General features: G+C 40.2%; 6 protein-coding genes across 9 annotated transcripts; 1 reads left to right on the top strand and 5 right to left on the bottom strand.

Annotated features, from left to right (window-relative positions):
* The first annotated feature begins 51952 nt into the window (after positions 1 to 51952).
* Positions 51953 to 82259, top strand: ampd3b (adenosine monophosphate deaminase 3b). Of its 2 annotated transcripts, XM_012862467.3 has the most exons (16): positions 51953 to 52165; positions 59533 to 59600; positions 69766 to 69988; positions 70112 to 70271; positions 71170 to 71335; positions 73325 to 73544; positions 74524 to 74653; positions 74785 to 74979; positions 75244 to 75375; positions 76965 to 77128; positions 77343 to 77469; positions 77574 to 77737; positions 79161 to 79281; positions 80012 to 80185; positions 80353 to 80463; positions 81586 to 82259. In XM_012862467.3, the coding sequence occupies exons 2-16, from the start codon at positions 59543 to 59545 to the stop codon at positions 81760 to 81762; spliced, it is 2322 nt and encodes a 773-aa protein (XP_012717921.1). In that variant the 5' UTR covers positions 51953 to 52165; positions 59533 to 59542; the 3' UTR covers positions 81763 to 82259. The 2 variants fall into 2 exon arrangements, with proteins under 2 accessions (XP_012717921.1, XP_021172059.1); XM_021316384.2 differs by lacking the exons at positions 51953 to 52165; positions 59533 to 59600 and adding an exon at positions 65563 to 65860.
* Positions 82260 to 83443: 1184 nt separating this feature from the next.
* rnf141 (ring finger protein 141) lies at positions 83444 to 93999 on the bottom strand. Its single transcript, XM_012862468.3, has 6 exons — positions 93872 to 93999; positions 92142 to 92327; positions 90371 to 90479; positions 88519 to 88700; positions 86568 to 86675; positions 83444 to 86487 (listed from the first exon to the last, which is right to left on the bottom strand). Exons 2-6 carry the CDS (start codon positions 92261 to 92263, stop codon positions 86337 to 86339), a joined length of 672 nt encoding a protein of 223 aa, XP_012717922.1. The 5' UTR covers positions 92264 to 92327; positions 93872 to 93999; the 3' UTR covers positions 83444 to 86336.
* Positions 94000 to 96016: 2017 nt separating this feature from the next.
* Positions 96017 to 176071, bottom strand: LOC105926205 (alpha-1,3-mannosyl-glycoprotein 4-beta-N-acetylglucosaminyltransferase C-like). Of its 3 annotated transcripts, none has more exons than XM_036146324.1 (5): positions 175827 to 176071; positions 168620 to 168720; positions 98924 to 99069; positions 98681 to 98828; positions 96017 to 97418 (listed from the first exon to the last, which is right to left on the bottom strand). In XM_036146324.1, exons 2-5 carry the CDS (start codon positions 168690 to 168692, stop codon positions 96253 to 96255), a joined length of 1533 nt encoding a protein of 510 aa, XP_036002217.1. In that variant the 5' UTR covers positions 168693 to 168720; positions 175827 to 176071; the 3' UTR covers positions 96017 to 96252. The 3 variants fall into 3 exon arrangements, with proteins under 3 accessions (XP_036002217.1, XP_036002225.1, XP_036002220.1); XM_036146332.1 differs by having other exon boundaries at positions 98924 to 99066; XM_036146327.1 differs by lacking the exon at positions 175827 to 176071 and adding an exon at positions 175438 to 175632.
* A 27546-nt stretch (positions 176072 to 203617) lies between these two features.
* borcs5 (BLOC-1 related complex subunit 5) lies at positions 203618 to 207170 on the bottom strand. The gene is made up of 4 exons (XM_012865768.3): positions 206752 to 207170; positions 206478 to 206621; positions 204573 to 204730; positions 203618 to 204417 (listed from the first exon to the last, which is right to left on the bottom strand). Exons 1-4 carry the CDS (start codon positions 206807 to 206809, stop codon positions 204184 to 204186), a joined length of 594 nt encoding a protein of 197 aa, XP_012721222.2. The 5' UTR covers positions 206810 to 207170; the 3' UTR covers positions 203618 to 204183.
* Positions 207171 to 207771: 601 nt separating this feature from the next.
* smc1b (structural maintenance of chromosomes 1B) lies at positions 207772 to 230936 on the bottom strand. Its single transcript, XM_036146318.1, has 25 exons — positions 230784 to 230936; positions 230225 to 230413; positions 228132 to 228244; positions 227667 to 227870; positions 226466 to 226704; positions 226092 to 226350; positions 224911 to 225051; positions 224667 to 224749; positions 224286 to 224493; positions 221753 to 221938; positions 221469 to 221660; positions 221243 to 221389; positions 220964 to 221101; positions 220045 to 220161; positions 219481 to 219587; positions 216029 to 216170; positions 215529 to 215674; positions 214403 to 214556; positions 213528 to 213626; positions 213283 to 213439; positions 210634 to 210788; positions 210100 to 210251; positions 209922 to 209991; positions 208120 to 208230; positions 207772 to 208023 (listed from the first exon to the last, which is right to left on the bottom strand). The coding sequence occupies exons 1-25, from the start codon at positions 230890 to 230892 to the stop codon at positions 207880 to 207882; spliced, it is 3762 nt and encodes a 1253-aa protein (XP_036002211.1). The 5' UTR covers positions 230893 to 230936; the 3' UTR covers positions 207772 to 207879.
* Positions 230937 to 232898: 1962 nt separating this feature from the next.
* On the bottom strand, positions 232899 to 242507 carry cpa4 (carboxypeptidase A4). The gene is made up of 11 exons (XM_036146317.1): positions 242385 to 242507; positions 238265 to 238346; positions 237633 to 237767; positions 237448 to 237546; positions 237185 to 237286; positions 236856 to 236957; positions 236640 to 236750; positions 236194 to 236284; positions 234667 to 234866; positions 233251 to 233335; positions 232899 to 233167 (listed from the first exon to the last, which is right to left on the bottom strand). The coding sequence occupies exons 1-11, from the start codon at positions 242477 to 242479 to the stop codon at positions 232980 to 232982; spliced, it is 1290 nt and encodes a 429-aa protein (XP_036002210.1). The 5' UTR covers positions 242480 to 242507; the 3' UTR covers positions 232899 to 232979.
* Positions 242508 to 243314: the final 807 nt, after the last annotated feature.

Genomic DNA, 243314 nt, shown 5'->3' with positions numbered 1-243314 from the left:
CGATTGCTCGAACCCACCCGTTCATTGACGACTTTACAACATTTGTTAAATTTGAACTTGCGCAGAAAAGGACATATAAGAAAGAGAGCTTTTTCAAACGGGCGATTACGCCGTTCACACGAGCCTTCACCAGGGCAGCGCATTTCATTTACGACAAGTGTAGCCTGTCGACGCAGGTGATGATCGACCTCAGCTGTTTCGGACCTCTGTTTGCGTAAAGAAAAATCAAAGTTAGGCGCTTCGGGGGTTGTTGGGAGGAAAAGCAAAAACGTATCCTCCTTTTTCTTTTCTTCTTAATTTGACTTATTTCACTTTAATGTCTGAGGCCTGAGGGGGGGCGCAGTTTGCGGGGGGGTTCTGTTTTGTACAAGAATTCAATCTAATCATCTTCTCAGAAAACAGGTAGTCAGGTTACTAAAAAGCTTTCCCGGGGGTTCACTCCGGGGGCTCCGGCTTTCCCCGCTTGCATATTTTGGTTCATCCATACGGTGGACAGAAACTGAGAATGTGTGGATACTTTCCATTCTTGGGTTATTCGCTATTCCTGCTGCCTTTAACTTTGCACACCTCCTTTTTTCCTTGCCTTATGCTTGAATCTTTGCTCCTGCATTTAGCACTCTCTCTTCCCGCGAAGAAACCTTTCACAGAGGGAAGAATCGAGTTTGTTAGAAAGAGTCGGATGCGTTGCGTACTGGCGTTCGAGACACAGTCTTGGTCTTTTAGGGAATGAGGAAAAAAACGTGGGTTCATGACACTATGTAAGTTTCGTCCTCTTTGTCTTAACCCTCTGCTCTTATTTCAAAACCTGATTGCCAAGCGTTCAAATATATAGGCTTGCTGTTCGAACTGTTAAAAAAAGGGGCATTTTTTTTTTACGTTTTGTATCAAAAAGTAAAAAAAAAATATATAAAAAATGTAATCTATCCAATGCCTGGGTTCTTTAGGACCATTCTAACATGAAAAAGAGACATGTACATTTTAACACCAGCTTTATAGCTTGTTAAGATTTTAAATTTTTGCGTTAATGAGGCTGTCTCTAATAACATAAGTGTAAACCTCGTAAGTATCATAATCCAAGCGCCGTTTAACTAGTTGTTAGATCTCATCTATGTGTGTGTGTGTGTGTGTGTGTGTGTGTGTTGTAGTGAATGGATAAATGAATAAATAAATGAAACACCAGAGAAATTACTGATATTAACCATATAGAGAACATATCTATGCAATTGACACCTTTGGCTACCACAAGTTTATTGGCCAAATTTTATTGTATGATCTGCTAGGCAGGAGAAGTTAAACTCTCTGTCTACAACCTTAATCCCACAATATAAACCCTATTTATGTGCATAGGCATCATTTGTGCAACACGGATAAACACAAAAGGCCTGAAAGGGCATCTTTGTCTTATTCCACAATTAATGTAATGTCCATTTTGTCATGATGCCGCCTGAAGGCTGCAGTCTGAACATTTCTCGCTCCTTCTCCAGTGCAGCCTTGATTAGGAGCACATGTCAGGCTGCAATCACCATGGACTCATTCCACCTGCTCACACCTCTATAAGAACTCACCTCAGTTTGTCCATGGTGACCGGTTCGTCTCCAGTCCTCTGAACATCATGCCGGTCCTGTTCCTGCTCGTCTCTTGGTCCTGTTCCTGTCTGTTCCCATCTGCCAGTTCCTGCATCCCTGCAACCTCCGTCTGGTAAATGACTCTGGCTTTCATCGTCCACTTCTTGCTGCTTCAATAAACTCTGGAAACCAGCTCTGTGTGTGTGTGTGTGTGTGTGTGTGTGTGTGTGTGTGTGTGTGTGTTATGTTCTGGGTTCATCCAAGACAAATCATGACACATTTAATTTAATGTAATGTCCTGGAGGTTTATAGAGGGCCGGTCCAACAGAGCTGGTGCAACTTTTAAAAAGTGTTTGCAAATTCAAATTATTGGATAATTTTAAACATAAATACATTATTTATAGAGTCAAATGCTTTTCAAAACTACACACCAAAAAAATTGATAAAAATTAAAATTGTCGTTTAAAAAAAATTGGCTGTAATGCAGCCCCAAATGGGGGACAGTGTCCTGTGTCCTACTTTGGGCCGGTCCCAAGCCCGGATAAATGCAGAGGGATGCAATGGGTAGAGAGAGAAGAGGAAAGGCAAGACTTTAGGACTGCCCCATATGTTCCAAACAGACTGCAGGTCTGCTGGTGGTTCCCAGAGTCTGTAAAAGTAGAATGGGAGGCAGAGCCTTTAGCTGTCAGGCTCCTCCCGCTGTGGGACCAACTCCCAGTTTTTGGTCTGTAAGGCCAACACCCTGTCTACTTTTGCAAAAGTTTTTTTCTTTATTTAAAAACTGAAATGTAGAAAAAAAACAGTAGCTTTAAAAATGATAGCAAATTTCCTATCATTTCATATTTATCAAAAATAATAACTTGTCATGCATTGTCTCTAAACAATTTTTAATGAGACTGGCTGAGGGGAAAAAAGGCTCCTTGGATTGTAAAGGTTGCGGACCCCTTGTCTAAATGAACCCGTGTTAACTTTGATAACAGCCTGCTGGTTCTGTTAGCACTGACTGCACAACAAATCTAATGTCTGAGGAGTTCAACCAGAAGTCTAAATGAGATTGTTGAGATCTGCTCTTGTTGCAAACTGATTGATTTTACATTATTTTGTTGAAAATAGAGCCTTGTTGTTTTGCTTGTTGTTAGAGACATATATATTAGTAATAACAAATTAAGGATGGTCAGTATCCACAAAAAGAATTATCCATCTGCCTTTACTATCGGAGTAATGCTTAGTTACATTTTCCCTGTAATATAGCGACCCCTGCTGACCTTTCACTAGCAAAGGAGAAAAACACATTCTGTCCCACTGATTCCCCAGAATGACACATCTGCTTCTGAAGTATAAGGTTCCAGAATTAAATAAAAATCAGTACCTTTGTTTTGACAGTAGAAACATTTATATTTTCTCTTAATCAAGTTTCTTATACACCTGGCATTTACAGAATGAATAGAAGTTGACATTAAGAACACAAACAACCCAGACAATATTAACTGAAAAAACTTTAACTTCCTTTCCTATTTTCTCTCTCTGCTTAGTTGTTAATTGCAGGAAAAACTAATGTATTGCCTTGTGAATATATTGTCTACTCCATAAAGTCTGAAATTTAATAATGTAATGTGTGTGTGTGTGTATATATGTATGTATTTTATTTCTGTGTGTTTTAAAAAGCAACTCACTTTTTTTTTTTATAGAGAAAGGATATCAATGTACTGTGTCGTGAAGAAAATGTATGTGTTGCTCATGATCAGTGAACCTGATCTCTCAAAGGGAAGATTTATTTTCTTAACTTTTCTGATATTCTTTTGGCATTCTTTTTTTTGTAATGACAAGATTTTACAGAACAATAGCCCTATATGTAAATAGGTTTTATGTCTCAGGTATGATTAACACTGCGGTTCACCTAAATCAACATTTAATTACTATTTAAAAAGGTAGCTGTTTTACACTGTTCAAATTTGCATTCCTGCCATGCACATGCCCAGTACGGTCTTTCTTTTCCACTGTTTGATTACACATGTCATACACATGCTGACATTCCATAGTCTAATTAAAAAAGGACACGTTTGACATATTTATTCGTTCTCATCTGCCATAAGCAGTGAAATTGCACAGCATGAGGCAAAGAAGTACCGTTCAGTACTGACAGGGGGCAATGCTGAGCCCTATAGAAACAACAGGTGACAGGTGCATGCCACTGTAGTGATAACCATAGACATAATATAAGAGTAGACGCGTCATTGGGCTGGTTCTGCCTATGCTGCGATGCGTCAGAGAGTCCGCCATCTTTAATGTGGCAAATCTGCAGTTACTCAGTCACTTAAACAGAAACACGAGGGCTTTATTCTCTGAATATACTTTATATTCGTAGTATTTTTGTTTTTGTAATATTACAAGTTTATTTTCATATCCCTTTAGCTTGATTCTCCTGAATTTATTCTCCTAAAGAAAAAAAATATTTAAAGTAATCTAACCTGGCCCAATTACTCCAGGAGTGAAATAATTCTGCAAACTCGGACTATTCTGGAAATGTTCCCCGTTAATTCTTATAATATGACGTTTTTCTCATAACATTATCACTTTTGTGTTTTTTTTTTTTTTTTTTTTATTGACCTAGGACTTTTTTTATCATATTATTAATTTTACGTCTTTAATACTCCCCAAAAAGTCTGTTCCTAAAGGTTCATATGTGACACGGTTTTATGAAATAATGAAGACCACAATGTTTAGATTTAACAAATTGATCCTTAATTCATTACACATACACACACATATATATATTATATATATATATATATATATATATATATATATATATATATATATATATATATATATATATATATGTATGTATGTATGTATGTATGTATGTATGTATGTATGTATGTATATATTTATATATATGTATATATATGTGTATATATATGTATGTATGTATATATGTATGTATATGTGTATATATATATGTATGTATATATATTATGTATGTATATATGTGTATCTCATATGTGTACATTATATGACATATGTGTGTGTGTGTCTTCTCTGTCTTCATATACATAACCATATTATCACATATATATATATCTATTTACTTAACCTATATATATTATTACTAATGTGTACTGATCTTTATTGCCTGTTAAAACAGGCAATAAAGATCAGACGGACATTTCAAGTTCTCTTCTTCCCTTATTTTGAAATTGTAGCAACCGGAAGTCAGTCATCCCAAGATGAAAAAATGGGAAAAAAATGTCTCTAAATACAACTTGTTGACGAAATAAATCTGTCACTTTGAAAAAGATGTAATTCCAGATTACGTCAGAAATAAACTATTACATAAATCACTATAATTTCTCCCAAATCATGTCCATCCTATCTCAGTCCATTGGTGTAGTATGTAATCTAGCTCCACTTTCACTACGATTCTTGTACTGCACAAATCAAGGTGTGAATAGTTCATGCCATAACGCAAGCTTTCTCACCGCACAAACAAATCAAATCATTCATCCAGCGGCACAAAATTCCTCCTCAGCAGCAGCTCACACCTACTGTGTGTCCAGTAGGTCTGCAAATCTTGTCACAGTAACTGCAGGAACAAATGATGGGATTTCCGGTAGAGTACTCCTTGGTGAATCACTCCTCAGCAGCGTTTCTATGGGTTTTCACTTGGTTGGTTGGTGTGGTGAGTCTTGACTTACTCTGGGCTAAATTTAGCTATTAGTTTGGAGTAATGTGTGTGAGTCACAGAGTACGGAAGTTCCAGTCCCGACAGGCTTACGCTGATTTTTAACTGAACCGAGAAAGTAATGGATCAGTGATTCAATTCAGTTTGTTCACACAAATGATTTGTTCTTTGAACGAATCACTCATGAATGACACATATGGCTGTGGCATGTCCATAACTGCACACTGTGAAAATTGTTCTGATATAATAGATGATTGACTTTTCTAAAGTGGATTTTCAGTCAAAACAGGAGGTAGCGTATGTATGTATGTATGTATGTATGTATGTATGTATGTATGTATGTATGTATGTATGTATGTATGTATGTATGTATGTATGTATGTGTTTCTAGATGTCATACAAAATGTGACATCTGGAATAATACGGAATATCGTGCCATAATTTACTGGAGACTCAGCGAACAAAAGATTGGATGGATCGATGAATATTATAGATTTTTATATTTGAGTCAGTGCCTCACCAATCATGAATCTCATCGCATGTCCCAGTTAAAAATGATTGTTTTATAAACCCTTTTGAAAAATTTAATGTTTGGGCATTCCTTGAGTTCCACATTCAAACTGTCATAGTTTTTCCTCCACAGATGGGAATACAGAAACTTATACAAGCTGTATAAAAATGTTACATTTTCTGTATCAGAGAGGGAGAGTGTGGGCCCAAGTTTTGCATTGCTCAGGGTGAAAAATGGAAATGTTATAGATAAGCTTGATATGGGTTTTGAAGGTGAGCTATAGATCAAAAAGAACACAATAAATAAATGTTAAAATGTAAAAAAGTAATACTGAGTATTGTTTAGTTGTTGATTTTGTGTAGAGTTCCAGTTTGAATCACTTTGTTTCAAGAGCTGTTGGGGTGAAAGATATGTTGCTGCATCCCTGCCTTCATCTCCTCAAGACGGGATGTAAGTGTGGAGAGAGAGGAGAATGGAAAAGATGTGGAGGCTGAGGATGACGAAGATGGAGTGGCTGGAGTCAGAAACATTACCACCCAGGTTAAGGTACAGCGGAGGCCTTTGGTTTGTCAGTCTTCTTTGTGTGTTGTATGGACGGACAAGATTAATCCATTTGAATGCTCAATAGTAAAACCATCTCCTGAAAACCCTGGGCCAGCTCCACATGTCCAATCTTCACAAACAAAATGTATCTAGTAGTAGTAACTTGTATTTATCCCAATATTGGCAATTTTTAACATGGTTTACAGACTGTGCTTGAGAGAATCTGAGTTTAGTCCAGGATACTCCTCATGTAACAAATCCAAGAGATGTAGATTTTAGAAAAGATGATCTAAGTCGATCCAGCTGCCCCAAAATCTGCGGTACCAAACTCTGGAAATCAGCAGCCAAGTTTGGCAGTGTTGGTTTATTATTTGTGGAACCTATTATTATTAAAGGAGCATAGCCATATTTGACTTTATATTTATTTATAGGTCAGTAGCTCCCTCTAGTTGCATACAATTTTTTTTATGAAAGATTATCACATCCTGCTGGCGTATCAGTTATTATTTTTACCGTCTTACGCTTTCTTTTCACTTAATTCGTTAGTAAATAATTACTTTTGTGTTTATTTTTAATAACAGAGGAAGTACAACACTGCGTATGTGCAGCAGGGGATAAAGCAAGGAAGCGGCTAATGGCTGCTAGCATCTCCCAGTGAAACAATGCAGAATGGTCCAAAAACCAGTGAAAAACAGCACAAAAGAATCTATGACTCCAGGAGGAAAAATACTGGAACAGCGCTGGGAATACAGTATGAATGTTGGTGTTCACTGTAGCGGACGCTAAACTTGTCGATTGCTCAGATGTGACCACAGAGGTGACTGACGTGAGCACATTTTCTGATATGAGGTTTCTTAAAGATGCTGTAATCGATGCATTCAATTAATAACGGTTGGTCTTTGATCACGCTGAGTTGCAGCTTTACTGAGAGGCATTGCAGAAGGTCAGGCTCGGTCCGGCATTATTTAATACTGTTTTATTATTTGAACAAACCTGCATTATGACAGTTCTGTGATGCCGGTAGATAGCGCCACATCTGTTTATACCTGGTCATAGCGCACGGTGCTGGGGCTATTTTTATCCACAAAAGGACCATCATAACATCAGGATGAAGTGTTGGTGTTTATAACTATTTTATCAGGATCAAATGGTTTTTGGTCTTTTTTAATAAGCATATAATGTGGCTATATATCTTTAAGACTTGAAAACTGTGTTAGAGGAATTAAACCTAATACTTGTTACTCAAATTTTCAGAAACGTGTACAAAAAAGTACATAAAAATCCTGGAATTTCAGTCTGGAAAAGTGATGAGAGTTTTGTTTGAAAATGAAACGCTCTAGCAAACCTGGTTTTTGGGTCATTTATCTAACTGACCAAACTCAACAGCTTACTAAATAACACTCGTTTTTCCCAGTCTAAAGACACGGTGTGTCGTTTTTCTTGACCAATGTTAAATTATTAACAATGTCAAATACTCTACAATGTAGCTAGTTAGCAATGGAAACACTTCATCAAGGCGAAGAAGAATGAACACATACAGGACTGTCTCAGAAAATTAGAATATTGTGATAAAGTTCTTTATTTTCTGTAATGCAATTAAAAAACATGAAATGTCATACATTCTGGATTCATTACAAATCAACTGAAATATCGCAAGCCTTTTATTGTTTTAATATCGCTGATTATGGCGTACAGCTGAAGAAAACTCAAAAATCCTATCTCAAAATATTAGAATATTTCCTCAGACCAAATAAAAAAAAAAATTATAACAGCAGAACAAAATCAAACATTTGAAAATGTCCATTAATGCACTCAGTACTTGGGAATCCTTTTGCACAGATTACTGCATCAATGCGGCGTGGCATGGAGGCAATCAGCCTGTGGCATTGCTGAGGTGTTATGGATGCCCAGGATGCTTCAATAGCGGCCTTTAGCTCATTTGCATTGTTGGCTCTGGTGTCTTTCAGCTTCTTCTTCACAATAGCCCACAAATTCTCTATGGGGTTCAGGTCAGGGGAAATGGCAGGCCAATCAAGGACAGTAATGCCATGGTCAGTACACCAGTTACTGTGAGAATCTGATGTCGTCTCTTAACCACTACCATACTTGTGATTTAGTTTACTGAACCAAGCTGAGTGTTTTTCAAGGCTCAGGAAACCCTGCAGTGTTTCAAGTTAATTAGACGATTCAAGTGATTAGTTGAATAGCCTACTAGTATACTTTTTCACAATATTCTAATATTTTGAGATAGGATATTTGGGTTTCTTAAGCTGTAAGCCATAATCAGCGATATTAAAACAATAAAAGGCTTGCGATATTTCAGTTGATTTGTAATGAATCCAGAATGTATGACATTTCATGTTTTTTAATTGCATTACAGAAAATAAAGAACTTTATCACAATATTCTAATTTTCTGAGACAGTCCTGTATAGGCAAACAGGCAGAAACCAAAAGAACAAGCTGAGTGACTCACAGGAAGGCAGCCAAGGAACGCTAGAAGATCTACTCACACAAGGGTTTTTTCAGAATCTGGCACTTGAACTCAGGTTTAAATAGAGCAACACACAGGTGTGTTCCAACAATTCTCAAGCCACGGCACAGATGCACAGTTGGACTTGGCTTTAAATTTCAACTAGGCCATTCTAACAAATGGACATTCTTTTATATAAGCCATTCAAATGTAGCTCTGGCTGTATGCATCTGGCTATTGTCCTGCTGTAAGAACAACCAGATTTCTCATAATTTTGTTCCATCCATCTTAGCATCAACTCTGACCAACTTCTCTGTCAGTGTGGAAGAAAGCATCCCTACACTACGATGCCGCCACCACTGTGTTTCACTGTGTGGATGGTATGTGCAGTAAATGGGAAGAAGTATATTTTCAAATTCACAGTGTTGTTTCAGCACAATCCAACATAAAGTTGATGTTTGTCTGTGGTCAGGTAAGGACAAAGTGTTCAATTGTTTCTGGATGTGTTTCATCTGTCCTCCTATTTCTATGGACCATAAAATAGATTGATAGAAAGTTGTACTGCATCCAATAAATGGATGAGAAAATTAAATCTTATCAAGCATTTCAATTAGGCTCTACAGGAGGGGAGAGACAGACAGACAGACTCAGAGTTGGCTGGAAAAACAATGTTCCTGCTTATTGTCTCTGCAAGGGCAAACAGACTTTTCTTACTTAAGATTTATGGAAGGGATCCAGAGAATCTATGTTTGAAGACCTTGCAATAGCCAGTGTGCGGCACTATCTGCAACAATAGGATATAAAATGCTGTTATGTGTGAGCTCTTAAAGGGGACATATCATGCAAAAGCCACTTTTTTAACACTTAAATACATTTTGTTGTGTATTTGGAGTCTCTAGTAGTGCGAAACTTTGAATGTCGTCTGTCCAGGTACTGTGTAGATATCTTTATATCTTGTTTGGGTCATATTTTTCAAGCTAATCAGTTTTTTTTTCTATTGTCCATTATGTTTTTTTAACAATTACATCAACATATTTGCTGCTAAACAATGTCATGAACTTCCACCTTACTAGTTTTGTGAATCTACCATTTTATTTTTTTTCATCACAGTTTTGTATAAGTAGAAATGTTTGGTTGTTCATTACACCAATCGAATGGGGCGGAGTGTAACAGTCTGTGACCTTAAGGGGGGGGCGGGGTGTGAAGTGCCTCATTTGCATTTAAAGAGACAGCACCAAAACAAGTCACTCTCAGATGCATCTGAGAATAGGGGCAAAAGATGGGTTGTTGGGCAACAATAACGAGGAATTCAGACTGAAGGATTGCAGTTCCACTATATATAGACCACAACTGAATCATTTAAATGTGAAAAGGAAGGCATTAAAAAGAATGATATGGCCCTTTAAAGAGCCATTTTCCCCACCTGAGTTAACATGTTAGAGAGAAAAGGAATATGTTGTTGCACCCTGAACTGAGCTGGCATGTTTCCTTGCACACACAGTCAACCCAGACACAAAGTTACTATGACTCCTCAACTGCCTCACCCCACTTTGCTTGTGGCCAGCCGGCAAGTCCCTAGCTTGTCATTCCTGGTGATCCACCTAACAATGAATGTCTAGTCCCAAACCTCAAACACCTCAATGACTGACTTTCCGACAACAGAAAAAAAAAACAGTATTCAAACACTATGCAGATGACTCTACCTTGTAAAATCTTCACTTTCATTTCAGCGCCCCCCCCCCCCTCGCAAGATCCCCAACCAAGTTAATTCACTCCATCCCTTTTCCGTTTCGTGCAACAGTCATTAATTTGAACGAAAAGGGATGGGCCAAACAAACAGACACACAAAATGGCCCCCTCACAAAAAAAAGAAAAAAAAGAATCTGTTGTCCAGATGGGCTCGCCACATACCACAGCTGCACTAACACTGCTTTATACAACAAGTTGGCCCGTCGTTAATGTCAACTAGAGTGCCGGATGCGCCCTGTTTACCCTTCAGCCTCCGATCACTCCCAGCTCTTCCCAAAACCCCCAGCAGCGTCTGTATCCCATCATCGCTCCCTCTTTATATATCCTCATAATCACTGTGATGAGGTTATGAGGCCTGTGGCACGCGTGCCGCATTCCTGGGAGGTGATGCGAAACAGAAATGCATTAAATTCCTGATCTGGAATCCATCGCAGGGGGTTTATAGTATGTTTTAATACGTTTGTGTGTGTGTGTGTGTAGGTAGTGTGTGTGTGTGTGTGTGTGTCTGGGCCAGTTGTGTGTGGGTTACAATGTCTTACAAAAAGTATTCACATCCCTTTTCAAGTTTTCACATTTACGTTTGCCCTAACCAGAAACGTCCATGTATTTTATGGAGAGGAGGTCCCATTATTTAAGCTTGGTCCTTGGAGCCTCCGTTAAACGGTGACAGGAGGAACCTCAATGACCGAGGGCCCACGCAAACACTTAAAAGTTCAGATAAATAAGGACACGCAGGGCCATTGAGAGATTTAAGAGTTTACATCTGCAGACATACCAAGGCAGAGTATCCAAACCGAAAAGACCGGAGAAGGAAAGCTTTAATCAGAGAAGAATCTGAGACGCCCGTAATAACTCTGGAGGAGTTGCACAAATGCATCACTCAGGTGTGTGAGAACACCGAACGCTTTGCCCTACATGCAAAATGCAAAACTAACGCTGCATCGCACACCACACACACCATCCCTGGATTGAAATGTGATGATGGCAGCATCATGCTGTAGGAAAGCTTGAATTCTTTAAGGACAAAGAAGCTGATCAAAGTTGGTGTGAAGCTAAAGCTAAAGGCAGCTGTGGAGGAAATCCTGTTAGAGGAGATTCATGCTTTACTAAGTCACACATCCTCCAACCCAGACTGCAATGGTTAAGATCAAAGCGTGGTCACATCAGAACACCGATGTCCATCTAGTCAGACTGGGCTTGCGCTATTTTGCAAATAAGAATTGGAAAATCTTTTAGTCTAAAGAGTTGGAGGTATAATTCTAGCAAGCAGTCGCTCTACAAAGTATTGACTCAGTGGGTTGAACACAGATGCATACAAATCTTTCCAGACTCCTACTAAAATCAGTTGCATCCTTCACGTTTCACTTCACAATCACGTGCTGACTTAGTCTAGCACACACATTCCCAACAGAGTACACTGATGTCTAAGGCTGTAATGTGAGAAAATGTTAAAAACATCTAGGGGTGTGAATACTTTTGCAATGCACCGTAAGTCATTGTAAGTGTGCCTCACCCCTCCCTTGAATTTGATCATCTGAGACAGTTGTGCGACAACCAAGGAACTCCAAAAATATATAGGGTTAGAAAGTTTGAGGAATTCTGGGTATTTACAGTAAATAAGGTTATCATGACACCCATGGGACTTTGAAGGGTTAAGGAGCGGAGGGGTACCTTAGAAACTGTAAAATAAAACACCTGCAGAACATTTCCCTTCTTTCATTGTATTGCACATGACAGTTCATGGACCCCAGGGGTGTGATGCTGGAGCATTAGAAGGTCAGCGAGGCGTGCGGAGAGAGACAAAAAGACAAAAATAGCATTTTCACATTATAGATTTCCATGGAAAATCAACAGCCACCCCCCAAGGATTCCTGTGAGGGCCAATGATGCAAACAGATGTCCTTCTCAGCCTCTTAAAAAAAATGAAAAGCACTTAGCGGAACGAGAGAATGCAGATTTATCAGCGGCATTCCGCTCCACGAGAACCACAGTGACGACTGCTGAAAAGATCGCCGCCGGCTCGTTGTTGGAATGTCACCTTCCACCTCATTTCACCTGCAGGTCATCCCTCTCCACCACGACCACATGTTTCTCCCGCTAACCCCCCCGCCCATCCTCTGACATTTCACAATATCATATTAGAGTTGGATTTGTTTAATGTGGGACTAACACCAGAGAGTGCAGATTGTAGTTTAGAAATTCCGTGAGGTTGAAGGGTGCAGGGAGACAAAATTCAGGACAAGGAATCTGGCTCCAATCAGTGCATCTGACTTAGGTTGACTCTGCACCCACAGGAAGTCCAAGCCCGAGGCCGCAGCGGGGAAATCAGACCCCTCTTTTTCAATTGTTCCCTCCAGATATAAATATGTCCTGACAAGCCGAGCTAAAGGTGAGCTTTGCGCCACTCCGGCTTCCTATTTTTATTTTTATCCTCACAGGTAAGAGGTAAGTAAACAACTGGGAAATTTACGAGGACGCATCGGAATGCGTGCACCGTTATGGATGTTGCGCAGACAGGAATGCTGGCCGCACCGACAACGCAAGCAAAACGGCTACCGACGCATCAAAGGAAGACGAATGTAAACACGTAGGATTTTTTATTATTTTTTTTTAAATTGAAATCCATCAGATGTGCAGCCGCGATAGGTGACCGATTGTGCACTCGGTCCAGCTCCATCTATGAAGAATGCTTTCACGTGACAAGACAGAAAGCGTACCGAAGCGAGAGACTCATCTTCTTCCTCCCCCGTGAACACGAAGGAATGTGTGGCAAGGCGCAAATATAAAACACAAGTGTTTCTGTGAAGAAGAGGATGAAAAAAAAAAAAAACACCCTGCAGCCCCCCATGGACTGCTGCACTCCTGCCAGCGCGTAAAGTTATTCCCCCTTTGCAGATGAAACAGTCAGACTTATCACAGCTGAGCCAAATTAAGAAGCTGGCACCCTCCCAAAGCCCTGCTTACATGCATCCTATGTAATTACACAGCATGCAATCATGCAAAAAATAAAAAATAAAAAAAAAATATATGTATATATACACAGGTTTGAACGGAACAAACAAAGCTCATATAAAAGCCGATTGCTGAAGTGGGGCAGATGTAGGTACCTGTGCGCTCCCACTGAGGCTGCAGCTACAGCTTCCTCACCTTCACGCTCCTTTCAGCTGGTTTCTCCTTGTATATTTCCAGCCTTGGTTGTTGCCACGAAGGAGCGCACATGTTTTTGTGGTAATTGACAGCCACTTGTGGTGGCTTCACTAATAAAAAGCAATGACAACAATAAGTGTTTTGTATAAAAGCTGAGCAGTCAGCTTTGTTAGGATGCAGCCGTTGTCACGGATGGTTTTTCTACGTTTCATCATTTTCCATCATAAATTTTCCATCAGACCGAGATCCAGATTGTTCGCTGGTCATACCTCTGAGTTATTGTCTTTGCTAAAGAAGAGTTCTGAACCCTGTCTGCTTTGCAGCTATCGTCTTCTGCACACTGCCGTTGCCTACACAACTCATATAAATGTATACAAAGAGAAACTTTTTCTTCTTTTATGTTGCAGAATCACACTCTTTATTTTCAGCCTCTCATTCTCAGATTTTATTAGACCCTCACCAAACCTAACTTCCAAGTTTATTTTGTTGTAAATCTATTACTTATCATCAGTACAGGCCTTTAGTCACATTAAGTCTGAGTGCGTCTCTTTACCCCACCTCCTTAAATTGTTAGTTTGTGTTAGAGATACACAATGTACTGAATTGCAATCGTCACAGCAATGTCCGAGTGTACAATATCAAAACTGCAAGGGTTGCTACTATAAAAATATATGTGAGGCTGACCACATCTCAAGTGCAATGGATTCCTGCCAACAACGGCAGATGAATTTAGTGGATCCGGATCCCAAAGCTCAGAGGGAGCTATGGAGACATCATAAGAATAAAAAAAGGAAGGAGGAAATGTAGCTTTGATTGCAATCAATATGAAGGTTGAAATATTTAACAATAAAATCAGAATTGCATGTTTTTCCTAATGTCGTGCAGCTCAAACTGATGTATGATCTTTTTTTTTTATCCAAATCTCTTCTGTTTCAGCTGATTTTACACATTAAAAACAATATTTAATCCCCCCCCCCCCTCCTGATGATGCCTGTTGTGTTCCTTGGTCTTCACGATGCTGTTTGTTCTCTAATGTTTTCTAACAAAGCTCTGAGGCGTGGTTTTATGCTGAGTCACATGCAGGTGTGGTCTATTTAAAGGCTTCAAAGTAAAAAAGAGCTAAATATATGTAAAGGCCACACTTGATATTTTATTTCTCAAACAATTTAAAAACTATTTTAATTTTTTTTTCCTTCCACTTAACAATTGGTCATTACTTTGTGATGGTCTAAAATGTAAAACCACAGTGAAATACATAGAAATATATGTGTGCGGCAGGACAAAAAGTCATGGCTGGAATGTGTTTGCGTTCAGTCAGTCAGTCGGTGGAGTTTGCTGACGCTAATTTTCCTTTCAGCACATTTTTTTTAGTCTTCTCTTCCAGTAGTCCAATGGTTTCACATGTAGCTAATTTCCTTTGTGTGTACCGCAAAATTTAAACACAGCTGCAGGAACAACGTAAATCCAATCCTTGCTGACCTATGAAGCTGGATAGCTCTTTTTTTACACCTGGACATCTTTGTAAATAATATATTGTTTTTTTTTATTGTACATATGCAGAGTTTGCTAACTTTTAAAAATGTATTTTACTTTCACAAAAATCCCTACCACTGAGCTGTTAAGAGTTTTTTAGTGTAATTTCTGCAAAACATACAGTCAAAAAAATTCAATAAAACTATAAAATAAAACCTAAAAGCTATCTTTCAAGAATGATGATTTAATTTTTTGTTACAGTTATAAAAAACCTTCAGGAGAACAAGCTAGAACTCCACCAGAGAGCGAATACAATTCTCTTCTGCTTAGAATATGAAAAATAGACCAGCTATGTAACTTGGGAACTGATTTTGTTTATTAAACCTTCATTTAACCAAGAATTGACCATTGAGATTAATAACCTATTTTTCAAGGCAGACCTGGCCTGATATTTTGCTTTCAGGAATATGCACAAGAATATTTTTTTTTTTTTGTATTTTAGGCCTTTGTAAGAGCAATTAGAATGTTCAATATTCCAACTTTCAGTGGCTTGAAAAAAATAAAATTCAATACAATGATACGTCAGTGTTCTTTTATATTGGTTTGCATTCGGATTAAAACGAATCATAAGAGAAACTGACTACTTAACAGATGCCAGACTGTGTTGAATGATTGGAATGATCAGATTGAATGAATAAAAGAGTTGGCACTGTTGGGACACTGATTTTCCCATGTCAGTGGCGTCCTCTCAGGCCTGATGACGAGACATTTGAGAGTGGAACTGAGTCTTATGTTGTCTCCTAGGACAACTAACAAATAAATAATAATACAAAAATCAAGTGTGTTGGAGCACGTATGCATCTAAAAGTTGCAGGACAGTAGTTCTTGAGAACTGGACTAAGTTCTACGGCTTGAAACTAGGCACCCCTGACCATAGACACATGCAGAAACAGCGTTTTGTGATATGGGTCACATGGGCATTTGTCCAGGATAGCATTAGATGTAGGGCTCATGGGCACCAGAAACAAAATCAGGTTTACTACATACCTGTCGACAGTGTAGTGCACAAACTCATGTTTGAGTTGAAGCTCAACACTGAACTGTACTGTGCTGTTTTTTTTTTTTTTAAGTGAGGAATGTGAAGAGAACTACGTTCATCTTGACGTTATGTAACACGGCTCTTTTCGAGGATGAACAAAAGATTTACACCATGCTTAGGGTCAAACTTTAGAATATTTCATGGAGAAAGAGCCACAGCATTTCCCCTGAAGGAGGGTGCTCAGTCTGCAGAGTGTCTGTGCGTACGAGGGCAAGATGTAGAGAACCTTTGGGAGGGCCTTTGTGGTAATTTGGGCCCATGCTTCTTCCCCTCGCTTTAAACTTTATTGTGCCGTCTATGACTTTGTTTTATACCTAAGAGTATTAACCAAAGGCTCAAGCTCCAGCCTTTAAATCTTTAGGGTTATACCGAGGGGGTTTTTGCTGCCTGGTTTTAGGGAGGAGGAGCAAAGACGTGCAGAGAAGCTCTCTCCAACCATTATGTGGGTAAAAACAACTGACCTGTGTTTATTTTTTTTTATGATTAGAGATTCTGTAAGCTAATGTGCTTAAACAGAATCAGGAATTTATTAAAGCGGAACCTCAGAATGGGTTAATACCCTAATCACCAAAATTATATCTAGAATACTTGAATTCCTTTTGACTTTATGGCCGTAGAATGATCAAAAACTGTGCAATGACTGAAAAGTGTGAATTATCAGTAGGTGTGCAACAATTTCAACATTCAGTTTTTGGTCATTTTTTAAACTATTGCCATGAGTATTTTCATGTACAATAACAGTTTAAAGGGCAAAAAAAAATCTGATTGTGCTGACATGATGGTAATAACTACAGTCACAGACTTTAAATGATTCTGTTAGTCTAAAGATGTCTTAGCACCAACATATATTATAGACTTGTCAGTATATCAACCCTCCAGACCACTCAGGTCTTCTGGCTCCAGCCTACTCTGCATACCTAGAACCAGAACCAAACACAGAGAAGCAGCATTTAGTTTCTATGCTCCACTTATCTGGAACAAACTCCCAGAAGACTGTAAAAGTGCTAAAGCCTGATTTCCTGTCAGTCAGGGTAAAAACCAGTTTGTTTCAAGTTGCTTTTGAATGCTGACATTGTTTTGCAATCAGCCATAGAGGGTAAAATCAGAGTGTAAGTTTAAATCCACTGACCCTTACAGGTCTCACATTTATCTCCCTCATTTGCTTGTGGACCCTCAAGGAGAGGAGTTCTACAGCAGGGAGCCCGGTTCACAAACGAGGACCTTTTTATCTCAATTTTGCTTAGTAGTTTAGTAAAGTTTGTCTAGCCTAGTAAATAAGATTTGTTAAAATATAGTGTTAATTCAGATTAACAGCATTATGTAGTGGTGTTCTCTGAATGTTAATTTTATTTCTGTTTGTAAATTCTTGAACTTAAAGTGAAGTTGTCAGTCATTTATTCTATGTGTGCAGAGTTTGCTGTTAAAAGAACGCCAGTTCTAGAATAATCCCTTTCAACTATTGTCCTAATATCAGCTGTTTGGGCTGATATTAGGACAATACCCAACAGACCGAGAGTTATTTATTAAACATTAAAATAACTTAAAAGCAATGCATAATAGCACAACAACATTAGTTTAAGTTTTGTAGTTCAACCTATCTTGACCGAGTGTCCCAATTCCACTGCAATGTGATATCCTCTGTATGTTTTACTTTTCTTCTGTTTTGCATAGCACTTTGAATTGTCTTGTTACTGAAATGTTGCTATACAAACAAACTTGCCTTGCCTTCTGTTGTTTTGTGAATGACCAAGTGAGGGGGAAAAAAAAATCATGAGTGAAGACACATCCCAGCAGCACAAAATTTGAAATCTAGAAAGGAGTTCAGAATAATAGTAAAATTCTAAAATATTTTTGTCTCAGTTAAAGTCAGCTTCATTAATATTTTGACCTAATAAGCCCAAATAGAATATTTACTAGCCTGCGTTTGTATATTATAAACTAAGCTTAAGTACTAAAGTATTTATTCTTGTTTTTTCTAATCTAATTTATCTAGTGTCCGAAACAGTCAATATGCAAAAATGGTTATTAAAGTCACAGCTTTCAGTCTTTATCAAACACAACTTGTGTTTTTAGTAAAATAAAAGGAAGGTCTGTTACGAAGAAATGAGAAAATGCAATCATTTAAAGGTCATGCGCGATTCATTAAGTGTTGATACCCTGTGAGCAATTTATCTTTCTTTCTGCTCAGAAATATGTCTAAACCTCTAAACAGTTTATACACATTTAGCCAACATCTGGTGTACTTGTAGAGTGACACTGTTGGTTGCAGTGGTGGCTAGTGGTGATAATTGTAGGGTAGGCTAACACATATTTATTTATATGTAATAAAATGCTGCAGACTGAACTCCAACAACAGAAGCATGCAACTTGAAATAAAGAAAATCTGGTATAAGTGGACATGTCCTTTTTCAGCTCAAAGACAACTGCTAAAAAGCCACCAAAATATACCAAAAAAAAAAACAAGCTTACACAGAGCCTGCATTAAGGGTTTAAACAAGAAATGTAGAACGACAATTCCTTGTTGAGTCCAAGCTGTGTTTCCTCCAAACAGTAAGCATTGAAAGCAGAAAAGAGATTTCTTAGCTACACTTGCCGTTAGCCACTCCTTTTGCTGAAACCAAGTCACAGAAAAACTCCGGTTTTGCCGCTTTTCCTCTGGTCTATGCGCCCCCAACCTCTTAATTTCCTGAGGGGGTGTGGTGAGACGTCTGTCAATCATTGTGAACCAAGAAAGACATAATATGGGCAAGGCTGTGAAAAAATTTGCCCCATGGAAAGAGCCTGGGATTTTCCCAAGACTGTTTGGCACCGGTTTTGTTGTAAATTTGACAAAATATGATGGTCTATATTTTTTATTTGTGTTTATTAGGTATTTTACATTTTTTATTGTAAACACCAGGGAGGGATTAGCCCTACTAGTCCACTTATACCAGCTGTCCCTGGTTGGGTGACCTTTTAAAGACAAATTAAAATCTGTTCATCTGCCTTAGCAACATTTAGTCAGCGCTATGTCTTCTCTGGGTTACGAACAGCTCTCTCACCGTGGAGATAAGTGTTATAGTTCTGCGGGGAAACCACTCTTCTTACTACACAGATATTTATGTTACAGTAACAAACTTAAACATGTTGTCTATGTCATGATCTTGGCACTGGTGCTGATCTGATTCACCATTTGACACACCTGTGCAGCTACGCCCCATTCTCATCAGTCTTCACCAGATCCATCTGCACCTCTCACTATATAACCAGCTCTCAGACCACTCACTAGTGCCAGATTATTACCAGCCACTGGTGAGTTTAATCCAGCGTTCTGAATCCTGCCTGCCTGCTTCTGACCTGTTTCTGCCTTCTTATTCTCTGAGCCTGCCTAACCCCTGTCAGACCTGACTGTTTGTGCTATCTGGATATCTGACCTGCTTCTGTGCCCTGACTCTGCCCCCCTATTCTGTTTTGGATTTCCCCTGGATCTCTGATCACCTGGGTCTGGCCATGGATCTGCTCTCGGACTTCTGATTCTGGTTATTCCCCCTGACCATCCTGCCTGTCCCTGCCATTAGGGTTCTGACCCTGTGCCTGCCCTTTGACCACTAATTTGACCATCCTTCAAGTTGCCCTGATCGGACTCTGGATCACATTGAGCTTCACCAGCGACGTAACCCGCCAGCTGGAGCTTTCACTCCCCTCCCCAGCCTGTTTCTGGATTGTGAGAAGTGATTCCTGTCCCAGTCGCTGTTGATTCATCCTCGACCTGCAGCAGTTTACGTCACAATAAACCTTTTAAACGTAACTCTGTGTCCGGTTGAATATTGGGTTCACCTGCAGTAATCATTACGGTCTAATTAAATCCAGAAAAAGTCTTGCTGTCAGTGCATATCTTATGCAGCTCTTTAATGACACTTTAGTTTAAAATGCATGTTTCCATTTGTGTATAGTGTAATTATGTAAATAATACAAATAAAAAAAAGAGCATTTTCCAAACACTGGTATTATTACCGCAACAGCCAAGAAGAAAAGGGTGAAATTAGTTTTTAGAACTAAAATAAATGAAGCTGTAAGTTTTACTTTATGCTTTCCAGCACTTAACATTGTGTACAACTTTTTTTTATTGATTTCATGAAATTTAAGCCCAAACTTTGAAACCACTTTAAGACCACTCTAAGTTATTTATAGACTTAACTTTGATTCATGTCTGCATGATATCTCACCCAAATCTAACTACTGGATTTTATTGAATATACAGAAACTGCCTACATAATATTTTCTAACCCGTTTCTTTTAAAAGGATGAGAATCTTGATATCATAAATACATTGTACCTTCTTGTGTTGCACTTTATTATCATGGGTATGGGAGCGGACGGCAGCAGCCTGTAATTATGGTAAAGAGGTTAGTTTGTGGCAGCAAGAATAGCTTCAGCCTTACTTGTGACGGATTCTGTAGATCTGGGGGATCTCTTTGGGAGGATTCCCTCATCTTAAATAAGCACAGACTAAACAGCATCGTAAAGGTGTGCTGCTAAACTATAGGGATAAGTCTAAAAACATTTTCTCAAAAACTAAACAAGCTTAAATCGGAGGCAACCAGTTCTTTCTGAAAACATTTCGACACCTATCCAGGAGTCTTTGTCAATTCTGGTGGCTTGCACTTGAACGAAAATTGGGAGCCACCAGGATTGACAAAGACTTGTGGATAGGTGTCGAAATGTTTTTCAGAAAGAACTGAACAAAAGTCTGCAGTTGCGATGACCTGGATAACTGAGAATTTGCACGGACATTTTCTCAAAGAAAAAAAAACAAATTAAAATCTGATTCAATATAACAGTCAGATTACAGACCTTTTTCATCAAAAGGGGATCAACATTAGAACTTCTCAGTTTCCACTAAAAATACATATGGCTGTGAGCCTAAGCACAGCCTTCACCCATATTGGCCTCAATGTCAACCGGTTGCTGATAACTGTACCAAGATATTTGTAATGTCAGAATCAGAATCAATGTTATTTGCCAAGTTTGTGGGTTTACAGAAGGAATTTGACTTAAGATTCTTCTATTGCTGGCATCATGAAAAAAACAAAAAACAAAACAAAACAAAAAAAAACAGACAAACAAGCAAACACAAGCTACAATCTATAAAATAATAATACATAAAAACAAATTCAAGGGGAGAGGTAAGATCAGAGGCAGAATGTACAAAATAGTTTTTGTATGCGTAAATATGTATCTGCACATATATACCAGAGTTATATATATATGTTAGAACAGCTATGTTAACTGGCTTCTCACTGGTCAGAAATGAGCTCTCACTCCAGCCAGTAAAATCTTTCACCACAGGATCGTGATTAGAGTCCTTGGCATCATGCAGAGACACCGAGTCATCAGCACACTTTACGATGTGTCTGCCCTCATCTGAACTCTGGCACTCCTTAGTGTATGAAATTAATAAAAGCGGAGAAAAGGACACAGTTCTGAGGGGAACCGTTTGAAGATAAAAGTACATCAGATAAAACACCATTAATCCACACTCTTTAAGGTCTGTTTACTAAAAAACATTCAGCTAGCCAGCAAAATAAACCAATTAATGTGGTGTCTGTCCATGAGACGAGCAGCTAAAAAGATGGGGCAGCAAAAAGCCAAAAACCGAGGAGAAGTCAACAAAATTGAAGTATGTAAAATGTTTTGCACCATTTAAATGACCCAAAACCAGGTGAAGTCGAGTGTTGACAGCATCATCAATACTCTTATCAGCCTAGTAAGCAAACTGTAAAGTATCTAAACTGCTTTGAGTTGCTCTTCAGATCGCAGTTTTTATAATCTTCTGGAAACATTTCATGGACTTTTTTGTCAGATGTTAAAATGTTGACCTGCTTGTAGCGTGGTGCAAATGAAAATGAGTCTTTAGCCTTCAGATTGGAAGACATTTGAAGAAACAGGTCTAGATGTAGAACGTTGGTAAAGATACACAGTTCATTACAATAAGCCTATTTCATAGAGTGAGAATGTGAGAATGATACCATATTTTTGAGACATATAGTGCAGCTCTGTACTCTACCTAATGTCATGGCAATCTGCTGTGTGTTTACACATGGAAATTACTAATCAAGCCCCAGGAATCACTGGAATAAACCTTGGTATGCACAGTTTGCAAAGCTAAGCTTTAAAAAATAAGCCTTAAATCCACAAGTTTCACAATCATTCTCTAGAAAGTGACAAAATATCCTTTAAACCATAAAGCTCTAATGAAGACAATGTGAAAGTGATCATTCGGTTCCAAAGCTACAGATAATTTCCCCCCCCGTTTCTAATGAAGTGTTACACAAGCATTTAGCACGCTGCAGGGCCAGGGTAACATTTCAGAGGGTCTGAATCATTCAGTGAGGAAACCAGAGGGAGTGATGGCCAGAGATACAAGCCAGATTTATTGTTTTGGTCCACTGTGAATGGAGCATTGGGCGGGTTAGGTTCTGGGGGTTTCAGCACGCAAAGCTGCACATGACTCACGATAGCAGAATGTGATGGAACAGGAAATATAATTTGCAATTACAATATTAACGTCAGAAGACTAACAATAGTAAACATGCTATTTTCGAAACGCATTGGTGGGCCTCCTGGGGGGGCATCCGTCATTTGGAACTGAAGGAGACAATGTGGGATGAACTATGTTGGAAGTGAAATCTGAATTTGTTCTGTTTGTTGCCTTTTTTCCAAAACGGAAAAGCAAAGCAAAAAACAGAGCGGCAAAAGAGATTAACGATGATTACCTCAAAGCAAGGAAATATAAGATGGTAACTACACGTTTGGTGTGGTTCTCAGTGGGATGTGTCTGTGGATGTGAAGTCAATGCTGATCTAAAAACAAACAAACCAGGGTCCAATCCTTAGGGTTCAACTAAACATGTGGTGGTTCGGATGGCACCTGATTCTGACGGGAGATTTTGTTGAATCTTCAGGAGGTTAACACAACCTGCTAGCATCTAGAATTGGCTTGAGGAATTCACACATGAGGGCGGATAAAGTACGATACCCTCACACACCTGTGGATTTGCACCTTTACCTCTCAAACAAACAACTTGTTTAATTACTTCTAATTACTTCACATTTTTTTAACAAACTAGTGATTGTTTTTTAGCAGGTGCAAAAAAAAAAGCATCTTTCACCGATGAAGAAAGACTTTCCTGCTTGGCTGTTTAAATCATGCTATAGTGGAAATCTTTGGCGTACAGCAGAGCAGCTAAGCACACGTCGCGTTCGGCTCCATGTTAGCATCGTCACATCTTAGCAAACATGATCTGATACTGATATCTAAGTTTAAGCGACCAATGACGGCAGTCATGAAACGTTTGTGGACATGAATATTGATCACATCGATATCTTATGATATCTTTGTAATGCGTGTGGCGGTTGTATATGCTAATAGTATACATTTACCATCAATTTCAGGTACCTGGCACCCTTCATTGCTTTTGCCTCTAGTTACAAGGTGGGGCTCTCTACGTAGCTGTCTGGTCGTTCAGTTGATATTTGAGTTGAAATGTTAACAGCTGTGACGAGGACAATGTGGAAGATCCTCGTTAATGAATTTCTGTCAGTTCCATAGGCTGTCCACTGCCACTGCTCATAAATCATGTTCCCAGTATGTTAATTACAATGGCAATCACTATGTAGTGCTTCTGGCGGTTGTGGATGCAAGGCGCTTTTCCAGAGTTGTGGCCATCTGAAGGTTTGGCTGTTGCAGTGATGGACAGATTATGTCTGCTTCTGTGTTAGGACAAGCCATGCGAGGAGATAACTTGCACCTTCCAGCTGATGCCCCTTTCCCAGCTGCTCAGTTGCCTGTTATTTTTCTATTGTGAGAACTATGAAGCTTTATCTTTCAATTTAAGATTAGCATTGAGCGTATGACAACATTATTAAACAAATGCTTAAGTAAACTTACATATTGCAGTTTATTTATCAGATTTGATCCACTCTACTCGAACCTTAAATTATACTCTGGAAAGTGTGCACATTACAATAAAATGCTTAATTAATCTTTCTTGTGCAAGACAAACATAAAAAAGTCAATAACATTTAATACTAATTTCATCTTATTGTGTATGACTTGTACTTGCATAATGACAAAACAGATTACAAGGTTCGTCCAACTTTTTTTTACAATTATCCCCTAAACAGGTTCATACAAAAGAATGTGATTTTGTAAATCAAATGTACCTTTGCCACGTAAAGAGCTGACATAAACTCTGTTTCTAAAATAAGCTTTCCTACCAGGATCCCGGTCCAAATGCAGACTTGAATCATTCAGGTTGCTTAATTCCAAAACACGCAGTCTTGGCTTCTCATCTATTTTGCACCTTTGGTGACGAAGCAATATTTTGTCTACAGGCCGTCACAGTTCATCATGGTCAGAGTTAAACCGAACTGAACTTTGACCATGGCAGGTGTAACATCACTAGAACTTTATGCAGAGGTCTGGATGGTTGATACAGTGATATCAAGCGTGTAATGTATTTGGTGCTAAGCTAGACTAACAGAAGTGTTTTAAACGCTAAACCTCAGAACTGGGGCGATGTGCTCTACTTTCACACAGCTAGCATTGTTTAACGCAGCCAGTTAGGTCTTTTGAACAATTACGTCACAGTAATTGTAGCAACAAGGTAACAAACTTCTGACAAACCAATTTTGCCAACCTGCTATTTTTATATATTACTTTTATATATTATTCATTGTTGCGATACATCCTGCTGCTACATATAAATGCAATATTCTCATTGTTTTACACATAACTTTACTGCACATATAAAATGTCCTTTTGTGTTTACTGCTACATTTTTTAGTAATAATGTGACAAAAATGTCACAATATTATTAGTTTCTGTTTGTTTATATGTATATTTTATACTTTTATACTTATTTTATATTGCACCTACTTACATTTGTAATGCTTCTCTTTTGTCTTCTGTTTTTACCTGCAGACAAGATTTAGCTCAGATGTACATTGTGAATGTGCAGTTGAATGACAATAAAGTTTATGTAAGTCTAACTCTATTTTTCACTGTGATTGTCTAGTCCAGGCTGAAGGATGGTGAAGCTACAAACTAGTATGTCAAAATGTTCAGTTGCTGTGTGCATTAACCCACATAATTCATTACACCGTCCCCCAGCATGCAACAAAAACGGCCAAACAGGGTGGAGTGGAACGCCCTGCGACCTGGAGGGGAGCGATGTCTGAAGCGGCTTATTTGCATTTAAAGAGACCACACCAAAAGCTCTAATCAGGAAAAGTGGTTGAGATTTGTAAAAGTGAAGAGTGCACGCTTCTCCTCATCCACTGAAAGCAGGTGCTTTACAAATCCTGGAGCAAAAACTCATTTGAACAAACACTCCGACTCTCGTCTTAGAGGGAAGCAACAAGCCAAACCTGAGGGACGAGGATGTGTCCATGCCACGGTGATGACAGATAACTGGGGAGTCAGCAGCTAGATTATTGAAATCACAAGTATTTTAGTGGTTATACAGTTATTCAGATGAGAAAATGACATTTTACTGTTTCTTTTTACTTTTCATGTGTAGGCTATAGGCACAGAAAATCTGTTGATGTCCACAAGTCATATTTCTAAATGAAATCACTGGCAGTTGCCTCCAAATGTTTCTCTTTTATGATTGCCCACAATAATTAGCCACACATTGACTCACTTTTCTTCTTCTGGGCCCAACGAATAACATATTGTAAATCAGTATTGTGACTTCCTTCCCAACCATCACTTACAGTCATATTCAATAAATTCTAATATGCGTTCCGATGAGGCTTGTATGTCAAACTAAAAGTTTGAAAATAACAACCTTTCAGAGTCTATTAAACATATTTTTCATCAACCGCACATTTCTGTCTTAAAATGTTTTTTCTGATTGGTCTGGTGCAATGTTCCAATCATTCCATTAACTGTAAACAGAAAATCATCATAAGTATGAAATGAAGACTTGAAAACATCAGTATGTGTGTAAGTAATGCGTTTCAGTTGGTAAATAGAGTTACTGACAGAAACGTTTCAATTATGTTCTAATCTACTGAATATATGTTCATGCAGTATTAGCTTAATCTTACTTTTACGAGCTAAACAACACCGCATTGTAGGAACACTAATTGCAGATAGACTAAAATGAATTTAGGGGATGTCAGGTGATGTTCTCAGAGAAGTGTATTAACAGCTATTTAAAGGTAGAGTCGCCGATTTTTCTGGAAGTGGAAGTAAGTCCCTTTTTGAATAACTGCACATGCGCAGGACCGTCTTCCCAGTACTTCCGCTCCTCGGGGGGGGATCGTGTGAAAAAAACAAGGAACGTGCACGCACATTGGTGTTAGATGAGCTCGTCAGAATGATTGGCATGTGGGACAACCAACAGATAAGGCGACACCCCCAGAACTCAGGACAGAGGGGGGAGACCTGAGGAGAGGACCGGTCCTCTAAAAACTGACAGTTTTTACGGTTCTCCAGCTCTCACAGAGATCTGTTTTTAACCTCCTTTTTCTGCATACATAATGTATTGACTACTGTCAGGATGGAGGGACCATTAAAAAGTGTTTCTCAACAGGCTGATCGTCCAGTTGAGCCGTCATAAGTAAAACAAAGAGTGGGTTTAGAAAAAAAACAGCTACTTCTATTCTCTATATGACTTCATTACATATCTCTAATAACACCGTTGTTTGGAGTTCATTAGTATGACAATGCTGCTTAGAACCGCAGCAAAAATGACATTTGCTTACTGTAAGAATTTGTTCTTTGAATGACTGTTTTTTGCCAAGGTTTGTCATTCACTACGTTGGCATATTACGAGCAGACTGGGCTCTGCTCAGAGCGTTTGTAATTGTCTCAGTTAGGTCCTGGTTCGTTAGGTTTCTTGGCCACTTACCTTAGCAAACATTTCTTATGACTTTATCATCCCCTAGATAAATTATGATATAAATATCACATGAACATACTCATAGTAAAGCTGGGAAAGTCACTATCACTATTTTCCTCTTTGGGTGACCATTGAGTTTTAGGTCCTTTAGGTAATGCCATCCCTCCATATTTGCTCTTGCCTATCTCGTCTCTAGCTCCCTTTCTTCAACAGTAGCCCGATCAGATTAAAATGTATTCGGATTAAATAATCGGATTGCACCATTTATATGGGCACACGATCAGATAATCTGATCACAGTGTGCGTGTATAGCAGCTGGATTTATTCAGTATTGAACCACCCTGACATGCACAGTTATCTAATACCCCTAAAAAGTCACAGAAGTACTTCCGTCTTTGCTAAACCTCATAAATAGTAAACAAAGCAGCATTATACCAGTTTGTTGGTCTTCTGAACGCCCAGGCTGGACTTGCACTATGTTCTAATTACAGTTGAAACATTACTGAGTAAGCAAATATTTTGAGCTTTTTAATTTTTTTGGAATAGAAAGATTGCCCCGGCAATTTTGCTTCCCGACGTATTTCAGCCACTCACCAACACGGAAATACGTCACGTTTAGGTCGGGCACACATACGCACATGGCTCAGTTTGCCACATTCAGAATAACTTGATCCTGACAAACGTTTATATGCATGTTGATCGGATTATCAATCGGCATAAACCACCTCTCTCAATTTGAATACAATTTCATTCCGATTGAGCTTAATCAGATCATCATATTCTGATTGATGTTGTTTATTCTGATTATTTTTGTCTATGTATACATAGCTACTCTCTGACAGATTTCTTCACTTTGGACATTGACATGAACACATCCAATATCTGCTTTACTTTTGCTAATTACCTGCTGATACTTCTTCCAGAAGCAAAAGGAGGTAGCCACAATGTTCGGTCTGTTTGAAGAACTAACCTCAAATCCAGGCTGCACCGACTGGCTTACAAAGCATTACGATTTAGATTCGGCTATTCTTGGAACATCTTGGCTAAAGTAAAGACAAGAGATTAAAATTATTGCCTCAGCTAAAACGTTCAGGCTATCATTTCCCTCTCAGAACATGTGGAACATAGGTTTTTCTCTTGGGCAAATTGATATTTTCCACTTGAACATTCCTGAACTTGTTGCTCCCCACAAAAAACGGAAGACACACACACACACAGACACACACAGACACACACACACAGACACGGACAGTGATTTATTTATTTATCTTTTCGTTTTGTGCATTGTTTTTCGGAAAAAAACTCCGAGAGGAATGTTTGAGCTGGCTATCTGGAAAAATACATTTCAAGGAAATATTTTCTTTCAGGGCAGTGAAAAAAAAAAAACCTGCTGTCACATACCAGAGCAGCTGAGTTATTCAGACACTCACACTTCCTGAACATCCTTCTCAGAAGTTATAAAACATGGGGTGAAATGTGGAACTATAAATAGTTTCAGAGTAACTAATAATATCACATGCTGGCTGGCTGGCTGCCAGTGTTGAGCTCACAATGTGCTCTACTGACCCTTCAGTGTGGAAATCCACTGCAGCTTCATCCCGACCATCCAAAGAAAACACAGCTTTGTCTCAGTTTCTTGCATATTTACAGTGGAAAATAGGTTCATGCGGCAAACACTGAAGAAATAAAAAAGACAAATTTGTCATTTTAAATCCAATTTACCCAAACAGTTTATTTCTTCAGAGTAGTGGTTCGGTAACATGAAATTCTGGAGATCGTGACCAGTATGCAAAACATGCACCAAGGCAATGAACTGACTACCTGGAAGGTATCCGAAAAGAGACTAGTGAAGCTGGGCCCCGTTGCTCTGCCATTCTTCCTTCTTTAATAAAGCCGATCACTCACAGGCTACAATAAGCCAATCAGATTTCGAGTTCGGTAAGTTTGGGCTGGCATCCCATCAGCTGCCTGCAGATACAAAATCTACCTTCCAGCTGTCAGACCAAGGCTTACGCTGATGCCGTGTTTGCTTTAAACTTTTTTATTGTTAATTCTATCTACCATTCTATCTATTGTTAATCATCCAGATTGCAAGAAACAGGGGCTTGAATATAACACTACGTGTCATGATTCTATTTGATAAATAAGTTTCACCTTCTGAGATGACTGGCAAAAAACATTGCACTTTTACACAATATTCAAGCTTTTTGAGATGTACCTGTAAATGAAAAATAGGCGGAATTATAGTTACTATTTAGTGACTTACAACAGCTAATTGCCTGGCCTGAAAACTATTCTTTGGCATTAGTGTAAAAGTGGCTGAAAAAAATGCATGCCACGTGGTTCACACTGCAAAAACTGAACTAAAAATACGTAAATTTTTCTTAAAATTAAAATCTGTCCTTGATTTGAGCAGGTAAACAAGATGATCTGCCAATAGAATAAGATTTGTGCACTTAAAATAGGAACAATTCATCTCCATCATCTTATTTCCAGTGCAGGATGTCTAATTATCTTAATTTAGGGGTCAAAATACTCATTGCATTGGCAAATGATCATATTTAGCTGCTCAGATCAAGGACAAACAAAAACACTATGTTTAAGAACATTTTGCTTATTTTTAGATCCGTCTTTGCAGTGCAGATTTATATTTGTAATTCATTTCTAAAACCAAGTATAGCTTTGCTAGAAATTTACAGCAATGTGCTACTTTGTGCTGTTATGTCAGATAAGATTCAACAGAAAAATTGAATTTTTTGACAAAATATGAAAAGAATTCAAGGAATGTGTTATCCTGCAAGGCACTGTAAAAAAACAAAACAAAACAATGGTTATACATGTGCATAGGTTTACACATTTAGCATTCAGTTAATATTAAAGTATGGCGCTGTTTAGCTCGGGTTAGGAGATGAGAGGATTTGGATCATTCTTTTTAAGAAAACTTTTTAACATTCCATTCTTATAAATAAAAATTAGTTTTTGATTATTTACCCAGTGCCAATGCAGCACTCCTGTATAAAAACTGCGCCTTGTGATGATCTTTGTAGTCACCATTTACACCAACTTCATCCTACAACACGTAATTTTTTTCTTTAAGCTATTAGTAGTGTCACTTCATAATTTTACAGATGTTTTCAGTTTGTGATTTGGTTAGGGTGACATGCCTTTCCTCGATTCTGATATAGAGCTTTCCTCCAAGCAGTTTCCTCCATTTACAGTGTTGTTCCCTGATCCGCAATGCCTCCAAGCATTTCCACAACAGTAACTAAGAATTAAAATCCAATTTCTGGGCTATATCTTAACCAACATGGCTTTAACAGTACAATGAATTTAATAGGAAACTTCTGCATCATCCAGTATCCCTCTGTGAACACTCAAGCTTTCAAATGTGTGAACATAGTCATAAATTATTTTAATGTTTTGAACACTTTTGAGTTAGGAAAAAAAAAATCAGACAACAACAATGTGGTTGGAGATTAATCTTATGAATCTGCAGAGCACCACCGGCGAAGTCAGCAACTCAAAGTCAGATGGTCTTTGTTTTCTATGTAAACAACAGAAAGAAAGCCACCATCTGCAGGTTGGAGCGTGCAGCTAGTTCGGATGAGTTACGAGGAGCCGAAGATAAGAGAAGCTCTAAATGTTGGGAGAAGATGTTAGCCCAACCCTGGGGGAGAAATAACTCGCCATGCTTTGGTCTTGTTGTGAAGCTGGAAGATGGATGTATTTGTTGCTGTTCTAGCATTAAATCAGATTTTAGATTTTAGAAATATTTGTTGCTGATCCAAATATGTCTAAAAATAATCCCTTCTAACGCTGGATGTCCATTTACATCTATTTCAATGGTAATTAAAGGAAGCCTTGCTTCAGATGTGTAGGATATGCATCTTGCCTGCAGACGTTTGGAAATTTGTTGGACTTGAGGGAATGGTCCAGAGGGGTTGCAATCTGCGGGTTGCCAGGAGCAGTGCACAGGTACAGTGCATTGGCAACTCTCTGGGGGACAACCTTGGTGCTGCTCTAGGGTAAAGAATCCATTGCTTTGGATAGGAGGGAGATTGCGTGGTGCTCTTGGGCTTTTGCAGGGCATGGACTGTGCAACTGGCACTTGGTCTGATGTGATTGACTGGTGTAGGTTGCAGTCTTCAGGTGGGGCTGAGTTATTGGCTTTGCTGGGATTTTGGTGGGATGGCTGTCTGCCAACTGCTGGGTGTTGGTTGGATGCTTTGTTTGGCTGTGCTCAGTGAGGAAGCGTTGCATTGTATGAATGGCATATGCTTGATTGTCCTGGGCCCATCACCACCCATACAGCTACTTCTTCTCTCTGCCTCAGCTTACACCAAAGGGCTGTTGTTGTGGCAGCACCTAATCAATCTTCAGGTGAGGTCTGGTTTAAAATGATTTTATTGCAAATAACATTTTCAGGTTCAGAGACAAATATCCTCAGAAGTACTTCTGAGTGCCCATGCCTTCTAATCTTGTTTTAGGTAATGAGAATGCTCTCATTTTAATGACTGCAAATGGACTGAGACCATGTCATCAGAACTGCCGTAGTTCATAAGTACTGTTTATCATGATTGCTTAATTTGCATCGGCCCATGTTTTTTTTTTTTTGGGGGGGGGGGGATCTTTTGCGGCTCTAGTGGCTCGCTTTTTTCTGAAAGTAGGCTGACGGGTGGAAAAGAGGTGGAAGAGGGGGAGAGACATGCGGCAAAGGACCACGGGTCGGGTTCGAACCCGGGTCGACCGAGGACTCCATATATGGGTCACGCTACCTGCTGTGCCACAAGCGCGCCATCGGCCCATGTTTTAACATTCAACCTAAGAATTGCGGAGGATCATCAACGATTTCGAATGTCGCACAGGAAAGTGGCAAGAGGTTGACAGGATTCTTTTCAAAGCATTCTGTGGAGTTGCAGCGGAACCATCATAATTCTGTATAACTCAATAGGTCACGGTGGGATCAAGACCAAAAATGATAGCCTTACTCACACAAGGCCATTTACCCTACTAGAAACCTGTAGCTATTGTCTGAGAAAGGAGAGTTTAGCGAGGCAAAAACAGGCATGGTTGTTGCAACTGTCCATCGAGGACCCATGTAATTCAGATTCTGCTCACTGCATGCTTCCTGGACTGAAGTGCTCCTGTCTCAGCTCTACTCATTTTAAGTCATGGGAACCAGAAGTCCAACAACAGAAATGTCAGAAGTATCAACAGAAATGTCCCTTCTCCAATTTACACTCGTATGCGTGAAGTACATCCCAAGAAAGTGTCTGCTTTAATCTCCATCTATCGCAGCTCTGTTGTCTTTACATGTTGCATTCTCAGGGACGCTTAAAGCCAGTCATGCTTTGAAATGGGTTTGAAAAGGGAGACAAAAACAGCTTGCATCAAGTGGATAAGCATGAATACACAAAATCAGTTTTGATCTGATATTTGACTAAAGATTTTTTTCCTGGTGTCAAGGTTTAGGCAGAGAAGGGACTGGGTGCTAACAACAATTACCTGGGCAGTTTGGACGTAGGAAGCCAATTTAATCCTCTCTGAAGGCTCATATCTTTTTTCTAAAATATATGAAGAATGTATTCAGTCGTTAGATACTCACTAAAACATGAGTTTCCAACCACTAATGTCAACTGCTGTTATGATTTGTCATTTGTGGTGTGTGGAGCAATGGCTCATACAGACTGCATGTGATAATGTAGTTTTTCACTTATAAGCAGACTCCAGTCTTTTAGTTTTCCTGTGCATCATACTATGGTTGATTTATAAAGAATATTACATCACAGTCATCGTTGCCGTATCAATGTTTGCAAAATCACAATCACAATGGATAGCTAGGATCCATTTTTTGGTTGATATTGTATTTCAGAACCACGCTTTAAAACTTGATGCCCAGACCAAATGTATATTTTCAGTAGCTGGGATGCTAAAGCTCACTCAAAACTTTGTGAATTTTGAAATGATGGAAACACAATTTTCAAAAGTCAGAAAAATGGGTATTACTCCTTCTATTCACCAATAGCATTGCAATTACATGTTTCTTTTTCTAACATTATGCAGCTCTGGTTACATTTAGTACAAAGATATGTGTGACTCTGGACCATCAAGTAGATTTTTATGACATAACTAACATTATTTATACTCACTGACCCTAATTATCCTGTTCTCAAACAGCCCACACCTTCCTACGTTGGATTCTAGTTGAGCTCTCCTGCTTTGTTGTGATTTTCCTTTTTTTCCCTCTTGGTATTTAAAAAAAAAATCTCCACACTGATTTGGATGTCGTGCTGACTAAGTGTTTTCTTCTGGTCCTTTTGGCGCTTAGCATTTGTTTTCATCAATTCCATTGCCAACGGGCCAGCTGTTTACACACAGGTGCAGCTGATCGAACTGCTTTAAAAAAAAAAAAATCATCTAATGCTTTTAAGTCCCACTGAGATAGAGAGGTTGTTGATTTTGAGAAGTTAAGAGTTTAGATGAAGTAACTGAAGTGAAGATTCTTCGCATGCAACAGAGATGAGAGTATGGATAAAACCCATTACGAATACACCGGATGCAGTGTCATGCCTTTCATCCAGAAATTAACCATATTTTTTGACACAGAGCAGTAGATGTAAACTATTCTAAAGTTTCTTGTTTAATTCTAACTCTTTGCAGCAATCCCTCATACTGAGCACACATGAAGTGACAGGGGAGACGAAAACTCCCCTTTAACAGGAAGAAACCTCCAACAGAACCAGGCTCAGTGTGAACGGCCTCTGTCTTGACCGACTGGGGGTTAGAGGAGACAGAGCAGAGACACAACAAAAGCACACATTGATTCAGGAATCCTTTACATGTTAGATGATGATGGCAGATGATCAGCCCCCCTGGATGGTGTCACAGCTAACAGAATGCTAGACCAAATGTACCTACTATGAAGAAAAAATGAAAGGGAACAAAAAGTTAAAAGTTGAAATAACAACAAACAATGCAAATCGGAGAACAGTAGGAGAAATCAGCAGAGTGAGAAAAATAGGCCCTGATGTCCTCCAGTAGCCTAAGCCTATAGCAGCATAACTATAGAGATAGCTCAGGGTAACATGAGCCACTCTAACTATAAGCTTTGTCAAAAAGGAAAGTTTTAAGATTAGTCTTAAAAGTAGACAGGGGTGTCTGCCTCATGGACCAAAACAGGGAGTTGGTTCCACAGGAGAGGAGCCTGATAGCTGAAGGATCTGCCTCCCATTCTACTTTTAGAGACTCTAGGAACCACCAGCAGACCTGCAGTCTGAGAGTGAAGTGCTCTGTTAGGAACATACGGGGTAATCAGAGCTCTGATATATGATGGAGCTTGATTATTAAGGGCTTTATACGTTAGAAGAAGAATTTTAAATTCTATTCTTGATTTAACAGGAAGCCAATGAAGGGAAGCTAAAATTGGGGAAATATGATCCCTCTTGTTGATTTTCATCAGAACTCTTGCCGCAGCATTTTGGATCAGCTGGAGGCTTTGAACTGCATTTTGTGGACTTCCTGATAGTAAAGAATTACAATAGTCCAGCCTTGAAGTAACAAATGCATGGACCAGTTTTTCAGCATCACTCCTGGACAGAATATTTCTAATTTTGGCGATATTCCTGAGGTGAAAAAAGGAAACTCTGGAAACCTGTTTAATATAGGATTTAAACGACACTTAGACTCTTAGTCAAAAATAACATCAAGGTTTTTTTTGTTTACTTTATCACCAGAGGCTAATTTAATACCATCCAGATTAAGTGATTGATTAAGAAGATTTTTTAAGGACCAAGGATTACAACTTCTGTTTTGCCATTACATGATCTGGCATATTACATAACGCCAGATCATCATTCTCAAAGACTTAAATATTTATGCCACAGACTCATCAAATAATACTACTAAGAAGTTTCTCAGCATCATGGACTGTTTTAACTTTGCTCCAAATGTATCTGGCCCTACTCACACTGCAGGGCACACCTAGGACTTGCTCTTCACTTACCTCTTGATCATTTGTAAATCAGTCTCCTCTAATGTAACTTGTTACTCAGAGTCTTTTTCTCAAGGTTGAACTAAATGGAGGCACTATATTGATCATTTTGTTATTTGTAAGTTTTCTTCTCTTTTTAATTTGACACGTTTCTCTGATGATACTTTTGAGCTCTTTGTTAATTATTTTAATGAACATTGCCTTGCATTCGCAATCAGGTTGCTCCCTACAAAACTAGTTATAGCTCTGTTATTTCTTATTTCCGACTCGAGGCCTTCCGCGGTGCTGTAGAAAAGCAGAAAGATGGTGGAGGTCTAGGGGTTTGGCTGTCCATTGTGAGTCCTTCAAAAAGCTTTTGTACTCTTATAGTTAGGCACTGAAATAGGGTTAGAACAGTGAACTAATAAACTGTAGCAGGTAAAGCGCTAAGCGTTAATAATTGTCTTTCTTAAAGGGTATTATTTGACACTATCAACAGAAGTGTGTCTCCTCCACCTCAGCATACTGTGTTGCTTTCTGATGAGGACAGCAACACACGCCTTAATCATTTTGTGAATAAGGTTGTGGACTTGAAAACTAAAATCTCCCTGAATTTTTTGTCTCATGTTGATGTTCCTCAGTGCCTTGAATCATTTATCTATTTTTCAACAATTACACTTGATGATTTGGCAAGATTTATCAGCAAAATGAAACCCTCATCATGCTCCTTGGAGATATTACCTCCCTTCGTCTTCTCTGGGGCTTTCACCAGCATCGGTCCTTTATTGTGCCATTTATAAAGAGCTCACTAAGGCAAGGTTGTGTTCCATACTATTTTAAAGATGCTGAGGTAACGCCACTACTAAAGAGACCTGATCGTGATGGCAGTTTTATTGGTATTTACCTGCTGATTTTAAAACTCTTAATCATGTCTTATTAAGCCATTAGAAAGGTTTTAGAAAGTCAGTTCAGATCTTTACTATGTAAATTAAAGACCCCTTTCAGTCTGGCTTTAGAAAACTTCAATCCGTTTAATGGATCGTAATGATCTTTTAATGGCTTCTGATGCAGGGAATTGTTTCATAATAATTTGACTTGATCAGCCTTTAATACCACTGCCCATGACATTTTTCTGTACAGGCTGGAGGTTTTAGCTGGTTTCTCCATTCTGCACCAGGCTGGTTTTCCTCGTATTTATCTGGGAGGATTTTTTTTTTGTTATGGCAAACAAGTTCACTTCTAAAGATCTCCTCTCTGTGGGGTCCCACAAGGGTCTGTTCTATGTCCATTGTTATTTGCTTTTTACTTGCTTCCTTTAGCTGCCATCATTTAATCTTTTAATGTTAATCAAAAGAGGATGTACTTTTTTTGCAGGAACAGTTTAATCAAGCTTTGATTAGTCTTTTATCATTTTATTTTTAATTTTTGATAGTTTTTAGGCCAAATTATACAATATCCTCCAAAAATATAGTGGCTTTCAGAAAATAGATGGATGGATGGATGGTATAATGATGATCATTAGCCTTTGTTAAGTTGACAACAATATTTCCTGTTGTTAAGAAGACAACAAAACAAATAAAAAACTTGATTTACCATGCTTACTTTTCAATTAATATTAATCAAAACTTTGTAATAGTAAAATTCACATGATGGCTGAGCATATTTATCTTTAAAATAGTAATAACCTTAATGCCTAAATATGCATTGATTATTTATCTACATCATGTTACATAAGAAACATGGAGTTTATTTCTGTTAGATGTTTTTAATGCCTCTCAGTTTTATTATATCTGTAAAAAGCCTTGTAGTGAAATTTAATTCAGGACCTAAGGTTTGGAGCCTATATAAAAGGTCCAATTTATATCCAGTTATATAGAATCCAGTTTGGTCCAGTTCAAATCCAATTACAGCCCAATGTCCCTCAGTAAATATACAGTCAGAGTCAATTAGTTAAATTTTAGAGTAAATTCATTTTGCCTCAATTCATTAGGTGAAACACCTTATATAGATTAATAACACAGACAATGATGTTTTCAAGTTATTTATGATAAGTTTAGCTTATAGATAATTACAAAAAACACATTTAGGATTAGAATATTACAAATATGCGGCAACAGCAGTTAGCAACGGTTCTCTGTACTCACAAGAAAGTTTCAGCTCAATATCTCCTGCTTGGGATTGTTTTTTTTTAATACATGGTCAGTCATTCTACCGGTCCTTATTTCACTTGCTAACAAACAACTGCTTGTGGAGAGATTCAATGGTTTGTGTGAACTATTTAGCTTATCTGAAAGAGCTCGAGTTAAGCATAGAGCCTGTGTTCCCATCCTAACTTCTGCAGTGCATGTGGTTTCCATAACTACACAGAGCTAATTTATACATAATCGACTATGTGTGGCTTTTCACTATTACACCTGACTGAGTCAGCGTGAAGCAAAGCCGTTTGAATTACTCATTTACACTCTTAATTTACCAAAAGCATGCAGAATAAAGTTCTTCCACGTGATGTAGGCTGTCAGAGGAACAGGTCTGTAGTCACTGAGGACTGATGGGTGATATTTCTTTTGTAACGCAACAAGACCAAGGTTCTTCTAAGACACTGGACCCTTCTACTTGGTTGAAGATGTGCTGCTTGATCCCACAGACCTGCTCTGCACAGGCCTTCAGGACTCTGGACTTCTGGATCTAAAGTGACACAATGTGAAAACATTTGAGGGGCCTGAACACTTTGCTAATCCCTGTAAATGTTCATTAAGCTTTACATAGGAAAACGCATACACCAGTTAGTCACAGTCTGCAATGCACATAACTTTGGTAACATGTCAGAGCAAAAAAAAGAGGAATAACTTTGATCAAATTCTAATTCCCACAAACTATTGCTCATTGCCATTTATGGATTGCTGATTGCCTGCAGTCGTTCTCTGTGTGCATGTTTTTGGTCTGAATATCTTTGTGAGGGGTGGACAGGGTTGACATGAACTGTCAGGCAGTCCCTCCCACTGGGTCTGGCATTCAGGTACAGTTCCCTCCCTCCATCTATAAAGCCTCTCATGTTAGCAATGTAATCTTCAGTCTTCAACCCATGGTAAAGTCCTTACAGCACTGGAGGAAAAACAACCACCACTTTATTTGTGAAAGACTTAGATTCTCTATATCAACTCCTAAGAAAGTCTCCAGTGGTGAGTAACAATTTAAATATTTAAAATGTATGTTCAAGATTTTTTTATACATATTAACAACCATTGAAATCTGGTAGCTGTAAGAAATAATGACTTATTGGTTGAGTGTTCCCCTTGAGCAAACTGAATACAGTTTCTGTATGTTGTGGTTGACAGCTGCAAGCCAACATGAGATTTTCGCTGCACACCGTGATCTGCTGCTGTGTTTTTACCACCATGGTCCCACTAATCAGAGGCGGTCCAGGAGATCCCCACGGTCCCCAGAAAAAAAGGTAGGCTGCCTCATGAACAAGCAGCCTGTGGACATTTTGTCCACGTGATGCTCACTCATGGACGCCGCTATTAGTTATAGAAATAAAACTGAGCTGATTGTCAGAGTCCATGGACATCAGTTTTAGATTTTTCCCAGTTTCACAGTCTAAGTGTTTCATCCACGTTCTGGGATGGACAAGAGGAGCAAAAACTGGCACTGTTCTGACAACATTTTCATGTAAAGTCATAATTCACGCTCTTATTGGTTAGATGCTTCATTTTCAAAAATGTCATTAAAAAAAATTCTTTCCCAAGACCATGTAACTATTTTAGATAATTGATATTTTTCCCTCCTCTGAATGTAGACAACTTTTTCCCCCCATTTTTTGCTGCAGGTTCAGAGAATGGCTGCAGAGCCACTTGAGCAGGGACCCCCACATCCAGCTAAGTGCAGCTAAAGTGCAGACCTCTGTGGAATCATCACAGAACAAGGATGGAAAAACACCTTTACAATCAGCAAGGTAAATAAGAAGAGAGGCAAATTGTGTTTTATTAGGCCCAGAGCTGGGTAGTAACTAAGTTATTACCTCAGTTACATTTGCTTCGGTAACTCTACAACAAAATGTTCTGCTAGGAGACGGGTCACCGCACCATACTTTTTACTTCTACTGTGGAAAGAATGGTTCTGAAGTAACTCTTACTTGAGTACAATTACTCACCACTCTAATACCTTTTCTTACTCCACTGAATGAAGAAGAAAGATGTTTTAACTAGAAATACAGCAAACAAGACAGCTGTTTATGTTAAAGTCAGTTTTTATTGTTCTGTTATTTTCTATCTGCTGAGCCAGCTGTGTCATTTGGAGGACAAGGGAATATGCATTAAAATGTATTTATTATCACTGGGAGTGCATTGTTCTACTGTAGGTATTGGTTACAAAAGATTTAAGTTGTGTGCAAAATAAGATTTGATGTTTATTTTTAAAAAAGTTGCCTAAATTTGCTTTTCCATTTCAATGTTGCATATTTTTAGACATCCTTTATTTTATTGCTTAACATAGTAGAATTTGCACAGGTTAATATTTGTATCTGTCTGATTACATCATTTCTTATGTGCATGCCAGTAAATCAGATGTTATTATGTAGGACGTGGGTAGTTGTTTTACCAACTACTTGTTATTCTTACTCAAATACGTTTTATTTTTACTCGAGTAAAATCTTTGACTACCCTACCCACCTCTGCGTACGCTCTAATGACACCACTGCTACTTCAGATAAATATATGAGGAGAAAAGCAGATGACAAGCAAGGATTTATTTAGCACGAGCCTGAAATCCATAATACCATTAAATTTCACACCAGCACTGGCAAAACTGGATCCTTTGGGTCTCTATGCCTTTTGTCTCCACCTGCATGCTTTTGAGACGCCTTGGAAACTTAATGCATTAACGTTTTTTTGTTTTTTTTTAAGGTTTTGCATTTAACCCCCTAAATAGCTATTTTAGTAAATAGTATTTTTTGGGGAAAAAAAGAAAAGAAAGCAAAAAACAACAACAATGCACTCACAAAGTAGATAGCCCCATCAGGGTTGCCAGATGTGACTGACCCAATGTGAAAAGTCTCAACCTCTCTTGAACTCATGATAAAAATGTCAAACTTTTACATTTCCCATATAATAAAGAACACACCATGAGCAAACAACAGCACTAACGGAAAGAATAAACATTGCACATACAGTATTTCCGCAAAATGTGTAATTAGGCAAAAATAACTTTACACACAAACATCCCTTTCCCAATCATGTTGTCACAGCAAACACAAAAATAGTTGTCAGAAGCCCCCCCAACATGAGTTGCAAATCTAACTTCTCTCTCACCCTCGGAGAGTGTGACTCTATGTAACATTTTGTCTTTCACTAACAGCTGCAGCCATGAAACTAGCTGATCAGTCGAAGTCTCACTGGGGCGTTTACAACTGACCAATTGACCAATGCCATTTCATAGGGAAACTTGATTAACCAACGAGGAATACTCAGTGACGATAACAGGTTTGACAGATTCTAGACATCGCAAAATAAATTAAATGATAAAATGAGTGCAAGAAATTACCTTTTATTATAATCGATAAGTCTTTTTTTTACTTTCCTGTAACACAATGACAGCCACTTGGATAGAATTGTCCTATAATTACTTAACATTGTCTAAAAAACCTGCCAAATGTTTTGAAAGTAGCCCACATTTTAACAGCCCGCCCAAAGCTGTTGTTTCAGTTAGTTGGAAACCCACCCATGGTGACAACACTGGACCCCACCCTGATCCTTAAAGCAAGTTGCAATTTTGGGGAGGTTGGGGGTTAGGGTATTATTATCCCTGCTTGGAAGTGTTAAAATTGGCAGCAACATTGAATCTGATATGTTTTTTTATTTTGTAACCTGTTCAATGTCACACACAAATATTTTTTTCTTAGTTTTATTTCTTTTACCCCCAATTCATACACGGCGATTGGAATTTGGGAAGCTTGTATCTTGGAAGTGTCAAAAACTGAGCACAAAATTCATTCTAATCAATTTTTTTTTTATGTCAAGTGGTAGAAAGGTCTTAAAAAATGACATAATTTTTATGTCATCTCTTTCATGCATAAAGGTAGATATAAAATAGATGAAAAAAAAAATTCTGGCAGACAACAATAAAATATTTAAATCATTGTTAAAGGGGAGTTTTCCTCTCCACTGTCACCACATGCATGCTCAGTATGAGGGATTGCTGCAAAGTCAACAACACAATACAAGCGACTGTCCTCAGTGGCTCCATGCTCATCCAGGAGTGAATGCTGCATCTTAATGACTCGACACAATCTGCTGGGTTTCCTTAGATAGAAAACGTTCTAATCAATCTGTCTGTTGATTTGATAGAATTGACTTTGTAAAGTGCCTTGAAATGACGTGCTGTGAATTGACGCTATAGAGATACAATTGAACTGAATTCAATTAAAGTTTATGCAAAAAATAAAATTCAAAAACATGCAAAAAGTATCCGGGGACCCATAAGGTAAAGATGGAGTTTAACTGAAGACTTCGGGACCTTTTCTCTTCTGCTGTAATTCATCTAAACAAATCTAAAAATGGCACTATTCAGACTTGAATCCTATTGTTTTATTAACTCACATGTAACAAGACTGCAACATCTGTAACCTGTAAATCTGTTGTTTCAGCTTCGGAGCGGACAAAAGATTCAGAAGGTCATCTGGGTGCCAGTTGTCCACCTGTTCAATTCACGACACGTTAGATAAAGCTCAAAATTTACACAAGCCCTGCGCTCCAAAGCATAAGCTGGGCAAATTTGGTTATGGACGTCGTCGCCGGATGGCGGACAACCCTCAGCTCACCGTCCAGACTGAGAGACCAAGGACAAGCAGTGAAGCCCCCCAGCAAGACAGCAGCAAGGAGAACCCATGCTTCCAGGCCTAAAACAGACCTGTAAAGACAAAGAACAATTTGCATTGGACCTTTATTTTTGTTCCCGGCACATAAAGATAAGCCCTCTCAGGGGACAATCCCACAGAGTTAGATCTGAATTTGGTGAAATTGATCAGGGAAGCCCAACAGAGGGAGCTTTTGCCCCCCCCCCCCCCATCAGGCTGAAAGCAAGACTTTTAAACAATGCGTTCACATGCTTCAGTGTTGGTGTCAGTGGGTCTAAAAAGTGTGATTTATTGAAGGCAGACCTGTGGGACTTGACAAGAACTCGCCTCTTCTTTGGCTTTTAAGGGGAACCAGGCAGCTGATCTGTAACAGCCATGAACTGAGGAGGAACCAGAGAAGCAAATGGACCTCTGGAGGCTCACGGTGAAGGAACCACTACCTGCACAAGTGAAGGGACTGCTCTCTATGTGCAATTTACACAACCGAACCTTTACTACGTGTTATTTAGAACTATTTAACTGTTAACATGTATATATGAGTATATATTTTATATTAAAAAAAAAAACAATAAAAAATGTATACACATGTTAAAATTAAACATTTCCATTTCAACTTGAATGATGTTTTGGATGTATGTAACCTGAGTAAATAACGACCAGAGCAAAGTAGAAAAATGAGTATGCCCTTGCTGTGTCTCATGTGCCGTATTAAAGCTTGATCGTTGCAGATTGGTGTGACAGATGTGAGATTTATGGGTTCTCTACAACTAATTGGGTGTTGTGCTGCCATCTAGTATTGAGGCAAAAAGGTTTCTAAATAAAGGTCTCTCATCTTCACATTTGTACATCTCTGTGTCATTAGTCCATTGAGTTGTGCTCACTTGATCTGAAAAGACCTTAAACGTTGCTCAGCTTCATTCATGCATTCTGCCCATGCAAGAGATTGTGACCGACTCCAGCGGGCCTGCTTTCAACAAATGTCAGAAAGTATTCTAGAAAATTGCGATGCGGTGGTGGCCAACGTCAGTCCTAAGAGGTTCAGACTGCATTCTGGTGTCATTTTGGGACAGCGTGTGTGGTAAAATACAAAATTTGGCTTACATTAGGAGGAAAACATGCGCCACACATTCCTTTCTAAAAATAAGACCGTTTATCAGCTCACTGTTTCAGAGGAAACACATTAGCAGAATAAAATCCGCCTTCTAGGAGCATGATGCTGGAGTTGAGTAATCCTTAATCTTTACTAAAAAAAGCATTCTGGAACAAAAAAAAAAAAAAAAAGGTACAGGAGCTGGAACTGAAAGCAGCTGATAGCAGACATGTGTGGCAGGTAAAATAAATACTTTACGCATCAAAGTTCTCCATAGCTTAGATGTTTCTAATGTGGCCATGAACATAGAATTCACACCAGATGTCAGGAACGGCCCAAGAATCCACACTTAATCAAAGCAATTAAGATCACAAATGAAGTCATGAGTATAATATTGGAATGACATGGATGATGTGTTGAACATATTTACAAAAATGCATTAAATACTTTTAGGAAAAGCCTTTTTTTTTCTTCTTAAGAACATGTTCTAGATTTCTTCTGTTTGGAGAAACTTGTCACAAAAACTGTCCTCAAATCTTGTTTGGGCCTCTTGTCTTGCCTGGAAACCCATACTCGATTCAGGACTCCACAATCATCTAGTCATCATCTATTTAATTATATAAAGTCTGCCGTAACCGTACGCTGTGAAACAGTTTATACCATCATGTTCCCACCTGCAAACTTCACTTTTGGCGTGCCGTTCTGGGGCTGATGGGCAGAACCATTCCCCCTCCTGACATGGTGCATTGATAATCAAAGAGTTCTGAGCAGAACATTAGCTCCCAGTGGAGACATATCCAAATCTTCTCCAGCATGCTTTAAGCAAACCCCCTCATGCTTTTTCTTCAGCGGTGGAGTATTAATTGAGGCCATTGCGTCTGAGCGCATTACTCATGGTTCTGATGGGAAACACTGTAACTGCTATTTCCAGGACTTTCTGAGGCCCTCTGCTGGTGCGCCTTGGTTATTAGACACGCTTTTGATTCCTCTGTCAGAAATATAACAAGGGACACCTGGCTGTGGTGTAATATTCTGGACTACGGCTCCAACAGCACTCACTGGAACATTTTACAAATGCAGATGTAACCATGGCCGTTAGTATGCGTAGGAACAGAAAATACCTTTTTGCTTTGATTTCTTTGAATGTGTGGATTACTTAGTTTATTGCTGACATCTGGTGTTAATGTGATGTCATAAACCTAATTAAAATTTTATAAAATAAGAAAAATGTCCATATGTTAAATGCTTATTTCAGATGCTGTACACACACCATATAAAGAGAAATGTAACCTTTTTTTGCTGTCTGACATTAAAACACACTAAACATTTTCTGTTTAAGCTCACGTGGATTTAACCCAAAATATATTTTAAATGCCAGAAACAGAGAGGATATTTTTAGAGATTTCCTTGGTGTCAGGGACACTGCTTTTAAACGTTTATGACCTGGATCACGTGTTTCTGAGTATCCAAAGTGCTTAAACAGGAGGTTATTGTACTGCTTCTGTTTCTTAAAGGTGTATCACCTCTCATCCATAAGGTTTCTTCGGTGCTAAATATGGGTTGGAAGTACAAGGCTTATGAAATGGGCTCGAAATAATGTCCCTGGTGGGTCTGTTAACATTACTAATGGCGCTACCCTCCACTTGGTTCAACCACTAAACAGAGGAGGTGAGCTTGGTTTATCTCCTCAGGTGATTTTACAGCCATACCTGTCCTGAGTCCATTGTTTAGGTGGCTTCTGTGGATTGTTACGTGAGGATCATCTGAATAACGAACCCAGTTGAGGGTAGGACTGGTGATTTGTGTAAGCTTAACTGTCCTATTAGCATGATTGTACAATTTATATGCTTGATACGTCAAACCGTAACTATATTTTACCATATTTAATCTTAAAGGCAGGGTGATGTTTACAGCTTCAGTTCTGGATTCTCATAACAACACAATGCATCCGAGGCCTGAGAACCCCGTTTGTTCTCCCACACAGACATTAAATAGGGGTCATTTGTGTCCACCCATTCAGGGGCGTATACGGTATGAACAGTGTTCTGTTCATCACATTGGTGGAGAAGATCACGCTGTAATGCAGACGTGTCCTTGCTGACACATTTTCCCATAAACAGTCATTCTGTCCAATCCAAGGATGTCAGAGTCTGTGCCTCCAGAGTCTGTTTATCTGTAATTTCCATAGCAACCAATTTTGCAATCCAGTCTCTGTAATTTCATAATCTCTAACAAGGTGAAATGTCTCCAAGCAACGATCATAAAACAGTAGTTGTTCTCTAAGTAAGAACATCCACAAAACATGATGCTGTCACCCCTCAGCTGGGATGTGGTTCTCAGACTTTCAATTTTCTTCCATTTTTCTTCAAATAAAATTAAGGTGATCACTGCCAAACGCTTCAGTTTTAGCTTCATGAAACCGAGGGACACGTCTATCAGGGTCTAAGTGCATTCACACTGTCTGTGTGGCCCAGGTTACACAGTGGATAATGGCACTCAAACTTCAGCCTGGATTTTCAAAAAGTCTTGCCTTTCTTCTGAAGTTCATTAACACATATCACACCAATCCCTTTTATATGTGGGTTATAGAACCCATCTCCCTCCAAAACGGTTTGATGAGAGGACATTTTTCATACTATTTTCTTATAGATGTTTGAGCAAATGAAGATGGCATCTTCAGGCGTCTGAAAATTGCACCCAAGGATGAACCAGACTTGTTGATGTCCAGATTTCTCATCCGGATATCTTGGCTGATATCTTAACATTTTTCAATAATGTTGCATAAAGGAACAGTGGGTTTAAAGTGTGGCCTAAAAATACGGGTGAGCTTCCATTTAACACAGATGTTATGATCGTAACAGCAGCTTTATCTGGACTTTCCCAAATTATTTAATGGCATAATAGTAATCTTAGTGTATGTAAACTTCTGAAACCGCAGGCTTTTAGCAAATAGAAATACTTATTATTAATCCTAACCGAGCAAAATCCAGAAACTTTGAAGCTAACTGTGATGGCTGCATTTACAGCCACACAGATGTGGTAAAAATACCATTTATGTAACTTAGTTTCTTTTTCATAGGGCTTCATTTACAGAGCCATTTCATTATTTGGAATTTATTTATCATCATAACACTGTATTTCAAAATTAGTGTGCACATTTTGCTTTACCTTGTTTTGTTATGATTGTTTGAGTTTTCAATTGCTCTAGTCCCTTGGCTGAGGAACCAGCAGGTGGCCAAGGGGCTGAGCTGATTTGGACCATACCAAATCAGTCTATGGGGGGAAATGGGGGTTTTGCTTCATTTGGTTTAGTTAGGTTTGTGTATGTTTTACCCCATGTGTTTCTTTTGTGGACTGCTCAGCCACTATTTAAGTTCGTCTTTGTCCTATTGAGGCAGGTCAGTTTGTTTGAGTTAGTTCTGTTATTAGTTATTTTGAGTAGTTTTGTTCCTTTGACCTCTTTTCTGGATCCATTTTTGTACATTTGATCCTTTTTGGGTTAAATAAAAGAACCCTGTTTTGAAAATATACCAGTGCCTGACTGTCCTTGCTGCTCGGTCCATCACACTAACTTAATGTAAGAAGTAAAGGCTGTATATCTTAACAGTGTTCTTAAATAATAGGTTTCAGCTCTCTATATAAATTGAAAAAAGAGGATCGGGAGTATTTCTAACATTAAACCCCTTCTTTGCAACATGCAGGGTGTGTTTATTTTTAGATCCCCCTGCAGCATTGGAGCAGTGGTCATGGTAGGTTACAATTTGGACACCTTCATTGACATTGCTAAAAACCTTAAACAATTATCCATATATCATGTTGTCCCCCTTGAAATAGGAAAATGTAATGATCATTGTAAAACTATAAGGAAAAACAAAGTAACGAAAAAACAAGCCACCTGATGCCTCAGAAACATGATCAAACTATTATCACATTAACGTGTAATTATATGGGATATAAAGACAGAAGAAATGCTAAAATGACGAAGACATGTTGGAAGTAACATAGCAGTCATTGACCTTTATGGTTCAGCTGCAGTAAACAGGAATGTCTTCAGTCTTAGCTGTTTCTGCACCTCTCACAGTTTTAGGCCGTTAGCACAGAGCTAAGGAGCATAGAAGCTAAATGGCTCCTCCACCAGCTTAGTTTAGGTCCTGTTAGCACAGGGACACAAGCTTCCCCTGAACTGCTGCACCCCAGTGTGACTCAGGGTATGGAGTCACATCTTACAAAAAACTTCTACTTTTGTGTCGTCGCCCACAGATACTCCAAACCATGACAGAAACATTTAAATGTGTCAAAAAAAGAGCAAAAAAAAAACAACAGAGAAATCTGCAATAAGTAAAAATATTTTCACTGCTGTCAATCCACGAAATAGTCAAAATAGTTGTTAAATCTGGCATATGTATTTTAATAAGTTTCTTTTCAAGAACTTTGCAACTACACTGTGCACACATGTATTAGGAAAAGTTGTATTTTCGAGAATGAATTGGATTTATGAACCATTACAGAGCTCAGTTAATCCAAGATGTTAACAAATTTTAGACCTTCTTATTTAAGATAGCCATGGTGAGGTTTTAACTTCCTCGGGATAATACATGTAAATGTGTACGTTACTATCTGACATTCATTTGTGTGCCTGAAGAGAAATAAGCTTTAGTCAAAGTTTTAGACAATTAACTTTAATTAAATTTAAAAAAAAAAATGAATGAATGAAATTTCAAGAATCAAACCAGAAACCTTTAAAGCTATTCTTCAATTCAGTAACACTCATCCATGGAGTATTTGAATCTGTTGATCTGTTGGGGATCAGCCTTCTCTGTAGACGTGTCTGGGAGGCCGGGGTCACAGTTTCATGTTGTTTTCATACAAATGTTTAAGTCCATGTTAGTATTCTCTCATCTTTAAAGTCTTAACTGGCCAGCTACGCTGTGGCGATCTACCATCAATGCAACGGAGCATCATCCTGGATATATATATATTGTTAAAAGATCTTGAGAGGCGCAGACTCGTTTTCTGTATCACTGCTTGACGAAAATGTCTTCTAAAAACGTAATCCATCTTTAACCCAAAAAGTTCATATTGTAGATCATTAATGATACCAGCACTCTACTCCCGGCTGTTTGTGTCTGAGTTAAAGTGGAGCCCTGATCTCTTTACTGATCTTATCTCATCAGTCCATGAAGGCTTTGAAACATCTGTCTTCAGCAGTCTTGACGTGTTTGGTAGTTCCAGTGAAGACTCCCTGACTGATGTTGGCTCCTTGGTCCAGTACGTCAGGCCTATTATTGCAAATTTAGGGGTAAAGATAGATGCTGAACTTAAGTTGGATGCCCACGTTAGAGCTGTTGTAAAAATCCAGCTTTTTCCACTTGAGGCAGCTTGCGAAAGTAAAGCCTATCCTTTCTAATCAGCATTTGGAAACAGTAATCCATGCCTTTGTAAGCACTCGGCTAGATTAATGCAATGCACTCTATAAGGGAGCCAGTGTTTCGGGCATTTCCCAGGTACAGAGGGTACAAAATGCTGCTGTACGTCTTTTAACAGGTACAAGAAGGTTTTAGCATATTTCCCCTGTTTTAGCCTCGCTACATTGGCTGACAGTACATTTTAGGATTCATTATGAAATCCTTTTATTTGCTTTTAAAGCTCTTAAGCCCCGCCTTACCTGTCTGAGCTGCTACATCCCTACACACCCTTCTGTTCCTTAGGTTAAGCCGAGCAGTTGCTACTGAGGGTGCTGAAGACGAAGCTCAGAGGGGACCGTGCTTTTTCTATTGTTTTACTGTGTTTTACTTTCTTTAATTTTATTACTACTTTTTATATATAATTTTGCCTATTGTTTTATGATTGATCATTTGTATTTTATGATGTGTTCTGTGGGTATTGAAAGTGTTTTATAAATTAAATTGGTATGGTATGGTGTTTAATCCCCCTTAAAACTCTCAAACATAATTTGCATCTTTAATGCTTGTTAGTTTCGTACCTGTTGACAATTTGCAACAAAATGGTTTGTGAAAGGACCCCAATATTTTGACGATAGCTAGGGTGTTGCATTTCTTTAAATTTCTTTTTTTTATTTCACAGTCAACAAAGTCTCCTTTTTACATGATTTTTCCACAAGAACAGAAGCTGCCTAATCATTATTTGCACCGGGGTAGGGGGTATCTTTAGGCCACAATCTTTCTCTATACACAAATACAGACCACCTGATCTGCTTAAATTCAAAAATTACTGCAAGAAAATATTATGAAAATACGCATGTATTTTCACACGTTCCTCGAAAGTGTGCACACAAGGTGTATAAAAAACGTGCATACATAAGAAAAGGGGGAACTGATCAAAACTGTCCCCTGCAGGGGAAAACAATAGGACAAAATGATCTCCACAGTCCACATGGTGGTGCTACAAGCCTAACTTTAAACCGGCAGTGTTATTAATTTGATTATATTTGTCTTTTCACCCTAAATAAATTTTATTCAGCCTTCTTTGTGACTGGCCTCAGTTGAAAATCAGTCTAGATAGAAGGTTTAGTAATGGCAACATAAAAGGATCCAGACTCTGTGTGTGTGCTGTGAGCAACTAATGGCTGATAGTGAAGCACTATCAAATCTTGCAGAGACTTGATGAAAGCAGTGTTTTTTAACCAAAACCAACATATACCGTAACTTCCAGTAGGAAGTTGCAAAGGAAGCAGAAATGAGAAATCAGCTGCATGAATGTATTACCTGCATGGCAGCTTCTTCTTTTACTGCCATCCAGGCTCAGAGCCTGAAGAAGAGAGAAAAAAGGAAGTAGTTTGATGGAAATGTTGCTTTCTACAGTTTTATTTCTGCTAAACTATCACACAAAACACAAAAAAGGCCTAAAAAAATGTATGGGTCTCTGTTAATAAGGAATGCAGGTTCTATGGGCTGAAATGTGATTATCCTGTTTTGATAACTTAGAGTAAAAATATCACTGTTTCATTGCATTGTGTATTTAAACAGAAATTTTAAACAAAAATGTTTAAAGTCAGCAAAATGGGTTTGGTGTAAGATGGAAACTCAACATTTATTACATTATCGCTGAAAAAAACAATGACTAGATCAGAATGTTTATAACAATATTCTATATTAAATGTATTTATTATTTTGATTTTGAAATATTTACACAGGAAGAATGAGAGGAGGTGAAATCGTTGAGAGTGTTTAAGATCAGAGTCAGCAGGTTTATGGAATCAGGGCAACCACTTTTCAGCTTAAAATATAAAAACAGAGATCAAATTCAACTTGTCATGGGTAGTGACATTAATGTGAAAAGTCTGTGTCAGCTGACTTCCTCCTAAAGTAAGAGAAATGGAAGTGACAGTGGTATGCCGACGCAATGATGCATTGCTGGCATGAAGCTGCTCTGGTCCATACAGCCAGAGAAAAACTCCAATCTCTCTAAAACTTCCTCTGGCTTTTTATTGGAAGGACTTAAAACTGCAGAAACGATATGATGCCAAACATCAAACCTTGAGTCTTGTAAGCAGCCGATGCTGCTTATCGACCAGAGCAGGGTCATTTTAGCCAACTCTGTTCTACAGTACTGCTATCATGGCGTGATATTAGCTGGCTATTTCAGAATTACTGCATCCTTCTGGACCCTCCTAATCCGCTTTTGGATTAAGAGTCATGAGTCTGAGTTGGTGACACAGAGAAGTGGTCCACTTTGCTGTGTTTTGACCATTGATTAGGTGAGTAGAGGCACGTAATCTTGCTCAGATCGGCCACTTTTACTGCTTAGAATCTGTTCAGATTGATATTCCTAACAAGAGTGAGCCCTCCCCCTGGTCTTTGGCTGGATCTCTGCATTCTGCTTAAATTCATGCCTGGGCATAAAACCCTGTAACGCCATGACTTTTATTGGAAAGACATTAAGACAGATGAGCGTGTGTGCATTCCTTTAGGTTGACTTATGACCTCAGGCCCAGTTATGTTTCTCTGCTGTGAGTCTGCGTTGTTGTGAAATTCCATTTACAGAAAAAGTCCGACTGCGCCTAAATCAGGTTTACCTGCCGAACAGCTGCTTGCAAAGTCAGCGTTCGCCTTCATTAGCAAGGACCACGCCACAGGGGTATGAGTATAAAGATTTATTGAAGGAAGGGGTTGACGGGTTGGATGGTTCTGGAAGTGAGGTCATCTGAGGAGATGGTCCAGGAGGTGGAAGATGATGGGTGGAAGGGAATTAGAGGTGTGGCTGAGGCATGGCCCTGCTCCCGACACTATGTTAACATATTAACTTCCCTTTGTAAAATATGCACACGCCTTGATTTTTTGTTTTTGACAATTTGACACCTTGTAACCACAAACCTCAATGTACTTCATTGAGATTGTATATGGTAGAGCTGGCCGAAGTAATGAATTGACTTTAAGGGATGTTCTCATTTTTATCTTCTGTTTGTTTACATTTCTCACCTGGATTCAGACTTGTGAAAAAGTGACAAATTATGTACTGACGCTCAGTTACTCTCAAGAGGGGCTGTTTAGGAGTGCCTAACTTATTTTTCCTGTCAAATGGAAGCAGAAGTAGCGAGTCTTTCACGCATAGCTATTTCGATTTTTGGTCTATCGTTTTAAAGAAATATTACCCGTGTAGAATCTTTTTTTTTGGTACACTCTCGGTTAGGTTTAGGTAATTTGAGAACCAGGTGAGGAACAGCTTAGTGTTACATCTTGAAATACAAAAAAAAAAAAAAAAAACCCTGTGGTTGGAAGAGGGTATGTTTTCTTTTGCACCATGACATAGCCATTTTGGCTCAGGACCTTGTTGAATGTAGTCTGCCCAATCAACAACAAACCAACCATACCAGGCTGAGTCACCAAAGGGTGCGGTCTAAAAATAGGTCTCATCCACTTAAAGACCTACTGAAAAGTATAAGCCTCCTCCAGCACTTCCTCTACCGCCCTGACATGAATGCAGATCACTTCCTGAAACTCACAGGGTTCCTGTTCCATGAGCGGTCCGCTTTGTCGAGTCAGACTTGCAGTGAAAGAGTAAAGCAGCTGTGGATCTATACTCTGACTCTTCAGGCTACATAAGGGTCTCGGCAGCGCTGAGAGGTTTGACCGTCGCACACAAGTCCGCAGTGAGAACATCCAGCAGTAAGTACAGCCCAGTGCCTGACATTCTTACTGCATGGCCAAGGCTTCATCACGCTCACTTTTCCTGTTACACTTACCCGCATCTGCACGGCAGTATCTGTTAAATCAGATACTGTGGCTGCAGTTTGCGCTTATTTTGCGCAGTGCTGTGTTTAGTCCTGCTTCTTTTGCAAAAAGACTTACAGATTGTAGAGGAAAGGGTCTATACATGGGAAGTTATGGTTTTTGAAACAAAGGTTTTATTTTTTTATTTTTTTTTAGAAAAGTTACGGCTGACTCAAACAGGAGACTTTCAGCGGTTTTTTTTTTTTTTTTTTTTTTTGTTTCCTTCCAAGCCTCAGCTCTTTGTGCTCACTCTGTACAGTACAGCACTTCCTCTGAGGGTGGGCGTGTTCTTGCTCCGGTTTCCACGCAGCCCAAACACAAGCCTGGTCAGGTACCTAAAGAGAATACGGTTCCTGCAAACACTCTTCGTGCTCTTTTGATCCACTCATGACATTAACTCCCTCACTAATGTGTGTGTGCATACGTTTCAGCAAAAAGAGGGACTGTACTGTTTACCTGTGGGATCTGGTGGCGTTTGATTGCTGTGTGATGCAGATCTGTAAAAAAAAACAAACAAAAAAAAAAACTGGAAAGTCCGGACAAATCCCACGTCTGAATAGTTTGCGCACTTCGACAAAAAACCCCCCCAAAAAAACCTGTAGAGCACCTGCAAGGACTCTGGCGGGCATTCAAAACACAGAGCGATGCCAGTGTTTAAAAGTTTGAGTTATTATATTTCTACCATTCTGACAGCACTGTCTGCAAAAGTACAGTTATGAAGAAGGAGGAAGACTACTAGCAGAAGTTATTTATGATGCCTTCATGGTCTCAGCAGACAACAAGGAGAAGCATTGTAGACTTAGTCTGATCTATAACTCTTCTGTGGCTTCTTAGACGAGGGGCTCTAGTTAGACATCGTTTTTTTGTTTTGGGCTGATTCCAGAGACTGAAACATGACATAAGGGCTTCACTTACACGTCTCCATTAAAAGAACAATTTCTATGTCATCAGGAAGGTGGAGCGGTTTTTATTTGTCTTTTTTTCCGATAACAATGCAAGTTTCCCTCTGTCTTTAAATATTGTCACTCATTCTCGGTTTACGAAGCAAAAGCCAAAATAATGCTTCTTCTGATAATTGGAAAACAGTAATAGGGGCAGTTTTAAGCGTAAGTGTACACAGTCAGGATTTTGGTCACTTGTTTTACTAGCCGTATGTCTGGTGGGTCATTCTACGAAACTGGTGCCTTTTGCGTCCGGTCCATTTCATGAGCTCTCAACAATGTACAAATGTGTCAAAAAATGTATTTCAAATGATCAAACCTGTTAATTTAAATGTTATGAATTACATAATACATATTTCAATATCACTGTAAATATAAATCCTACACTTTTTAGTCATTTTTACCAAGGACATGGCCAATTTCCCCATGTGCGGAAAGTCGCATATATGGAATTTGCACCTAACATATTAATTTAAAAAAAATATTTTTTTAACCAAATTTTCATTAATGTCATGATTAAAAGTATGCTCTTGATACTATACTATATGTTTTCTTTAAATAAAAGTATGGTTTCCCATACAAAAATCATGATTAATGCCGGTCCCGTAGTTTTACATACCACCCCGTAACGTTTACATGTTCTGGCTATTACAAAGACGCTGTTTCTTTAAGTGACATCACAGACGGCAGATGACATCACTCAAACCCTTGCAGGGTCTCAAGCAGGCAAGTTCCCACACAATTTGATATGCTTTATTTGCTCTTTTTGGTAGTTAAATAGGGTCCATTAAGCTTAACCTTACCACCCCACAACGAATAATAGATAGGGAAACTGTTAAATTAGGGGTTTTTTTTCCAACTGTAATGTAAAGTGAAGGACATTTTAAACTGAATGGTATATTTGCTAGCTTAGCTAGTCAATAACAGTGCTAGCTGCAGTCATTCTGAGGTGAAGTTTACCACCCTGTAACTACCCCATAACACTTTGTATGGGGTGGTAAGGGAAATGTAGAGTGGTTGTCATTGCCATTTAGATTACACAATTCATAAATACAATTCATATTATATTTATAGTTTTACATCAAATTATTGTTAAATTATGGAAACAAACAAAATGAACCACCCCGTAACAGGATTTACCACCCTGTAACATGTGTTTTTTTTTAAAAAAAAAAAAAAAAAAAAAAAAATACTAAAGAGGGAGTGAAATAGCCCATAAATAAATGTTTGATCATAGTGTGATGAAGTGGGCCTATTTACACATGTACCTTTAATTTGACAATAGGGAGTAAAATAGCCAAATATTGTTCAAAACACCAACCAATGGGCATGCGGAATTCATAGTTTGAAGATTAGAATCTAAACTCTGCAAATCTCCCATTAAAAAACAAACCTATAACTTTTAATATCAAATTAAGGACATTTTCATGACAGGAAACCATGAGATGTTCTGAATCCAATTTATGCATTATGTCTAAAATGGAGCGCATCTTGTCCGTTACGGGGTGGTTAAAAAAAAAATGACACCTGGGCCACAACAAACAGGAAAATATTAATAGGGATTTATGCCTGAGGTGGGAAAATATGTTTTTATGCAGGTCATATATGTCTTATATCATATGGATGTCTTAAAATATGGCTTGTCCAAAATTATTTTTTTTTTTTTAAAATGTCAAAGTCAAAAGGCACCGGTTTTGTAGAATGACCCTGGTAACAACTGACACAGAATACAAATATTAAAAGAATCCTGACATTTGCATGAACAAAAAGTAAAATATGATTTCAAAACATATAATCCTGTCCTTACTGCAGCTGTTAAAGTAATGCAGCGTATGGACTTTTGCAGGTATGCCAATGTTATGTACAACCTCTATTTGTTGTTTATTATTTTTATTATGATATATAGTCTTCAGCAAAAAAATATATATATATATATATATATATGAAAAAACATGCAAAATGTCATACAATCGGAGCCGATTCCACCGAGCATCATAACTTTTATCTGTTCCGCTTATTTAAAGTAAAGCCGGCAGTATGATAAGCCAGCTAATCCATCAGACCCTCTGCTCAGGTGGCTAGCCTGCTCACATCAGTGTCCCTCAGAGCTTTAGCTGTTTTTGTGCCATCTGTTGATTTATAACTGCATAATGGGGAAAGCCAAGGGTAGTGCCTTTTTAATTTCTACACTTTAAAAAAATAAAACAGAATGCAGCATTCTGTTTTTTTTTTTTTTTTACATTATGCTGCAACATGTGGGGGGAGGGGCAGCGCTACATTACTCTGTGTTCCGTACAGCTGGAGATAACTCTGGTCCCTTTCTCTGGTACCTCAACAAAAGGGTTTGAAACTTCTGAAACAACATGATGGAAAATAAAAAAGGTGATGAGCAGAGTCAGTCTTTAGGGGCCGGTTTACGGTATGGCCCTAGATCGGGTTGGACACCCCCGTTTCAAAAGCTTCCTAGTGGAAACCGGCCTTCGCAGGCGAAGTGAACAGCTCCTATCAAGTATTATAATGAAAAACCGGAGATTTGGCTATCGACATTTTTTTTTTACATTTATTGCTGCAATTTTATCTGAGGGAGCGAACAAAGAGGATGCCTTGTCCACATGAGCTGTGCCTGAACACGAACATGTTTCCCATCTGCTGACTTGGCATTTAAAGCAACTGACATGTTCCAACCAGGTGGCGTGGAACAACCTGATATGAGCACAGTTTTCTTGCCGCCACAAATCCAGTGGCTTTGACTTGTTGATCAAAGGCCACTAGATCTAAAAAAAAAAAAAAAAAAAAAAATAGATCAGGTTTTTGTTTCTTTCAGATGTGGCTCTCTGCACTACATCGATGTCTCTCGCCTCATAAAGTCCTATGCAGTTGCGGTCAACATGTTGACGTCTGCTCAACTAAGTTTATCCTATTATCGCTCACACAAGTCGTACCTACATTTAAGCTAAAAGTCATTCGTACTCCTGGATGACTTGAATGTATATTTATTTTATATCAACCAATAAGTTTATTTCTGATAGAAATGCAGACATGTAACTCCTAAAACATAAAAGAAAAAAAATATACAAAGAGGATCCTTTTTTGGAAGAGAAAATACAGTTTTTTTATGTTTATATTTGAACAAAACTGGCATATTAAAAAAATGATGTTCTAAAGAATTTATGGAAAGCCTTTACTGGCATTGCAGCAACGCTTCTCATGGTGTCTTGCAAAACCTTTGGCATGTTTCCACTGATGATTTATCTTTTGTGATGAGAGCCAAGTCTTTATGGCTGGAAGGCCTCCTTGCCGTCAACCAATCTTTAGTTCATTCTCACACACTCTCTATCTGGTCCAAATCTGGCCACTCAAAACCCTAACATTACTTCTGCTCACAAGAAAACATTTTGGTTAAACAGTATGTGTAAACAGTATGCGTGTTTTTTTTTTATATAAAGAGAAGAAAAGGGGAGGTTTTGAGTTATAAATGCGCAACATTCATAACTTGAACCATAGAAGGTGTTTATGGTGTTCATCAAAGACAGCCTGGGGGAGGGTGGTGGTGGAGGGGGACTGTCTCTGTGGCAGCTGGTTTTAGCGAATAGAGCTCTATAGCACCAACCTTAAGGTAAAAGTCTAAAGAGCCTATATGCAGGGTGTGTAAGATCTGCAGAGATGCTAGCTGGCCTTTTCCTGTACTAGTCCTACATGGAGGGAAGGTTGTTCGTTTTGTCAGCGTATCGTCTAAAAGTCTCAAAGGCACAGACAACTCAACAATGAATTCACAGTTCTGGAAATGTGAAACTTTCAGCTGCTAAAAACCAAACAAGTGATTCCTTAGTTTTCCTAATAACATTATTTTGTGTTCCTAATTTTAATATTAGATAACTGGGTGTATAGTTGACCTCAAAGTACACGACACTCTTCAAATATTGATAGCTTCGCTGAGCCGAGACATAATTGGATTTCTACTCTTTAAAAACAACTGTAGTCTTTAAAATTTCACCGCATTTGCCACCATCAAGGACCGTTCAGAGGTTTGCCTCTAAACCTCCAATACAAGCCTTAATAATGGATGTTGAAAATGGTGGCTTGAAAGAAAGTCTTTTTTTTAGTTTTTTAAACGTTGTGTAAGATAATAACTTCTCCATCAAACCCCATGAAAAAAAAAAACAATAACCGAACTGTCCCTTTAAATAGACTTTGCAAAGACCTTTCCTACTTAAAAGCTTTATTAAACAGAACAGCATGAGCACGTTAAACCGCATACCTGCTTGAGGTACGAGGATTGCTAGAACCTGTGTCAATAAAATGTGCAGCTGAGAAGAACGGCTGATTTTAATGAAAGTGCATCGTCATTCTCATGTGTAATTTTCACGTCTCTGCCGTATGGAGCTGTCAGGAGATATCTGTCTCAAGTTGCAGAGAGCAAACGCTTGTCACGCTACACAAGCATGTGGTGAAAGACTAAATGAGGAAGTTCTGTAACCAGGCAAGCGCTCAAAGTGAAACTTTCTCAATCAGCTTGCCAGCAGCGTCGGTTTCCTCTGCCCTCCACTTATCTCTGTCTCTGTCACAAACAGTAACCAGACAGAAGCCACAGTTTGGCATGCAGTTAAGAAGTGTAAAAGAAACGGGCAAATTTTGCGTGACTAAAAAGAGAAAATGAGCAACAAAATCTTCAGATTTAAACATGTTAAACTAGAGTCTAGTGAAAAAGCTTTATTTTTCCCCATGGAATCTGTCTGTCAGATCAAATATTGCTCAATATATGATTACAATGCCTTACAGTCTTTTGTGCATGGTGGCAACATAACACTTCTGCATTTTTTTTCTGAGACACTAGAACACATTTGTGCATTTTCTGAGTCTAATCTCTCTTTATGCTGCCATTGGCTGCATTCTTTCATCTCCAAAGCATTCACAGCTTAAACTTTTCTTATATCCATATTTTGTCAAATTGCAACTACCACCCTCAACGTGTTTCATTGGGATTGCACGTGGCAGACCAACACAGAGCACAGCAATATTTGAAACTTTAGGGTTGCGGTTTGCAGTTGGGTTGCTGTTAGGGTCCATCCTTATCAACTTTTCACAATTAGACACAGAAAACTTTGCCCATTGTTCAAAATAGCTCAGTCAGGCTGAATAGAAACATCTGTGAACCATAACAACACATTGGTAAGCGGCAATGTTTAAGTTTTACTACAGATCTCATTTGGATTTCGGTCTAAACTTTGACTAGGCCAATCTAACACATGGATATGCTTAAGTCCAAATGTGTTTGGATATGTCTCAAAGACTGAAGTTCTACAGAGTCCTGCTGACGATGCGATTGTGTGATTCAGGTGTGTTGATGCAAAGGACATCTGAACGTTTCAGGGTTGCAGCTTCAACCCCCAGGTCTGGGGGTGTTGTCCTACCAGTAGAGGACAGCAAAAAAGTTGCTCCAGTCAAAACTTATTTGCTGCTTCTAACACGTTGGAAGACGAAGTTGCAAGACAATCAAAGGTTTAAATTGGAAATCCCTGCTCCAGGGGTCCGCAATCTTTATAATGCCACAAGACATTTTTGCCTCGGCTCCTGCAAAATGAAATTGGTCCAAATGTGAAAAACCAACCAGTTTTATTTTATTTTATTGTGACTAAAAAAAAAAAAAAATCAATTCCATTACGGTTTAAGATTTTCTTGGGTCTCTTGTCCTTTCTATATTTTTAGAAAATGAATGAAAGCAGGCACCACTTAAAAAAAACCCAAAGTTCAGCGTATTTAAGAAGCTTAGAATAAAAAAGGGCTTTGCACCCTTTGTATAAATCTGTTGTGAAATCACATAAAAATGGATAACAGAAATGCTTAAACCAGTCACCATTCATTTTATATATATATATATATATATATATATATATATATATATATATATATATATATATATATATATATATATATATATATATATATATATATATATATATATAGCTGCCACCAGTTTCATCTACCCAGAGCAGCTTCCTTCACAGGCTTTACGTGTTCTCCTACTTGTGGCAAACTGAACTTCTCTCCATTTTTCAACAGCGGGCTTTCTTCTTGTCATTCTTCTATAAAGGCCTAATTTGTGCAGTGCATGACCAATAACTGATTTTCCTCTATTATTTTTCCATCCGTTTCGCAATTATTTGCCTTGGTCTATCACATAAAATCTCAACAAAATAAACTGAAGCTTTAATGGATTTATTGTGCAAAATGTAGCTGAGTTCAAGCATTAAAAGTGTAAATTGTTGTGTGGCTGACATTTTTGTTTTTATGTTTTATTAATCAAAGCTTTGCATCTTTTAGGTGAATCAAAATGAAGAGAAGGGACACTCCGTTTTTCAAGCAGCAGTCCACGCCATGCCTCGGGAAGGGTGAGTCAACATTCCCAATGGGGGGAAAACAAGCACGCAGGGTCACAGAACATCAGTCTCTAACTTTCCCGCTCTGTTCATTACGGCTATTAATACTAAACAGGAACGTGTTTGTCATCTTTTGGCAGCTTGCACACGTGTGAAATGAAGACAACAAATTTATTCCAAATATAGTTTAGTGCATGAAGACTCTTTGCTACAGCACATGCGGCCTTATGTAGCAGATGCGGTTTCATGCCAGATGTAGCTGCGGTGATGCCTCGTAAATCAGAAAAGTACTGGAAATCTACCTCTCTGTTTCTACTGCTGATAGCTGTGCTCAAAATCCTGGAAGTCATCCATAATATGAGAAGGGACAGAAGTGCAGGGGTCCAGTAATTTGGTAAAAAAAAAAGGATTCTGAGCAACTGATACTAGCACGGTTTCATCATAAATGTATTTTCATCAACAAATGCTTCTGAAGTCATGCAGTGTGCACTCAGGCCTGTCGCCAGGAAGAAAGCAGGAATGACCCATGCAAGCACTGGCTGGTTTTTCAGCTGAGTTTAGCATACTGTTCTGTTTATAGTTCACGACACAAAAATGTCGCAACATATTTCATGTTGGTTTTATGTGAATTCTTAAACATTCTTTGGGTTTAGTTTGGTTTATACTTGAAGATGGAGAGCTGAGAGCAGCGTCTTGGCCTCCAGTTCTTGTTTGGAGTCTTTTCTGTGCCCATGTACAGAAATTATTTGGTGCCTCAACCAGTGAGCATACTCTGGTCCAATTAAAAAAACCGCCTGACGGAGAAAGAATAAACACCTGGTGGAGCAGACAGCAACGTGTGTGGCTGCTCTATATTAACTCTTCCAATACAGACCAACAGCTTTTTGGATTTTATGAAAAAGTACTTTCCATCTAATGGATTTCCTCTATTTTTGAATTGCACTGTTTCAGATCATTAAACAAAATCTTAATATCAGACCAAACGATTGTATCCATTGAGGGGAAAAAGGCATCTAAACTAACCTGGCCCTATGGGTTAAAGTAAATTCTCCCGTTAATTGGGAGCATTTACTATTCAGTGTCACTTTTAGAAAGTGAAGTTTAATTTCAATAACCACACCCAATTGTTGACTTTGGCATCTTACACTAGATCGGCTGTCAAAAACTTGGGTTACTTTTGATTGCGGCATGAAGTTTGATAAGCAGATGTGACCAGCGGGGGATGGGGGGGGGGGGGGGGGGAATCTTTTTAAACAAGATGCACCAGAACACAGAATAGTACCATGATATTATTTTATTAAACATTTTCATTACAACATTTCTCTTTGTAAAAACATGGCTTCAGGCCTACTACTCGGGCCCTGAGGGGAGAAAAAAAGGAATCATATGAAATAAGGACAATTCAAATTATTTCACAAAAAATAAATGAACAAACAAAACATGCAATGCAAAAGAAAACAAATTAGTAAATCAAAACAAAATAAAGCAAACGTGTTAATAATTTAAATAATAAGCAAACAAACTGCAACTCCAAGACAACGCTAAACAAGGAAACTCATTAGAAAACCTGTGGATTCAGGTAAAGTAAATTAAAATCTAAACAGGTAGCTCACCCAGGAGTGCTTCCACTCCTGGGTGAGCTACCTGGTGCAACCACAATCCCAGCTGCAGGTGGTACAAATGGCACTTAGGATTTCAGATGAGCGGATCAAGCACACCAGCCACTTAGGCAGCTGACATGTAGTAGGGGAAACTAAGACACACGCACCTCGCAGCGGCCTGCTCAGCTGTCTGCCCCGCCCACCAATCAACGGCGTGCTTCTTGCTACACCTGGTGCACAGAGTGGGGAGGGTGGAACACCATCCCACCACACAGATCAGTAATGTTAAAATGAGCTTTGTCCGCTTATTAGTTCTAGGTTGGACCACTGTAATGCTCTTTATGTTGGTCTCAATCAGACGTCCATCTCTCGCCTTCAGCTTGTGCAAAATGCTGCCGCTCGCTTTTTAACAAATGCATCTAGACGTGCACACATGACTCCCGTTCTCTACACCCTGCATTGGCTCTCGGTGCATTTTAGAATAGATTATAAGATTTTACTGTTTGTTTTTAAAGCTTTAAATGGTCTCGCCATTTAAAGCTATTTAGTATTTGTCCAAAATTATAACTTTGCGGAAGCAAAACCGGTCACTGCGGTCTCATCAGGTGGTTTTTAGAAGTCCCAAGGTCAAGGTATAAACGGTGGGGTGATCAGGCTTTTGCAGTTGCTGCCCCGAGACTCTGGAACAAGTTACCCCCGGATATTCACACTGTTACAGATATCGCTCTTTTTAGGTCCAAACTCAAGACATTTGTGTTCAGGCTGGCTTTTGATACATAGCTGTGGTGTGACAATTTCATTCTATTGCTTGTTGTAACCTTATTGATTTTATAGTTTTCTATGTTCTCTCTTTCTATTGTATGTTGTGATTTTACTCATTTTGTTAAGCACTTTGGACACCTGCTGGTTAAGAGCTATATAAATACATTTTGAATGATTGATTGAGGCCTGCAGAATCAAGAAATCACTTAAATAAAACCTGGCTGACAACATGTATCTGGATAAAAGATGACTAAAAGCAGCACATCGGGCGTGGTATAAAAAACAACACATCTTAAACAAAGGCATTGACATTTATCCGTTTGGAAAGGGTTGCAAAATCAGAACATGAAACCTTCCCAGGAGTGGCCTGCTGAGACACTCTCCCAGAGTGCACCAAGAACCGCACAGCTGTTTAGAAAACATGTGGTCATATGGACATTTACACCACATGGTGGTAGTATGATGGTCTGGAGCTATGTACTGTCTCAGGAAGACTTTCCGCAGCTAATTAACTTCAAGTTCTGCTTTTTACTTTTGTGTTTTTGTGTCAACACACCAGCAAGCCCACTGCTGAATGGCTCCAACAAAAGCAAAAACAGGTTCTTTAGCTGCCAAGTCAAAGTCCGGACTTGTTGGATTGCCTTAAAACAGGCTGTTCCTGCTTGAAAAGCCTTCAGTGGGGAATGGAATGACAATCGAAAAACTTTTAAGTGTGACAAAAAATGCAAAAACAGAAAAAAATCTCCAAGGGATAAATACTTTTTCACAACACTGTAGCTTAGAGTCTTTAATTAGAGACCGGATAATGTGCATTAGACAAATTGATTATGTGCATTCTTTTTAATAACTTAACAGTCATCTCACAGCTAAGTCTAAGTGTTGCTGCAAATAAGATTTTCTCTCTGGCAAGGCTAGCTGTCGTTAACGGTGCATGCTGATGGTGCATCGGTGCGTTTTGCATTTTACTGCAGGGACAGGTTCATGTAAATGAAGCCACTGACTGATATTCAACAGCATGGACTGTGGGCAATAGGTGGGGAGCGGACTTTATCATTGGTGCAGGTAATTTTGTAACTTACCACAGGCCTGTCATGAACATAGCTTCATTGGATTGCATTAAGACAATTCTTGCATTTTACGGGGATTTAACTGAATGAAACACTAGAAATAATTACTGCAAAAAACGGCTACACACACACCGCAAACGTTTGCTTTTCAACAACAGTAACATCAATTTATCATGGTTCTCTGAAACATACAGAAATGACCCAACATTTTTTCTTTCAACATGAATATCAAGTTGGTGAAATTGAAATTGTTGGAGGTTTCATTGAGTTTATTTATCCTTGTGAAGAAAGGTTTTAAAACCCTCTCTGCTCAGTGGCAACATTTATCATTATACAGCAAATCGCTTCGTTATCAGAAAACCTACTTTAGGTTTGCCATGTTCCCTTTAGGGGTAATGATCCACACAATGTTTATTTATTTTTTTTTTTATTGCACTGGGATGGTATTAAACGGGGATGGGATGGTATTTCAGCCAACGCAGATTTAGGATTCCTTGCTGAATTCCACCTTTATCCAATCATCCACAGCCCATCACTGCTTCTCTTTATCCCATTGGAACCTTGTTTTTTTCTATTAAGGCTTTAATGGTTGTTATAGTTTGATTTTTCTGGATGGAAATCTCTTTTTGTTCTACAAGCATGCAAAATTGTGGTCACAAAACTTGAGCCCTGTCTCTCACCGTTTGTTATTCATTTCTTGCATCTACGCTTTGTATTTTCGAGGCAGATTGCTTCAGATTTTCTGTGGTGCCTGGTGAACCAAGCCCCCCCCCCCATCCCCCCTCGTTTTTGCTCCAGGTTTTTTTGCAGCCAGAATCTTCATCTACGCTCTGTGTTGACTTAACTTTCTGAGCGCGTTTTGTAATCCTTTCCATAGTTTCAACCAGCAGCTCTTTGCTGGGGCCGAGGTTTCTGTCAGCTCATCCTGTGGACTGATTTGTAAGTGTAGTCGATCTAAGTGTCTACAGGTATTCTAGTGATCCTTGAAATTACAGCTAGTTACTACAAACGATTTGGGAGTGCATTCATGGGAGGTTTTCACAAGTTTTCCAAAAGTGCATTTGTGAGGTCAGACACCGATGTTGGACGAGAAGACCCATCCCTTCTCTAATTTGTTCCAGCACATTGAGGCCATCTCCACACAGTGCCCACAAAGTTTGTAGCATGATATAAAAGACCTTCTCGCTACACAAGCTTTTAAAGTTGTGAAAGAAGAGATGTAGGTCATTATCGAGGCAACTCAGATGATCCAACACCAGAAGAATTGGGAGTTCCTCTCACCATTCAAAGGGGCCAAGCCCAATGTCTGCAAACAGCCACACGCCATAATCCTCCCTCCATCAAACTTCATACTTTGTGTCAGTTAAGTGCCTTTCTCCTGACAACCACCAAACCCAAATTGTCCTTTGAATAGGGAGGGTAACAATGGTGATTTTCAATCCAGAAACCATGCTTCCACTACTCCAGAGGCCAGTGATGGCTTTCTTTACACAGCTGCAGCTAAAGCTTTTCACTGCACCTGGTGATGTAAGGTTTTTATGCACTTGCTTGTGATGGGAAGCCCGTTCCCTGAAGCTGTTCTTCAGCTAATATTAATATTAGCTGTTCTTCAGCTAATATTTGAAGGCCACATATGGTTTGGAAGTTTTCAGCTATTGACTCTACATAAGGTCGGTAACCTTGAGAGACCTGACTCTGTGGTGAGGTGTCGGCCTACCACTCAGAAGCTGAGTTGCCATTGTTCTAGGTCACTTCCTCTTTGTTATAATACTGCTAACAAATGACTGTAGAGTATTTAATAAGGAAATTTTACAACTGCTTCTATTACACAAGTGGCATCCTATCTCGCTACCATATTAGGTAGCGAGATAGGATGCTGGATTTTATGCATATGGAAGTGATTGGAAGACCTGAATTAAATGATTTGGAGGGATGGCCCAATACTTTTCACAATAGACTGTATGTTTTATAAAAGCAGAATAATTTTTAGCTGTTAAACACATTTTGCCAAAAAAGTAAAACACCAGACCGATATACCTCCTTGAGTAGTCTTTCCAAAGTTTTTGCAACAAACTGTGTTTCCTGATAGGTTCACTATGTAAAAAGTATAAACTAGAGAGAAACGTTTTCTTTTTTTTTTTCCTCTGTCTGGGAGATCACCGTTTAGTTTTTCAGTGTTTATTTTCATTTGTTTTATTTCACCCAAAATCTCTTCCCAGTGATAAAGAGACATATTTAAAAACATATGTAAAAAAAAAAACATCTTTCCCAGTGGAAATTTGGACCCGTATGTGTTTGTTTCTTCTCTGCAAAGAATATGTTTTGAGACCTACTGTAGATTCTCAGGACCTTAACGTGACCCAAAGAGCCACAATATTTGATTCCCACTGACCCAGATCACAGACAGACCCCCGTGTTATCAGCCTGGCTCAACATGCCAACTTGGATTAGAGGCCCCTGTTGCTATGACGCTCTCAACATCCTAAAATAGAGTTAGAAAGGGACACTCAAGACAGCAGCGGCTAGCAGCTGCATCATGCATACTGTCACTGGGGCGCATAAACAACGGAGCAAAGTGGGACAGAGCCAGTCGCAGCGAGAAGCTTCGGCGAGAATCCTCAGAGGCACAGAAACCCTCAAACGTCGAGGACACTCCCAGGTGTCTCCAGGCTCCAGAGACTTTTCCGTCTGCTGAGTTCTTCATCTGTGTAACCTGTAGCTCAAGCTGAGATTTTTAATTTTTTTTATCCCAGACGAAGCGATTTTTAACACTTATGAGAGCAGGCATAATTGAATCAGCAGAAAAAGAGTGAAACAAACATGGCCCAAATCACAGCAGAAGGTAAGGGACGGCGAGGAATCTGAAGTATTAGAAATCTGTACGGGGATGCTGACGTGATGACAGTTTTATCAGTGTTATTTAGATGGCCTTTCATGCCCTGACCTGCTGCGTGAGACCGAAAGGCCAGGGTATTTTGGGAACATGTTATGTTCATAATGATGTAGCATGGCGATTCATAATGTGTCAACATTAAAAGTGACTATTAGGGCTGATAAAATCAGTTTATGTGCTGTGGCTTGCAGTAAATACTTGAAACTTTTTAACATTTTGTCACATGAGGACCAAAACTATATGTTTCACTTTTAATGTGATTGACCAAAACAAGTAATGTATTATTGTGATGCAGAAGGGGGGGAAATGTTCATTTGATACCTGAAAACTGTGATATGTGGCATTATTCAGCCCCTCTTACTGCCCTTTTTTGTTCACATAATAGCTGAAATTCTGGTAAATTGGGTGGAGAACATCAGCAAAAACCTGTTCCAGGGGTGATATAGCTACTCAATTGGATTTAGATCTGGACTTTGACTGGGCCTTCCAACAAATGAATATGCTTTGCTCTAAATCGGTCCATCATTGCTCCGGCTGTATATTTAGTATCATTGTCCAGTTAAAGGGTGTGCCTCTGCCCAACTCTCAAATCCTTTACAGATTTTTTCCAGTGTTGCCTTCTCCATCACTCCATCAACTCTTACTGGTGGCCCTGTCCCTGCAGGCAAAGGACACCCCACAGCATGATGCATGTTTCGCTGTGGTGATTCACAGTGATGTGCTGTAATTTATTTTCTGCCTCACATGGTGTTATGCATGTAAGCCATAAATTCAGTTTGGGTCTCCTCTGACCAGAGCAACTCCTTTGCACGTTTGTGGCCAACTTTAAGTTTGAGGTCGAATGGTTTTCTGTTCAACTACGTTTTATTCTGCTTAATGCTGCTGTTCCACGAAGGTCAGATTCGTGAACAGCTTATTCCACCTGAACTGCGGATCTCTGCAGCCCCTCCAGAGATACCATGGGTCTCTAGGCTGCTTCTCTGATCAACACTCACCTTGCCCAGCCTTTCAGTTTAGACGTACAATCATGTCTTTATAGGGCAGCGGTGGGGATCAAAGGACACGTGGTGAAATGTCTAAAACCTTGAAATTTTGTCCCCTAATCCTCCTTTAAACTTCTCCCTAACGCTCTCCCTGACCTGTCTGTTGTGTTTCTTTGTCTTCACGTAGTTCGCTGATGATGTCTAACAAGCCTTTGAGGGAGTCACAGAACAGCTGAACTTATGCTGAGAATGAAATTACACACAGGTGGACTCTATTTGCTACTTAGGTGACTTCTGAAGGCAGTTGGTTGCACTGGACATTATTTAGTTGATTCAGATTAAAGGAGAGGGAAAAAATCTGCACACAACACTTTGAAAAAAAAAATTTGTTCCTGAAATATTTTGTAAATATGTATTATTTTTCTTGCCCTTCTCGGTGCTCACACCTACGTTGTTGGTTCATCCAATAAAATCCCAACAAAACACTTAGTTGTAATGTGACAACCTGTTTTTTTTTTTTTTGCCAAGTTAATATTTTCAAACATCAAATAATAGACCCTTCTAGCTGTTTTCCTGGCTGTTACTGAAAGTTGGAAATGAAAAGCTCTTCTTCTGTAGGCAGCTCAGCTGTTCCAGTACAGGAACAATGTGCACATGCTCACAGGATGAAAGCTCCTGAAACTGTAGCAGCATGACGGCAAATAGTCCCGGGGTCATCTCTGGAGGTGCCAAGAATATTCAAAGTTCTGACGGAGTTGCATGTGGGGGCTGCAGCTGGGAGGGCAGTTATTTGATCCACTGGGAGGTACATACTTCATGCTCTGTTTGTGTATTCAAACATGTCCACACAGACTGATGTCAGAGCTGTCCGAGTGACTTACACAGTGGCTGAAACATTAATATCACTAATAACAGTGATGACATGGCGGTCAGGATAGCCAGACATCTCCCCTGCAGACGAGTTGGATAGCAACAGACGTTTTCACGGCAGGACGATTAAGCCTCCCAGCTAAGCTGTCTAAAAAAAAACAACTGATGTTGTTCTTCTGATCTGATCAAAATACAAATTCTCAGAATCGGGAGGTAAATATAGCACCAGGCATCATGCCACGGATGCAAAAGAGATCCAGGTCAGCCTAAATAAACCAGACTGTTTTTATTATTAAATCTTGGGAAACATGCTGCAGTCTATAGAAGGGACATGTATTAATCCTCCATGAGTCAGTAAGTGTTTTTATTTTCTTTGTTTACAATAAATTTCTAAATTTAGGTAAAGTTTGTATTCATATTCCAATAACTTTTCTCTGTTTTTCAAGATAGAACCCCAAACTTCAGTGTTTCAGTGGGTTCATATGTTATAGACCAACACAAAGCAGTGGATAGTTGAGAAAGGGAAAGAAAAGATGTGCAAGTTTCCCAAATAAAACATCTGTATTTTTGCAATCATGTGAATTCAACCCCTTTATACTAAATCCCCTATCGAAAGCCTAGCCCTAATAAGTCCCATTTTTAGTTTGCTACATACCAATCTAGGAAGAAAGCACTCCTAGATTGGACACACACTGGTCCAATGGAAAAACTATCACTGCACATCACTCCAATCACGCCACCTCTACAGTAAAACATGGCGATGGCACCATTATGCTGTGAGGATGCTGTCTTCAGCTGGGACAGGAAAGCTGACCGGAGCTGAGGTGAAGATTGACCTGAACACAGTCCTGGAGGAAACACTATTAGAGGCTGAAAAAGCCTTGACACTGGGTCAAAGCTTCACCTTCCAGCAGGACAATGCCTAATCCAAGCCCAGACCAAAAGTTTAAAGTGAAAGTATGGCGGAGACTTGAAAACTGCTATTTACAAACACTCTCCATCCACATTCAGTGGAGCAATTGTTTTTCAGTCATGGGCCACGCGCACTACCCCAGCACCACTGGTGCACAGAGACAAAGTCCAAAAAAACTTGACGCTGGTGGTTCTAAGATAGTATCCCAAATTCATATCAGCCTTTTGTATCTGCAAAAAAAACAAAACAAAGTAACAACCAAAAAAGTTTTTACTTCCAATTTACATTTATTGTACCAAGGTTTGTTTATCTGTCCTCCCCCAAAAAATCGTAACAAAATACGTGGAAAATCCTGACGTGAAATAGCAAAAAGAGGTAGAGAAAAACACTTAAACTCAGATGGCGGTCAGGTGGCAGATTTAAACGTTTCTCCTGCGTTCATGATGCAAACTCATCACCGGCCTCAAACACGACGTTGCCCTTATGCACAGAATGATATTTAAGACGGCGTAAATAGATGTGTAGTTCCGTGTGGTGGCCCTTCTTGCTTGCCGACACGCTAAGAGGACATGCTGGCAGTGGGACACCGAGCACTGAGGAAAAATTGTGTTGACTGTAACTTGGCAGAGGGTTTGACGAGCGCAGAAACATGAGCGGCCAGCAGGAACTTGTTTATGAACTTGAGTTCAGACAGAGCTCTGCAAAACAGCCAACTCAAACTCCTTTTCGAGTTTGTCTTCTGTCACACCTGTGTTTGCTGCCGTCTCTAAGATACTGTTAATTTATCTTACATATCGTATGTCATCTCTTGTACTGGATGAATATGACAATTTGTACTTTCATTTGTACTTTCATTTATGCGGGCAAGTTTGGCAACTCGCCCGCATAAATGAAAGTACAAATAAAAGTGCGATCTTCCTGAAATGTTTCTTTAGCAATAACCAGTTCTTACCATTCTTTTTTCTTTTTTTTTTTTCTCTCTCTCACCATTCTTACACAAATCGTGGATTAGGACATCAAGCCAAGGCTTTAATCCAACTATTGTCTGTGAGAAAAGGTATTTACCAAAATGTTCACCTTTTTCCCAGAGATCGTCCGGCTCTTCCCAAAGATGACCATGAGCATGGCAGATGAGAAGGTGCGGCTGATGGCAGAGAAAGTGTACGCCTCTGCCCTGAAAGAGGAAGACACCAAGGATGCCATGGCTATGTTCAGCGTGCCCGAGGACTGTCCCATCGGCCTCCACGAGGACAGGGAGAGAGAGATGCAGAAGGAGCTGGCTGAGCAGCACTCTCAAGCGTCGGTTAAGCGGTACGACACCAATCAATGTCCATGGATCCGTCCATGTTCGACCGAAAGAGCTTCTAGTTTTATGAACTTAAATGTGAGCGCCTAGCTTCGGGAGAGTCATGTGTTTTTATATCTGTGTTTCAGGAAGAAGACGTTTTTGTTGAAGCGCTCCCAGTCCATATCTTTACAGCTTCCTGAAGACTACAAGGCCACTCCATTGCCCACCCCAGGAGGGGATGACCCCTTTCTTTCAGAGGGCTTAGACTTTCAGAGAGTTACCATCAGTGGAGATTACTGTGCAGGGGTGTGTACCAGCTAACTATGCGTAGTGTAAACCGGTGGCCTTAAACTGGAGCGTGGCCTCCAGCAACTTCTGGATGCAACTCTGTTTCACCGTGTGAAAGAAACTGGATTTACAACATTTATCCTCACTACCTGAGCTTGCCAAAAATTGTAATTAATTGTGATGGCCCAAAACAAAACCAGGTAATTCAAGCGTTATGGAAAGGATTGAAACTCCCCAGTTCAAATCCCACAGAGTGATGGTATGGGTTCCAGAGCGAGACCCTTAGCCCCAGAGTGCTGCCTGGGTGCCAAACAGTGGCAGCTCACTGCTCCCTAAAGGATGGGTTAAATGCACACGAGGAATTTCATTGTGGTATATGTTGCAATAGCAAATAAACATGGTTAATTATTAGTGCAAGATAAATATTTCCTGACAATACCGCAATAACTGGCACTCCTGGTTAAAAAAAAGCAACTAATTAACGTAAATCCCCCCCCAAACATATTTGTTTGTCTAATATTTCTTTAAAATAAATGTAACTGAAAATGTTTGATAATTCATACATTACTTTTTGAAGTTCATTAGAATATCAAGGCACACCTATTGAGTAATCGTGGACTTTCTGACATGCAGGCCCGTTCCTTTGTGCCACTGGCCACCAGGCCAGACTAGAAACATCCATATGCCAAAATACATGTCCTCATTGTCCTCATTGTCCTCATTGTCCTCATTGTCCTCATTGTCTTCTGCTTATGGGGGACCAGGACACAGGGGCAGCAGACTCTGAAGAGATGCCCAGACCCTCTTTCCCACTGTCCAGACACCTCCTCCTCCAGCTTCCTGTGTCCTAGGTCGCCCTCTATCTTAGTGTTATGAGCATATTTCTCAAAGGTGAAAACCTGTTTTATGTCTCCAGGTCACAGTTGAGGATTATGAACAAGCAGCAAAGAGTCTCTTTACGGCTCTAATCATCCGAGAGAAATACTCCAGGCTGGCCTACCACCACTTCCCAAGAACCACTGCTCAGTACCTACGCAATGCGCAGGACCTGACGTGGAGCGAGGAGGATGAGGTCCAGCCAGGTACAGTAAGATCTTTTAGCGAGGGTAGGGGGAATTCTTCAGGGGAGTTTTCTCTTTTTGTCTAGTTAAAGTTTTTATTAGACTTCAGGACTTTTTATGTCGTTCTTCATCCTATCAGATTAATTCATACCTGTTTTCAAAGTTACACCCTGGCAGCTTAGATGCAATGGCATGAATATCACTTGAGGCAAACAGACGATTACGACTATATAGATAAGAGAGAAGAGAATATTTTATTATTTACAAAATAATAATTTCTCGAAGCTAGAACATAAAATTAGTTGAAGCCAGTTGGACCGGACCAACCAGAGTTAAAAATCCAGCAGTAGGCAGCTGATCGTGGATGGATTCATGTTCAAGTAGAGTATTGTTGTGTCCAAACTCTGCTATATTTGCCTGAGGTATTATTGTCGAATTTACATTTTCTAATCCAGAAGAAGCATTATTTCTATCATTCAATTCCAGAGATTTTAAAGTGATTTTTGTACTTGTTGACATCTGAAGTCGGTTATTTAACTATTCTTTCTAACCACAAAAAGAAGGCATACTTTAAAAGTGTTAAAATAATAAATCTTTCATTAATAAGAGTATCTGTAGTTAAAATCTTTCCCGACTGGATCAAGTGACCTCTTTTCTGGGAATCAAAATATGGTCCCTCTGATTTACCTCGCTGATTTATTGTTTTTCCACGCTCAGTTTGTTTGTAAAGACAAAATGGTTTCCTTCACTGTTATTTCTAAGCACCTTCACTCTGACTCTATGTATCGGAGTCAGAGTGAAGTGTGTGTTTGACACAGGCCAGTCAGGCTATTCCTGGTTCTAGATAAAATGACCCACATCCAGAAGCGTTTACTGTGGCCAAAGACTTGACACATAGGCGCTGAAAGCAAGGACAAGCTAACCTATGGTTTAGGTTTTTTCTCGAAATAGGGAAAAGCAGCAACTCAACCATGAAATGTGGGTCATATAAAATCACAGAGTAGAGTTAGCAGATGCAGAGGTTGCCACATTTATATACGTTTAATGTCTACAAACCTTCAAATCTAATGTGTGGGAAGCTTAACAGAATGGCTTTCTATGGCTGATCAGCTGCATTCAAAGCTCTGTTCACCATATGTAATGGAAAAGCATCTAATGCAGTGGCGTAAAGCTAGCTGCCCGTCATCAGACTATAGACCAGTAGGGACCTGTTTTCAGGAGCGAAGAATTGAGATTCTCAGTAAGGCCATACACGGGATAACTCTGGGTTTGGCAGTTGGTAGAATAACTGCACTTGCTTGACTGCATTGTGCCAAGTAGAGAGATTGATGCAGAAGAGATTATTATGGTGTGGCCTTTTATCAGCTGTAGGGCTAGGGCCCGTAGTTCCACTGAAAGACATTCCTGATGTTCCAGGACATCGTGACAGTTTTGTTCTCCCAGATGTGTGCGAAGCGTTTGGGGATGGTCACCTCCTGATCCTACTTCAATTTACAAAGATGGTCCATAAAGCTGCGAATGACCAAGTTTGGAGTTGAGGAACTTGACTGGTCTGGACAGAGTTCTGATAGCGGACACAGAAAGCCGACAGAATGACTTAAAAGAAGAGCATCAAGGTTTTACAATAACCCAGTCAACATTCAAGCAAACATAACAGATATGGCTGGGCTTTGAGAGTGCTGTGCAGAAATGAAGCTCAATGAGCAGGATCTGCATCGTAAACAACAGAACACGTGAAAGTCTGAGGCATGCAGAAAATGACTTTTGAGACTAGGTGCTGTTAAACATGATCCTACATTAAATTATGAGGTGGATGTTTTTTCAGCTTTTCCATTTTGATTAGTTTGATCAATTTTAACTTTTTTTTTTACCATCACTACCTGACAGAATAGCTGTGACAGTGCCTTAATCTTTTTTTTTTTTTAGTCCAAGATATATCTGTTAATCTATGTCTCTGACTTTCTATCAGGGTTGTATCTGCTTTTCTTATCATCTTCACATTGTGCGCAGAGATCTTGCCTTACCCTCGTGAAGGAGAAGATCCATACTCCATGGAAGGTATTCCTGAGAACCTGAACTATGAGCTGAAGATGAAGGAGGGCATAGTTAATGTCTATGCCAACACTGAGAACCTGAAGCAGGAGCAGCCCCTGAGACTCCCCTATCCTGACCTTGAGACCTTCACCATCGATCTGAGCCACGTACTTGCAATGTTAGCGGATGGGCCGACGTGAGTAAACGAGCACTGGCAGTACATCAGGGAAGGGACACAACCTCAGCAGGTTGTGTCAGTAATCCCCCAACCTGAAGCACAGATAAATGATTGTTTAGCCATTTAGCAGAGATAGGGACCAGAATGAGACTTTTCTTAGGTGACATAAAAACAAGTAAATAGTAATGTTTCTGTTATTAGCATTTTAAACACCATAGGAACATGTTATAAAATGAGTTTTATGATACAATGTGTAACTCTAGTTTAATTAAAGAAGATTCAAGAGTTGACTTAGACTCAAAGTCTGGGACTTGAAAAAAATATAATCTACCAGGGTTGAATTTAGTTTACGAGTAAACCAAGGACCCAAATGGTTTTTGGGATCCACGTATCTTCATATGACAGGGTGAATTTGATGTATTAGCCAATGATGTCCAGATACCTGCGGGTTTAATGGTTCTTAACAATCTGTTGTTGGACCTTCATAATAATGATCACATCAATTTATCTCAAAATGAGATTGGAATACAGTAAATGTGTTTAAGTCATCTGACAAAACAAACGTAACCTGCCTCCAACAACCTTTTCTTGTACTGACAGACAACAGTATTTAATGAGTGTTCTCATTTACTCACTAAATAGCACCTTTCTTCTTATTCAGTATTTTATATGATAACTAAATACATACTTATAGGCTAGGGTGAACAACAACGGTTTGAGTACAGTGTTTTCTCATCCATCCATCCATGCATCTGTCCATCCTACTGATTTCTTTCCACGCGGAGAAGCATAACAGTTTTTGCATGCTGGATTTAATGCTGTAAAAAGATATGTATTAAAAGTCAAGGAATTAAAATAAGTTAAAATGGTACATGATTGGAAATCCTAAGCTCCTGCAATGCAGAGGTATAGGTAACCAACAATTAAGTGGTTTGTCACACCGTGTCATTTCTGACAATACGTGAAATGTTTCTCTGTATCTTGTGTCGCCTTCCAGGAAAACCTACTGTCACAGGCGGCTCAATTTCTTGGAATCTAAATTCCACCTCCACGAAATGCTGAATGAGATGGCAGAGATGAAAGAGCTGAAAGGCGTCCCACACAGAGATTTCTACAATGTCAGAAAGGTTGGTTTGCAAATTGGCTTTTTAATTGAAGCTTCCTTATTCTTGATGTCTAAACAAGCAACACCACTCGGCCAAAGTGCAAGAAGTCAAACAAAGCCTAACACGTCACTTTCCTGCCTCATCAAACTTAGGTGGACACACATATACATGCTGCCGCCTGCATGAACCAGAGGCATCTGCTGAAATTCATAAAGATGTCATACCACACAGAGGCAGATCGTGTAGTCTTGGAAAAAGGCAACCAGAAGATGACTCTCAAGGAAGTCTTCAAAAAGCTCAACATGGACCCCTATGACCTCACTGTGGATTCACTGGACGTGCATGCTGTAAGAACTGAAACATCTGATAAACTGATAATATCTGCATTCTATAATGTGTTGCATCAGCTGACCAGACTGCAAATATAATGTACTCAGCTAGTAAAGGGACATGTGCTGATTTTGAGAATGAAGGTGTAGGAGTTTAAGTTGATGTAATGTGTCTGCTGTCTGTTGTACGCTAGGTTCTTGTCAAACTATTATTTAGAATAGTCACTGTGACTCCATAAGAGAAAAAGCTTGTTTGTTCACAGTCTCTCTTGTGACTGGCAGGGAAGACAAACGTTCCACCGCTTTGACAAGTTCAACTCCAAGTACAATCCAGTGGGAGCCAGCGAACTGCGAGAGATTTACTTGAAAACGGACAACTACATCAACGGAGAGTACTTTGCACGTCTAGTCAAGGTGAGGAAAAGCCCAAAATAGAGGTTTCAACCAAGATGTGTCGTCATCCATTACTACTGGACATATCTGATGACTTGAGAAAAGTCACCCAATCTCAGATGTTAGGGAGTTTTAAAATCTAAAATCAGAGTTGACCTCATTTTACAGCGCTAACCTCAATTATTAGTACCAATGGTAAAGATGTGTATAAAAGCTATAAAACAAATGTTATTTAGTATTTGTAACTGTAAGATAAACATAGGTCTGTCTTGAAACTTTTTTTTGTCATGATTCCAGTTTTTTTTAAAGTGGTTTAATTATTGAGCATTCATATAGAAAAAAAATTGGTGGGAAGAAGAATTAAACCAGAATAAACACAATTTATTTACATAGCCCTTCACTATCAAGCCCCTGTAAGGTTTCGGTACAACCAAGTACCTCCAAAAATCACATAATTAGTGAATAAGGTACGTCTGTGTGCGTCTAAGTGTCACATGATCTGTCAGCGTAAACACACCTTCTCTGAAAGGCCTCATAGGCTGCAGCACCACTAAATGCCATCACAGCATGAAGACCAAGGAGCTCTCCAAACAAGTCAGGGACAAAGTTGTTGAGAAGCAACACAATAAGCTGTACGCTACATATAGCTGGACTTTATGGAGGAGGAGGCATAAAAACATTACTTAGTGCTAAAAATAAGAAGGCATGCTTGAGTTTGCCAAAAGGTACATGGGAAACTCCCCAAATGTATGGAGCAAGGCACTCTGGTCTGGTATTCAGGCACCAAGGATAACACTTTGTCACTTTATCTGTCAACCCAAAAACACCATCTCCAGAGTGAAACGTGGTGGTGGGGATGTTTCCCAGCCTAGTCAAAGTCCAGACCTCAATCCAATTGAGAATCTGTGGTTAGACTTGAAGGCCATTGTTCACAAGCAAAAACCATCCAACATGAAGGAGCTAGGAGTAGCTTTGCCTTGAGGAATGGATCCAAAGCCACTTCCAGATGAAATTGCAGCTAAAGGTTTCTGTTTTGCCCATTTTATTGTTCGCTTCACAATAAATGTAACACATTCTCAAAGTTTGTCGGCATGTTCTATAAAGCAAACTCTCAAACAACCATTTTAATTCCAGGGCGTGCCAACAAAACATGAATGTTTGAAGGGGGGGGGGGGTGAATACTTTTGTAGGTTGCTGTAGGTATTTTCTTGTAGTCAGTTACAGACTTATGAAGAGCAACAGACATCTAATTTACTCAATATGCTCATGTCTTTCCAGTTTTGAAGAGTAACTAGGCCACCAGTGGGAGTAGTGGCCTAGTGGTTAGGGAGTTGTGAAGTTGTGGTTTAATAGTTCCCAGACAATGTAATAAAAAATAGTGTTGTAACACTTATTTTTGCCAATAATACAGGAGAAACCTGTAGTTACCCTTACAGATTGCCTCATATGTAGGGCAGAACAGTGTTTCTAATCAAAAACCCCACTGTGCACATTATTGTGAAATTACAAGGCGTTGGTATTTCTGTCTTTCCAGTAATTGCAAGCAATCAATTCTGTGTTTTGAAAAAGGCCATTACCAGCTGCCTGTATGGTTTGCTTATCTGTTTCAGGAAGTCGCTGGGGAGCTGGAAGAGAGCAAGTATCAGATCGCAGAGCCCCGCCTGTCTATTTACGGCCGATCTTACGGCGAATGGGAAAACCTTGCGAGCTGGTTCATACAGCATAAGGTCCACTCCCCCAACATGAGATGGATGATCCAGGTTCCAAGGATCTAGTAAGTACTCACTCCAACTTATTGGGCAAACCGCAGACTGTCGCCCTAAAAGGACGTAGGTCTGAACCACAGATAATTGACGTGACTTCCTGGGGTTTCACACTTTTAAAAGGTTTAATAAACACAATATCTTCTACTTATTAATCGCTAACAATGAACTGTTTGTGTTGTTCATTTGCCAGGACAGGTTGATTTTAGTTATTTTGTCTTGCAGTGACATCTTCAAGTCAAAGAAGCTGGTACCAAACTTTGCCAAGATGCTCGAGAATGTTTTCCTTCCACTTTTCGAGGCTACCATCAACCCACAGAAGCACAAAAAGACCTACGTGTTCCTAAAATATGTACGTGTAACACTCAACGACAAGACAACAATCAAAGGATTTCTCCAGATCCGGTGAAAATGGTGAACCGACACGGTTGTGACGTTGTCTCCGTTGCGCTGCAGGTGACAGGGTTTGATAGCGTGGACGACGAGTCCAAACACAGCGATCACATGTTCTCTTACAAAAGCCCAAAGCCTGAGGAGTGGACCGCCGACGACAACCCTCCGTACACCTATTACCTCTTCTATATGTACGCCAACATCATGGTGCTCAACACCCTGCGCAAGTAAGTCCACAACAATGGCTTTCTGATTCAACAACACAAAACTAGATCAACTGTCACCAAAGATGTCTTTGGGAGTCCTTTTCAAGGGACAGTTCAAAAACAGAGGAGAGGTTCTGTTAAAAGATTAGAAGAAGGTCCTATTCTTTAAAAGTTGACAACTCTGTCACTTAATTTACAATAAGATAAGATAATAAATTTCTTTATTGTCACAAAATGGGGATATTCGGGTGTGACAGTGGCAAAGACGCAGAGGTAAACACAATTTATACTAATAATAACAAACAAGTTAATCTACTCTAAAGTTAGAGTTAAAGCAGTAGAAGATGAGCTCAATCAGAAAGACCAAAAACAAAAGTAAAAATAAATACCATAGCAAATGTTGCACATTTATTGATAATATGACATACTTTGATAATAAAGAAGAAATATTAAAATTAAACTGTGGAAAAACGATATGAGGTAATAAGCAATATGCATCTCAAAGTAGCTAAGGTGAGTGCAAGTGTACTTTAGCATCAGAGAAACATTGTAAACATTTCATCATCAAAACTAATGTGACATGAGATGATTAATCTGAGGTAGGGGGAGAAAACATCTTTTGCCTGGTCATCTCCTCTTTTAATATAATTGTTTTTTCTTTTGTTTGACATCATCCCGGTGCTGCTGCCTTATGGGTGTGTTTTTTTTCTACACTCACAGACGGAACAGCAGCAGCAGTGCTAGCATATGTTTCCATTTCTGACAAAAGAGCCAAAGATCTGTTTACTGATCTCTTTTACGTGTTTAAAATGCTGCATTACAAATAGATAGGAATAGGAAACGGTAGAGTAAAGGCAAATTTGTAGCATAAGAAAAAAGTGCAATGTACAATGAGTAGTTTTTCAAAAGCATAAAAAAACTAACAACAGAAGAAATGTGCACAGCATGCATGTATATGTATGCCTAAAAAACAACTACATCTATTTTACATGAACGAAAAAAAACTGTACAAAGTAAGATCAGCTCTATCACAAGAAATGGATGAGGAGATCAAGAGGTTGAAGAAAAAAAGTTAAGATGAAGATGAAAAATAAAGAATGGAGTAAACACACGTGTGTTTGTTAAAAAGTATCTTTTTGAGACTGCTAATTTTTATTATTACATAACAATAGTAGAATATCAGCTGTATCAGAATAATATTTCAGATTTTTGTTTATTTGATTGGCTCTATGATGGATGGCATCTCCCCGGTGACCTCTGGAGAAAGGCACCAGGCATAGAAATTTAATACAAATTTCATTAGAAACTAAAGTTTGTTCTATTCTTTCTGCGTTAAATCATCTGCCGTGACATGAGCTCCATGAAATCATAAGAAAGAGCGGTGACACTTTAGCCCAACTGAGAAATTAAAAACTGAAACTGATGAAGATGTTTCTCCCCACAGGGAGCGAGGTCTGAACACCTTCCAGTTCCGCCCCCATTGTGGGGAGGCGGGCTCCATCACCCACTTGGTCTCTGCCTTCCTGACAGCGGACAACATCTCCCATGGACTGAACCTCAAGAAGGTGTGACCCTAATTGCATGATGGGGTGTGGTAACGGCAAAACAAATGTACCATCACAGGCAATTAGCACAAAAAAATGTGTTAATCATCAGGTATATTTAGTCAGTTCAGACCCAGCATTGTCTGGTGAACTGTATTAAGTTTTATTGAGGCTTTAAAAAGTGATTGTTTAAATATTGCTATTTTTTCTGCATTTATCTTTCTGCAGTTTAAAGTCGTTTTGATGAGACAAGAGAAAATATCAAAGTGACCAGGCTTTTTATTGACAACATGCAGCACAGAATATTGCAGCAATACCCCTCCCTCAGCTGTTGCTACACACCTTGCAGAAAAATTAGAGCTACATTTTCCATTGTTTTAGTAAGAAATACAAATTTAGCTGTTTTGAACATTTTAGGTTGCGAAAAACAGGGACAGTCATGGTAAAGAAACTAGAAGAACCGTAATCGTCACTCCTATGAAACTAACTCTGATTTAAAGCTACATTTTCCATGGGGAGCACAGCATACCTGTAGAGCAGCTAAGTGCAGGCTAGCTCTCAGACCAGGTAGGTCGGAAATATATTGTGTGAGAGAGAGCCGTAAATGCTGTATTGTGTTTTAATGTAATAAAACGTAAAGAAAATGGTTTGGAGATGACATCTTCCACCGCCTTTTGGGTATATTAGGGGTTAGCCGTGTCAGCACGGTCGCTGATGTTACCGTCTTTCTGCATGTTCTCCTCCTCCTTAGAGTCCAGTGTTGCAGTACCTGTACTACCTGGCGCAGGTCCCCATTGCCATGTCCCCGCTGAGCAACAACAGCCTTTTCCTGCAGTACTCCAAGAACCCACTGCGAGAGTTTCTGCACAAAGGCTTGTGTGTGTCGCTGTCCACTGATGACCCCATGCAGTTCCACTACACCAAGGTCACTAATGCTGTCATGCTTGTCCTAAAACTGTTTTCACTTCTGAACCGGAGTAAATATTACAGAACTGCCAGTAACGTTTCACTTACTGTTCAGCGTTGCAGAAGTGCTGAGTAGTGGCATTTGATTTATCAAGCAGCTAATCTGCTCTTCAATGAAATCTCCAGGAAGCCCTGATGGAGGAGTACGCCATAGCAGCCCAGCTGTGGAAGCTGAGCACCTGCGACCTGTGTGAGATCGCCAGGAACAGCGTCCTGCAGAGCGGCCTCTCACACCAGGTGAGGACAAAGCTGCTTTTTTCTTCTGTCCGACACGTGACTTGGTTTAAGGACAGGGAAACTTAATGTGACGAAGAGTCATAGAAGAACTCAACAACGGTTCTATGAAGAATGCCCTCTGGTTGGTTTCCAGAATTCCACATTAAAATGATGAATTTGGTCATGGCTAATTACAAATTAACACGTAATCCAATGCCAACCACGATAGAGCAATGCTGATTCTGTTTTAATAGTCTTCATTTGGAGTAACTCATAAACAGCGAGTAGGAGGAGTAACAGGCCTCTGGACTTGACTTTTCTGTAACTGATAGCACATACACTGTCATCTTGTGCCCTAAACTAGTACTGCAGTCAAGACTGAAATGAAACATACTGTACATTGGTGTTATCATTATCTTTGCTTGGAATAATGTTTTTTTTTATCACTTACTACAGACACAAAATGACTGTATGATGAGATGTGCTATATAATACAATCTGACTGCTTATCTGGGCTGGCTGTTGCTTGGCAGCAGTCACCGGTGGAAGCAAAACCAGAACATATAGTTTTAATTGTTTTTGTTTTTACCTGCTTTGGTGCCAGTCATGAATACAACTGCATAAAAAACACATAAATGTGTTCTTGTTGTTATAAAGCAATAGTTAAAAAAACTAGGTGTTGGACTCCCTTTAGTATCATAACGCAACGCTACATGAAATGTCTTCAACTTATTCAAATTAGTGTGGTCTGTGACTTGGGGAAAAAATCTGTTTGTCTTCTTTGTTATTTCTTTATTAATCTTTTCTAGTATCCCATGTAGAAAAGGGGAAAAACACAGAAAAAATAACAAAAATAAAGACAATTTAAAGTCGTCAATTAATTTAGATTTTACCTACTCAGCTTAATAAATTAAAAACCTTTTATTTCTGTTATTCTCTGTTATTGTTATGTTATTTATAACTACGCTCTTTAGAAACTGACTGACCTTTGACCTCTCTGCACAGTGATGTATCTGAGCTCCTATTGTTTCTGTGCAGGTGGTTGAACTGACATGTTGTTTCTTAACAAAAACCTTATAACATCCACATTAAAAAAAAATAAAATATTCACGCGTTCATGGGCTGCACGTTTTCTACCCGCAGGAGAAGAAACACTTTCTTGGTTCCAACTACCTACAAGACGGACCAGAGGGCAACGACATCCGGAGGACCAACGTGGCTCAGATCCGCTTGGCCTACCGCTACGAGACTCTGCGCAACGAGCTGAGTTTTCTGGTGGACGCCGTGAAGGCAGAGGCTCTGAATCCAGCGGGGTTGTAGACCCGAGTCCAAACCCTGGATGTGTCTTCAGAGATGATAGGACGCAGACGGGACAGCACATAAAAAAAAAAAAAAAATCTGTTTATTTGTTCTATGAATGTTGGGGGAAAATGGAGTGCTTGTAGAGTGTCTGGAGACAGAGTGCAGACATTTTTAGCCTGCATGAGGATTTTATACCCACGCTGATGTCACTGGTTCGTGTGCCTCTTTTCACCAGAATCGGGGGGGGGGGGGGGGTTTAGTACTTTTGTGCAATTTTCTTAGAGCAACTTGTCTTTATGATTTCTTATGAATTTAGATTCGGTTAAAAGGGGAAAATGTTCTTTTCTGTCAAAGAATGAAGTTTCACAATGTTGCATAGATTTTACTAAAGTCTCAGGGATTCACTGAGCATCAAAGCATATTTTTGACTGCATTAAATGTAAATTGATGAATTGTTTTTAAAAATGTTTGAAATATGTTTTCCGCAACTTCAGTAAAGGCTGTAAGAAAATGAATGTGTCTACACATCTGTTTTATGCTTTAGTGTGTCTGAAAAATGGCAATCCGGCAAGTGCTGGGGTTGAAGGATGTGGTGAGAAACCAGCGTCTGCACAAAAAGTCATTGTTTTATTGATTTTGATGTATGCTTTGGTAATGATAAAAAAAAAAAATAGAATGAATTTTCAGCTTTCTAGCAGACACCTGAAGGTTTTGGGTCAAAACTGTTATTTCGGACTGTTCTTTAGTTGATCTACTGTTACAAAAAGCTCAGTTCTAGCTGAGAAGAAAGTAATCCCAGAGCGTGTTGCAGTTATTTTGGTTCATGTGAGGTGTTGTGCCAATCATCTGGTTTTATTAGACCACAACTCACACGCTTTTGGAAAATATTTGCTAGGCCTGGATGGAAGAAAAGGTTTCTTTTTTTTTTAAAAATTACTGTCAAAAAACAAAGTTGGGACGTTGCATATGATCTAAATAAAAAGAGTACGATTTGCAAATAATTTCCAACCTATGTTCAATCGAATACAGTATAAAGACAAGTTATTTATTGTTCAAAATGAGAAACTTTATTTATTGCAAATATTCCCTCATTTTTAATTTTATGCTTGAAACATGTTCTAAATAATCTGGGACAGGGACAAGTGTGTTACATGACCTTTCCTTTTAAAGGCACTCAGCAAGTATTTGGGAACTGAGCACATTATTGCTTGAAGCTTTATAGATTTTTGTAAATCTTTCCCATTCTTAGTTGATGTACAACACCCAACAGTCCAGGGGTCTCTAGACTGTTGCTGGCATCAAATTCAGAACAATGCAATATTTGCAAAAAAACAAACAAAAAAACAAACAAACTATCAATTTGAACATTACATTTGTCTTTGCGGTGTATTAAACTGTGTTATTAGAATACAACAGATTGCTGTTACCTGTATGATACTAACCCTGGCCAGAAATTCCTGCAGTTTCAACGTTACCGTCAGCCCCATCTTGTTTTTATTAATTTGTCACTTGTATTGTCTAATATTTTCTCCATTAACTAATAACTGCTGAGATCAAATTTTATTTAGGCATTAGATTGACTCAGCCAGTATGGAAACTTTTGCAACATGCTATATAATTACAGAAGACAGCGTCCAAACAGAAATAATACAAGCAAAGATGTAGTTATGAAAGCCTCTAAGTACACAAGAAGACAAAGTTCAAGTGCAAAATCTGAGAGCTTCTTTATTAATGATCGTACAGTAACAAGGCTTTGATTTTATTACACCCACATCCACACCGCATGGTGAATAAAAGTCATCCAGCAAAAGGAAAAGCACTTCAGTCGGGGGAAATGCAGTTAATGCTACGACCCTAAGGTGGAAATGCAACATAAAATAAGTCATATCCCAAACTAATCTTTATTTTCAGAAACAATTCACTCCGTCATTACAGTGTCAGATATGTGCAGAGAGCTTTGTGCAAATGTAAGACTTTTTTTTTTTTAAATGCAATGAATCACAACTTTACTGAGCATTAAGAGAACAAAATAAAACCAAAAATATGTTTCTAATTTAAGAGTACATTTCCAAACAAAAGTCATATATACAGAAAAAGATCAAACTGATCAAATAAAAAAAACAATCTGTGATGCATTCATATCAACATAGAATCCAATAAAACATTCGTGAAACAGAAATAGATAAACATGCATGCCACACCATCAGGGCTATCATACATTCACACATCAGAAAATACTTAAAGCTTAGTGCTTCGCAATAAAACTGGTTTTATAATTTATCCAGACACAGAAGCCGTCAATAACAATGACAAACGGGGGGCTTCGATAAGGGAGATGACACACGTGGCCTCCCTGGCAGTCGCTGTTATTTACGCGTTTTTATAGACGGCATTGTAAACAGTAGCAGCTCTGGCTGTACTCAAGTACTCTTTAAAGAGTACGACACACAGGGTGTGCACATTAACGTATTGCTAGTTGAAAAGAGTGGTTTATTATTAATTCAGAAAGTTCTGCAATTCTTAAGGGGATTCAGAGTCACGTCTCATTAGTTATGAATGTTTTATTACCCATTAATAAATGGATTTAATCTTTAGGTCTGGGTTGAAGCAGATACTATGTAGCGTCTGAGCTTGAAATTGTATTGTGATAATCATCGGAGCCTCTCAACACACAAAAAAAACAAAAAACATCCATTGTGATCATTTTGTTGTCTGTACCGCTCGGCTCAGGCTGAGGTTGGGCGTTCCCCACGTAAACCACAGCAGATTATTTACCAAAGAACGGGAAACACCCGCACAGAAATACTCATCCAAAGCAGCAGAACTGAACAGAACTGAACAGAACTCTAATCCGGGTTCAATGAATTTCTGTCTCTCAAAGGAAACTTGTTAATTCAACAAAAAGGAACTGGAAGGGAAGATTACAGTAGCTTTGCTCATAGGAACAGATTTGTACAGATAGGAGAACTCCTTTATTGTCACACAGTTATATAGTCATTTTTAAATACACACATAAATACAATGAAAAAAGGGAACACCTTAGATAGCAAACTGGGATTATATCTGAGAGTGCGTCTGTAAGTAAAGTAGGAAAGAAACATCTGATGCCCCTCAGGACACCCAGTGGGGGGGGGTCTAACCAACGCAGGGTTACCGACGGGAAAGAAATACCACTAAACCGATTTTCTTTGGAAATCTAGAAAACAGGAATGTGTCTGATTTGGATGTGGGGGGCAAAAGTTTGCAACTTTAGATTTTCTTTTTGCTTTTGAGTCTTGTTACTTTGTATCAGGATTAGTTTCCTAATGTGCTACAAAAAGCCAGCTCTTGTTTGCCCAACTACTGAAGCTGCTTGGTCAACATAATACAGCACCTTTCACAAACACACATGGATGCTGTTTGTTTTGGGCTTTTAGGGATCCACTGGGATCGATTTTCAGGTTGAACCGGAGCTTCAAAGAGTTCTAAAACAGAAGAAGCTAATCCGCTTATTGTCAGAGCTATGCATTTAAGCTAAAATATATACATTTAATCTCATTAATAGCTGGTTAAATGAATAGAAATGTGCTTTTTGAAGCCAGCAACAAGCTTCTGGCATGATATTTCACTAGGTGTTTGTAAAGCTTGTTACCAGAATCTTTTTAAATGGCTTCCCGGGTTTTTAAGAAAAATCCACAACCTTTCACTAGGATAGGGGCTTTAAGGCCGTTTTATCCATCCCAAAACCAGTTCTGACATGTGTTTGCAGGGAACTCGCTGAAGCGCTAAAGTTTTCAAAATGTCACATTTCTGGCTGCTTTCATGTGTAATGAACCGCTGCTAGCCCGGTTATATAAAGCCATGAAATTAGAGGAAGTACCGATCGGTTTTCTTCCTACCGTGGTGAGTCTCAACAAGCTTATTTCAATAGAACGTCTGTTAGCTTTACACGTCCGTCATCCCGGGCTAAGACCGTTATGGTCTGACTCAACCCGACGGCCGTAAACTTCACGCGTGATGCCCGGATGTCAGGGTCCCTTCTGCTGCCGGTGGAGCTGGAGGAGATCCAACAGGAGGGGGAGCCAGAACAAGTTAAAGGCATTTAACTAACGCCACGGTTTCGGGTAAGAATAGCGGCCCGATATGCAATAAACAGAACTGTGCGAGAGGCTTGCTGATGGTAACAAAAATATAAAGTCAAAGCGTGAGCTGGGACAGGACATTTAACCAGCTATCAGAGAGGGTGCCAGTACATATAGCACGGCTGAGATGGATCATTAAAAGCCCAAAATGAATACAGCATTCATAGGAACCTCATCAGAACTCTATGTTAACCACAGTCGGGCTCAGACAGCACAGAACCCAGGGTGGCTAAAAGCTTTTGACTCCTGTTACACTCGGACAGCGAAGAGCATCCTGGGATTTTCAGAACGTAGTGTTAGGTGTGACTCAGAGTCTGTGGATTAAACATAAATAAACTCCTATTTCTTCATCCCGTCTGCTTTTTTTTTTACAGACAGCAGAAGGATCTCCCCTGTGAAAGCGTCATCTTGTGTTTCAGCGAGTGAAGGGCTGCTCTCCCTTACTACGGGCTTGGCTCGGTGCACGCTGTGTTAAGGCCGGTGTGGGTGGCCCGCCTCGTCTGCCAGGTTGAGAATGTAGCCGACCACTTCGTCCTCGGAGGGGAAGTCCGACATCACCCAGGAGTCGTTGGCAGCCGTCACCTGGAGGCGACATATGGGACAGTTGCGGCTGCGCCCGCTCCTGTGAACGCAGAGAGGGCGCGGTTATGTCAAGTCTGGAAAGCGCGTTGCTCGCTGAGACGGAGGACGACCGGGCCTCACCATTTGTCGATGCATTTCTGACAGAAGCTGTGTGCGCAGGGCAGGATGAGGTCAGCCTTTCCGTCCATACAGATGCAGCACTCCTCCTGGTCAGTCAGCTGCTTCACCCTGCAAAAGCATTCAGACCCCATGGACGCGTTTTCTACATGCCCCAATCCCAAGTGAAAGGAAAACGATGCACGCCTTTGACATTTTTCTCTTACAAATAAAAAAAAAAAATCGGATACTTCCAAGCTGGAACAAAGCATTTTATATTGCTACTCATTCCCCCCTGAGGCGGGGATCTCTGCAGCTCCTCCAGAGTTTGCATGTGCTTCTAGTCTGTAGCTCTAGTGAATGCTCTGCTACCACAGGATAACAGTTTAGATGGATGGCAACATTTTAGCAGGGTAGCAGTGGTGACGGACTGAACAGCACTTGATGAGAAGTTCTAAGTTACAGATGTTGGTTTAGAACCTCATCCTGCTTTAAACATCACCACAACTTCCTGTCTGCTGTGATCCTGATAGAATTATTTTTACTATTTTCTACATATTTTATGTTATTTACCATGTTCATTGCATTTATCACGTATATACCCTTTACTACTAAGAAGTTTTAAGGTTTTAGTTATTCAGATATTAAAGTGTATTTCATGTGACTGATCTCTCTCATTACAGTGTTTGTGTTTATTGTTTTAATCATATATTTGCTGGAATATATAAACCATATTATTTTACTATGCATGTGTATTGATTTACTCTCTCTCTCTTATCGTTGCAGAAGGCCTGCAGAAAGCAGAGAAATATGTTGGACGATAATACAGGGTGCTTACTCTTTTTCCAAATTAAAATTCCAGACTTTTTCCAGACTTTTTTAAAACTGATATTTTTTTTCCCCAAGACCTTAACTTTATGTACTTGTATACTTGTGTGCCTACTTCATTGGTTGAGATTGTACAAACTGTTTATTAGAAATGTTAATTTTTATAGGCTAGTATTCAATGAACAAATGCATTATTCACAGTAAATTATGCTTTTACTGATGAAAACGTTTCAAAACATGAAAATCACAAGTGCATGAATTTCACATCAAACAAGTGTTTGATTCCATTAGGCTAATAAAGTACGTGACCAGTTAGTAAAATTATAGTTTTATAGCCTACCTTCCTATTTCTCATTTCACAATGCCTTTGAGCATACTGTAAAATTCTACCATACATTTTTTTCCCATACTTTATTAAGACTTTCACTCAAAATTCAAGACTTTTCAAGGTCTGGAAAACAGTGTTTCAAAATTCCATACTTATTAAGACTTTCAAGACTTGCGCAAGCACCCTGTAATAAGTGTTTTTCTAAATCTGTCTGAAACGGTTATGCACTGTATTCAGCCATCTGGAGTGCTTAAGCATAACTGCACTGTGTGGACTGCTTGGTATTATCTGGAAGGTCACAGAGTGTTTTGCTTATCCCTACCCCTTAGCTTGACAAATGTAACCAGGGATCCCTTTTTGGAATTAAAAAGAGAGGAGGCGACGGAGATGCTTCAGAGCGAGTTTGGAGATCCGAGAAGTTTTGAAAACTAACTCTTCTGTTGTCCCTCCTCCTTGTGTTTGTTTAATGAATGTTTTAGGTGTTTGAACCGGACAGTTCCTCATGCTGCAGTTTGTTCCCTAATGTTCTCTAACAAACCTCTGACGCCTTCGCAACGCATCTGCCTTTATGTTCACGTCAGATCACCCAGAGGTGGACTCTACGCTCAGGTGGTGGCTGTGGATTTTATTTTGAGGTATCAGATTAAAGGGGGCTGCGCGGCAACCACGTCACGGTTCGTGCTCAGAGTTCTATTTAGAGGAAATTTGAAACCTTTTTCCTTAATATCCCATGGCGTAATAGATGTGTAATAACGCCATCTTCCCCTCCATTCCACTTTAGTGCAGAGGACCCAGCCTCCCTGCTTCCCCTGTACTGACCTCCCCATCCACATGCTGGCCTGGCAGGAGTCGGTGGAGGGCAGCTGGGCGGACGGACCCCTGACGGCCCCTTCTGCAGACAGCACCTCAGCGGCCTGCGTGGTGATGTCGTGGTACAGCTGGATGAACTGGTACAGGTTCATGATCCGTGACGCCTCCAGCACGCCGCTCTCTTTGTTTATCTAAGAGAGGACAGACGCAAACGTCACGCATTTAGCATGCCGGCTCAGCAAACGTACAACAGCCTCCGCTGAGCTGAAGAGTTTTTGGTTTTAACCACATAAGCGTGACCGGCCTGTACGGTAGCGCTTCCTTTTGGAGGACGCTGGAGGGGCAGAACTCCCAGCAGTGAGAGTTAAAGGAGAAGTATAATTGGTGTTTTCTAAAAAGAAGAAGCTACTGTAAAGATCTAAAAGAAAGATCTGAAGCACAAAAAAACGAGACCGTGATCTAAACGGTTCTTCCCGTCAGCAGAAAACTGATGAGAGACAAAACGTCCAAATAAAAAAGGAGCAATGATCTGGTTGCGTAGATGTGCACATTTATAAACCCATATTGTGGTGAAGCACCTTTTTGAGTAAAATTCACCATCAGGTCTTGTTGAGCTCAAACCTGCAGTCAAACCCGATGAACCTAAAACTCTAGTGGGATTTTCCAGACTTTTCCACATTCAAATCCCTAAGAGGTTACATTTGTTCAGAAGGGTCTCAGTCAGGAGAAAACAGCATTATGTCCTACATATACCAAGGTACAGTGAAGGAAGCCATCAATAATAAAAGAGAATAGTGAGTATAAGAGTATAAGGAGGCTGACGGCAACACTGAAGCAGCTGCAGGACCTTCTGCCAACAACTAATTGTGTCTTATTGCGACTCTACACTGCATATGCTGTTATGGTCGCTCAAAACAAATCATAAACCTTTGGATGATTTGTTTGATTTAAAGAGGTATTATCTGCTACAAACACAGCAGCACATCACTAAAAAAACATGTCTGAAACATGGTGGCAGTGGCATGCTCTGGGGTTACTTGTCTTCAAAGGGAGCTGGGTTTTCTGTTAAGGTGTGTGAACTATGACATGGTTCTAAACAGCAGACAGTTTCAACACAAAACCTTCAGATATATGCTAGAAGATTCAAAAGGAGAGTGGTTTCATTATGATTTAATTGTATAATTTAATTAGCACCACAGCCAGTCCAAGCAAACATCCAATTTAAATAAAGGACTTCATGAGAACAAAATGAAGGTTTTGGGATGGCCTAGCCAGAGTCTAGAACTAAAGTCAACAGAGAATCTTTGTAGACTCCAGAATAAGACCGTGGGAAATAGATGCTCTCTCCATCTGCAAGGTAAAAAGCGGGAAAATATTGACAAGCTTAGCGGATGTTGTCAGACTTGGGCCAAAGAAGACTGAATGCTGAGATTAGATCAAACAGTGCTTTAAAAAAGTACCAGTGTAGCAGTGTAGACATTTAGCCATCCAGGATATGGCTCCTTGAAGATTTTTTAAAAACATTTACCCCCCCAATAGATCTGCCTCCGTTGACGATCTATAAAATATGTAAAATAAAACGTGTACAAACAGCTGTTTGTTCCCGTTTAAGATCCACTGTGAGCTTTTAAAGAAAACTCTGATGATGTAAACATACAAAATAACTACACTGCCTTTGTCCTGAATCATTTAGTACATGTTTCAGTCTTTTTTCTAACTTTTGACCCGATACAGTTGATATGACAAAAAAAAAAAGACGACTTGGGATATCCCAGTGGATAATTTCTGTATTAATGAACATATCACCATGGTTTCACTCTGATCTGCCCTGTTCGCGACCGGATGCTCCTCTTGGTCTCACCTTGGTGCAGACGATCCGGACGGCCACCTTCCACAGGGCGGAGGAATCGGACCCCGGCTGAACTTCAAACAGAAGGTGCTTCTGCTGCCCGGTGGCTAACTTGGCCGTTCTGAGAGGAGAGAAGGCGTCTTAAAAGCTTTACCAGACTCAGCCTCATTCCCACGTATTCTAAAACAACAGTATGTAGGCACACTGGGCCAAGGACCTCCAAAAATAAAAAGCTTTTTATGTTGCGTCTTATTTATACTGTCATCTACGTCGTCATGAGGTGCCCATTAGATCGTCTATCTAACCCCCTCTACACCAGCCGCCACACACACATACACACACACACACACACACACCACAAAAAGTCAACTTAACTGTATACTTCATGCCCTGGAAATCTCTGTATTTTATATTGGATATTTTCAACCCATCTATTGAATTTAGTGCACTAGTTGATCTTTTCTTCATCAGAGAACAGCAGCACTGCAGACAAAATATGGCTTTTTTGACCTGCTGTATATTAGCCAGTCCCTAACAATGTTTTCCCTTCCATTGCAGGAAGTAGAATATGTTAGATACTTTGGGAATTCTCTGCCCTCTGAATCTGCTGGCGGTTCATGTGCCATCTCTCAGAAAGGCTTCCTTTTTGCCATTAAACGCACAACATTCACTCGATCAGAATCAGTTTTGTTGGCCATAAGGCGGGATCATTGACATTAACGGTGTGATCCATCTCACATAACCAACACTATGATCACGTCATACATTTTAATTTAACACATATCCCTGGTTGGTCGCCCGCGTTTATCAGCCAAGTTACTGGAAGCGAGGGAATAAACGCAGACAGGTGATGTGGCCACAGGTGGAAGTAACTCATTAACAGGAACAGCGACAGACACGCTTTCCAGGGAAGTTGTTGTCAGGTGTTCAATCGGCTGAACTTTCGGACCTGCTGGTTCATAAATCCAAAGAAACCTTTGACCATCGCTACTTTCATTCATACCATCTGTGGTCAGCTTGAGAAGCTCTTCCAAAAGTTACAATGATTGAACACCAATAAAACTCAGACCGGCAGATGTCCGCTTTGAAAGACCCGCCCTACTCTCTTTCTGATTGGCTAACGTCCCAGCTCTGCCAGGTTTCATTGGTTGAGAGCAGCTTCAGTTTAAAACCTTAAAAAAAAAATGCTCATTTTCCAAATGACGAAAAACCGTCGCAGCGACCAAGAACTCTAACCCCTGATTTAGTTACTCTGATATCAAATAACTGTCACAAATATTTTCTGAAAAAATACTTCTGCCTGTATTTTAATGGTCAGAGTGTCAATTTTGCCCCCCCCCCCCCCCCCCCTCAGCGGGCGTGGTCAATAGAGACACTCTTCGATTGGTTCACTTGTGTTTCAATTGTTTATGCTCGTTTAAATGGCAAACAAACATGAAACGTCAGTTTTAAAGTCGAGCCATGGTCTCACTTCCTCCTGTGCAAATTGTCGGTTATCTGGGTCATGGCACAATGGCCTAAATCGGCAGCAACTGGACTTTTGCTAAATTTTTCAGAAAACGTTTCTACATCTATCCAGGAGTCTTTGTCAGTTCTGGTGGCTCCCTAGTTGGAGCGCTGCTGTTTTTAAGCACATGGAGGCCCATCCTCCCAGGCGCATTCCAAGTCAGATACAAATCAGTGACCCACCCGTCACTCTGCTGGGTCATCAGAGGCTATTCCAGAGTGTGAGCATGAGTACTCGGTGGACTCCTGCAACAAGCAGCCACGCGCTCAGACTTACACGTCATTAAGCTCGGACACCCTCGCCAGGAACTCCTCGTAGGTTAGGTAGCCGCTGTCTCGCACCAGTCCAGCATGTTTCACCAGCTTCTCAGGCATCTGACCTGAGATTTGCTGGCCCATCCTGGAAGCAGCAGCAGCACTTACTATCCAGCAGAGGGCAGCACTTCATTCAGTTCTGAGGCAACTGTGGGCAAAAATAACTGGTGTCAGTTTGGGTAAGGCATTTGCTCGTCGTTGGTGTGTATTTACATCAGGGTTCTATCAACATGCTCTCAGGACTGCTACAGAAAAAGCTGCTAGGTTGATCAAGAAATGGCTGAATTGTTAAAGTACCTCAACGTTTTCTCTGCATGGCTGTCTGCCTTCAGCTGCTAGGACTGTCTGTCTGCCCAGAGGCAGACTGGAAGTTGAGCACCCTTTAATTTTCTCAAATATCTGCTTTTATTGTTTGATTTATTTCAGTGTTTCGTTTGTTAATGAGCCTAATGGCTGAGATTAACGTGAAGCTACATAACGGGAGAGTTTTATTTAACTTCAATGTCTAACTGGAGTGATGGAGAGTATATTTGGAAAGGAATAATTTGGTCGTTTAATGTCAGTGCTGGGAAGATTGCCTCAATAAAGAGAACGAGCCTGACTGCAAACATGTCGATATGCTCACCTTTTCACGCTGCGGTTTAAAATCCTCGTAAACATTATGCACGGTTAAAGGCTTGAAGGCGAAAGATTTTGTTTTCAAAATTAACAGTAATTTATTTTTCCTTAGAATACATTTAAAATCAATATTTTCTGGATTTTAAAATTTATAAAAAGGTAACAAAAATAAAGGCCAGTGGCAATAAAGGTACGTTCAAAGGTGTGTAAACAGAAACAAGCGAGTCAAAATGTTTTTACAAGCAACTGAAGTGTAATTTCTAATAGAAAGCGATGACCGTGATCATAAAAATAATCGACATTAGTCGACTAATCGAAAAGATAATCAATACTTTAGTTGATTATTAAATCAATCATTGCAGTCATGTTTTTGGACTGGGGGAGGAGGCTGGAGTACCCGGAGAGAGCCCACGCATGGACAGGCAGAACCCCAGGCTGTAAGAACCATCAGCTGCCCCCACCATGACGCCGAGCTCATTTCCAAGTTGATTGGTTTTATCTTTATAATCATCATTCTTCATTTATATCTCGACTGTTACAGTTAATCTGGCGGGTTATAATTTTGAGTATAAATGTTTTATTTCCATCCTGACTATATTCCGTTTAGATTTCAATGGTAAGAGTTCGGATACTTTTTTGTTAACTTTACGAATACAGGTGCTATTATTAATGTTGTTCGGCAATAGCAGTCGCTGTCTTTGTGAACAATAGTTAACACTGAGAGGAACAAATTATTTGTTGTTAAAAAAAAATAAACGACCACGGTCGGTTGTGGCAAGACATGTCAGGCTGTTTAAGAACCATTTTGAAGCAGAATCGTTAAAAGGCGAATTTATCTCCAGCTAACCAGCAGCTCTGCTCCGTTTCTAAACCTTCATGTCTGAACAACCTTAGCTGAAGTGAAGCTCAGTTCAAATACAAAGTTCTCTAGATAAGCTATCTGCTAGCAAGAGGCAGCAGTTCTGCTACGGCTGAAACCGAACCAAGCCGTCCACATGCTAGCAATGAAAAACAAAAACTAAACCCTCACTATAAACACAGGTAGGAAGGGGAATATCATGTTTGTTAACTCACCACCCTTTTAACTGCAAAAAAAGTTGAATCTTCCGTTGCTACCTTCGCTGAGGACTTGCTTCGAGAGACACAACAACAACACACAGCGGCGCGGCTTCATGACGTCATCAACTGGCGTCGCAGTTGTCGCTCAGAGGAGGAGGAGGCGGGTTTATGTTCGAAAATCTTTAACATTTCTTTATAAATATAGTCCCTTGTTCATAGGGTTGACCCATTGTATAATAAGTAACTTGTCTCTAGTCGTGTCAGGCACATGTGTCTTTTTACCCTTTGTTCGTCACTGAGGGGGAAAAACCGACACATAAAAACGGTTCAAAATTACTATCAGGGAAGTTGTCTGGTAATGCGAATGTATTCCCACCCCAGTGTCATGTGTGCGACGTGTGACTATAAAACCACAAACTTCACTGTATTTATATGGATTTCACACATGAGGCCAAAGTGGTGGAAACCAAACACATTTATTACACCTGCAGTGAAATTAATCAAATACGAAAACTCAAAATTCCTCCATGAATAATATTTGAACACGTTTTATTGACATTTTAAGATTTGTTTTTATCGTTGTTTAGAACTATAATCAGTTATTTTATGATGCAGTGCTCTACCTAGGCCTATACATACTGCTTAACATTTTTATCCATTCTGTTACGAAGCAATCAAACAACTCAGTGTATTGAGGGCTGTGTGATACGGACCAAAAATAATATCTTAATATTTTTAGGCTGAATGCCGACATACGATATATATCTCAATATATTTTTCTTTTCTTAAATCATAAAAAGGCATCCCTGAACCAAAGCTTTATCCCAAATGTCTCACTGGCACAGCTGTAGATAAATATGAGAAACATCTGAAAAATAAGCTACTGGAATCCATAAAAGTATAATTCTAACACAACACAGAGCATAAACAATATAGTCTATTCTTATATCTCTTTTTTTTTTAAATCTCAAAAAAAAAAATTTTTTAATCTCGATATATAGCTATTGCTCAGCCCTAAGTGTATTTAATTCAGATTTTATGGTATAGACTAACAAAAAATTGCATGTAATTGTTAAGGTAAAGGACATGTCATTCAAACTCTGGTATAATTCCAGCTATTCTGTGAAGGCCTCAGAGGTTTGTTAGAGAACATCAGTGAATAAACATGATTATGAAAAACCAAGGAACACAGCTGACAGGTCAGGGAGAAAGCTGCAGAGAAGTTTAAAGCTGGGCAAGGTTATGAAACATTACCCCAAGATATCAACATTTGACAGATACAAACGTATTATCTGAAAATAGAAACTGTAAGACACAAACTTTCAAACCAATCAATTCATGACTCTTCACCTAAGCTAGCAGGGTGGTCAAGGAGGGCATAAAATATAGAGAAGCAACAGCCAGCCATATTAAATCCAGAGGAGCTGCAGAGATCCATCAACAGGGCATCTGCTTCTTATGTACTCCACAAATCAGATGTTTTTGGAAGAGATGTAAGAAGAAAGCCATTATTAAACCCTTGCATATTCTTTAGTTTAAGAATGATATACTACTCTGTGTGTGTCCATGGCACAGCATCCCACTAAAATACACTGAAGTTTGTGATTTTAATTTGACAAAATGCAAAAAAAGGATAGGGTATATGACATTTTTTTTGGAAGGCAATGAATCCAAAGAAGGAAACGGACCTGGCTCCCCCAGAAGAGGCGCCTGATATTCAGTCACACTAACTCCCACTAGGTTGGATGAAGTGTTTTTTGTAGTTTTCATTAACGTTCATATGATTCATATGAATTCCTATGATTCACTCATATGAATCCAACTTGTCAAACCTATATCGGGACCAAATATTACCCAACAGAACATTATATTGTGATGAGATGAACAACTTTAAATTAATTATGTTTGATTTAAGAGTTATTCTTAGCTGCATATAATATAATATAATATAATATAATATAATATAATATAATATAATATAATATAATATAATATAATATAATATAATAGCAGTTTCCTAATATACCACCAGATAGCAGCAAAAGACCAAAAAAAAGTTTTTTTAAAGTAAGTTCTTACAATTTAAAACTTTTACAGAAGCACTGATCTAGCTTGAAATTAATAGTGTGACTTTAAAAAAAAGGCAGACAGTATCAGGAATGTGTGAATATGTTTTTTTTTTATAAATAGATCCTCAGAAAATGAACATTGTATTAGAAATGCTCTATGTACACAGCAGTCCTGTTTTTGATACATCACAATGAAAATATCCAGATCTTTTAGCAACCCAACAAAATATGGATTGCTTTAAATTTACAGTACAGTCAAAGTCCAAATACAAGTCTTTCTATCAAGTTAAAACATACAGGAACGAAAAAAGGAAGACTGTAACGTCCCTACTTTAACTGACTAACAGGCTGTGTGGTCCAGAGGCTGATAGTTCTGATGATGAGCCACTCTTTCTGACTTGCCGTGACAACTATTCTGACACACTCGATGTCAAAGCCAATCTTGCGGTCTACGTCATGAATCTCAACGTTGCCGAGTTTAAACTCTCCTAACGTGATGTAGGATGTACACTGTCTTCCCTGTTTGGTCTCCACAGACTTCTGGCCCACTTCCAGAGCTCCGTGGTGAAGGATGTCGTTTAGCCGATCCTCCGTGCCCGTCACAATTTTGATTCTGCTAATTTTTGTGGATTTGTTGAAGATTATGATAAAGAAGTCTCCAGTGCATGGAGGTTTCCCCCAGAAATACTCATCAACTACACTGCTGTAGGCTTTGGTGGCGTCGTAGTTCTCAAAGACGTTGATGTTCGTGTAAATACTGGCGGGGGGGTTGTCTGGAATGTCTATGGAGTCTTCCTCGAAGTCGTCGTCCTTCAGTTTGTTCTCCACCCCTTTATAGGACGAGTAGTAGCCCATGTGCTGGAACAGTGAGGGTTTGAAGCGGATCACGTCCTTTTGAGCCAGCAGACCCCTGAAGTGGATGAGGAGCCAGTCACAAGGCATTTCCTGGTAGAACATGAGGAGGAAATGAGCCAGGCGGGGCAGGTCTTTGGAGTGGTACAGCTTTCCGATGTAGCCCAGCTTTGAGAACTCCATCATCACCCAGTAGGAACCTTCCCTGGAGGTGATCACCTTCTTCAGCGCCGTCAGGAAGTTTCTGGAGCAGCGCACGTCATCCTCCAGCATCATGTAGAAGTGCGACAGGTTTGTGCAGAAGTTGAGGAGGAAAGCGTAGTCCACGTTCTGCTTGGAGCGGAAACGGACTCTGTCTTCTGGGTCGTTGTAGTTCCTCTTCAAGCCGTCCAGAGAGGGATAGAACTCCTCTGGGGCCTGGATGACCAGCAGGCGTCCGGCTATGATGTGGTGAGCAAACTTCCTGGTGATTTCCTGGACCACGTTCTCACACCAGACCAGGTCAAAGTCTGCCAGGTGGACCACAACCACAATCTCCTTCAGCTCCTCATAGCTGGACTGGTCAAAGATGGATTTGATCGTCTCCAGAAGGTAGCTTCCCTTTTTTCTCTTGACAGATGCCAAGCCAATGGTGAGGTACTCTGGAATGATATCACTCGTGTCATTTTTTCAAATAAAATGTCCAAATTCAAGTTAAAAACAAACATGTTCAAAGTGATTAGCAGTTTCTTTCTCATGGTTGGGCATTCATTCAGACTATACCCTTCCAGTGTTGGGCCTGTTGGAATTATCGAAATTATTTGTAGTCACTACATTCCTGATTAATTATCTCTTTAGAATCAGAAGTTTACATACACTAAGATTATTATGCCTTTCATTAATGTGAGAAAGCCCAGAAAATGATGTCATGGCTTTGTAAACCTGTCGTTACTCAAAGAGTACAGGACCAATAGCGTGTCCTGTACTGACAGGCCACTTGATGAGGAAAAAGCCAGTTCTCCAAAAGCAAGATAAACAGCCAGATTGCTGTTTGCATATGTACCTGTGAAAAGAAACATTCAGTTTTGGAGACTTGTCCTTTAATCCAGTGAAGTGCCTGGCCACAATCGACCCATTACATCTGAAGGAAAATCCTGATTGAGTTACATCAATTCTGACAGGCGGAATTGAACAATTTCCAACAAACTGGAAACTCAAAACGTTCAAGTCATTCAGTTTAAAAGGCAACTCTACACAATGCCGAGGAAACCCATGTAGACCGCTCTGAAGAAAGTTAAAAAGTCTCTCTCATTATTCTGTTATTATTACGATATATATATATATATATATATATATATATATATATATATATATATATATATATATATATATATATATATATATATATATATATATATATATATTCAGGGATGCCATATATATATATATATATATATATATATATATATATATATATATATATATATATATATATACATACATATGTATTCGATAGACTAGCAACCTGTCCGGGGTGTATCCCTCCTCTTGGCCATTGACAGCTGGAGATAGGCACCAGCACCCCTTGGGATGTATATATATATATATATATACATATATATATACATTTTCTAACATGCTTATCCCGAGGGGTGCTGGTGCCTACCTACACCCGGACAGGTTGCCAGTCTATCGCATATCTCTCTCTCTCTCTCTCTCTCTCTCTCTCTCTCTATCTATCTATCTATCTATCTATCTATCTATCTATCTATCTATCTATCTATCTATCTATCTATCTATATATATATATATATATATATATATATATATATATAGTGTCAGACAGTTAAAAAAGGGTAATGTTTCTATTTACGCTGTGGATGTACAAATCTGTTTTCAGCTGTATGTCTGGTGAAATTCTTACTTTTTCTTGACAAGGGAATCCCAGCAAGGTAGCGATATGTCACATTGATACTCCCAGAGAAATTGGACAAATCTTTAAATGTGTGCACATATCTGTCAGAGCTTGAAGGGTGAATCAGCGTCTCTCCCAGCTGTCTTTTTTCACCTTCCTAAAGTCCAAAAAAAAAAAGAAAAAGAAGAAAAGTCGATAAAGAACACACATGAAAAAGGTGTTCGAGTCCAATCTTCAAACTGAGAAACCTACCAGCACATAACCATCGTCCATGTAAAGGTTGAAAAAGAGCAGAGAGGTGAGTAGGAAGGTGAGGACAGGGAGCACGGCTCGTTTCCTTAAACATCTCATCTTGTCCACAGACTTCCACAGTAGCCTCATGATCACAGCTTTCACTGCTGGGAAACAAAGAGAACACGAGGTCTCAGATCATGAAACTAGCAATAATAATAATGACTTCTTATAAAATCCAGTGAGCTTGCATAGATCACCCAGTATATGTTGTTGTTTCAGCCCCTTTTTACTTGACTTACATCATTGCCACAAAGGATTAGAAAATTAGATGTGATCCACTTTTAAAAGAAGGTCAATTAAGTCATGCCTTTACATTGACTCCAGAACAAATCTTTATAAAAGTTCAGTACCAGAACATCTGGTGGTACCAGGGAATCTTATGAACAAGTTAAAGGCCAGGCTAGTTATTAACCTAGGTACTTTTCTGTAAAGCTAAAAAGCAGATATGAGCGGATGAAAGCTATATTGCATCTAGATACTACAGGCAAGGGGCTAGTATACTTATTATAACTTCACCAAACCTTCTGTCAAAATGCCCTACCAGTCCCTTTCATTCCAAAGCTGATGTACAAACGTTAAACCTTTTGAGTCACGGAGCAACAGTGCTAACCGCCAAAGTCACCCTGTTTTTCTACCAAAAATGTAACAGAATTAATTCCTAACAATGAGCAGAAGAGGGATCCTATCAAGGTAACTTTCCTCATCCTTCCTCATTATTCTGAGCAACTCTCCTGTCCTTACACGTGGATGCAAGTCTGTCTTATCTAACAGTATGGATTACTCTAACTTTTAATCAGAATAATAATCAGATGCAACCCAGGGGCATCAATCAAAACCTGGACAGATCGTCATCTTTAATTACGTTTTGATTGGCTACTCAACATGACAGATGTGACCAGCGGGGCCGAGGCCGATGCAGAAGGCTGATTTGAAGGTTTTTCATTGGATAAGGCTAAATGGCTGCCGGTGATGGATCATTTTGGTCGTTAATCCGCTCACAAGCTGAGACGTCAGTCATCTGCTCTGCTTGTGTGTTACAGGCCAGATGATCTTCCAGAAGCCATTAAACACAAGTGAAGTCTCGTGTTTTAATAGAAATGGATGCTCTTGGGCCTGAAGATGGTGATATCATAGGGAAAGTTTGGATCTTTTTAGGTGAGGGTCTGTGAAAATATGATCAATCATAGGTCCCTTACTTGTTGTATGAAGTTATAATTCCACAGAGGTATCATCCGTAAGTAGAGAACTAAACAAATCCATTACAGCTGGTTTTAGAAACTTTTACCAGCTCAAATTGAAAGTGTTCATATATGCGGAAAATAATTACCAAACCTCTAAACTTTCACAAATAAGTGAGTATATTTTATTGAAACTACACTCAAGCAATCTCTAAACAGTCCTTGAATGTTTTGACTAAAATTGGGATACATTTGGAATAAAAGGGAAAAGTTAGAGAAGATTTAAATCATTTTTTTGGACATTATTCGAGGTCTAAATCCAGACTCATTTTAGCCAACACTGATGAGAATAAAAAAAAAACAATGAGCTACACTGAAAATCCAGACTTTTTTTATTTAAAGCTTGCTGTCTTTATAAGGCGAGCTACATAACTACCCAGCAGATTGAACACTTAAAATATATAAGTCAAGGAATTTTCATGCATCCCGCACACAAAAAATGTGTTATTTTAATCAGACAAATGAGCTCATTTGGCTTGGAAAGATCCTTTCAGCCTCTGTGTTATAACTGACCATGAGAAAAAATTAGTAAGGTATAGAAGGGTTGGAAGCGTACGAAAGAGGGAAATTCTTAAGCTTCATGCTGAACAACTGCCAATTTTCCTTAATGAAATGACAGTGAAATTAGCCACTGGTGATCTCTAGAAAGTGTGCTGTCAGTACGCCGCAAGTCAAACTCCAATGTTTAATGTTGTGTTTGAAGATAATAATGAATGATAAAACAATAATTATATATATATATATATATATATATATATATATGTGTGTGTGTGTGTGTGTGTGTGTGTGTGTGTGTGTATCACGGCTGGACGAAATTGAAAAAATGTAACGGTTGTTGCTGGCGAACCCGAAATTCAGCCGGACACAGAGTTATGTAAAAAGGTGTTTAATGAAAAAAGGCGAGAAACAAGCCAGGAGATGCAGATGTCACTGGTATTGAGTCCAAGCTGGTGGAGCACGGAGATAGATAGAACAAACACAGTGGCAGAATCATGAGGGACAACAAGTGAGATGCAAGGAGATGACACAACAATCTGGCAGTGAGTGACTAAGTGAGGCAGGTATATAAAGGCAAGTGAACAGGTGAGCTGAGCTGGATTTTAATTAGGGAAAACAGGTGAGAATGGTCTGGGCAGATGACTGGACTGACTGGGGAGTGAACAGAGAGGTGGCTGGCTGACTACTGTATGATAACCCTAGCCCATTGTGACAGAGTAAACAGAAAAAGTCCTCATAAGCCCAAAACCAAACTTAAACAGAACCATAACTGTGACAAAAAAAAAAGCTTATCGATAAAATAGAAATCAGATTGATCAACATCAATAATGATCAAAAAACATATTTTAAATGCAGCTCTGGCCGTTTTATGCTGTTGCTTAATGACTGATTTTTAAAGAAAGAACCCTGAATTCAAACACAGCCCTTTATTTAACCAAATTTTTACCAAAACTGTAAGTAATTCAAAACTGTCTTAAAAAAAGTAGAAAACAACACATGCTCTCTGAACCCTTTGAAGCTGGCTGAAGGAGCTACATCTGCGATTATAATTGGATGGTCAGGATGTAATGACTGTAAAATCAACCTACATGATAGGCTAGAATGCAAAAGGATGGAAAACTGTTTTTCTATTGAACTTTTTGTCGTCCAGCCTGTCTGTCTGTCTGTCTGTCTGTCTATCTATCTATCTATCTATCTATCTATCTATCTATCTATCTATCTATCTATCTATCTATCTATCTATCTATCTATCTATCTATCTATCTATCTATCTATCTATCTATCTATCTATCTATCTATCTATCTATCTATCTATCTATCTATCTATCTATCTATCTATCTATCTATCTATCTATCTATCTATCTGTCTGAAATATATATGTAACAATCCCTTTACATGGCTACGGAACCTTTTTACCCTCTTAAATGTTTGCTTGTTGTCCCACTTAAATGTTTTGATTTGTAAAAAAAAAATTAATATCAGACTAAGATAACCTGACTAAATCCAAACAGCAGTTTTCTAATCATGATTTCATTTACAAAGGTAAAAAAAAATCTAAATCTCGTCCTATGTGAATAACCGGTTGTCTCCCAAACTAAACATACCTAGTTGTTGACCTTGGAGTACCTGGTTTAGCAGCCCCCCCCCCCCCCCCCCCCTCCTAAGAAGGTTCAACACTCCATGTTTCCACCATTTGTTTGGAGTCCCAAAAACTTGTCATTGCCACTGACTTTGTTTCACAGCTATGTGTGTGTTGTTTCTTGAGACGTTTTAGCCTCCTTCATGCTGTAAGACAGGTTCTATTCAAGTGATTTATTGATTCAATAAGGCAGGCGGTAAGCAGGCGTGAGTCCGGCTGGTGAAACCGAATCCGAAGCATGCATAGTCAATTACACTTCAGTCAGACAACTCACATGTACAGGTTTTACATACATCTTTATTAGTCGATATAGAATGTTTGAGATTCTCATCATTCCCTGGCCATGATGCTCCACGGCTCATGAGGAGATGATCGTGTCCTTGCCCCCTAAACAAGTCTTCCACAAGTCAGGAAGTGAGGAGAGGGTCTCTGAGCGCGAAGCCCGAGACGTACTGAGGTGGTGAAGAAACCAGGCAGAAAGGTGTACAGGATGCTTTTAGCCCTAAATACACCACCCAGCATGTTAGGTATGCTTGATATTCTGTGCAGAGTGTGTGAGAGATCACAGGAGAAGCAGCAGCACTGCCAGGACTATCTCAGAGATGACGCCTTTTTTTAGTTTCTGAATTAACAAGAGGAGCAATTCTATTTTCTATAGCTTGGTTTGAATAGCTTTTTATCTTTAACAAATAAAGTTGTTATTTGACACCTGCTTTTTGGGTTCACTCAGATTTGTTTGATGATCTGAAAGATGTAAGTGTGAGAAACCTGTAAAGAGGCACGCTGTTTTTCATAATACCGTAACTCATGGGTTGACTGCGTAAAAAAAAATAAATAAAAAAATCCCCAGTGGCACTCCATGCCAAAAGGAACGACACTGGTCCCACGCTACCTTCCTTAATTTAGATGTAAAACCATATTGAAGCACATGTTCTGGAGCGAGAGACCCCGAGGTCCCCGGATGACAGGAATAATTTGCGTAAAGGGCCCCGCTGCTGGGTCCAATGACTAGATAAACACCTTATCATTCACTGCGCTATTCATTGCTCAAGTTCCATTTAAGCCAGAAAAACATCCTCCATCTGCTCGGGAAGTGAGCCGTTTTGGGTTTCTGTCATGCGAAAGCTCCAGGGCGAGAGACGCGGCAGCATCGAGAGAGGAAGTGGTAAGACAATGACAGCTGTCACAAGTCAATATTATGAAAGTCCTGGCAGGAGAACACACACACACACACACACACACACACACACACACACACACACACACACACACACACACACACACACACACACACACACACACACACACACACACACGTAACCATGCACACACACCATTATCTTAGATGGTAGCCTGCAAAATCTGATATTGAGACGACCGAGGAATATCTAACAAGGCACAATGATGGCTGCGCGCTCACTCTGCGAGAGAGAATCCTTCTAAGAAATGAGATTTTTGTTTGCTTTATCTCCGTGAATCTAAACAACAAACAAGCCTCCTATAGGTCACATACATTTATATGGAAATGAAGCCACGGTTGAGGGATAAATAAGCCCCACATTTGGGGTCTATTTGCTTTTGCTTAAAATGCTTCTCTGCTGAGGTGTTCCTTTTATTATTTATTTATTTATTTTTTTTTGTCAGCAAATTATCAGCATGCATGGCCAGGGAGCTCATTTCTACAACTGAAGTCATTTTAGATTAGAGGCTGTAAAATAAAAACAGATAGAGGAGAATACCAATGAGCTTCTGCATTTCAAATAGTAATATATCCTTAGAGGGTTTCTCTTCGCTATTGCACATTAACCAGAGTCTCTTGGAAAAAGAAATAAGAGCTGATGGGCCCTGCCCAAGGGGGGGAAATGCAGCAGCACTTCAAAATGTCAAAAAAACTGTAATATTTGTTTGAAGATACAGCTGGATCAAAACTGAAAGGGTCTAATGAAGGTAATTGGACGCTTTTAAAAATGATTAAAAACTGAATATTAGAATATGCAAAAATGTTTTTTAATGCTTCAAAAAATATCTTTAGATTCTTTTGCTAACAACGTTGGATTTTGCTCCAGGTAAGGTAGTTTGGATAAAACCTTTTTGCGATGTAGTTTAAAAATGTTGTTTTAGCTATGGCTCAGGGATCTACATAATTTCTTAGGATTTTAAAATCAGTTTTTTCATAGCAGCTCCCAGCCATGGTCAACGTTGTTGTGTCTCAGATAGGGAAAGGCTCCAAGAGGTCTGGCCGTGAAGGCCTTGCAGGAGAGGAGAGGGAGATAGCTAAAGGACTGTTTTCTTTTCTTTTGTAGAACCAGAACCAGCAGCCTAGAGCAGACCAGGTCCTCTCCTGGGACACAGGTCCCATTCTGTAACCTGTAATCATTCCTGCAAAAATGTATTAAAGAGTAACTCACCACCAAGTAAAGGCATAACCCCGCCCCCAGACACATTTTTAAAAATCACTTTACCACCATTTCTGGGTGGTAAAGTGATGTTAGCAGGATTATTGCTAACAAAGCAATAACAAACTCTAAACAGTATCCATCAATGCTCATGATTCCAATTTCTGAGTCTCACTTGCTGTGGGGTGGGGGCGGGTTTTACTGAGACGCCATGATGACGAAAGCATGCACTATTTGAACCAATAGGAAAACTCAACTGCAATAGTCCCCGTTCAACCTCAAGAGGGCAGCACTAACACAGTTTTACGACAAATAATGCAGACCTCAATAAATTCACATAAAAATAAAAATGCATGGTAACATTAAAGTAGTGCCCTTAGGCCCAGTTTATACAGTTTATCTAAAAAAAAAAAAGTAGAAATTTGTTACAGTTTACATGCTGACTGTTGAAAATCACAGATCCCTTGATAATTAAGGAAAGCAATAAGATGCTTTTTCCCCCTCAACAGCAGCATCGTGGCTAACAATGCAGGTTTAACAGCTTTTAGAAGTTTAAATACTCTGAGAAAATATTTGCCCTCTTTCACTTTTTTTTTTAACTTTTTCTTACACATATATGTTTGGAGTTATTAAACAACGTTTAACAATAAACATAACCTGAATACAAAAACAGTTTTCAAATTATGATATAACTTGTTAAGGAATCAAAAATATATGGATCATCCTGGCCCTATGTGAAAACATCATTTCCCCACTAAACAACAAATTACCTGTGATTGAACATATGTTTTTGGTTGAATTTCACCCAACACACGTCAGTACTGCCAGACCTGTAGAATCAAGAATTCAAGATCTCATGTCTTGATCTGAAGAAACTTAAACAAAGAGATAAGAAACAAAGTCAGTTGGCATCTATTAATCTGGAAAGAGTTGCAAAACTCTTTCACTCTGTGGGAGTGGTGGCCTAGTGGTTAGAGCAGAGCGCTCTGAGAAAGTTGCAAGTACCCGGTTTGATCCCAGCTGCCTGCACTCTGGGTCCCTGAGCAAGACCCTTAACCCCTGATTGTGGCCCACAGTGGAAGCCCACTGCTCCCCAAGGGGATGGGTTAAATGCAGAAGTGAATTTCTCCATTGTTAGATGAATGAAGTATAAATTATTATTATCAAAACCAGGTACAAAGCTTATAAGAGCCCTTTAGCACAAATATATACCACACGGAGTCTTTGGGAGCGTCTGGCCTAGCAAACTTATACTACAAGAGATTGTAGACTACTCATCCAGGAGGTCACAAAAGAACCAACAACTTCATCTAAAGTACAGCAGGATTCCCGTGACTCAATTTAGAAGAGTGTTCATGATTCAGAAATAAGAAAATGACAACATTGCATCCATAAGTGAGATCCAAGGCCAAAACCAATACTAACCACAAGAGACACAAAGGCCCATCACATTTACTGTAGCTCTGGAAACATCTCAATGATCCCCATGAGTTTTGGCAAAAATAGTCCAAAGCCAGACAAATTCAAACTGTAACATTTTGGAAGCTGTATGTCCTGCTACACCTGGATTAAAATGAACATAACATTTTTCAGAGAAAACATTACAGCCAATAAAACACAGCTACTGCTACTTCAGGACATGAACAAAATGCTGTGATTCATGGAAACATGGCATCTTCTTCCCACCAGGATGTCCTGAGGAGATCGACCAGCCACCAGGTTGTTACCTAAAACAACAACGACAATGATCTCAGGCACCCCAGCAAGTTCCCTCATGAACAACTCAAAGTCAAAGTCTAGACTTCAATGAGCCTGGGTTTGTCTGTCGCCATAAGTACACCACCTGCCCGACCATAGTTTGTTGTGTTTGGTGCAGAGGGGATTATGGTGTGTGGCTGTTTCTTAGAGGAAGCCTCGACACCTTGGTTCCAGAAAACTCTCACTGCTCCAACGTTCCAAGAAATTTCAGTTGAGAGCAAGGTCCAGAAAGACATGGATGAGTGAGTTTGGTGTGGACGAACCTGACTGGCCTACACTGCCATAGTGGAGACTTTGAGGCAGGCCTTCTTGTTCAAAACCAGTGTCTGAACTCACAGATGGTTTCTAGAAGAATGGCGTGGTGACCCAGTAGTTAGAGAGCAGGGCGCTTCAAGCCGCGGAGAGGCTGCAAGGTTCCTGGGTTCCTGGGTTCCTTCACAGACGGCCTCAACACACTCCCTAAGGGACGTGTTAAATGCAAAGGACAAATTTCATTTGAATCCATGTTGCAGTGACACTAACGATGATGTTGGCGATTATTATCATATTATTACAAACATACAGCTAAACCTTGTACAGAGCTCCCCCATAAAAGCTGAAGCCGTAACAGCTGCGAAGGCTGGGCTGGCGTCCACATAAACCCAGTGGGTTAAGAAGTTCATATGTGTGTGAAGGAAGACGAGCAAATAGTTAAGGCCACATGGTGTTTGTTTGATTTACACTGTGAGCTTAATTGAAACAGAATATTTACATGCAATACATAATAATAGAAAAAAAGCTTGATCACATATTGACATTGAACACATTGAGTGTTGTTTACTGGGTAGTTTTAATCCCCTGTAGCTGAATCTTAAGGATTTAGACTTTTATTTTTATTTTGGAAATAAAAAAAAACAGCTTTTTACACAAATGCTCTTTTTTTTTACTCCTAAATTCAATTATTTATGTTTGAAAGAGTAGGGGTTAAATGAGAAAGTGACCCTGCCGTCAGGTAAAAGAATAAGCAATTAATTTGAGCCGTAATTTGGAGAAAAAAACCCCACAGAGACTGCAATCTATGTTGAAGTTAGAGGAGATAAGCTTTAGGCTGAAGGGTTGAAGATTTAATAACCGGTCTGTGATCGTGCAAAATTAATGCGTAACCTTCTCATTTCAACCAGGGCCGACAATGTGGCCCATCGGGCAGGTGCTGAAAACTCGCTCGCCACAAGATTTTAACCAGTAGGAGGCTGGGATGGCAGCGGGACGCTCCCGAGTGGGAAGGTGTGTAGCTGGATGGGATGCTGAAACTGAATCTGCCTGTTCAGCAAAACCCTCTCTGTAGTACATTTGGTCAGAAAATGATGGATGGGATACTTTTCAGAGCTGAGAGCGAGGGCCGTGCGCCTCTACAGTGATGTACACACCAAGCTCATGTTATTGACCGAATAAATGCAGACAACCTGATGCGGCTAACCGTACAAGGAGTGGCCAAGCTACCCTTAGTCTGAGTAAAGATACCCTTTCACTGCTTATTTCTGAGAATGAACAATCCCACACTGAGAGGTGGTTTATACTGCCACACTTGTGGCGTAACAAACTGATATGAACGCATCGCTGCTTGCGACTTTGTGCTGTAAAAGTACTGCTGGAAAGCTTCTAAACCTATTTTTTTTTTTTTTTTTTTTTTGCCCCTCGCTGTTCTCTGTGTGCAAGCAAAACTGCAAGCATTCTTCTGTCAACTTCTCTGGGAGGCTACTCAGAGAAGGCATTATGAAAAGCAGCAGGAGGCCTGGTAGTAGATGCACACAGACACCGCTGAAATCCCAGCCAGGCACTGTCTGAAAGAGTGAGTCAGGCGAGATGATAGGTCGATTCTTCTCCTAGTGGGAGGCAGGTTCAAAACAGACAGACAATAAGATGTGACTCAAACGGTTCTGATAAAAGAGAAGAGTGGACCAAAAAGCTTGGGTTGGAAGTATGCAGTCTTTCTTCATGGGCATAAACTTTATATTCGCTGTTGTATTTGGAGGATTTCTTTTAACTGTTCTGTTCTTTAAGTCGCTTACACTGCAAAAACGGATGTAAAAATAAGTAAAATGTTCTTAAAGTTAGTGTATTTGTCCTTGATTTGAGCAGGTAAATAAGATGATCTGCCAATGTAATGAGTATTTTGACCCCTAAAATAAGATAATTAGATACCCTGCACTTGAAATAAGATGATGGAGATGAGTTGTTCCTATTTTAAGTGCAAAAATCTTATTCCATTGGCAAATCATCTTATTTATGTGCTCAAATCAAGGACAAATACACTAACTTTAAAGAACATTTTACTTATTTTTAGTTCCGTTTTTGCAGTGTACACTAATAATTACCACATGTATAATGCATAGTATACGTGGTAACATGGATGGGGCATTTGTTTTGCATAGTTTCAACTTTATAGTGAAAAGTTATACAGAGGTTTAAATGTATATACATTTACACCACTGTATAACTTATTAATGTATATACATTTACACCACTGAACCACATTGGTTTAAATGTATATACAATGGCTCAAACAGATACTTTCATGAAAACTTAAAGGTTTTCATGAAAGTTTCATTAATGAAATCATGCACAACTGGCAGAGATGTCTAAAGTTTGTACAATGTTCTAAAAAAGCTTCCGCTTGACTGCTCAAGACAAGCTTATTGTCCTTTAGGACAACTAATTACATCTTTGTCACAGAAACCACCTCTCAAACAAAACCTTTGTTACTTTTTTGGTAGGTTTATGAATTTGAGTATATATATAATGCTAATTTACTGTGAACTCATCACTCTGTGAACATGTATTGTATGTGTATGTGCACCTGTACATCCCTTCCACCTTCCACACTGCAAAAACGGATCTAAAAACAAGTAAAATATTCTTAAAGTTAGTCTATTCGTCCTTGATTTGAGCCAGTAGATAAGATTATCTGGAATGAGTATCTTTGCACCTAAAATAAGATAATTAGACATCCTGCACTTGAAATAAGATGATGGAGAGGAATTGTTCCTATTTTAAGTAGAAAAATCTCATTCCATTGGCAGATCATCTTATTTACCTGCTCAAATCAAGGATAAATACACTCATTTTAAGAAAATGTTACTAATTTTTAGTTCTGTTTTTGCAGCACACATGCACATGATAACCACAATGGAAACAATATTTACTCCTGTATCCTTTGCACTTTTCTCACTGAACCATTGCTGTCTCACTCTGTCCACTTGTTCATGGCGTGTTCGTATGTGTTCTCTATGCTGCAGCGTTTGATTTTTTTTTTTTTTACTGCACTATTGTGTTATTGTATTATTGTGTAAGTAAGCACATCGTGAGCTTTGTACAATCCAGTCAAATTCCTCGTATGTGTACACATATCTGGCAAATAAAGCTGATTCGGGTTCTGATGTGTAGAGCTGGACCTGTGGACCCTGAGTAAATCCACAATAAATCCAAGCTAGTGCACAAATTGTTGATATGAAAAATATTAGCGTTTGCACAATGAAGGATCCTCCCACCGTGAAAAAAAAAGAGCTATTTAAAATGATGCTGGAAACGGTCGGACGTGTTTGGATACGTGGATGTAAACCTCTGACCTCGGCTGGATTAGACATAATCACAGCAGTTACTGCATGCGGCCCAGCCTGAATTGATCCTGCATATTTTGTGGTCATGAATGCAAATGTTAGAGGAAAGCCAGAATTAAATCTCGAGTGAGAAAGTGTGAGGATGCCTTGCAGAATTCAGGAAAACAGGGCTCAGCAAAACTCAGAGGAGTCAGAGTTGACATTTTACACACCGAGTACAGACTAAAACAAACATCATCCAAATACAAAAAGCAACGTCGTCACTAAATTACTGTGGAATTTCACACACGCGTCCACCTGTTTATTCTCTACACTTTTGGATTTTGAACCTTATGCATACAGAGGCTGTCTGAACCTTTTGGCTCCTGCCTGCAGCGTTAAACAGACGTTCATGTCTACGAGTCACCTTGAATAAACAGAGGCAGACTGAGCGACGCTCACTTCAGATTTTTTCAGAGTTAAAATCAAAGTGTAGCCTGAATCCTCTGCTGCGATGGGTTGTTTAGTTTTTTTTATTATCTCACAGCAGATCATCACAACACAGACGTTCCCTGCGATCTGTGCCAAGGACGCTTGGAAGAAAAAAAAAATCCCTTCTAGATTACAAACTTTTTGTAGAACCCTGTAAATATAATCTAACCCATGATGTGTGTCTCAGACTCTATATCCTGCTGTTCTCCATCCACTACTGATGCCTCTATATGGGCCTGGAGCAGCAAGCTAATGTGGGTCAAAGCGCTGACTGTTGAGGCGAGCCCATCCTCTCTACAGTCGCCACCACTGGGACGGCACAAGCCTTTCATGTTCGTCTTTGACCTGAAAGGTAAGTACACTCCAGATGCAATTTACATGTGCCTGCTGTGCACGAGTGCCAAGCTTTAGAAGGAGAGAATTATGTTTGCTCGGGGGCCGAAAAGCCTGCTTTAATCCTGAATACTGAGCAGCTTGTTGCAACTGCGAGAGCTGATAACAGAGATCAGATTATTTTACCCAATGCTAATGAGAAGAGGTTTCTGGCTCTAATTTACCACTTATGTCTCATTGCTGGTGTGAGCTCAGCCGGAGCAGTTTTAATCTAAAGGACAGGAAAACCCAGACCCAGAGTAGATGTGTTGCGGACACTTTTTTAAAAGTTCTAAAAATCAATGCGGTGGAATAAGATGAATTTCATCTTCTCTGTTCCACACGTTCTGCTTCCTCGTAGCCTCAGGCAGAGATTAGGTGCAGCCCACAGAGGTCTGATAAACTCACTTCTTTCTATCTGTGCAGCTCTCAGCCCACAGACGTTTTCTCACTTTCTCTTTCTCACCTCATGTTTAAGAGCGGATCAATAAAACTTTTGATCGGTGAAATAGGTGAACTTTCTCCATGCAGGATAATTTACAGGTATTTATAACTATGAGCATTCTTTTTTTGTTGTTTAATATGTAGAACAAACAGATCATTATAAGAGCTCTAGAATATAATAGTCTTTTTGTTGAAAAGCAAAGTATATGTAACTGATGAAAAAAAAAAAGGGCCAGTGTTGTGGAACTTTTAGATTTGTCCGGGTCCAACACACCCCAACCAAATGGTTAAATCGACAACTCAGCATGCAGTCAGGCTCTGCGGTGCTACGTTTCTGCTCCTGACCTAATGGTTAGATTCAGGTGTGCTGAAGCAGAGACACATTTAAAAGTTGCAGGACGCGGCCCCTCCAGGATAGGAGTCTGATACACATTTTGCAACTGACTGGGATATGGGACCATAAATGATAAGTTCATATATTTCACCGAACCTGTTGATACTTTGATTCAGGGACCATCGAGAACTTTCAGTTGGACAACTTCCAAACAATTCAATCAACCAGCCAACCAATCAGGTTTTATCTATTGGACCCTTACACATAATCTAATGTAATATACGTAAATCAACAACAATCAACACTTGTACCAATAAAATTATATTTAGACAAATAGATGTAAATTGCAATAAAAACTGTTTAACTGAGGTAATTATCTTGTTTTGAATGAGGTCAGAGTTTTTTTCGAGAGGTCCAACCTAAATCGACAAATTTTCTGCTTGATCGGCTCTGACCAGTGGCCCACAGAGTGACAGCGATAGCAACGCTATTCAGTGTGGAAGTAGGTTACCAAGTGAAGAAAACTATCAGGGAGGAGTTTAAAATGAAGTCTGAGGAAACTATTTGAAAAGAAACTGTATCTTATAGAATATGTAAAGAGATGCATGTGGTTCATTCAGGCTGCAAAGGAGCGAGAGAGAGTGAACCATTTTGTAGATAACAGGAAGGGTGCTTGTATACAGCACAGTCCCGCTTTTTTATCCTTTTCAACTTTCAAACCCAGTATCTTACGGAAAATGATGGGTTTTTGAAATCATGAAAGCCTTTTGGAAATCCCACAATTAAGGTAAATACCTACATTTTGTTGAATATACATACAGAACCTATTGTCTTGTAATGCTAATATTGAGTTTCTGGGATTTTAAGAGAATATCTGTTAAAGCCTGCAAGAGTGGTTGGTTAGTGATGTAGAACAACTCCTGAGCTTAGTTGATCAGTAATACAAAGCTTGGTGAAATGAAAGTGCCCTTTGCAGCAATCAAAAGCCAGAGAGGAGAAGGGAATTTCCTGATGAGCATTTAGGCTATGGATACTAACATCATCATGTACAATGCAGAAGATACCATCTCACCACTTTTGTCTTGTCTAGAGGGTATTCTCTTAAGGCCTACAATGCTTTGTGAATAACCTTTATCTTACGAAGGTAAAATTCTAAGAAGAAATCTTAGAATTCGAGAAATGCTAAGATTCTTCACACATGCTACATGCGTTTAGATCTGGGGACAAGACATAGCACAGAAAAAAATGCATGATATGACTCCTGGAAAAGGAAAAGGCCTTTAGCACATCACTGACCACAGGACCACAACCACCACCACCATCAGCTCTACAGACAGTCTGCTGGATGACCCTTTGAGACCTCGGACAGTAGATATCACTCTAGTTATTATGAAGTCTTTTGAGAAAGTGGCGCTGACCCACATTCACAGCAGTGTGCCAGACACCCTGGATCAATTACAGTACATGTTCCAGCCAAACTGATCCACCTCGGATGCCATTGCTGTAGCCCTGCGTTACTTCTATCTCTCTTCTGGACAATAAAGACTGCTACATTAGGATGCTCTTTATTGACAACACCTCCGCCATCAAAACAGTCGCCCCCATACAAACTCACCCACAAACGGACCACACTTGGCTTGGATCCCTTCCTTTGTTACTGGCTCCAAGACTTTCTGATCGACAGGCCGCAGGATGTCATTGATAGGACTTCAGCCATCCTTATCACAAATGTTGGCGCCCCACAGAGCTGTGTCCTCAGCCCCATTCTCTACACCCTGTTCACCATTGACTGGGTCACCTTCTAAAAGCAAAAAATTATCCTGAAGTTTGTAGTTGACACTGCAATGGTAGGACGTATAAGTGGCGGGGATGAAGCGGACCACAGGAGGAAGGTGGCCGGTCTGTTGTCCTCACCCTCAACACAGACAGCACAAAGGTGATGATAGTGGATGTGAGGAACGGGATTTCTAATGAGCCACTGTTTATCCTCAAGGTGGTGAAGGTGAGACGTTCCAAGTATCTAGGTGTCCACATCAGCAAGGACATCACTTGGATGCTCAACACAACACGACTGGTTAAGAAGGCTCAGCAGTGCATGTGCTTTCTGAGGAGGCTGAAGGAGGTACAGAAGTGTGAAATGCTGGATTCCCGACTCAAGAAGTCATTCTTCTCCTCTGCCTTCACGCTTTTAAAATTCCGTCAAGACGCTGTAATCAGGTACTGTAAATACTCACCTCCTCCACGTGGATAATCTTACTCCTGTTTCATTCTGAAAATCCTCCTCAGCTGACCAAGCACATCTACATAATCATTTTGTGCATTTTTTGTATTTTTGTGTATTGCTAGTATTCCATCAGCTATTTTTCTTATATTCTATTATTATATTCTATTGTATTATAATCACTTTTCCTGTTTATTTGGTATTGAGGGTATCCAGCACAGGAAGGATTTCATTTCACAGGGACACACGTGACACCTTATCACAGATCTGTTAATTGATTTAATTGTATTTATTTTATTTTTCCCATTTTTTTCTTTGAAATTTACAATGAAAAACAACTTCGCTTTGCATTTTTCAATGTTCCTCTACCAAGTTTAATATGTGAGCGGGCACCAGACCTCTATTGTATTTCAGCACAAAGCCAAGTGCCACTCTTTTTGTTCTGGTTGTTTAACACCCGAACTCTCGAATTACATGTAATAAAATATAAACCAAAATCGAATGGAATAATAGACACTAATGTCAACAACTGGTTCAGAGCGCTCCAAACTCATTTGGGCTTGCTTGGTTAATTAGTTTAGAAGGGAGAGAAAATTATACATTTTTTAATGATGCCCTCTAAATGAAATAAGAAAGTTGAGCAACTGTTGCCATTGCCCTCCAGTGTACCATGTATCTGTTTGCAGCATCAGACGTAAAGTTCCTAAATTACACTTTTTAATGCTGTAGCCTAACACTTGGTTGGTTTTTATTAAATAATAAGTTATTTGTGGGAAACAAAGATAGTGGTAGGACTTTCGCTAACATCACTACATCAGAGCAACTTTCACAATTGTCTTGAGCTGACATTTGTGTAAATCCTCTGAAATGCACAAAATGTGCACACATTTTTCTGATGATCTAGAAATGTAACCATCAGAAAGAAAATATTGAGAAACTTCATTGAAGGACATTTTTAATTATTATGTAACTCTTTGGAGTTTAAAAATGTTCTTTAGCTTAGATGACATTTTTTAAAAAGAACCATGGCAGTGATAACAATTTATGAATTTTCAGTCATAAAAACACGAAAAGTATTAATGCACATACTAATGAATGAAAATGAATGATGATGAAATTCTCAAAATACAAAAAAGATCATAAAAACACTGTGTACATGACATAAAAAAATTGCAACACTGATATAACTGAAAAGCTTTTTTTTAAATGGATTTGAAAGAAGATTAAAATCAAGACTAGGTGCTCTGACTGTGTTTCAAACACCTCACTAAAAATTGCTACCTTAGTGTCCTCTTAATTAATTACAGGGTCCACACGACGTTAGCACAAACGTTTAGCACATGGACATGGTGCATTCAAGAAACAGAAAAAAGTTTTTGTGTTTTCCCCTGGCTGGTCACTGGTCAAGGCTAGTCTGGTTACCTGCCAAGTTTGCTGTAAATTTCTATTCAGAACCAAAAATGTATCCGTTTCTACTCAGCTTAAATCTATCACTGAGTCATTCAAATTCTTAGGCAACCACATTAGTAAGACACTAAAATGGAAACAGCATTCAGATCATATCCACAAAAAAAACAAACATATAAAGATTTTTTTTTCTCAAACAACTCTCTGCCATCATTTAAAACATACTCACTTCATCCATAATAATCTGGTATGGAAATTTGGGTTGCCTATCATGCAAAAAAATTACAACGTATAATAGACAAATCATCTAAGATCATCTAAGATCATAGGCCACACCCTCCCTTCCAATGACACACAGTGCCATAGACGCATCACACAACGGGCAGTAAAAATCACCTCGGACCCTCATGTCATCTGTTCACACTGTTGCCTTCTGGAAGACGCTACAGGTCTCTGACAACCAAACCAGTCAGATTCAAAAACAGCCGTACGGACATTAAATCAAGCCATTAACTGATGTTTCTATGTGTATCTGTCTATTTAGTGTTGTATTGTTGTGTGTTGACACAGTGATGTGAGCATGTAAAGCTGTACCGGAAACAAATTCCACCAACTTGTTGTGAGGTCATTAATAAATAAACGTCATGAAATGAACAAAAAGTGTGGTGGGTGCTGATGCCTTGGTGGGTGAGGGGCAGGGAACCCCTCGGAAAGGTCAGCAATCCAAACATTCACGTCTAAGGGAAGTTTAAAATTTCCAGTTAGCCTAACATGCAGAAACACAGAGACATCCAGAAAAAGCCCTCGGAGTAAATAAAAACTCCACACAAATATCCTCTGACCAGACACACAGTAAAGGAACAGTACTAACCACCAAGCCACCAGGACGGCTACAGGATGCATACACCTGTAAAGTTCGTGGGAGTTGGCCTAGTTTCACAAACAGAAAGACATGAGAGGACCAACATTTTGAATAGATGGTGTTACACTAACTGTTGGCCATCATATTTATTTAGCAAGGAGCACCTGGAGCCTGATTTCCATAGCTTGCATAAAGGCTACTGTTTGAAATTCAGCCTCTGTGTGCACACCAGCATGGTTACGCCTTTGGCTCATTTACTAACCCTGTCTAAGCTTCCTGTAATAGAAATATTTAGGGCTATTATGGTCACAGCTAATCCATATGCAACGAAGAATGATAATGACAAGAGTGTGCTCGAAAAAATGCAATTAATTTCCTAGAAAATGGCTCCTCGGCTCCTGTAATGAGATGCCAAATTAATAAGCTTGTGTGCTGAACAACAAAGTCATTTGGTAAACAGTGCTGTTCATTTGCCTGTTGACATCCAGACAGAGCATGAACCCAGGAGGACACTGGTGAGCTGCGGTGTACTGCGGTGTGCGGGCGTGGCAGCGAAGCAAGCGGCAGGGCAGGTTATGATGAATTGCTTTGGAAAATAATATGTCCAGGGAAGGATTCCTTATAATGCTTTCCACTTTTCTCGCAAAAGGTCTTAAAGTGAGCCATGCTCTTCAGCCTCTGGTTGCAAGGCTAAAGCATTGTCAGTGGTTTTGTAATGCGGTTCATTTCTAATCCAGAAGAAATCACCCTAATTTCTGCAAAACGCTGATACAATTTTCTGTATTTTAGGGTTTAAAATATGGAATTGTTCCCTATTTCTATGGTTAAATTGTGCATTCCATTTTGAATCATTGCAAAATGAAGTTTGTCCCATGTTCCTGAGTCATATTAAATGCAGCAATATAATCAAGAGTGTAAGAAATTGCAGACAGACTGATTGGTGGTGATCTGGGGAACTGGTATTTAAAAAGGATATTAAGGATCTGAGCCAAGAGCTGGGTTTGAATCCCGGCCTGGGATTTTTCGGCTTGGAGTTTGCATGTTGCATGAGTCTGTTAGGTTATTACTGTTACTGGCGTGTGCACGATTACTATTCCTGCTCGTCTCTGTGTTGCCCTGTGATAGACTGCTGACCTGTACCCGCCTCTCACTTAATGACCACTAGTGAGGGCACATGAACCCCCCATACCTCAGGCCGTCTCACTGTTGAACACAATAGACACCATGCAGCCTGAGTAGCCAGCTACACTGCTGTGACACAAAATAAGTAAATTGCACTTTTACAACTTAACCTTTACCTCACTTTTTGTTTTCAGTGCATACAAATAAACACTGTTCATATACATATGTATAAAGCACTGCAACTAAAGTCAAATTCCTGGGTTGTGCACACAGTCGTACATAAATAAATATGATTTTGATTCTCATAACACCAAAATGTACTCTTGTCAATACTCTTAACTGCCATTATAGCAATTACACTCTTATTATAATTGCTGACTGTTAATGAACTATAATGTTACTTCCAGTCAGAAGAAATATGTTGTGACATAACGCATGTTTTTGAATTCTTTAATGTTTTATAATTAACTCTTGGACTATTAGATATTGTCCAGAAAATATCAACCCAGACAGCTGATATTAGGACAAAGTTAAAAGTAATGATTCGATCACTGGTGTTCTTTTAACGACAAAGTCTGCACACATATAGAATAAATGAGTGACAATTTCTCTTCAAGTTCAAGAATTTATTAACAGAAATAAATTGACATCTAGAGAACACCACTGTAGAATGTTTGCCTGAATCAACACTATATTTCAATCAATAAATCCTCTCTGTGCTAGTGAAACTTAACTAAACTACTAAGCAAAATTTAAATAAAAAAATAAGCTAAGGAACTAAAACAAAATAAAATTGTTGAAAACCATCATCAGAATGATTCAGTGAATCTTGGTTCACTGCAGATCCAAGTAAGAGAATCAAAGTTCATCGTAAAGGAGCTGTAAGTAATACTGACACCTTGTGGCTCAAATCAAAAGAGCTTCCCAATCACAACAATCTAATACGCACTTCCTGTGGCCGTTGTTTACTTTAACTTGATGAGTTAACCTTAATTTACATGAAACGCCAGTAAATCAACATTAATACTCCCAAATGCTTCAATAACACCAGCACTATCGGACAATGGTGGAGCGAGATGAAGACCAGCATTAGGTTTAAAGGCCGTAGTTACATTTACTAGGACAGCAGCAGTAAGTTAATCAGGAAGCTAATAGCGACTGATGCTATCAGACATTCACCGCTAATTTAAAAAGACTTTCAAGCTCTATTTGGTCGTAATGAGTGGACCGGAAAACACAAACATTAATGTCCCATTGGTGTATAAAACCGTTATAGAAATAAACCATAAATAGCTTATTAGAATGGTTTCAAGAATACTAGCGGGAGCTCAACCTGTAAGCTCGGTCTAGCTCGGTCAAACCTTAAAACACAGTGAAAACCCATTAAAAGTAAAGCATTTTAAATGATTAATCCCCTAGGACTCTCCCTTCAATTTCTCTGCCAAACCTCTGCCTTTGTCTGGTTGTGGCAACACAGTTGCAGTCAATTACTCAAAGGTAAAGCGGTTTTTCTGAGCAGGGGGGTCAAGGAAGCGGCTGGCCTTGGTCTTTGTGAATCCTGGCCTGGGATCTCCGGTTTGAAACAGTTTGAGCCGCTGGCGCGGAAACTCTGTGCTCAGGCGGCGGCTCCCACTCCTTTATGCAGGTCTCTGGTCGTAGGAAGCTCGGCCCTGCGAAGAACTCTGCAGGCTTTCCCATCGTGACTATGTTCATTCTCTGGAGGGCCTGCACAGTTTGAAGGACAACTTCAGATCACCTTTTCTCTTAGCTCGGTCTAGTTGCAGGAGACCGTTGTTCCACGACTCAGCTTTCCTGCAACAGCTAAGAAAGGTTACAAACAGCCTGTTTCCATGGCAGTCGGCTGTTTTAATTTCTGATGTTGGAAAAGGGCAGGGTGCACGAAGCTTCGATTCTGCCCGCGGGTCTCCAAACTCCATTCGGGTCCTTCACAGACGAAGATGAGAGGCTTCCTGATGCTGCTTAAAGTCACTCAGGAAGGTTGACTACAGCAGTCCTTTACATTTATTGTGGCTTTAGATAAGCCTTCGAGTCTGATCTTATGTTGTTTTCCTGTTGGCTGATTTCACAACTATGTTGTTTAAAGATTACTATAATCTTACATTCACCACAGGTATGAATAATTTTGGGCACTGGTCTCATATCGCATATGTTAAATTAAATCATCAGGCTCATCAAATTTTGTAGCAAATTTCAATAAACTTACTAATTTTAACTATGTTGATTCCATGGTTGAGCACACAGCCTTTACACAGTGTTTCAGAAAGTCTGAAAAACATAGTTAAAGGTTGTATCTGAGATGTTGCAGGAACATCTGTTGCACTGTTGTTGTTTGGTTTATTGCTAAGCAGTGGGCTTTCTTTGTAATTTAAAGAAAGCAACTGAGATCTAATTATTTAAACACATTTTACTGCCAGGTATTAATGGTTGGTAGTGGCATCTACTTCATAGTGAGGTAGACAGGGTGCTACCAAGTTTGGACAGGGCCTTAATCTCATGCTATGCTGTGCAGACCCTCTGTCTGCACTGATGAAGATTTACTCACCTTAACATCTTGTGGTTCACCTAGAACTACATGCTTAGTTTACATAAACTGCTGTTACATTATATAAAGCTGGAGATGTTGTAAGATGATAGAAGTCCAGTTTAGAACTGACTCCAATCAGACTAGCAATTAGCAATCTCTGGGAAAATATTAATCTTCATTTATACTGCTTGAAAAACAGTTATTTATATTTCTGTTAGAATAGATGTTAACTGCTTATAATTTCTCAGGAGAACCTCAAATCAAAACTAACATAAAAGTTGTTTATGCAGATTTGATGTATTTTAAGAAGATACAGATAAATATGTAGATTTTTACATAGTACATTAATGGAACAGTTGTTTATTTATATATTTACATTCCCTCTTCCTGCTCTGCTGCATAGTTACTATTTGCATATGCCTGGAGGCTTATGTTTTCTCTTGCAAGATGCCATTTTAAATGCATTTACAAGCTCAGCAGAAACAACCAGCAAAACAATCTACTTGGAGATGTGTTGAGAATAAGAAAAGATAAGTGAACCACTTAAAGAAAGCAAACTGTTAGATTATTTGCTGGTATCTCCAAGGCGACGTAAGCAACAGCACTACACCTGCAACTTCAATTTTTTTCAAAGCATGAAATTGTGTGTAAATACTTAATGGTTCCCACCGCAGCCTTCCCTACTTCAGCTGAGAACAAAGCCTATACAGACAGAGTTTACCAGAAAAATACTCTCCTCCACTTTTGTCAATTTGCCACTGGAATTTTTCAACAACGCAGCATGTTCTCAACTTCTGCAACACAAATTACATATATGTATATATTAAGAAGATAATAATATATATATATATATATATATATATATATATATATATATATATATATATATATATATATATATATATATACATATATACCTTAAAGTCAGGAGCAAGGAAAGTTGTTTTTCAAGGTCTTTAATAAAAGTTGCTCCAAGAATGATTGTGGCAGTGAAATGCAATCTCCAGAGCAGAATTAAAGCTGACGGGTGGATCCAGACTCTAAGGAAAGTGTTAATAGAGTTCACAGAAAGTAAGCAATGAAATCATCAACAAGTAAACAGCATTTCCTCCAGAAGAAACCAAATCTTCATGCCTCCAGCTGGGAATTTTACTGACTGCTTCTCTGCCTCGTTCAATGTGTTTACTTATTCATCAAGGTAGGGTGGTGGGGGGAGGGTGGGAGGGTGGCTGCCAGTTTCTCAGACTACAGGAGGTAGGTCCAGCTCATCTTGCTGTTGGATGAGATGGGCAGGCACGATTAAAAATGCATGCAAACACAGGCGGATGCATAACCTGCAGCTAGTACTTGTGTACTATGATGCATGTTTCGTTGTCGGTAAACAGATAATCTCACGAAAGAGAAGGGATTGGATTTGAGTCATTACCTTTTTGCCGAGTGCTCTCCCAAAACACAGTCTCAATGAGCAAAGCACTGATTCCAAGTGTCTTTTTTTTAATAGATAAGTCTGGTTGAAATGTATACACCCCAAACACTTTTTCCTTTACAATGTATTGCTGCAGCACCATCAGTTATGCAACTGAGGGGTTTAAAAAACAAAATAGGACTAGAACTTATAGAATTTTTTTTTAGTTCTACAAGGAAATATGAGGAGGGCAAAAATACTAAATAAACTAATACCCTTAACAGATATGCAATGCACCTTTAAGAGGAACTGAGAGTTTATGCAAACGCTCTGAGGCGTGGCTATTTCTTTACACATTTTTCTATACATGTTAAATTTTTACAAAAAAGTTATACTGTGATATTTTTTTAATCTTCTGAATAATGATAATTTCATCATGTTTGTTGTTACCTCCTAATCACAAAAAGCTCAAAAACCTATTTAGATAAACCTGCAACAGCTGAACTTTGTTGAATGACCAGCCTTTTGCAGTGGTTAGAATGCATCCTTTTGAAACCCTTTGTTAATTCCATTACTGTGAATAGAGTTGAAAACTCTATTCACAGTAATATCCACCTGCTATTGCACTTCTGGTTAGACCTAAACTGCATTTTGTTGCCTTGTACCTGTACCTGTGTATTGACAATAAAGTTGAACCTAATCTAATCTAATTCAGTCATATTCCTTACTGCAAATTTTCATTTCAGTAAAAACACATAATGAGAAGATTGTCTTTAATCACAAGTTTAAAAAAATAAATAAAGATTGTGGAATTGTTTCCAGTTTTGATGGAAACAGAACAATTCTCGTGAATCGATTCAGTTCATTTTCAGTAAACTGTATTCTGTATGTTGCAGAATTGCCCCAGGCGTGCTCCGATGGTGCAGAGGATGTTAAGCACGAGCCATATACAGTGGCCTTAGTCCTTAACACGGCTGATCCAGGTTAAATTCCAGCCTGAGGTCCTTTACTACATGTCTTCGGCCCTTTCTCAAACATTGTTTCCTGTCAGCCTAATTTGAGAAAAATGAGCCACTAGAATATGTATAAAAGAAACATTGCTTAAGAGTGTATACAGCAGTTTTAAGAAGTTAATCTAATCTTAAACTAAATCAAACAGTTTTGTTGGGCCAAAATTTCAACTTTGACCTCTGCTTTTGTCCAGAGTAGGAAATCTGCAAACAGTAACATTAAAGTTGGCGGGTCTGGTGGATAGTTCGGAGAAGGTGAAACAGGTTCGCCATCTCTCATGGTAACACATTTAACATAACTGGCTGACTGGGCTGTGTCCAAAATCCTTCCTCTTGATTCACCCCCACGGCCCCAGACAAATTTTTTAAAATGCCACCAAAGTGGGCAAGCCCAAGAAACTATGAAGAGCAGGGCTAGGGGCTGGTTTATGCTTGATGCATCCGTGATGTCCACACGGTCATATTACATCATTTTGGCTACTACGATGCTAAAAGTTTCCGCTCTGCGCCCCTTGGAAAATTCCTATGTTTTGTTTAGGCTTTTCAATTAAAAATACTCCAAATACGATATAATAATATTGATATTACAACAATAAGTAACCCTAAAAGTCAGGACTTATTGCATGCTAGTTAAAAAGTCAGAGGGTAAAAGGCACCTCTGGAAACGCGCAGTGCTGTGTTCCGAGCTTCCAGCAGTGTTACCATGTCCGCTGATTATCAGCAACTTTGGACTTGTTCATTTATACTGTTTACATGGCAGAAGTAATACAGCTGGTCCCTGCTTTCTTTTGCAAGAGCTGGCCACACCCGCTTAGAGGACACACTCACTAAATGCAGACGCCATGTAAAAGTTAAAATGTTTAAAAGTAATTTATCCTGAACTAAGACAGGTATCCCCTCAAACTAACAAGCTAATAAGTAGCCAAACACTGGCGGTTTACTTCCTCCGGTGGGTTGCAGAGTGAGCAGAAACAGATCCACACACAAGTAGGAGAGAGGCTACAGGCACGTGGAAAGCAAGCCATGAGCGCGTAGAGAAGGTGCATTCACTCATGCATGTGTTATATTGGACTCTCATCATACTGAATCTGCACCCATAAATTGTTCAAAATGCCCATGGAGAGTAGTTTATATGCATTTGAGTTAAATAAATTGAAGTAAATAAATGAGTATTGCACATGTGCACTTTTGGCAGAATTTTGACTTCATATTTACAAGTTGCTGGATAGTAGCTCTCAAGGAGCACCCCTGCCTTTCATTATGCATGTAAGTGTTTTTGTAAAGTGAAGTATGTACAATAATCCAATAATGCTCAATTATGTCAGCTACCCCACTGTTAAACTGAGATAATTGTTTTGTATTATTGAAAACAATATACAGGACTGTCTCAGAAAATTAAAATATTGTGATAAAGTTCTTTATTTTCTGTAATGCAATTAAAAAACATGAAATGTCATACATTCCGGATTCATTACAAATCAACTGAAATATCGCAAACCTTTTATTGTTTTAATATCGCTGATTATGGCTTACAGTGTAAGAAACCCAAATATCCTATCTCAAAATATTAGAATATCGTGAAAAAGTATACTAGTAGGCTATTCAACTAATCACTTGAATCGTCTAATTAACTGGAAACACTGCAGGGTTTCCTGAGCCTTGAAAAACACTCAGCTTGGTTCAGTAAACTAAATCACAAGTATGGTAGTGGTTAAGAGACGACATAAGATTCTCACAGTAACTGGTGTACTGACCATGGCATTACTGTCCTTGATTGGCCTGCCAATTCCCCTGACCTGAACCCCATAGAGAATTTGTGGGGTATTGTGAAGAAGAAGCTGAAAGACACCAGAGCCAACAATGCAAATGAGCTAAAGGCCGCTATTGAAGCATCCTGGGCATCCATAACACCTCAGCAATGCCACAGGCTGATTGCCTCCATGCCACGCCGCATTGATGCAGTAATCTGTGCAAAAGCATTCCCAACCAAGTACTGAGTGCATTAATGGACATTTTCAAATGTTTGATTTTGTTTTGCTGTTATAATTTTTTTTTTACCTGGTCTGAGGAAATATTCTAATATTTTGAGATAGGATTTTTGAGTTTTCTTCAGCTGTACGCCATAATCAGCGATATTAAAACAATAAAAGGCTTGCGATATTTCAGTTGATTTGTAATGAATCCAGAATGTATGACATTTCATGTTTTTTAATTGCATTACAGAAAATAAAGAACTTTATCACAATATTCAAATTTTCTGAGACAGTCCTGTACATCACTCACCTAGTTCGCTCACAATAAATTAAGTTTTTACCCTATTTGCTAACACCGTCTCTGTTCACCCTCTACACTGCAGACTTCTCCATCAGCTCACCAGGCTGCCACCTTTAGAAGTTCTCTGATGAGTCTGCCATTGTCGGTCTCATCACAGATGGGGGTGACTCAGAGTACAGACAGTGGATAGACTGGTGCCAGCAGAACCACCTCATGTTTGGTGTGGGAAAATAAAGGAGCTGGTGGTGGACCTTCAAAGCTGCAGACCCATCCCATTAATACCAGTTAACACCCAGTGAACAGATGATGTTGAGATAGTGGATTCTTTTAAGTAGACTCTTTTTAAAAAGAAACTGAGGTGTGTCAGAGTGAAGACCTTCTTAGACTCTGCGGTGGCATCAGCCATCTTCTGTGGAGTGGTTTGATGGAGCAGCAGCTTATCTGGAGCTGAGAGGAACATCTGGATACATTCATTAGGGGGGTCCTGGGATGCCCCCTGGACCCAGTGCAGGTGGTGGGAGACTTCATCCCAGCTGCTGTTAGACGTTAACATCTCTGCTGCTCCCAACAAACAGATCTGATCAAAAATCATCTACGCTCTCTCTCAAATGCTGATGTCCATTTGCACACGCTTTTGCTACTCTGAGTGTTTGTCCGCTCATGCATATTGCACAGTTTTTTTTATTACATCCTCCTGTAAATCTGCTGTTGTATTTACTCTATTTTATTTTGAACATTGAATTTTGTCTGTAATTTGTGCATTTTTACCTGAATATGCCATATTATTGTCATGGTTTTCAGGTGACGAGCCCACATGCAGATACGATCGGGAGGCAATGCACAGTTTTAAGATGTTTATTTTAGGAAACAGACAGATCTACGGACGGAACTACGGGTGAGTCGGCTGGGTCAGAACGTCAAGGCTGGCGAGTCTGTAAGAAAGAGGAAGTAAGAAACTCTGAAAGTTGAACCAGGGGAATTTGCTAGAAGTGCGCTGCTTACCATTTAGCTGGGCGGACCTAACCGGGAAGAAGTAGCGTCGGGAGTACTCTATGATTCTACTCAGCTGGAGTTAGGCGGCTGGTGGCTGAGGACGGCTGATGTAACTGGCGAGGGATCCTGAGCGAACCTCGTCGGCAACGGTTGACAGATGGATTGACCAGAGTGAATGCAGAACCAGCAGAAACCGGGAGAGGGGATCTCAGGCCTCGCTGGGTAACATCCAGGAAGTATGAGGGGAGCGCCAGAGCAAAATCTGAGCAGGCGGTTCTGCTGGTCTGTTTCTTCGGAACGAGACGTCAAGACGGGTGAGTGCATCCAAGCACCAAAATCTGAGGCAAAACAGAGATCCAAAAATTAGTCAAAAAACGAAGAGCAAAACACACAAGCTGGTTTCCGAGAGTAGGGACAGAGGCCACGTCGTACCACGACTGGTTAAGGCTCTGGCGTCTTCCATCTGTCAGCGCTCTGCTTAAGAAGCCAGAGGAAGCCGCCTGCAACGAGCTGCAGGTGTGGGCCACGCCTCCTCAGCCAACCAGACACACCTGAGGAATAGAGTTAGAGTAGAGCAGCACAGAGAATCCTGACACTACCCCCCCCTCAACGGCCGCCTCCTGGCGGCCCAGACGAAGAGGTGCTGGGCTGAGTAGCCCAAAAATCTGAAATCAAGTCCTTATTCAATATAGTAGCTGCGGAAACCCACGAGCGCTCCTCAGAGCTACAACCCTCCCAGTCGACGAGGTATTGGTGACCCCTACCTCGCCGACGGGCATCCACAACCCTGAGAACCCGAGGGTTCTGACTGTCCTGGGAGGGTGGAGGGGGTCCGGAAGGAGGGCACAAGTTGCTGTCCAAAACGGGCTTGATCTGGGACACATGAAAAGTAGGGTGTACTCGGGAGTGAGGGGGCAAACGTAAACGGACGGTGCTCGGGTTAATCACTGTCTCTATCTCATAGGGACCAGTGAACCGGGGAGCAAGCTTCTTAGCGGATGGGTTGGACAAAACGTCTCTGGAGGATAACCAAACCTTCTGACCGGGACGATACTGAGGAGCTGGTCGGCGGTGCTGGTCGGCAAACCTCTTGCTCCGCTCTGCGGTGCGAGTGAGGGCAGTGATAGTTGATCTCCAGATGTCCTGGCAGCGAGCAATGTAGTCGTTTACGGAGGTAAAGGGAATCCTGAGTTCATCTGTGGGTAGAAGTGGAGGCTGATATCCTAAAGCAACTTCAAAAGGTGAACGTCCAGTAGCAGAGGTGATGTGTGAGTTAAGGGCATACTCCACCCAGGGCAAAAACTTGTTCCAGTCAGAGGGTGAAGATGACGTAAGGCAGCGGAGAGTAGTTTCTAGTTGCTGGTTCATGCGTTCAGTTTGGCCATTTGTCTGAGGATGATATCCAGAGGTGAGTGTATAACGGGCACCCAGAGCAGAGCAAAAGTGCCGCCAGACCTGGGAGATAAACTGAGGACCCCGGTCAGAGAGGATGTCAACAGGGATGCCGTGAAGTCTGAACACATGTTTGATAAGAAGCTGAGCTGTCTGGAGGGCGTTGGGTAATTTGCGGATAGGAATAAGATGACAGGACTTAGAAAACCGATCAACTACCGTCAAGATAGTTGACATACCTTGGGACAAGGGGAGACCGGTAACGAAATCAATCGCAATGTGGGACCAAGGACGTCTGGGGATGGGAAGAGGATTTAACAAACCGGAAGGTGGCTGAGTAGAAGACTTATTCTGGGCGCAAACGGGACAGGCTAGAACATATTCTCTAACATCCTTAGTCCATGAAGGCCACCAGAAACGCCGGGAGACCTGGGACTGGGTTCTAAAAATGCCCGGATGGGCGGAAAACTTCGTGTCATGACTCAAACGTAGAACCTCAGGACGAACAGACTGGGGAACGTACTTAAGTCCAGGTGGCCCTGTACCTGGGTCCGGGTCTAAAAGTTGGGCCTGTCTGATTCTGTCCTCCAGATCCCAATGCAGCGCTCCAACAGTACAAGTGGGAGGAAGAATCGGTTCCGGCTCCCTCTCTTGTTCAAACGAGGTAAACAGACGGGACAGTGCATCAGGCTTGACATTTCTGGAGCCGGGTCTGTAGGTGATGGTGAGGTTGAATCGAGAGAAAAACAAAGACCAACGGGCCTGTCTTGAGTTGAGTCGACGGGCTGACTGCAGATAGGAGAGGTTCTTGTGATCTGTCCATATTATGATGGGCTGCTCGGATCCCTCTAACCAGTGCCGCCACTCCTCCAACGCTAGTTTAATAGCTAATAGCTCACGATCACCTACATCATAGTTCTGCTCTGCCGGGGATAAACGACGGGAGAAGAACGCACAAGGGTGTAACTTACAGTCAACCTCAGACTGTTGGGACAAAACCGCTCCCACCCCGGTATTAGAGGCATCGATCTCTAAAATAAACTGTTTGGCTGGGTCGGGGTGAACTAGTATGGGAGCCTGGGAAAAACGAGACTTAAGTTTACTAAAAGCCTCCTCGGCCTCTGGACTCCAGACATAAGGAACCTTGGGGGAAGTGAGAGCATGTAACGGAGATGCTACCTGACTATAGTTCCTGATAAAGCGCCGATAGAAGTTAGCGAAACCAAGAAAGCGTTGGAGCTGTTTGCGCGACTCAGGAACAGGCCATTCCACCACTGCCCTTATCTTTTCTGGATCAGACTTGACCTGTCCGCCCTCTAAAACAAGACCAAGAAAGGAAACAGAAGACTGGTGAAAATCACACTTCTCGGCCTTAACAAATAAGCGATTCTCTAATAATCGCTGGAGAACAAGACGGACGTGTTGTTTATGTTGTTCTAGGTCACGAGAGTAAATCAGGATATCGTCTAGATAGACGAAAACAAAAACATTCAAAAAATCCCGAAGGACATCGTTCACCAATGCTTGAAAAACTGCCGGAGCATTGCACAAACCAAAAGGCATGACTAAGTACTCAAAGTGACCTAGCGGGGTCTTAAAGGCCGTTTTCCACTCATCCCCCTGTCTCACCCGAACCAAATGATAAGCGTTGCGCAGATCAAGTTTAGTAAAGATCTTAGCATTCTGGACTGGTTCGAGGGCTGAGGATAATAGAGGGAGCGGGTACTTATTCTTAACGGTTATTTGGTTAAGCCCTCGATAATCGATACAGGGTCGAAGGGTTCCATCCTTCTTACCAACAAAAAAGAAGCCGGCGCCCAATGGGGAGGACGAAGGACGGATTAACCCAGTAGCTAGAGATTCCCCTATATACTTCTCGAGCGCTTGACATTCTGACCTGGAGATGTTGTAGAGCCGACTCACCGGTAGTGGAGCCCCAGGCAATAGGTCAATAGCGCAATCGTAAGGGCGATGTGGGGGAAGTGAACAAGCCTGAGTCTTACTGAATACCCTCTGAAGATCGTGGTATTCTTCCGGAACTAGCGAGAGGTCAATAACGTCCCCAGATTCAGTCTCAGGGGAAGGGGTAACAGACACAGGGCGAGCGGACTGTAAGCAACGAGAATGACAAGCTGGAGACCAAGATTCTAGTCGGGACTCGGCCCAGTTAAACTGCGGGCTGTGGACACTTAACCAGGCTAAACCCAAAACAACGGGTGAACGCTTTACAGGGAACACGAAAAACGAAAGTTGTTCCCGGTGGTTACCCGAAACTACCACTACTAGTGGTCGAGTGTGATGGGTGATTAAAGTTAAACTCTGCCCATCTAAAGATGACACCCGGAGGGGCTCGGGTAAAGGTTCGACCGGCACACGAAGCTGATCCACTATGGTTTGGTCAATTAAGTTGAAGTCCGAACCGGAATCAACTAGAGCCGAGACATCGAAAGTATCTTGATCAAACATTAACGTAACTGGTAAATATAAGCGAGAAAGAGATGGCGCCTTAGTGACTACTCGGGGGCTAGAACTACTAACGTCCACCGTTCTCCCCGTTACGAACGGTGGACTGGGTCTTTTGGCCGAACCGGACAATCTCTAAGGAAATGACCTTCCCCTCCGCAGTATAGACATAAGTTGCCCGAGAAGCGCTGTTGACGCTCCTTATTAGTTAAACCAACCTGGCCCAACTGCATGGGTTCGGGAGGTGGTGGAGCGGACCGAGGTTCCCTATGGGTGAGCGTGGAAGAGGTGGATGATCGCAAGACTTGGTTCGGTCTAACTCGGCTCCGACTACGTAGCCGGGAATCCAAACGGATAGCTAACGCCACAAAATCCTCAAAATCCCCGGGTTCCTCCACCCGGGCTAATTCATCCTTAAGGGATTCATCAAGAGCCTGAAAAAATACTGCCTTTAACGGTCTTGGTTGCCAATCCGCCGCTGCGGCAACCGTACGAAACTCCACTGAGAAGTCTGATACGCGTCGACCGTGCTGTCTTAACGAGAGGAGATGACGAGACTGGTGAGCCGAATCTAACTCGGGTGAAAAAATAGTTTTAAATTCGGTAACGAATTCCTGAAAAGTAACCCCGAATGACTGACAATCAGGGAATCGAGCCTCAGCCCATCTAAGTGCCTTACCTGTTAGGAGTCGTAATACATAAGATATCTTAACCTCATCTGAGGCGAATGTCTGGGGGGATCGGTTAAACACCAGTTTACACTGAAAAAGGAAACCTCCGCAACTCCCATGGTCACCAGAGAATTTCTCCGGACTAGGTGACGCGCCCTCAAGTGGCGGAGCCCAAAGCTGATTATCAGTGCTCAGAGCGACGGGAGGCGGGGTGCTAATGTTTTGAGTGACAGGCGACGTCATCGCGGAAGTAACTGTGTCCATGAGCTGGCTAAACTGAGCGGCTAATCTATGAAGCTGTTCCTGTGTTGAATTGACGGCTAAACCTAGCGACTGCATCTGCTCTTGCTGTGCGGCTAACTGCCGCCCGAACGTATCCGCTGGACTTTGGTGGCCAGAGCCTTCTTCTGTCATGGTTTTCAGGTGACGAGCCCACATGCAGATACGATCGGGAGGCAATGCACAGTTTTAAGATGTTTATTTTAGGAAACAGACAGATCTACGGACGGAACTACGGGTGAGTCGGCTGGGTCAGAACGTCAAGGCTGGCGAGTCTGTAAGAAAGAGGAAGTAAGAAACTCTGAAAGTTGAACCAGGGGAATTTGCTAGAAGTGCGCTGCTTACCATTTAGCTGGGCGGGACCTAACCGGGAAGAAGTAGCGTCGGGAGTACTCTATGATTCTACTCAGCTGGAGTTAGGCGGCTGGTGGCTGAGGACGGCTGATGTAACTGGCGAGGGATCCTGAGCGAACCTCGTCGGCAACGGTTGACAGATGGATTGACCAGAGTGAATGCAGAACCAGCAGAAACCGGGAGAGGGGATCTCAGGCCTCGCTGGGTAACATCCAGGAAGTATGAGGGGAGCGCCAGAGCAAAATCTGAGCAGGCGGTTCTGCTGGTCTGTTTCTTCGGAACGAGACGTCAAGACGGGTGAGTGCATCCAAGCACCAAAATCTGAGGCAAAACAGAGATCCAAAAATTAGTCAAAAAACGAAGAGCAAAACACACAAGCTGGTTTCCGAGAGTAGGGACAGAGGCCACGTCGTACCACGACTGGTTAAGGCTCTGGCGTCTTCCATCTGTCAGCGCTCTGCTTAAGAAGCCAGAGGAAGCCGCCTGCAACGAGCTGCAGGTGTGGGCCACGCCTCCTCAGCCAACCAGACACACCTGAGGAATAGAGTTAGAGTAGAGCAGCACAGAGAATCCTGACAATTATCAATTAATATTTGCGCAGTATGTTTGTCCCTTCCTGATAAGTTAATTATTGTCTGATTTACAACTTAACCTTTCATTATTTTTTTTATTCCTATTACCTAATCTAGTGTGTAACTCTTGTGTATCATGTCTACGTTTTTTTTTTTTTTCCATTGTCACACCCGAATTCCCCCAATGTGGGACAATAAAGGTAATTCTATTCTATTCTATTCTATTCTGTTCTGTTCTGTTCTGTTCTGTTCTGTTCTATTCTATTCTATTCTTTTCTTTTCTATTCTATTCTATTCCATTGGAAAACAAAAGTACCAGGCCTGAAAAACAAACCAATGCACATGAACTGTAGTTGAATGTCAAAAAATTATAATAATAATGTTTAAATCAAGTGCAAAATGACAAATTACATGAGAGATGAATTGTCAAGTTCTCAAGCAATATGTAGCTCTTTGGTGCTAAACACAATTTGTGAGTCAGGCTATGACATTCTTGTTGCTTTTCACAAAGTGAAAAGAAATGGGAACAAACTGTGCCTCTCTTACCAGTTGTTCGTAACAAGGTGTCAAAAGATTCAATTTAGGAAAAGTTTCTTGCAAAGCCGTTTTATTTTGACACCCATGGTTCATTGCATGAGTGTAATAGCTTTTCTTTGTCAGTAAGATCCATTTGTCAGAGTTAAGTGGCTGCAAAAGACCAGACTAGCTGAGTTGTGTGTTGCAATTCCAGAGACTAATTGTTGATAAAGATCTCCTTTGTTTATTTTCTTTCTTTCTTTTAACTGCTGAAAATACAGCCACGTTCATCATTAAAAAAACAACCCACAGAATCTTTGAAATTACCACAGAACCTGTCTAATTACGTTTTGAAGCCTTGGTCTAATTGCTAAATTAAGTTGGAGACAAATAAGATGACACCTGTGATCCCAATAGGCACAAAACCATGGCTCAAGATACATAGCACTAAAAACCGATCTTAGTTAATCATTTTCCATAAATGCAGGATGGAAGCAGAACCATGTTGGACCAATCAGCTCTGACCAAAGGTAGCAAAGCATGAGGCAAAGGCTAATACAAACCTTTCTCTCATGTTGCTCAGGTTGCATTGGTGTATACTTCCAGCCATTATTGGGGAAATGTCAAAAGAAAGACTTCACTTTTCTACACTGTTTCCATTGAGTGAAGAGCAACGTTTTCTTTAATATATCAAGCTTCATGTTGGTTAATTTTTTTTCAGGAGGCACATGTTAAAAAACTGAGCAGTCAGAAAATATTATTATTAATAAGTAATTTTTTGACCAATTTCAACATAAGATTCCAAAAGATTCAAGTTGTAATTGAGTTTCAAAGCATTTCAATTTAACCTGCTGGGCCAGCTGGATTTCGATGAACTCAGAGTCGGTATCAGTACTGCAGATGATGGCAAATCTGAAGCAAATGCTCCAGAAAACAATCATTTTCTTCCGAAATTAAATCACTGAATCCTTTCATCTAACTGGTTCTCCTGCATATTTACCAACTGGGAAATTGTAAATGCTGCATTCGGTTTGTATGACCTCTGGTAGCCATTTGATATTCCAGCGCAGAGGCACTCAGGTGTTATAGTTACACAAACAACTTCTCTTTCTGCCAAGAGATGGGACTTTTTCCCCCTTACTTCTTCCTAAAGGTATTGACGAGAATGATGGGATACTACAGGCTGTGTATCCTTGGTGCGGGTAACAGGAAGAATTGGGCTCATTGTGCGTTTGTCTCCCTTGCAATAATCTTCTGTGGAAGTACCAGATGAACAAACTTAATTGGGATTTGAATTTCTTCGTAGTAAAACAAATCGACCAGACCATATGGCTTTCATAACAGGTTCATTTGAAATGATCCCTGAAGATCTTGGATAGTAAAACATTAAAGTCTGCCCTAATCCTCTTCACAAATCAGCTTCCACGTGTTCTACTGATGCTTAATTATCACGAAATCCATCTAGTGTTCTCACGTTCATATTGCTGAAATGCAATGCTGCAGCCACAAAAGAATAAAAGCGAACGCATTAGAACAAAGGATTTTCTTAGCCTTGCAAATGAGGGAGAAAAACACCAAGAAAAGTGCAATCGGGTGCACTGAAAATAACTCTGATCTGTTGCCTTATGTGATGTCACCAGAGGATTTTAACTTGAATAAGTAGCATCTTACAGTAACGTTTCAGAAACAAGCAGATAAACCTATTTAGACATGTTCTTCTACAGGTGATAAACTACAAGTGCTGGTCATATAATTAGAATATCATGAAAATATTTATTTCTTTCAGTGATTCCATTCAAAAAGTGAAACTTGTATATCATATTCTGTGATTATATCCGTATATTTCAAGTGTTTATTTCTTATATTTTCATGATTATAACTGACAACTGATGAAAACCCCAAATTCAGTATCTTGGAAAATAAGAATATTGTGGAAAGGTCCAATATTGCAGACACCTGGTGCCACACTGATCCGTCTAGTTCTGTCGGCTACACAATTATGGAGAAGACTGCTGACTTGACAGTCGTCCAGCAGACGACCACTGACACCTTGAACAAGGAGGGCAAGACACAAAAGGTCATTGCTAAAGAGGCTGGCTGTTCACACAGCTCTGAGTCCGAGCACATTAATAAAAGGTGAAGAGATGGAAAAGGTGTGGTAGAAAAATTGTACAAGTAACAGCGATGACTGCACCCTGGAGAGGATTGTGAAACAAAACCCATCCAAAATGTGAGGAGATTCACAAAGAGTGGACTGCAGCTGGAGTCAGTGCTTCCAGAACCACCAGACATATGCAAGACATGCTTTCAGCTGTCGCAGTCCTTGTGTCAGGCCACTCTTAAACAAGAGACAGCGTCTCACCTGGGCTAAAGACAAAAAGGGCTGGACTGCTGCTGAGTGGTCCAAAGTTTCTCTGATGAAAGTCAATTTTACGTTTCCTTTGAAAATCAAGGTCCCAGAGTCTGGAGGAAGAGAGGAGAGGCACATAATCCACGTGGCTTGAGGTCCAGCGTAAAGTTTCCACAGTCAGTGATGGTTTGGGGTGCCATGTCATCTGCTGGTGTTGGTCCAATGTGTTTTCTGAGGTCAGAGGTCAATGCAGCCGTCTACCAGGAAGTTTTAGAGCACTTCATGCTCCCTGCTGCTGACCAACTTTACGGAGATGCACATTTCATTTTCCAACAGGACTTGGCCCTTGCACACAGTGCCAAAGCTACCAGTACCTGGTTCTTAATTGACCAGCAAACTCACCTGACCTTAACCCCATGGAAAGTCTATGGGGTATTGCGAAGATGAAGATGTGATACGCCAGCCCTAAGAATGCAGAAGAGCTGAAGGTCACTATCAGAACAACCTGGGCTCTCGTAACACCTGAGCAGTACCACAGACTGATGGAGTCCATGCCACGCCGCATTGCTGCAGTAATCCAGGGAAAAGGAGCCCTAACAAAGTACTGGGTGCTGTACATGCTCATAGTTTTCATGTTCGTACGTTTCAATTGGCCAACATTTAGGGAAATACCTTTTTGTATTGGTTTTAAGTAATATTCAAATTTTCTGACATGCTGAATTTAGGGTTTTCATTAGTCGCCATTTATAATTATCAAAATGAAAAGAAATAAACACTTTAAATATGTCAATTTGTGTGTAATGAATGAATATAATATAAAAGTTTGTCTTTTTGAATTGAATTACTGAAGAAAATCTACTTTTTCATGATATCCTAATTATATGACCGGCACCTGTATATTTGAAGTTAATTTCACCGCCTATTAGCTTTAAATGTGACCACATGAGGGCCTGATACCCTTTGTTTTTGCACACTGAAAATAAAACACTGGAACTGCCGTTCCATTAGTGCATCAACAAGAATGTAAAAACAAAAATGGCTGTTTAACTCTCTGCGGCCTGTGATGGACTGCTGACCTGTTCAGGGTGTACCCTGACTCTCAGCTAATGACAGCTGGAGACAGGGACCATACCCCCTGCCACCCTGCACTGAAAAGCAGGTATAGATAATCTATGTATGGCTGGAACTCTCTATTGCAATTCACTTACTGATATCAACATTCTTGTCTCATGACTCATGCTCTATGCTTTAACAATAGCAAATAAACTAGTCATCATTTCTGGCTCTGTTGTCCTAGATCTGACTGTTTCTGTGGCTCTACGTTCCATGTCAGTGTCAAACTCTGTGAGTAATGTTTCAGAAAGCCCTCTCCATGCTGCAGTGTTTGCTACGGTGCGAAAACCCTTAGATCACACAGCACAATTTGCCTGGAGAAGTACAGGATTTCTTTTTGTTGGTGAGGTTTTTTTTTTTAAAGTTCTGTAACATTAACTCCAATCATGTAGTATTGAATTTGCACCAGCAATATAAAATATTAATACTTTGTCTGTGTATTATTTACACGAACAATGGAAGGCAAACAGAGATTGATTCTTACTTGCATTGACACAGGCTAGCTTGTGTTTCATACATTAGCTTAAAATGAGCTGATCACTTTTCAAATCAGTCCTTTCCGCTAACTTCTCCTTGTGTTCAATGTTGCAAACAAACTCCAGCATCATCTAAAGCTCTTCACGTCACCCATAGGCAAATTAATTGTATAACATCATGCTGTTTTTAGGACTGTGCCCCGTCTGCACAAAACAATAGGCATTAATTATAATGCACAGTTAAAAAGGCAGGTATTAAGTAAAAAAAAAAAAAGAAGAAAAAAACTTAAATTACTTAATAACTTTCAAATAAATAGCTCTTTTCCTCTTTTCCGTCTGTAATATGTCAAATATTCTGTAAGTTTCAAAAGAAAAACACATTTCTGAAGAGAAACATAAAAGAGCTTCTAAAACGTAGTTGCTTAAAGGGGACAAATCGTGCTTTTAATGCCTTGCTTTTCACATTTAAAGCATTCAGCTGTAGTCTATGTTAAGCTGAACAGCAACGCTATGGTCTGAATTACTCGTTATAGTTGCCCCGCTTTTACCCCTGTTCTGAAGTACGCCTGAGAGCAACTCATTTTGGTGCTGTCTCTTTAAATCTAAAGGAGGCACTTCCCACCACGCCCTATCCAGGTTGCACAGCGTTCCCCTCCACCCTGTCCAGCCATTTTTGTAGTATGCTGGGAGACTTTGGAATCAATTGTGTGGGTTAATTCACCAAACAACCGAACATTTTCACTTAACCACTTGTAGGTTGGTCTACTCGATTGCGGCAGAAAAAAAAAATAAAAACGGTGAATTCTCAAAATTGGCAAGCCAGAAGTTCTTGACCTCGTTTAGCATCTTTGCAGCAAATACTGTGACGCAACTGTTCAAACGTGATAGAGAATAGAGAAAACTGAGCAGCTTGAAAGATGTGACCCAATTTCAGTGGAAAGATATCTACACAACACCTGGACAGTCTCTCTCTCTCTCTCTCTCTCTCTCTCTCTCTCTCTCTCTCTCTCTCTCTCTCTCTCTCTCTCTCTAAATATATATATGTATATATATATATATATATATATATATATATATATATATATATATATATATATATATATATATATATATATAATTCTCTATTATTATATATAGTAAAAGTGGCAAAGTGGAGAAGTCTGTGGCTGTGCTGAAGTCGACACTTAAACAGCATTGCTGATTACTGTAGAATTCAGGATCACTGGTGCGCCATGATTACTGACTCAACCAGTGATCTTTCCAGGTTCGCAAAGGCTGAGCTGAATGTCAGAAAACAACTGAGTCATGTGAATATGGTGCGAAAGTAGGTGGTTGGTATTGTGCTACAAAGGTGGTCATTTTGGTTGCCTTGGAAACGCTAATAGCGTTAGAGTTCTTGTATGACATTTTCTTCTCATGTTGACTTATTGGGGTAAAGTCCGCACCTCCAGCTTTAAAGTGAGAGGAAAAAAAGGAGGCTCACCTTATGGCAGTTCTAGGATTTATTAATCTAGGCCTTTACCAGGTTCTAAAAGTAATCAAAACATCCACTGCAAGAGTACAAAAACATACAAAAAGATTCTACAATGTCCATTGTTAATGATCAGAAACAAAGATACCAATGCTGTTTCCATTGGAATTAAGAGGTAAAAGTAGCAACGTGGGTTTGGCCACTTGAATACAAACAGAAGGTTTGGTTGTTTGCTGCTCTGGAGCATGCAGGTGTTTGTTAACACACTGTCAAGTACAAAGTCATCAGCAATGATCTTGGAGAATCAATTGATGCCACCCATTAATCTGGAAAGGAAAAGGCAAATTCCAAGTGATTTGAACTCCATCTTTCTGCAGCTAGGAAAACAGTTAACAACTGAAAAAACATTTTGAGCGGTTGCTCTTCCCGAGACATCTTCCTAAGACTCAGCAATCCATTAGTACAAGGGAATAAATAAAAAAATTAAAAAATAAATAAATAAATAAATAAATAAAATGATACGCAATGGTTGGTTGAATGGTTGACATACAACCATTCCATGGACTGCTCACAAGTACTAAATGGAAATATAAAGGGATAAAACGATATTGCGGCCTGTGATAGACTGGCGACCTGTCCAGGGTGTACCCCGCCTCTCACCCACTGACGGCTGGAGATAGGCACCAGCACCCCTCGTGTCCCCATGAGGGATTAGGGTGCATAGATAATGGCTGGATGGATGGATGGATGGATGGATGGATGGATAGATGGAAATGATAATGCCTGGGCTACAGGGGCAAGTTGACCCTGAGTGACACTAATGTCTCATTCCAATTGTGGATCATGGTGGTGGAGGAATGATAATAATGATTCTGGCTGTCTTTACATCATGGTACCTGGACTCACAGAGTTGGCCATGAACTCCAGTGTATACATAAGCATTCTAGAGTAGGGCTGCACAATAAAGATAAAATGCATATATTTTTTATTTATTAATTTATTTTTTATTTAAAAGGGGACAGTGTACATTAATCAACATTAAAACAATGTAAATGTACCCGAGTTAGCTAAAGAGTGCTAATTTTCATCAGTAGTCCCCCAGCCAGGTGTAAAAAAGGCAACCTTAAAAATAATCACAATTATAAAATCACAAGATAAAATGACAATGCCAATTACATAAAAAAACATTATGGTTAACAAATACAATTCATGTAAAAAAAATATAAATTATTTAAATACACACAGATAACCTTAGTGCCCACAAGTTTGGCTCTCTACAAGCCATTTTTTTGCATTCTTTTTAAATGAAAAGAATGACAAATACTCTCTGATGGTTTCTGGCACTGTGTTCCATTGCTGAGATGCTCTTACGGAGAAGACAGCCTGACCAAAAGCTGTTTTTCTCCGGGGGATGATGCAGTCTTCCCTCATATTTTATAGATGAAATAAATCATATTGATCAACATTGGTTATTATCAAAAAAATTCAAAAATGTATTTTAAGTGCAGCCCTGGCCATTTTATGCTGTTGCTTAATCTATTTTTAGTGAAACAACACAGAAGCACTGAATTCACACTCAAGCCTTTATTCAACCAACTTTTTACCAAAACTACAAGATTTAAAAAAAGAACACGCGCTCGCTGAACTCTTTGAAGGGGGCGGAGCTTGGTGACGGAGTTTTCCTGGGTCTGCGCTTGTGATTGGTTGGAAGGATGTAATGAGGAAGACCTGTATTCAATTTAACTTTTTATCGTCCCTTTTTTTCCTATCGCAACACACATTAATCAATCGATATATATTGTTATTGAATTATCGTCCAGCCCTATGTTAGAGTCAAATTTGAGGTTTTCGATCTCAGCTCAACATGTTTCATACAAAGTGGCAGTGATTTTAAGCATAGCAGCAAATCTCCAACAGAAGGGCTGAAAAAATAAACAACCAATTTGTTGCAATTTCGTATCTATTGCCATTGCAAATATTTAGTCAAATTAATTTAAAGTAAATGTCTTTTTTTACCACATGTTGTTCACATGTTGTGCCTATCACATGTTATGTGATGGTTTTCAACTATGTTCTTTGTTCTTTTGTTTCCTATGTGTGTACGTAGTTCCTTAGATTCTTTTTATCTTAATTTTGCTTAGTAGTTTAGTTAAGTTTAACTAGCCTAGAGAGGATTTGTTGATTGAAATACAGTGTTAATTCAGACAAACAGCATTTTATAGTGGTGTTCTTTGGATTTTTATTTATTTCTGTTAATAAATTCTTGAACTTGAAGAGAAGTTGTCACTCATTTATTCCATATGTGTGCAGAGTTTGCTGTTAAAAGAATGCCAGTACTCAAATCATCCCTTTGAGCTATTGTCCTAATATCAGCTGTTGGGATCAACAGAGAGTTATTTATTAAACATTAAATAACTCAAAACATGTGAAATGGCACAACACACAACAGTTTGCAGTTTGAACCATTTAGGCATAAGTGCTGCCTTACACAAGAGAAAGGCTTTGAAACATGCAGTCGGCACAATGGCATCTAACCATGGCTTCTGACAATAACAACAAGAGTGCAAATGTTCTTCTTCCATGTTTTCTGACTCGGACTGGGGTCAGACTCTGGTCAAAGAAGATGAACCACAACTGGGTAGCAAATTATTTTTCTTTTTTCCCCTTAATTTTTAACATCTGCGAACTGGGTGATTTTCTCATCTCAAAGTAAAATAACAGCTTTAAGCACAGCATGTAGCCCAGTGAACATGAAGACAAGAGTTTTTTTTGTGTTGTAATCATCCGAGTCAGCAGTCCCTAATAAACTAGCAGCACTGTGGACTTTTTTCTCCATCGTGATTTCAGAAAGAAGTCCCAAAACCGAAGGCATCAACATCCAGGTGGAAAACAGTGACACGCGCCTGACCTGACTGGTGGAAAATTTGCTTGTGTGGCTGGGTGTGGAGGCACTCTGACTCATTAATCATTCATAGGGCAGAGGAGCATCTGCTGAGAACTGATCCTTGGCATTTAAACCAGAGGGAGACTACAGTAAACATATTTCTAAATGCTACTATGCAGTCTGCATATAATCAATTCTCCTGTTATTATGTTTCCCTCACTGGGGGGGGCAGCAGGGCAAAGGGGTATAATATCACCTAGGACCTGCCAATAATACACTTCTATCATAGGGAAGGCCAAATTTGCCCTGGGACGAGTCAGTCTCGTCTGAACCCCGTTTTTAATAACAAACAGCCCTCCTGTGAGGAGTCAACAGTGCCCCAAGGTGAGAACCATGCTATTTGTCACACCAGACGGGCGACAATGTGCGAAATATGTGGCAACCGCCTGCAGGGGTTGCTGAGATCTCATCCGAAATGAAGCTGCCTGAGAGGGTAAAGCTGAAGTCATTAAGTATTCTCTAAGCCCATCACCTCCTCCAAGCTCTACAGGAGCAGGGGAGATCTGTGGAGAGAAGACGGCAGTAAAAAGGGCGCCGGCATGTCGCCACCTATCTTTTTTTTTTTTTGGGGGGGGGGGGTTGGTATGTCTTTCTATGAGAAATTGAGAGATTTTGAGATGCAAGAAAATATGGGGGATAAGATGTTGGTCTCCATGGTGACAAGTGCAATAGATACATCAGCGAGAGCTCAGTGACAGAACAGCGCTGAGACGCCCAGAAGCTTTGTGACTCTCGAACGATGCCTGCAGTAAACCCATCCCACATTCCAAGTTTTTTTTTTTTTTTTTTGCACAGAGTGAATGATTCAGAGATATGATCATCACAGAAAACCCATCCTGATTCACGCAACAGCAAAGGCTGCCCCATTTCAGACTCGGCTTGTGTATTATTAGAAGTGCGATGGGGACGGAGACATTTTTAAACAGCGTGTGAACGGCATGACGACAGATACGTGCTTCAATGTTCAGAATAAAGAATAGACTAAAGGAATGGTTAGTAATGACTGAAGAGCAGAGATCGGAATTTAAAATCGCTTAGATCACTCAGATGGCCCAACAACCTTAGATGACTTTCAGTGTGGAGAAGCAGCCGTTCCCTGTGAGTGATGGAGCTCTACACCCTGTCTCTAAGGCAGAGGCTATTCATCTTATACTCCATTTTACCATCGGTCGTCAACAACAGACCGGGATACCTACGCTCCTTAACATGAGGCAGAGAAGACTGACCCCTGACCTGGAGGACAAAAGCCAAACTTCTCCTGAATATGACGTTTGTCGTCAAAAAACCTCATTTCCCCCACCCAGTGCTGTTTTCATCTTGTTTTTTTTGTTTTTTTTAGAACTTCAAGTTTTAGAATAATAAAAAGGACGTGGATAAAGTTAAGAGTACAATGTTCCTCCATATCCACATGAAACACAGCCACCTCAGAACATCTCAATTGAGACCTTTGAAGCATTGAATAAACGTTTAAATTGCACAGTGCTGACATATATCCAGTTTTTTTTTTAGCATCACTAAAAACTCCAAAACACAACATTTAAAATTTTCAGGAAAACATGCAAACATCAATTACCAGTAACAATGATTAACCTCACCAGTTTAACTACTGACTACCGAGTCCCTACATAACTCAGAATCTAAAAGACTGGACCATTAACAACAGTGTTTAGCCTTGACAGCTGACAGACAGTAGCCAAAGCCTGTAACAGAAGAAGATAACAGACAAGTAGTACCAATAAAAGCATTATTTCCCTCAATGAAGCCCAGAAATGCAGCATGGTCGTTCTTCTTCTGGGAAAACGTGTCAATTACTCTGTCGCTAATACCCTGCAGATGCTGTATCAGCTGGCTTTGTCATGGTTGAGTTGTTGCTGCCGTGTAAGCCTTCACCCGTATGCTATGTTGATTTACGGCATGCTGAGCTTAAAACAGTCCAACTGCTTAATATTCTCCCCTGAAAGGTGTTTTAAAGGGGACATATGATGCAAAATGCACTTTTTTTCGCCCCTTAAAATACATTTTGTTGTGTACTTGGAGTCTCTAGGAGCGCAGAAGGTACTGCGTAGAAATCTTTTTACTCTGATTGGGTCATATCTTTAGAGCAGTTCAGTTTTCTCTATTCTCTATTAGTTTTTTTTAAACAATTTGTTACAGCACTTGCTGCGGAGCAGCTAAAAAAGGTCATAGACTTTCAGCTAACCAATTTTACGAATCCACAATTTTTATTTCCTGAGCCGCAATTTTGTAGTCCAAGCTGAAGGATGCTGAAGCTACAAGTGGATAAGTGAAAATGGTTGGTTGTGTGGAGTATTAACCCACACAATTCATCACACCGTCCCCCAGCATGCTACAAAAATGAGCATGCACATCTGAATTTTTCTTGTTCATGAGCATAGATGGGTTTGACCCACAGGCAGGTTCCCCCGTCTGTTATTCATGAAAATGGACCGAGAATAGGCGGGAAAGTTTTTACATGATGGGATGCAATTGTTCTACACCAGTAAGTGGAAGGATATTGTATATTTCTGGTATATATAACTACATACTTAATGGTTTTGTAATTATGTTAAGATTTTACTTATTTGTAGCCGAAACATAATTTGTGGGATTGTGATCAACAACCACACAAATGACCCTCATGAGCAGTCGCCATCATCCACACCTGAGCTTACTTTGTATCCTGCAGCAATTACCAAAGTCTGTGTAACATCCGACTTGACAATAAAAACTGTCTCTCATTTTGAGGCTTTGGGGCTGTTTTGCTACCAGCAACAGCATTGCATTGCAGAAATTGGATGAAAAATAAAGGATGACTCCATCCTAAACATTTAACTTTATCTCATATCAACTGGTTGATACTTAGACACAGTTGGATGTTTGTGATAATGATCATAAATACACAATACAGCTGATCCTGGAACATGTAAGACACACTTAGAGTAATCTTTCATCCCCGACCCCTAGCTACAGTGGGGGAAAATAAGTTTTCTATGTTTGTTCACAAACAAAAGAACAGACTCTAAATTTTGTGGTTGTTTGACTTAATATACACATGTGTCAAACCCAAGGCCCGCGGGCAAAATCCGGCCCGTCAAGACAATTTATCCGGCCCTCAAGAGCCAAAAAAGGCATATCATGTCATAAAATAGAGGCATATATTCTTTTAAAGTGTATAAAGTAGTTAAAACTATGCCTCCTGTGGCGAATGTAGATTTTTAGTAACAGCATCCTGCCACTAGATATAAGTTTTTTCACAACACATTAGAACAACTCAGAAATGTCCAAAAAGAAAAAAAAGTGATGCAGAATGATGAGTTTAAAGTGTAACTCACCCCAATATCAACTTTTTTTGCGGATAAACTGACTTTTATGTCACTGTGCATTTTTTATGCTTCTATGTGAACTGAATTGAAATCAAAAGTATCATCTATACAAGTGCAACCGGCCCTTTTAATGACTTCCTGATGCCAAAGTGGCCCAATGTAGAGATGAGTTTGACACCCCTGATATAGAAGATACAAATTGTTTTACATGTTATTGAGCTAAAAACTAGTTAGTCCCCTACAAAAACAGCTGGATATCTGGCCCCCACAGATTAGATATGTGCCGACTTTTGCCCACAAAGCAATCAGTCTATCATTTACAAACACTCCTGGTCTTTACTTTGTTTATAAAATACACGGAACACATTTCTTCAAATCCAACCTCTCCTCCACCAAAGAGTTGCTAAAAGATGTCAGCCACAGACAGAGTATATGCATAAGGCTGAAATGGTGTCAAAACAACATCTGCTAGAAGCTTGGAGAGAACGTGAAAGCTGTTTGAATGACTATTGGGGAAATTATCAAAGGGCTGTTAGTCGTACTTGCCCTGTATCTCCATGCAAAGTCTTGACTTGTAGGGTGAGAATGATCATGAGATTGTTGAGGTATCAGCCTGCAGCGACATGGGAGAAGCTGGTTAATGATCTGAAGTCGATGGGAGCACAGTCAAGACCACCACTGGTAACACACTTTGCTGCGATGAATTAAAAATGTGCATCCCCCAGCTACTGAAGGGACATCCACAGGTCTGTCCTGGGTTTCCCAGAAAACATGAAAAAAATATGCAGAGATCAAAATCAAATTCTTTCGCATCCCTTTAACCTGCCGTCTTTTGAAGGAACACAAATTCAGAGAATTATCCCAAGAACATGCTCTCCGCTGTCAATCAGGAAGGTGGAAACATCAGGCTTTGGAGCTGTTTTTCTGCAGAGTACATGGCAATTTTTACCGCATTTAGGGGCAAATGCAAGTCCATTTACTGATAAATCTATTCTAGTATGAGAATAACTCTAGGCACAATGCTTGAAGAACAATATATTAGCCAAAGAAGAAGAAGCACATCAAGGACACGGGCTGGTCTGGTCAGCCTCCAGAAAAGAGCTTTTGTAAACAGAAAATCAAAGTCCCTGCTGAGATGTATGAAAACCTGGTGAGCTGCTTCAGAAAATACCTGTGCTCTGCTGAATAATAAAGCTGTTGTTGTTTTCCATCAAGCTCTAAGTCATGCTGTGATCAAATATATATTTCACTCAATGACGTGCAATCCCATCCAAAAGTTTTTACATATTGTATTTTTTTCTAAATTCTTCTTTGACATTCTGTCTCTGTGTTAAAGTCAAACTACCATTGCCGGTTAGTGAGCAAATGAAGACGTGGTCGAGGGGCTTCTTGTTAGGGGACTTTTAGTAGTGGGGGTTGTATGCATATTTGAAGCACAAGAGTTTAGCTTATAATTCATATTTTTAATTTATTTATTGTCTGTTGTATGATGGTACAGCCCTATACAGACAACAGTTATAATATATTATTCAAACTTATTAAATTATTAGCTGCGTCGTAACTTACGGAGCCCTAGAGGGGTCATCGCTAAATGTTTTGCATGTTGAGAGAATGTGCGCTCGTTTAACTATATTGTGCACTCGTTTTACTAAATCGTACGCTCGTTTTAATAAATCGTGTGCACAATTTACTATATTGTGCTCTCGTTTTACTATAGTGTGAGCTCATTTTACTAAATTGAGCTCTCATTTTAAGCATAGTAAAACAAGGGCACAATTTATTAAACGAGTGCACTATTTACTCAAACGAGCGCACAATTTACTAAAACGAGAGCACAATTTAGTAAACATGGTTATAGAACATTGTGTGCACGATCTACTTAAACGTGGCCACAATATGTAAAACGTGCACTCCATATTGTCTTGACACATGTAAACATGAGCACGTTATAGTATATTCGAGATCTCTATCTACCAAAACACACCTACGAATAATTAAAACGTGTGCTCGAATAAGTTTTATTAATTCAAAAACTCAATTAAAAGAAAACGTGCTCACGTTTTATTAATTCGAGGGCTCAATTAAAAGAAACGTGCTCACAAATTATCACGACCTGAAAAAAAAAATCACTTAAAGTGAGCTCTCCCAGGCTCCGTAGTAACTAGAGTTCTTATGATGCTAAAAAAAATAGTCAATGGTTGTTGCCATTTTAGAAACCGCAGCAACATTTTTGAAGGCACGGGGCTTTTCTGGTTAAGTCCAAAAAAATTACATCTTTACAAATGACTAACTTTAATTTTCTTGATTTGGGCAAAATCAGTAAGTAGGGCACTCTATTCTGTGGACCTCTGTTTCGTGGTGTTAGCTTAGCATGTAGCACTGTTAAGCATGTTGTTTTTTCCTGACTGCCTGCCTTATAGGAAAGTTCCTCTGAACAACAGTTTTGTGTTTGCCTTGTCACTAAAGACGGTCTCGTGTGTTTTTCTGGCTGTACTCGACATGTTAGAGTTTAAAAATTCCAGCAGCAGATCATTGTTGAGAAGAGCAGCTGCAGGGAGCCTCTGTTGTTGCAGCGCTGCGAGAGTTTGGAGGAATTTGAACTGGTCAGTTTGTATTTATTCTGATGAACAATTTTTTGTATCAAATCTATAGAGGTATCGAGTATTTTGGTAACAATAGCTGTAACTGGATTTTTCACATAACTTTTAAACACCTGCCAGCTCTGCATTACTTCAACAAAGCCACTCCTGGAACCAAAAGGATAGTCGCCGTTCTATCCATCCCACCAGAAGCAGAGCGGACCACACCCGACTCTAAACAGAGCCAGCCTGCGGCGGAAGCAGTGGGGGCAGGAGAAGAAAACAGGGTCAGGTCCCCTGCCGCGTCAGCTAACTGAAGTTTTTGAGAGGCCACAGAAAATGAACCTTCATCAGAGCAGGGAGTGCATTTGTACAGGAGAGCATGAAATTATTGTCATTACTGGGTCTCTGCAACATTCGGAGCGGCAGCATATCTCTGAGGCATTTTTGCCATTTCAAAGCATTTTTAAATGATCAAGTCTGGGGCAGTGTAGTGTGCTAGTGTATCAGATAGAATAGCAGGAGATGCTCTTATTATTTATTTTTTTTTAGACACGTACTTCATAGTCATTCATCAGACCCAAAAAGCAAACATACTGTTTCATAGGACTTCAAGTTTGAACAACAGACTGAAAGACAGTCTTCTTCAGTTTCTGCGTGAATCTCATGTGAAATAAAAGATTTTTATAATCTTACATGTAAATATTGAAAACTCAGCGTCCAGCTGCAATAATCCAGATTTTCCAACTCTAGCGTCTGCTGCTTGGGGACTTGATCTCAAAACGTGCCACACCTTGGTGAGTGTGTCTACGTCACACTCACGTAGACACGCGTCCACCATAGAAAACCAGACACCCCCAACGATCAAGTCGCGTTCGGTCCGAATGCAGCATGACACTTTTTGTTTCACTCTGTTTTAGCTGCACATTTCTACCAACGTTGTGACAATGCTGATACGATTCGTCGTTAGGTCTCCAGGCAGAGCCTCAGACACTTCTCTTGGACATACAGCACCTTGCAAAAGCGTTAAAGTAAACTTTGTTCAGATCATGTCATGTCAGAACTGCAAACCTCATTACAGTTTATCTGCATAATCTGACCCAATCGGTATAATATGATTGAATTTGACTTTGTAAAGCGCCTTGAGATGACATGTTTCATGAATTGGCGCTATATAAATAAAATAAAATTGAATTGAATTGTTTAGGATCTTCATCTGACAGTAATACAAAATGACGGGTAACTGTAAGGTGGAACGAAAATGATGCATGTTTTGTTTTTTCCCAAATGGAAATCTGAAAATTGTGGTGTGCGTTTGTATCCAGTCAATAAGTCATCATTTTATAGAGCCAGTTTTTGCTGCAATTACGAGACTTTTAGTATTTCTCTATCTGCTTTGCACGTCTAGAGACTGAGATTTCTAACCGTTATTCTTTGCACAGTCTGGCATCACTGGGCCATTCCAGCACATAATAATGTCTTCATTTAAATCATTCCCTTGCAGCTCTGGCTGTATGTTTAGGCCTGTTGTCCTGGGTGGTAAACCTCCACCCCAGCCTGAAAGCTTTTTGAAGCCTCTTAGAGTTTTTCCACCACGGATTGCTCCTTATTTAGCTTCTTCCGTCTTCCTATCAACTCCTACCAGCTTCTGTGCCTCTGACCCAGCCACTACCACATTTCAAGGTGAGCATGGTGTGTTCAGTATGATGTGAAGAAAAGATTTTTGGCTGACCCGAACACATGCAGAGCTTTTTTTACCTTCTGTACAGGAGCTGAAATTTGTGTCCACCTGCATTGGCGTCAGACATCCATCCATCCATTCATTGTCTATACCTGTTTTTCTGTGCAGGGTCACAGGGGTTGGTTGGGTGGTGCCTATTTCCAGCAGTCATTGGGCAAGAGACGGGGTTGGTATCAGACATTTATTACAAAAAAATAAAAGGAAATCATATGCAGCGATTTGGAACTGAGCCCAAACACTCACATTGGGAAATGCTCCAAAGCAACAGCAAACCATAATCACTCAGCTGCCTGCCAGAAGTGTACAAGAGAGACTGCTACTATAAGATGAACATAATGGGATGCTAATAAATCCTCCGGAGAGCACGGGGAGTTCAGAATGATGTTTCCCAGAATGCTCATCTATCAGACAAGTGAGAAACCGCCTTGCTTTTCAGAAGGCGTCCTCTGTAAGCACAGCTTCGCTTTGTCTAGTCTGCAACCCACACCCGTGTTCCTCTCCAAAACCTCAGTTTGATGTAAAGTATCTTTATTCAATTACTGGAGCTACATTTTCCCTATTTGGCACTTCATTGTTACCTCAGAAAGGCAGCATTTGTCATCTAACACACCACTGTCACTGTTTCCTCCCATAGTTTTTCCTTTTCCTTCGGTGTAAGATTGTAAATGGCTATTTCCGACAGACTGCTTTTGTTGAAGGAACAACTGCAACCCAAACCTTGTTTACTTGAAAGGTTGCTGTTATAAAATTCCCTCTCTATTTATTAAGTATTTGTTATTTTGGAAGAGCAGAAAGCTACGGCAAGGGAGCATTGCAGAAACTATCAGGATGAGTCCTAAATATGCCCTCGCACAAAAAAAACAATTACGTTATTACATCTGACATCTGCCTGTCTTCCCGCCTCTTAATAACAATGTTTATCCCCAAGGCCTTCAAACGCTCATAATCCTGTCATTGCCAGGCCTTCCCATCATGCTAATAGGAATATCTCCGGCAAATACAATAACACTCTGCCGATATTAGCCTCAACGTGGGGTGAAAACGTCATATGAAGTTTGACTCACTGTGTTGATATAAATCATTTAAATTGAATTGGATGAGATTAAATCACTTTTTATGCTTTTTATTTGATGGAAAGTGGGTTGGATGGAAAAAAGGACAGCCCTAGTGAGGTTGAACAGAAAACGGGAGGAGAATCAGTATTTTTTTGGAACAAGATAATACCCTCTAGCCTGGTGAGTCCAGTGATCTTTAAAGAGCAAGCTGGGCGCGTCTCATCCCAACATTATTTCAAATATTTCAAAAGGAAAATGCTTTTCTCTGTCTACACTAGGTTTGGGAGGTTACTGCTTTATCCAGGATCGATACAATATGTAGTCTACTTTAATACACCACCATACACATGTATGAAAGATACATAAACAGCATATAACTATAGATACCATTTGATTTACTAAGCAATAAAGATTTATTCCAATGTTTTGATTCAACTGAATAAGTTGTAATTTGTCTTGATGGGACATAAATAAATTACAATAAAGCAAGGGAATTATGATTTGAAACGGAATTAAAATAAGAAGAAAGAAAGAAAATTAATTACTTTACAAAAATTATTAAAAGGTTATTACTGGAGTCCAACAATCCTCAGGTGAATATGAAAAAGTGTGCGTGCAACAGATTTAGCAGCGACAGATTTAGAGAAAAAAGTTTTTGCAGTTTATTTAAAAATAAATTAACCTTCCAAAGCAGGCTAAACAGGCAAATATAAACATAGCAAAAACAAAACCGGATGTCTATTCCTGCTTATCTGTGCTGGGTCTTGTGAATGTGTGTGTGTGTGTGTGTGTGCACAGTCCCATAGTTAAAATATTTCTACCAGTGAATAAGCTTAGCTGTGGCTAGAATAATAAAAAAACTAGTAAAATTGCACACTGGAGAGCATTGTGACCCGCATGCCGTACAGCTAACGGTTTTCATCCAGAATGATACCAGACCCATGGGATCATGGAGATATTTACTGAGCTGGACTGATGAGATACCACAGACGAAAGAAAATTCATCCACAGCATGAATAATGGCAGAGGAGCATTACAGAAGTTCTTCCTAAAGAACAACTTTCATCTGTTATCAGAATAGCTTGGATTGTGGAAACATTTTACAGGTGATATGTTGAAATTCCATCCAAAAACGGCTTTGCTGATTACAGGTGCAGGTCCATGAATCTAATCTCCGCATCCCCAAGCCTCGAATTGTCACTCGAATTTTGATCAAACTTTTAAAATGTCTCAAAAAAGCAAAATGCCACTTAGGCATGTTTCCATCTACTGGTTTAGAGCAAATTAACCAGGCTACGCAAAGGGTAATTTCATTAGAAGTTGATGTTATGCATGGCCGTAATAAACAGGAAGTAGGGGTTACAAGCCAGCATGCACCGTACTTCTATGAACATGAAATGTTTTCAGGAATGTGTTGCTATGGGGCAAGTTTGAATTATTCAGCCATGTCAACTAGTATTGGCGACGTAATGACACAGCTGGGTGCTCACCTAGACAAGATGTGTTTAACGACTGAGAGGTTAGCCGTCTAACACACATTTACATTTAGACTTTTAAGAACTTCTATAAAATGGAACTTATGCCACATTTTGACCAGATATATCTCTCTATTTAAGTCTAGACCTCCATGGACCATTGGATCTTGCATTCTTGGCTACAGAGGAGAAAGTCGAGACCTCAGGTTTTGAGATACAGGCATACTCGGAAGAATAGCTTTTTGATTTTAGATTCTGGATTTATCTCTTTTTTACCAAAGCTGAGGCAGTTTATCTCCCCTCTTGCTCTGCCCAGACAAGCTAAATTTTGATGAGAAGAGCATGTGACAGAGAGGGAACTCCACATGAGACTCGGCTGCATCAATTAAGATTTTTGAACCGTTGGATGTGTCCCTGATTTCTAACCCGATGGCTACATGCCTGCCAGGAAGAATAATGAGAGGCAAACTGCCAGAGGTTGACTCTGAGTACCAGCATAACAATTCGCTGCAGGAAATATAAACCACCTTTGACTCGCTCACCAAATCAATTCTAATTTTGTTCCTGAAGTCAATACTCCTCTCATATTCCCCGCTTTTCTCAGCTACATGTTTATTTGAACATTTCAAGCATGTAAAGGGCTAAAATGCAATGATGTGAGAGGGATCATAATCTCTGATTTGCTAATTTATCTATCAATGTCACTCTGTTACATTGCTCCAACACAACTGACACACTTTCTTCTTATATACCATTATGTGACACACTTAACCCTTGTAATGAGTTCTGATTTATTCCATTATTCTTGAGAGAGGCTATCATAAAGTCATAAAAAAATTCTTACAAAACTGAAGAGAAAAAGGAAATTAAAATGCTGCTCTGTAATATTTGCCAAAATATTTAGTCCATTTGAGAGAGTTTATTCACATTTAGTTTGCTGGTACAGTAAATCACCAGAAAGAAGCTATACCACTTTAAGTTTTTAACATAAGATAAGTATTCCTTTATTGTCACGCAGCGGGAAAACTCATGTGTGACAATTACACACAATTATTGGCAATGAAAAAGAAGAAGACAGAACAAACTAGTCTAATCTAAAATTAGCTCTAAAGAAACACTAAAAGTAGAAGGTAAAAAATTAAATACTAGAGTAAATAAATGCTGCACAGTGGAAACAGAAATATTAGGAGTGGAAAAGACTCCAGCCTATTTACATGACACACAACACTACAACATGCAATGTGCATGATAGTGCAGCAGGATCCCAAAGTAGCTAAGGCGTGTGCAAGTTAGCTCAGCATCTGGGGAACAGTGTAAACGGTTAATGATCGCATCAGAACCTGTACAACCATTAACATGATGGAAATAGTTGGGAGAAATGACCTGCAGAAACGTTCCTTAACGTTTCCGCAGGGAGGGAGGGGGGGGGGGGGCATTGTCCATTAGTGATGTGATTTTCCTTACAGCCCTTCTGTCTCCCACCACCTGGACTTGGTCCAGGGGGCATCACAGGACAGAGCTGGCCCTCCTGAGTTTGTCCAGCCGCTTCCTCTCAGCTACAGATAAGCTGCTGCTCCTACAAGCCACACCATAGAAGATGGTTGAAGGTCTACCATAAGAGCATCGGTCTACCATATCAACATGAGTTACATGGATGTTCTCCTGAGTCAGTGAGGTGGGTCTGCGTCTGTGAAACTCCACCACCTGCTCCTTTGTTTTCCCTGCATTTAACATGAGGTGGTTCTGCTGGCACCAGTGTACAAAGCTCTCTGGATCCACTGTCTTTTTCTCATTTTGTTAAGTGAAAACCACAAACCTGATTCTATGTTATGACAATATAGTGCATAATAGAGAAGCGGATTGCAAATGTGGTTCAGACGTTTATTTTACAAATGAAAATGTTAAGTATAGTAAGCATTGGTATTCAGCCCCGCTTAGTCTGATACTTCTTAAATAAAGCCAAAAGCAGCCAACTGACATGAAAAGTTGTGAAATTACTAAATAGAATGTGTCTGTGTGTAATTTGATGTGTGCATAAATCTATCCAGTCTACAAAGGCCCCAGAGGATTGTTAGAGAGCTTTAGGGAATAAACATGGTGAGGATTAAGGAACACATCAGATGGGTCAGGGAGAAAGTTTAAAACAGGGTTAGCTTATAAAACAATATTCAAACTTTGAACCTTACTCTAAACGCTCTTCGGTTTACTGTAAAATGGAAAGACACAATTGCATATGTACCATCCACCTTAAACTGACTGGCCTAGCAAGGAGACCATTAACCTGTGAAGCAGCCATGTTATCCCATGGCAACTCTGGAGGAGCAACAGAGCTCTGCAACTCAGGTGGGAGAATCACTTGACAGGACATACTGTTAGTAGTATGCTGAATAAATCTGGCAATCAGGAAGAGCACGAGAAGAAAGCTGCTGTTGAAAGGAAGTTATATGAAGTCATGACTGCAGAATGTCACATGATATAATAAACATGGAGAAGAAGGTGGTCCGGGCAGCTGAGATCTAGTTTTTTTTTTTTTGTTTGTTTTTTGGTAGTAGCATCATGCAGTGGAATGTGCATCTTTTCCAAACTAATTACTAGTTACTGTACAGCGCGTGAGACGGAGTAAATTGCTGCAGTCACACCTGGCAACTACCTAATCAAACTGCTACAGATTAGAAGGCTCATCATCATCTTCCCATCCACCAGCTTGCACTCAAGCCCAGACTGTTTGCACGGAAAAGACAACTTTCCAGGATCCCAGCAGACAGCTAAGCTGACTCTCCTCACCAACGAGCTGGAGTCATCAAAGCCAGACCCCCAAGTAAAAGCTATTCTTACACTTACTTGACGTACCTATCATCAAGCTCTTCTCCTCTTCCTCCTAGATGCCTCTCCTCCATCAAATAACCAAACGACCTTCATTGTATTCCATTCAGAGAGTTAGTGTTAAACTGAATATCTTGTTTTACTGACGTTTGTGTCCTCTGTGCTATCTTAGAGGTGTTTACCTTGTCCAATCACGTGGCTAAATTACGTCCTCGTTATGTAGCCATGAGTTTTGCTAAATGACCTGATTATTTGATTCAGGTGTGCTGAGGCAGAGACACATCGAGAAGATGCAGGACATAGGTCCATCGAGGACAGAGTTAGGCCGACCTCAGTCCAGATCTAGTTATTATTGAGAATCTGTGACAGTACAGGCGGCGAGAGGTGGTACAAAGTACTGACTGGCACAGGCATGCTTTTAAGAATTATTAAAAAATATTTTGAAAACCATATATTATATTTTTTATCCACATAGCAATTATTCACTACTTTGTGATGTTTGTTCGCAAAGAAATAATGACACCACATAAAGTTTTTGGTTGTAACTTTATAAAAATGGAAATAGATAAATAGCTCTCCTTTCATGGGGGACCTTCATAGGACAACTGGATCTTCCCTAAATGACAAGAAGAATTTTCAAATGCAAATGCCAACGTAATTTCTTTAAAGTCAGCTTATTCTTTCATTTTTTTCCCCCCCTTTCTGCAACATTAAAGTAGATCAAAGAAAGAGCTGAGGCACAGACTTAATGCTGGCAGGAAAATATCTTCAAGATGCTTTTTGTTTCATGTTGCTGCCATCCACAATAATCAAAAGCTTCTGTCAGGTACGCCCGACACCAGGACCTTGAAAAGTGGGGATCTGACAAACCTGCCGCGCTCAGAGGAGACAGGTTTGGCTTATTAGGATGTAAGGAGCTGTATGCTCCATATAGCTGCCTGCTGGTACACTTTCAACATCCTGGGAGTTATATTTCAGATTATCTTGCATGCAGAAACCTCAGAACAATTATGAAAAGATGGCTTTTTTTAGTGTCAGGTTAGCGGTACACTTTTTTTTTTTTTTTAAACTTCCCTAAGCTGCTGGTGAGAGCGCCATCATTAACTCCATCCAAATGTGTAAATGAATCTGAAATCTCTAGTATTTATATTCAAAGCGGTTTAAACTGGGGCTGCACAGTGGTAAAGTTGGTAGCTCTGCTTGCAGCAAAAAGGTCCTGGGTGCAAATCCCAGTATGGGGTCTAGGGTCTTTCTGCATGGAGTTTGAATGTTCTCTGGGTAGTCCTCCCACAGTCTAAAACATGTCTATACTCAATACATGCTCTTGTCAATTTCATTAACCTACCAAAGCAAATGCCAATAATCTCCATCTTCCGAATCCTCCAAATATGCCCGTTGACCTTTTATGTACTGTGGACAAAAACCCCTAGAAGACAACATCTACAGCGCTGAGTGATATTTGTTTTATGGTTCTCGGTTGCTCAGAACCATGATGTCATCAGAGGAACATCTAATTAAATCTAAAAAAATCAGAGGAAAGTGTCAGGAAAGAACAATCAGAAGGGGAGGGGGGAGAAGACACTGTGTGATCTGCTCCAAAGTTTGTCTTATGGAGTTAAAATTTAAGGCTCTAGGAGGACATTTTTGCCTCAGCCATGGCGAGAATGGCGATGAGGACCTTAAAGCGCAAAACTGCAGACTTTTACAGGTGGTGTGAGTGTTTAACCCATCACCATCACAGGTATTGGGGCAAAATAACTTAAAGTTAAAGGATAAGTTTGTGCTTTTAAAACACTTGAATATACTCTGTGCATTAGTAGTTCTGTAACAATAAACATGTGTAAAAGAAAAATGCTAATGTTTGTAGTTTAAGTCCAGTTAAATTATTTTCTTTTCTAGGGATTAGTGTACATACTCTGGTGGGATCCAGTTAATACAGATTGTTTTAGAAGCCATGTTATAAATGGGATCGGAGATGTTTATGAAGGCAGAAACCAGCGTTTGTTCTTTGCATCACTCAAATTAACAGAGCTAGTCTGACAAGCTGTTAACCTCCCCCACTTATGGACAGTTTTCTACAAACTCACAGAAATGTTTCTTTCTACTAAAGGATAGACAACTGTTACTGATTAGAACCTCACGTCAAAAACTGAAGCTATCACCTTAATGATGTGTGTGATGCATAAACAACATTCAAAGAGTGGTTACAGGTAGTTCTCCACAGGATTTCCAGCTTGAATATAACCAATTGCATCTACCTTTTGCTATGCACTCTCTTTAAACTGAATCACTAAACCTGCAAATGTTCTCTTTTAAGGTACATGTAGACTTTAACCCAAAACTGGATGTGGCACCATTAAAATCATGTCCTGAGATGTCCTACTCTGTGGACCGAGTATCGACATTTACTTTGTTAATAAAATGATTCCACAAAAGGGAAAAGCTGTTTCAGAATATGATTCCTAAGCAAAAGCAAATCCTTTAAAAGACAGGATTAGGTTTGTAATAGTAAACATTTTTTTTAGATATCAAAGGCATTGACCACCTTCCCACAGCTGCTCCGTTGTAATGGCCCGGTGTTTCAGGCCAACATGGTTCAACAACCATCCATTGTCTATAGCTGCTCATAAATACAGGGTCACAGAGCAGCCATGGGGCGAGAGGCGGAGTTTGCACTGGACATGTCCCCAGTCCTTCACAGGGCAACACAGAGACACACGACCAGGCGCACGCAGACTTCCAGCTCAGGGCAATTTGGAGAAACCGATTCGACTAACAGTCATGTTTCTGATTGTGGAAAGAAGGCAGAGAACCCGGAGAGAATCTACAGGAGCACACGTTGAAGATGCAAACTCCACCCAAAAAGGCCCCAAGCTGGGAATCAGACCTTGGGCGTTCTTGCTGCAGGGCAACAGCGCTACCAAGTGCTCTACCGTGCAGCCATACTGTAACATGTTAAAGCTAAACTACCAGGCAGTGGCGGCTGGCCCATAGGGGGCGCTGCCCTCCCTAGATGTGGAGGGGAAAACTCAAAATATATTTAGATTTCAAAAGTATTATTAATGTCAGTTTTTAATTAATAGAATGTGGCTACATAAAACACTTCTACTAATTGACTCTACCAATTGACTCTCATTTAACGGTGCATTTCCACCGACAGAACGTAGCATTTCTCCCGTAGGGCTGTCACTCAAGGAGCCCCACAAGTGTAGCGAAATAACCAATCGTATACTGTTGCTAGGGAAAATGTATAAATATTTGGCCAATCAGCATCGCCAAAATGAATGGCTTTGGGGCTACTGGAATCATAGCCCTTGCTGCATAGCGATATAGGTATATGGCAAGCCGTTTTAACATAAAGTAATGTAGCTAGCAGGCAGTGACGTAGAGATTACGGCGACGACGACAGAGAGAGAGACACACACATTTTGTCATGTGGTAAGTGAGTTTGAATATTGGGCTATATGTTCAAACTTTGGAAGGTGCTGTGAACATTGTATCAGGTACATAATTTTGTCAGCTGATAATTTTTTTAATATTTTGAAATTCTGTTCTGTTTCTGTTTTTGTTGTGAAAAATTGTGTCATTGTGAAACTGGCTGAAGATAATGACAGTACAGTATGGTGTATGCCTACTTTGGTGACAAATAGTGAATTTTAGTATTGTATTTAATACTGTTCCTTTCCAAAATAAGACCTAATATAGCTGTAAATGGTTGAATGTATCTGTACGCTGCTGATGAAGGGAATCAAATGCTTATTGTGGAATCGCAGTAATTTTCCGACTTTTAATTTGGTGGCATGTACTGGGTTAGGCAGGGAAATCTATTGGCCAGCCCCACCAAGATTTTTTTTCACCAGCCGCCACTGCTACCAGGTATGAAACACACGAAACACGACGAGCGAGTCAAAGAGATACCAGACAGAGAGAACACATGGAGATTATGACAATATTTCACCCAACACCGCCGACAACGGGAGAACAAAGATGGAAGAATAGAGGATAGAAAACCGAGCTGAGCAAAGGCGGTGAAACTCTATGGCGAAATCCTCTGGGATTTGTAAAATAAACGGGTAAGAGCGAGTTATGAATGTCAAAGGCTTTCGCTGATCCAACCACGTACGTGTTTCATTTCTGGTCAAAGAGAAGCAAATCCGTGATAATGAGGAAAATAAAGCCCGGTCTGAATGAACACCCAACGGAGCATGTTTCTGGAATGTGACTTGCATGCGCTTCACAGTTCACCAGGTCGATGAATTAAACCGAGGACCGATAACTCTCCTGGCCTAAACACACGCCGTGATGATTCAGCCGTTATGTGTCGGGTGTTTCTAATGTTCGCACTGCAAAATTAGGCTTTTTTTTATCACTGATTTGTATATTTGTTGTCACAGAGAATGGGTCATCACGCACCTCCTTCCAGTGCTCGTTATGAACGGACAGCAACATGATGATGAGCTAAAGGCTGTTTCCTTCAGCCTGTATAAAAGTGCTGGCCTCATTTACATGGGCGCTGTAAATTAAAGTGCAGTGGATAAATGAAGATTCCACTGTGTTTTAATTTTTTAATAGAATTGAATCATTGTTTTATTACAAAGTGGTCTGTCAGTCATCCTCCCGTTCATTCTCTAATATCCCACACATACTTCTTCCCTGCATGCAGAAAAAGGCCCTGGCAGGCATTTGAACAAGACTAACAACTCCACCGTTTTCAGTCACAGTTGTCTTGCTCCTACAACATCTGTTACCAAGTGAAACTCCGCTGGTGGAGGCTGCCATCTGTACCGACTGGCTTGATCCACTGATCGTGGGATCATTTCCAAACAGCCAGGAGATCTGGAAAAGCAAAGCAACATGCAATATTCAGCGCCACAGCACAAATGACAGCCTGCTGCGAACGCCAAAGTCTCCTACAATGTTGGAGAATTTAGAGTGTTCATGTGCGAGCCACCAGAATTGACAAAAACTCCTGGATAGGTGACGAAACGATTTCAGAAAGAACTGAACAAAAGTCCGGTTGCCTCCGATTTAAGCCTGTTTGCTGTTATAACATTTATATTATTTACAGTCTCCAGAAACATTTCAGAACAACTGGAAAAAGTTGCAGACTAATATATACATAAATACACCGTAGAAGTACAATAATATTCATGCTATTTACATAGAGGGAAGATGTAAAATATTTTCTGTATTGTACATGATGATGTCAGCAGCCTAAAGCGTCATCTAGAAATTTGCTTGTGCGATGCCGTCTCCTATCTTTTCAGCTTGGTGTGTAAAAGTGAAGAAAAGGATGCATTGGTGCACTTCAAGGTTCACCTTGTTTACACCGTGGTCTATGGACCAATTTGCCTTTCAACACTCCTCTAGTCTCCTCCCAGAGCTGACTGAGGCGCTGCTCCTTTATTTTTCCACATTTTTTAGTCTCCATTTCTATAAGCAGGCAATCTGCTTATAGATGCTGACACATTCATATCAAATAGACGAAGCAGAAAAATGACCAGTACGAGTAAACATAAGCAAATAAATATAATGATGAGGGTGTATTTTAGGTGTGTTCAAACATTTTGATGTGATGTGACAACTATTTAATGTCGCTGAGTTTCGTCATCATGTCACACATTTCACAATCGCTTTATTTCTCTCCAGTGATCATTAGGAGCACAATTGTGTTGTTTTTTTTATTTGCTGTTGTTCCTTGTATCAACCAATCCCAGCTCTTAGAAGACAGCATCATACTTAACCATGAGGTCAACCACACCTCCCCATGAAGATCATAATTTCTGTCATCTCCTTACTCAGAGTCGCTGTCAGCATCAATCTGAATCCCTCTGAAGCTGAGACTCCTAGGTAGGAAATGTTAGGCTAAGATAGGAGCTTTCTGAGAGGACTCTGAGAATCTTAGTACGAGTACGGACACTGATCCCTTGACTGATGTCTTGATTTCAACACTTGCTGCTGAAAATGACTGGTATACCATGTATACAGGATTACACCTCAGACATAAATGGTAGGGTATAAAGATAAATGGAGAATAGGAAAAAGATGAAGGAGAAAATTATTCCCGATTTCGAGGGAGATTAATGCAATTGGTAGTTCAACTAATTAATGTTAACAGGTCATTTAGGTTATGGATGTGAACAGAGGAGGGTTTAATCAGTCAATGACAGTGTGAGAGAATTATCAAATGATTAAAAAAAAACTATGCTCCTCTAGGAAACATTGTTTTTTTGTTAAAATATTTCACCATATGAAACATATAATGATTATTTAACGTATTCTGGAAGAATCTTTTTACTTTCCATTATTTTATATTCATTATTCTAGATCATTGTCCTTTTTATCCAGAGCTTTGTCCTTATTTTTATAGCTCACCAGAGTGAACCAAACTCAGTCATTTTCTACTTGTTTGAGGTTTTCTTTTTATCTTGTTGTCATCCTGACACTTTTTTCAAAGCTGATTTTCTAATTATGATTTAATGAGCCCATAGTCATAATAGTGACAGTGTTGTCAAGGATATTTCAGAAGCTTTTTAACTTTTCCACTTTCATATTATTTCAAATTATGAAATTATTATATATTATTATTATTATTATATAATTATTGAATTACTAAATGATTTTAAATGCAAAGATGGACGGCTGCACAGTGGAGGAGTTGGTGGGTCCCAGGTGTGAAACCTTTCTAGGGTTCTTTATGTTTTCAGGTTGCATGTTCTCCTAGTGCCTGCATGGGTTCTCTCCGGGTACTCCAGCTTTCTGCCACAGCCCTAAAACATGATTGTTAGGTTCATTGGTTTCACTAAATTGCCCTTAGGAATAAATGTGGATGGTTGTCTATCCTGAGTGTCTCTGTGTTGCCCTGGGATGGACTGGTGATCTTTCCAGGGTGTTCCCCAATGACTGCTGGAGACAACAACACCACCCACCCCCACTGCAACCCTGCAACAACAAGCAGGTATAGACAATGGATGGATGCATAACATTTCTTATCTCTTGGATTGTAAAAAAAAAAAACAACTGCAAATGCAATACATGAAAAGAAGAAATATTTTAGATGTAAACGTCCTAAAACACTGACAATAGTCAGAAAAGGATGGAATACATGCAGCTGTGATGCTGTTTCATCAGCTCCAAAGCTTTAAAGGACACAAAGTTAGTTCTCGCTTGAAAAATCTTGTCTATAAATCTGAAAGTTTCTTGTTGTGGATGGTTCATCCCGCTCTTCCATGCGCCCTCATCATGATGAAAACTATTTCAGATATTTTATCCATTAGCCGCAGACTCAGCTCGCCTCTTCTGTTACGCCATATCATCATCCGTCATAGTTTAATGCTGTCTCGGAAAGTTAACCTTCAGCGAGCCTCGGGGCCCACTGTGGGAAGGTTTCCCAGTGTGGTCCGGACCGGGCTGTCAGGCTGATGCTGCGTATTAGAACAGAGGTCCATCAGTGTTTGATGATATCACAAAATTAGGAGATTTGTTGGGAGGGAAACAGATTAGCGCTGCCAAGTATGAACATAAAGCGGCTTTATTCTGTCTGTTAAGCCGCTTAGCTTTTTGACCCCTCTGTTACAGGATGAACGTTTAGCTTTTTAAGGCTTTGATTCCGTGTTACAGCGCTGTCAGGAAAACCTGAAACAACGTTTTTCACTTTGGTTTTTCCCGTTGATGTAGGCTGAAAATCCATGCTTTAGCACATTTTGATGTTCTTTTTTTTTATTACTTTGTAGTTTGTTAAACAAAAGAGAAAAATAAATCCATGGCTGACTGGAGAGAGGGAGAACTTCGGTTCAATTTTATGCTCTCGTGTAGGAGCCTGTGCGTACTTAGCAAGAACCGGGGGATTTGTTTGCTCTGCCAGAGCAGAAGGACGTCATTCTGCTCTAGCTGCTCCGGTTTCTCGTGGCTTGTTCCCGATTGGTAATGATAATAATACATTTTATTTTATTTAATTCCAATTAATCTCGGAGTTCTACAATTAAAACACAAGAATAAAACAACACAGGAGTAAAATTAGAAATGTAAAGCTTTCCTAAACAGACTCTGTACTTCTCTCAGCTCTGGAGGGAGGCTATTCCAGAGCCGAGGTGCAGCTGATCAACAGGCTCTGTCCCCCATATTTAAACCAAGCCTGGTGAAGTGGACTTTTGCCAGGCTTTGAATAAGTACTTCGAAAAAGTAAAATTCAAGAATGTGCCCCCTGGATGAACCTGTAGTGTGTTGGACCCAATAGTGTTTTGAGCCTTAACCTTAGGTTAAAGGGTTTGTTTGGATAATGTAAAACAACTATAAGGCATGAAAAACACAGGAATAGAGCATCTTTAATGCTCTAGCATGACCAACAGTGTAATGCAAAAACAAAAAGTTGATGCCTTTCTGGCAAAGCGTGAATGCACTGACAGAGATATGCAGTTTTCACTCAGAGTAGCAGAAGAAAAACACCCAGGAAGAAAGAATAGAGTTTGATCTCTCCAAAATATCACTTTGGTGCTTCTATTGTTGTTGTCCCAGAGAGATAAATTATCCAAACTGCACATCTCTTCTTCCTCTAGTTCTAAAAAGAAAAAAAAGCATCCTCGCTGTGCTCATGATCTGACCTGTTGTCTTTGTGAGGCTGATGTGTGTTTGGCGCCAGCCTCTAAATGGTAAAATGATCTTCACCGTCAGCGAATGCAGCCCACTGCTTCATAAAATCGGGGCTGTTCTCAGACACGAGGGAGTCCTAGAAAACAACAGGGGCCGTGCACAGAGGCCCAAATTCTCAGCAAATAGGCTCCAAGGTTGAACACACAGTTAAGTTGACCACAAGGCAGGAATTATCACCTTAGAAAAAGAAGAGACTCTTTTTCATGCAAGAAATCCGGAGTTCAAAAAACGTTTTGTCTTGGCTGGTTTTGTTTGGCTACATGTGGATTCAGATAGCCATGTAAAAGAATTTAGAAACAAGTTTCATAAAAAAAAACAAAAAACATTTATACTGATAACGATTCTCCAAATGTCGGGGATCCTTCCTGCACAGTGTGTCCTGTGCCGCTGCAGGTTGCTGGGTCAGCACAGTCAGCAGCCTCCACCTAAAGAGTGGGTTGCCCTGCAAACTTTGATCTAATTTATGGAGCAAAGTATAACCAGAATCCTGAGAGACTTTGAAGAGATTAGTCTGAGAAAATGATCAGATTTTTGAGGGTTTTGAGCATTGTTCTTGACACCTCCAGTAAAGGCACATATTTATGGAGCCCGACTGCCATATTCAATATTTGAATCAATAACACTGAAGATTAAAGAACCAGTCAGCTCTAGACAAACACAGGATTTAATATTAGTTCTTTACGGGTTCAAATTGGGCCCTGCTTTTCAGCACTAAATAATAGAGATGCAAAGAAAAAAATGTCTAGCGACAGAAATGTTTCTGAATTGATTTATTTTTATGTGACAGCATCAAAGCTAAAGGTCTAAAGGGCCACTCTGATGCTAACAGTCTCTGGAGTGGATACTGTTGGCAATGAAAAGCAATCAGAGGAGGCACAAAAAAAAAAGATGTTTAATAGGAACTTCTGTTTTGTCTGCGGTTTATTTAAATCATGAGAGCCAAATAAATGGAAGGCTGTACGTGAAACAGCAAAGTTGCTCTGTTTGACCCTTTTGAGATTTCAACCTCTGTCTGCCATGGAAATTGCACCTTTTGGAAATCTCACAGCTGAGGTAAGGAATAATTTTAGGATCCTCAGGACTAGAGAATGTAAATCCTTACACTATAGTCTAGGGTGAGGATCATTTTCAGTAATGGTGACTACATTAATTCCTCTAATTGTTAATATAAGATGCTTAGGGTGACTTCATATGCAAACTCTGCAATAGTCTTTTTTTTTTTTGCAAGAAAGATATATCAATAATTGATAGTTGTTTTCAAAATAAATATCAAAGCTGTTCCTATTCTTGTTATATTGTAGTTCTCAAAGAGAAATTGGATAAAACTGGTGTTGGCATGAAGCTATATAGAAACCAGCGATTAGAAATCTGCAACAAAATGCTGATTGGTGCATCTCTACCAAATATAAAACTCTCCCCAGTGACCGGCCGCTGAAGCCCTGACAGGTGCTTCCTCATGTCAGCGTGAGTGTGATTTCCACCTTCACCGCTGGAAGCGGGCTGGTCAGTAAAAGCTTGCTCTACACAGCTCCAGATGTTTTATGGCACCAGGAAGAGAAATCGAGAGGATTATGTGCTCCGCCTGCCAACACAGTCTTTTGATCAGAGGCCAGGTAATATCAGACAATCTGCATTAATCCCCACCACCCTCCTTCCTTCCTGTTCTCATTTCAGCCGACCTCCCCCTCCTTTCCAACTTGTTATCAGTCAGAAGGATAATTAAGCCTTGTGGGACTGTTGTAGGCCCCTCTTTTCTTACTTGTCAAAAGTTGGTGGGAGGCAGATCAAACGCTTTCCAAACCAACGAAATGAAAACGATAATCTGCCAGACAGCAGAAGATGGTTTCCTTTACTTTGACCCTAATTCTGTATAATGGATAAAAGTTTACTCATGTTCTAACAAAGGGATAAACATATTTCTATCCTTCCATATAAACCATTACAACCAGCAAGAAAACCTTGGAGAAGTGCTTCCAATCTACAGGATAAAACAAGTTACAGATTGCTAATAAAGTCTTTATATTTTACTTCTGGCTGACTACCAAATCAACACAAATATGATTAAATTAAAGTGAATTCCAACTAATTTTAACCAGAAGTCGAATCATGCAATAATTCTTGCATTCTCACTAATGAGCTTATGATAACTCTGATAAATATTAATAAACATACAAATATTTTATGACCAAATCAGAAGATCTAAATTGCAATTGACTGAATAATTACAATTTAGTGGCCAAACGAAGCATTCCAAAAAAAAGTTTATCGCCATAGACTAAAAAAGAGACCTTCCATAACCTCGGGGTTTGTTGAGCAGACATGTGATGGCCAAAGCAGCTGCCCTGAAATCCTCCAGATAGCTGTTACTTTACTAGGACTTTACATTTAGGTGGAGAATGCAACTTTTTCAACAGATTATGTAGGGAATGAAAAAGACTGAAAAACAACCCAACATTAAAAGCAGCAGTTGATAAGGTCACGTAATGCATCGAAACTCTTTGTATCACCAAGAAAATTGTAAATCTGAAGTAGTGAATGATGCTCCTAATCAGAGATTTCTGTTTTGCATACTTGCATACAGAAAAAAAAAGGATTTCCAGCATACATGATGAAAATGTATTTAATCTGAGACGAACAATCCTGAGACCTAAATTGAAAATGAGTGATTGTTGTCGAACTAGTCACTGATAGAATCCAAGATCCACCTTGTAACCTTGTAATTACACCGTGCAACTGCACAATGACAACAGACAATTATCCCATCAGAAGTAAGTCGCTAAGGAAGCTGGAGGCGACACGTGCCTCGGAGTTTCCTGAAACCAAAAAGCTGTTCCAGTGGGTTTCTTTATGGAGCCCGACTGCCATTATTAGTCTCTAATTCAACATCTGAACTGGGATACTTCACTGTCCCAATACGGAGATTTTGCTCAGTGAAGGGGACACGTACCACTTGGCATCTGCAGTAGCTTACAAACAAAATAAAACAATCTCCATCACGACTTAACCACGCAAATCAACATCAACAGCATCCTCTGCAGCTCATGGCTTCCTTCTAAAAGTACAATAAATATATAACTGTTTAAAACTCATAAAAGAAACATGAAATCTTTTACCAGTTCAGACCTGCTGACCTAAAAAGACAGTTAAAAAAAAACATTGCGTCAAACATTGTGTTTGCGAAACCAAAAGGTCTGTTTGGTTCTATTTTTTGAAAGGCCTGGGTTAGCAGTACCTTCTACCTGAGGTTAGCAGTTTAAAAGAAGTGATGAGTGGATGCTTCTGATCTGCAATTATACTTTCCAACTCGTTAAGGGGTCTGTGTTTAAGGATGAGCTCCAAGTTATTCACACTAACGGCCAGCCACTTACTAGCAGCTTTCTCTATTTTTCTCAGTGTTCTGTTGTGCTTCCCTTATGCGACCAAACAAGCTAAAACAGTCCAAAACACCTCTGTTAAACATCTTCAGCATTTTACAGATAACATCAAACAAAACAAGTAAAGCCTGTGCTGTCCCCTTTTCTCAATGAGTTCTCTATATTTGTACTTCGACTGATAAAACTTTATTTATTTGCTGAAAATACACAAACAAGCATGTTCAGTCTTTTGGCAATAAGAGCGGTTATTTTCCCCAAACTGTAAGTAACTCCCCTATTGTCTTCTGAGATGGATTAATGGTTAGTTCCCTGCAGCCTGATCAGAGAAGTTAGGTATCTGAGAGGAACTCTTTTTGTGCTGAGTTCAGCACAAACTAGACATCTTCAAAGCCCGATGTGTTCCAGAACTATAGTTTAGGATTTAAGAACTTGTGCTGACTTTAAAATTGGAGGTATTACATGTTTGTTTTCAAACTTTTTTTATAGTTCTACATCTTTACAAATTAACCTTTTTTATTTTTTTTGGTCCCTACGTTATTACATTTTGCTTGATCACAGAAAGTCTGTGAAAGGTATTATGTTGGGAATTTAAAAAAAAGGAAAAGTTATTTTATGACCAGTGATGAACCCCCCCCCCCCCCCCCCCCCCTTTACCTTGAGAGGCGTATAGGATGTTTACCACTTTCTTATTTTGACTTTAAAGACAAGCCTTCTCAAATTGTCCAAATTCTAAGACTTAAATAAATATTGAAAATAAAAATAAAACAACTACACAGAGTTGACCCTGTCATAGATAGGTAGAAGACGGCCACACCAGGGCTGGCCTCTGGGCCTGTACATATGCTGCAGGAACCGAGTACATTGTTTGTGTGCTCTCAGTCGAAATAACAAAGTTGGTTCTGATTGAAACATTTTATACATCAAACTGTGAAGAGTCTACATTCACACTTTCTCCCTCCCAAAAGCGACCGGCTTTTAGGAGGGAGATCGGCCCTTCACATTGCCATGAAGAATTTGCATTTGGGTCACATATGAGCAAAAGGATCAGATTTGGGTCTCGTTTGCCTGCTGTGTGTTGATGAGATCCCAACATTATATCACGCCCACTACAAATTTCTGACAAATCACACACTTGTTGGACACCATACAAATAAAATCTATAAAATCTCAAGACATCAGCCAAGAAGTTAAAGCTTGTTTATAAATGAGTCTTCTAAATGAGCACTGGCCCTCAGCATACCATGGATTTAGGCATGAAGTGGTTTAAGGAGCCATAGTCAGCGTGATGGAGGAGCCATAACAAAACCCTGATCTCAGTCCAACAGAAAAAGTAGGGACGAATCTGAAAAGGTGTGTGTAACACAAACCCCAATAGTTATGTTTGTAAGCACAAAAATTCACGATCAGATTGAAATGTATTTGGATTAAAAAACAAAAACAAATCGGATTGTATCATTTATATGGGCACGCAATCAATTAATCCAATCATGAAGTGTATTTATATGGAACTGGCTTGATTCAGAATACCATCACTCTGACATGCGCAGAGTTATGAAACCCCCCCCCCCCCCCCCCCCCCCCCCCCCAAAAAAAACCCTGAAGTAGAACAAACCAGTAATATATAAGTTTGTTTGTCTTCCAAGCAACCAGCCTTGACTTGTCCTAGGCTCTAATTATGGTTGAAACGCTGCTGAATAAATAATAATTTTGAGCTCTTTGAATGTTTCAAATAGAAAGGTTGTATTGGGAGCCCCAACAGTTTTGCTTCCCAACATATTACCGCCACTCAAAGCAGAAATACGTCACACTGACATGGGGCGCATATGGTTAGTTTGCCACATTCAGAATAACTTGATACTGACAAACGTTTACATGCATACTGATCAGACTGTCAATCGGCATAAATGACCCCTCTCAGTGGAAATACAGTGATATTTCGGTTGATCTTGGTCTGATCACAATAGTCCGATTGGCTTGTTGACATGACGCATTTTAATTCTGATTGGCCCTTTATTCCCGATCACTTTTGTCCATGTAAACGTAGCTACTCAGTTACACCAGTTGTCAGGAGGAGTGAGCCAGAACTCCAGTAAACTGCGTTGGAAGGACTGATGAAATATATGACAAAAGGTACACAGGTTAAAGGTAATTCTACTGAATATTAGGGGGAAAAAAATTCTGAGTTTAAAAGGGGTTAAAAAGGATGCTCTACGAAATGATCTCTGCCAAAATAATGGCAAAATAATGACATTTGAATGAATGAGTGATTCATTTCTGACAATCCAGCAAAATTATACATTTTACAGAAACAAACATTGTGTACAAATAAGGATATATGTACTGTATAAGTATATACTTATATACATTTAAATGAATTGTTATATGTATAATTCAGTGATTATGTCTGAAAATGGGTATTAAGAAGTGAAACTTATTTAATAATATGTGGTATCCTTCCTAAAGTCCTTAACATCAACAAGCTTCCTGATTCCTACTTTATTTATGAGTCCCTACTACTCAAAGTCAGTTTTGGCAAATAGAAAGGATTTTGGTAATCCTAACAAGCCTAAAACAGGGTAGTGCTACTCTGATTCCACAGCAGAGTGAGAAAATGGGATTTTTTTATATGGTGCATGCAAACAGTTGGTTTCAGCTGTCAGTGGGTAACACAAGGAAAAGAGATTTGGCCAAAAGCTCCCTCACAATAAAGAGAAAATATCACACATGAAAGGATATTGTATCAAAGGACTGCCTCTTAGTGGTAAGAGACATGAAGGGAAATCCACTTGTCTTGAAACGGCTGATATTCTGTTTAGAAAGCATGTTCACTTGTCAGCTGTTCACAGACTCCAATTTTTCACCATTCCAACACCCAAGCACCAGGTGTCATTCTCTGCACTCTCACACCTCCTCTAAACATGGAGGATCGTTCATGTGGAAGCAGGATATCAGTCAAAGGAGCTGATGGAGGTATAAAAAACCTGAAAGGGCAGAGTTGCAAAACCCTAGCAGTATTTATAATACCATATATATATATATATATATATATATATATATATATATATATATATATATATATATATATATATATATATATAGCTAGATATATATATATATATATATATATATATATATATATAGCTAGATATTTATATATGGAAACAGGATATTGCTGCACTTATGGATTTGATTCCAATGAACCCACTGGACAAAGTGAAGATTGCAGCTCGCCCTTTTTCATTTCCTAATGCACCTCACACAAGCTCAGTACAAACACTACTCACACATTTAAAGCTGTTAACGGTTTGGCTGTCTGATAAGTCGCACCACTGCTGCTCTTGTGACAGCTGACTTGTGCAAAACATTAATCTGACGTCAATGCTTGGAAGTGTCCCACGTGCTTGACTCTGACACATTGGAAAAAAAAAAGTCTTTATGCAGAACTTACCTGCCTGCTGACGTGAACAGACTAAGTGTTGTTTGTGGAAGAGGGTTTTTTCCTGCTCTCTCTGGGCTGGCATGGATCCTTTGGTCACAGCGTGTGCCAGTCTGAAAGTAAAGCACCACAAACAACAGAAGGAACAGAAGACAATTGCATTTTACTTCATCATTCCAAACAGTCTCACGCGTTTTCAGCCCCACATCCTCTAATGATTTGTTTGTCCATTAGAGACAAAGGATGGCATGTTCCGTCAGCCTTGAACATCAGACTCCCACAAACGGAGCATTCTTCAGTCAAAATGTTCTTTTCCAACACAATGCGTCCGTGTTCAGGCAGAACAAGCTCATTACCCAGCGCCTTTACAACAGAGTCTCATTAACTCTAAATCTGTGCTACTCTGTTCCTTTAAGACATTACAAGTAAAAGTCACAGTATATATATATATATATATTTATATATATATATATATATATATATATATATATATATATATATATATATATATATATATATATATATATATATATATATATATATATATATATATATATATATATGTATATGTAGATATAGATATATACAGTTATATATATTCAGTTTCAGCAAAACGTCTTTTCTGCGGCTGCGATCACTCCCAGTAAATGTGACGAACAGGAAGAAAAACTTTCAGCATTCTGAGGGTTCTCCTGAGATTTGCTTACTCACATCCTTTGGCTAAAGCCATAGTTTGCAGAGAGGTTAAAGAAACGTCAAAACGTGCAGCTGTACGAGTTGGGGGAAATTGTAGAAAAATAATTACAGCGCATTACATATGCAGTCTTGCGCAGTAAAGGCAGTAACTGATAATGGACTTAATAACAGGACATCTCCAAAGTGAGAAAGGAGAAGGTCAAAGCTGGTCCGAGATTCTGCCAAGGGGCTGAAAGCAGAACTGCTTCTGTTTTAAATGTGAGACTAATCCCCTGTATTTATATGTCTGGACTAAGGAGCTGGGTTGAAAATATATTTTTTCCAAAGAAAACATCCAGGACTGGCTACAATTTCTTTCTGCTGTGAAAGCAAACCTTGAGTCAGGGCATGATTCCTAAAGGTACATCACCCAAAGAACACCATAGCCACAGCGCAGGAAGGCGGCGGTGAAACCACACTTTGCGTTCACTTCTCTTCAAATGCAACTGAAAAGTTGCAAATACCAAACGGTTTTGGCCGACGGCGTCTAGCTGTCTACCTGACACTCCTGCCCTTTGTCAAACACGCCCGTCATCAACCTTACAAGTTCAGCGGGACGGCTGCCGTCTCATCGTACATGACGCGAGTCAACTCAACCTGTGATGCTAGTTTTCATTTAGGGGGGATCAAAACCTAAAAGCTCATTATCCCGGACACACTCCCCGCCTCCCATAACTCTCTACGGAGCAGTAGGGCATACTTGTGACATCGCTAAACAGCAGCTGAGACAAAGTGATGATAAAGAAAAAGAAATCCTTCAAATAAGCAAAAGCATAACCTTATGAGAGGAAAATAAAATGTTTTGGAATGGCCTTGTGAGAGTCCAGAACTAAATCCAAGAGACACTCTGGTGAGCCACCTGAAGAGGGCTGTTGGCAAGAAAAGTCCTCCCAATCTGATATATTTAGACAGCTTTTAAAAGGTAGGGTGGGCGAATGTGGTGAAGTGAAGATGTGGCATTTATAGATGGACTCCAAATAAAGAAGACTGAATGCTGGAAGTTAGTCCAAGGGGTTTAAGCCATGCATCTGTTTATGGATGAGCAGACTTACAGTTGCCTTTTTTTAATTGAATTAGAGCAAGATAAATGTAATAATTACAATTTTTTTTAAAATAATTGATCATAGGCTTATTTTTACATCAGAAAAACTGGGATTTGAACAGCAGTGTCATCTCTGACCTACTGTGCATGACCAAGCACGTTAGACTATGGACTATTAGGTCTGAGATTATGAGATTTAAAAAATGTGCTGAAACTATATCAAAAATGCAACAATTCAACGTTTCCATATCGGTCAATAGAATATAAATAAGGCAAAAGCAGCCATTCAGAAAGTGTTTACACGGACAAGCTAAAAGCAAGTCTCTGTTTAATTTGTCAAACGCAGCATCTGCGTGTGGCATGAAAGTCACTAAGCTTGGCTTTCAGCGTGGATATGATGCGCCTAACATGTTATGCTGTGTGTTCTGTTCCCGCTTAATACAAGATGGTAAACTGCAGGAGTGAAAATGACTGGTTCCTCGGAGGCTGCCGACGTGATTAAAAGGAAGTTCTGCTGCGAGCAGATGGCCGTGTAGACTTGTTCCTTAAAAGTAGGCTCCGTCCACCCACCTTCCATATTTTTATCACTTGATTTCATGAACTGTGAAGCTAAGAAGGAGACTAATGAGAATGCATTCGGGGAAATAAAAATAAAAAATGTCTAACCTTCATCTGACGGCGTTGATTTGACTGTTTTTACTTTATTATTCTTAGTCAAGTGAAACACCAGGAGACCACATTAAACATTCAGCTCTTTTTATTTTACACACACTATACATCAAAGTCCTCACTGTACTAGTAAAATGAGCAAAAAACCTTTTTGCTCAGCTGCAAGTACAAGATCGCATACACAAAATGTACATATTTTTTATATCATTAAGAATTGCTGATGTTTTTACAGCAGCTAAACAGAAATAAGCCTATGTCTATGTCTCTAATGAAGGGTTAGAAGACGGTATGTTCACCTCTTGCATACCAGATTTTAGCCAGTCCTGAATATGTAAGGATGGGGAATATTTTGAATGAAGTTATATGGATTTAAAATTCGGAGGAGCATCACGTGATGGTCCTGCTGTGACAGCATCTCGAAATCACAATACTACCAACTCTATCTTTTACAGTAGGTTATTTTCCTGGAATGTTTTTTTTTGCTTTATGCCAAGGACGTCTCCTTTGTTCTGGTGTTGAAACACTTTAGTTTGAGACTGATTTGTCCAAGGAACATTAAAGAAGTAGTTCTGTTTTTTTTTTTTTCTCTGTGTTCTCTACCTTCAGGTTACTTCTTTGAGTTTCCTCCTTTGCATACCTTCCATTCAAGTTCAACTTTCCAAAAGTACCCTGCTGCAGGTACAGGAAACCAACATTTTTACAATCAATGCCAGAAGTACACGCCAGAAGTCTAACGAAACTCCCAAAAGTCGCTCCTGAAATGACTGGAAGTCACTCCCAACAGTTAATGAAGTTGTATTAAATCCACTGACCTAAGGTTTAGGTTTCTCATCCACCAAAGCAAAGGTAGGGTTCATCCTCAGGGGATGGGATAAACCGCAGTCATATAGGAGGTTTAGGTATTAAATCCAGTGACCTTAGGTCTAGGTTTCGCTACCTTTCTCTTGGTCTCCCCATATTATATGAAGAAGAAGAAGAAGAAATGTTCAAGACTTCTGGTGTGAATTTCTGGCCTAGATTGCAAAGGTGTGACTGCAGGAGGGTGAGTCTCCAACTTTCTGACGGTACAACCATACACCTGGCCATCTACAGGTATAAGAGTCTGCTGCAAATCCCCTGGTGACATTTAAAGGGGTTTGGAGACTCTTTTTTTTTTTGGTATCGTCTGACTTTCTTTCAAGATAAACTAATTTAGATGACCAGACCTTGGCATGCTGGCAATTGTTGTGAACATCCTCCACTTGTAGATTATTTTCCATACAGTGGAACTGCTGATTTCTAAGTTCTTTTAAGACTTTAGAAATCTAAATTCTTTTAAGACCTCTTCAAACACAATAAAACACCCTCACCAGACTCATAAGCTGCTTCCGAGGCCTCAGTCAGTTCCTTCCACCTCATTGTGTTGATTACTCTCACTTCAGCAATCAGGAGACCACCAAACTAAATGACTTAGGTTTAAACAGAGCAATCCTACTTTAAGATTCTGAGTAATGGTGCTCTTATAATGTGTACCAGATGTGAGACATCTGTGCAGAGTTTAAAGTTGGAAGAAATGTCTGGCAGCCCTGTTTATTCCTCACCAGAAAATAATTAGCTTTTGCATCCTATAGAAAAAAAAATATCACGGTCTTGTCTTTGAGTTGTTTATTTTTAATACCTTTTAATTTTCTGTATTGTTAAAATGTATATATTGTCAGTGATGGGTTGAATGTGGCACAGCGGGTTGAAAAGTCCTCTTGCAACTGGAAGATCAAGGGTTTAATTCCAACTTCCTCCTGACAAAGGGCTAATGTGCCACTGGGCAAGGCTCTTAACCCTGGGTTGCCTACCGATGTTCTTGTGAGTGTTGAATGTCACTCTAGTGCAAAGCACTTTGAGAGTTCAGTATGACTAGAAAAGCTCTATATAAATGTCATTTATATTAAATGTTAAAATTAGAATATCACACAGACTATCTTAAGGTTATTTTTTTACATGACTGTAGTTTTTTGCATTTGATCATTGGTAGCAACGGGCTATTTTAGACACTGAGATGTGTTTGAACAGAGCAGCACATGATACCTTTACATGATACAGGTTCATTTTTGCTGGTATCATGTATGTCCCGATTATCATTTTTCATTCCTAATACTGACCTGAGTCCTTTAACATTAGGCATTTTCCCATACAAAGTCTTTCTCTGTTGCTTTATTATTATTATTATTATTATTATTATTATTATTATTATTATTATTATTATTATTATTATTATTATTATTATTATTATTATTATTGAAACCAATACCAGGTATAACAAAGGAAATTGGATCTATCTATCTATCTATCTATCTATCTATCTATCTATCTATCTATCTATCTATCTATCTATCTATCTATCTATCTATCTATCTATCTATCTATCTATCTATCTATCTATCTATCTATCTATCTATATCTATATGTATATCTATCTATCTATCTATCTATCTATCTATCTATCTATCTATCTATCTATCTATCTATCTATCTATCTATCTATATCTATATGTATATCTATCTATCTATCTATCTATCTATCTATCTATCTATCTATCTATCTATCTATATATATATATATATATATATATATATATATATATATATATGTGTGTGTGTGTGTGTGTGTGTGTGTGTATATAGATAGATAGATAGATAGATAGATAGATAGATAGATAGATAGATAGATAGATAGATAGATAGATAGATAGATAGATAGATAGTCCCTCAAAAGGAAAACTCCTTCCAAAGCCGGTATCGAGTTCTGATAAATGAACCATGATACATAGTCCTAAATATTTTATACCTTTTCAGTGTAACTAGTAGTAAACACAACTTTTCCAAATTTCTAATTCCCCAGACTCCCATAAGACCAAAAACTTGTTCACCTAAGTAGTTTTGCAAGCCAAAGAGATTTTGCATCACCACATCAGAGCGTGTAAGATGGTAAACTTTGCGTGCAATCAGCCAAGCCTTTGCTCTCTGGAGAAACCAGCTGAAGGTGAGCGTGCATAAAATTGGGGCTTCCTACTCTAAACTCGGTGCTGCTCTTAAAAGGCTGTCACTGCGTGCTCTAAAAAAATGTTGTTTCTTTTTTTCCTGCTGAAGTCAGTTTGTAAGAAGCGGGGCAGAGGTTGTTAATGTTGTTTACCGGCTGCATTGCTTCCCCCCCCCTCGTATTGCTCCTGCGCGATTATTGATCCCTGAGCGGGAGCCGTTCCACGTACTGCGAAACTAAAACCCTGCAACAACGTCATGAATTTAAAACGAGCCAGCTCAGGCTTTTGAAAGGCTACGGATGCTAACGCAGACCTGCAAACAACACTAAACTGGACGTAAGCTCAAATCGAGAATTTATTTTTCCCCCCCCTGCTGAGCACCTCAGCGAGGTCAGTCCAGGTGAATCCATTTTCCTTCATTGATTCGTCAATTTAAAATCTGCTCCAATCACAGGAGACGGGATGCAGGTACACCGAAGGAGACGATCGATGATGTATTAAGCTGCCGGACAGCAGGGATGGAGAAAGGCTTTGAAGATTAATCAGGGCGATGACCCCAATGTTTGGTGAATTCACTTAAAGCTCGTGTTGAGGACTACCTTGTGGGGGGGGGGAGCCAGCACAGATAAAATATCCTCGGAGAGAGTGAGCGGACTCCTAAGTGACAATAAATTTCGCTGACAATAAAAGCAATTTCTAAATTTAAAGGCTCCATTAGTTCTCGTCCAGCTCCTCTGCCGGCAGTGGGTTTGATGAGGGGTCATGAGGAGAGCCAGCATTAATAACAGCTGCCATGTCCCCGCTGAATGGGACTGGGGACGGCGTCCTGTTTGACAGTGTCCTCTCGCGGATGACACATGATGCCATTAGGTGCCATCATAGGTCAAACCGCACACAAACACAGGCGGGCGTACGAGGAGCAAGTGTAAATCACTCTAATCCAGCCGTGACAGGAAGGCAGGTTACTCCCACCCCCCACCACCCACCACTCCGGTGGCTGCGGGGACGGGGATTAGTGTCACAGGCTGAGCTGTGGTTTAACAGCTCGTGTCACGGTGAAATCTGCGATGGACTCAGCTGTCACTCAGAGAGGGCTAAACCCAAAAATGTCCCCATCACCTAGACCCTGCTAACTCAGTCCACATGGGCAGACAGGGATGCCCAGAGAAACTCCAGCTGAGGACGCAGTGAGGGGGTTTCCTAGCGTGGACACCATCTGGATGCGTACTTTGCCTCAGATGTGTTACAGAACCAAAAAAAAACAACAACAACAACAACATAAAAAACCACAGCAGTGTAGAATATGATAAACATTTAGAGCCCCTCTGAAGAAGATCATTAGCCCACAGCTTTTGTTTCACTGCTCTCACCCAGATTTACATCATCACCGCTGATGCCATCGCCATCCGTGTCCCTCAAGCGGAGCTTTGACTCATCTCCCTCTCATCTTCTTCCAAACCTCAGCCCCTCTGACTCTGCCTGTCAACCTGGAGGCGCTGAACGCTCCTCGGGCTGTCAGCGAAGGATCTGCAGCGTGCCTGCCTCACTTTGCAGACTGTACAGTGCCGCCAGGCTGATCACAAACTACACGCTGACTCCGAGCAAACGTTTGTGGGGTGGGGGGTGGTGGGGGAGAGATCAGAAAGGAGCGCTAGGGGGATGCAAACTCTGCAGAAGTTGTTTGCTCCTCTTCTCGAGAGGCAAGAGGCGGGGAAGCGAGGGGAAGATCCGTAATCGGAGAGATGCAGAGGAAGCTTACCTGCCCACGACGCAGACACACGAGCAGGACCGTGGCTTTCTCCTGCTGCTCCCGTCCACGCTCACCTACACTAAATCACTTCCATGACTCACGCAGGAGGAGGGGAGAGAGATAGCCGGCTCCCAGCGAAAGAGGAGTGGAGTAAACAGTCGTTGCCAAGACAGGCAGAGAGCTCGCTTTCGCTGCAGTGATGCTGTCTCCCATCCTCGCCTTTCCTTTTCTGTCTCCTCCTTTTTGCTTTGATCCCCCACCCCCATCTAGCAGAGACCCCCCCCCCCCCCACACACACACACACACACACACACACACACACACCTTCCCAACACCCCCTCACTCTCCACCACAAGGTGTTACAAACAGAGTGTCTTGCATCCACTGCCTCTCATTGGTTCCCTGTTCTTCCTCCATCACCACCCTCTCTGGACTGCCTGCCTTAAAGAGGCAATGCACGCAGAGCCATCACTCTCAACACTTTGACCAAATCAAAATATGGGTGGGAAAAGCAAAATATATATATATTTAAATGAACGTGTCTTTCTGCACACTAACCAGAGGTGAAGAAGAAATTCAGTTTCAGAAGTCAGCCGGCATGTTCTGATTTACTTAGAAAACAGTGCGTAGCAAAAGTTTTCATGATAACCTTAAACTTCTCCAGGTTTTATGATATTACAGCCACAAACCACAATGTATTATATTAGGATTTTATGTGAGAGACAAAAATCCCATCACATAATTTTTTTTAATCACAAAATATTTAAAAAAAGGCTGTAGTTACAGTGGCTTTGCTTCTACTTACTTATCTCTGTTGTTGTGCTTCTATAGATTTAAGCAGGTGGAGGACATGCTGACCAGTGTTCCCCACACTGCTACGTTCTCCTACTACTCTCCATGCGTTATTTGCAGTTATTGCTGCCATTAATATTATATTTACTCATTGCAAAGTTAAGGACTTACCATGTCACCATATGCTTGTGCAGGTGGAGGGATTGCTGCAAAGTTTATTTTATATAATTTATTTCCAGGAAGTAACATCTACCCTTCTGTTAGGGGTGTAAACCACCAGCTTTGTCCTGATAAGATGTTATATGGATTTGTTTTGATGACGATTCGATTTCGATGACGATCCGATATAACAAAGTCTTTTACTATTTCAGATCAATCCAATTTATATGATGCAATATTATCTACTCATCTAACACCTGTTTACATTGATATCAATTCACAAAAAACAAACAAATATGATTTGACCATTGTACTTTAAAGTTCTTACAGGCGTCAGGTACTTAAATAAAAAGAAGCTTTCTTCTAAGTTTATAATAATAATAATAATAATAATAATAATAATTATTATTATTATTATTATCATTATTATTATTATTATTATTATTATTATTATTATTATTATTATTATTATTATTATAGATCACCTGTTCCTATAGTCTCATGCCTGAATGTCAAAATGAAGGTATATCTTAAAAATAAGAATATGATCAATATTTTCATTTTGCATTGATTTAATTGAATTGTTAATGACTTAATTGATATACCAATGGGGATGTATGTATTGTTACACTCCTGCCTTCTGTCTGTTGCATCAGGCATAATGTTTGGAACAGCTCATGCAATCTGCTGTCTTTGAGTTGTACTGCTGGATCCTGCAAAATGAAACTGTGGAGGAAAGTGTTAGCGACTGGAGGAATCCAATGTCTTGTGTTAATTTTATGACATGGGGGTATTTTCGTTGACAAGGCTTGTGCATCTTCTGTTTAATGCAACTGGGGACGCATGAAATGGTCTTATGTGCATTGTGTGAGACCTCCCACAATGTGTCACGCAATGCCTCCCACCTTTAAACATCTAGCAGGCAAAGCTCAGACAGCATTTGTGCATGAGCCGCGGTCTTGATAAGATGTGAGGTTTTTTTTCTGGGCCAAATTTAAAATTCTACATTGTAGTAATTCCAATTTGCCAAATTTAAAATTTGGTCGATAGATTTAAAAAAAGAATTGTATTGTTTTTGTAAAAAAATAATAATTATGAATACTGTTCACTTCTGTGGTAGATCAAGTCCAAATGTGTTTTTAAATGTTCACTGCAAACCTGCTGTTTGAGTCAGCTCTAGAATAACACTGATTGGTAGTAGTGTTAACTGAGAGTGGGATATTAATATAAAAAATAATGTTGAAGTTGTTGCAATAGACTGGCGACCTGTCCAGGGTCGCCAGTCACCTCCAGTCAGGATGGAAGTGTTAGGAAATGGATGGCTGTTCAAGTTGTACAACACCTCGGTACAATTATTGATAATTGCACCTTTGACAATTCAGTCTATACAAAGGCTCACCAGCATGTCTTTTTATCGGAAATTGAGAAGTTTTAATGTTGACAGAATTGTATCCCTGTTTTATTGAGTCTGTTTTTTATCATTTCTTTTATTTTGTCAGCTTGAATCCCTTAAAAAAGTGAAAAATAAGCACAGACTAATCAGCATCGTAAAGATGTGCACCAAACCAGAGGGATAATTCTTGTGGCGCTCTACAGGACAAGAGTTATAAGAAAGGCTAAGGACCAAATCCCGCATCCTCCGCTCCTGTTCCTGTCCACGCCGTTCCAGACCGCCTCCATGAGTTCATGGCATAAAAAAGGGGATAAGGAGCTGGAAACAAAACAGACTTCTCATTCATCCTTTGAACAGTTCTTTGTGGCTGATTATATATCGACTCTACGTATTTTTACTTTCATCAAGTATGGGTGAATACATGGGCCACCAAAAACTTGTGTTTTTGTATTTAAAATATTTTAAATGTGTTTTAGCTTACATTTTTAGACAATTCAACCCACACTTGATTATTTTATAGAGAGTTCAGTAGAAAATAGACTTGTTCCGTATTTTGATGGTGCATGACGGAAAGCTTTTCCGCTGACGGTGATGTTCTGAGAAGGCACGGAGAATGTGGAATGGTTCTCATTAATTAAAATAAGAGCAAGTAAAACTAATTAACTATAAAAAGAACAGATAAGAATAAAACTGAAACCAATAACAAAAACATTATGGAGCGATATCACAGGTTCAGTGTGGATGTGGATGTTTCAGAGCTAAGCTTTATTAGGAGGAATGTGTAACTAACACTAACACTCTTAAGGTACATACGCAGCAAACATGAACAAGGCAAAGTTTTCGCGTTGATCGCCTGATGTTAGTCGCTTGACGTTTCGCCTCTCTCTTGCAAACAATTAGCGCTGACAACAAAGCCAGTTTTCCCCCAGCCCACTTCACCAGCTCTTTAAAGCAGAGAAACTGCGTTGGCACCCTTGGGTCCACCAGATCCTCCAGAGACACACCCGGTCTGGCGAGTACCACCACCTGTAGCTCCATCAGCGGTACTTCTGTCTGTCCAGGAGCCAGTATGAGGACCTGCTGGGGGGGATGGATCACCCCACCAGGACACGAAGTACATACGTCTTCTGTCAGTCTATCCATCATTGCTCAATAGCAATACAGCCTGATTGTACAGTCTAAATATGAAACACATAAAAAAAATTATGCACTTAAATAAATGGACAAGGAGGACCCTTAACACAACGCAAATTGACAGAAAGGGTCAGAGTGTTGAACTTGAGCGGATTATTCACGTCTGCCGCACTGTTCTCTGTTTGGCTTCTCTCTCTTCACCTAATTTGCATCGTTTGCATCGTCAACATGCGTTGTTCCCATGGCAGGCTGTTAATTCGCTCCTGACTGCTCCTAGGGATAACATGTGAATCCCTCCCTCCATTCACCCTGCTCACGTTGGGTGTGAACGAACCATTACTTACATTTTAACTTTAACTACCTTTATTGTTGCTGACAGATATCTCTAAAGTGTTAATGTCACAAACAAGGCGGGGGTGAAAGGCCACAGCTCCAGGTGTTTCCCTCTTCTTCATAATTATAATTACACCTTAATGCTCTAGTTATATACATCAAAACACTTAAAAGTTTCTAAACAAAGAACTCGGGGTCACATATCTGAAAGCACTGAAGCTGACTGAATGGATGTTTTGCTTCCTTGGAATTTCAGAAAAATTGTGTTGCATTAAAGCCTTATGTTCTCATATATTATTTATGTAAAACAGGGTATACCTGTTTTCTGCATGAACTTGCATGTTTTAATGTCTGCCTCCGACGGAGCGCTGCAACATGTGAGGTTTTAAAAGCCAGCAAAGGTTTAGCACTTGTAGAGATTGATTTTTTATAAAGACATGAAGCACAGAACATAGGCATAAGTGTCATTACCATTTCAATCTTACCTCAGAGGTCTATGTTGTGTCTCTAGCAGAGACCCGTCATCATTTCAAACTGCAGTTATGGCTGGGGCTCATGTATCTGTAGCGGTACATACTGAAATACAATGCTTCCCAACGATAAAACTCTGATTCCCGTGGACTTTGGCAGAATAGGGTATAATTACATGCCTGAAAGGCTTGAAGGGTATCCATTAATGTCAGCCTTGTGTGTGTGAAAGGTGAAGGCAGTTACTGTGGGCATTTAAAGGATATTCTGACAGCCAATTAGCTGCACGAATCCTGCTGTCTTTCTGCTCTTTTCCCACTGAGGCGAGGTCTGAATATTTCAGAACCATAATTCTAAGGGTTGCAGGAGCTCCCTGGGTTCCTGCGCACTCAGAGAGCAGCCACACATCATCTGTGGGTTGGAAGAGAGGAAAAATTAGACATATTTTTCAGTAATGGGTTTAAAACCCTGCTGCAAAATAAATACCTTAAAATCAATGCTAAATGTTTGTTCAGACTTCCAATGTGGGGATTCAGGATTTACGGTGAGGAGAGCTGAGACTTTTCCAGCATGGAGTAAATCAAGAAATAAATACAAAACAGACTTACACTTAGTGATGTTTTAAAGTTACCAGACAGGGTGGATTATATAGAAAGTAGAAAAACCTGTGAAGGTTTAACTTTATGCCAAAGTAGCTGCGTTTTGTTTGTTAACTTTGTTAACTTTGAAATTCCTGTTAATTTCATTGGGAAAATTAAGTGCACGGTAAGTAAGAGCATCAACTTACAGTAGTTATTTTCACTAGTCTCTTGCATCTTCTGAGAGGAATTTCGGCTAACATCACAGTGCTTCAATTTACGAAAGTTTGCAGAAATTAATTTCTCCAAAGCTATCTTAACGAGCCACCACAGCATTTCAATCCGATTTGGTTCTGAACTTTGACTTGGCCGTTGCTACAGCTTGATTTCTTTCTGCTTCAGCCAATCTATGGTAGGTTTGCTTCTGTGTATTCAATTCAATTTTATTTATACAGCGGCAATTCATGATACACGTCATCTCAAGGCACTTTCCAAAGTCAAATTTTATCAGATTATACAGATTGGTCAAAAAAATGTCCCATCTAAGGAAACTCAGTAGATTGCATCGAGTCTCTCCAAGCAGCATTCACTCCTCCTGAAAGTGTAGAGTCACAGTGGACAGTCGTCTGCATTGTTGATGGCTTTGCTGCAATCCCTCATATGGAGCAAGCATGAGGCGACAGTGGAGAGGAAAACTCCCCTTTAACAGGGAGGAAAACCTCCAGCAGAACCGGGCTCAGTATGAACGGTCATCTGCCTCGACTGACCGGGGGTTACAGAAGACAGAACAGAGACACAGAAAGCACAGAAGCTCACATTGATCCAGGAATCTGTGTATGAGAACCTTATCCTGCCTTGGAGCATCAAGCTTTAGTTGTTGGAACTAACATTTGACTCCAGCATACTTAAGTTACTCTTTTGTTTTACTAATGACTCAATAATACCATCCTGTCCAAAGCATGCTGCTGCAAAGCAAATGCAACTCGTCACACCTCCTCCACCATGCCTGATGGTTTTTATCAGCTGTTTATACAGATACTTTGGGTTAGAGTTAGTCTTGACAATTGGCATTAGGAGCCATCCTGGTCTCATCTCTCCATAGGACATTGTTCAGTAAGGCTTGTGATTAATTCAGATGAAGCTTAGTAAACCAAGGTCTGCTGTGTTTTAACCTAGAAACTCATGCAAACAGAGCATACTTGTTCAGTCTTTTTCTCGCCTATCACACATCAATCAATAGCTGTTTAATAGTTGCGGCCAATTGCTGCTTTCCCTTTTTAATCATGTGTAAGCGGCGGGAGAAAATCCCAGTTTTTCCCCATTAACAGTTCAGTGAAGTAAACTCACTGTCCAAGCTGAAAATTCACCATAAGATGATCAAGTCTGAAACGAGAAAAATCACACTGCGCCCACACACGTGACACCACAGCAAACCAAAGTTTAATCTTCTTAATTAAACAGAGAACAGTATTGATTTCTCCCACTACTTTCACTACTTTTTGGCAAATTATTTTACACATTCTCAGAAAATCAAATGGTGAGAACTCAATACACTTTGAGCAATACACTTTGAGATGACCAAATTGGCTAAATCCTACATTGTTTAAAAATCTGACAAAGACCCCTGGATGTCTTAAAAGATTTCCTTTCTCCTTTAGCCTATCGAGTTGAACACTTTCTACCTTCAGCTTATTGTCGCTGCTGAGCCTCAAAGACTGATTTCATCTTTTTGACAACTGTATGTTCCCAAATTTGGGTGCCTATTTTCTCACAATATCAAAAATGGATATGAAAATTAGAGCCTTTCAAGAGCTTCTTCTGATATGAGATATTTCAGAAATTGTGAAATGTGTTATTTATCAAATTTGATTTTAGCTCTTTAACCGGGTCAAATAAAGATGTTCATGTTTCTAACATCATTCAATAATTATTTATTATTTAAAATATCAGAACTTAGATATAAAAAAGGTTAATTTTGGGTTATGTCTGTCTGTAGAGGTAGAAATATATACACATTTTCTTCTACAGTTTAATGTAACAATATGTAAATGTGCCTATGTACCTAGTTATATATGTTACTTATTTAGTAAAATGTTTAAATGGCCGGCAGTGGCAAGGAAATTTGTGTTTGAACATACAGACTAAAGAAAATTATGGCAAAGTTGATAAAGATGATCTTCTTTGATCTTTTATTGTAGTGGCATAAAATGAGCATTCATTATCTCAGAAAAAAACATACTTTTGACTTGAGTACAATTTGTCAGGATAAAACAGAAAAATAGTTGTTTTCCAAACCAGTTAATCACCCGCTACACTAAATTTGGTAACCCTAATAACCCCCTTAAAATATATGGAATGAAAGTATGTTTTTTTATTTATTTATTTTTATTGTATACGCCCTTTTTTAATTGATCCATGATTTTGGGAACTTTTAAAAGGTAATTCATGACTTTGTTTCCCTGGGTTATAAATGTGATATAACCCATTTATGTGATATAACCCACAGAGGCCCATAGCTTTTAGCCATGGGGCACGACGAGGATGTTATTTTTGTTGCCACAGCCACAGTGATCAGAAGGAGGCAAAACAACCTATTAAGCTCATTTTTGCAGAGCTGCAGCAACGAGGAGACTCTTGTGTTCCACAGGTCTCCTTAGATGTCACTAGTTATTAGACATCATGGCAGAGGGAGGTTTTTTTTTAACAACAAACACTCAAAAGTACAAAAGGATAAACACAGGATGAACCCAAGCCTGGGATACCTTTTAAAACATCAGACACTGGAAGGAAAATCTGATAATTGTACCAGTAAACTGAAAAGGCGTGGTCACTGGGTCTTTCAACAGTATAATGATCCAAATCTTCACAGAAATGAGACATGGATGCCAGCTGTCTGTCTTGCATGGTCCTCTCGGTCTCCATGCCGACCTAAATGCTGAAGAAAACCTGTGGGCTGTGCTGAAGAGGACGATCATGATGGATGAAGCGGAACTGTGGAGGATCTAAAGAGCCCGAGCAAAGAGGAGCACTCAGAGACCCTTCTCTCTGTACGCCCCACCGCGGTGAGATGTTGTAGGAGAAGATTAAGTGCTGTCTTATGAGCATAAGAGGGTTGTACAAAACATTGATTAAACACACTGAAAGGAAAAGGTCGAATTTGGACAGTTTAAAAATGTCAGTGATATTGAGCTTTTACAACAAAAGATGAGCTCATTCTATACTTTTTGACATATATTTAAAAGGGGTGCCAACATGTCCCATATCCATGAAACAATCTCTGTTACTTCAGTAAATGATAGAGCTTGGCTCATTTTACCTCTTCACTGATCATTGCCTGATTGCAATTAGCAGGTTGTTATAGCATCAGCATGCTGAGGTTCTTTAGCGCTCACTCAGCTACAGAGTTCTCTCTTTCCTATTCACTGGCCTGAATGCTGATCTGATGGCATCACAGTCCATAAGGACCAACAACAACAACAAAAAAAGAAACATAAAACATATAAACATTTGTAATACTGCTGCCAGAGCCAATTTCTTATATTTTACCCGGCGGTAAAAGTCTGACTCAGAGACAAATGATTGTTTAGTTTTTTGGTTTCATGGTTGTTGTTCACAAGAGGAGTGAGGTAAGAGGCAAGGCCGGTTCAACACAGGGTCCAAACAGAGACACGACCGTGCACATTCCCTCCCACATCAGAGCAATTCATGATGATCAGTTATTGTGACATGCATGCTTTAATGCTGGAGAGGGAACCCACACATTCCCCAGGAGAAATCACAAATTCCACACAAATAATGATTACAATACATTTTTTTTTCAAGGACAATGTACAGAACAGTCAGAACAATAAAGATAAAACAACAAAAACTAAAAGTTTTGGCAACGACAGAGAGTATGCACTTAGGAACAAATGGGTTTTAAGTTTAGGCTTGAACTGATAGATTAGAATAAAATATCCTTTTTTTGTCACTTGCAACAAGCACGAGATTAAAAAAGTGCTATCCAGTCCGTGCACCACATTTAAAAACTACAGATAACCATTCCTCACACACACAGTTAATGCAGCATAGTGCCCATCAGATGTGTTTATCAGCGTTGATGGTGGTAATTGCTGTTGGATAAAAGAAGTTCTTAAAATGGTTGATTCTTGTTTTCAATGCCCTGTAGCATTTCCCTGATAGTAACAGTTCAAACAGAGCGTGACCAGGATGTGAGATGTCCTGGATGATGTTGTGCGCTTTTCTGAGGCCGCAGGAACAGAGCGACCCTTGCAGGGTTTGGAGAGGGCAGCCGATAATCTTTTCAGCAGTTCCGATGACCCTCTGGAGCGCTTTCCTCTGAGCTGCTGTGCTGCTGGTGTACCACACATTGATACTGTATGTTCAAACGCTCTCTATACAGCATTGATAGAAGGACACCAACAGTCTCTGGGAAATGTTGTTTTTCCTAAGAACCCCGAGGAAGTGCAGCCTCTGCTGGAACTCCATCAGATGCTCAGAGGTGTTGTGCTGCAGGTGAGGTCATCTTTAATGTGGACTCCCAGGAAGCGACGGACTTCCGCTTCGGTGTCGGATGTCTGGAGGGAGAGCGTTCCAGAGTTTGAGAGCAGAGCAGGAGAAAGCTCTGCTCCCCATGGTGCTGAGGCGGGAAGGAGGAAAAGTGAACAGAACAGGAAGATCTAAGAGTGCGGGAAAGAGGAGCGATGTGAAGAAGATCAGACAGGTAAGGCATGTTTATTCATATAGTACTTTTCAGAAACAAGAAAATTTAAAGTGCAAGTAGGGGGAAGCGACGTTGTGGATGCCTTGAATGTGAACAGCATGATTTTGAAATCTCTTCTGAATCTAACCGGGAGCCAGTGGAGCTATTGTAGGACTGAAGTGATGTGATGAAATGAGGGGGTTTGGAAACAATGCAAGCAGCTGAATTTGGACCACTTGTAACTTATTGGAGGGATTTTTTAACAAGGCCAAAGAGAAGAGAGAAACAGTAGATCCAGGAGGTGACGACGCTATGGACAAGAAATGATGTAGAGTGAGGGGAAAAGGAGGGATGAAGACGATTAAAACTGCATAGATGAATATAGGCAGAACAGATGATGTTATTGACGTGAGAGGTAAAGGACAGAGTGCTATTGAGGATGACACAAAGAAAAAACCTGGTTGGGATTTGAAATTGAGACCTTATGGCAGCGAGGCAACAGAGCTAAGTACCAAGCAATGTGGCCCTGGGGAGAAAATGATAGCAATTATCCTAAACGAGTTGGTTATTTGTCAATTTTGTGGAAAATATCCAAACACAGAGGATGTTTCACTCCAAGCCAGCGTGCTAGGTTCCGAGCAAACCTCGATGGTCCTCTGCAGCTTTTCCGTCGGCACACACACACACACACCGAACCCTCATGGTCCCCGTATGCTTCAGGAACAAAGCATTTGGCTCAGCCTCTTATGTGCTAATCAGCCTGAAGAGGCCACTGAACATAATTGATATAGGATGATGTTTTCCCCCTTAAACTCAAGAATGCATGAGAGCGCGCACACACACACACACACACACACACACACACGCACACACACCTAACAAAGCAGCACAAACCACTGAGAGCAGACTGAAGAGGAGGATGTTCATGTAAGGATAGGTTTGCATATGAATGACAGCAAATAATAGATTCCTCCTACTTGTTATTGTTCAAAATGAAACAGTACACGTGTTTCCTTTGCAACGGAGCCACAGAGAAGAACATGCTGCTTTCTGGCTGCAGTGCTCAGACACGCTGTGATTCTGCGTGAACATGGAGCTTAGTTCTGTAAATCTGTAAAGAAAACATCATGTCCTGCACCACGGCCCAGTGTTTGTTTCTAAAATGCTTCACGGGAAATGGACATTTGATTAGGAGCAGCCTTGCATGCGGTGGACAAGAAGCCGCATTCGTAACCAAGTTGTGCGCCTGAAAGCGAAACAACAGATAGAAAATGTCCTGCAGCAGTGTGCTTTTTGCGCTGTGAGAGCAAGGAAGTCCCAGCGGTTCATTTGACTCACTCATCTGAACGAGTCAAACATAACAGAGGAGCGATGGAAGTGGCTCCTGTCTCACTGGGTCTCTCCTCCACGTCTCCATGAATAATGGATGAAATGTTAAGTCTTCATAAAATCCGCCTTCTCTTTCAGCACACACAGCAGCGGGTGTCCTTTTAGCACAGTCAGGGCTCCATTGTGGTTGAAATGAAGCCGATGACTGTCAGTTGCATTCGATCACAAAAATAACTAAAATGTAACTCACAATGCAGATAAAATGCGTCACCAAAAATACATAAAATTGTCTGGGACTGCCAAAAGAGTTGCCAACAGTCGTAAACCAACCTTTAAAACTAGGTAAACATGACTAGAAGATGAAAAAAAAAGAAAAAAACAATATGAGATTCAATCCAAAACCGAAAAACATACCACTGTCAGATGTCCCATAACTTCCTTAAAGAAGCATAGCGTAAGTTTAAGGATTCTTGCTGCCCCCTCTGGCGATAAGTTGAAATGACACCAGCGTTGTGCACGCTCATGGTAAAAGAGGAAAAGCATCTGCCGCTGCGACTGCACAGGTCTTTTGTTTAAAGCCGTAACGTCTTCTGAGGTAAGAAAGTTATAAATATTGAAGTTGGCCCGTGTCCTTTCGCTTATGCATCAATGGCGGCAGAGACTCAACAAAGTAGCCAGGTGAACGAGAGCGTGCAGTGTGTTACACCAACGCACACGCCCAGAGGATTCGGCCCAAATCACTCTTTCATGAACTGACTAATGCAGCCTAAAGAGGAAACTGCGGAAAATAGAGGATTACTAATTTTGCCCGTCGGGTAATTATAAGGGCATGTACGGGAAAGCAAATAAATAATATTTAACTTCGAAACTTGCACAATGGCCTTTTAAACGTAAATCTGCCAGGAGTATGAATGATTTCAGGCGTAACTGTAGCTTGAGTAACCTTTGATTAAGTTTCAGCTCAGCCAATCAGGGAACTTCTACGGTAATTCTGGCCCCATATGTAATTTCTTCTCTCATCAGGGTAACGTAAACATGATGTATTTGTCGTATCTGTATAATATGATTGATTTTGACTTTGTAAAGTGCCTAGAGATGACATGTTTCATGAATTGGCGCTATATAAATAAAATTGAATTGAATTGAATTGAATTGAATTAAAGCACAGCAGCTAAAGGCTGTTTTCTAAAAAGATGTGAATTTGCCTGGCTTAAAAGAAAGCAAAGCACCAGGCACCTTGTAGTTTTTTCATAATTGTCTTAAAGCCGTATAACCTTGGTAAAAATAGCTACAAAAAATGTCCAACAACAAGTCCAAACGTTGTTCCTAGTGGCCGAACAAAGGAGGCATGATAAACTGGAGAGTTGCAAGTTTAGATACAAGCAGTCAACAGAAGAATTGACTTTGCATCTGAGTCAGGTCTGATTTAATGCTCTAAATGCTCATAGGCAGATGCATAATTAAGTGATATTTACACAAGCAAGGTTTAATATGCTGGGGAAAAAAATGGTTTTAATGATGATGAACATTTGATGTGCATGAGTCAGGGATGTCTTTGCTTGGCCTGACCAACCTGCCAGTCTCTTCCAGGAAAGAAAAGCCAAACGTTTCCACAGGAATCTTTTATCTGTAACGACTTCCCTCCACCTTCTGCTAACTAACCTGAATCTTTACATTTCAAAGATTTTTCACAACAGACGAAATTCAGTCACGTTTTTTTCACGATCCTAAACCCTGCATCCATCTTTGAACAAAAAAAGCTTCATTAAATATGTGATCAGAGTAATCTGGCAAAGGTCCACACAAAACCCTAAGAGCCTATGCAGCCTGTTGAGGGAGTTGATTAGAAACTGGATGCTTAACAGAAAATAAGCCATTTTGCACGTGAGCCTCACACCTGGACAGACAGATTGCCTCGTGGTGGTTCAGCACCAGTTTGACTCGCTCAGGTACTCCAGAGGCAGTGCATCTAAAGTTCAAGCACAACTGGTAAGAGACCGTAACTGTGGAGGCGAAAGAAGAATTTAACGGTTTATAACCACACACAACCCCCCCCCCCCACCCCCCAGCCCACACACCTCCCTCCACCCCCGTTATGAGCCAATGTCACCTCTCTCCCGGTTCGGCGCAGACGGTCCAAAGGGAGCCTTTAATGAGCTGCTGTTTGTTTGGCTACAGGGTGTCTCAGATGAGACATGATGCTGTCAGTTGGATTTCATGGCAGCTGCCTCCGTGGCACTGAATCACCATCTGAGTCTCACACCATCACACATCGGAGCTGCCGCGCGTTCTCCAACAGTTGCGAGGGCCCGGCTTTATTTTTTGCTGCTCTGAGCTTGATTTGTACCAACGAAGAGCCGGACTTGTGTATATTTTTTGTTTCGTTTTTTGAATTTAAACTGAGCGGCAAATTAAATTCAGCAGATGTGTTTGTTATCTGATAATTTCTCCATCGTGAGATGTCATTTGCCCACTAATCTGAACTTCAAAACGAGACGTTGATAACCGAGTTGGGACACGATCTCCACGCCAACCACCACCTTCAAAGCTCGGGTCTTAGATGATTCTTGTGACATTGGACGGCGGTGTTATAGAGAGCAAGCAGCAGGATAATTTGCTCACTCAGCGTCTTCCATCAGGCGGCTCTCCGATCGTGTCCGCAGAGATCGGCCATTCCGTAGAAGGACGTGCCGCTTCCTGGTCTCCTGCAACAGGTCTGTGGCCTTCAGAGCCGCTCTGTGCGCCGAGGCAACAACGTGCTTTATTAGATGCTCCCGGTTAAATTTAGTTTGAGGAGGAATTCACTTCTCCAGAGCAAGAGGAGAAGAGGGGAGAGAAAATGAGGAGGGAAGCTCCATCAGGTATCTGTCACTGGAGGTGGCTGACTGTCAAATAAAAAGCCGTGCCGGGTAATTTTACAGGATGAAACTCAATACAGTCGATGCAAGCAATCATCCGACGCTCCCTCCAGCTGCTCACTACAGTATTTACAGCTCCAGGCCAGACCGTTCTGACCTGAAAGGGGGTGTAGGATTGGATTGTACACGTGTAGAATACATGCAGTGCGATAAATGATGAGAATTGAAAGGTGCAAGTAATTTTGCCCTTTTCAGAGCAGAGTTCGCATCTCCCGACACGCTGCAACGCATCGGTCACATCATGGACTGTGAAGCCAAACAAAAAATATATGTGAAGACAGAAATGTTCTGGAAGTAAGATACCATGCATTGTAAAAGTATCCCCCCCACCCCACCCTTTACAGTTTATTCATTCAATTGCTTTTCTTTTACACATATATCAGATCATCAAACTAATTTTAATACACAAAGGTATCCCAGATATCTTAGATGGCGTAGCAGAGGCAAAAACAGAAAGCAGTTTTCATAGTATGATTTTATTCATTGAGGGGGAAACAACGATTCTCTATGTGAAACTGAAAATTCTCCCTAATCTTACCAGGTCATTGTGCCGCCCTTGGAGCCGACAATGCCAGGTATGCAGTCATGTCTTAGACTGTTGGTGGTTGTGTGGTGTTGTTCTCACCTGCTTCCAGCAGGGTGCGAAAGGCTGACGTCAGCCGCCGTTGTTTTCCATCTACGGCAATTAAGGAGGAGCATTTAAGGCGACTGGAGACAGATGGAGGGCGTCAGAGCATTGACTCACCTGAGCGGTACCTGACCTACCTCCAAGACTTTCCTGGTTCCTTGACTCCATGCTAACGTTCCTGTCTTTCCTTCCTCAGACCTCGTTCCGTTGACACCTGTCTCAGATTGTTCTCGTGCTCCTGAGAAGATAACCTGCCCGGATGTCAGGTCCGGATCCCAAGAGCCCTCCTGGCACTCCCGTTGACCCCTGCTCCTCGTCCCCAGCCACTATCTGGCCTGTCCACCTTCCAGAACGCCACGCTCCACTCTCAGTCCGTCTGGACGGCGACTGCTGCCGCCACGTCACCTCCACCCATCCATCTCTCCACAATCCTTAAGTCAGCCTCTGCTACATCATCTAACCTTCCTGCTTCCTGTTGGTGCTCACCTGGTTTTCTCACTTCCTTTCACAGTCAACGACCAGAACCCTTCCCCAGATCAACCTCCGTCATCCACTTACATCTTTGTTGATAAACCCTGTTAACCATCTGTTGTCTCTGTGTTTGTTGCTTCCAGGTCGGTAATGGAAAAAACAAACCTGACAAACGATGATATCAAGCATTTGCAAAAACAGGCAATTAAGCTTTTACCAACTGTTGCCCACTTTTTCTTGTAGTATTTGTCCAGGCCACACTAAGACCTTCCTTTTGATTTTGGACCCATTCAGAGGGGTCTTGTTGGTGACATTGAATGAATGAAGGAAGGAATGAAAGGAATTTATTTCACACAATTAACAAATTTAACAAATAATAATAAATAAATCAATTTCAGAAATGAACAAATAATAATAACAAATTCAGAAATACTTCAAACAAACATGTACCACATATAAAAGTCATTGGTAAACATTAAATTACATTTTCTATTCCAATTCAATTAAATCATTTGAACATAAATAGAAATGAAATAAACAAAATTTTCCTCTAAATAAACTTGTCAGTATATTTACCCTGATATCTGACATTGATTATTGATTAATGTAAGTTGTCTGAAAGAGGTATGAAGACGTTCTCCTGCTGCAAAGCCAAAGTTCACCTCAGATCAAGGTCACAAACCAGTAGAGGGACGTTCTTATTTAGGATTTTCTGGTAGAGAGAAGAACTCTCTCTGTTTTCATCAGTTACAGCAGGTTTTCCACACAGCAGCCCAGACCATCATACTATCACCACCATGTTTGACCAGCATTCCTAATAGTTTCACCTCTCTCTCATCAGTGCACAGAACATTTTCCCCAAGTCTAGGGGATCAACAGGGAGCTTTGTGATCAGTAGTGGATTTGAACATGGAGCTCTCCCTTGAATGGCATTTTTGGCCAGCCTTTCTCCTACTGTTAAATCTTGAACACTGACCATGGCTGAAGTAACTGGGGTCTTCGGTGTTTCAGATGTTGTTCTGGGTTGTTTTGTGACCTGAATAAATCATTAAAATAAGTAACAAATCTGGTTCCTATTAGGCACCAGATTCTTTTACAGATTCTCATAGATACTTAAAGCCCATTTTGAGTAACAAGTGATTTGTCGTGTTTTCATTAATATCAAAGCTCTTCAAATAAAATAGATCGAGCTTCTTTTGTCTGGAAGACATCAAAATAGTAGAATCTTCTTTCAGATGTGGGAGATACAACAGCTCTGGGGAGGGAAGCACCACCCTACATGTGCAGCAGATAGATAAACCAAAGACATTTCTTTCCACCACCATGTGCTCAGTCTCCATGGTAACCAGATGCTGTACTAGCAGATGGGTGGTCTCCATTACTTTCATTGGTGCCTCAGGGTTTAGCTCCAATTGTCAGCACATCATTAGGATATAGATTGCTGTCTGGATGGAAGAGAGAATGAGGGCTGGATTCAGAGACGATTCTGTAGAGGTGGTCAAAAGCAAAAATGTGTGATGAAATCAAGACAGTGGACCCAGTATTCAAACCAGACAGCTGGTAAGATTAAGATTGTTTATTTTCAGACTGGCAAAACAGGGACAGGGAGGCTCGGTGGTCCGAATAAACAGTCCAAGGTCAAAACCGAGTAATCAGAAGTGCTAGATTGTCCAGAATCCGGGCTCACAGTCGGGAAACAGAATCAGGTTCTGTACACGGACAGGCTGACAGGCTGGATGAGGACAGGCAAGCTCTGTGGTCAAATAGCAATCCAGATCGGTACACAGGCAAGCAGGGAGAGCAGACAGGGGTCAAGGCAAGCTCGGATAATCCAGAGACAGAACCAGGTCAGGCAAAACAGGCAGGCAGTCAGGACAGGCAGGAAAAACAAACACAGAGTAATCAGACCTGGCATCAGTGCCGGGATCCAGACAGAATACAACCTAAGACTGAAACAGAACATAAACTATACCCGAAATCAAACAAGAAAGAACCCAAACAGAAACTTAAACTAAGGCAGAAAGTCAAAACATGACAAAATGCTGTATTATTTTTTAGCGTAATTGTGGTGTCTATATTGGTAGCAATAAATAAACCATCTTGTTATCCAAAGGACAAACATTGGTGAGGGGGAAACAGTAGTGTAGTTCCGTTATGCTGTTTTCATCTAAGTCTGCTGCCCAGGCTCCATATTCACTGGATTTGTTATTTTCTTGCACGGTAACCCACACGCCATACAGCGTTTAAATGGGAGTCTGGACTCTGATTAAACTGAAAATTAGTTGTTAATGAATCGTTTGGCTTGTTGGGCCTGGCCATGGACGAAAACAAGGATGGAACTGCACACATAGACCAAAGGAGTCTGATTAAAAACTCTGAATCCCACAATGCACCATATTACCCCACTTTCATGGACTCCCCATGGTGCCATAGCTGCAAAAATCCAGGCCTAGTGTTATCACACATATCATTGTTTTGAATACTTACTGAGGACTATGTCTTGACTTCCATGCATTTTCAATTTTTTTCTATGGCCTTACCCTAACCCTAAACCCAACCATTATCCCTACAAACCTAACCCTAACCTAAACCTGCTAGACACCTTAGTCCTAAACCTAACCCCTACGGCCAGAAAAAAGCGAGGACTGTAACGCCGTATTATGTAATAATGAAACAATATGTAATAATGTAATAAAATCGGGCTTCAAAATGCAATAAAACATACTTGAAAGCGCATTATGTAATAATTGATGCAAAATGTAATAAAATCCTTGAACACAGAGAGAAGTTAAATGCTGGTAAAAGCACACAAATGTGCAGCGTACACGCTCCCTATCACTCAGATGGATTTCACACAAATTCTGTCATTCTGTGTATTTTATTTTTCCACTGATAGCATTTCTTTGTCTGCTGAAGAAAACCATCAATGAGTTTAGCATTTACTGAACAAAGTTTCAAATCAAATTTTTATATATTGCACCAATTAACAACACATATCATCTCAAGGCACTTTACAAAGTCAAATTCAATCAAATCCTCCAGACAGATTGGTCAAAAAGTTTCCTCTCTAAGGAAACCCAGCAGAATGCATCAAGTCTTGACAAGCAGCATTCACTCCTCCTGAAAGAGCGTAGAGTGACAGTGACAGTCGTCTGCATTGTTGATGGATTTGCAGCAATCCCTGATACTGAGCATGCATGAAGCAACAGTCTGAATTGACTGCAAAGATTTTAATGTGTAGTATCAGTGACATGATCATTATTACCAGTGTATTTATTAGGGTGAATACAAACGCGGGTTTGTGATTGTTTATTACATAATGCACCACATTATTGCAATATCATTTCTAAAAAAAAGAGAGCTACATCCGCATTTATTAATAATCTACGCAAAATGTAACAATGTTATTACATAATCAACAGAACGCCTTTCTAAATGCGTGCAAGGATTTTATTACATATCGCGCCATTACATAATGAGGTGTTACAAGAATCAAGAAAAGATCCTCACTTTACTAGTAAAATGGGTAAAACATATTCTCACTCAGCTACAAGTACAAGTACACAAGCGCACATTCCTGCTTCTAGAAATTTCTTCCATAAGCACCTCAGTCCTTAGACCTAAATCCTAAAAAAAAAAAACTGAGTTGTGAGCTTAAGAGAAAAACAGCACATAAGAGGAGTCAGGAATCTGAGCCACCTCGGCTGTGCATAAAGAAATGGTTAAAGATCTCTTTCTCTAGCTGCTCCAACCTTGTGAAATGTAACAGGAGAAGACTAAGTGCTGTGTTATGGACGAAGGAGGAGGAGGCTGTACAGAGCGTCAATATTAGGATGGCAATAAATGTACAGGGACTTGTAGGTTGTAAAAAAAACATCTATAATATAAGATAAAAAAAAGTTCTCAATAAATGTAATCAAATTGAGGCTGTGCTTGAAGGGGTAGGCAGATATAAATATGACGTTTTAAAGTCTTGCAGTTTGCAGGAGCAGAAGAAGTCCTCTTGCTAAAATGCAATTCTTGAAAGTTCTGAAACTAGTTTGCAGCAAAGAGGGAGGATGTTGGCCATGGTAAGCATGTCTTCTTCTATTCTTTCCTGCGCGTTGCACATGACATATTCCATCTTTATTCAAAAGTTCTAAACAGAAAGCAGATGTTCAGTGAAGAAACTAGAGTGTGTCTCCTATGACAGTTTTTCTGTCAAATAAATGTTTAGATGGGCTTAATTTCAGGTTTCAGTTATTCCTTTTGCTTTTGACTTCCTTGCTTGGGTGGATGTTTGGTGTAAAACTGCTCTACATGCAGAGAAGCGTGTTATTGTTCTTTATTTGTTTAAAATGAAAAAAATATGTTTATAGATTATAATTGTATCAATTACCAACCTGAAAAGAAATCTAAAAAAAGGAGTAATAAAATATTAATCAACCTCTTAGCAATCAGATGCTTTCAAATGGAAGAGAAAAGGGAGAAATTTCCCAGTATCAATTATTGGAGCCAAACTGGGGTTAAGTGCTTTAAAAGTGTTTAAATTACCTAATTAAACCAGATTGAACAGACTCTTTTTTTTCCTCCACAGTTCAGTAACAAGGGGGGGGGGTTTAAGAGGCCTAACCAGTGCCGCAGTTCAACCGACAGATTGCAAGGGATAAAAAGAAGCTCCAACATATTTTCATGTTTTTAATTTCGAGCGTGCATGCCGGCAAGGAGGGAGGCAGCAAACCAGGCTTTGATTTATATTCAAATGAGAAGTGTACAGGGGGAAATTGGATTTCTCTTTCATTTCAGAGAATGAATTTCCCGGCTGCAGATTATATTGAATCATCTCGCAGCGTTAATATCCACCTCTAAGCGTCAGGAGCAACTCCTTCGTTGCGTAAGAGTCGGAGGTACTTTTGCACCTCCGTGCCACAGAGCGCTGTGACAATTTGAGCTGCTGCTCCAATGTTCAAACAATACCCCCCCCCCCCCCCCCCCCCCCCACCCCCTGGCTGTTTAAGACATTTCTACCCAATTTTAATTTGCACATGAAAGGCGATAACATATCAAAGGAGTTCTTCTTGAAGTTCCAGCAAAGACTTGCCTCTGCTCTATATGTTCCATATGTCAACGCAGCTGACTGAGTGTGCAAGGAAGGGGGATCCTCATACGAGTGCAATGGGTATTGGGACGTTGGTTAAGATTCTCAGTCATCCAGGTCATGGTCATTCCAAAAAAAAAAGTAAAACCCAAAAGTATTGGGACGTTGTACCCCGATTCAAAAAGTAACAACGTAGAACCTCCTAATCACACTGCACTGGCTCACACAGATGGAAATATCAACAAATCCAAAAAAGAAGCCCCCTAAGACAAGTGATCGTCCTTTTTTGGATAAGGTACCAGCCATTCCTAAAATGAAGGAAATGAAAACGACTGATCTGGTTCTCTGTGTGACAGCACAGATACTGTATAAAGTGACTAACAACCTGCTGTCCGCTAAAACACAAACTGTTTTTTTATTGCAGAGATGGACATAATTTGTGGGGGAAGTTGACTCTAAAACAGCCCTTTTGTCTGAACAGTACAGAAAAAAAAAAAGCTTTTGTATTCCTTTGTGTTGAGAGAGAGCGTGGAATGGATGGATCAACCACATTAATGCTGATGGATGAGCCAGTTTTAGGCACATTATAAAAAATAAAGCTTTCATGAGGTACAAAAACAAGCAAGGAGTTGACCAGGTGATGATTCCGTACACGTAGCACAACAATGTGGAAATTTGTGTTTGGTTGATTATTTCTTTGTTGTAATGATGCTTCTTGGCAATAAATCTTATACCGCTGGAAAGGCTGTCTATTTCTCCATAAATGATGCCACAGCTGTAAGGAAAATGCATTTGTGGGCTCCACCCATAAGGAACTAGACATATCCTTTCTGCCGATGCCACGCTGCTTCTTCCCCTTACGCCTTTCGTTTGCCGTTGTTTATCAGACTGCATGATTGAAGCCTGAAGGAACGAGACATATGGAGAATTTAATTCAATTCAATTCAATTTTATTTATATAGCGCCAAATCATGAAACATGTAATCTCAAGGCACTTTACAAAATCAAGTTCAATCATATTATACCGATTGGGTCAGATTATACAGATTGGTCAAAATGTCCTATATAAGGAAACCAGTTGATTGCTTCAAAGTCCCGACAAGCAGCAGTCACTCCTGGGGAACCGTAGAGCCACATGGAGAGTCGTCTGCATTGTCCATGGCTTTGCAGCAATCCCTCATACTGAGCAAGCATGAAGCGACAGTGGAGAGGAAAACTCCCCATTAACGGGAAGGAAAAACCTCCGGCAGAACCAGGCTCAGTATGAACGGTCATCTGCCTCGGCCGACTGGGGTTACGGAAGACAGAGCAGAGACACAACAAGAGAGACAAAAAAGCACAGAAGCTCACATTGATCCAGTAATCTGTTCTACATTAGATGGTAGTAGCGGGTGAGCCGTCTTCTCTGGATGATGTCACAGTTTACAGAACGCCAGACCAGGTGTACCTACTATGAAGAAAAAGAGAGAGAGCAAAAAGTTAAAAGCTGAAATGACGACAGTCATTTCAATGTAATACAATGCATTTAAGAGTTTATTTACTCAACAAGTAGGGACATTTAAAGAACTGTACCCAGCCACAACGGCCTGACATCTCCTCCTCATGCAGGTCACCATCTTGGCCACCCACTGCAGTGGGATGGCTTCTCCTTCTTCAATCATAATTCAGACGATGTGGTTGTGTGGGTAATTGTGGCACAAACAGCACACAAAGGTGAATTTCATAAGTGTTCAGTAGATTGAGGTCAAGAATGCAGGAAGGCCTGATAGTGGCCACTCCCCCGGCGGTCAAGCATTGACATCTTGGAGGATGGAGTTCTAAGCGAACATGTGAGATAGCCACTGGTGAGAGAGTCTCATCCTGATGCCTCGCTGCATTGAGTTTGCCTCCAACGACGCCAAGCCTTGATTTTTGAGTTAAGGGGGTGTCGTCCCGCGCCGGTGCTGACCTCTGTAGGTTTTCATCTTATGATTGAACTGCTGTAGGCAGAATTTCAACTCCATATTTTTAGGTTAAAGTACACATATTGCTGACACCAGCAAGAATGACCGTGTGTCCAGTCTGTTCCAGATATATTCAAAAAGTCATATTATCCCACAAACCTTGACTGCAAATCTCTAAAAGACTAACCCACAGTTCCCACCACAGTTCCCAGGTACTGACAGGTGTCGTCTGCTTGTGAGGCCCACTTTGTGGCAAGATCAGATTTGGAAAACAACAATCACAATTTTATGTCTATGCGTTATAACAAAATTCATAAAATGTATATTTAAAGAACGACTTTTTAGAACAAAGTCTTATTCTAAATGTTTGAGTGTGCGTATTTTGGAAGTAATAAGATGTTTAGGGATCCAGATTAATCATGTTGTCAATCTTCCACATTGATGGTGTTTAACGCTGGTGGTCACTCGTGGTGTACAACAGGGTTTAGCAGAGTTTGGGCCAATTCGCTTTAATGTGTATATATATATATATATATATATATAAATATATATATATATATATATATATATATATATATATATATATATATATATATATATAAAATGTCTATTGTTATGCTGATGATGCTCAGCTAAATCTATCAATGACCTCTGATGAATCTAATCGTTCCGGTAGAAAACAATCATGTTTTGAAGACAGAAGAATGGGTGACATGTGATTCTCTGCTTTTACATCTAAACAAGACAGAAGTTGATGTCTTTGGAGCAGAGTCTTTAAAAGACACACTGTTCAGTCAGTCATTTACACTGGTCATTTTTTGACGGTATATTTAATTTAAATGCCACATTAAACAAGTTTCAAGAATATCTTTATTTTACCTAGAACACAATGTTGCCAAATGGTAATAGAAATATCCTGAGCAGGAAGTGACACATAGTACTTGATGTGTTTATAACTTCGTTACTATCATGAAGTCTGAAGATTTTAAAAAAAAAACTTGTTTACTGGTGCTACCACTACCAGTCTTCAATCATGCATGATTTACAGTTACTAATGCCATTAACTTTATGTTCTGTCTCTTTTTTTCTCCTCGCAGACGTTAGACCTGACCTGGTGTTTCTGTGTTGAAGCTGGGACACTTTCCTGGAGGATGCTGTCGGCAGAACTATTACAGCCTATAACTTATTCCATCTATAGATAATATGCTTGGTCCTGTCTCTCTCTCCAGGATGCAGCCACCAAAGAACCTGCCAGCACTAACTAAATTTAATGTTTACCAAAGTAAAAACTTACTTTGTTTTTCCTCACATAGGCTTTACTACAGACTCAGAGATTGTGTTTTGTTGTGTTTCTCTCCTAGCCATTAAAAGAGCTACAGCTGCCATTAACTCTTTAATATAGAACAAACTGAATTGAAGTTCAGCATTTATTCAGCAATGTTTTGTTAATATTGTTGCAGGTACGTGAAGGAAAACTGTGAATATTAAAGACATCCTGAAATCCCAGTAAAGTCATACAGGCATTTAGAAAAGGAATTAAGACCTGAAACTTGCTGCCACTTCTACATATTTGTATTTTGGTGAATGAAAGCTTAGATGTAAAGCCATGCCATCATTTAGGGTACTGTATATATGTATATTAAAATGTATGTAGGATTTGTTAACCACCAGGGTGTCATCACAAAAACAACTTGTCTAATAAAAAAACAGCTATCAAACTGAGGCGAGGCTGAGAGTCTTATTTGGATAAATGACAGCAGAGAGCCTGGTGTCTGGTCAGGTTTTTCTTTTTTTATCATCTTTAAAGGTATATAGCCACGTTATATGCCTATACCAAAAAGACCAGGTGATTATGATAAAATAAAGCTATATTCAACATCCACATCGACTCCCCCACAGCCAAATTAACATCTTAAACTGTCTCCAGCTCACACACAGCATGTCACTTCACCCACTCATACACACAGTCACATATTGGACCTGGTCCGCTCAACTCCCTCAGTCGCCATTAATAACCTGTCACTTACTGACCATTGGGCAATTACCTTGGACATTACCATATATTACATATTACAACCACACTCTCTCCTCCTGCCTTAATCAGTTAGCCCCTCTTAAAACAGCTACAGTCTCTTTTTCCACCTCAGCCCCATGGTACTAGCCTCGTGAGACCATCCTGATCTCGCGAGCTTTCAAGGTTTCACTCGCAGATCAGTCTGGATACTCTCCGTTAAAGAAAATTTGGAGCCGTTCACCAAACGAACGTCCAATCAGCGTTGGCTTTGAGGCGGGTTGAGGTGTGACGCAACGGGAAGCGCGACAGTTCAGTCTAAAGAACATGGCGGCTTCAGCCGATGAAACTAGCGTTAGCGCGGCTATCGAGCAAGTTTTATCGGAATTACAGAGTATTTCTTTGCTGAGCTAACGAGCCTTTACCTGCAGCAGAAAGAGTAGCTTGGCTTGTGGTTGTGTTTTCGTCGTCGCTCTGTTACGTGCGACGACGAATCTGATTGGTTCATTTGGCCCGTCTATCACCAACATAGGCCAATCAGCTAACCAGTATTTTCGCCCCATCCCAAAATTACTTCAACGGAAGGTTTCCAGATGGATATGCGGAGCAAATCTATCTGGCGGAGTCATGTAACCATAGTACACCCCTGAACCCCAATTCTCATCTTGATCCCATTCCGTCTCCCCTCCTTAAAACCTGTATTCTCACCCTAGTCCCCCTAATAACTCATATCATAAACACTTCACTTATCACAGGTTCTGTCCCATCCCCACTGAAACTTGCCACCATTACACCCCTCCTGAAAAAACCCGGCCTCAACCCTAATCAACTTGACAACATCAGACCCATCTCAAATCTTCCGTTACTCTTAAAAGTTCTGGAATGCTCAGTCATCTCCCAACTCAACCAACATCTTCACACCTCTCCGTTGTTTGAAACTTTTCAATCTGGATTCCCACCACAGCACACAAACTGCCCGGCTCAAAGTCACCAATGACCTCCTCCTCGACGCTGACTCTGGTTCCATGTCCATCCTTCTTCTCCTTGACCTCTTGCCGCTTTCGATGCAATAAACCACATCATCCTTCTCCACCGTCTTCAGTCCATCTGCATCTCTGGTACAACACTCCTTTGGCTCACCTCTTACCTCTCTGACTGATACCATTTTGTTTCCATTAACCACGTTAAGTCCCATACATTCCTCGTCACTCATGGTGTTCCCCAAGGTTCAGTGTTGGGCCCCCTCCTCTTCATTATTTATTTGTTACCCCTGATAATTTGCCATCATGGATTCCAATTTCACTGTTATGCTGATTACCCTAACCTGGCTATGCACCTTTAAATAGAAAAACAAACACTGTGTCAATGTCGGTGTTCGTCAATGCCTCCACACAGTCGTACTCAGTAAACTAGATAATGTGCTCTGATGGAGCTGGTATTAAACATACTTTTCATTAAGCTCACATTTTTGTATCATTTTTCTTAACAGGTCAGGTGTAATATTCTAATCTTAAATGTTGTGATTACATTGGCTGTCAAGTGGAAAATCATCATCATTCACACAAAAAAAAGACTTGGAAACATCAGTCTATGTGTAATTCATTCATATCATGTCTTTCTCTTAGTGAATTAAGAACTTTTTAATAATATTCAAGTGTATTGAATTATAGCATTTTGGATCATAAAGACCATATTATTCAAATTTGATCCACAGTATTATTTTCGATGTTTATTTCTGAAGCGCTTTAAAAACACCAGAACAGCAAAGTGCTGAACAAGATATAACAGAAAAAAAACAGGATTAAAGTGACAAGGCAAACTAAAGATTAATATTTGGCGCCACCTAGTGGAAAAACCATCCAACCCATGAAGGGACACTCCAGTCTGTGTTTTATTAACCTACAGTACTTTTATGAAAAGAAAACAATTCAGGACATTTTATTCGTTTTAAAGGATTTATCTGCAAACAAATGTATGGGAATAGTCAACATTTACAGCGTCACGACTTCTGTAATTCCTTACAGTTTTTTAATACCCGGGCCAAACACTGACCCATCCTTTGTTATCAGTGTGTTGAGCTGGCTCCTGCAGACCCACCTGCTTCTTCAGAACTGAAAGCAGGTTTTTCACAAGGTTGACTACGGGCTACTCTTCTGTTTAAGTATCCAACGTTTTAGTGTTTTGATCACCAAGCCATTTAAACACGTGCAAAAACGTTTCCATCATAATTAGAAGGTACACCAGTTTCCACTTAATTGGGCCTGGACCATTGAAAAAAAGCTGTTCTTGGGAGTCGCTTTGATTCTTGCGAGGGAGAACTCTGAGCAGGGCCACTCACTCGCATGAGAAGCAACGCCACACATGGATTGTATCAGGATACTTTAGTACTTTTGGGAAAACATTAAATGATGTTTAAGATATTCACTACAATCAGGATTTATCTGGAAAAAAGTAGCAAAATTCCTGCATTTTTCCTTTTTCCTCAGACAGAATCCAAAGGATCCAAACATCTGGCAGTTTATGAAAAATGATTCGCCCCGTGACAGATCTCTTTTGTTTTAGCACGCTTCAATGTTTCAGTTTTTTGGTCTCAAAGATGACCTGTTCATACAAAAAGCAGCGTTTAAATCATGAGTTCATTTATCAAAGCTATCCAAACCAACCAGGCCCTGAACTGTGATTAATCCTAGTTTTTTTTCTTCTGTTTTTTTAGGAAAGTGGAGTTCAGTTTCAGTCAGGCTTGGTTATTGCCAGATGTGGGGAATGAAGAAATCCCTAAATACAACCTGTGTGTGACAACATGAAGTCAGCCATGGAGAAACAGGCATTGATATTTATCAGTCTGGAGTGGCCGACCTATAAATCATTCCTGGAGCGCACCAACGATTCCTCCAGGAGGTCCCAAGACAAACTTTTTTCACCAAAAGATTTCAGTGTCTTAAAATGTGTGCTCCAATATCTACGCTGTAACAAAAGGGCGCTTGGTTTATAGTGTTGTAAATGTGCCGCATATTTATCCCGTTCTTGTGACTAAAATAAGTAAACCACCAGGTCTGAGTTAAGTGTCCCAGTACTTCCTCCTGATGAAACAGACATTTTATTGGCACAACAGTTTAACGCTTACAGACACTTCTGGTCTCACACTAAAGCCTTCGGTTTCCCCTGACGACACCAAGCAAGCCTAACAGCAAGAAACATTTTAACAGAAGCAGTAGGGCTGGGCGATTAATCGATTTAATCCATTATTGTCAAAATACTGCAAAGAGGAAACGTTACCTTAATTCGAGGCACTTTCATTTACTATTTTTTTTAACTCAGTTTGAATTTAAACAAGTGAAGTGAAGCCTGTTCTTAGCTTATTGTGTAAAGCCACTAGCAGCAAACATTTAGTTATAATGTCATTGTTTACAACGGCAGGGCCGCCATCTTGTTTCACAGCTTGTTTTTAGGAGCACTTTTAATTTAGGTCAACAACCAGAGGAAATGCTTGAAAGAAAAGCAAGTTTTTTAAATCATTTCTTTATTTTCTTTTGTGAAGCAAAAAAAAAAGGAAAAAATGGATCGGATTTGCCATTATTTCTTAGCCATATCACCCAGCCCTAAGAAGAAATTAAATTTGCTTGATTGGTTTCCTGTATAAACAGGACGTAGCCGGTTCTGTTGACTCCCACTTCCTGTTGGTAGTTCAGTTCTGTCTTTGGCGTGCGAGCTGCTCAGCTGTCGCTGACAAGCAGACAATATTAATGCTGGAATTTCTTAATGAGCTCCTAAATCATGTTACAGACAGAGATCTTAGTGTTTTTATTTTTCCATTCATCTCTGGATTTCTAATCTGTGCAAAAGCACGAGTCTTGCAGTCTATTCAATCCATGATTATTACCTTTAATGGTTCAGAGAGCAAAGCATTTCATCTAAAACCCTTCATGAAAAGCTGGACTGATTGCTCTGCAAGCAAACGTTTCCTCTTTCACTTGTGGTTTGTGTCCAACACCAGCATTCTCACTTCTCTCCCATCTACAGCCTTGATTATGATGTTCAGAATGTAACACCAGTCGGAGCAGTCAGAGATTTCAGCCAGGGTTGGTGAGGTGAGACGAATGATCCGAAAAAAAAAAAAAAAGTTCTTCTGCAGTCCTTCGGCAGTTTTTTTTTTTTTTTTTTTTTTTTTTTTTTGGTAGTTGTCCCCAAATCTCCAGTACAACTACACCAACATGATTTTATTTCCAAGAGGAAGCTCTAAAACCTGACCGCTCCTTCTCCGTGTCTCTCCTCTCCAGCAGGTTAGAACTGGTGTGGACAAACATGCAGCTGCCAGTCACTGCTACTAGTTCCACAAAACATCCGGCACTGAACAGAATTTCCCTCTCTGGGGAGCTGATGACAGCACCTGCCCCGCGGCGCCCTGAGGCAGCCCGGTTCATCTGGGCTGGCTACTTGGCAGAGGGTTCCCCGTCCGGCCTCATGCTGAAGGGCTCCAGGCGCTCGCTCTCCGGCAGCAAGTTGTTGAGGCGCTCCATCAGGGGCACCGTCTGGTCTATCCCCATCTGGATGCGGCGCAGGATCATAGACATCTCGTTGACCTTCTGGATCTGCTCGGCGTACTTGGCGTAGCGTTTCTGGCGCTCCTGCATTATGCTGAACAAGGCCTCCACTGACAGGTCCATCTGACAGGAGAGAAAATACAGGAGACGCTTTAGAACATACGATGACAGAGATGGGAGAGAACGTGGATGAAGGGAACCGCTCCTCTGGAATGGTCTGGTGTAGCCGACACCGTCATCTGCCTGTAAACTTCCTCTCTCCCCAGCTGGACAACTACCTCTTTGATCCTCTTAACAAGAGCGTTCTGGTCGAAGGCCACGGCTTCAGCACACTGGTGCAGGTGGTCCTGGTATCGGATGCAGAGCTGCAGAACCTGAGCGGGGTCCAGCCTCTCCAGGCACACGCTGCTTGGGGACGTCTGACCGCTCAGCACTCCTGTGGAGAGAAAGACGGAGCAAAAGAACTGCCGAGGTAAGCTGCACACAAGCTAGTTGACCCCAGGGGATCCAAAACATCTACAGTCCCATGTTAAAGGGTTTATACACACTGTTACACGTCTTACCAGGGCACCACCTCACCAAGTAGTGTGTAATTGTGGAAGGAAAAAGGATGCAATGTTTTTCACACTTTTTGATCAATAAAAATCCCAAAAGCTTGGCATTCACTGGTGTCCTGCCCCCGTTACCCCTGCTGCGCAGAACCACCCCTGGCTGTCCTAACCAGATTTTCCCATTGGAAATTTTACCCCGTCTTATTTGGAAAAGAGCTCAAGCTAAGTAAGACAGGATGGAGAGATTGAAGCCTGGAGGTCTAAACCGCTCTATTTTCACTCTGGGTGCTTGTTTATGTCGTTGTTTTTGCTGGAGGCAGAAACTTTCCCTGGTCTATAGCAGCTCTGTTTCCACGATTGACCTGTATTCAGCTCAAACCATCTTCCGGTTTATCCATTTCTGCTGAAGAAAAGAACCTGTTATACTACCTCCCCCATGTCTCACCCGTGTTACGGTTTGATCAGGGAGATGTGCAGTGTACGTTTTCTGGCACACACACATCACTTTACGTTTAGACCAAAACGTTCAGTTTTGATCTCAGCTGTCCAGATCACCTTCCTCCATGTTTTCCTCCATTAATATCCTGTGTGACTTGTGACAACCCGTCAAAACCAGCTCTAATGGCTTCCTTCATACCTCTCTTCCACAAAGGTTCGTTTCGTTTAGTGCACTACTAATAGCTGGCCTGTTAACAGATGCTCCCACCTGAGTTGTGGATCTCTTCAGCTCCTCCAGAGTTACCATGGGCCTCCTGTCTGTTCCTCTGATTAATTCTCTGCTACCAGCTCTGTCAGTTTTAGTGGACAGTCATGTCTTGGTTTGTCTGCAGTGTATCCTGTTAATCCTGCCACAGTTGTACTCCTGAGGTGAGCAGAACATCCATTTTTATACTGACATGGAATGACTTTAATTCAGCGAGTTCTAAAGACATTTGTTAATCCTGAATTATATTTTGGAATATCAAAGTAAAGTGGCCTTATAACAATATGTAACACTTCTCATTTTCTATTTATTTATTGTAAACCAATGCTTAAAACATTGCCTAATTTGCCTCCCACTTAAACATGATGCATTTCTTTGTGTTGGACTTGAAAATGTACCCCAGTAAATATAAATATATTGTTATATTCCGATGTATGTAACTGTGAATGTACATATGACATCATCTGCCTATTCTGATTTCTCTTGTATTTTTATTCTTAGTTTTTTTCTCATTTTCTTTTTGATCCACTGTATATATGAAGACACGCTATATATAACTGATGCACCTGTTCCTACTTTTGGCACCTTCTTCTGACTATTGATTGACTATTGAGCCGATGGGACATGTGAATTTCTCCAACGTGAGATCAATAAAGCCTATCTTATCTTATCTTAAATTATATTGATGTTTTTTGTGGTGTAAATGTCTGGCTTTCTTTCTCTTCTAAATTTCAAACTTGTTTTCCAATAAAGGTATATAGTATCCTAAGGCTGTCTGCGCTACCTGCTATAAATCCCAAACACTAATTATTCCACCTTATACTCATCATGACATCTTTGCTCGGGTGTATTACACCATGGGACTGACTCTGTCTGGCACTAGATGCCAACCTTTATGAGACAAACATACTACCAGGGGTGCATGGTACCTTTAAGAAGCGGCTGAAACGTAGGGATCTCTTGGAGCTTGATCACATCGGGGTCGTTGTGGATATTCCTCATGGACTGAGTCCCCGGGGCCACGACCACAATGTCATCCATCTTTGCCTTCTGCCTCGCCGGGGACGGCACCGCTGCAACGATCAGTCATCAGGATGAAATCGATGTTGGTTAAACTTTTTCTCTCCTCCTTTTTAATTTGGCCCATCTGTAACAAAGCCAGCTAGAATGTAACAGTGCGTGGAAAACAGGGAGGGTTCTTACCAGATGAGCTGTAATCGGAGTGTTTATGTTCCGCATCTCCACTCTGCTCGGCTCCCATGGTGCCAACACCCGACCGTCAGCCGCACTTTCCACCCAGTTAAGGCCTCCGGAGACAGCGACACAAGATGAAGGTCTCCAGTGAGTGCAGAGCCAGTGTAACCCTTACAGGATTTAAACACACTAACTACGAGAGGACCTTCATCGTGCTGCGGTTATTCCTAAACCACCCAGAAGCAGCCGTGGTCTGTCCTGCGGCAGCTCAGCAGCAGCAGAACAAAAAAAAAAAAAAAATAAAACCTGCTTCTCTGATTATTAAAGACATACAATCACAATGTGAAAGGATAAATACTATGTCATGCCCCGTTCACCAAAAACACAACAGACTCGATCTAATGATCCGCTTACTTCCGTAAATACTCGGTCCGGATGAACCTCTTTACTGCCCCCTGCTGCTGCGGAAGTGTCATCGCACACAATAAAAGCCATCAGAGCCACGCAACTGCTTCACAGTATTCCACGTTTAGTAATGTCAAATAACACAAAAGAGAATGCCATGAATAAATTAACCTACTTCTTTATCTCCCACATTCTAAAATTATTTAATTATGAACCCAGAAATAGAAGCTCTCAAACAAGGACATGCTGGGGGAAAAAAACAAAAACATACCATCATTTCATCCAACGTACTTTTAATGAGCGAGCTTTCTGTCTAAAGCATGAACTGAATGCAAAACATTACAAACATGAAAACGGTTGTGAAAAAAAACACTATTTAGTTTTTTTTAACCTGTGAAAGCACTATGCTGTCATTTATGTGGCTGTATTTCAGGCGTGAACTCTTTCTGTCATGCTACTGACCAAACATGGCAGAACCAACCTAGACAGCCAGTTCTTCAAATGCTTCAAACAAAGGTGTCAGTAAAGACCTGCAGCTTTAAAGAATCCCAGAAGACTCAGGAAACGGCAGAAACTAACAACATTTTTAGTAAAAACCAGACCAACTTCTGGTTTTAGTATAACCAGAAGTTGTTACTGATAAGGAGTTAACAACGTCAAACACCCAAAGGACATAAAAACTCTTAGAACAAGTTTTTCTGAACATAGCTGAACTGCAAACAAACACTGTCCTCAGGAAGCTGAATCCAGGCTACAAGAATCCGGTGCTTTGTCTGCTCTAGTCTCCATGTCCGATTCTTTGTTGCTCTCGTCTTCAACCAGCGGGTAAGGGCGCAGGTCCAGGGTCAGAACGCGACTGAACATGCATCCATCAAACTGTGAAAAGCAAAACATCAGTGACAATGTATTTATACCAAATAAGCATTTCTAAAATGTTCTGTCCAGCAGCAGGGCGTTGTGAACGTAGCTCACATCAGAGTAGACTCCAAGAAGAGCGTCGGCTTTGGAGAAAAACTCCTCCTTCAGGGAGATGACGATGATCTGCATGTTCTCTCTGGACTCCTCTCTCATAAAGCTGGTCACCTGGACAAATCAAGACTAATAAAACATTCGCTGGCGATGGAGAGCATGGTCACATTATTCAGAGATCTACAAGTCAAATGGAGTCATTTTTATTAGAAACATGAGCAAGTTTTCCCTATTTTCCTCTCACATAATCAGCACAGCTTCTTACACAGTTTTGATAACCGACCAGTGCATCGACAGATAAAGCCCAACATCTGGCCAGCATCAGGATTCCTACTAGAGATCCACCGATACAGGTTTTTTAAGGAAGGCCGGTACCCATACAGATTATTTTGACATCAGGCAAACCGATACCCGATACGTGGGGTCAATTTTTTTGGGCCGGTGTTGCGCATGTAAGAGGAAAACAATCCGCTGCTGTGACTGCACAGCTCCTTGGTTTAGAGGCGTCATGACTTGAACTGACTGTTGAGGCAACTGCATTAAATAGAGGAAAACTCATTTTACATCAGGCATGTATGAAAAAGAAGAAAAAAAACTTCAAACTTGCGCAATGCAACTTTAAAAAAATCCATAATATATAAACAATGGATAGCAAACAATGTAGAACATTTAAACTCTGCATTTTACGGACTATAAGTCGCATCAGTCAAAAAATGTGTCATAAAGAGGAAAAAAACATATATAAGTCGCACCGGACTATACGCATTTATTTAGACGTTTATTTCACACAATCCAAGACTAAAAACTGACATTTAATCTGGTAAGCACACATATTAAATTACACAGCTGCATCCACAACTGGCTGAATAAAGTGGAACAGACCTGGGAGGATGAATGGGGTAAATTAGCAACTCCACCCAGATAAAGTTTTATCCGCCGCATTTGAGCGTAACGGGCCGTTACGCTGAAAGTTGTCAAAATTACGCTGAAATTAGACTGAGCGTAACGGTGCTACGTGCTAAGCTAACAGAACGACACGGATGTTCCAGAGCAACATAAAGCTTACGTCCATCAGCGAAGTTATAACCCGTACGGACAACAGAGCTGTAAGCTAGCATTAGCTGTTATTAGCTTCACAGAAAGCCCGATAACAGGGTCTGTCACGGAAAAGATGGACCGAAAAAACCCGCGTTGCAACAAAACAACGTGTCACAGCGAGACAGTGTAGAGGAGAAAAAAAAAGACAGAGCACCGCTTCATATGGACATTATTTGCTGTAAAGTTAGATGCTGTACGCGTAGTGCTTGGTGACTGTTTTCATGTGCATGCAGCAGTGGCAGCTTATTTTTTAGACAGTGGAAAAGCAGTTTTATACCGACTTTAAGTGGCTCGACCATTTACAAAAAAAAACAACAACGTTGACACGCAAGTTTCAGTGCCAAAGTGAAAGTAAAAAAAAAACACACACCACTCAGATGACCTGTGCAGAAACCGTTTTAGCCCGCTCACATACACAGAGGCAGATATTCAAAGGCAAATACATCTAAATTAGACATAAATACAATAAAAGTTGAAAGCTCACTCTTCTTGTCTTACAACCAGTCTTACATTACCAGCCGCTCTCTGCCAGAGAGAGAACAGCAATGTATGTGCTTCACGTGATGTCAAGGCAGCTGCTGAATGCGCTAATGGATCACCCAACGCATGCACGTATCGGCTGATACCGATATAACAAAAAATAAATAAATCTAATATCGGCCGAAAATATGGGCCGGCCGACATATCGGTCGACCTCTAGTTCCTACCTTGCCAATATTAGTGTTGTCCAGAGCTGCGTCCACCTCGTCCAAGATGAGGAAAGGAGCCGGGCGGAAGCTAAAAGCAGAAACAGCACAACAATCAATCAGTTAGAGATGGAAAAATGTGTAATAATAACAATAGTAAAGCTGCATTGACTGGCGTTTATTTTAAGTACTGGCTTACCTATTTACAGCAAATAGCAAAGCGAGAGCAGCTATGGCCTTTTCTCCACCGGACAGATTGTCCATGGACATGAAGCGTTTCCCTGGAGCCACACAGTTGTAGTTGATGCCCCCCAAATATGGTTCCTCCGGGTTTTCAGCACTCAGAATGGCCTGGAGCGCACAGAATTTTAAAGTCTTTATGGGAAAACTGGATTCTATGGGAACATTTTTCGTTTAAAACATCTCTATGAATCCTTTGAGGTGGAGAGAGCTGCAGAAAGAACATTCTGATTCCTTAACAAACCTAATTTTCTAGACCACTGAAACCCTCAATTACAGATTATTCTATTAAATTAGAGTAGAAAAATAAAAAGTATCCAAGATGTTTCTGCTTGCTGTTTTTTTTCCCTTGGAGAAAACATGAGCAGTGTGTTAGTGTGTTTCTTTCAGTGTGAGAAAAGATGGCCCACTTGTTGTGTGTCTGCGTTTAACACTTGACAGCACTTCAGCTCTCTTTTCGGTCTGGTTTGTTTCGTGTGCTTTGTCGACTCACCTGAGCACTGCTGTTTCTGCAGATTCTTTTATAGATCTGATCGATTACAAGCACCACATGCTCAAAACACTGACTGAAGAGGTGGACGCGCTGAGCTTTGACTTGCTCGAACTCCTGGTTACACTTCCTGGTTGCCTTGGTGCTGGCATCAAAAGCTGAATGAGGAAGAGGAGGACTAAGCATGCAACTTGTTCACGGGTTCCAGTTAAACAAAACAAACCAGAAGTGTATTTCAGTAGCATTATTTAGAACTATTATTGACAGAAAATACCATGGTAACACATTGTTCTGTATATTAAACAAAACATTTACGGTGATATTGCCAAGGGAAAAAAATGTATGTAATGTAAAACCCAGTCACTTTATTACATATCTGCCTTTCATTTCAGGGACACAGGAAGACACCTTCCTGAAGGATATAACACTCCATTACTCCATTACACTACAGTATGTGGTTACACATACTGTAGCAACACAATTTAATAACCACATAAACCGCGCCACAGATTTTTGGATATGTTGGAATATTCTGCCAGACATAGCTTCAAGACAAACCAAGACTGAAATACACAGCCATGCCATTAGAGGCCTTTACTTGCCCCCCCACCTTTCACTGCATTTCTTTGGTAAAGAGCCAACTGCATGAGGTGATAGATTTATGATACTTTATAATGTCACTTTCTTTATCATGAAATTAATACAAAATATGACATAACATCCTTGACCACAGAACTAAAGCCAAATCTGAACATGAACACTTTTTTATGGAGCTTGAAAGGGTGACGTAACAACCGCATTGCATTGTGGGATACCTGGGCATCAGGGAACCGGCTGAGGTTTGTTTACACAGCTTTCATTCACAACGCTGTCTTTGTTTTCTGATCATTCGTTTCTAATTAGCTGAAAACATGGTGCAAACATGCTGTGCCATCTGTGCTTGGCAAAAAAACAACAATGAGTTGAGATTTTTCAGTTTTCCAACGTGGAATCAAAGCCAAGGAACTGGGTTCTCTGCACCGACAAATAGATAACCAATGGACTCTGGACAGCAGCCGTGAGACAACCAAACCTCCCTGTCAACACCGCATCGCGATACGTGTGTGTGTTCAGGGGGTTTTCAGACTAGTAAGTCTCAATCAAAGCTTGTTATGCTGTTTTACTCTGAGCTTTTAGCAGGAGGTTAGTGCTAGACTAGCTTACTGAGGGCCGCAGACAAAGTAAAAGTTCACAAAGGAGACCCTTTGAGAAAACACCCTGGTTCATAAATAAATTAACCAATAAGCTCCTAAATATTTTCATCATAAATGTAGAATGAATGCCAGGCTTAAAATAATTTTTAATACATCTTTCCGGCAGACACCGGAGCGGAGGAGGAGCACAGTGAGGTGAAGGCGTGTTGTTTACTTACCACTGAAATGACGAGTTTAATTTTTATGGTGAAAAATTCTGAGATCCTGAACCCACCCAAAGTTGCTTTGTCCATGAGCTCTTAAAGACTTAACATTTATAAAAACTAAAGGTCGCTACATACTCCAAGAGAACCGAGACAATTTGTCTCCCACAGCGACTGACGTCATTTTGTTCTCAGCTTTGTGTTTGAGGGTCTCCCTGCTTTTTCTCAACACGTCTGGGCAGAACCTTCTCTCAAGGGGTGTCCGACTACTGTACTGTGATTGGACAGGACTTATATGGGCGTGTTCAGGTTAGAGATACAGAAATGCGTCACATCTGTGAAACTGCAGTCCGGCAGTTCAACTCTGGTGGATTAAGCGGTCGAACATGTTAATTCCGCTCACTTGCAAAGTTTCCTTTATAAATTATCCTAATTAAGTAACACTGCATGTGCCTGGTGTTAGCAGTCTTTCCAAATAGTGCCAGAGCACACCGTGAGCTATTGTGTGCTCCTTAATATGCAGCTCTTCGCCAGCTCTGAGCTCAGCTCTCTGTGACCCCCCTCCCCCGCCCGCAAAACCATCTTCAGTGACATGAGGCTGACTTCTGCAGCTGAGCGTCTCGAGCAATATGAATAGACAGAGGCAAAACTAACTGTTCTTCGTCTTCTTACCACCCTGACTACGAGAAAAAAACTCTTTGTTCTCTTGGAGTATGTAACAAGCTTAACTCCACTGACGAGATAGAAAGCAAACTCAGCTTCTGAGAATGGCGGTGGGCGGCAGCAGCAGGCCATTGAAATCCATTGTCTATTCATCATGCTCAAATGGATCAATCCCTCGGATCCTGGAGATTTTTCCGAGACAACAAACCTTCAGAACAGGGTCTAGCTTGTCTCGGTACAGTCCATCTGTTTAGTACAGTCCATTTTTTAAAGCACTTCACATTTCTATCTCTCACAGCACAGCATCAGCAATGTAAACAAAAGCCGTTGCCCCAGAAAATGGCGACCTGCATCCCACAATGCATTGCAAAGTCATGTGCCCTTTAGAGGCCCACTTTTTAACACCAAATACTGTCTATCTACATGACATCAGATATGATATACTCTGTCGTCCTTACAAAAAGTCCAAACAATTGAACATATTGTTGTGTTCTAGGGAGACATTAAGCTTTGTATGCACACCTGTCAATACCTTCATGTTCCAGACAACAACACAAAAGTAAAAAAACTCCAACAAAAAAAAAACAAAATACCTTCAGTAAGGTCCAGCAACTTATCTTTCACCTCCCTCATTTTGGCCAGAGCTTTCAGGTTGGGTGGAGTGGAGCGATTGAGCACATCTTCTAAAGTGGACACTGAGTCCTTCAGCTTCATCATATGAGTTTCTATCTCCTTCTCATCGTGCAGATTCTATCAACAAATGCATTTATTGAATGGACACTGAATATTGAAGTTGGACTGTGAAAAAATAAACACAATACGTCATATGATGTCTCACCATGAGCTCATCTTCCAGCTCAGAATAGTCAATGATGATCAGAGCCTCTCTCTCATAAATGTCCATTGTGGCTGTGGTGCTTTCTGAATCTGTCGCAAGCTGCAAAATGAAAAATCTGTTATTCAATTCTACCATAACTTATTATTATTATTATTCCATAACTATTAGTTACATTATGACACATTAAGATGAAACTGATATCAATTAGCAAACGTGGTCAAATGATCATTCAAAACAAAATCCTAGGGCTGGACGGTAATTCAATAAGAATATAAGTAGAAGAACAGTTTTCCTTCCTTTGGCATTTTAGTCTATCATGTAGGTTAATATTAATAATTTAACTTTAGTGATCTCACAATGGAGAAATTCACTTCTGCATTTTAACACATCCCCTTGGGGAGCAGTGGGCTGCCACTGTGCGGCGCCCAGGGAGCAGTCTGGGGTTAAGGGTCTTGCTCAGGGACACAGAGTGGCAGTCTTTCAGAGTTGAACTCAGAACCTCTGGGACCCAACACTCTAACCACTAGGCCACCACTCCCCTACATCACTACATCCTCGCAACCAAACGCAGACCCAGGAACCAAGCTCCGCCCCTTTCAAAGAGTTCAGAGAGCATGCGTTCTTTTTTTCCTTTTCTAAAAAATTGCGGTTTTGGTAAAAAGTTGGTTGAATAAAGGGTTGAATTTAGTGTTTCCATTCTTAATGTAAAAATAGGTCGCTAAGCAACAGCATAAAATGACCAGAGCTGCACTTAAAATATAAGTTTTGAATTTGTCGATAATGATAATAATGAATACGATTTCTCTTTTATCAATATGCTCTTTTTCTATATCATCCAGCCCCATAAAATCCATCCATAGACTTGTGTGTCCCACCTGTATCTCGCTGATATCATTCAGGCTGCCTGACAGCAGGGTGATCGGCAGGTCCTGGATTTTGCAGGCAAGCAGCATGTTGTGTCGAGCCAAGCGTTTCTGCTCCAGAGCCGTCTCTGCAGACATGACCTCTCGCTGAAGTTTCGTCAGCTCTCTTACACAAGTCACAACAGAAACACTGTTATCCTAATGAAGTATGACTGACACAGTTCCAATGGCTTGTTTACAAAAACTAAAAAGGATTGCCTTTTATTTGATACTTTGGAATTTGCACCATTGGCAGGATAGAATGATTGTACACGGGGTTTCTGCAGGTGTTACCGACTCAAATTTAGGACTTTTACATGATAGTAATTCAATGGTTTGAAAAACAAATGGTGGCACTGAATTTATTAAGGTTTTTCTCTTATCCACACTGTGCCATAATTCTGAATACAGGTTCTAATATGTTGGAATCAGCCCCACTAATAATCGGTATAACGCCCCCTGGTAAATTTCACCACCCACATGCTTTTCTATAACCATCAACAGGCTGCCAGCACAGTCTGGTGTCCCAACAATCCAATGATTGATGGCTAAAAAAGCAGAGGTGGAACTCCATATCACATTACATACATAACTAAAAGCTTTTTATTTTGAAAGTAGGAATCTTAAACTTCACTGTGAGCATTTGCTTTTCCCAGCAAAAAAACTGGAGAAAGAGGAAAACAACACTAGATTAGATTTGATTGGAGGAAGGGAGTTTTGGATTTTAGAAAAAGTCTGGAAAACAAGTATATTTTATTCGTACCTATGTAAACCTATGAAAATTTTAAAGACTTCTAGATCTAGATTGCGTGTATGATCTGTTCAAAGAGAGAAACTTAATTTGAAGCAAATGTTTAAAATGGCTGAAAAATTTACATTTTATATTGCAGTACAGTCATTCGTCATTCATTGATATTTTTCACATTTTGTCTGTACAGAACAGAAAAAGAGTGAAAAGAGCAGCTAAAGTCCAGAGACTAAAAAAAATTCAGTGTATAAAAATCTGCACAGCAATGCCTATCGGTCTATGTTTATGCATTCACATTAGCAGTGATAAACTCAAACCAAAGCAAAGGGGTGAAATTCGGGGGATTTTTACTTGTTCATCTCCTGAAGAGTTTGAGTTTTCTGGTTGAGCTCAGCTTTGGCCGCGGCCACCTGTTTTTTTTTCAGGAGAAGCTGGTTCTTCATCTCCAGAAGCTTATTCTGACCCTCCTCTACCACATCCAACATCTTCTTCTCATCCTGCGCAAAAACAGTAAAAACTCAGATGAAGAAATCTGCTTGTTTTTACCGGCAAAGGGGGATATAAAATAAAGTTTAACTAAACACATAGGTGAGTTACAGTATTATAATCCAGGGGACAAAATTGTTATCGGGCATAACTGCTAGCATGTTAGACAACATGTTACATGATGCATTTTGACAACAGTAGGCTGCTTTACAACAATAAAAGCCAAGGAAGGAAATTAAAGTTTGTGCCACTTGTGTAGAGGCTGTTTGTGTGACTTCTTTCCCTCTCATCACTGCTTTTTTTTCTACATTGCTACAAAGACCAGCAGAGCCCAAAATTCCACTTTTAAAGCAAGAGACAGCTACCTCGCTGCTTTTAACGATGGCTTGCTCCTCCTTACTAACGGTACCCTCCATTATGCTGAGCTTCTTCCTCTCCTGGGCCAGTTGGTCTTCTTCATATTCGAGCTGTGCGTTCAGGCGGGTGCGCTGACCTTCAAACTCCAGCCTTAGGCGAGAGATACCCAACAGAGAAGAACCCATCATATTAGTTCAGTCCACGATGTGCACAATCTTTTCAACAAAAGGGGTCTTTAAAAAAAAAAAGGTTACAGTGATTTTTTATATATATATATATATATATATATATTTAGCAGTGGCCAATGGAAATTTTGATTTGACACATATTTAAAGCAAAGAAAAAAGGATTTAATCCGTTTAGGATTCCTTCTGTTTTGTTTCTGAAATGTTTCAGATCATCAGCGGACTTTGATATCAAAAAGTCAACAAGGCAGTTTTCAAATGATGATTTCATTTATTAAAAAGTATGTAAACTAACCTGACCCAATATAAAAAGGAGCTGTCCCCTTAATGTAATGACTGGCTGTACAACCCTTGATGGAAAGTGCCATCCAGCGTTTGTGAGAAACCTTTGCTTTACTTTTTATTTTCAGCCACTCAGAGTTGGACTCGTTGGTTTGCTTTGGATCAGACTTTTAGGTAGCAATGCGTACAGGCGCCCTCTACTAAAAATATTAAGAAAGTGTACGCCCTGTTGTTGGGATGTACGCCTTCGGTACGCCCTAAACTTTCCCCGAAAACTTCGCTCAGTGTTCAAAATTCGCCGATCCGGCCTTCACCGCACGGCCATCTTGAATCTTCCCTTCAAGTCTCGTGCAATCTCGCGCCAAGCTCACATCTGGCCATTTTTCGTGTGACGCAGCGTGGGTGAGCGCTGTTATTGGTGGAATTGGTGGACAACTTTACTTGCAGGAAGAAGCACGCAGCTCACAGGTAAGCTTGAAACTTTGACAATGTTTATGAAAACTCACCGTCTCTGGCAACTGAAAGCCAGCAAGGGTCATCTACCTTCAGACCCCAAGGCGTGTTTAATCTTGTTTTAGGGGCTACCTCACATCAACTTGAAGAAGAATGTTGCATTACCTCAGTTAACCTTAGTGGTGTTTTTTAATAGAGATAAAAGTGTTATATCTTCTTTAGTTTATTGACAATTGGCAGCTGACGATGTTTGTATGTGACAATGAAGTTTCACCTTTTAGTATAAGAAATAATTTCAGTGCATTCAAGAGTCAGCTGTGTTCTTTACTTCTTATGTTATGAAACCCAGGACACTCTCTTTCCACCAGCCTTCCCTCTGGCAGACTTGGAGTCATGCGAGCCAACACCAACAGACTGAAACACAGCTTCTTCCCCATGGCTGTGAAGAGGCTGCTGTAGGAACCATGACCCCCCTGAGTTGCTTTTGTACTAGTTTTAACACTGACAATTCATATAACATTTAAACTGCACTTTGATATTCATTAGTGACACGGTGGCTGTTACAGGATAAGAGATGATGCCAAAAGGAGTTTCTGTTATATTCTTATGCAAATATGACAATAAAGGCTTTTTCTTTCTACTGATAGATGTCACATCTATGGTAAAGATTTCTTTAGCTCAGAGCATTTTGCGTTGCTTTTTCAAGATCTCTTTGCCTACTTCATGCTGTCAGAGGACTTCTTGATTGTATAGTAACCTCAGTGATCAGGCCGGGGTGTGCTTAGTTAAACTAAGCACACATTTGCTTAATATCAGGTGTTTCATGACTTAAAACTATGAGCGATGGGGAGGCAATTACTTTTCACATGAGGTGTGGATAGCTACTGTATTTCTTCTTAATAAAGGAAACCATTATTTGAAAACTGCTTTTTATATTTAATCTTGAGTCCTGTCACAACCAAATCACTGATTCTGGAGTACTGCTCCAAATCCTCGACTCTCTTCCCCAAGTCCGCATCCTTCTTCCTTCTCTTCAATCTGCGCATGTAACTACGTAACTTCCTCAACACGTTTTGCAATCCTGTCCTGCTTAGTGTTCATGGACAACAGGTCTTATAAGAGACTTTGCTCTCTGGCTTACAGCTGAGCTGCAAGCTGCTACCAGTGTCACAGCAAGTTAGCTTCTTGGCTAACCAGCTTTCCTCGTCCACGGTCACCCACAGAGAGCGTACGTTTTTAATACCAACGTCCGAACTTCAATCTTAAATCTTAGCATGTAGCATCGTTCAGCATTTCGTTTTTCTTGTCTGTCGGGGACAAAAGTTACACTTTTATGTTTATCTTGTCTATAAAGAGGGTTGCGTGCTTTCTTCTGGCTCTACGCCACGTTAGCAGACTTTTAGATTTCCAGCAGCAGCTCATTATTTGCGTTTGGTGAGCAGCTGCAGAGGGAGACAGGATGAGTGTCTCTGTGCACTTCTGACGGAAGAAGTGCAACAATGTGGGCAGATGTGAATGGGTCAGTTTATATAGATTTTGACGCCAATGTCTATCTTTGAATAATTAATTGTTAGTATTGATTATATTGAGGCATTGATTATTCTGACAACCCTACTATGCACATCCTTGGTATCACTGTTACTGGTGTATAAAAGACTTGTTTAAAATAAACGCTTAGCCTGGTGGGTGGGTGGGAAAGTAAAGCATTGTGGCCCACCAGGCCTACAATACACTGGGGGAAAGCCTAGCCTCGTGAGACCATCCTGATCTCGCGAGCTTTCAAGGTTTCACTCGCAGATCAGTCTGGCTACTCTCCGTTAAAGAAAATTTGGAGCCGTTCACCAAACGAACGTCCAATCAGCGTTGGCTTTGAGGCGGGTTGAGGTGTGACGCAACGGGAAGCGCGTCAGTTGAGTCTAAAGAACATGGCGGCTTCAGCCGATGAAACTAGCGTTAGCGTGGCTATCGAGCAAGTTTTATCGGAATTACAGAGTATTTCTTTGCTGAGCTAACAAGCCTTTACCTGCAGCAGCAAGAGTAGCTTGGCTTGTGGTTGTGTTTTCGTCGTCGCTCTGTTACGAGCGACGACGAATCTGATTGGTTCATTTGGCCCGTCTATCACCAACATAGGCCAATCACCTAACCAGTATTTTCGCCCCTTCCCAAAATTACTTCAACGGAAGGTTTCCAGATGGATATGCGGAGCAAATCTATCTGGCGGAGTCAGGTAAGGGAAAGCCTGCCCTTGTTTAACAGTTCCACAGCAAATACTGTGACCTAATTGTTCAAAACTGTAATAGAACAGACGATCCAAACAGAATATAAAGATATCTACGCTGCACCCGGAAACACTACATTCACATTTTCTGCACTCCTAGAGACTCCAAGTACACAACAAAATGTATTAAGGCGCTAAAAAAGGGGATTTAGCATGATATGTCCCCTTTAATTCTTCATAGCTGTCAGAAAAAAGCCTTACAGATTAACTCAGTTAAATGTCAGGCACAACCATGAAAAGGCTGCCGTGTGGTTAGTTTTACCGTTTCTTGTCGAGCTCTGCCTGCTGTTTCAGGTGCTCCTGCTCATACTCTCTGATGCTTTCCACACCAATCCAAACACAGAAGTCTGCAAACACCATGTCGTCGATCTAAAAACACACCATCTATAAGTTAAAGCCTACACAGGTGCAAAACAGTGGTAAAATAATAGTGTACACAATGACAACAACAGGCTTTAATCAAAGGCAATGAACTGAGCGTATTTCCATTGACCAAGACTCCTGGATAGGTGCTGAAATGTAGTCAGAAAAACTGAGCGACAGTCCGGTTGCCCTCCATTTAAACCTGTTATAGTTTCCATGACCCAGGTGACAGAGGGAGTATAAACTCATAGCTATAAGTAAAAAAACATGTAGCTTTTATGCAAGTTTAAAAAAAAAAGACATGCACTAATTCCTGAAAACAGGATCTTTTTAAAATCCATTTCAAGGGCTAAGCAATCTAAAACGTTCTAATTTTTTTTTTCAATTTAAATCAGTTAATTTTAAAGCTTCTTTTGCAGTCTGGAGCAAGTAGAGCATCTGAACATGTTTGGAAAGGCTGTACCTGATCGATCTGTTGCCTAATCCTCTTCATCTTTGCAGTTTTTGCTTCAAGATTCTCCTCCTGCATCTGAATCTGACACTCAAGGTTCAATAATTCACTCTGCAGACGGGAGATCTCCTAAAAATCCATCAGCAGCACAGAAAAGACAAAATAAAAACAGTTATGTGTAATTCATTGTTGCTAGTTCAACAACACATCTTATATTTGAACTGTGAGTTCTGGGCTCTCAATGACTAATCCAGGGTTTCCTGCGCTGTATCATCAGTAACAGTGATACCAAAGATGGTACATCAAGAATCAGTAATCAAGTCTTTATGATCATCATGTAACCATCATTAAGGTTTTAGTCAGCAAGTTCAGTAAGGGTGTCAAAATAATCGATACCTCGATATAATTCACATCAAAAGATTAATTATTGAAACATACAAATTTGTGTCAAAATCTATATTAACAGATCTATTCACATCTGCCCAAGTTGTTGCACTTGTTCTGTCAGCAGCGCATAGAGACACTCAACCCAGGCAGAGAAAAACAAAACAAGACGCTGAACGGTGCTACATGCTAAACTAACAGCTCCTGTATCTGCAACAGTGAAGCCGTAAACCTGCCGATATAGATAAGCTAATGCTAGCCGTTATTAGCTTGACGGACACAGCCAGCCCAGTGACCAGGTTTTATCGGCCTGAGCTCCCCCTTCGTGCCGTGCTGCAGTATGCAACGCTTACTGCGCTGATGCATTGCTTCTGATGCCTTCGTAGCTGATGGCTACGAAGGCATCAGAAGCAAACGCCTTTAAAACTGAACTACCACCAGGCTTAGCTAGTTTTCAAAGGGAAACCCTGCTAATCTTTATAAAAACAGGAGATCTGTGTTAAACTATCAGGCTGAATGTGATATAAAGGCAATTCTGTGACCCTACCGCTTGGCATTTAGGAATAGTTTTATTCCGAAGGATTTCCAAATCCGTTTTAGTGTATTTCAGACGGGTCTGAGCTCCTTGTGCCTCTGCCCTGATTTGCTTTAAATCGGATTCCTTCCTTTTTAGCTTCATCAAATCCTGTGAAAAAACAAAAGGGAACAAAACCATGTGTCCTAAGAAGATAGCTTAGGTGTGAAATAAGAAGTGACCAGAAGAATCCATAAATGAAGATTAATGCACAGACAACTGTGTTCATGGAGCTTTGAAACATTTGCTCACGCGCATCTCAGAGATCAACTCATCCTTGCGTTCCTTCAGACGTCTCATGTCCTTTTCATCCCAGCAGCGGGCTTTGGTCCGCAGATAGCTGGAACCTCCGGAGATCACGCCCGACGCTTTAAACTGCGTCCCATCCAGGGTGACGGTCTGCAAGCAGCACAAGTGATTGGCCCATATCCTTAAAAAAACGCAATCACAGGACAACAGAATACAATTTGCGGCTTACCCTAACGCGCTGCTGCCTGTCAAAGGCCACGCTCCTTGCATCTTTCATAGTTTCACACACCAAGGCGTTGCCGCAGACAAACTGCACCACCTTCCTCAGTTGAGCAGCGACCGCGGCAGCATTAACCTGCACAACATCCACCACCATCATGGCACCAGGAATCTCCTTCAGTCGGTCATTCAGCGGATTCACCTGCGCACAAAGGAAGTCTGGTTATTAGAGACGGAGGTGTGAGTGTCTCCATGACCACTGTCGACCACCCGCAGGAGAATGAGGCCACTTACAACCAGGTAGTCGATGGGCAGAAAGGTCTCTGGCTCGGATCGCTGCTCCTTGATGAAAAAGATGCACTCCCGGGCTACTTTCTCAGATGCCACCACGATGGCATTCATGTGTTTGCCAAAGACTGTGGTAACAGCCAGCTGGTACTTCTTATGGACCGGGCTGCACAGATCCGACAGTCGGCCGAACTGCGACAGAACAGGCAACGGTCAAACCAACGATTCATGCCGTCTCTATGAAACTGTGAAATAACTGAATGCTTATGATGAAAGATTTTCCATTCTTCTTTGCGTGTAATAATTAATAATATTTCACAATACTATTTTTCACAATAATATAAAATTAGCGTTTAGGTGTTTGTCTTTAATGCCATCAGTTTTTTTTTCAAATTGTCATTTTTTAAAGTCCTCCTGTTATTTCATAATGGTGTTTTTCACAATGGCCTTTTTATTTCATAACTACACTTTTCAGCAGAATTCATTCGCCTGCCAATCAAGAGAAACGGGGCAGGGCGAGCAGCATGATTGGCTGCTTGTTTACTGAGACCAAAGCAATCCAACACAGAGTTTCAAGTCAGGCCTGAAGGTGTTAATTCAGGGCTGCAGCCTTTGAAGGATCCGGTGCACTGTTGTGTAAAAAATTGATTCAAACCCTCATCATTTTCCATCCATTCATCCATCCATCTTCTTCCACTTCCTCTTCGGGTCGCGGGGGTAGCAGCTTCAGTAGGGAGGCCCAGACGTCCCTCTCCCCAGCCACTTGGGCCAGCTCCTCAGGAGGAATCCCAAGGCGTTCCCAGGCCAGCCGGGAGACATAGTCCCTCCAGCGTGTCCTGGGTCTTCCCCTGGGTCTCCTCCCGGTGGGACGTGCCCCGAACACCTCACCAGGGAGGCGTCCAGGAAGCATCCGGACCAGATACCTGAGCCACCTCAAGCGGCTCCTCTCGACGTGGAGGAGCAGCGGCTCTACTCTGAGTCCCCCCCGGATGACTGAGCTCCTCACCTTATCTCTAAGGGAGAGCCCAGACACACTACGGAGAAAACTAATTTCAGCCGCTTGTATCCGGGATGTCATTCTTTAGGTCACGACCCAAAGCTTGTGACCATAGATGAGGGTAGGAACGTAGATCGACCAGTAAATCAAGAGCTCAGCCATTTGGCTCAGCATAATTTTCCAACTATAAAAATTCTCCAACTGTGGGCAGGTATGAAGCTTCATAGCGGGGTTTGCAGCCAGAACGAGTCAGAGCAGCTGTCTGTGAGACTGTGGAGTTGGAGAAGCTCCCTCAAGTAACTGGAGAACTGCTTTCACGTTAAGTCGGCAATAACACAGAAAAAGGCTGAGGTTTCTTTATTGAAAATGAATAAATCGGTGGAGCAGGGGTCTGAAAAATCTGGCAACAGCAGCGCTGAGACAGAGACAGCATCAGCCTCCTCAGAAAACGACAGGAGGGGGCGTGTCTGTCTCTTCCCTCCCGCAACTGCTATCTATGGGAGTTCCAGTCTGGCAGAGAGCCGAGTCAGCCGCATGAACGCCATGATTTGTTTGTGTTATCAAGAGTGATCCGAACCTTTGCGATCGCTGAGCGGGCCGGGCCACTGGGAAAACTCCCGGTGCGCCCGATGGCTGGCCAGTCTGCCCCTGACAGTACACGGTTATTATTTTTCCATTTATATAATCAATATGGCTCACAATCTTTTTTTTTAAATGCTGGTTTATCATCTTTCATTTTATTCTCACACATTAATCAGCCAAATGTTTGTTTTTATGTTGATATAGAAATATACCACTATACGAAATTCATTGTGTGGACATTGTGTCTGACCGTGGACCTCAGTTCATTTCCAGATCTGTTCAACAGTTCTGTTCCCTGTTGGGGATCAATGTCAGTGTGTCCCCTGGTTTTCACCCTCAGACAGATGGTCAATCGGAGAGAAAGAATATATATATACTATACAAGCTGAGTGAAGCTGAAATGATGTAAAAAAAACTTGGGTAAATAAGCTTTGAGTTTTGAAATATTAAAGAATATGTGTTAATGTCATGGAGTCACCATTCCCCCATTTTGCTCCAAATCCAACCAAACTGGTCTACCTTTTTCGTGCTTCATTTGTGCAGTTTAGTTTAGTTCACCTGAAGGTTTAGAGCATATAGTTTGAATCGGAAATGAAAGCAGCACAAACGAGGCGCTGAAAAAGTAGACCAGCCCGGTTTGTTTTGGATCCAGCTCAGCAACAGCAAAGGAATAAAAACGTAGCGCTCCGCTTTATTTTGCAGCTGCGGGCTATGATGACGTCATCAGCCAAAATTAAAACTTAGAATATCTGCGAAACCAAAGAAGCACAAACGCTAATTTTAACGGCACAAACGAAGCACTAACCATTCAGTCTATTTACCCGAGTTTTTTTTTACATGGGTGGTGTGTCAGCTTCACTCAGCTGCCGGTACACTGTAGTAATTAGGAGTCATCTGACCCTGAAGGGAAACGCTGTGGGACTTGTTGCATGTCATCAGGGTTTTGGGTCGCGGTCTTACAACAGATTCTGGGTAGAGTCTGCGGAGCTTCTCCAGCAGTTCTCGCTGCTGCTGCTGACGCTTGTTCTCGTGGCTGTCCAGACGAGCGTTACGAAGCTCCTCCGCCACCTGGCCCAGCTCCTGGTTCAGCTCCTTGCTACGCTCGACCACGTGCTGCAGCTCTGCAGACAGGCTCTCCTCCCGCTGATGAAAACCTTCCAGGGACTCCCTGAGTCATATAATACTTTGTTGCACATTAACTGCTTTCCATCAATGTTACATAAAGAACGTCCCAGAACAAATAAAAAACATATCTAAATGTAATTTAGAAAAGTCTCTGTCAGATAATGAAAGCATTATGTAACTGAGAATGCATTCATTTAGATGATACGTTTGACCTACTTGCATTTCTGGGTGTACTCCTCCAGCTTCTCTGCTCTGCTCATGAATTCTTCCAGGTGAGCTTGGTTGTTTCTGATGGAAACCTGTAAAACACGGTGAGGATGAGCCAGGTGACTATGGAAATATTTATCATTTATTATTATTTATCCCAGAAATGTATTGCCATGTAAGTGTTGTCAAAACACATTGAAGCTCTGCTAGAGGGACAAAAGGAAGTGTAGCGATTACAGAAATGTAAAAGTACCTCTATCTCCTTCTTCCTGCGCTGGTCAAAAGCCACCTTTTCACGGTCTGCTCTCACTTCCCATTGCAACTTCTCAGCCTGCTGGAAGAGGACAGCCCCCTGCTTCTGGACTAACTCCTTCAGCTCCTTATACTGATCTAACTGTAGCGGACAAAACATGGTTACTTTAGGCATTATTGTTTACCTTGTTGTTCAGAAGTGTTCAGGCTTTTCGCAGCTCCACGGTGAAACGATTCTTTACGGTTATTGCTCTAATGGAGCGGATGAAGGAGAGGAGTTTTATAAAAGCTGTAGAATAATATGTTGTTTTCCTGCTGGTTAGGATCTATACTAGAGTTTCTTCCAAAATGATGTAACCTAGGGCTGAAACAATTAAACGGCTTAATCGCATTTATCGTGAATAATCGTTCATTGAAATAATGATCAATTAAGTAAGGCAAGTTGGTTTATAAAGCACTTTTCAGCAGCAAGACGGCTCAAAGTGCAAAGTTAGTAATCGAATTTTCACGTCATTTCCTGAAAGGACAACCCACTTAGAGCAGTAATTAAGCCAAAACTGTACACACACCTTTAGCTTCACATGGTTCAAATTCTGTAAAATAAAATAAAAATTTCCTATTTAGCATTATTTCAACTCTGATTATTAATCTTTTCATTGGAAAAATAGTCAACATATTATTCAGATAAAAAATAATCAGAAGTTGCAACCCTAGTTATATTGTTTTATATTATTTTGCCAAATTTCCATGAGCATTAAATTGAGTTTTTTTTGCATGCTTTTGCCATTTACAATGTATTTAAAATGTGCAATAAATTTTTGTTTAATTCAAGACACTTCTTTATTCAGGCCTGTTAATTTAGAGATTCAAATAATCAAAAAAATAAGCGTCAGATTAATCAATTATTAAAATAATCGCTAGCTGGAGTCCTAACGTTTTCTGTCAGTTATTTGTTGTTGTTTTTTCTTAGGGAAAATGTTTAAATTTTTTTATTTTATATTTTTGAATTTCAGTTTTACAGCAAATACTCTCTCTTTGTTCATCCATCCATCCATTTTGTGATCTGCTTCTCAGCTTCAATTTTTAAAACTCCATAAATAAGAACAGTTATTTATTACTAAACTCATGTTTGATAACCCAAACATGAGTTTAGTTATAATCACAGTAAACAGGCATTGTTACCTGATCCTTATCTAGGCTGATGTCTCTTCCTCTTGCGACTCCTTCTTTCTGGATCTGCTCCTCGTACCTCTTCCACGTCTCCTCCAGCTCAGCGACTTCCTGCCGCCCCTCTGCCAGCTCCTGCTCTTTACCAGCCAACGTCTTCCTGTTCTTCCTCACAGACTCGCGGAGCTCTGCAGCCTTCTTCATGTGATGAGACGTGTTCACCTTGGCTTTGATGTACTGAGACCGGGACTGAGCCACGATGTGGTCCTGACCACTTTGCAATAGAATGATAGTAGAGAAGATAGTTCGTATGCAAAGGTAAAAGTTATTTTATTCACAGATGTAAAGTAAAAAAAACTATTTTTTTAATCGTGTTGTGGCGAACGCACCGGATCTCTTTTTCCATGTGCTGCGTCTCTCTAGCGAGGCGGCCATGCTCTTTTTTGAAGGCTTTGACACTTTGCTCCACAGAGACTAACTCGCTGCTCTTCTCTGCTGCTTTCTCCTTTTTCCCGCTGAGCCTGTCGCTGATGCCACTGATACCCTTCTCATTGTGATAAAGCTCAACAAGACTCAGCTGCAGACGTTTCTGGTTTAGGTCATCCACCAACGCCTGGTATTTCTGGGCCTGAAATACGGAGAGTGTGAGTTTAACTGCACAAACGAGCACGAAGGAAACATTTCCAACTTCTTAGGGATAATCTGACAGGTTTGATCCACAAAGACTATGCAGATGAATATGGAATGGTAATGCAATGCTTCAAAAATATGTTAAAATGAAAATCAAGTTGCACTATTTGCAAGGTGCACATTGGATAACATGTCTTACCAGCAATGCAACCTCTGTTTTATAGAATCTGTAACTTACAAAGAATAAAGGAGGAAAAAGAGTATCGTTTTCACTGAGCTCCCTCATTCATATTTCTGTTAAAGGTACAGAGGCAACTTTTACTGTTGTTTTTTATGGCCAAAATGACATAAAAGTGTAGACTATTGTCCAGACTTTGTACTAATATTGATTCACCTGCTGATCCCAGAATGGTTTGCATGGCCTCTTAAAGGAACTATGCCTGGCTCTGCACAAATTTGAACCACGAGTGAGGACAGTTTAGTCTGAAGAGTAAGCCCCGCCCCCAACGGTTTATCCCAATGAGAAACCCACGACAGTCACCAGATTTAACACGCTCCTCAAGCTTGTGGACAATCCTCCGGAGGAAACACGGCTTTATCGAGGGACCTGTCTTCGTTTTCTTTGACATTAATGGCTGCGTCTCGGGTGAATGATGCTGTCTTATGAGAATGATCAACAGCTCCACTGAATGACGGTTGGGGCAAAGTTGATGTATGAGTGTACCCACCTACTACTACACAGTGGTAGTAGATAACATGCGAGTATCGTTTTTTTCTTTTTATTTATTTTGTTTCCTTAAAACTGATGCAAAGACAGCTTTACCAGACATCTACTAGGAAACTTTAAATGTTTACAAGTCCTTGTAAAAGTAGCTTGAAGGTAAATTAGTTGCTGAGTTGTAGTTACTTAGAGACCAATATGTACATCAAGTCATTTTACCATCCAATGCGTTAGATTACCTCTACTTTTTCCAGGGACACCTGCTTCCTTTCCACCGTGGCAGATTTCTTCTGGTTGAAGTGAAACTGTGTGTCCTCTTTAGCCTTCAGCAGGGCTTCTTTCTTTGTCTTGTAGTCTACAGCATACTGCTTGGACTGACAGATGCACTCCAACATCTTAGTCCTCTCCTTTGGGTCCTTCAAAGCAATGGTCTCCACCGCCCCCTAGTGAACACCACGAGGAGTTACATGTTGGCTTTGTCTGCAGTTCCCCTTTTTTTTGGGCAATTTTAATGTTTCCATTTATCCAGCTTTTTTTTTTACAAATTTATCTTTAAGTCATAATCATTCAAAACATTTCTATCCTGTGTATAAGCACCAGTCAGACAAGAGGAAAAACTGTGTGTTCTTCCTGCGTAAACCCTACGGAAGAATTAGCGATCCTGGACGCAGCCTTCGCTGTGGCGCGGAGGCCTCACGTCTCACCTGGAACACCAGACAGTTCTGAGCTTTGGTCACGATGCCGATCTTTTCCAGCTCCGCGATGTACGTGGAATACGAAACATGAGCGCCATTAATGTGGTACGCAGAAGAGTCCCCTGAAAAGACAACGGAAAGCAGTGAAGGACATTTTCTGGCACTCCTATGGCTCCATAAGGCTGAGCAGGAGACGACTGGCTTAACGTTGTGAGCACTTTATTTCCTCATGTGACACAGCTGATTTTATCTGACATTTTTCAATAACATATTTTATCAAACAAAATTCTTCTTGAGCAGGATATAGCAAATAAAATTACCAAATAACGTTCAGGCACTTTCAAAATAAAACAGCCTTACCCTCACCAGAGAGATGCTAACAGCTCTATCAAAGACAATATGGGTTAAATCAAAACCTTTCAGGGTCTTTTTTTCTGTCTTTATTTACTATAGCAATTATTTTGGAGGTGCATTTGTTCTGACAAGAAATAAAGTTTGATTTCCTCTAAACCAGCGGCCATCAAACTGGGGTCCGCAGATCCCTGGGGGTCCGTAAACCACGGGTTGGGGGTCCGTGAAACGCATGTTGTCGGGTCTGAAGAGGCACTGCTTTGGATGTGACGGGGTTGAGATAAGTAACACGGTGGACAAATATTTAACTCCATCCTCTTCATCAAATACGGTAAAAGCCAAATCAGCTAAATTAGGAAGTATGACAACAGTTACATCGAGTTTGGCTTTATCGAGAATGAGGATAATCTCCACCAAATTTCTAATATTAGGTGTATTATATATATTTTTAATAACATACATAATTCTTAATGTATTTAACAGTACAAAAGGCTGTTAAAAATACTATCAGCATGAGGAATCCAAAGGGGTCCTTGGAAAACTAACGAAATGTTTGAAAACCCCTGCTCTAAACATCCTGAATATGCTCCTTCTCTCATTCCCATAGTGTTTATTTTTCCCCTGCATAATCTGTAGCTTTAGCAAATAACATAAAATCCTCTGAAGAGTTAACAGGAGACACAAATTAAACCCGTATCACGTAGCCACATTTATCTGAGTGGGAGTAGACTGATCAGGTTTGGAGTCATCCCAACTTGACTGTCAGAAATCTGTCACATCTCCCTGCGTTTGGAGAGAGATCAAATATTTCATCATTGCTCAACATTTTTGTCAAATGTAGTGATGTTTTTCAAAGATTACAATTTTTTTAATAGGAAAATTTGCCAACAAGATTTTAGGAGCTGCATTTTGCTTTTATTGATTTAATCGGGAATAGGCGCGTTTATATTAGTGTTTCAATGTCTTTGTTAAGATAAGGTTATTAATATTAGGACATGCCAAGTTTTCCATGTAATTAATGTTTTTAGTGTCTCTATGGGTTCATTATATTTTCCATTAATCCTGCCCCACCCAGTCCAACCGGTCTCCCACAGCCTGTGGACCATAAGGTCTGAAAGTCTCTTTCAAGGGCCGTACCAACTCTTGTTTTTTTTTTGTTTTATTATTGCTTTATGTTTTAGACACTTTCCAATATTTGACAGGTAACACATTCACTAAAATAAATAACTAACAGCTCCTCCCTTTGCTGGCTGGTTGTGTCCCAGTGGGACATCAAGGATACTGTATTTCCTGTGAGTAATGTTAATATACGACCTCTTACTCTGCACAAAGGGACAAAAAGTAAGCAAAACTTTCTTGAAAGTAAAATATTTGTCCTTGATTTGTGCGGGTAAATAAGATCATCTGCCAATGGAATACGACTTTGGCACTTAAAACAGGAGCTGCATCTTGTTTCAAGCGCAGTGTATCTAATTATATTATTTTAGGGGTATAAATAAATACGTCTTCCGTTGACAGATAATATTACTTACCTGCTGCACAAATCAAGAACAAATACACTCATTTGAAAAAAGAAAATGACTTACTTTTCGTTCTCTTATATGTTTGTCTCAAATTAAACAAACTGCCTCGTCATTGGTTTAATTAAACGTAAGACACCTTCTGACGTCATGTTCTGTCTAGCTCTCTGCGCATCGAGCCGGACTTTAATGGTTAAACACAGAAAGCTAAGCTGCACGTGCCACGCTAACCTGTTATTGTCCGGGAGAAGACCGTCTCCAGGTCCTCGTCAGTGCAGAAGCGCAGGCTCACGCGGGCGGAGTCGGACACGGGTCTGCCGACGTGGGCTCCGTGGATCAGGTCCCTCAGGTGCTTCACCCGGAGAGAGGCGACCCGCTCGCCTATGGCGAAGCTCAGGGCGTCCATCACGTTGGACTTTCCTTTGAGCGGTATCACGTGTTTTACGTATGTTAAACAACCACGATACATCAACAGCAAAACCAAACACTACCAAAATGGATGCCAAGCCACATTAGAAAAAAAACGATGAATGGTCGATTAATAACTTATTAATCAACCATTCATTCGTTAAAAAAAAAAGTTCAACTAATATATTTATTTCGTCTCAAAGTTATAATTTGGGTCCATTTACCTCCAAGGCTCTAATTAGACTATATTTTATCTTCATAGTGCATTTTCCTGCTAATAAACCGAGGAGGCCAACCTAAAACGGGACGCCATCATGATGCACTTTGTGTCTCGAGGTTAGCTAACCAGAAGGCTAGCAAAAGTATTTACAGTTTCACTTACCCGAACCATTTGTGCCTATTATACAACTAAATCGCATAAAAGGTCCAATAACTTGTTTCCCACGCCATGACTTGAAGTTTTCGATATCGATTTCTTTGAGATAGCCCATGTCCGTCCACGGTGCTTCCAGCAGTTACCGGCTATCTGCGCAGCTGCCGGTCTGAACAAGAGGGGAGCCTCCGAGGCGGGAAAACAAAAAGTACCGTGGTGTTCGGAACCTTCATTCATTTTTAAAGCTAAAAGGGGACTTTCGGTGGCAAACATGAACGGTTTCCACAAGCAACCAAAAAGACAATAACGGTAAAAAAATGGAGAGCCATTTCATTCAAAATAATAAAAGTAAATACTGTTATTAATAAATTATTAATATATATTCAATCAAATAAATGACTGTCCCCATGAAAAAACAAATAAATACACATATATAAAGATACAATTTTGTTTTTCTTTATTTATTTAAATATTTATTTATTTTTTATTTCATTTGAGAAAAACAATTTGTTTAAAAATAGATCTATCAATTTAAATATCAATTAATTTATTTATATATGTTTTTATTTCAAGATGTATTTATTAATTTATACACTTTTATTTAGTAAAGCTAATTTATGTATTTATTTTTCAAGTCAGTTTTTATTTCAGGCACTTTTTTATTTCAGTGTCTATTCCATGTTCTTATATTCAAATGGTGGGCAGCGTTTTTTTTTTTTGTTTTTTTTTTGTCTGTTCATTTGCGGAGCAAATCAGCTCAAGTAGGAGCGAGGATTTCTTTTTTTTTTTTTTTTTTTTTTTTTTTTGCGGAGCGAGGATTTCACCAAGTTGCCCCGCCCCCCAATGAATATGTTCATTGTAGGCCTACATTATCTCTCAGCCCTCTAATAAGCCAAATGCCTCTTGGTTCAGTTTTTATGCAAATAAAGTTAGAGTTCAACACCAATGGGGCTACAAACTTGTGTGTTATTTCCATGCATGTGAAGTTATATCTGTGTGTTGCGGGCACAGATATAACTTCACGCGTCCCCATGTGGGCCGCTGGTTGGTGAAAATGCCAGGGCCGTCTTTTAATCCCAGTCCGTCACTGCTACCATGTACCTGGAGTTTGAATGGCTCAACCATGCGAGGAGCCACTATAGCACAGGGGAGAGGAAACAAGTTTTTTTCTACTTCCTCAAATGTTTTCTGACAAGCTACTGTCCAAGAAAACCTGACTTATAGCTAAGAATGTGCAGCTACAGTAGAAAAGTTCTTACAGTATTGTCGGTGGTAGCCAACCATTCTGAAAAATCTCATTAGCTGTTTTTGTAGATGGAGATGAGAAATGATTTATGGCTTGGACTGTAGCACGAACAAGACAGACGAGCTCTTGACCTGGATAACGGGCCTACGCAGTGAATAAGCAGGCAAATGGTTGGCATATCTCTGGAACTGAAGACAAAGGTACTGGTTTAGTTGCTTGGTTGGAGTTTCTAATCAGATGACAAATGTGACATGTCTTAATGTACAGGGAAAGGTTTTTGTCAGCTTTAGGCAACAAAAAATAATAAAAAAAATGATGCAGAACTCTGTCATTATTATAGATAGTCAGGAATATATTCCAAAGACCCACGGATTCATTTATTTTATACAGCTTTCATTCGTAGGCAGAATTCCAATAATACTAAAATCATATGCTCATGCTTTACTGCATTATACAAAATGTAAGATTAAAAGTTCAGCTTTACAGATGTAATGTAAATGTTTTGTGGAATGAAAATGCTGTCAAGGTTCATACTGCGGTCATTAGAATCAGGCATGCCTAACAATCTATTAATCTATGTTTTCTAGAAGAAAAAGAACAAAAGAAAAAGAAACAAGTTTCTTAGTACTGATTTTAATTTGCTTTATATCTGACACATAACCTTTTGCCTTGATCTCACAGCGAACATAAGGAAATGTAGGAATGAAGGCAAAATCATAAAGATATCAAAAAGACACAGGCTGCATCTCACTAAGGGAATGTTCTGTCAAACTGACAGCTTTGACAAAAAGCCTCACCCTTGTCTTGTGTCTGTTGTTGTCGCCATAAAGCCTCAAACAAATGTGTTATATACAATCTTACAACACAAAGAGACAACAGAGGGTGAGGCAAAAGTAGCTTTATTGGTCTCAAAATCTTAGAGAAAAGTTAGTTGATTTTTAACATGTGACCTTCAGCCACTAATAGGGGTGGTCACGGACGTATTCCATGATGTGCTTCAGGGCCAACCAAGTCTCTGAGGCAGTGGGGATGATCTGATCAGCTGGCAGGATGAAGCCATAGCGACCTGTATCCCTCAGCTCAAAGGCAAAAGAGTATTTGATGCCCGCATCGTAGGACCAGTCAATGCTCCCACCACTGGCTTGATCTGAGAAGAGAAGATAGCAAATTATGGGCTTTTGGCTTAGGAACAAGGTTTGAGACGTTGTTCCGAGGGAAAGAGTCACTTACAGATGATGTTGCAGATGCTTCCAACCTTGTACGAGGTGCCGTAGAGGGAGCTGAGTTTCTGCACTGCAGCTTTGGCAACAGAGTCCTGCACAAAGGTATAATAGTGTACAGTATGGGCAAAGTGCATGTTTGCGTCTTATAGGTACGAAGAACACAAACAACCAGTTCAAGTCAAAAAGTAGAAATTCTCCTCTTTCTTGCATTATTTATCAGCACTGAAGGGTCAAGCTTTGAAGTTTTATCCAGGTAACATATAATGCAGTTCTTATAAAATGTAGTATGATTTTAACAGCATGACGTAGGTATGAGTCTATCATATGGGCCTACTTTACATCCCTGAATATATTAAACACCCTTACAGCCTATATCAGGTGAGGTGATGCCTCAGGATTTTAGAAGAAAGGATTAACAAAACAAACCAGCTGGTCTGTTAAAGAGATATGGTGGATGTTTAGAAGTGAGGTTGTGTGCCGTTATTATCCAAAATAATTTCCTTATCTGTAATAAAAAGATGTCATGTCACTGTAAAGTTTTGGAAAAGTGAAGAGACCTTAGAGCAGTGTTAGGCAAATAGCTCACCAGGAAGAACCTCCACTTTTTAGATCAGTCAAACTGAACATTTTCATATTCGTAGGACACAGCTCTGCATTAGGAGAGTTTACAATGACTTCACATTTACAAGAGACACTTAAATTTGTTCTGGTTTTCTCAACCTAACAACAGCTGGTTATTGAAGGGAGTTAACTTTTAAGTTTTGCAACAGGTTGTTATTTTATGCAACACTCCCCATAAGATGGTACATTCCTGCACTTTTATGTGTCTCAGAAAATGATCCAGGAGGACTCTCTCATGAAATGACTAGTGAAGCGATACAGCTGGCAGCCTAAAACGTGGCCACTTCAGCTCCACAACATGGAAACAGTTCAGCTGAGAAAACACAAACTAACTCAACTAAAGTCTCCAAGAAGATTGTTAAGGGAATATTATATTGTTGGATTGCACAGAGTCGCTTTAAATAGCTAACATTAGCTAAAACCAGGGCATCAATCTGATTAGCTGTTGGCCATCAGCAATCCAGAATCAGAATCAGAACCCTTTATTGTCATTGTGCAATAATGCACAACCACATTAAAAAAATAGCAACTCTTGAAAGCAGGGAAAAAAATAAATAAGTAAGTAAATTAATATATTTAAATAAATATGAAAAATAAATGAATAGCTAATAATGTATTATACCAGAATTTCTTCAATTCGTAACAAATTCACTGAGGTAAGACATCTTTCTACGACAGGTAGGGGAGCTATTACCGAGTACAACTTCCGAGTACCTCACTTACAAAAAAACATGAGAACGGATCCTCAAAGTTTTGCCAGCAGAGTTCCTCTCCTGGCTTACATTAGTGCCACATTTCTTACCAGCTCAGCCTGATGGGGAGCACCCCTGCATGTGTAACCGTAGGGGTACATGAGCAGCTGGGAGTAGGAGTGCACAGAGATGAAGGACTTGAAGTTGCCATGGCTCTGGATCAGGTTCACCATGTTCTTCACCTCGATCTCAGAGTGAGCAGAGGGGCCGTGGTACGACTCGGAACAGGGGTAGCTACTGGCACCAGGGCCTGGACACAAGAGTCTGAATCACAACATGCATCACGAAACTAGGACTATCCTAACCCATGGAAAAATGTATTCTATCTGAAGAAATATGTTGTTTTGATATGGTAAATAGGCTGTACTTGTATGGACCTCTTATCAAGTCTGAGGACTCCAACGCACTTCACACTACAATCAGTCGTCCACCCATTCATACACACACCCACACGCTGACTGTGGTAAGCTGAAGTGTGCATTCGGTTTAGTTAAACTACTATTACTCAGGTCTCATCGCAGCTGGAGGCGGACAGTACTTAACAATACTGTATGCTGCCATTAAGCCTAATATTAAAACATGATGCTTCATCTATTTCTGAGAACGTTTATCTATGTTACTGTAAATATCAAAAGGGTAGTCTATATTATCTAAGTAGAGAATTTAAAAAATAAAATAAAGAAATCCAAAAAAAAAAAAAATTCAAAACAGGTTTGATTGCTACCTGCTGTCTGACTGATTAATGAAGCATTTCAGTGCGTATGTATATTACATGCCAGTTGACTGTAGATAGCTTTAAAACATTTATCACTTTTCTGTTGCACTTCAGCTCATGTTTCACCCATGTTCTGTCGTACTACCTGCGCCTGATGCCCACCACCATCTGCTACCTCCGTGGAAGAAAAGTGGGCAATAAAGAAAGAGTTCCAAATATTTCATGTGGGTTTTTTGTCAAAAGGTTCTAGGCATGAAACTGTTACGTTTCTAAGTTTATGAAAACCAGGATTTGATTTCCTGTGGGCAGTCGCAGACGGAGGTGGGTAGGACGAACTAGGTTTGGTGGAGAGGTAGAGCTGTTTGTCATCCACATAGCAACGCAACTGCATATAGATGTATCCATGTCTGGTGTGGCAGTGCACAGCTGTACTATGCATCAGTTACTCTTTAAAAGAAAAAAAAAGATATTAAGTTATTTATTGGCAGCAATAAATGCCACACTGACTTTTGATGACAGAAAAACGCTGTGGTTTTTTCTGAAAGCCAGAGATGTCAACATGACTTCTGATGTCTACATATGTGATTTGGAGGTTTTATGGTGTTTTATAAATGTTCTTTTATGTATTACATATGCTCGTTTTGTTTTATCGTTAATGTTTTTTATATATTTTCCACCAATCTGCCGTTGGGACAATAATTGAAAATTAGCTACTTGGCTATAAAGTCACATATTTACCTGCTAATGTTCATTGAAATGTATCGTCTTTTGTTTTTAGATAAAGTGATATGAAATGGGCTAAAAATAGATCCTTTTGTGTATACTGAGTTCAAGAATAATGCAGCAGCTCTGCAACACTGACCACCAAATCCTGCATTCCAGTTCCTGTTCGGATCGACTCCAAGACACGCATAGCCGGAGTTCTTAGAACGGGTCTTACGCCACATCCGATTCTGCAGATCACAAAACACTAGTTAGTGTGTATCCTGATCCTCTATGTGAATGTCAACTTAGCAATATAGCTATACAGCATTTTATTAAATTCTTAAATAGAAAATGGAGAAAGTAGAGATCTTCAAAGATTCTGTATTGTGACCGCGTGTTACCGTGGTGACATTTCTTTTTGGTCACTCCGGCTAAGAGTACACATAGTAAAGACAACCAAACAAACAAGCATTAAACAAGGGTTACAGTGTTTTTTTTTTTTATTATAGCGTTCAAAAGATAAAGAAAAATTGAAATGACGAACTACAGTTGTTTCAACAGAAAAACAAAAATTCTGAAAATTTGAAGTGAATAGTGACTTACATTGGTGTGTGTGACAACATAACCATCAGGGTTGGCCACAATAAGCATGTAAATATCCATGGTGTTCAGAAGGGAAGTCAAAGATGCATCAGTACCATAATCAGTGGCAATCTGGGTGAAAACACAAGATACAGATCTAATACAAATGTTCATAAAAGGGACACAGATCAGATGAGACTATTTGAGATCTACTCATCATCAATGCCGTTTTTGGACCTTGTTGGCTGTCCACACTCCTGTGGCTTGAGACACCCACTCTCTGGAGTGGATGCCTAAGTCTATCCAGATGGCAGGGCGCTTGGTGCCTCCGGTGCTGAACTGAATACAAAGTTAAACATGCGCTGCTTTCAAACTGCAGGTAAAAAATTTAATTTCACAAAACAAATATCATCTGACTTATTATATGCAGTTTATTTGCATGTGTTTGATGGAGTCAAATCAAGTAAGCACATAATTATCGTGCAGTGTCTGCACAAGCAAATTGTGTTGTCTAATCAAACCAATACTTACAGAGATTAAACATTTTTTCTTGTTTCTTTTCCTACCTTGAGGACGTACATGGGCCTGTTCTCATAAGATCTGCCAATATCCAGCTTAGTCACCAGGTTTGAGTGCTGAGCCACAAACGTGTCCATCCAGCTGTAGATCTGTATAGAGATAAATGAAAAACCAAGATAAGAATGTAGCATGTTGGACGGTAAACAGAGATAGGTGAGGCACACTTTACAATCAGGAGTTAAAGAAATGCGTAACTGAGCTGAAAAACGGTAAACGTGTGTTTTAGCTAGAGAGTATGTGTGAGTCATACTGTCTCAAGACGATGATAGGCTCCAAAGTTGAAACTCCTGGTGCTGTGCTCCCTGAGATGGTTCTCCTTCATCTCAGCTTTCTCCTGATCGAGAAGTTCCTGAATGTTCAAGGAAGGTGATTTAAACTCACAGCTGACTTCGTGTCACCCTCAAAGTCGAGGAGTAAACTTGGAGGAATACAAACCTGAAGGTTATCAATCATGACCGTGAAAGGGATGTTGTGGGCCTGCAGGTACTCCTTCACAGCAGCAAGATGGGTGTGGGGCACTAGGACATCTACAGGGAGCTCAGTGGAGACTGGGTGGAGCCAGAAGTCCAGCTAGAATCGGAGCACCAGTGGGAAATTATTGACGGATTCACAGCAGGGTGATTACAAATACTTTTGAACACAGCAGATAATGTTATATTACCAATCACTTTGTTTATTTATTGGAACATGAAGTATGGTCAGGATCAGGTCAGGCCTTAGTTCTCCATAGAAACAAGTATCAGATGAGCCGTTCAGAGAATAGTCATATTCTACTGTGTAAGTAAACTCACTCCTATGTGGTGTGGTCAGTGCAATTAAAGTGACTATTTTATTTTCTATTAGAATATTGTATGCTAAACAATCTGTATGAACTTTCTTCAGGGTGTTAAAAAGATAAAACCATAAAATAAAATAGGAAGAAACGCTTATCCAAAGTTTTAACGCATGTAAAGCATAGAGTAAGGCAGATATTTCCTACTAATATTGTTCAACCATGTTGGTTGAGAGGCAGCTAGGAGAGGCTAAATGTAGATGTGTTGGACCCTGTGAAGTGTGTGTTTACATACATTCCATTTTTCTTCAGATTCCAGAACCTGCAGTAGCTTGAGCTGCTCCTCTGACTGCACATCAACTCGGACCACCTGGTCGCTGAAACAGATCTGTTTCCATCACTTTCATTTCTTCCCAACTGGTTGTCATAACACACATGTCAACAGTGGGTCAGAGAGTGGACAATCTATTCTCCATTAATTAACGAACATTTAGCACAGCTAACAGTCAGCACACATTTATGTATTAGGTCAACACAGTTACACCTTTACAAACTGAGAGCAGTTTCACCCACATTTGTGTTGTCGAAACAATTTAAACAAACCCCGACATGACAACCCAATTACTCCCCTGAAAGAAAAACAATAAACAAGTAATTAATTAATCAAAAATAACCATGTTTGAAGTATAAAAACAGTTCTGCTTACTCTAATAAACAGAACTGTTAGATAGAAAAGTGGAAAAAAAACTAAGCAAGTATGAGAATATCAGTGTAACAAAGGATTGTCCAACTGTCTGTGTGTGTGTAATGCATCAGGTCTGCCCTCCCTGTGTTTGCTTTGTTCGTGCCTGAATGCCTGCTCTGTTCCTGGCTCCTCTGCTCACCTCGTTAATGCTAAGCAGCAACACCTGCTGCCACTAATTATAGGGAGTGGGTTGCACCTGTGATCCTTCCTATATATACCTGCCTCTCCCTGTGTGTTGCTGCCAGATTCCTGAAAGCCATTAGTGTGAGTAGACCATCTAGCGTTCCTTGTTTGCCTGTCTCTGCCTGACCCAGCTTGTTCTACCGGACTCTGCCTGTTTTTGCCTTGCCCCTGCCAGACTCTCCTGCTGGTCTCTAATTCTGGACACCACTCCTGATCATTTTCTGACCAAGCCTGACCGCCTTGCCTCGGCCTGTGAAGGATTTCTGGAAATCGAACCTCAGGCCCATCCTCTGACCAAGCATGCCTGCCGCCTGCTTCTGACCCATGGTGTATAACCAAAGACTATACTACGGATTGCCCTCTTGCCTCAGCCCGGATTACAAGCTGCTTAAAGCAGTGCTTGTCTACAGAAACATCGAGCAAGAGGAGCCCTTGCACAAACAGACCAGAACCAGAGCAACCCCGTGGCTTCTGAGAAGGTCAGTGGCTTTTATTCAGTGTTTACCATCTTTACAGTTACAGTGGTTGCTGAGTGTGCTCCAGACTGCTTCCTGCCATTCAACACCTTTTTATCTTTTTATCTTGATTAAACCTTTAAACCTAGTCCTGTTTTCTCGCTAAGGAAAGATAATTTTTATCATTCTATTTAAGAAGTATATACCTGCGAGCTATCAAGGAAGCAAAGGCAACCTCATTACTGTTCTGGGAAGTGAAACTGTCAGATCACTCCGGGAAACCAAATAGTGAGCTCCGTAGTGAGGAGCTGGGATCCACAGGCCTGCCAAGCGCTGTTCACGTTACTTCATAAAAGGAAACCCAGGATGTGCCCAGACTTGGACAGCAGAAAAACATTTGTGTGATTGGCAGGTGAAAGGGAGCACCTGTCACATGCATCTCTGGTGCTGAAGAGAGTGCATGTGTGTACGTTTCCGTCCAATTGTCATGCAAATTTTTAAGCAACATTTAAAATGTCACAAAACAAGAGAATGTGAATTAGGCCTGTTTCCGTCTACTGGTTTGGAGCGAATTAACCAGGCTATGCAAAGCGTAATGTCAGAAGTTGACATTATGCATGGCTGTTATAAAGAGGATGTAGAGCCTGCAAACTAGCATGGAACACACATCTAAGTAAAAAGGAGAGAGGTTTTCAAGAATTAGTCGCTGTCGGGCAAGCTGTAATTGTTCTGTCATGTCAACTAGTATTGGCGATGTTGCATGCTGTCTGGAGACATAGAGAAAGAAATGAAAGTCTTTGCTCATTATGGGAATATCCAGCAAGATGCCAACAATGGAAAGAGTTGATCAGTCATGTGAAGTAAATGTCCGCTATGTCAGGACTTAATCGGCAAATATATTTCCTGCACCCGTTTTGTGCATGAACTTTTTGGAAAAGCCACAAAAAAAAACTTTAAGCGAGCAGGAAAACGTTTTTGTGAAACTCAGGAAGTTCTTTTGTAGTTTTGCCTCTTCCATCGACCTATTCTAATGCGATATTTCAAAAATGACCGTGAACACATTGATGGAAACACGGCTACTGATTGGGATACAGACATTACATAAAGCCAACGACACTTTATGACAACAGTCATGACCATTAAGAGTGTCACTGATGTTCATTATACACATCATGTCATGTTTATGACAGGTTCATGACACACTTATGTCACCCCTTGAAATAAAGTGTTATGGCCGTGCTCCGATGGCGCAGGGGTAGTGAGCACGACCCGTATACAGAGGCCTTAGTCCTCAATGTGGCTGACACAGGTTTGATTCCTGCCTGAGGTCCTTTGGCACATGCCTTCCCCCCTCTTTCAGTCCCCCTTTCCTGTCAGCCTACTGTGTGAAAAACAAGCCAGTTGGGCTGTAAACACCCAGAAGAAGAGTTTTTAAAAATGTCTTGTCATTTTTGTTCCTGCTGTCAATAGGCATTGAATTACTTCTGGTAATTCAGTTTTACAGCTGTTGTTGTGAGCACATGGTAAGAGCAACAGACAGGCAATGAAGCGATTAGTTAAAAGAAGTGATGGATTGCTGAACATAAATACCATGCCCAGGACCCCAAAGAGCTCAGGGGGCCCAAAAGCCTGTCCAAAGAATCTATCTTAATATAGGCTCACATAGGGTTTCTTCATCTCCTGCCAGATTGTTGTCCATTTTAGCCACAAAATTCAGCAGCATTTTCTCCTGGAGCACACTCTTACCTCCCCAATCCCCATGAAGCGAAGCTGTACCAAACACGAACACTATATGGTGAAAAGTATTTGCTCACCCATCCAAATAATGCATATAAAGTCAAGCACCTCAGCATGCAGACTGTTTCTACAAACATCTGTGAAAGAATGGGTCGCTCTCAGGAGTTCAGCGTATTCCAGCTGGGTTCTGTGAGAGGAGGCTACCCGTGCAACAAGTTTCCTAGTTCCAATTATTCAGCCGTCAACTGTCAGCGGTAGTTCCCCCACTGTGGGACTATAATGCAATTTCTTATCTTATTATAACAAAGTGGAAGCAATTGGGAACGACAGCAACTCTGCCACAAAGCAGTAGGACCCATAAATCGACTGAGCAGGATGGCAGCAGATACCGAGGCGCAAAGTGAGCAGAGGTTGCTAACTTTCTGCAGTTATTCGCTATAGACCTTCAAACTGAATCTTGTCTTCAGGTTAGCTCAAGAAGAGCGCCAAGAGAGGATATCCATGACTGAGCATGTGAGAGCATTCCTACATTGAAGGTCCAATTTGAGTTCCTTGATCAGATTTGCAAAAATCTGCTTATAAAATTATGTGAAGTATTGATTCCCAAGTGACAAAAGCAACACAGGGGCTTCTTCCCCTCCCCTGAAAGAAATTGGATTTCTTCATGGATGTCTGACACCTTTAGTGAGCGATCCACTTCTTGGTTCCCCACACACTGAATATCGTCTTCATAACTATAACTACCAACCTACCTCTCCTCGTACCATTGAGGCAAAACATAAACTGCAAACATATACAATAAATCCTTTTCTGAACTTTCACCATTGTATTAGTAATTGCCGTCTGCTCCAGAGACCTATCCATGACCATGCCACTCTGGCTGAGCTGTTCTGGCGTTATCGTATGCTATGACAAAATGACAACGCCCAGGAATTCACCGTTTGCTGCCAAACCCTGGGAAGAATTCTGATCTAACTCACTTTATTTTTTTTAAAAATATCCTTTTATATGTTATCTAATGTTGCATATTAGGTTTTTATTACATACGTTATCAAGTTTACTCCTATTTTTTATGATTTATGTGCATCTTAGATTTTCACCGGGAGAGTCCTTAAAATGTCTTTAAAAGTCTGTTAAGTATGCAGAAACTGTCTCATATTCATAATATAATCAAAGGCAGAAAGGGCAAATCAAATCTTGTTTTTTTTTTCTTAATATATGGTGACATTTTGCATTTTATGTCAAAATTAAAGCTAAAATCAACATCGCTGCTGGTTTTGAATGTACACACTCACCCAGTGAAGCTCTTCTCAGCCTTGGCCACAGCCACAAGCGCCAGCAGAAACCAAAGACCTTTCATCTTGTCCGGACTGTTCAGTGTGTGAGGCATCAACTCATCCAAGCTCTTTTTATCCTGGTGGTTCAGGTGGCTTGTTCCCACATAAGAGAAATGCGCTCACCTCTCTGTATTATCACCACTTATCTGCTGCCTGCAATACAGAAAAAAAACATGCTGATGAAGCATTGGGTCGTCTTTTCACTGCCAGCTGCAGATAGGGCCGAGTTACCCAAAGTTGTTTACCAGCTTTGAAGAGGTTTTTACTCCGCTCAAAGAAGCGTTTTTGTGTTGCAAAAGCAGATGTCACGGATCAAGTACAGCAAAAGCCCCAAAGGACCTTCAGATCAAGAATGAATCAGACACTAATTGCTATTGAACCATTATGTAATGAAATACAAAGTGTAGTTAAACTGGTAATAAAGTGTTAGTTAATGGTCCATTGAAAATGTCTCAGTTTTAGCTTGTTTTCTATGAAAAAAAACAAAAACATTTTCTCTCTTTGTTCCTTTCCTCAAGATTCATATTCCAACTCAGTGACCTCTCCAATATTTAGTGTAATGATGCCAAGACTGGACCTCTATGTAATATTTTGGGCAGTGCATTAATAACTGCCCAAAATAATAAGTGAACCAGGACTGTTGTGCTCTATGTTAACATTTAATTTCCAGCTAACACAGGGGTGTCAAACTCATTTCTATATAGGGCCACTTTGGCGTCATGAAGTCATTACAAGGGCCGGTTGCACGTGTGTAGACGATACTTTTCATTTCATAATTTCATTCCAGTTCACATAGAAGTATAAAAAATGCACAGTAACATAAAAGTAGCAACCTTAGGTTTATACAGTTTATCTGCAAAAAACGTTGATATTGGGGTGAGTTACACT

Source organism: Fundulus heteroclitus, chromosome 2 (assembly GCF_011125445.2).
Source record: "Fundulus heteroclitus isolate FHET01 chromosome 2, MU-UCD_Fhet_4.1, whole genome shotgun sequence".
Taxonomy (NCBI): domain Eukaryota; kingdom Metazoa; phylum Chordata; class Actinopteri; order Cyprinodontiformes; family Fundulidae; genus Fundulus; species Fundulus heteroclitus.
Note: the sequence above shows the minus strand (reverse complement) of the source record. Positions and strands in the feature narration are given on the sequence as shown.

Excerpts from the sequence above, each read along its gene's own strand:
- ampd3b (XM_012862467.3), top strand. The coding sequence starts at position 59,543 with ATGAAGAGAAGGGACACTCCGTTTTTCAAGCAGCAGTCCACGCCATGC. Across the intron at positions 69,989-70,111 it reads TCTCAAGCGTCGGTTAAGCG|GAAGAAGACGTTTTTGTTGA; the intron begins GTACGACACCAA and ends TCTGTGTTTCAG. Across the intron at positions 74,980-75,243 it reads ATTCACTGGACGTGCATGCT|GGAAGACAAACGTTCCACCG; the intron begins GTAAGAACTGAA and ends TGTGACTGGCAG.
- rnf141 (XM_012862468.3), bottom strand. The coding sequence starts at position 92,263 with ATGGGCCAGCAAATCTCAGGTCAGATGCCTGAGAAGCTGGTGAAACAT. Across the intron at positions 88,701-90,370 it reads TCCGGATCGTCTGCACCAAG|ATAAACAAAGAGAGCGGCGT; the intron begins GTGAGACCAAGA and ends GTCCTCTCTTAG. Across the intron at positions 86,488-86,567 it reads CAGAAATGCATCGACAAATG|GAGCGGGCGCAGCCGCAACT; the intron begins GTGAGGCCCGGT and ends CTGCGTTCACAG.
- LOC105926205 (XM_036146324.1), bottom strand. The coding sequence starts at position 168,692 with ATGCCAGCCCAGAGAGAGCAGGAAAAAACCCTCTTCCACAAACAACAC. Across the intron at positions 98,829-98,923 it reads TGGACGATGGTTATGTGCTG|GAAGGTGAAAAAAGACAGCT; the intron begins GTAGGTTTCTCA and ends TTTGGACTTTAG. Across the intron at positions 97,419-98,680 it reads GATTCCCTTGTCAAGAAAAA|AGTACCTCACCATTGGCTTG; the intron begins GTAAGAATTTCA and ends ATATCATTCCAG.
- borcs5 (XM_012865768.3), bottom strand. The coding sequence starts at position 206,809 with ATGGGAGCCGAGCAGAGTGGAGATGCGGAACATAAACACTCCGATTAC. Across the intron at positions 204,731-206,477 it reads GTTTCAGCCGCTTCTTAAAG|GAGTGCTGAGCGGTCAGACG; the intron begins GTACCATGCACC and ends TTCTCTCCACAG. Across the intron at positions 204,418-204,572 it reads TTGTTAAGAGGATCAAAGAG|ATGGACCTGTCAGTGGAGGC; the intron begins GTAGTTGTCCAG and ends CTCTCCTGTCAG.
- smc1b (XM_036146318.1), bottom strand. The coding sequence starts at position 230,892 with ATGGGCTATCTCAAAGAAATCGATATCGAAAACTTCAAGTCATGGCGT. Across the intron at positions 224,750-224,910 it reads GCAGGAAGAAGGAGATAGAG|GTTTCCATCAGAAACAACCA; the intron begins GTACTTTTACAT and ends CGTGTTTTACAG. Across the intron at positions 216,171-219,480 it reads GCAGAGCTCGACAAGAAACG|GCTGGAGTTTGAAGGTCAGC; the intron begins GTAAAACTAACC and ends CTCTCGCCTAAG.
- cpa4 (XM_036146317.1), bottom strand. The coding sequence starts at position 242,479 with ATGCCTCACACACTGAACAGTCCGGACAAGATGAAAGGTCTTTGGTTT. Across the intron at positions 237,768-238,264 it reads AATCTGAAGAAAAATGGAAT|CTGGACTTCTGGCTCCACCC; the intron begins GTATGTAAACAC and ends CTCCGATTCTAG. Across the intron at positions 233,336-234,666 it reads CTCCCCATCAGGCTGAGCTG|GACTCTGTTGCCAAAGCTGC; the intron begins GTAAGAAATGTG and ends ACCTTTGTGCAG.